Raw genomic sequence first — 288,358 nt, forward strand, 5'->3', positions numbered from 1 at the left:
TAGTTTACCATGCACATAGCTCACTTCAGACCCCTTACATTAAAGTAATCAAGATGGAATAGATGAATTCAGCCTTATAGTTTTAAAACCATTTTTTTTTTAACAAAAATAGTAAATATTTAAACGACTCATGAGGCCAATTGTAAAACTTGGATGGGCCACAACCCATAGGTGGGGGAATAAAGGGTTGCTTTAGTGTCTGATCAGCTGTCTCACTCACCTGCTAATGCGTGCCTCTGTTGAACAAATAAACATACTGTACTACCGTGTCCCAACACTCTCAATCCACTTCCTTTTCTTGACAACTGCTGATATTTCAAAGGAATACATAGCTTTCTGCCATATTGCTTTGAAGTTCTCTACAAATCTGTGGTCAGTCATAACAAAATAAATCAAGGAAAGGAGTTTATATGACTACAGAGACAGAGAACATGACCAAAATTAACTGGGTTTAAAGGGAAGCTAGTAAACTTGAGTTCAGCAGAATAAGGCCATGGGCCTTCACTGGCAAAGAAAGCAGTTTATTCACATTGCACTGAAAATAAAATACGGTGGATTAAATTAGGTTTGTGCCAGGCCAGCTCCAACATTGCAGTGGAACATTAATTAGCATCCCTGGATAGGTGTAAAATGTTAATGGTTTGTCTGGTCACATCTTCACGGAGCACAAGAGGTGAGGCTCGCGATCGGCGGTAGGCTCATTAAACCTGCATGAACCACATGGAAAGCACAAACTCAAAAGCAAGCTGCATGAAGCATATAGGCGAGGTAGATGCTGGCAGTTTCAAACTCGAAAACAAACTGATTATAGCTAGCAACAACCAATCCTTGTATTATCAAATAATCCTATAATACATACAAAATGATAAAATGGCTGAAAATGTATGTAGCTGTCATGTCCTGGCCAGTATAAGGGTTAATTGATATTGTAGTTTGGTCAGGGCGTGGCAGAGGGTATTTGTTTTATGTGGTTAGGGGTGGTGTGTTTGTTGTAGGGCAGTTGATTTAGGTATTCCGGGGTTTTTGGGCACTGTTTGATTTTCATGTATTCTGTTTAGTCTAGTGTGTCTGTTTCTATGTTTGGGTTCATTGGGGTTGGGACTCTCAATTGAAGGCAGGTGTTGTCTATTTGCCTTTGATTGAGAGTCCCATATATGAGGGTGTGTTTGTGTTTGTCTTTTGTGGGAGATTGATTTTGCACTGCGTTTTTGTATAGCCTGCAAAACTGTTACCGTTGTAAGTACTGTTTATTGTTTTTTTGTTCAAGTGGATGCTTTACATGTTTTCTTTAATAAACATGAGTGTCCACAATCCCGCTGCATTTTGGTCTTTTCCTCAACATGACGAAATCTGTGACAGAATCTCCAACCAAACAAAGACCAAGCAGCGGAGAGAAGAGCAGCACGCTCAGGATATGGACTATGGGGAAAGATGGACTTGGGAGGAGATTTTGGATGGGGCTGGACCTTGGCATCAGGCTGGGGAATACCGTCGCCCACGGGAAGAGATCGAGGAGGCGAAGGCTGAGAGGCGGCGGTTTGAAGCCATGGCGAGGAAGCCGGAGAGGCACCCCTAAGATTTTTTTTGGGGGGGGCACACGGGTAGTTTGGCTAGGTCTAGGAGGAACCATAAGCCAGTTACCCGTGAGTACATGGTGGAGCGTAGGAGGTGGAGAGCGCCGTGTTTCGCGGAGGTGCACAATATCTCGCCTATACGCACGCACAGCCCAGTCCGCCCTGCACCAGCACCCCACTCGTGCAGGGCTACTAGTCTCATCCAGCCAGGACGGGCTGTGCAGGCGGTGCGATCACGGCCATCTGCGCGCCTCCATGGCCCAGTCTTCCGGTTCCTGCCTCTCGTGCGGAACCAGAGGTGCGTCAGCCCAGTAACACTCGTCCTGTTCCCGCTCCCCGCACTAGCCTGGAGGTGCGTGTTCTCAGGCTGATAACCCCAGTACCAGCACCACGCACCAGGCTGACAGTGCGTCGGCCCGTCAGTCAACAGTCGCCAGAGCTGCCCGCCAGTCAACAGTCACCAGAGCTGCCCGCCAGTCAACAGTCACCAGAGCTGCCCGCCAGTCAACAGTCACCAGAGCTGCCCGCCAGTCAACAGTCACCAGAGCTGCCCGACTGCCCGGAACTGCCAGAGCTGCCCGACTGCCCGGAACTGCCAGAGCGGCCCGACTGCCCGGAACTGCCAGAGCGGCCCGACTGCCCGGAACTGCCAGAGCGGCCCGACTGCCCGGGTCTGCCAGAGCGGCCCGACTGCCCTCCGGGTCTGCCAGAGCGGCCCGACTGCCCTCCGGGTCTGCCAGAGCGGCCCGACTGCCCTCCGGGTCTGCCAGAGCGGCCCCACTGCCCTCCGGGTCTGCCAGAGCGGCCCGACTGCCCTCCGGGTCTGCCAGAGCGGCCCGACTGCCCTCCGGGTCTGCCAGAGCGGCCCGACTGTCCTCCGGGTCTGCCAGAGCGGCCCGACTGTCCTCCGGGTCTGCCAGAGTGGCCCGACTGCCTGGAACGGCCAGAACCAGAGCCACCTCCAGATATAGGTGGGTTAAGGAGGGGGGGTGTAGCACAGTGCCGTCATTGACGGCAGCCACCCTCCCTTCCCTCCCTTTAGTAGGGGGATTTTTTGTTGTTGTTTGGGGTTGTTTTTCTTAAGGTGCTTCCGGGGTTAGCACCTTTAGGGGGGGTACTGTCACGTCCTGGCCAGTATAAGGGTTAATTGGTATTGTAGTTTGGTCAGGACGTGGCAGAGGGTATTTGTTTTATGTGGTTAGGGGTGGTGTGTTTGTTGTAGGGCAGTTGATTTAGGTATTCCAGGGTTTTTGGGCACTGTTTGATTTTCATGTATTCTGTTTAGTCTAGTGTGTCTGTTTCTATGTTTGGGTTCATTGGGGTTCTCAATTGAAGGCAGGTGTTGTCTATTTGCCTTTGATTGAGAGTCCCATATATGAGGGTGTGTTTGTGTTTGTCTTTTGTGGGAGATTGATTTTGCACTGCGTTTTTGTATAGCCTGCAAAACTGTTACCGTTGTAAGTACTGTTTATTGTTTTTTTGTTCAAGTGGATGCTTTACATGTTTTCTTTAATAAACATGAGTGTCCACAATCCCGCTGCATTTTGGTCTTTTCCTCAACACGACGAAATCTGTGACAGTAGCAATCTTACATCTATAGTTATATTCACAGTGACATGTACAAAAGGTAATATGACAAAATGGGACAGACAAAATTAAATAATAAAATGGCAATCTGTCTCATATGGCACCACAAAGGCATTGGAGAGCAGAAAAACAGCAAGAACCAGACGAATATTGTGAGAGAAAGAAAGAATAGTGTCCTTTGAAACTCATTAAGGGCCCTCAGGTCGCAGAGGCCATCATCAAATACTCCATATTTGATATTTGATTTGGGAAGAAGGGCGAGATCGTGCTATGTTCTCTAATGAGAGTAGAAGGGGCATGGAGCCCCGGAGAGATGGTCCCCGTCTGCCACTTCGTCTTGGTGACATTTTGTACCCGCTCACGGTCAAGCTCCAGAGAAAGGCAGGACAAGGTTAAGGACATGCACTGTGCAGAGAATCTGGCAGGGCTACGGTGTGGACCAGAGTGACTGGACTAATGAGAGAGAATAATTTCATAAAAACCCTAGCTTACAACTCAGGTCAGTGTCATCACTGTGCATGCACTATGGAGGACATTGCAGGGAATATTCTGAATGTTTGAGTGTTTCAGTCTATGGACAGATTATTTGTTTAGTATTACTTAAATTAAATTATTTAAAGTCTCTATCAGCAAGTAATCAGTTACCTATTTTCTAAACGCTCAGGTAAGTGTGCAAGGTAATTCCCTGTCTTGGCAGTAAAGTTATACAAAAATAAAGACTAAATAAAGAACTAGCATTAGGTTTCGTTAATGTGTAGCCTATATATGCCTATAAATGGCTTACATGCTGTAGATTACGACACATTCATTTGCTGGTATTCATGAGCTTGTAATAATAATAAAAAAAGACCATAGAAATAGCTCCAAGCACTCATGGATATTACAATATTTACATTCAATACATTTTTTGCATAAAAAAAGAAAACGGAGATCAGCTTTTTCTCAAGCATGTATCCAATGACCCATCCATCTTATGAGGCATGGCCTTTGTTTGGTGCCATTGCTCTCCTTGCAGACGCCCTTTAGGTCAGGTCCTGTGGTGATTCTCTCCTCTGGATGGTCTCATACAAGTGCAAATGCCCTCTCTCCGAAGAGCTGTGCACGTGTCATCATACTCATCTGGGTCCACATAGATGTGTTCTACGTTTTCATAGTCGGGGAGCTGTCCCTCCTACATCTATATGATCGTCATCATTATTAACAGTTTGGGCTTTAGTTCTAATATTATATCCTCCTTCGGTTCTCCTTTGCAGGGTGCTGTAAAATACCAGAAGAGTTCCAACAGTCCAAAAAAAACACTATGTGTTACGATCGTCAAAAGGAGTAGACCAAGGCGCAGCTTACTTAGAGTTCCACATGTTTAATAAATAAGAAACTCATCAAAAACAATACAGAAGAAAACGAACCGTGACGTTCTGGGCTGAACATCACGGTTCAGACTCGGGGCTGCAGACCGTCGCTGAAGACTCGGGGCTGCAGACCTTCGCTGAAGACTCGGGGCTGCAGACCGTCGCTGAAGACTCCGGGCCATGGATCATCCCTACAGGCTTCTTGCCATGGATTATCCCTACAGGCTCCGGGCCATGGATTATCACTGGCTTCGTGCCATGGATCATCCCTACAGGCTCTGGGCCGTGGAACATCACTGGAGGCTTCGTGCCGTGGATCATCACTGGAGGCTTCGTGCCATGGATCATCACTGGAGGCTTCGTGCCATGGATCATCACTGGAGGCTTCGGACCATAGATCATCACTGGAGGCTTCGGACCATAGATCATCACTGGAGGCTTCCTACTTGGAGCTGGAACCGGTCTCACCGGACTGGGGAGACGCACAGGAGACTGGGTGCGCAGAGCAGGCACAGGGTATACTGGGCAATGGAGGCGCACTGGAGGTCTGGAGCTTAGGGCTGGCACAACCCGTCTTTGCTGGATGCTCAACCCAGCTCGACAACTGCAGGGCGCGGGCACAGATCGCACCGGCCTGTGAGTGAGCACTGGCGACACAGTGCGCATCACTGCATAACACGGTGCTTGCCCAGTCACTCACTCCCCACGGTAAGCACGGGGAGTTGGCTCAGGTCTCCACCCTGACTCTGCCAAACTCCCCGTGTGCCCCCCAAAAATGTTTTTTGGTGGATGACTCCTGTGCTTCCCTTGATGTTGGTTCTCCCCGGTCCAGCTCGTCTTCCCAGCAAGCGCACGCTGCTTGGCTTTCTTGTGGTGGGATCTTCTGTCACGATCACTGTCCTCGAACTCCCTGTCATAAATAAGCCAAGGCGCAGCGTGCCGGTAATTCCACATCCTTTATTTAGAAGTGAAAACCGAACAAAACAATAAACAGGATAAACAGAAAGAAATGTGACGTTCTGGGGCTGCTCAAACGCAGCTGCACAAAAACAAGATCCCACAACTAAAGGTGGAAAAAAGGGCTGCCTAAGTATGATTCCTAATCAGAGACAATGATAGACAGCTGCCTCTGATTAGGATCCATACTCTGCTCAACACAAAGAAATATAAACCATAGAATGCCCACCCCATATTACACCCTGACCTAATTAAACAGAGAAAAATGGCTCTCTCAGGTCAGGGCGTGACACTATGTCACGCCCTGATCTGTTTCACCTGTTCTTGTGATTGTCTCCACCTCCTCCAGGTGTGACTTATTTTCCCCAGTGTATTTATCCATGTGTTTCCTGTCTCTCTGTGCCAGTTTGTCTTGTATGTTTTCAAGTCAACCAGCGTGTTTTCCCATGCTCCTGTTTTCTATTCTCTTTTTCTAGTCTTCCTGGTTTTGTCCCTTGCCTGTTTTTTCTGGACTCTGTACCCGCATGCCTGACCCTTCTGCCTGCCCTGACATCGAGCCTCTGCCACTCTTTACCTCTTGGACTCAGAATCTGTTTTTGACCTTTTGCCTGTCCACGGGGCAGGGGTTTCCAGTACCTGGTTGACTGGGAGGGTTATGGTCCAGAGGAGAGGTGCTGGGTTCCTGCTAAAGACACCTTGGACCTGGCCCTCATCACCGATTTTTACCGCCGACACCCCGGTCAGCCAGGTATGCGCCCCCATAGCTTTGCAGAAGATCGCACTGGATATGGCACCTGATCCACACAAAGCCTCCCTCTTCCACGATACCCAGGATATACATGCAAATGTAGCCCTTTATAGCACAGGAGTAGCTGCCTGCATGCTTACTACTGATTGAGTTGAGGTAAACTCTGCTGGTTTTGGAGCATTTAGTAATTTCACTGTTCTTGTACCAGATGTAGGTGGGGTCATCAGTCAGAGTGCAGGGGGTGCTACAGGTCAGTGTCACCGTCTGTCCCATTTTCACTAAAGCAGGACTCCTATTCATCTGCAGGTTTGTGACAATCAAATTGATTTGACGTGCGCTATTCGTCCATCCATAGGGCTCTGCCTTAAATCTAAAGTGATAGTCACCCCATCACTCTTTCTCAGGTTTCTTATTTCAATAAAAGATCTGTCACCAAACAACCTTCATATTCTGGGTATGTGATATCGTCAGGAAAAGTCTTGTCCCTCGATTTCTACTTCTGGTTCTTTTTAAACCAGTAGTGTGTCCATGTTTGCTATTTGGTGGATACAGCCATCTTACTTTCGCAGTTGCTCCCTGTAATGCACAGATACTCAACTCTGTGCAGGTAACTCAGCTCGCATACCTCCTGTTAGTGTCAATGGGATCTCTGCAGTTATCATTAGTGTAGAGACAATAACATCATATATTTATACACTGAGTGTACAAAACACTAAGGACACCATCCTAATATTGCGTTGCCACAAAGTTGGAAGCACAGAATTGTCTAGAATGTCATTGTACAGTATGCTGTAGCATTAAGATTTCCCTTCACTGGAACTAAGAGGCCTAGCCCGAACCATGAAAAACAGCCCCAGACCATTATTCCTCCTCCTCCAAACTTGTCAGTTGGCACTATGGATTCGGGCAGGTAGTGTTCTCCTGGCATCCGCAAAACCCAGATTTGTCTGTAGGACTGCAAGATGGTGAAGCGTGATTCATTACTCCAGAGAATGTGTTTCCACTGATCCAGTGGTGGTGAGCATTACACCACTCCAGCCGACGCATGCATTGCGTATGGGGACCTTAGGCCAGTTCTTGTGCTGACGTTGCATAAAGAGGCATTTTGGAACTCGGTAGTGAATGTTGCAACCGAGGACAGATGATATTGGGGGCTACGCGCTTCAGCACTCGGCGGTCCCATTCTGTGAGTTTGTATGGACCTGCCACTTCGCGACTGAGCCGTTGTTGCTCCTAAACATTTCCACTTCACAATAACATCACTTACAGTTGACCGCGGTATCTGTAACAGGGCAGAAATTTGATGAACTGACTTGTTGGAAAAGTGGCATCCTATGGCGGTGCCATGTTGAAAGTCACTGAGCTCTTCAGGATGGGCTATTCTACTGCCACTGTTCGTCTATGGAAATTGATTGGCTGTGTGTTCGATTTTATAAACCTGTCAGCAACGGGTATGGCTGAAATAGCAGAATCCACTAATTTGAAGGGGTGTCCACATACAGTACCAGTCAAAAGTTTGAACACACCTACTCATTTAAGGGTTTTTCTAAATGTTTTACTTTTATCTACATTGTAGAACAATAGTGAAGACATCAAAACTATGAAATAACACATATGGAATCATGTAGTAACCCAAAAAAGTGTTAAACAAATCCTCAAAATATATTATATATTTTTGATTCTTCAAAGTAGCCACCCTTTGCCTTAATGACAGCTTTGCACACTCTTGGCATTCTCTCAACCAGCTTCATGAGGTAGTCACCTGGATTGCATTTCAATTAACATGTGTACCTTGTTAAAAGATAATTTGTGGAAATAATTTTCTTTTTAAGTGTTTGGGCCAATCAGTTGTGTTGTGACAAGGTAGGGGTGCTATACAGAAGATAGCCTTATAGTATTTGGTAAAATACAAAGTCCATATTATGGCAAGAACAGCTCAAATAAGGAAAGAGAAATGACAGTCACTCATTCATTTAAGACATGAAGGTCAGTCAATACGGAACATTTCAAGAACTTTGAATGTTTCTTCAAGTGCAGTCGCAAAAACCATCAAGTGCTGTGATGAAACTGGCTCTGAGGACCGCCACTGAAAAGGAAGACCCAGAGTTACCTCTGCTGCAGAGGATCAGTTCATTGGAGTTAACTGCACCTCATATTGCAGCCCAAATAAATGCTTCACAGAGTTCAAGTAACAGACACATCTCAACATCAATTGTTCAGAGGAGACTGCATGAATCAAGCCTTCATGGTTGAATTTCTGCAAAGAAACCACTACTAAAGCCAGTTGAAGGCATTCAGTTGTACAACTGACTAGGTATCCCCCTTTCCCTTAAAGGACACCAATAAGAGACTTGCTTGGGCCAAGAAAAACAAGCAAAGGACATTAGACCGGTGAAAACCTGTCCTTTGGTCGGATGAGTCCAAATTTCAGATTTGTGGTTCCAACCGCCATGTCTTTGTGAGACGCGGAGTAAGTGAACGGATGATCTCCGCATGTGGGGTTCCCAGCGTGAAGCATGGAGGAGGAGGTGTGATGGTGTGGGGGTGCTTTGCTGTTGACACTGTCTGTGATTTCCTTAGAATTCAAGGCACACTTAACCAGCATGCCTACCACAGCATTCTGCAGCAATGCGCCATCCCATCTGGTTTGCGCTTATCATTTGTTTTTCAACAGGACAATGACCCAACACAACTCCAGGCTGTGTAAGAGCTATTTGACCAATAAGGAGAGTGATGGAGTGCGGCATCAGATGACCTGGCCTCCACAATCACCCAACCTCAACCCAATTGAGATGGTTTGGGATGAGTTGGACCGCAGAGCGAAGGAAAAGCAGCCAACAAGTGCCCAGCATATGTGGGAACTCCTTCAAGACTGTTGGAAAAGCATTCCTCGTGAAGCTGGTTGAGAGAATGCCAAGAGTGTGCAAACCTGTTATCAAGGAAAAGGGTGGCTACTTTGAAGAATCTCAAATATAAAATATATTTTGATTTGTTGAACACTTTTTTTGGTTACTACATGATTCCATATGTGTTATTTTGTAGTTTAGATGTCTTAACTATTAATCTACAATCTAGAAAATAGTAGAAATTAAGAAAAACCCTTGAATGAGTAAGTTTGTCCAGACTTTTGACTGGAACTGTGTATATATACACTGAGTATACCAAACACCTTCCTAACATTGAGTTGCACCGGGGCATGGACTCTATAAGGTGTTGAAAGCGTTCCAAAGGGATGCTGGCCAATGTTGACTCCAATGCTTCACACAGTTGTGTCAAGTTGGATGGATGGTCTTTGGGTGGTGGACCATTCTTACACAATGTTAACATTAGATAACGTTACTCAATACACTAGTCAACCTGACTTGCTTAACAATGTAGCTAGCTTACGTGACAACCCTTACATTATGCATTGATTCAGTATGCTCCCTCTGTCAATGCAATTTTATTCTTGTCATTATAATCCAAATGTTCAACGTATTCCCAAACCTGAAGTCTCCATCCAAGTAAAAAGTAGCTAGGGGGATACGGATGCACCCAAGTTAAACAACACCAACATCATTGCTTGCTTGCGTGACCTTTGCGCAGTCAAAAGAGAACGCCATAGTTGCTGTCTTGGTTAGGTATGTGACTGTTTTCAACACATCAACTGTTTTAGACTCTATTTATCTTCCTTGGTTAAAAAAAAAACGTTCAATCAGTACTGAGTAAATGAACAACAAAGGCTTCCTGTCCTCACCAGACTGTCCAATTAAGCAGAGTGTCAAGATAATGCGTTCATGACAGGGTTAGTAGCATAAGCGTTAACGTCACCATGGGATCTGAAGGTTCTGAGGAGACATTTTGACCATTCTCTTCAGTGCATAGTTTTGAAACCCCCCTTCCAGTCCCGAAACGCACACACCGGCCCGCAAACACACGCATGGCGTGTGCTTTTATTCAATTATTAGGTGGCTCTTAAAAGAGTATTGTTGAGTGGTAATGGACAAGGTGTGTGTACTACTGCACGTGTCTTTTTAAACCGGAAGAGGTTTGTGTATCCATGTTTGCTATTTGGTGGATACAGGCATCTTACTTTCGTAGTTGTTCCCTGTAATGCCCAGATAATCAACTCTGTGCAGGTTAAACTCGCCTCGTTCACAGCCAGAAGACCTGGTATGAAGAGGAACAGTCCAGTAAGCATACTTCCTGTCTGTGTCAAGGTCATCTCTGCAGTTACCTGTAGCGGAAAGACAATATCATATATACACACACACAGTTGAAGTCAGAAGTTTACATACACTTAGTCATTAAAACTATTTTTTTCAACCACTCCACAAATGTCTTGTTAACAAACTATAGTTTGGCAAGTCGGTTAGGACATCTACTTTGTGCATGACCAATTGTTTACAGCCAGATTATTTCACTATCACAATTCCAGTGGGTCAGAAGTTGACATACTCTAAGTTGACTGTGCCTTTAAACAGCTTGGAAAATTCCAGAAAATTATGTCATGGTTTTAGAAGCTTCTGATTGACATGTGTCAATTGGAGGTGTACCTGTGGATGTATTTCAAGGCCTACCTTCAAACTCAGCGCCTCTTTGCTTGACATCATGGGAAAATTAAAAGAAATCAACCAAGACCTCAGAAAAAAAATTGTAGACCTCCACAAGTCTGGTTCATCCTTGGTATATATATATATATATATATATATATATATATATATATATATATATATACACACACACACACTGAGTGTACAACATATTAAGGACACCTTCCTAATATTGCCTCATTATTCGTTCAAACCCAAAGTGCTCGATTATGGAGTATTTTCTTCTTCTTGAACTGCGTTGTTGGTTAAGGGCTTGTAAGTAAGCATTTCACTGTAAAGTCTACACTTGTTGTATTCGGCACATGTGGCAAATAAAGATCAATTTGATTAGAGTCCAAAAACAATTTTGACATCCATGTCCAAATACTTTCCCAAAAGTAGTCAACCTGGCTTTTTGACACAATTTACACTATGTACATTGTGTGAGGATACATCTTCATTCTTGTGAAACTTTTGATATTCTGGATTTCCCCTGAATATGTGATTTAAAATGTAGGTCAAAAGAAAAGGGAAATCAAATTATTTGAGTTTTTCAGGTGTTTGAGAAGGTTTGAATCCTAAGCAACCTGCATACACATTGTTTGAAGTAATAGACCAACATACAGTAGCTACTGTAGTAGGTCAAATCTGTGTGCTGGAAAATCTTGGTAGAGCATGGGTGAAGTATGCATTGTGGCGCTCATGTGAATTCCCTTTTTCAACTTCAGAACAATGCTTATTTCACACTTAAACCGTAGTTTATTGTTTTTTATATGAACGGGAACTACATGATGTATTATACATTGATATTCCAAAAATGTCAAGATCATTTGCTAGCCATCTTTTTTAGAACTTGGAGGTCTACACAAAAGACCACTGACAAGGCCAGCATAGCTCCTCTGATGCCTTATGTGGAATATTGCAAGTGCAGTTGTCTTGGGATCACTTTCATGTGATCTTTTCCCAAAGAAAACAGTGAATTTGGAGCATAACAAACTAAATGATATGCCTTGTTATGGTAAGGACCTTTTGGGTAGTAGTAGCTTCAAGCCATTTATTCTCAGTGTTGCAGATGATGAACGGAATGCGATGAATCTTTCTTTGCCCAATCATTCCTAATGTTCACATATGGTTTTGTAGATGGATTATAATAGGTTGTGGGAACAAAATGTGAATCCTTGTGTGCATGACAATAGAGAAATGTGCATGACGCCTTCTTGTAGCTAAATTATACTTCTAAATTGTGTGTGTGATTTGTGAAACAGATGGGACACTTACGCCTTGGAATTAGCATAACTAATTCCCTATCAGAACCTCTGGCACAAACACATGTCAGGAAAGCAGAGTCAAACATGCAGAAGATAAGTCTAGCACACAGAATATGATATAGTAGCTTTCAAGGTTTGTTCGTGACAATATTTCTGTATTTTCATGTACATTGAGTATACAAAACATTAAGAACACCTGCTCTTTCCATGACATAGACTGACCAGGTGAATCCAGGTTAAAGTTATGATCCCTTATTAATGTAACTTGTTAAATCGACTTCAAATTGGTGTAGATGAAAGCGAGGAGACAGGTTAAAGGAGGATATTTAAGCATTGAGACATGGATTGTGTGTGTGTGCCATTCAGAGGGTGATATCATAAGACAAATGTAAGTGCATTTGAATGGGGTATGGTAGTACAGTAGGTGTCAGGTGCATCGGTTTGTGTCAAGAACTGCAACAATGCCGGGTTTTTCACACTCAACATTTTCCCGTGTGTATCAAGTATGGTCCACCACCCAAAGGTCGTTGTAGTGCAAACAATGTATTGTTTACTGTTGTGTTGTGTAGTGGCTTTGCTGGCATTCATCAAAAACAACTTATTTTTTTGCCCTTAGTTTGCCCCACCAAGAATTACATGCTAAAATCGGCACTGTAATACATTAATATAGCCTATGATTAATGTAGCCTATGAGTAATGTAGCCTATTACTCATATGTAAAGCACGGGGTTTCATGGAAAGGTCATTACCAAGGAAGGGGTGTTAGGCGAGGAATGAAACAAGATATGAGCAATATAAATATTGATTTCATACTTTTACATTTATTGGTTCTTTAGTAAGTTTGCCTAAGTTAATTTCTCAAGTTCACCTTCTGGTTTCAAATGGCTTTGACAAAATAATATGTATTAATAGTTGTAATAAGAGTCAAGAGGACACTTCAATAATCAATCTGCTATAAGAGCCATATCATCTGTGGCTCTATCCATAATGACAAAATCAAGCTGAAATGTTCCAGATCCCCCCCCCCCCCCGCTATTTCCCTAGCCATCCTGGACACCAACAGACCTTTTGCCCTGGCAGTGAATCCCTTTGATCTGAATGCCTTCATTTGCCACTTCCCCTCGTTCCACGTGTTGCCAGGTCCAGGTCGTCCAACTTGCCAATATTTTTCTTCTCTCCAGAGCCTTTGTAAACAACACAGAAGTAATGGGAGTACAGTGAGATGTAACTGTGAAGCGAATACAATGCTCTTGTTTAGCCATGACCCCCATTTATTTCATCATTAGCCTTCCTGCTGGTTCCAGCCTCCAGACCCACAAAGGGGTCAATTATCTATTAGGGGCAGACTCCCCTTGGATATGATCTGGTAATTTAGGTGTATTTGTGATCAGGCAGGCTTAAGTGGTAATTACACAGAAAATGTAGCTTCCTCTGTTACTCACCAGTTCCTGTCTTCCAGTCAAGGCTACAGTGCCTTGCAAAAGTATTCATTCCCCTTGGTGTTTTTCTGATTTTGTTGCATTAAAACCTGCAATTTAAATAGATTTGGGGGGGGATTTCATGTAGTGGACATACACAAAATAGTCAAAAAAAGCCCCTAAATAAGATCTGGTGCAACCAATTTCCTTCAGATGTCACATTATTAGTTAGATTGCACACAGGTGGACTTTATTTAAGTGTCACATGATCTGTCACATGATCTCAGTATATATACACCTGTTCTGAAGGGCCCCAGAGTCTGCAACACCACAAAGCAAGGGGCACCACCAAGCAAGCGGCACCATGAAGACCAAGGAGCTCTCCAAACAGGTCAGGGACAAAGTTGTGGAGAAGTACAGATCAGGGTTTGGTTATAAAAAAATATCTGAAACTTTGAACATCCCACAGAGCACCATTAAATCCATTATTAAAACATTTTAAGAAAATGGCACCACAACAAACCTGCCATGAGAGTGCTGCCCACCAAAACTCACGGACCAGGCAAGGAGGGCATTAATCAGCGAGGCAGAGACCACTTTAATCAGAGACCACTTTAAGCCGTAAACTCCACAGAGCTGGGCTTTACAGAAGAGTGGCCAGAAAAAGGGCATTGCTTAAAGTAAAAAATAAGCAAACATGTTTGGTGTTCGCCAAAAGGGATGTGGGACACTCCCCAAACATATGGAAGATGGTACTCTGTTCAGATGAGATTGAAATTGAGCTTTTTGGCCATCAAGGAAAACGCTATGTCTGGCGCAAACCCAACACCTCTCATCACCCCAAGAACCCCTACAGTGAAGCATGGTGGTGGCAGCATCATGCTGTGGGGATATTGTTCGTCGGCAGGGACTGGGAAACTGGTCAGAATTGAAGGAATGATGGATGATGCAAAATACAGGTAAATTCTTGAGGGAAACCTGTTTCAGTCTTCCAGAGATTTGAGACTGGGACGGAGGTTCACCTTCCAGCAGGACAATGACCCTAAGCATACTGCTAAAGCAACACTCGAGTGGTTAAGGGGAAACATTTAAATGTCTTGGAATGGCCTAGTCAAAGCCCAGACCTCAATCCAATTGAGAATCTGTGGTATGACTTAAAGTTTGCTGTATACCAGGGGAACCCATTCAACTTGAAAGAGCTGGAGCAGTTTTGCCTTGAAGAATGGGCAAAAATCCCAGTGGCTAGATGTGCCAAGCTTATAGAGACATACCCCAAGAGACTTGCAGCTGTAATTGCTGCAAAAGGTGGCTCTACAAAGTATTGACTCTGGGGAGGGTGAATAGTTATGCACGCTCAAGTTTTAAATTTTTTGGTCTTATTTCTTATTTGTTTCACAAAAAAAAAATATTTAGCATTTTCAAAGTGGTAGGCATGTTGTGTAAATCAGATACAACCCCCCCCAAAATCCATTTTAATTCCAGTTAGTAAGGCAACAAAATAGGAAAAATTCCAAGGGGGTGAATACTTTCGCAAGCCACTGTATGGTAGATTCACAATAGAAGGTAATTTTGTTACTTAGAACGATAACTGATAGCTCAGTAGGTGAAAACATGCTGCTTGCAACACCAGGTTTGTGGATATATACAGTATACTGAATATGGTAACTGTAAGTTGCGTTGGACAGAATAAATCTTATAAATGGCCATATTATTACAGTATAACCTGCACTAGTTCATGAAATGACTCCATAACATCCCAGATGACACCGTTAAACAATAATCTGATGTGTTTCCTGTGTTAATGCACAACTACTTTTCAGAGTTAATATCAAGAAAAGTGAACCTGAAATTACAGCTTGGCCTCAGAGGCATACAAAATATACTTTACGTACTGTATTTCTGAGCACCTCCAAGATGTATGAAACCTACTAATGGTCTAGTTACATGAGACATGGAACAAAAGTAGAAAGGTTGGTCAGGGAGGATGGGTGGAAGTAATCCACAACAGTCTAGAAAACCAAAGGTTGCATGTTTGAGTCGAGTCGGGGACAATTACTGCTTTTCATCTAACCCTTCACCTAGCCCGTATTCTAAACTTAACCCAATTCACCTAACCTGCTTGGTAAATTATCCTCACCTTTGTCATTTTAGTTCTCTTAACCTTTGTCGTTAGTTACCCTAACCACCAACATAAATTCTCTCCGTATTTCTCATTTGTAACAGGGCAACAAGTAACCTGGTCTCAGGTAAAGACGTGCAACACTATACGTTCCCCAAGATGTATGATAAATTACTTATTCCATTTCGTATGCTATTGTAAGACCGGGTAAGGCGTATGATATATGTCATCTAATTCGTATTATATTATACGACCGTTATTCCATTCATAATGTAACATATCATACTAAATGAAGTGTCACAGATTTACATACAGAATCATACAAATTGCCCTGAGACCACGTTGGAAATTAAACTACATTCTTTCATATTTTCTCTACATTCTCCCGCTCAGAAACGGTGTGGCCAAAAAAGACAGATGTGGCAAAATGTGAAAGGTACAGTATATTAATTTCGCCCATGCATGAAGTCACCTGATGGTAGGTGAAATCAGGGCATTGTTGTGAATGATTTATTATATCGTTCTTCACTATATTATAATTAATATTGTTTCAAGGGAAGAAAATCTATTCTTGTTTTGAGAAATCAATGAAGAGGCGAGGTATCCAAGATCATAGACACTGAAGCTGTGACACTAATAATATAAATGTATTTGTAAAATATATTGTATTGAGTAATTTACTTGATGAAGATTGCATACCCCGTGCAAACTTGTTAAATTAACTAATGCACTGTTTGCTCTTGAGAGGATTGAAACATCAGTGGCTTGGAAAAGCAAAAATGTATATTTCATTTTATCAGAGCAAACTGTTTTCCCTGCTGGCACCAAATGTTGCAATTTACATTCTAATTTGCTCTCTTACTTTAAATGCAATTGTCTTAACTCTTGATGCCAACATGGAATCCATGAAGTGTTTTACAGCTAAACTATTTAATAGTTATTATTATACTGTCGTGTCTTTGGCTATGCCGGATTAAGTGATATGACATGCTAACTTATAAAATGATTTCTCTGTAATTAATATTACCTGATTAAGCTAATCATGGAAATGTAATTAACTAGAAAGTTGGGGCACCACGGAATAACGTTTATAGAGCTGTTATCTTCCGAATAAACTCTTAAAATACTTAGTAATATTTTACATCGATAGCAGTCAATATTAACCCTTAACTTATTTTCAGTCTCATAATGAAAGTTGTAAATTCTTGGTTATCTTCACGAACCCTGGCTAACAAGTTGAATCAGCAATACAAAATTGGGTTTAATTATTTATTTACTAAATACCTAACTAATCACACAGAATTACAAATACACAGAACACCAATGATGTCATACAGAATTCACCCCTGGTGAACGGAACCTGTATGAAAGCTGGTTACACAAAGGAAAGGGGGTTGGGCTTGAATGAAAGAGCGGGAAGATTTAGGAACACAGAAACAGCAGCTATGCTATCGTAAATACATTATCTTATGCATTCTAAATTACCGCCCATTTGGAAAAGGAAAATGCAATAAATATTTACTCTGAGCTGCGCTTCGGTAGATTGGTCGTAGATGCTGGCCGGGTTGGCCAACAGATACGTGGTGGTATCTTCGTCTGGTTGTTAGACTGGATCCGTCGTCCGTCCTTTCCTAGCCCACGTTAGCAGTGGCTAACTCAGCGGCTAGGAAGTATCACTTCTGTAGTGAATAAGCTCAAAGTTCATACCATTCGCCATCAAAGCTCATGCCGAGGTTGGCTTAGTTCTGTCCTTGACATGTGTGTGTCCTTCTAACGTAGAGGCTGCAGACCTCCCGTACTGGAACTGGTGAATGTCTTTTCGTCAAAGGCTTATATAGTGGAGAGGGGGGAAGGAGGTGTTTCATCGTTTATAACCCCTGTCTCTTCACAGGGTTGGACCACTGATCGAGCAGGGCACTTTCCTTATGAAAACCCAATTCTCTCATTTGGAAGCTAAAATTACATTTAATCTCCTAACAAACAATTTCAATATCAAACATTTCAATTGCATAACAATTCCATGTGACTCTCATAACTAGAGGGTGTATACTTTCTCAGGTACAGTTTATGTCGTCCTGTCATCAATCATAATGTCCCAGATAACAACGAACCTGACATACATACTCATTACGTTATCAAGCATATTTCCAACTGGTTTTATTATGTAAATATGGTTCCTTTCCCCATTTGTTTGATGTTCCCAGACTCTCTATATTTAACAGGACAGCAGTCCTTCAGTAGGGTCAGTAAGAGAGGGGAAGGGAGAAAGGTATTTATGGGGGGTCATAAACCTTACCCACAGGCCAACGTCATGACAGTCCCCCCATGTTGGGTTCAATCTTGCGATTAAACTGCATGTTGTAAACCAACATAAAAATGAACGTGGGTTGTCCTGGTTGTGGATCATCGTTGTGGTCCCCATCTGGCGGTCGACCCGGGTAGGGTGTCTGCAAATGAAGAAGTCCGCTCCAAGGCTGGGCAGCAGATGTCCAGTTGGTGGTTGCTATTGCAGTCCCCCCTCTGGTGGTCGACCCGGGTAGGGTCTCTGCAAATGAAGATGTCCGTTCCATGACTCGGCAGCGGATGTCCGGATTGGGATCGCCGTTCCGGACCCGTCGTCTGGTCGTCCAGACTGGGATATCTGGGCAGTAACTTAGGCAGATGTTAACAACGCACACACACTCATGAAATATATCATTACATTTCCTCCCAAATGGCGGCGTTGTGGCACTAACTGATGGTTGTATGGGGGAGTTGTTTATGGCTCTATCACTTTCTATGTGCCAAAGAAAATGAAACAAAATGAATGAAAGCATAAACAAAACAAAATATAGTTATGCCACCTTAATCATCTAATTGGACTGTATTCTATCTACGTCCATGGTCTTGGCAAAATGACCCTATCATGGCATTGTCTAATGGCATATTTAGGCTTTCCTAATTTGCGGGGTGGCGCTTAGGGTACTATCCTAAGTTGACAACTATATGATAAGTCTACAGCTGTAAGGCACTAGCTTTGGGCAGTCTACAGGGGTGACCTATGGACTTCTGGTTAGAAAACTGGTGAGTGCTGTAGAGTCAAAGGCCTAGAAGTAAATGTTCAACTTTACTAAGGCTGGTATTTTGCTTGGACCCTTAAGTGATCCTAGCATAAATCCTAATTGGATGTTCCGTTGTGCATGTGCGTTTATGCTTACACAATCACGCATGTCAAGGGAAGAAAACCAAGTATCCTGGCAGATTACAACTTGTTCAGAATGAGTCTGACGTAGTCAGGTAATTTTCAGGTCAATGCCTGGAGGTCAGTCAGAATTGGTGTCAAGGGAGTCTGTAGTAGTTTTCTACAAGTCACGGTGTCTTCCACTATTGTAGTGGCGGTAGGTATGAAGTCTATTTCATAGCTATGTCATCCACGGAGGAGCTAACCTCACGACGGAAGTACTCTAAGTATTAGACCAGTCGTACGTGGTGTGATCATGGTTCATGACTTCTAATAACTTTTCTCCTGAACGGAGGGTTCTATTTATTAGTGGCATGTGTTAACCATTGGAAGAGTGCACTGGAGATTCCCTTCCCCGTGTTGCACTCTGAGTGACTCCTATGTCGCTATTATCAATAGCAATTTAACTTGTGAGGTTACTAATCCTCTTACTGAGTGTTGCTGGACTGACTGTGGTATTGGCACTGGTATTCAAGGGGTCCAGTTGTCCTACCGATTTATTCTGAAATATTATCTACCGGAACACATGATTGGAACATATTACTAGTTGTATTGTAGTTGAACCTACACATGGCAAGGAATGACTATTGTTGCCATTTGTTTTGGAGGTGGACAAGTCCACTGGACTTCCTTTACGACCAGTGTGGTACACCTCAGAACTATCTTAGATGTGTTCTAAGATAATCCCCGTCTAGGGGCCTGTCTGCTCCTCACTGTTCTCATAGGGGAGTTTACAACTAGATTTGATTTATGCTCTGGCGGCCTCTTACGGTGTTGTCCGTAGTCTCGACCCCCCACCGGCCTCGATGAGGCTCATCATGGGTCTGGGCTACTATTCCCCCCCTTTGTGTCTCGGGACCCCCCCACCAGCGGGTGGTGTTGGTGTCCGAGGCGCAAACGAAGAGGTCGGACCCTATGTACGAGTTGTCAGTGGCCGCGTTATTATGAGAATGGCTGTAACCTTTCAACCAAATCTCCTGGTGTTCGTGCTTCAACACCCTCAGTGGCTGTCGAGGTCTGTCAGTCACCACCGCGTCCGCGTGTGGCAACCTCTTCAGTACCTGCAAACTGAGACGAGGATATCGGTCTGTGATATCGCAAAGTGTTTCACCAGTGGGAGTCATCGGGTCAGTTGCTGGACTGACGCCATTAGTGTCATTGTAAGGGGTGACAGTCCCCAACAAAGCAGAAGGTGTATCATCGGAAGCAGAGTGTACTCTGCGCATCAATGTTTTTCTTGCTGAGACGGCCACAGTGCTTGCGGAAGTGTCCGAAGGGCAAGAGAAGTTCATCTCAACTACCGTATTGCACGACTGCAAGAAGGAGGGAAGTTGCTCATTCACAGAGACAGCTGGCTCGAAATCATGAAAAGAATGGTCAATCAGATTGGCTGATGGAATGTGTCGAGATATCGTAATATCTCCTTGGATCGGATTCTGCACCAAGAGGTTTCTAAACGTCTTTTTCCCAAGGGGTGCTTTTGACAGATACCCCTCGTGAATGACTGCATTGCAGCTAGCGTTAGGGGAAGACAGTGTGGTCAGTGGAGAAGGCACTGTGGCCTGTGACCATACCTGGTTGGTTTTCCAATCCATCAATGGGAGTAACCGATCCATCAAGTCTGCTCCAAGTAGCAGGGTTACAGTTTCGAGGCTGGTAACATACACAGGGTGAACGAGCGATACATCCTGGAAGTGTAGTTTCAGCATGACTCTCAATGTGAGAGGCGAGGTAGTCTGAGTGACCCCTCGAAGTGTAGTGTCGCATCGTTCCACTTTTAACCAACGTTTAGTTGGCTTCAAAGCCCTTTTGAGATCATCAAACAATGTTTGAGAGATGAGTGATATTGTCGCACCCGAATCAATTAGCGCATGACAAGCTAAGCAGTCCTCCAGGACTGTTTCCAGGTATGGCCGTTTAGATTCGTGGTTAGTGGACATATTCCCCACAAAGTGGAGTGGTCGTTCGCCACGACGTGATGTGCCATGTCTGTTCAAGATGGAAGCAGATTGACTTTTCCGATTTTGAGTGGGCTTGGCTTTAACGAAGCGTTTGACCTTTTTCTTCGCAACTTTTGTATCAGAGTCTATAGACAGAGCCCGGGGGCTTGTTTCTTGATCAAGCGGGCCCTGGATAGGGTCTTGAATGAGAGCGGGAGAAATTTGAACTTTAACGTCCTTGCTATGGGTGTTAATTCCTGCGGACCTGGTGTCCGATAATTCCCCGTCTAGTCCTTGTTACTTATCATTTACCCTTTTCTCAAATTGTTCTCGCTTAAGTTCTTCCTGTAGTGGGACTTCTGGAGAACATTGGTCTACGTTTTGATCGTCCTTCAACCCTTTGTTACCCTTGTGTTCTGACACTTTGTGTGGGTTAGGTGCAGGAACGTAGCGAACAGGTCGATTGTAGCGGTAGTCGTTTTGAAGGCGACATACTTTACAGTTATTTCGACCGTGGAGGTTATTGGAACCATGGTTTCGTGGTAGAAACTGTTGTTGTGCGTCATCTCTCGACGCTCCAATACCTGATAATGCACCCTCTAACTGGAGTGAGTGCTCCTGGTCAAACTTCAAAACCGAGTGGTCAGGGCTCTTAGCGTTGCGAGCTTTTGAAGCCTCAAAAGCTGTGCTTGCAAGCTCTCTGAGTTGTAAGATAGGCAAGCCAACGTGGGCGGCAGGGCCCAAGTAAGTAATGAAGGTGGGATACATGTTCGACAGAAACATTTGTTTGAATGGTAACAGCTCTTCCATTCCTGTTTCCGTGAGTAGGCCAAAGTAAGCTGAACGAAGCCTATGATAGAAAGCTTGTGGGTGTTCGTTCCGAGCTTGTTTGACCGTGTTAGCCAGTGAGCTATCGTGTTTGCGAGTCGCAGAACCACTGAATTCTAATTTCAAAGCTGTGGCAAGTTTAGCGTAGTCATTTAGCACGTGTTGCTGTTGTAGGCGAATGAACCTCGTCACGTGTCTATTCGACGTTCGCTTCAACAGGTAAACCCTGTCAGAACCCGTAGCGTTCGGGTAGCCACCCAACGCGCCCTCTATGTCAGCTAGGAACGTCTCAGTATCGTTTGGCTGACCTGGAACGGGGTCAAAGGTGGGGAAATTCTTGACGAGTCTGTCAAGGTATTCCGCGCCAAGCGGGCGGAGAGGATTGGCTTCATCCTGTGGAGAAATTGGGGCCGAAAGGCCAAGAGGAGAAGCCAAGCTTTGGCTTTGTTGGCCAAGAGGCTCCATATTACTCAGTGCCGAATGGCCAAGAGGAGAAGACTGAGGGACACATGATGGAGGCAATGTCTGAAACCTATCGTCTTCACTCCTTTGAGTACCGGACTCCGGTTGCTTGGATGGATAGTCATGCTGTAGAGCGTGACCATTCTGGACTTCCTCCAGATGGTACATAAGGGTGATCTTCTGCTGCATTGCAGAGTCCACTTGAGCGCTTAGAGTACCAATTTTGGACACGTGAGTGTCACACCTGCTCCTTTCGGTCTCAAACTTATCTGTCATGGTTTGCAGATAGAGGTCTCGAGTACAGAGCGAGAGATTCAGTGATGAGATTTCCTCTGCTTGCTTAGAAATCAATATTTCCATCCTCATCACCTGAGTTCTCTCATCATTCATTTGGTCAGCAACTTCAATAAGTTCTGCTGATTTATCATCCAACTTTGTCACTGTGTTCATTAACTGATCGTCTTTGGTCTGCAGCGCTTTGAGGAGTACCGTGTTATTTTGAGTAACATTCAACAAAACAGCATGCATGTTGTCAAGTTGAGCGCTCCTGTTTGTAGATAACTCTTCAGATTTATCTAGTTTGGCGTGGACATCATCGTATTTAGTTTTGGCTAAATCGAGTTGTTCCTGTAGCATATGATTTTGTTCCTGTAGAAGACGATTTTGTTGAAGAGCTTGTGCTCGTTCATCATCATAAGTATTTGCAATTACTTTTAATTGTTCCGATTTCAAACGCAGTTCCTCGACTAGCAGAATGTTTTCATTTCCTGCTTTTGTCAATAGTTGCTCAGTTCTCTCCACCTTTGCCCTCATGTTAGCCATGTCTTGCACGTGCTTCAGCTGTGCACTGTGGTATTGGATCGATGCCAACCTTTGATGGCGATACATAAGTGCTAAAGTGGAGAGAACCGTCACAAAGCCTGTGTTTGATGGTTGATTTTGGAGAGCGTTCGCAATTTCGGCTGATTTTTCACTAATGGCATAATTAGGGTTGGTATCGCTGCTGAGGTCAGAGATCAATCCTTTTATGGGTGGAGGTTCACTAATTAGCGGAGGAGTGGTGACCACCTCCTTTGGTAGCTTGCACATTATTAGAAAAATGTAGAGGAAAAATGTTCCTATTTTTTCAATGTTTGGGTTTGAAATTCATTGGAAGCTGCAAAGACAAGTTTAATCTATTTATAGATGTTGACGAACCATCAGTACTGTACCAGTAATGTGGAAGTTGGATGTGAATGAATTTGCAAAAGCAAATTGAATGAATTAATCAATGCCAATGATTAATCCTACCTGGGTAGGCTATCTGGGTATTAAACTTGAATTAACCTAGAGGTTGCTTCATCCAGGTTAATATGGCAAGTTTAAAAGTGTCTCATTTGATTGGAAGAACATTAAGGTATGTTCAACAATTTAACTTATTAAATTGAATGAGATGATAATCCATACAATCTCCAGTGATTGGATATCATAAGTGTAAACAGTAGATCAAATGTTGGGAACACTCCCCCTATGGTACACTTCTTCCTTGGGCCGAAGCCACATGGGATTCCCGCTGGGGCGGGACTTCTGTCAGTACTGGATTACTGAATGGGTTTTGCAAAAACCAAATTTTACTGATTGATCAATTTTAATGATAAATCAAACCTGTATAGGCTATTTGGGATTTAAACTTTAATTAACCTGAGGTTTATTCATCTAGGTTAATGTGGAAAAAAAAGATTACAATGTCTCATTTAGAAAACTCATCAATTTGGATATTATTTAAACTTGAGAATGTAAATCTGGCCATTTCACTTATTAGTTCAATTGAATAAGACATCGATATCCGTCTGGAAATCACGAGTAACGACTTGAGTGTCACCTGACTAATTCTAATTGAAGGAAAGTACTGGTGACTCTTCAGAGGTGAGTCTGCTGGCACACGTTGAAATCCAACTCAAGTCGGATGAATTACAATGTGGCACAAACAAAATGGCTGTTTTCCCTTTTGTTAGCTTAGCATCTCAAGCAAGCTAATGCTACTTTATGCCTGAAAAATGCTCAACATAGGATTCCCTTGGCAAGGGAAAGGTTTTACTTATAACGTATTATGTTCAAACCCTTTTCGGCGATATTTGACGATGTTTTAACCGGAACTCGCGGTAAACAACAAAATGCACCATGGTCTACTCGCATCGAAACGCGAGAGAGACAGGAGATACTTATAGCTGGTCAAGCTAATCTCTCCTAAATTTCAATCGGCTGGGTCTTTGTCCTCGCTCGAGAAATTAATAATGACCTAGCCAACACGCGTCTGAAATTAATAGGCAGAAATAGCCCTGCGTTTGGCCAAACGCGCTATTTATCAGATAGCTTTATCAGCCCTCATACAGAACTGTATAGGGTATGCTACCCACTGACTACCTCAGAGCACAACACGGAGGCGATTCTCCAGAGCACACACGCACCAATAATTCCGGTCTACAATTCCCATAATGTATATAATCAACTTGGTATATTAAGTAATCTGCTTTTCAATTTTATATAGGCTGAATCAAAATGAAAGCTTCATCCTATTTTAGATTCCTCGCACGGGGGCTCCATATGTCGTGTCTTTGGCTATGCCGGATTAAGTGATATGACATGCTAACTTATAAAATGATTTCTCTGTAATTAATATTACCTGATTAAGCTAATCATGGAAATGTAATTAACTAGAAAGTCGGGGCACCACGGAAGAACGTTTATAGAGCTGTTATCTTCCGAATAAACTCTTAAAATACTTAGTAATATTTTGCATCGATAGCAGTCAATATTAACCCTTAACTTATTTTCAGTCTCATAATGAAAGTTGTAAATACTTGGTTATCTTCACGAACCCTGGCTAACAAGTTGAATCAGCAATACAAAATTGGGTTTAATTATTTATTTACTAAATACCTAACTAATCACACAGAATTACAAATACACAGAACACCAATGATGTCATACAGAATTCACCCCTGGTGAACGGAACCTGTATGAAAGCTGGTTACACAAAGGAAAGGGGGTTGGGCTTGAATGAAAGAGCGGGAAGATTTAGGAACACAGAAACAGCAGCTATGCTATCGTAAATACATTATCTTATGCATTCTAAATTACCGCCCATTTGGAAAAGGAAAATGCAATAAATATTTACTCTGAGCTGCGCTTCGGTAGATTGGTCGTAGATGCTGGCCGGGTTGGCCAACAGATCTTCCTGTTACTCGGAAGAATGTCTCTGGTGGTAAATTGGATACGAGGTGGTATCTTCGTCTGGTTGTTAGACTGGATCCGTCGTCCGTCCTTTCCTAGCCCACGTTAGCAGCGGCTAACTCAGCGGCTAGGAAGTATCACTTCTGTAGTGAATAAGCTCAAAGTTCATACCATTCACCATCAAAACTCACGCCGAGGTTGGCTTAGTTCTGTCCTTGACATGTGTGTGTCCTTCTAACGTAGAGGCTGCAGACCTCCCGTACTGGAACTGGTGAATGTCTTTTCGTCAAAGGCTTATATAGTGGAGAGGGGGAAGGAGGTGTTTCATCGTTTATAACCCCTGTCTCTTCACAGGGTTGGACCACTGATCGAGCAGGGCACTTTCCTTATGAAAACCCAATTCTCTCATTTGGAAGCTAAAATTACATTTAATCTCCTAACAAACAATTTCAATATCAAACATTTCAATTGCATAACAATTCCATGTGACTCTGATAACTAGAGGGTGTATACTTTCTCAGGTACAGTTTATGTCGTCCTGTCATCAATCATAATGTCCCAGATAACAACGAACCTGACATACATACTCATTACGTTATCAAGCATATTTCCAACTGGTTTTATTATGTAAATATGGTTCCTTTCCCCATTTGTTTGATGTTCCCAGACTCTCTATATTTAACAGGACAGCAGTCCTTCAGTAGGGTCAGTAAGAGAGGGGAAGGGAGAAAGGTATTTATGGGGGGGTCATAAACCTTACCCACAGGCCAACGTCATGACAATACATGAATTACATATGTAATGCACTTTTCATGATACAAGATCAAAAAGTGCATAAAATAAAAGTAGAACAAAAATAAATTTGTTGAATATATATATATATATATATATATATATATATATATACAGTTGAAGTCGGAAGTTTACATACACCTTAGCCAAATACATTTAAACTCAGTTTTTCACAATTCCTGAGATTAAAACCTAGTAAAAATTCCCTGTCTTAGGTCAGTTAGGATCACCACTTTATTTTAAGAATGTCAGAATAATAGTAGAGCATGATTTATTAAATATTTTATTTCTTTCATCACATTCCCAGTGGGTCAGAAGTTTACATACACTCAATTAGTATTTGGTAGCATTGCCTTTAAACTGTTTAACTTGGGTCAAACATTTTGGGTAGGCTTCCACCAGCTTCCCACAATAAGTTGGGTGAATTTTGCCCCATTCCTCCTGACAGAGCTAGTGTAACTGAGTCAGGTTTGTAGGCCTCCTTGCTCGCACACACGTTTTCAGTCCTGCCCTCAAATTTCTACAGGATTGAGGTCAGGCCTTTGTGATGGCCACTCCAATACCTTGACTTTGTTGTCCTTAAGCCATTTTGCCACAACTTTGGAAGTATGCTTGGGGTCATTGTCCATTTGGAAGACCCATTTGTGACCAAGCTTTATCTTCCCGACTGATATCTTGAGATGTTGCTTCAATGTATCCACATCATTTTCCTGCCTCATGATGCCATCTATTTTGTAAAGTTCACCAGGCCCTCCTGCAGCAAAGCACCCCCACAACATGATGCTGCCACCCCCATGCTTCACGGTTGGGATGGTGTTCTTTGGCTTGCAAGCCTCCCCCTTTTTCCTCCAAACATAACGATGGTCATTATGCCAAACAGTTCTATTTTTTGTTCCATCAGACCAGAGGACATTTCTCCAAAAAGTACGATCTTTGTCCCCATGTGCAGTTGCAAACTGTAGTCTAGCTTTTTTATGGTGGTTTTGGAGCGGTAGCTTCTTCCTTTGTGAGCGGCCTTTCAGGTTATGTCGATATAGGACTCGTTTTACTGTGGATATAGATTATTTTGTACCTGTTTCTTCCAGCATCTTCACAAGGTCCGTTGCTGTTGTTCTGGGATTGAGTTGCACTTTTTGCACCAAAGTACGTTCATCTCTAGGAAACAGAACGCGTTTATTTACATAAGTGTCACGTCCTGACCAAACTATAAGAACAAATAGCCCCTTTACTGGTCAGGACGTGACACTTATGTAAATAAGGTATTTTTTTTTTTGAAATCTATAAATTATTCAAAAATCCTGTTTTCGCTTTGTCATTATGAGGTATTGTATATAGATTGCTGAGGATTTCTTTTTTTTAAATCCATTTTAGAATAGGGCTGTAATGTAACATTTGGGAAAAGTCAAGTGGTCTGAATATTTCCGAAGGCACTGTATACACATTATATGCTATATGGCTCTGCAACATGTTTTTACACAGGTGGGCAATCCAGTACGTCCCTTGAGCATCCATTAAATCCTACTGCATAGTACCATAACGGTATAAGTGAAAGTGTGCCCTAGGTGCAGATACTGTTTTCTTTCGACCTCCCTCTAGTTGCTGTAAAATATTCTCCTATATCTCTCTTTTACAAGGGTTGAATACTACGCCCAGGGCACTCCCCATGTCCACGGTCCTATCCGAGTTCCCCTGCCCTAGGAGATGCCAATGACTAGAAAGAGGCCACCGCGGGATATTACCGTATTTTGTTTTCACTTTCCCTTCATGCGACACATACCACTTCCCGGGTCTTCTCCCTCACTGTGCCACTCCAGCGCTTCCAAATGGAGGTGTGTTCGGTGGTCATCCGGGCAAGGCTGATTGCTCCTGCTGAGGAATATGAACTCAGAGTTTTAATGGAGTGCCAGGGAGACAGATGTGCCACTCACTTCAAACTGTTGCCTGTATGATTTATTTGGCCATCAGTGTAACTGAACCCATATAAGTAACACTTCCCGGTGCGTGATGTGGTGAGGAAGCCATCATCATAGAAACAGCCTCTGGTGCTGTAGTTCTGGAGGGAAACAAAGGGGGGCGGGGGCATTTCTGGCATGGGCAATGTTGCTTTGTGTGAAATATTAAATTACCATCATATTTGTACTTTTTGTATACATTGGAGTCATTTAGCAGATGCTCTTATAGGGTCGATGGCTTATTGACTGGAACTGTTTAGTCCCAAACTAATGAACCTATACTTCTTCTCTCCAACCTCGTCTCAGGGAATTTCATACAGTGCCTTGTAGAAGTATTCATCCCCCTTGGTGTTTTTCCTATTTTGTTGTATTACAACCTGTAAATTGATTTTGATTTTATGTAATGAACATACACAAAATAGTCCAAATTGGTGAAGTAAAATTGAAAAAAATTACTTGTTAAAAAAAAATCAAAAACAGAAGTGGTGCGTGCGTATGTATTCACCCCCTTATCTATGAAGTCCATAAAAAAGATCTGGTGTAACCAATTCCCATCAGAAGTCACATAATTAGTTAGATTGCACACAGGTGAACTTATTATTTAAGTGTCACATGATCTGTCACATGATCTCTCTATATATATATACACACACACCTGTTCTGAAAGGCCCCAGAGTCTGCAACACCACTAAGCAAGGGGCACCACCAAACAAGCGGCACCATGAAGACCAAGGAGCTCTCCAAACATGTCAGGGACAAAGTTGTGGAGAAGTACAGATCAGGATTGGGTTATAAAAAATTATCAGAAACTTTGAACATCCCACGGCGCACGATTAAATCCATTATTCAATTTTAAAAAGAATATGGCACCACAACAAACCGGCCATAAGAGGGCCGCCCACCAAAACTTATGGACCAGGCAAGGACGGCATTAATCAGAAAGGCAACAAAGAGACCAAAGATGACCCTGAAGGAGCTGCAAAGCTCCACAGCGGAGATTGGATTATCTGTCCATAGAACCACTTTAAGCTGTACACTCCACAGAGCTGGGCTTTACGGAAGAGTGGCCACAAAAAAAGGCATTGCTTAAAGAAAAAAGTAAGCAAACACATTTGGTGTTCTCCAAAAGGCATATGGGAGACTCCCCAAACATACGGAAGAAGCTACTCTGGTCAGATGAGACTAAAATTGAGATTTTTGGCCATCAAGGAAAACGCTATGTCTGGAAAAAACCCAACACCTGTCATAATGTCACGGTTGTCGTAGGATGAAGCGGACCAAAGTGCAACGTGATTATCGTTCCAAGTATTTTATTGAACTGTGAAACTCTGCAATACATACAAAAACAACAAACCGTGACGAAGAGTGAACATGCACGTACTCAAAAACAATCTCCCACAAACCCAGGTGGGAAAAACACCTACTTTAGTATAATCTCCAATTAGAGACAACGATGACCTCTAATTGGAGATAATCCCAAACAAAAACCCAACATAGAAATACAAAACTAGAACATCACAACATAGAAAATCTAAACTAGAAAAAAAAAACTGTCACGCCCTGACCTACTCTACCATAGAAAATAACAGCTTTCTATGGTCAGGACGTGACACATAACCCTGACAACACCATCCACAGTGAAGCATGGAGGTGGCAGCATCATGCTGTGGGGATGTTTTTCATCAGCAGGGACTGGGAAACATGTCAGAATTAAAGGAATGATGGATGATGCTAAATACAGGGAAATTCTTGAGGAAAACCTGTTTCAGTCTTCCAGAGATTTGAGACTGGGACGTAGGTTCATCTTCCAGCAGGACAATGACCCTCAGCATACTGCTAAAGCAACACTTGAGTGGTTCAAAGGGAAACATATAAATGTCTTGGAATCCAATTGAGAATCTGTGGTATGATTTAAAGATTGCTGTACACCAGCGGAACCCATCCAACTTGAAGGAGCTGGAGCAATTTTGCATTGAAGAGTGGCTAGATGTGCCAAGCTTATAGAGACATACCCCAAGAGACTTGCAGCTGATTTTGCTGCAAAAGGTGCCTCTACAAAGTATTGACTCTGGGGGGGTGAATAGTTATGTACGCTTAAGTTTTCTGTTTTTTTGTTTAATTTGTTGTTTGTTTCACAATAAAAAATATTTTGCATCTTCAAAGTGGTAGGCATGTTGTGTAAATTAAATGATACAAACCACCCCAAAATCAATTTTAATTCCAGGTTGTAAGGCAACAAAATAGGAAAAATGCCAAGAAATGCTGTAACGGTCGTCGTGAACACAGGACCAAAACGCAGCGGGAATATGAATATTAATATTAAGAAAAGTGAACACTTACAAAATAAACAAAACAACGACTACACAGTTCCATAAGGTAAAGTAGCTATACAGAAAACATCTACCCACAAAACCCAAAGGAAAAACAGGCAGCCTAAGTATGACTCCCAATCAGCAACAACGATATACAGCTGTTCCTGATTAAGAGTCATACCCAGCCGAAACAAAGAAATCCCAAACATAGAAACACGGACATAGAATGTCCACCCAAATCACACCCTGACCAACCTAAATAGAGACATAAAAAGGCTCTCTCAGGTCAGGGCGTGACAGTACCCACCCCCCCCCCAAAGGTGCGGACTCCGGCCGCAAAACCTGAACCTATAGGGGAGGGTCTGGGTGGGCATTTCTCCGCGGTGGAGGCTCTGGAGCGGGATGCAGACCCCGCTCCACCACTGGCTCACCCCACTTAAATGGCTCCCCTAGAGCGTGATCTCCTGCCGCCAACCACGGACTGGGGACCCTCCAAGCGGACCCCGGACTGGCGGGCGACTCTGGCTGCGCCCGGCATGCGGGCGACTCTGGCTGCGCCCGGCTGGCGGGCGACTCTGGCTGCTCCGGACAGGCGGGCGGCTCCGGACAGACGGGCGGCTCTGGCGGCTCCGGACAGGCGGGCGGCTCTGGCGGCTCCGGACAGGTGGGCGGCTCTGGCGGCTCCGGACAGGCGGGCGGCTCTGGCGGCTCCGGACTGGCGGGCGGCTCTGGCGGCTCCAGACTGGCGGGCGGCTCTGGCGGCTCCGGACTGGCTCTGGGCGCAGGCACAGGATTCACCAGGCTGGGGAGACATGCAGGAAGCCTGGCTCTGGGCGCAGGCAGAGGACTCACCAGGTTGGGGAGACATGCAGGAGGCCTGGTCCTGGGCGCAGGCACAGGATAGACCGGGTCCTGGAGACGCACTGGAGGTGTGGAGCGCACGGCCTGCACAACCCGTCCTGGCTCGATGCCCACTCTCGCCCGGCAGATGTTAGGAGCTGGGATGTAGCGCACCGGGAATTGAATGCATACTGGGGACACCGTGCGCTCTGCCGCATAACACGGTGCCTGACCAGTACCGCACTGCCTCCTGTAAGCACGGGAAGTTGGCTCAGAATTCCTTCCTGACTCAGGCCAACTTCTCGTGTGCCCCCCAATTTTTTTTGGGGGGGCTGCCTCTCATGCCTGCTGCGCTCCCTTGCCTCATACCACCGCCTCTCAGCTTTCGCTGCCTCCAGTTCCTCTTTCGGGTGGCGATATTCCCCAGTTTGTCTCCATGGTCCCTTTCCGTCCAGAATTTCCTCCCAAGTCCACGAATCCTGAACCCTCTGCTCCTTGTTCCCACGCTGCTTGGTCCTCATATGGTGGGTAGATCTGTAACGGTCGTCGTGAACACAGGACCAAAACGCAGCGGGAATATGAATGCTCATCTTTTTAATATTAAGAAAAGTGACCACTTACAAAATAAACAAAACAACGACTACACAGTTCCATAAGGTAAAGTAGCTATACAGAAAACATCTACCCACAAAACCCAAAGGAAAAACAGGCTGCCTAAGTATGACTCCCAATCAGCAACAACGATATACAGCTGTTCCTGATTGAGAGTCATACCCAGCCGAAACAAAGAAATCCCAAACATAAAAACACGGACATAGAATGCCCACCCAAATCACACCCTGACCAACCTAAATAGAGACATAAAAAGGCTCTCTCAGGTCAGGGCGTGACAAATGCCTTGCTTTCGCAAACCACTATAATATATCGAGGCACTCCATTTAGTATGAAATGTTACGCTTCCTATGGTGTGTATTCATTTGTGGATGTCCATCACCCATTTCTTATTTACATTTATTTAACTAGGCAAGTCAGTTAAGAACAAATTCTTATTATGATATGTTACGAATTACAATTAATTTCATAAGTTACGAATTCGCAAAATGTACTATATGTTACGAATTTGCTAAACGAATGACATATTACGAATTCTAGCTTGGTGACTAGGTGGCTAACATTAGCTAGCTGGGGGTTTATGAGTTAGGGTTAAGATTTGGGTTACATTTAAGAGTTAGGGTAAAGGGTTAATGTTAGGGTTAGGGGAAGGGTTAGCTAACATGTTTAGTTGTTGCAAAGTAGCTAAATGTAGTAAGTAGTCAAAGTTGCTAAAATTCTAAAGTTGTCCGCGATAAGATTCCGACTCGCAACCATTGGGTTAAGTTCGGGTTAAGTTTTGTATGGTATGTATTCATTTTTGGATGTCAATCACCCATTTCGTATGATATGTTAAGAATTCCAATTTGTATTATATGTTACGAATTTGCAAAATGCACAGTATGTTGCAAAGTTGCAAAACATGTTATGACATTTTTGCTGCAACCTGGTCTCAGAGCATTTTTTTTTATTCTGTATGTAAATCGGAGACACCCATTTAGTATGAAATGTTATGTTTCGTATTGTATGTATTCATTTGTGGATGCCCATCACCCATTTCATATGATATGTTAATGATTACAATTCATATTATATGTTACTAATTAGCATAACGTACTATATGCCACGAATTTGCAAAACGTGTGTTACGAATTCTAGCTAGATGGCTAGGTGGCTAATGTTAGCTAGCTGGCTAGCGCTAGCTAAGCTAGGGGTTAGGGTAAAGGTTTGGGTTAAGTTTAGGAGTTAGTTTAAAGGGTTACGTTAGGGTTAGTGGAAGGGTTAGCTAAAAGGGTTAGGGTGAGGAGAAGTGTTAGCAAACATGCTAAGTAGCTAAAAAGTAGTAAATACTTAAAGTTGCTAATTAAAATGTTAAAGTTCGAACTCGCAACCTTTGGGTTGCTAGACGTTCACATTATAAGCTGACCCATCCTCCCAACCAACCACCCTAGTTTTGTTTATGCCTTGAAAGGGGAAGTTAAATCAAACACACTACTGGGCCCTTTTATAACACTTGCCCGTCTCTTTGTCAGTACCCCAGACTGTTTTTAGGTCCATTGTTTGAGTATTTACATTTTTGTATTTTTATATCAAAATGCAGAATTTCCAAAATTACGTCAAATTCATTAAATAAGGTGTATTTATTGTTAAATAAACAACAATTGGTGTCGGCATTGAATTGACAAAAACGTGTTGTTAAATCTAAACAGTATAAATAACAAAGACCTACTTCGCGCTAGCACAAAGGTCTCTTCTTCGTGGTTTTAAGATAAATAATTACAGGAAGCGTGACGAATTAGCGTCTTACTATTGGTCTTTTTTTATTACATTTTTTTGTCTTACTATTGGTCTTCAAGAACGGAAATCAGAACATAATGAAGTATACAAAGAGATGGTAGCTAGCTAGGCTAGCAGTTAGTAACGTCAGTTGTCGAGTAGCTGAGTTACGTTGGCCAAAATGAAGTACAATAATGTTCCGGTCAGATACAAATACACTACACATTTCCACTCTTTTCCTGACCGCGATGGAGCTTTGTATCATGCATAGCTGCAGCCATCTCACATCCTGCTTATGGTGTTGATATGACGCCCGAAGTCATACACCAGCTGCGGTTGACTGTGTCAAGTGATCACTTTGTGGCCACTGACTACAATGTCGACCGGTTGAAACCGGGTTCTGTTCCCACAGTCTTTCCACCATGGACGGGAAAGCTCCAACCATTCAAGGTATGTTGCTAGCTAGCTAAGTTGCTAACACCTGTAGTTAGTTACCACAAAGTAATTTAGAATGTTATTTGTTTGACATTCCCTCTACTAGTTCATGGTGTTTTTAGCTTAGCTACTACTGTAACGGTAACGTTATCCTTCTGGCTGTTTTGCTTATTTTGTTTTGTGATGCAATTCCCTTTTTCTGTAGAGCTATTGATTGCATAAAATGACGTGCCCTAGTTAAGGTCAATGAGAAGGACACAGCCCTAGTCAGAGCCATACAGATACAATACATATATGACTCTGGCCCTAGCTGGTGCATGAGTTGTAATGACAACAAACTAGCCCAACCTTTTTATATTATTTAAATTAAAACATTTAGAATTTCAGCTCATGCCCTGAATTGACATGTAATGACTGGCTCTGTTTTATACCAGCCAACACTCTTTCTGTTTCTACCTGCCTAGGAGGGAACGGAAGAAGGAGAGGGGTGGTGGGACAGACATGAGGATAGGACTATGAACTATACTGTCTGTGATTTTCTTTGTTCAATTTCTCACATCTTCTTTGTAACCTTTTCATACCCTTTTCAAAGAGGGAGCCCAATGTTCCTCCGTTCATGCCTCCTCCCAAAGAAATTCAGGAGAATGCAAGGAAAGACTAATTAGGACTTGTTTATATTTTTTGTTATTCTGTTACACATCTTTCAGTAGATCCAGAAGCCATGTATAATATTTCACACAGGCTTCCATTAAATAACACCCTCTGTGTTCTGTTAGACAAGTAACTATTTATCCACAATATAGCAGGGGGTGTAAAGCCATAACGCATACGTTTATCCAGCAACAGACTATGATCGATAATGTCAAAAGCCGCATTGAAGTCTAACAAAACAGCCCCCACATTCACTGTCTGTTGGTTGAGGTAGGCATCTCCATTCTGGTAAGAGCCTGTGTTTCCTCGACATCTGCTCGCTCCTGTCTCTCTCTAGCTCCTTTCTCTCGGTCAGCCTGCAAATGGAACAACTCAGCCTCAGTATACTCCGACACAAACCGATATGGCACAATAGTACCATTCTGAAAATAAGGCAGGTCCCCAATTACCTCTTCGTTCCCGATCTGACATTCTTGACACTAATTACATTTGACGAGGGCAGCAAATAATGTGCGGGAGTGAGAACAGAAAATGATTGTTTCCATCCTTCAACCACGCCCACCTCGGAAGTCCCGGGTCCCAACTCAAGGGCACACATTCATCTACTTCCTGGATTTCAATACGAAAATTACATTTGTATTAATAGAGACAGATACCACCCAGTGTGGTTTGAACTGCATTTAGCACAGAACAACCTCTAGCAATGTGGGGGAGAAACACATTACACCAAACAAAGGGAATACACATGAAAGCTCTCCTCTGCCTCTCCCATTTGTTTAGTTTAAAGCCCTACTATTACTAAAGTTGGCAACATAAGAGGAAACTGTACGAGGCGTCTGCTGTTCCTCCTGTCTCTGCAATGCTTAAAGCCTGTGCTTCCACAAAGTGTGTGCATGTGTGTGTGATCGTCATTATAACACGGACTACAAGCGGAGATAGGGACTTTTAAGATTTATGTGTGGGAGGCTGAAGCTCTCTATGGTGGTTATGTGGCGAGGTGAACAAAGCCGTCATGTTTTCATGTCTCCTGTGTTACTGGTGTGTTGGATCTCAATCTTTTCCAGCTGAAGAAATAGGGCGATTAAAAATTAACTCATAAATACAATTCAGTGAGAATGTTTCACGTTTCTGGGAGTGGTTTTTGGCATGTCTAGGAGATTGAATGTCTGGTTTTTATTTCTCAACAGGAGCAATTTCTAATATGATTTGTTTTGAATAATCTGATCTACAGTATAAAAGACAACAGGGTAAAATAAGATGGTCATCATAGGAAAGGAGCTGCAGTTGCATTTACATGACATAATGCTAAAATACTTGGATTTCACGTCATTCTCCTGTCCATTCTCTATGCCATTTTATTCTGTAGGCTAATATATTTCGTAGCCTTTTCTCAGATGTTATAGGCACTCTGCACTGTTGTGAGCAAACATGTCCAAAATGGCAAACAGCCAAGCTCGTGTTTTGATTTCAACCTGGCATGGGTAATGAAGATACTGTAGCTTTGGGCATTGACAAACATGTAAATGATCCCTCCGATAACATACAGCAGCTGCTCTCTCTCTACGTCAGTGTTAGCCTCGCTCAGATGAACAGTGGCCATCATAACAACTGAATAGTGTTCACTTGCTGTAAAGGGCTGAGCTCAGTTTGGGCTCCAAGCAATTTTTGGGGGGTTAGTTTTTCTCTTGACTTCAAACTAATAAACTTGACATCAGCTACCCCTAGATAGAGATTATCATCATAGAGTTTTGTTTCACCCTTTAATTTTCTAACAGGTCTTACAGCTCTCCTTGTGACTTTTTCTTTCAGGCCTTTATTAAACATTATCAAGCCAAGCGCAGATCTTCATTGATCGCGCCTCCTGATTGCATGTTGTAAAAAAAAAAAAAAAAAGAAGACCTTCGAGCACATTACGACTCACTATTTTGATTTGCTGCGGTAAACGGCACTGGAGCAATTGCACTAGGTCAAGAGGATCTATCAATTGCCTTCTCCTTTTCCAGGGATGGGTATGATTTATAATTGAATTATGTAAAATGCTTGACACTTCTGAGTGGGGGGTAGGTACCATGTGTCAAATGTTAAGCGTTTACCTCTCCAGAGCCACGCCAAACTACTGTGTGTTATTCAAAACCAGAGGCAGATGCAAGTGTGCAATCCATTTAAAAGCAACTGCTTGAGGAGGGTTCACACATCGTAAGAGAAGAGTGATGTTTTGATTAACAGTCTGACTTAATAATAAATGTCACACACCTTCATAATACAACACATTTCATTCATACTCTGCTATAGGCACAACTGTGACATCTTACAGCTTTGTACACTGTATAGTCAGCTGAGAACAAACTATTATGACATTGTTGGCATGGAGCCTAAAACCCTGTCAGATGGCCTCGAGGACAATCGGTTAAGTCCTTCCCGCTTGTACGGATGATTTCCCCGTTTTACAGTCTCTGATAGTCTGACACTATCCAAGTGCGCTATCCAATTAAATAATTGTGATGATGCAGTGTTGTGTTGCCAACAGTCTTGTCGATGGATCAGTGGATTCCAATCCACTCATTCTGACAGGAAGCTAGCAGGATGCATCTGACAAGATGCCAGCAAAAAACCCTGGAAGCTTTGATGGTTTTATTTTATTAGCTCTAAAGGCCAATGACTCACTGTTTTTAGTCCTGTTAAAAGGCTTCTATTATAACCTCATGCCTATGAATCAAATGTTGCGCATATCGCATGTCCACTCACTGTATATTTTTCCAAATGTGTGAAACATAATGGAGGGATATGCCCAGGCAGTGTTGTGGTAAATGCAATATTTCTAATGGCTGCACACACAGCCGCCTGCAATGAGACATCAATTAAATCTGTTTATGCGCATGGATTAGAATTTACCTAACTGTAGGGAAACTGCATCTGGAAGCAGAGTGAAAGTGTGCACACATGATTAGTGGGTCTGTGTTGGGGTTATTCGTTATCAGAGTTGTCACCGAACATGTGTGTGTTGTTTTGGGTGTGAAATGACATCCATTCCAAATCGTTCACATTCATGTTGTACTGTATGTGGCCAGTATAGCAGCTCTTCTTTTAGGAATCTTTTGCAGGAGGGAACACTTGTATTTCCTTTTCTTCAAATCAAGCCTGAAGCAAAAACCTTTTACGATTTAAGCGTCCTTCTGCATGCTTCGTGTCCTTCGAAAGTTACAATGCATCAGTTTAGATTTACCTGAGTGATTCGAGAAGACAACCAGATTTTTTTTTTCTGCCATGAGAACACCTGATAAGACTCTTTCAAAAAAAGTTGCTCCCATATCTGATGTCCAGGACAGTCGAGCCCAGATAAGCATTATAACAAACACCATAGGCCTCATGCAAGTTCTGAATAAATCTGGAATGCTATGCCCTCTCTAGTGCCTTTTCAGCAAGCCTGACTTCCTTTCACCCTCTACATCTCCAAATGCATTTTTACTTTTGTGTGATTGTATTCAGCTTGGTGTAGACTTGTTACACCAGAAATGTGTACAAAATTCACGTTAGAGAAAGACCTATGACAAGGGGCATTGGGCAAAATCCTAAAGGGCTGTGCAATGGCAAACTGCAGTAATCCAAAAACTAATTTTGGAGTTATTGTCATGTCCTGTCAATTTAAAATGCTATTGTTACTTTGGGCATTGCGTTTGTGTGATTAGAAGTAGAAAATATTACCTAAGTTGTCAAAAGGCTCACATCATAAGATGGTTCCAGTATTTTCTTCGGAAACATTCAGAAATGTAATACTGAGGTGCAATAAGAATATATGAAGATCTTCCATTCTGTCTTTTGATCCAGTTCCGCCTGTACATGCTGACTGGAAGCCTACGGTTAGGCCACAGGAGGTGGTCTCCTCTCGCTGCACATGTCACACCCTGATCTGTTTCACCTGTCCTCGTTATTGTCTCCACCCTCTCCAGGTGTCGCTTGTTTTCCCCAGTGTATTTATCCCTGTGTTTCCTGTCTCTCTGTGCCAGTTCGTCTTGTATGTTCCAAGTCAACCAGCAGTTTTCCCGTACTCCTGCCTTTGCTATTCTTTTTTTTTCCCAGTCCTCACGGTTTCGACCCTTGCCTGTTCTGGACTCTGTACCTGCCTGCCTGACCACGAGCCTTTCTGCTACTCTGTACCTTATGAACTCTGATCTGTTTTTGACCTTTTGCCTGTCCACGACTATTCTCTTGACTACTCCTTTTAGATTATTAAACATTGTAAGACTCCAACCATCTGCCTCCTGTGTCTGCATCTGGGTCTCGCCTTGTGTCATGATAGCACAACTCCACAGACATGGCCCTCAACATCACTCCTCTTGAACACTCAAGAAGTTTCAACACTGACAACTGCTTCTCTCTAGCTTGTCCTTGAGTTGGGGAGGTAAAAAGAAGGAAGGGTATGGGCCGAGAGAGGGACGAGGTGATGGCTGGAGCACATTGTTCCTGCTGCCAGCAGCCAGACCCAAAGGACAGGGGCAACAAACAAACCTTGACAGAATGGCAGCCATGCAATTAAGGGGCTCGTTTTGGTGCGATAATCTCTCAGCCTGCTTTAAGGTGTCAGCACTGAAGAAAGCTGTCCCCTGTGTTTGTGATGAGTTGGCTTAATTACAGCTTGGGGAAAGTATGTTTACGAAGGAACAGTTTTAGGAGTTGTATTGGTCGCCCCATTATAACAAAGTAATGTGGCCATTATGTAGTGATTCATCAACAATAGCTGAAGAATATATTGACTTAGAAATCCAAATCCTTCAATACACATAATACATGAAGTATATAACTATTTAGATGCTCCAAACAATTATGCAAATGATAAGTAATATCAAGTTAGCTTGCTTCAAATTTTACTACTCCATCCGTTTTCTTTCTGCTAACTCAAGAAGTTCAAGTGCATACACTGTTTATATGCTGCTCCTCCATTGTGGGTCCTGTGCCAGATCGCTTCTGGGTGTCACTTGGCAGATTCAGCTCAGAGTGGTTTATGTTATGTCTGGAGTGGATGCTGGGCCCCTCAATAATGCAGAGCTTTATCGGAACCAGAACTAAGCTTCTGACAGCTGCATTTGGAGGCTTTTTAATACAGCTCCTCATGAGAGCGAGAGGGAGAAGGAAAGATGTAGACAGCGAGAGGTGGGGGTTCTTGGCTTAATTGCACTGAGTTGGTGGCTCAGAGCTCTCCAAGAAGTGAAAGTAATTTCACAAATTTCTGCCAAAACAAGCAGTGGGGAAATTTTTCAGCATCTTTAACTGTGACAAAATGCTATTCCAAGCGATGTTTTGGGGTCAACTAAATAAACCGATTATTCAAGATAAATTATTCACAGTGTATAGGTTTACAATCCCAGTCAACCAATTATCCACATTTCAGCAGTTCCTCAAATTCACCATAATATACATATCTAAATATTTCAGTCTTCTTTTTTTTTTAAATGCTGATAAACAACTCACTTTCTAAAGCAGGGGTGTCAAACTCTTTTTGCCCCGCGGGCCACATTTGGCCTTCACTGAAGTCCAGAGGTTTATATTTCCTCGCCTTTTAAATTGAGTAAAAACATTTTATCTATCCATCGCTTTAGCATTTTGCTCCCTGACTGGCTTCCTTTCATTTCGATGACAGTTAGCAAGCAGGACAGAGTGAGAAGACTATAGATGTTGGATCATAAAAATGTCTACATTGAAAAAAACTCTAACCAAATTGAAACAATGTCGATGAAGATAAATCCCCCCAAAAACCTCTAACCACCTTAGGGTACGGATTGAATGGGCTGTATGTTTGACACCCTTGTTCCAAAGGATCCACAATCTAATTGAAATAGCCTTAAAGCACACACCTAATTAATTCAATCATTAAAAAGGTCATCTGATGTGAATTAGTGTTGATCATATGCCAGCCTTTAACCATCTCTGCAGGACCCTTGTTGGCAAGAAAAACACCTGTGGTTCCCTGTCAGAAAAGATTGTTTCACACTAATTGGCTCAAGTGATCTGGTATTGTTAGTTGATATTGTTGGATAGGTGCAATGAGCACAACCTATTAGATGGGGTAACACTTAGCGGGTATGATAGAAGACAATGAGCCAATCACATGCATTATATTAGCCTATGATGGGGCATTTAGTAAGATGCCTGTATATAAATAGTAATTTCCAGTCCTTCAAATTTTCTTTCGGATCTGAAGAACAAAATGACTATAATATGAGCAAAATGACACAGAATGTATTACCATTTCATACACCCAAGACACTATCTGCATACATATTCATTAATTATGTACATTTAGGAAGTATATATACATTAATATTTATTAGTATTTTTGGAGGACTTCAAATTAGACACAATTCATGAGAAAATCAATGCGAGTAATAAAGGATGATCCTACAACTGATCTTAAAAATAGATTTTATATGTGAATTCCAAGCACCGTCTTCATGTCCTTTCAAATGTGAGATCCTGCCTACAAGGGAATTTCTTCCCCAGAACATCTCCATCACACTTCACTTTCCTCTATCTCCAAGAGAAAGGGAATATGTTCTTTGTTGAGAAGGATCATTTATTTTCAAGGTCTCCCAGTGCTTTGAAATTCTCCTCAAATGTTGATTTTGAACAAACTGCCTGATTGGAGCCCTCATTTAAGGATAATTAAAGATCAGGATTGGACAATGAATAAGCATCAAATAAACCAGTGGTCACCAACCGGTCGATTGATTAGGCATTCCTAGACGATCTACAAAAATGTCTGTAGAAATCCAACGACAAAGCCTTGCACTCCTATTTATTAGGTGTACTTGATTCAGCTGCCCTGCACGCCAGGTAGCCAATGTGCTCCCATTTTGAACCCTTTGATTTGTCTTAAGGCAGTGGTTTCCTGTTCCTGTCTGAATGACGTGCCCAAAGTAAACTGCCTGTAGCTCAAACCCTGAAGCCAGGATATGCATATAATTGGTGCCATTGGAAAGAAAACACGTTGAATGTTAAAATAATGTAGGAGAATATAACACAATAGAAATGGTAGGAGAAAATCCAAATCCAAAAAACAATTCCTATGGCTTCCACGGGGTGTCAGCAGTCTATGTTTAAGGTTTCAGGCTTGTAACTTCAAAAACGAATAAGAAATATCCGTTTTAGTAGAAGGACACAGTCTTCGTGTTTGCGTGCACCATGAAGACATTACGCACCTGCTAAAATCGGTTTCCTATTGAACATACTTCTTTCCGAAAGAAATATTATTGTTTGATTACATTTAGGGTATCTGAGGAGTAAATAGAAATGTATTTTGACTTGTTGAAACAAAGTTTAAGGGTAGATTTTCGGATTCATTTCTCTGAAAGTTGAACGAGTGGTTTACTCAAATCGATGGTGCCAACTAAACAGACTTTTAGGGATATAAAGAAGGATTTTATCTCACAAAACGACACTAGATGTTATAGCTGGGACCCTTTGGATGACAAATCAGAGGAATATTTTCAAAAAGTAAGTGAATATTTAATCGTTACATGTGAATGTATGAAACCTGTGCCGGTGGAAAAATATTTTGAAGTGGGGCGCCGTCCTCAAACAATCGCATGGCATGTGTTCGCTGTAATAGCTACTGTGCATCAGACAGTGCAGTTAGATTAACAGGAATTTAAGCTTTCAGCCAATATAAGACACTTGTATGTACCTAAATGTTTAAAATCCATAATATTTATGATTATTTATTTGAATTGCGCGCCCTCCAGTTTCACCGGAAGTTGTCCCACTAGCCCTAAGAAGTTTTAAAGTTTTTATTCAGTACTGTCCAGACTGTTTTTATTCAACACTTTTACAAACCCTAAAATGCGCTTCTCTCTACCTCCACTCGCACTACAACCAGCACTACACCTGCCATGAATTCGTAGCCAAGTCTATCGATAGGCTTGCATTGTTGTTATTATTAACGGTTCATTGTGTCTATTTTAAATAGGAACATTTCACTTTCTCTGGTCATAGAAACAACAACATCAATATGTGCATGAGGCAGAAATAATGCAGTGCGACATGTCCCCTCTTTCTGGTCAGTCTCAGCGGAGGAAAAGAGAGAGCAGGGACCGTGAGAGACGGACCCTGTACTGCTCTCCCCATAAGACCATAAGATGCATGCAGTCCAGTAAAATAAAAAAGCTAATTCTTTTTTATTTATGCTCAGCTGTGCCTCAAGTAATACAACTCATCTATTTTGTCATCATAGCTCGAGTTTTGAAATATAATATGGTCTGAGAAGAACAACATTGACAGGCCAAGCATAGCCAATATATGTGATAATGTATTAGGCCTACTGCACAAACCTCATTCCTACAGAATTGTTTTTATTAGATTCATTTTGCAAAGGCATACAGTAAGGGGAAAAAAGTATTTGATCCCCTACTGATTTTGTACGTTTGCCCACTGACAAAGAAATGATCAGTCTATAATTTTAATGGTAGGTTTATTTGAACAGTGAGAGACAGAATAACAAACAAAAAATCCAGAAAAACGCATGTAAAAAATGTTATAAATTGATTTGCATTTTAATGAGGGAAATAAGTATTTGACCCCCTGTCAATCAGAAAGATTTCTGGCTCCCAGGTGTCTTTTATACAGGTAACGAGCTGAGATTAGGAGCACACTCTTAAAGGGAGTGCTCCTAATCTCAGTTTGTTATCTGTATAAAAGACACCTGTCCACAGAAGCAATCAATCAGATTCCAAACTCTCCACCATGGCCAAGACCAAAGAGCTCTCCAAGGATGCCAGGGACAAGATTGTAGACCTACACAAGGCTGGAATGGGCTACAGGACCATCGCCAAGCAGCTTGGTGAGAAGGTGACAACAGTTAGTGCGATTATTCGCAAATGGAAGAAACACAAAAGAACTGACAATATCCCTCGGCCTGGGGCTCCATGCAAGATCTCACCTCGTGGAGTTGCAATGATCATGAGAACGGTGAGGAATCAGTCCAGAACTACACGGGAGGACCTTGTCAATGATCTCAAGGCAGCTGGGACCATAGTCACCAAGAAAACAATTGGTAACACACTACGCCGTGAAGGACTGAAATCCTGCAGCGTCCGCAAGGTCCCCCTGCTCAAGAAAGCACATATACATGCCCGTCTGAAGTTTGCCAATGAACATCTGAATGATTCAGAGGACAACTGGGTGAAAGTGGTGTGGTCAGATGAGACCAAAATGGAGCTCTTTTGCATCAACTCAACTTGCCGTGTTTGGAGGAGGAGGAATGCTGCCTATGACCCCAAGAACACTATCCCCATCGTCAAACATGGAGGTGGAAACTTTATGCTTTCGGGGTGTTTTTCTGCTAAGGGGACAGGACAACTTTACCTCATCAAAGGGATGATGGACGGGGCCATGTACCGTCAAATCTTGGGTGAGAACCTCCTTCCCTAAGCCAGGGCATTGAAAATGGGTCGTGGATGGGTATTCCAGCATGACAATGACCCAGAACACATGGCCAAGGCAACAAAGGAGTGGCTCAAGAAGAAGCACATTAAGGTCCTGGAGTGGCCTAGCCAGTCTCCAGACCTTAATCCCATAGAAAATCTGTGGAGGGAGCTGAAGGTTCGAGTTGCCAAACGTCAGCCTCGAAACCTTAATGACTTGGAGAAGATCTGCAAAGAGGAGCGGGACAAAATCCCTCCTGAGATGTGTGCAAACCTGGTGGCCAACTACAAGAAACATCTGACCTCTGATTGCCAACAAGGGTTTTGCCACCAAGTACTAAGTCATGTTTTGCAGAGGGGTCAAATACTTATTTCCCTCATTAAAATGCAAATCAATTTATAACATTTTTGACATGCGTTTTTCTGGATTATTTTGTTGTTATTCTGTCTCTCACTGTTCAAATAAACCTACCATTAAAATTATTGACTGATCATTTCTTTGTCAGTGGGCAAACGTACACAATCAGCAGGGATCAAATACTTTTTTCCGTCAATGTACATTTTTTAAGTCATCTTAAATAATCTGAGCGGTAGATCTCGACCTTGCATTTTGACTCCGAAACTGCTTTATTCAAAAAAGGTTGGTGACCACTGAACTGTTTGTGTTAAATTGGGTAAAAAGTGCAGTTATTGCAGAGTACTTGAAATAACTTGTAAAAAATGATCATTATATGGCGCCCAATTAACATAGGACTCTCACGTTAACAAGCCAGCTTCTGAAAAATATGACCATCTTCCAGTCACAGAATGCTGGTAGGTTATTTGTAAATTGTTGTAAATTTGATGGGTATCTAGAGCATGACTAGAAATTGCTATCACCAAAGCCATCAAATTATAATAATTTTAACCTTGTTAACATGCTACTAATTCTTGAAGACTTCATGCGGTAGAAGACAATTATTTAGATGGACGCCACAACATAAAAGGTACTACATATAACAATTCAATAACGAACCATCTCTTGTTTTCAAATTGACTGGGGCCATCATAACCCATGTCAAATTTACTGGTCTGTTATTGAATTGACGACAAGTGATTTGCTGGCCCCAGTCAATATGCCAAAGAGATTTGCTGGCCCCAGTCAATTTGCCAAAGAGATTTGCTGGCCCCAGTCAATTTGACAACAAGTGCCGGTCCGTCTTTAGTTGACCAATAAGAAGGCTGCACCATTAGAATGCAATTTTGTGTGGGCCCCAAAAAATGTTGGAAAGAAATAGTGTGAAACACTACCATTCCATTATTACTGTAGATACTGTATAAGGACATTCAGAACTGAAAATGTCAATGCAAACATATAGCTTCTTTAATCTACAATATTGGTGCATGAACAGAATTATAGCTGTGGTGATGTAGATAATACTGTTCCAACCATATTCATTCTGTCATCTTTCTGAGTATCCTTCCTCTTCTTCAGCATATTGCAGAGTACATTTTTACTCAAGAGTAGTGTCTCATCTGGTTGAGTGGGTGTTGCTCCTCTAAGCCCTGCATGTGGTGGCAGGTAGCCTAAAGGTTAAGAGTGTTGGGCCAGTAAATGAAAGGTCACTGGTTTGAATCCACAAGCTGACTATGTGAAAATCTACTGATGTGCCCTTGAGCAAGGCAACTAATCCTAATTTCTCTGGATAAGAGTGTCTGGTAGATGTAAAAATCCACATGGGGGTGTTAGCTGCTGAGGACTCCTGTGGATTTAGAAAGGTCTGTAGCGTCAGGACCCTCACGCATCCCTCAGGCCCCCACTATTGTGATGATAAGAGGAAACCTGCATGTGATACAACATTCTTCAGAAAACAGAAGCTACTGTAAGCACCAAGCAACATAGATTCATAAATAAAACTCTTCATAGACTGACAGTTCATAGATACATAGGGCATTAACCAGTGCTTCATTTGTGCCGAAATAAGCTGGAATGCATTCTGGCACCATTCAATTTGGGACTGCTCGCTGGGACCTATTTGCATGGATCCGGCACCATGATATATTTATTAGAGCCCCCTTTTGAAATAGGTTGTTTTGTTTTGGAAAATACAATAGGTGCCTCCAGTGTCTACATAGAAGATTTAGCTGAAAGTGACACAGGAAAATTGATCCAAAAACCTAAGCTGGGAATGTTTAAATTATGCAAAGATATACAGTTGAAGTCGGAAGTTTACATAGACTTATGTTGGAGTCATTAAAACTCATTTTTCAACCACTCCACAAATTTCTTCTTAACAAACTATAGTTTTGGCAAGTCGGATAGAATATCTACTTTGTGCATGACACAAGTACTTTTTCCAACAATTGTTTACAGACAGATTATTTCACTTATAATTCACTGTATCACAATTCCAGTGGGTTATAAGTTTACATACACTAAGTTGACTGTGCCTTTAAACAGCGTGGAAAATTCCAGAAAATGATGTCATGGCTTTAGAAGCTTCTGATAGGCTTATTGACATCATTTGAGTCAATTGGAGGTGTACCTGTGGATGTATTTCAAGGCCTACCTTCACACTCAGTGCCTCTTTGCTTGACATCATGGGAAAATCTAAAGAAATCAGCCAAGACCTCAGAAATAAAATTGTAGACCTCCACAAGTCTGGTTCATCCTTGGGAGCAATTTCCAAATGCCTGAAGGTACCACGTTCATCTGTACAAACAATAGTACGCAAGTATAAACACCATGTCACCATGCAGCCATCATACCGCTCAGGAAGGAGATGCGTTCTGTCTTCCAGAGATGAACGTACATTGGTGTGAAAAGTGCAAATCAATCCCTGAACAACAGCAAAGGACCTTGTGAAGATGCTGGAGGAAACGGGTACAAAATAATCTATATCCACAGTAAAACTAGTCCAAAATCAACATAACCTGAAAGGCCGCTCAGCAAGGAAGAAGCCACTGCTCCAAAACCACCATAAAAAAGCTAGACTATGGTTTGCAACTGCACATGGGGACAAAGATCGTACTTTTTGGGGAAATGTCCTCTGGTCTGATGGAACAAAAATAGAACTGTTTGGCATAATGACCATCATAATGTTTGGAGGAAAAAGGGGGAGGCTTGCAAGCCAAAGAACACCATCCCAACCGTGAAGCATGGGGGTGGCAGCATCATGTTGTGGGGGTGCTTTGCTGCAGGAGGGCCTGGTGCACTTCACAAAATAGATGGCGTCATGAGGCAGGAAAATGATGTGGATACATTGGAGCAACGTCTCAAGATATCAGTCGGGAAGATAAAGCTTGGTCACAAATTGGTCTTCCAAATGGACAATGACCCCAAGCATACTTCCAAAGTTGTGGCAAAATGGATTAAGGACAACAAAGTCAAGGTATTGGAGTGGCCATCACAAAGCCCTGACCTCATCCCATAGAACATTTGTGGGCAGAACTGAAAACGCTTGTGTGAGCAAGGAGGCCTACAAACCTGACTCAGTTACACCAGCTCTAGCAGGAGGAATGGGGCAAAATTCACCCAACTTATTGTGGGGAGCTGGTGGAAGCCTACCCAAAACGTTTGACCCAAGTTAAATTATTTAAAGGCAATGCTACCAAATACTAATTGAGTGTATGGAAACTTCTGACCCACTGGGAATGTGATGAAAGAAATAAAAGCTGAAAGAAATAATTCTCTCTACTATTATTCTGATATTTCACATTCTTAAAATAAAGTGGTAAAACAGGGAATTTTTACTAGGATTAAATGTCAGGAATTGTGAAAAACTGAGTTTAAATGTATTTGGCTAAGGTGTATGTAAACTTCCGACTTCAACTGTATTTGAGGTAAAGAGTTTGACATCCAAACATGTTAGTACGCTAACATTGATCATGGTATCTTTGAATAGATCAATGAATTCCCTGTGAGAAACAAAATAGAATTTGAGGGTGTTTTCAGTCAACCCTGTAGTTTGATAAGTTGTCAATCAACCATTTATGTAGCATATGTTAATATTTACACAACAGTTAAAATAACAGCTGCCATGAACAGCTGTTATGTATTTAGCTATTTCTGTTGTAAAATACATTACCTTTACTGTTTTGCATACAATCTTGTCTACTGAATGCATCAAAGTTGAACTCTGTGGACACTTCCCACATAATTCAGAATGGTACATGAGCGTGTAGGAAGCACTCATTTTTGGTGTTAAAACATCCCCCCCCTCTTCTCCTCTCCCCGTCCTAAATATTCTTCCTCAGGCTGGATGTCGTCTCATGTTCTGATTTCCATACCCTCTCCTACCATGCTGATGCAAGTCCATATCCCCCTGGGAAGCCAACATCTGTGCACCTGTCTGACTGGAACACCATCACGGACACGCTCTAAAAACCATTGAACGGGTTACTATGAGATTTTATCAGAAACTAATGGTTCTATTGTGAGAAACTAATGGGGGGGGACGCAAAGGCCTAAACTGTAGCTGACACACATTCTCTCCTGACATACAGTTATCCACTCCTTTTAATCCAAAGAGAGAAAAGTTGGCAGGAAGTTGGTTGGGGTTTAACAAGCCACCAAACTTACAACAGGCTTTCATGTCCCATTCATCAACCCCATTTGCTTGTCAACTACTAATGATCCTTTAGTGTGAAACCTCATTCTTGCCCTTTTTTCTTTGGTCATGAGTGAGCGGGTGATATATTACACGTTGGCTTAGAAAGATGGCGTCTATGCAACGCTATTCAACACCCATTTTCCTTTGTCTCAGAACTCACAGCAGACAGGGCTTCTGCAGTGCTATGATTAGATTTCCTCCCTTGCTTGGGCTGCTCTCCAGTGTGTGTGTGTGTGTGTGTGTGTGTGTGTGTGTCGTCAGATCAATGCTCAAGAAGACAGGGGCCCGCTCCCCCTATACTAAAGACTGATGTTGACTGGCTGATTTGCCTTGCATGCTGAGTGAGTGTCTTCCGGTGCTAATCCGCTCGCTGCAGTCCCAACTGAACAGGCAGATATTGACCAGGGAGAATCTCTGTTAAAACTTGGCCATGCCACGCTCTCGCTCTCTCTCTCTCTCGCTCTCTCCATTTTCTCTCTGCTGACAATGTTTCCCCCCCCCCCCATTAAATCAGAGTGTGAGGCTTATCTGAATGTGACTGCACAGCCAGGATTTGTCTGACTCCAACCTTGTTTTAATACATTTTTAAGGACAACATAATACCACACTACAGAGGTGGGACCAAGTCATTGTTTTACAAGTCTTAAGTCATAGCAGTCAAGTCCCAAGTCAAGACAGGCAAGTCCGAGTCAAGTCTCAAGTCAAGACCGTCAAGTCTCAAGTCCGAAACTTTGAGTTTCGAGTCCTAAACATGTCATAATTTGCTCTTCACCAAATAGAATACCATTTCATATTTTTAACAAGAGTAATAGTTAGTATATTACATTTACGCAAATCATGAATGCTTTTAAGAAATATCTATATATTTATTACTTTCCAAATAAAAGTTATATTTCCATGGAAATACATGGGTAGCCATGAGAAAGACCCCCCCCCCCCCCCCAATAGTGATCGAGGATGGCTATGGGACGCAATCGGGCAATGTAGGCTTGTACACAATCGCCCAACCTTAACTCACACACTCTCTCTGTGTGGTTACAGAAGGCTAACGTATGTCAATGGTTTTAGGAACAGCAGTAACATCAGGCAGGGTTTAGGCTACTAACTGCCTAGCCAGTTGTAGCTCAATCTTGGGTGCAATGATCACTTTCCCGCACTGACTGACTGTGTGGAGGCTCATTGATTTAACGTTACGTTAGCCTACATGATACACTAGTAAAGTAATAAAATATATAGCTGTCGGCTATATTAGCCACGACTTACCGTTCTTTGTGCAGCTTCAAATGTCGAACAAAGTTGGAAATTGCAATCCGTGTACAGCAATCCGTGTACAATCCGTTTTTTGTTGATACAGCGTCGTCTTTATATCTGAAAATATGAATTTTGGGTATCATCTTTCCAAGGGCTCCATCTGAATTCACCCGCCGACGTTCCTCTCCACTGCCACACACAACTTTTTCTCACCTTGCACAATTTGATTGGCTGCTGTCCGATTCAAACTGTAATTCGTTAAATGAAGAGTTGATGCGCTGCACGCTTTTTAATAGCATCATTTAAAATATTTGGGCTTGGGGAGGGTATCAAGTCAGGTTGAGTCGTAAGGCTCAAGTCCAAGTCAAGTCACGAGTCATTGGTGTCAAAGTCGAGTTGCAAGTCATCATATTTGTGACTCGAGTCCACACCTCTGCCACACTATTTTCCTTTTTTATGGAAAAGACAAGGTAGTTAATTGAATATTCTTGTGGCGTTAATCATACAGTACATTGTTTATTTGAGCCTGAGGATTTTTTACTTAAAAAGGTGGGATGTTTTTGGAACTGTTTACAGATGCAATTTTCAAGGAATTGCAAGGGGTTTAGGGCTATATAGGAGGTTCATAGTAGTGGAGGACTAGTTGCAGCAGTTCTGAGAGCACTGGTAACATCCATTACAGAAGGGCAATTCCATGGTAACAGCACAGATGCAAAGTTTAGTAACAGAATGATTGTTTGTGCTGTTATTCTGTTACCAAACTTTGCATCTGAACTGTTCTTCAAGTAAATGTTTTGGTAAGATTTTAGTGGACAAAGTCGTCCTTCTGCATAGAGTTGTATGGTTTATTTAACTTTGAAATCACTGGATTTTGTTAAGCATACATTTTAAAGGAAAAAATCGCAGTCTGAGCATCATTCTGTTGGTGGAATTGCCCAGAACTAGGAAAGTTTGTACCCCCTCCCCAATTTGAATTATTAGTTGGGATTAATTCAGTAAACTGAGCCATTGTGTTGGACACAAATCCGTTTGAACTTTGTCTCAACTGTACACGGTGGTATTAAAGAGGTAAGAAGCTGAATGGACAATTGGTCTCTCAAAAGAAAAGACTCCAGTATATAAAAACTGAGCAATTAAGGAACTATTATTCAAAGGATGTATAGGTTTGAAACTGTGCCACTCAGTGCCGACCCTAAATTGGTCATTTCGACAGGACCGTAACAAAAAAAATGGTACATTGATTAGCTTCAGTATTTGTAATATTGAACATGATATGGAAACACTATGGAATGGAATTGTAGGGCTTATGAAAACAGAATATCAAGAGATGGGTGACATTTAGCTGCAGACTTTTGAGTGACTCATTAAATTCAAAGTCTATGATAGTCTGATGGAATGAGATATAAATAATAATAAAAACCAGAAAAATAGAGAATGATGAGAAGGTGAGAATAATGTTGAAAAATACAAAAGGTGAAAATATAAGGCCCTCAACGCGGACCAAGGTGAAAATATACAGCCTGGCAAAGAAGTGAAAGGTAAGGTATTATGTTTTTTATATAGACAGCAGTAAATTATTCAAGCCCTTACTTCAGTGTTGGCATTGCCCATATGGTAGCTGAGACTGACCTGGCCTTGTGAAAGTAGTCACTTTGCCGCCGGCAAATTCAAGCCCTGGTGTGGCCATAATGTCCCCTAAAAAAATCCATGCCTTGCAGCCAAAGTGGCCGTTGTGCCCTTGTGCTGAACATAGACTTTAATTCCTTTCTCCCGGCTGCCAATCGTCGTGCTCCGAAGCACCTCTCACTCACATGGCTCTCTCAATTCTTATTAGCCATCCGTCACGTCATCGGGTCATTTGAGCTGTTGTGACTTCTCAAGGGATATGTTGTGTGTTTTACTGTGATGTTATGCCTTTTATAGACTCCTGGTATGTCTGCATCCTAACACAAGGCCATTGTGTTCTGGAACTGTTGCTTGTATTGAGCGATCTGTTGTGAAACAATATGATTGTATTATAACCTCACACTATATGAGACATATAATCCTTTACTTTTTGAGTTCTTCCCTGTGAAATCAGAGATAGATCTCCCTTGCTGCTGCTTGTATTTGAAAGATTTTTCTGTTATATCATTAAATAGTCTCTACCTTAATCTTTGGCTCAATTTCTTTTTTTTCACAACAGTATTACAACTTGATACATCTGCCGTATTACAAAGACTACACAGACCTATAATTACTAGGTTTCGCAATATTACGAAAATGAAAGCAGATTTCAGTACAAAAAAACTAGAGAAAGTAAATTAGGACATGTGGAACAAAGACGGAGAATTCAGGATCCTTGCAAGGACAATTCAATGACAGACATGGTGTACTAGTCCGTCTCTCTGCTTTGAGGATGCCAGGTTCGATCATTGTCTGGCCCAGGAAATGCGTGGTGCTGCTTGACATGGGGGAATGGGGATGGGATGGGGAGCCTGGGCTGTCGGTGCGGAGTGGATTAGGACTGGCAGAGGGGTTCTATATCCTCCCAGTATCACCAACACGGTGACAGTCTGACAACATGGCTACAGAAACACTACACCTCAATGTCTGATAATGTGCTAACTCTCAACTGTCCAGACAATACAATAAATGGTGCCAAACTATCTCAACGATTTTATTTATATAATATACAGTTACCCAATAATAGTAAAGTAAATTCCTTTAGATACACTTTTTAAATGCTCGCTTGTTCAATAAGCTTTTAAGTTAATATGTGACTGATCATAAATTGAATCTCCATCCAATGGCTCTCTTAACCAAGGAAATCTATGAAGTGCCCTGAAAGCACAGAGGCCCCGAGTACAGAATCTAGATGTCATTTTAGCAGAGCTTGACAGTGGCTTTGCGAAAAGACACAAATCTTCCCACACCTCTCTGGCAGCACAGATACATGTTAGGTAGACAGACGGGTTGCCTCCCACAATGTATCAATGATCCTGCTGACATGTCTGCATGGATACAATGTCAGTTTGGCAAAGACTAGAGGAAAGGACGGAGTGGAGACAACCAGCTTTCTTACATCACTGCCTTGTTGCGTAAACATTCCCCAGACGCAAAAATAGTAGCTAGCAAGATAGGTTAATGAGTGTATTTTGCAAGTGGCTAGTTTGCATCAACTACCTTTACTAAAACCACTGCAAAGTCTTTACCTGCACACTTTGGTTTCGAATTGCAATGTTCTGGCATGTCTGCTTTGTGATTTGTTGGGAGAGTTGTCTGTCTGAAGGACCCGGCCCGTAACAATTGTATCCTTTTTTTTTTTTTTTTTTTCAAAGTTACCAAGACAACCCATCATTATTCCCAGACCTAGTGCTGTCGCTCCTAGGTCTGGGTTTCTGAGACTACATGTTACCGTACTCCGATATTGGACTAAAGCAACTCTAATTTAAAGCAATTCCAGTGACATTCTGATTTCAACTTATGTAGTTCTATTTTTTTTAACTGGAAAAGGCACATCAAAGAGTAGACTTTACTATAGTTGTATTCGTATATAATGATTTCAGCAGACAATTGAATCATGTTCTTTCAGGCTAGTAACAAAATGCTATAAGAAAATACTTTATTTAAATGAAACAAAAAAATTGGAACGAGTTGTATAACAATGTGAATTGAGTTTCTAAAAAGCCTTTTAGAACAGAGTTGTATTGTATGGATAGGACATGTTCTAACAGAGTTCCACATCCATAACCTTGCTACTACAAGATGGCCTTCATGATGACGGTCACATATTCAGCGGAGGTGTCGTAACAGATTCACAACTCGGCACCCATGAACTAGTAGCTCCTGTTGTGAAGGTATTCAAATGATTCTGTGATTAAAAATATAAAAGAGGTCTCTATCTCTTAGGAAGCCACACAACCACAATCCAAAATCAAACATGACTGAATTGCAAGGCGACCATATCTTTTACAGTTTAGAGATGGCATTTACCAGCAAGCATGATCTGCATTACTATTTTGAGAGGAACTTATTTATTTTCAGAATGAACCACCAGAGAGCAGTCATCCATGGAGACTCCTGAGGCCAACCTATGATTACGATATCAACAGATATATTCAACAGCCATTATTTTATTGTCAAACGGTATGAAATTACAGAGGCTAGAAGATGCCGGTGACTTGTTTTCTTCTTGGATGACTATGCCTTGGGGAGATCAGATGGTTGAATGTACATTAAACTACTTTTGACACTAACAAGGCAGACTTGTTTACCTTCTGTGTTCCTGAGCCAACGAAAAGGAGACGGGTCTTTATGCTCAGTCACACACAGTAGCTAAGAGTATTTCAGGGGGTGTGTAATGATGTTGAATAAATCTGCAGTATTAGCTCAAAACATGTTCCATCAAGAGGATCTGGGGACCATATGGCTGGTTCCTCTTTTTGCTGTAGTGTTTTTCACCACAGAACAGGTGCAGCCTACAGTGTTCTTTGGCTGAGCATGAACCTTTCTAAAACTATAATATGAAATAATGTATATTTTAAGACGTATTGGACTGACTAATGTGGCATGACATAGGTCCATCGCAAAATATACTGAGGCCCTCAAACTGATTTGTTATCTGGGTATCATTTTGTTTCATTAACTCCTGAAGACATTGTTTTTAGTGCAAGGCATGTCTTCATTTGTGAGTACCACAAAATTAATAGGTGTCTACTACTAACAGTAATGGGAATAAAGATGGAGTCAAGCATGATTACACTGGTGTCAGAAGTGGGATACCACTGCAGTGCAGGACAAACCCTGACAGTTTAGGCGTGGGCTAATTCTGTCTCCCATTGAGGGGATTGAATGGGATTGTATGCCAACACAGAACGCAATCGTTAATCTGGGAATTCCCCCAAGGCACTCTCTTAGGGATGAAGCAGCTAATTAAACCCATCAAAACACCATATTCATGAGGGTGGCTATTGATTAAAACGGTATGTGTTGCTCTCTCATAGCCTGCAGTCTCAGTGGAGAAAACTCCCAGTTTAGTAAAGCTTTCTTTGTAGCTTCAAGACCGAAAGAAAGACAACAGGAGAGAGATAATCTGAGAAAGATTGGATGGCCTTTAATATCGCAGGGAACATGTCCTGAAATTCCCCCGTGTCACTTTAATTCTGTTTGTCATCTTTCTGCAGCCCTGTGAGATACAGGCTGACTCCTTGAGACAGAGTAGAGAGTTTAATAGTCTATAAAACAAGCGATTGGATAGTGTCTCACCTGACGAGAACTAGAATGGCTGTGAATTTGTGGCTTTATGGCTTTTTTTATTTGTTTTCGTGAAAATCTAAAGGTGGAGTTTTATATCAGAAATCAATGGTCTACGTTCAGACTAGTAGCTGGACTATACACATTACTAAAATATCCATAATGTACGGCTAGACATTCGCCATGTCTTTATAAATCCTTGGAAACACACCCTTAAGAGCCCTCTTTGTGTACTATGTGGAATTAGCTGTTCAGCATAAATGGCTAAACTGCTGTGAGAAAACAGATTGAAGACAGCCTGTTAGCATTGCGGCCACACTGTAAAAGGGCATATGTATGATCTAGGCTGACTCCCAGAATGTTATTATACCTGAATCGACTTCCTGTGTACTGTAGTACGGTCAGAGAGTTGTGGGCCCATAAGAGTCAAATGTCTCCCTAGCAAATGGAAGCATTCCTCCCTTGTCTGTGGCTGTTCATGTATGCAATGTTGGAAGAATGCAGTGAAGCAATGATATTATTATATCGATGGGAAGAGAACATTCTGACAATTAATCTTGACGGTTGTACTGTCGTCTCAAATAAAACTGCGAAGGACCTCGGCGTTACTCTGGACCATGATCTCTCTTTTGACGAACATATCAAGACCGTTTCAAGGAAAGCTTTTTTCCATCTACGTAACATTGCAAAAATCAGAAACTTTCTGTCCAAAAATGTTGCAGAAAAATGAATCCATGCTTTTGTCACTTCTAGGTTAGACTACTGCAACTCTCTAATTTCCGGCTACCCAGATAAAGCACTAAATAAACTTCAGTTAGTGCTAAACACAGCTGCCAAAATCTTGAGTAGAACTGAAAAATTTGATCATATTACTCCAGAGCTAGCCTCTCTACACTGGCTTCCTGCTAAGGCAAGGGCTGATTTCCAAGGGTTTACTGCTAACCTACAAAGCATTACATGGGCTTGCTCCTACCTATCTTTCCGATTTGGTCCTGCTGTACATACCTACACGTATGCCATGGTCACAAGACACAGGCCGTCCCTAGAATTTCTAAGCAAACAGCTGGAGGCAGGGCTTTCTCCTATAGAGCTCCATTTTTATGGAATGGTCTGCCTATCCATGTGAGAGGTTGAGACTCGAGACTCGGTCTCAACCTTTAAGTCTTTATTGAAGACTCATCTCTTCAGTAGGTCCTATGATTGAGTGTAGTCTGGCCCAGGAGTGGGAAGGTGAACGGAAAGGCACTGGAGCAATGAACCGCCCTTGCTGTCTCTTCCTGGCCAGTTGCCCTCTCTCCACTGGGATTCTCTGCCTCAAACCCTATTACAGGGGCTGAGTCACTGGCTTACTGGTGCTCTCCATGCCGTCCCTAGGAGGGATGCGTCACTTGAGTGGGTTGAGTCACTGACGTGATATTCCTGTCCTGTTTGGCGACCCCCCCCCCCCCCCCCCCCCTCCGTCCCGTCCCGTGGGTTTGTGCTGTGGGGGGAGATCTTCGTGGGCTATACTCAGCCTTGTCTCAGGATGGTAAGTTGGTGGTTGAAGATATCGCTCTAGTGGTGTGGGTGCTGTGCTTTGGCAAAGTGGGTGGGGTTATATCCTGCCTGTTTGGCCCTGTCCAGGGGTATCGTCAAACGGGGCCACAGTGTCTCCCGACCTCTCCTGTCTCAGCCGCCCGTATTTATGCTGCAAAAGTTTGTGTCAGGGGGCTAGAGTCAGTCTGTTATATCTGGAGTATTTCTCCTGTCTTATCCAGTGTCCTGTGTGAATTTAAGTATGCTCTCTCTGATTCCCTCTTTCTTTTTCTCTCTTTCTCTTTCTCTTTATCTCCTTTCTTTCTCTCGGAGGACCTAAGCCCTAGGACCATGCCTCAGGACTACCTGGCATGATGACTCCTTGCTGTTCCCAGTCCACCTGGTTGTGCTGCTGCTCCAGTTTCAACTGTTCTGCCTGCGGCTAAGGAACCCTGACCTGTTCACCGGATGTGCTACCTGTCCCATACCTGCTGTTTTCAACTCTCTAGAGACAGCAGGATTGGTAGAGATACTCTGAATGATCGGCTATGAAAAGCCAACTGACATTTAGTTCTGAGGTGCTGACCTGTTGCACCCTCTACAACCATTGTGATTATTATTATTTGACCCTGCTGGTCATCTATGAACATTTGAACATTTTGGTCATATTCTGTTATAATATCCACCCGGCACAGCCAGAAGAGGACTGGCGACCCCTCAGAGCCTGGTTCCTCTCTAGGTTTCTTCCTAGGTTCTGGCCTTTCTAGGGAGTTTTTCCTAGCCACCGTGCTTTTACACCTGCATTGCTTGCTGTTTTGGGGTTTTAGGCTGGGTTTCTGTACAGCACTTTGTGACATCAGCTGATGTAAGAAGGGCTTTATAAATAAATTTGATTGTTTACCAGTTTGTCATGTTGTACTTTATTAATAAAGAAAGTTTGAACACATTGTCAGGGTTCCAAGCACCACACTGTTTCTCTTTGAACATTGCGTCCTGTGCTATTTTCCATGTCAGGTGCAATCTATTCTGAGGAATGGAAATTCACATTTTTGGTGGTGTCAGAAAGGGCACACGGTGGTGTCTGCCCGGGTTTTCAACAGCAGTTTTATAAGCGCAACAACAAATTATGAACACTGTGATTTTCTGAACATACGAATTACAGTATCTCAGGGCTTAGCTCAGTCGATGCTGTAACGTTCGTCGTAAGGAGTAGACCAAGGTGCAGCGTGTTGAGTGCTCATGATAAATATTTATTATACTCAGAACACTAGACTAAACAAAGGAAAAACAAACGTCACGTTCTGTAGGCTTCACTGAGCAATACAAAAACAAGATCCCACAAACCCAGGTGGAAAAAAAACCCTACTTAAGTATGATCTCCAATTAGAGACAATGAGGACCAGCTGCCTCTAATGGGAGATCATCCCAAACAAACCAACATAGAAATACCAAAACTAGAATCTAACAACATAGACATAGAAAACATAGAATAAACCCCCCCTGTCACGCCCTGACCTACTCTACCATAGAAAATAACCGCTTACCATGGTCAGGACGTGACAGGTGCTTAGCACAGTAAGACCAAACTTGGAGCATAAAGTATAAATCACACTTGCCTACTGTGGCTAAAAACACTTAAAACTACCATATGTCAGAGGGAAACAACAGCTACATAAAGATTTTCAGAAAAACATTTCCTACACTATAAGGGCTTCTAAAGCTTTCCATGATACAACTTGAAGGTACTGTGTTATAATGGTAATTTACATAAAATCCAGAGTCATTTTCCCCTGACTATAGGGAGGTATTCTCTACAGCACCCGATGTCACAGGATGGCCAAAAAGATCATCAAGGACAACAACCACCCGAGCCACTGCCTGTTCACCCCGCTATCATCCAGAAGGCGAGGTCAGTAGAGGTGCATCAAAGCTGTGACCAAGAGGAGCTGTTTTTCAGTCCATCATCTCAAGGCCATCAGACTGTTAAATAGCCATCACTAGGCGGCATCCACCGTTACGAAACCCTGTACCTTAGAGGTTGCTGCCCCATATACATAGACTTGAAATCACTGGCCGCTTAATTAATAATGGAACACTAGTCACTTTAATAATGTTTACATATTTTTGCATTACTCATCTCATATGTATATACTGTATTCTATTCTACTGTATTTTAGTTTATCCCACTCTGACATTGCTCATCCTAATATTTATATATTCCTTAATTCCATTCTTTTTACTTTTAGGTTGTGTGTATTGATGTGAATTGTTAGATATTACTGCACTGTTTGAGCTAGAAACACAAGCATTTCGCTACACCCGCAATAACATCTGATAAATGTGTATGTGACAAATAACATTTGATTCGATTCATTTGGTTTTGTCTGAGACTGCGTGAATAGACACATTAGCAGAGTGGACTGTGGAGCTCCATGCTTGTGGAAGTCGATGCCCATGGCTAAACGATGTGTCCCATTGGTTAATGTCAGGTTCCCGCAGGGGGAAGGAAATCATGGTGGCATGCTGGTAGAGTTGTAACAGTGCTGAGCTGTGACCAATTTACCCTTTCTTTTTCTCTCTCCTTCTGTCTCGTCACTACACACACACTCTTTCTCTTCCTAATCCCTCCATTGCATTTAGAATTCTTTCAATCGCTGGTCTGTCCTACCTCTTCTCTCATCTTTCTTTGTAATGCTTGTCACTGCATGGCCAATGGGCAGCTAAATAAACTTCAGTTAGTGCTAAACACGGCTGCCAAAATCTGGACTAGAACCAAAAAAGTGTGATCATATTACTCCTGTGCTAGCCTCTCTACACTGGCTTCCTGTTAAGGCTAGGGCTGATTTCCAAGGTTTTACTGCTAACCTACAAAGCATTACATGGGCTTGCTCCTACCTATCTTTCCGATTTGGTCTTGCCGTACATACCTACACGTACGCTACGGTCACAAGACGCAGGCCTCCTTACTGTCCCTAGAATTTCTAAGCAAACCTACTGGAGGCAGGGCTTTCTCCTATAGAGCTCCATTTTTATGGAATGGTCTGCCTATCCATGTGAGAGACGCAGACTAGGTCTCGACCTTTAAGTCTTTATTGAAGACTCACCTCTTCAGTAAGTGTAGTCTGGCCCAGAAGTGTGAAGGTGAACGGAAAGGCACTGGAGTAAGGAACCGCCCTTACTGTCTCTGCCTGGCCGGTTCCCCTCTCTCCACTGGGATTCTCTGCCTCAAACCCTATTACAGGGGCTGAGTCACTGGCTTACTGGTGCTCTTCCACGCCGTCCATGAGAAGTCAATAAATCACAGGTGATTATATTGAACGCCTCTTGTTCCCCAGGAGTGATCTCTTAATTGTGACTACATGCAAAGTTCAATGAATGTTCTGAAAGCAACCAAGCTGGTTGCAGCTCAGTTACAGGTGTCTTGATGAATGATTATAGTCATTATACACTGACATGCTCCTCCTGGATCATAGCTTAAGACTGGGTTGATGCCAGAAACAACCTTACAATTCCCCCAAACCTCTAGTGGTAAAAAAACAAAAGTGGGTAAACTATAAACTCCAGGGGGGCGATCGAGATGAGACGAGCAACCACCGATATAAACCAAAACATGTTACATTTTTAAAACTGTATTGTTTGAATGCATTTTCATGCAGGTCTATAGGGAAAACCTAATTTTCTGAAGTAAAACATTTACAAAATCCATCCCAACAGTTAATTTGGACTGGACACTAGAACAGTCTAGAAAAGTAGGGTGTTTATATTCAAATGTGTTATCTTTTTAATCATGTTCATAGTATCTCATGTGAGCTGCACTGCAATTCAGTTTTCTGTATTGTAAAGTGCACCAGTGTTAAAGGCCCTTAGTTGACTATAAAAGGTTGTATTCTATACCCATTTGAAGAGAAACAAATTATTAATGTGTTTGATGAGATTAAAGATTCTCTCAAGGGACTCCCTTTAAATTTCAGGGGACCCGACCCCAATTTTGGGAACCACTGTATTACTGTACTACTAACCTCTCCCTCTCCTTTGTCTCCTCACTCCTTTGCCGCCTTTCTCCTTTGCCTCCTGCATTGCAGCCTGCCTCACCACTGTCTGTCTGACTACTCTGTGTAAAGCAAAGTTATTTTGTTATGAGAATTTATAGTACCCTATATTTTGATAAGATATAGCTTAATTTCAGTCAACTGCTCCTGCAAAGGTCAGGCTCAATTTAATGTTAGCTTCTCACTTCATGCTTCTAGGCAGCTAGTTATAGCTTGCTATCTGGCTAACAGTAGCCAAAGCCCTGCCTTGAGCTAGCCAGTTAGCCATCTGACTGAAATATCAGCGACTATTTACCAGTTGTACAGTGTACTCATTCTCCGAGAGTCTAGGTTTTTTGTTTGGGGGATGTCTGTTGACTCGGCAGGAGTCGAGGGACATTTAAAAAATGGACTTATGTCTGGCATCTCACAAGGATACTGATAGAATCTCTCTCCTCTCACCTCACCTCCTTCAAAAATCCCATTAGAGAAGAAAGTCATAGGGGAGGGACCTCTGGCTTTCTAATCCAATGGGTTTTGAGAAGAAGGCAAGGCGAGAGGATGCGAGGAGTATGCAATTGAGATAAGTGGGTAAACAATAATTAACAAACAAAAATGTGAGTAAGCGCTACTTCACAAATAAAAAGGTCTGTAAACTGTGTTTACTTGCGTTTACATCCCTGGTGATGATCAAGAATGCATCACATGCACCGGTGGGGAAGGCTGACGGATGGACACACATTTTCCTCTTCACACTCCAGTCACCACAAGTGTGTCTGTGTGAGCAAGAGGAGCATTCACCCACTGATAGGGTGGAAAAAAACGGGCACTCTAGATGGACATTGGAACGATTGTTCATTCATCTGTTGCAGGGGTTTGCTTACTTCCTGCAAATGAAGACATATGGAAATACTGTAGCACAGCACACAACTCATTCACATAGGAAAGGCGGCCTTCCTTGTAGCTGGAATATGTGCAAATGTAAATCAACAGCTGCCTAGGAAGTGACAAATTTAAGTGGCATCTTTAAAGTCTATATGACTGTTCCAATTTTTGATGGTAGTAATTAGCCTATCACACTTCCTATTTTTGCAAGCTCAGATAGAGAATGACTTCTTCCTCCATTTTGATAATAACTTCATTCTTCTATAATAATATGCTATGCTAATAATAAGTACTTCATCAAGGTAATTGTGGCTATAACTCATGTGGAATCTTGAAATTGAACTTTGATATCCTAGGAACAATGGCCTTCAATTCTCATTACTGGGGTTTTACCTTTTCAAACTCGGTTTTGCTGTACTTTCAATCATTTCCGGCAGCCAGGCCTATTCCCATGGCGACAAACGCTACTCTCATTTTAAAAAGTATTATTATACAGAGGAGCACAATGGGTAGGTGTGAGGCAGTGATATTTTGGTTTGGTCCCCTCTCAGCAGTCTCCCCAGCGAGCGCTGTTGAGCCTGTTCTAATATTTGAAAAGGACCCACACCAGTCCTACCTCTTTAGACCTTACTGCAAGGGTAGTGTGTGTGTGTGTGATGTGGGGCTGAAGCTACTGACCCAGAAGCTTTCACTACTCCCAGGCTTTTTGGAGGGAGGGTGGACAATTAGCCTGTCATAGCTAACCTGCTCTACAGGAACACCATTGAGAGCATACTGTCGGGCTGCCTCACAGCCTGGTACAGCAACTCCACCGCTAAGGAGTATGTATCCTTTTAAGCAGAGGGCAACAGAAGATGGATGTCGTTATTATCTTGACTCTGCATTCCAATGAGTAGACACCGGGAATGTATAACTACTCAGGAAGTGTGAGGCAAATACAAAAATGTATTGTAGAAGTCCGTTAACAATGGAAGAAAGGCTTATATGCAGTACATGTTACTTCCAGCACTCTACCTAGCATTACACAATTTCCTTGTCATTACAGCAATAATTAGGCTACCGCAAATTGTCTTTCTTTGTCTTTTGTTGCCTCATTAAAACTTTCCTGCTGTTTCAGTATGAACCGAGTCTGCGCGTGCAAATGTAAATTGCTTAATCACAGCAATTACTGACTGCACGTTATGTTATGACTCCACTCTGAGCTGTACGGTATGGAGTGTTAGCGTCACTGATGAAAATGAGCAAAGATGGATCAACAATTACAATTAGCCTATCACTTCGCTGCATCTCCATTGGCAGATAGCAAGCTCCTTGTTTACTTACTGTAGCAGGCAAGCTAGCAAGTAGCTAGCAAGTCAACTGTGGTGTAGATAGAATTCTATCAATTCCTATGAATTAGTTTACTGTAACTTATGTTATGACAAGGAGTATGCAACATTTCTGGTGGCTAATTTAGTTCATAGAAATAAGCCACGTGGTAACCTGTGACGCATTCTCCTTCATTCCTTTTTTCAATAACAGAACTCTACTATAAGTTTCAAACCACAGCACAGCCGATACATCCAACCCCCCCCCCCCAAAAAATGATCCCTTTGATCAGCAATTGAACTGACAAGACAGTCATATCCCATAATGCTCATACAGACCTCTTGTGGATTCTCAACAACAGACGCACCAAATAGCGAGGCTTCTTTACAAAAAAGAACAAACATTGTACGTCACATTTACTTAAATCCGGGCAGCGGCCTCAGCCAAGGAGACAGCCCAGCACCTGAAAAGATAGTGATAGCACTATTCAGAACATCCGCTTGTGTCAGCACTTTGCTGGGGGTTTCATGTCAATACAATGTGAAACAGCTTTTCCACTTAAGAGCAGTTGCTCTCTGGTGAGCCTAGACTCCATTTATTGCATTACAGGAAGACGGATTCCCTTCTGTTGTGTATCTCTCCTAGCCAGGCTGTTCAGGGAGCCCCATACATCTGTCCCTGTGTGTGTGCAGACCCATTACCTCACAAGCACAATCCAATTTTTACTGTAAAGCATTTTTATAACCTTGGTGTGCCATCATTCATTGTATTCCAATGCCAGCTGGTTTTGATATGAAAATACCCACTTGAGTGGGGTTTGTTTTCACTGTAAGCCATGTGAATGTTACAGCCTTTTGAATAGGTTAGACCTCTGGTTAAGTATTGTCACTCATTTTCTCCTCTCTCAGCCTGGGAGACTGAAGGATCAATAACGGCTTATCAATGAATCCCCTTTCCCTTCCAATGCGATGTGAAAAGGATGCAAGTGCCAATAGGAGAGCTAGGATCCATGGGAAAAGCTGCCAAGAGGGAAAATCTATCTATGACCCAATCCCACCATCCCCTGCTTCAGACTCGAGAGCAGACTAATGCACACACCAGCCATTAGTGAACAGAGGTGAATAGCTTCTTGGGACAAATTAATGCCCCCTTGTGTATTGTGTATCAGCTGGGTACAGAGCCTATAAGCGGAGTTGAGCGGTTGGAAATCCCGCTCATCGCTCATCGAGCGGTGCTTGCGCATCACTCCAGTGCTCCATGTCCTTTCCTACTGCTCCGCTAAAAGAAACGCTCCACACTCACAGGGAAAAAAAACTGCATCTCCACAAATTTCTCTCCATTACAATTTAACCAACACCCATCTATTTTTTGTGACTACCTGGACCTAACAATTGGTTTTTAAGTATTGAAACCAAACCATGTGGATTTGAATGAAAAGTAGTTGAATAAACATGAAAAGGTGAATGTAAGAAGCAAACATAACTTCAAATAGGCTACATGTCATATTAAACAGCATATACACACTAAATAGGTCAGGAGCCAGACAGGGAGACTAAGAAGAAACGAAAATGAATTAGTTAGGCTACTTTATTTAAGTTGTTTCAAGGCTATAGCATACTAAGAAATACATTGTGAAGCATTTGTGAGTGTAACACAATAGGCTGGTAGGGACATAAAGCACTCAGCATTTAAAACCTGTTGGGGCTAGGGGGCAGTATTGAGAATTTTGAAAAAAATATGTGCCCATTTTTAACTGCCTCCTACACCAACTCAGAAGCTAGGATATGCATATTATTACCAGATTTGGATAGAAAACACTCTGAATTTTCTAAAACTGTTTGAATGGTGTCTGTAAGTATAACAAAACTCATATGGCAGGCAAAAACCTGAGAAAAAAAAGAATTTTGTGGCTGTACTATTTTTTTGAGTCATTGTTAATAGATCACACAGTGAGAAAGGATTCATTTCGCACTTCCTACGGCTTCCACTAGATGTCAACGATCTTTATAAAGTTGTTTGAAGCATCTATGATGAACAGAGACCGGATGACAAGGAAGAGAAGTTGACCTCCCTGGGATGTCGTCACTTCATTATTGCCCGCACCTGCGCATGCATGTGAGTTCATGTCAGGCGAGACATTTTTCAAAAACGTTTTTCAAGACACAGGAGAGGTCGGGTTGAAACATTACTGATGTTTCACGTTAAAAATGGCTCTAAAGATTGATGCTAAACAACGTTTGACATGTTTGAACGAACGTAAATAGATTATTTTTTTTACTTTTCATCGTGACTTCCCCCCCCGCCCTACTTTTTAGTAGCCTACCGAAGCGCTAACAACTTGGAGTTATTTGGACATCAATTATGAACTTTGTCGAAAGAAACCACATTTGTTGAGGACCTGGGATTCCTGGAAGTGCCAATGGATGAAGATAATCAAAGGTAAGGGATTATTGACAATAGTATTATTGATATTACATGGTTACAAGATGGTGCTAACCTGTATATCCTAGCCTATTGTTCTTAGCACAGCACCCCGTTTATTGCAAAGTGTGATTTCCCAGTAAAGTTATTTTGAAATCTGGCAATGCAGTAGCATTTACGAAATGTTAAACTATAATTATTTGAATGAAAATATTATAATTTACCAATGTTTTCGAATAGTAATTTTGTAAATTGTAACGTTGATTGACGGGAAGCATTTGAGGGAAAAAAAATTCTGAATTTCACCGCTACTGTAAAATGCTGTTTTTGGATATAAATATGAACTTGATGGAACAAAAAATGCATGTATTGTATAACATAATGTCCTAGGAGTGTCATCTGAGGAAGATTGTCAAAGGTTAGTGCATAATTTTAGCTGGTTATCTGCTTTTGGTGACGCCTGTCTTTGAATTGACAAAACATTACACACAGCTATTTTCAACGTACTCTCCTAACATAACCTAACTTTAGGCTTTCGCTGTAAAGCCTCTTTGAAATCGGACAATGTGGTTGGATTTAGGAGATGTTTATCTTTCAAATGGTGAAAAATAGTTGATTGTTTGAGAAATTGAAATTATTAGATTCTTGCCGTTTTGAATTTCCCGCCATGGTCTCTTGACAATGAATCCCATTACCGGGCAGGTATCCCCAACAGGTTTTAAACAACATGTTGCTGTATTAAACCACTATAGTCTATAAGTTGCGCATATGGACTGTGACTTAATTAAAATTAAATACAAATCAAATGAAAAATTACTTATTATTGCCTTTGAATTCATTTGTAGAATTCATTTTTGGCCAAAAGATGATAAGATGAACGCATATCTCTCTGTACATTCTTAACTTATTTTGATACTTTTTGAGAGCAACATTTTCTCTTGCTATCAAGCTAATTTTTCTGAACGAATGTTGTTAAAAAAATAGTGTAGCCTACAGTAGGCTTTGTAGACCTGTTTTCCCCACCAATGAACGCACAGAGAAATAGAAAAAGATTATCATTGAATAGAGACATGATGATATTATGAGCGTAATCAGATCGAATTCATTATGTTATTGTCACAGAATGTATTATGTACTAATCAGATGTATTAAAAATGGTGTTCAATTTGTAGTGTAGGTCAACTAACTGTGCTAATATTATATACTAATTATGTTCTGGCCCGCCGACTATTAGCTTAGAAAAAATTTGTTGATGAACCCTGGACTATTGTATAGATAATAGAACGAAAATGAACAAAACGTTTACGAGATCTGATGTTTAGTTAATAAATATTTTGCTACAATGACACACTTAGTTATGTACCCACCTCGTTCATTTCTTTTAGCATATGTGCGTAGTAAGTACACCATCATGCTTTTGGAATAAGTGTCTTTTCAGATTCCACAATGATTATTTAGTTGTGGACACTGCATCACCGCACTCCCTCTCTTGCTCTAGGTCCTCATCTTTGTAAGTCATCTTGATTTAGCACCTGTGTGTTTTATCGGTTTCTTTATGAAAATATTTAGCGAACTCCATGACAATAGCTGAAGCAAGGGGCTATGGTAGCACACAAGTAGACTACAAATGCAGGCTAGGGCTATTATGCCCTGAGCTCGAGAAGTGAGCGCTACTGGAGCGAAATTGGAGCAGGCGAGAAGACGACACTCCAACCTTTGGGAATTTCGCTCCACAGTCCAGTCAAATTGGGCACTCTCTGCTCCTTGCTCCACTCCAGCTCCTCTCTGCTCACATACTCTGGCTGGGAACACACTTGAACAACCTCTCAGATCCATATCAACAAGGTAAAACAGGTGGAATTTTTTTTATGTCATATTTAGGGACTATGAAAAGACCCCTGGTGGCATGTCTGGTGGAGTAAGTGTGTGTGTCAGTGCTGTGTGTAAGTTGACTATGCAAACAATTTGGAATATTCAAATTCTTTTCTTATAAAATCAAGAAGCGATGCAGTCAGTCTCTCCTCTACTTTTAACCAAGAGATACTGGCATGCATAGTATTAATATTAGCCCTCTAATTACATTGAAGAGCAAGATGTGCCGATCTGTTCTGGGTCAGCTGCAGTTTTTCTATGTCCTTATTTGCAGCACCTGACAATATGACTAGACAATAATCAAGATAAAATAAAACTAGAGGCTGCAGGACTTTCTTTGTAGTGTGGTGTCAAAACAGCATAGCATCTCTTTATTACAGACAGAACTCTCCCCATCTTTACTTTCATTGAATCAATGTTTTGACCATGACAGTTTACAATCTAAGGTAACACCAATCAATCAATCAAATGTATTTATAAAGCCCCTTTTACATCAGCCAATGTCACAAAGTGCTATACAGAAACCCAGCCTAAAACACCAAATAGCAAGTAATGCATATGTAGAAGCACGGTGGCTAGGAAAAACTCCCTAGAAAGGAAGAAACCTAGAGAGGAACCAGGCTCTGAGGGGTCGCCAGTCCTCTTCTGGGTGTGCCGGGTGGAGATTATAGCAGTACATGGCCAAGATGTTCAAACGTTCATAGATGACCAGCAGGGTCAAATAATAATAATCACAGTGGTTGTAGAGGGTGCAACAGGTCAGCACCTCAGAAGTAAATGTCAGTTGGCTTTTCTTGCCGATCATACAGTTAGAGACAGTAGGTGCGGTAGAGAGAGAGAGTTGAAAACAACAGGTCCGGGACAAGGTAGCACGTCCAGTGAACAGGTCAGGGTTCCATAGCCGCAGGCAGAACAGTTGGAACTGGAGCAGCAGCACAACCAGGTGGACTGGGGACAGCAAGGAGTCATCAGGCCAGGTAGTCCTGAGGCATGATCCTAGGGCTTAGGTCCTCAGAGAGAAGAGAGGAAAAAGAGAAAAGAGAGAAAGAGAGAGTTAGAGGGAGCACACTCAAATTCACACAGGACACCGGAGAAGACAGGAGAAATACTCCAGATATAACAGACTGATCCTAGCCCCCGACACAAACTATTGCAGCATAAATACTGGAGGCTGAGACAGGAGGGGTCGGGAGACACTGTGGCCCCGTCCGACGATACCCCCGGACAGGGCCAACCAGGCAGGATATACAGTTGAAGTCGGAAGTTTACATACATCTTAGCCAAATATTTAACCTCGGTTTTTCACAATTCCTGACATTTAATCCTAGTAAAAATGTCCTGTCTTAGGTCAGTTAGGATCACCACTTTATTTTAAGAATGTGAAATGTCAGAATAATAGTAGAGAGAATTATTTATTTCAGATTTTATTTCTTTCATCACATTCCCAGTGGGTCAGAAGTTTACATACACTCAATTAGTATTTGGTAGCATTGCCCTTAAATTGTTTAACTTGGGTCAAAGGTTTCGGGTAGCCTTCCACAAGCTTCCACAATAAGTTGGGTAAATTTTGGCCCATTCCTCCTCACAGAGCTGGTGTAACCGAGTCAGGTTTGTAGGCCTCCTTTCTCGCACACACTTTTTCAGTTCTGCCCACAAATGTTCTATAGGATTGAGGTCAGGGCTTTGGGATGGCCACTCAAATACCTTACCTTTGTTGTCCTTAAATCATTCTGCTACAAATTTGGAAGTATGCTTGGGGTCATTGTCCATTTGGAAGACCCATTTGCGACTGAGCTTTAACTTCCTGACTGTCTTGAGATGTTACTTCAATATATCCACATCATTTTCCTGCCTCATGATGTCATCTATTTTGTGAAGTGCACCAGTCCCTCATGCAGCAAAGCACCCCCACAACATGATGCTGCCACCCCCGTGCTTCACGGTTGGGATGGTGTTCTTTGGCTTGCAAGCCTCCCCCTTTTTCCTCCAAACATAATGATGGTCATTATGGCTAAACAGTTCTATTTTTGTTTCATCAGACCAGAGGACATTTCTCCAAAAAGTATGATCTTTGTCCCCATGTGCAGTTGCAAACCATAGTCAAGCATTTTTATGATGGTTTTGGAGCGGTGGCTTCTTCCTTGCTGAGCGGCCTTTCGGGTTATGTCGATATAGGACTCGTTTTACTGTGGATAGATACTTTTGTACCGGTTTCCTCCAGCGTCTTCACAAGGTCCTTTGCTGTTGTTCTGGGATTGATTTGCACTTTTCGCACCAACGTACGTTCATCTCTAGGAGAAAGAACGCGTCTCCTCCCTGAGCGGTACGACAGCGGCATGGTCCCTTGGTGTTTATACTTGCGTACTATTGTTTGTACAGATGAATGTGGTACCTTCAGGTGTTTGGAAATTACTCCCAAGGATGAACCAGACTTGTGAAGGTCTACAATGTTTTTTCTAAGGTCTTGGCTGATTTCATTTGATTTCCCCATGATGTCAAGCAAAGAGGCACTGAGTTTGAAGGTAGGCCTTCAAATACATCCACAGGTACACCTCCAATTGACTCAAATTATGTCAATTATCAGAAGCTTCTAAAGTCATGACATCCTTTTCTGGAATTTTCCAAGTTGTTTAAAGGCACAGTCAACTTAGTGTATGTAAACTTTTGACCCACTGGAATTGTGATACAGTGAATTATAAGTGAAATAATCTGCCTGTAAACAATTGTTGGAAAAATTACTTGTGCAATGCACAAAGTAGATCTCCTAACCGACTTGCAAAAACTATAGTTTGTTAACAAGAAATTTGGGGAGTGGTTGAAAAACGAGTTTTAATGACTCCAACCTAAGTGTATGTAAACTTTTGACTTCAACTGTAACTCCACCCACTTTGCCAAAGGACAGCTCCCACACCACTAGACGGATATCCTCAAACCATCGACTTACTACCCTGAGACAGGTCAGAGTATAGCCCACGAAGATCTCCCAAAGACACGAACCCAAGGGGGGCGCCAACCAGGATAGGAAGATCACGTCAGTGACTCAACCCACTCAAGTGACGCACCCCTCCTAGGGACGGCATGGAAGAGCACCAGCAAGCCAGTCACTCAGCCCCCGTAAAAAGGTTAGAGGCAGAGAGGGGAACCGGCCAGGCAGAGACAGCAAGGGCGGTTCGTCGCTTCAGTGCATTTCCGTTCACCTTCTCACCCCTGTGCCAGACTACACTCAATAATAGGACCTACTGAAGAGATTAATCTTCAATAAAGACAAAGGTCGAGACAGAGTCTGCGTCTCTCACATGGATAGGCAGACCATTCCATAAAAATGGATCTCTATAGGAGAAAGCCCTGCCTCCAGCTGTTTGCTTAGAAATTCTAGGGACAATAAGCAGGCCTGCGTCTTGTGACCGTAACGTATGTGTAGGTATGTACGGCAGGACCAAATCGGAAAGATAGGTAGGAGCAAGCCCATGTAATGCTTTGTAGGTTAGCAGTAAAACCTTGAAATCAGCCCTTGCCTTAACAGGAAGCCAGTGCATTTTTTGGTTATAGTCAAGATTCTAGCAGGCGTGTTTAGCACTAACTGAAGTTTATTTAGTGCTTTTTCCCGGGTAGCCAAAAAGTAGAGCATTGCATTAGTCTAATCTAGAAGTGACAAAAGCATGGATACATTTTTCTGCATCATTTTTGGACAGAAAGTTTCAGATTTTTGCAATGTTGCGTAGATGGAAAAAAGCTGTCCTTGAAACAGTCTTGATATATTCGTCAAGAGAGATCAGGGTCTAGAGTAACGTTGAGGTCCTTCACAGTTTTATTTGAGACAACTGTACAACTATCAACATTAATTGTCAGATCCAACAGAAGATCTCTTTTTTTCTTGGGACCTAGAACTAGCATCTCTGTTTTGTCCGAGTTTAAAAGCAAAAATTTGTCGCCACCCACTTCCTTGTGTCTGAAACACAGGCTTCCAGGGAGGGCAATTTTGGGGCTTCACCATGTTTCATCGAAATGTACAGCTGTGTATCGTCCGCATAGCAGTGAAAGTTAACATTATGTTTCCGAATGGCATCACCAAGAGGTAATATATATAGTGAAAACAATAGTGGTCCCAAAAGGAACCTTGAGGAACACCGAAATGTACAGTTGGACAAACCATCCACAGAGACAAACTGATATCTTTCTGATAGATAAGATCTAAACCAGGCCAGAACTTGTCCATGTAGACCAATTTGGGTTTCCAATCTCTCCAAAAGAATGTGGTGATCGATGGTATCAAAAGCAGCACTAAGGTCTAGGAGCACGATGACAGATGCAGAGCCTTGGTCTGACGCCATTAAAAGGTAATTTACCACCTTCATGAGTGCAGTCTCAGTGCTATGATGAGGTCTAAAACCAGACTGAAGCATTTCAGGTCCTGGCAGTGTTGTGCAGACTCAGGACAACTGAGCTTTGGAGTCCGTAATTTGCTTTATAATGATCATGATCTTTTCGTCAAATAATTTCATGAATTTACTGCTGAAGTGAAAGCCATCCTTGCTTGGGGAATGATGCTTTTTAGTTAGCTTTGCAACAGTATCAAAAATACATTTTATTTTGTTCGTATTCTCCTCAATTAAGTTAGAAAAATAGGATGATCGAGCAGCAGTGAGGGCTCTTCGATACTGCACGGTACTGTCTTTCCAAGCTAATCGGAAGACTTCCAGTTTGGTGTAGCGCCATTTCTTTTCAATTTTTCTGGAAGCTTGCTTCAGGGCTCGGGTATTTTCTGTATACCAGGGAGCTAGACACCAAGTAATTTAGTCTCCCCAACTTGCACAACAGCCACATTATTCATTATCAGATTCAGCTGAGGTCTAGAACTTAGGGAATGATTTCTACCAAATACAATGCTTTTAGTTTTAGAGATGTACAGGATTAGTTTATTAATAGCCACACATTCTAAAATTGATTGCAACTCTTTGTTTAGGGCAGTGATTTCACTAGCAGTGGTTGCTGACGTGTATAATGTTGAATTATCAGCATACATAGATGCATAGGCTTTACTTAAGGCTAGTGGTAGGTCATTAGTAAAAATATAAAACAGTACAGGGCCAAGAGAGCTCCCCTACGGTACACCACACTTCACATGTTTAACATTAAAATGAGCTTCCATTAAAGAAAACCCTCTGTGTTATATTAGGTAGCTCTGAATCCACAATATGGCAGAGGTTGAACACATACGTACGTTTTTTCAATAACAGTATATGGTCAATAATATCAAAGGCTGCACTGAAATCTAACAACACAGCTTCCTCAATCTTCTTGCTATTAATTTCTTTTAACTAATCATCAGTCATTTGTGTCAGTGCAGTACATGTTGAGTGCCCTTCATTATAAGCATGCTGAAAATATGTTAATATGTTAACTTGTTTACAGAGAAATAGCATTGTATCTGGTCAAACACAATTTTTTCCTAAAGTTTGCTAAGAGTCAGCAGCAAGCTGATTGGTCGGCTGTTAGAACCAGTAAAGGGTACTTTACCATTCTTGGGTAGCGGAATGACTTTGGTTTCCCTCCAGGTCTGACAACAAGAAAAATATTCCAGACTCAGATTAAAGATATGACAAATAGGAATGGCAAAATAGTCCGCTACTGTCACGTCCTGACCCTTGTAAGATGTCATTTTCTATAGTAGAGTAGGTCAGGGCGTGACAGGGGGTGTTTTTTGGGTGGTTTTCTATGTTATCTATTTCTATGTGGTTATTCTAGGTTTCTATTTCTATGTTGGGTTTTTGGGATGATCTCCAATTAGAGGCAGCCGGTCCTCGTTGTCTCTAATTGGAGATCATATTTAAGTAGGGTTTTTTTCCACTTGGGTTTGTGGGTTATTATCTTTTGAGTAGTGTTTATTTCTCTCCGCGTCACGGTTTGTTGTTTAAGTTATTCAAGTTATTTGTGTATTGCAACGTTTCACGGATGTGGTGGATGAATCAGAATTAGTTGGGTAACATAGATGATTAAGATATTTTATTAGTATAATATGCTTATGTGAGATACTTGTCATTAGAAAGTGTCCTTTGGACTCTGGTATGTTTCAGTTGCACGTTTCCCTTAGCTGGGGCTCAGTCACTTGGGGCCCAGAGAGGGGAGAGGTCAGACTTGTCTTCATGTGAATGTGTCTTTACCTATTCTTAAACCATGTGAAGGGATGGCGTGATTAATGGGGAACCAATGACTTGTCTCCACAATGTCTGTGAGCAAGTTACTCCCTCCTTTTCTTTATTGTGGGGAGGTTTATGGCAGTGTCTGGGAACATTGTATGTCCTCTCTTAGATCTCGCACTTATCCTGTGATAGTATATGGCATAGAGGTTCACTCCCCCCAGTGAGCCTGTCCAGGAGTGGGGTCAAGAGGGGGTTTGCTTTAGATGGGAGTATCTAGAGTTGACAATTGATATATGCCATTGGATGAAATGGTGTTTTGGTTCTATGAAGTACCAGGGACGAGATTAGAACCTCGTCATTAGGGATCAAACTGAACTATAATTTATAGCGAATGCTATCTGGCTGTAAATACTCCTCTCTAAAGTAAACAGTCTCTCTTTGTGAACCGTTCCTATCTGTGGTTTGTCATGTCAAAAGGGGGTGTATCTTTGCTATAAAATATCTCAGTAGCCATTGTGTTGAAACCTTCCTGGTTCATTCAAGAGTGCATTATTGAAGGTTAAGTGCTTTTGCAAAAGTATCTTAAGTATTAAAGATGTAGTTTAACTGGGACTGGTGTGTTTGTAACTCTCCTCATTTGGTAATGCAGAAATTAGCCACCACACGGAATAAATAAACATGTGGAACTACAACCATACTGCGCTTTGGCCTGATCCTTTAGACAACCGTGAAGGCTACTATCCTCAAGTAGCTTTCCCTCGAAGTTGTCAATACTTGATGGTTTCTCACTATTGATGGACAACAATACATTTTTCCACCTCAGCCACACTAACTTAAGAAAATTCAAAATTACAATGCGTTTCCTTCATTATTAAGTATTTGATGCATGAATATGATGGCTCGCAGTTCATTGTTGGCATGTCATGCCTAAGTTTGCCTACTTTGCCAATTAAAGAAATTGGCAATATCAAAAGGTTTTCTGATAAACTAGACATCTGACTCAATTAAAGATTAGAGTTGAATTAGTCTTTCTGCCCATGATATCATTTAAAGTATTCCAAAGTTTTTTTCCATCATACTTTATATAATTTATCTTGGTTTCATAACACAATTTCTTGTTATTTTTGTTCAGTTTAGTAACAATTTTTCAATTTACAATAAGTTTGCCCAAGGAGGCCTTAACAGTTCTAACAGTCCAGTTCTTAATAGGTGTATGCTTATCAATAACAGGAAGAATTTTTTTAAATAAATGCATCAAGTGCAACATCTGGACGCTCCTCATTACACCAATCAGACCAACAAATACTTTTTTGTATCTTCAACATAGAAATCGGTACAAAGCATGTTGTATAATCGCTTATACACTATTTTAGGCTCAACCTATGGAACTTTGGCTTTTCTAGATATGTCCTCTATAGTATGGTCAGTACATCCAATGGGTATGGATACAGCTTTAGAGCAGAGTTCTGCAGCATTGGTAAAAATGTGATCAATACACGTGGATGATACACACTGAACGAAAATATAAATACAACATTTGAAGTGTTGGGCCCATGTTTCATGAGCAGAAATAAAAGATCCCAGAAATGCTCCATAAGCACAAAAATATTCTATCCCTACAATGTTGTGCACAAATGTGTTTACATCTCTATTAGTGAGCGTAATCCATCCACCTGACAGGTGTAGCATATCAAGAAGCTGACTAAACAGAATGAACATTACACAGGTCGAATCAAATAAGATGTTATTGGTCGCATACACATATTTAGCAGATGTTATTGTGGGTGTAGTGAAAAGCTTGTTAAAAAAAGTACTCAAAGCACTTCATGATGACAGAAGTGAGTGCTAAGGGGCGATATTCATTTAGTTCAGTTACCTTCGCTTTCTTGCGTACAGAAACAATGGTGGACATCTTGAAGCAAGTGGGGTAGCAGACTGGGATAGGGAGAGATTGAATATGTCCGTAAACACTCCAGCCAGCTGGTCTGCGCATACTCTGAGGACGTGAATAGGGATGCCGTCTGGGCCGGCAGCCTTGCGAGGGTTAACACGCTTAAATGCCTTACGTCGGCCACAGAGAACAAGAGCTCACAGTCCTCGGAAGCGGCAGTGGCAAGCGTTGGCGCCACTGTGTTTTTCTCAAAGCAGGTGTTTAACTTGTCCGGTAGAAAGACGTCGGTGTCCACAACGTGGCTGGTTTTCCCTTTATAATCTGTGATTGTCTGGAATCCCTGTCCCATAAGTCTCGTGTCTGAGCCATTGAATTGCGACTCCACTTTATCTCTGTACTGACATTTTGCCTGTTTGATTGCTTACAGAGGGCATAACTGGACTTTTTGTACTCAACCATATTCCCAGTCATCTTGCCGTGGTTAAATGTGGTGGTTCGCACTTTCAGTTTTGCGCGAATGCTGCCATCTATCCACGTTTTTTGTTTGGATAGGTTTTATTCGTCACGGTAGGAACAAATCCCCCTATACACTTCCTGATGAACTCAGTCACCGTGTCAGTGTATACGTTAATGTTATTCCCAAAGGCAACCCAGAACATATACCAGTCCGTGTGATCAAATGAATCTTGAAGCATGGATTCCGATTGGTCAGAACAGTGTTGAACAGATCTTACCATGGGTACTTCCTTTTTGAGTTTCTGCCTATAGGAAGGGAGGAGCAGAATGGAGGCGTGATCTGATTTACCGAAGGGAGGGCATCCCGCAAGGGAGAGTAGCAATGGTCGAGAGTTTTTGATGCGCGAGTAGCGCAGGCGATGTGTTGGTAAAACTTTGGTAGACTTTTCCTCAGATTTGGTTTATTAAAGTCCCCAGCTACAATAAATGCGGCCTCATGATATGCAGTTTCCAAATTGCACAACATCCAGTGTAGTTCCTTGAGAGCCATTGTGGTATCGGCTTGAGGGGGAATATACATGGCTGTGACGAATTCTCTCGGGAGGTAATGAGGTCGGCATTTGATTGTGTGGTATTCTAGATCGGGTGAACAAAAGGACTTGAATTCCTGTCCGTTACCACAATCACACAATGAGTAGTTTATGATGAAACATACACCTCCGCCTTTCTTTTTCCCAGAGAGTTCTTAATTCCTGTCTGCGCAATGTACTGAGAACCAGCTGGCTGTATGGACAAGGACAGTATATCTGGAGAGAGCCTTGATTCCGTGAAACAGAGTACGTTACAGTCTCTGATGTCTCTCTGGAAGGAGATCCTTGCCCTGAGCTTGTCTACTTTATTGTCCAGGGACTGAACATTAGCGAGTAATATACTCGGAAGCGTTGGATGGTTTGCATGCCTCATGAGTTGGACTAAAAGGTCACTCCGAATACTTCTTCTCCACCAACAGTGTCTTGGAGCAGCCTCTTGGATAAGTGGAATTGGCTTGGGGGGTATTTCTGGTCAAAATGCTGCTCTGATATCCAAAAGTTATTTCCAGCTGAATAATACAAAAAAAGTCCTGAGCTAATGATGTGAGAAATAACACAAAAACTAAAAAAATACTGCAAAGTTGCTTAGGAGCCAGGAACCAGGCAACCATGTATATTGGCGCCATCTTGTTAACCTTGTGCTGGTGACAATAAAAGACTACTTCCATCACTAGCCGGCTACCACCCGTCTACTCAACCCTGCTCCTTAGAGGCTGCTGCCCTACATACATAGCCCATGGAATCACTGGCCACTTTAATAATGGAACACTAAATCAAATCAAATGTTATTTGTCACATACATATGATTAGCAGATGTCAATGCGAGTGTAGCGAAATACTTGTGCTTCTAGTTCCGACCATGCAGTAATATCTAACAAGTAATCTAACCTAACAATTTCACAACAACTACCTTATACACACAAGTATAAAGGAATGAATAAGAATATGTATATAAAAATATATGAATGAGCGCTGGCCGAACGGCATTGGCAAGATGCAGTAGATGGTATAGAGTACAGTATATACATATGAGATGAGTAATGTAGGGTATGTAAACATTATATAAAGTGGCATTGTTTAAAGTGGCTAGTGATACATTTATTACATACATTTTTCATTATTAAAGTGGCTAGAGATGAGTCAGTATGTTGGCAGCAGCCACTCAATGTTAGTGATGGCTGTTTAACAGTCTGATGGCCTTGAGATAGAAGTTGTTTTTCAGTCTCTTGGTCCCAGTGATGATGCACCTGTACTGACAAGCACTTCATGATGACGGAAGTGAGTGCTAAGGGGCGATAGTCATTTAGCTCAGTTACCTTCACTTTCTTGGGTACAGGAACAATGGTGGCCCTCTTCAAGCGTGTGGGAACAGCAGACTGGCATAAGGATTGCTTTAATATGTCCGTAAACACACCAGCCAGCTGGTCTGCGCATGCTCTGAGGACGCGGCTGAGGATGCCGTCTGGGCCGGCAGCCTTGCGAGGGTTAACACGTTTAAATGTTTTACTCACGTTGGCTGCAGTGAAGGAGAGCCCGCAGGTTTTGGTAGCGGGCCATGTTAGTGGCACTGTATTGTCCTCAAAGCGAGCAAAGAAATTGTTTAGTTTGTCTGGGAGCAAGACATCGTGGTCTGCGACGGGGCTGGTTTTCCTTTTGTAGTCCGTGATTGACTGTAGACCCTGCCACATACCTCTCGTGTCTGAGCCGTTGAATTGCGACTCTACTTTGTCTCTATATTGATGCTTAGCTTCTTTGATTGCCTTGCGGAGGGAATAGCTACACTGTTTGTATTCGGTCATGTTTCCGGTCACCTTGCCATGATTAAAAGTAGTGGTTCGCGCTTTCAGTTTTGCGCGAATGCTGCCATCAATCCACGGTTTCTGGTTGGGGAATGTTTTAATAGATGCTGTGGGTACAACATCACCGATGCACTTGCTAATAAACTCGCTCACCGAATCAGCGTATTCATCCATGTTATTGTCCGACGCTATGCGGAACATATCCCAGTCCACGTGATCGAAGCAATCTTGAAGCGTGGAATCCGATTGGTCGGACCAGCGTTGAACAGACCTGAGCACTGTTTTAGTTCCTGTTTTAGTTCCTGTCTATAGGCTGGGAGCAACAAAATTGAGTAGGTCAGATTTTCCGAAAGGAGGGTGGGGGAGGGCTTTATATGCGTCGCGTAAGTTAGAATAACAATGATCCAGGGTTTTGCCAGCCTGGGTCACGCATTCGATATGCTGATAAAATGTAGGGAGCCTTGTTTTCAGATTAGCCTTGTTAAAATCCCCAGCTACAATAAATGCAGCCTCAGGACATGTGGTTTCCAGTTTACATAGAGTCAAATGAAGTTCTTTCAGGGCCGTCGATGTGTCTGCTTGGGGGGGATATACACGACTGATTATGATCGAAGATAATTCTCTTGGTAGATAATGCGGTCGGCATGTGATTGTAAGGAATTCTAGGTCAGGTGAACAAAAGGACTTGAGTTCCTGTATGTTGTTATGATCACACCACGTCTCGTTAATCATAAGGCATACACCCCCGCCCTTCTTCTTACCAAAGAGATGTTTGTTTCTGTTGGCGCGATGCGTGAAGAAGCCAGGTGGCTGTACTGACTCTGATAAGGTATCCCGAGTGAGCCATGTTTCCGTGAAACAAAGAACATTACAATCTCTGATGTCTCTCTGGAAGGCAACCCTTGCTCGTGTAACAGTGTAGGTTCCGTCCCTCTCTTTGCCCCAACCCGAACCAGGGACCCTTGCACACATCAACAACTGACACCCACCGAAGCATCGTTACCCATCGCGCCACAAAGGCCGCAGCCCTTGCAACGCAAGGGGAAACCCTACTTCAAGTCTCAGAGCGAGTGATGTCACTGATTGAAATGCTATTAGCGCGCACCACCGCTAACTAACTAGCCATTTCACATCGGTTACACTCGGATTTCATCTACCTTGTTGTCAAGAGACTGGACATTGGCAAGTAGTATGCTCGGGAGCGGTGCACGATGTGTCCGTCTACGGAACCTGACCAGAAGACCGCTCCGTCTGCCCCGTTGTTTTGGGTCGCCGGCTGGGATCCGATCCATTTTCCTGGGTGGTGGACCAAACAGAGGATCCGCTTCGGGAAAGTCGTATTCCTGGTCGTAATGTTGGTGAGTTGACATTGCTCTTATATCCAATAGATCCTCCCGACTGTATGTAATAAAACCTAAGATTTCCTGGGGTAACAATGTAAGAACGCGAAGCGAGGCGGCCATCTCCGTCGGCGCCGGAAGTTTCTAATAATGTTTAAATACTGCTTTACTCATCTCATATCTATATACTGTATTCTATTCTACTGTATTTTAGTCAATGCCACTCTGACATTGCTAGTCCTAATATTTAGATATTTCTTAATTACATTATTTTACTTTTAGATTTGTGTTTTGTTGTGAATTGTTATACTACTTCACTGTTGGAGCTAGGAACACAAGCATTTCGCTACAACTGCAATAACATCTGCTAAATATGTGTATGTGACCAATAAAAATTGATTTAAAATGTGCAGTTTTGTCACACAATGCCACAGATGTCTCAAGCTTGCAATTTGCATGCTGACTGCAGGAATATCCACCAGAATTGTTGTCAGATAATTGCATGTTCATTGTCCACATAGTTTTAGAGAATTTGGCAGTACATCCAACCGGACTCACAACCGCAGACCACATGGAACTACGCCAGCCCAGAACCTCCACATCCGGCTTCTTCACCTGCAGGATCGTCTGAGACCAGCCACCGGACATCTGATGAAACTGTGGGTTTGCACAACAGAAGAATTTCTGCACCAACTGTCAGAAACCATCTCAGGGAAGCTCATCTGCATGCTCGTCATCCTCACCAGGGTCTTGACCTGATTGCAGTTTGGGCGTCTTAACCGACTTCAGTGTGAAAATGCTCACCTTCGATGGCCACTGGCACGCTGGAGAAGTGTGTTTTTCAGGGATGAATCCCGCTTTCAACTGTACCAGGCAGATTGTGTCGTGTGGGCGAGCGGTTTGCTGATGTCAACGTTGTTGTCGTGACTTGACTTCAACATTAAACACATCTATAAACAGTCCACTTATTAATCATAACCTCGTATCATCAGTCTGAACAGTTGTAACCTCCTTGCATCTTCAAAAACCCGAGCCTTACTTGTGATTCAGTACTACAGTACTAGGGGCGGCAGGTAGCCTAGTGGTTAGATACTTGGGCAAGTAAACCAAAAGGTTGCTGGATCAAATCCCCGAGCTGACAAGGTAAAAATATGTTGTTCTGCCCCTGAGCAAGGCAGTTGTTCCCCGGTCGCCTTGGATGTCGATTAAGACAGCCCCCCGCACCTCTGATTCAGAAGGGTTGGTTAAATGTGGAAGACATATTTCAGTTGAAGGCATTCAGTTGTACAGTTGAAGGCATTCAGTTTCCCTACACAAATTGGTTATATTATTTATTTACTGGCTAATTAAATGGGAACACAGGATAAACATATACACTCTGCACCGGTTATTGACTGGAGACATAATACGCTGAAAACAGGTCCCTAGCGGAAAGCCAACAACTTTGAAGCTTGTTAAAGAAGAGATGGAGAGGGACAGAGACACTTACCATTGGCAAATTCAGAAACTACTCTCACCTACATTAACCATATACTTTGCACATGTACCGCCACCCACTTTGAGTAAGAAATCATGAATGTATTTACATGAAATGCCTGAACAGAGCAGCCTTGGTAAGGGGTTTGGGCTTTTTTGCGGCACGCTTGTAAGGCTCTGATTGTCCGAAAGGTTCCAACAAGTCTTTTATTGTTCTTCTTCCATTCTCTTCTATTCTCCATTGTTGTCCGGTATCCGGTGACGTGTCGTGTCGCCCTGAACAGAACTACAGAGTTGATTTTCCTTCCATTCGCTCTTGAAGATGCTTCTTTAAAGATAGGCTAGCCAGCCGTATTGATGGTTCCCCAGTGGGGTGATGAGAGTAGCATAATACAATGGTTTGAGCAGAGTAACAGGATGGTGCTACTTCAGTTCTATTTAGAAGATACTTAACTTAGGACAGCTAATCAGCCGTATCAGTGATTGTCCGGGAGGTGAGTTTATCTTCTCCACCTCGTGTTGAGATTCAAAGTTCAAACCATTTTAAACATGTAGCTGCCGCTTGACGCTTTTCTGGTCTAATGTTTTTTTTTCTTAACCCATCATTTATACCTTTTACGCGAAAGGGGTGGATCTGGCAGGCTGACACACTCTCTGACCTCACTTCGGGGCGGTGACTACTCACTTTGCAAAATTATGTGAAACAATTATCTTTTATAGCTTCTCAAATCACATCCCTCTCTTAACAAAAACACTTCCATAATTTTTCATATTACATGCACAACGCATAGTATGGAAACTTCATACATGTAGTGGGTATACTTTCCAAGTTACAGTATTTCCTTTATGACATGTTTTATGACATAACAAAATGTCCTTCCCCCTCTACGGGTGAGAGGGGGTCTGATTGAAGTTATTCATTGCAAACCTGATCTGACCTATTTGGATTCTCATGGACAGTCATTACATTGTGAACAGAGTGCCCCATGGTTGTGGTGGGGTTATGGTATGGGCAGGCATAAGCTTCCATGGCCCGCATACTGCATACAGAAGATAGCCTTATTTTGTAAAAGACCAAGTTCATATTATGGCAAGAACAGCTCAAATAAGCAAAGAGAAATGACAGTCCATCATTACTTTAAGACGTCACGGCTGTTCGAATGATCGGACCAAAATGCAGCGTCGGTTTCGTTCCACATATTTATTGGACAGTGAAACTTAATGCGATACAAAATAAACTGAAGGAACAAAACAACAAACCGTGACGCAGGAGGAACAAACACATTCACAAAATATAATCACCCACAAAACACAAGTGGGACAAACATCAACTTAAATATGGCCTCCAATTAGAGACAACGACAACCGGCTGTCTCTAATTGGAGGTCATGCCAAACAAAACCCAACCTAGAAATACAAAACTAGAAACTAAACATAGAAATACAAAAACGGACAAACACCCCCGTCACGCCCTGACCTACTCTACCATAGAAAATAACAACTTACTATGGTCAGAAGGTGACAAACGTAAAGGTCAGTCAATCAGGAATATTTCAAGAACTTTTAAAGTTTCTTCAACTGCTGTCGCAAAAACCATCAAGCGCTGTGATGAAACTGGATCTCATGAGGACCGCCACAGGAAAGGAAGCCCCAGAGTTACCTTTGCTGCAAAGGATAAGTTCATTAGAGTTAACTGCATCTTCAGCCTCGCTACTTTTATAGCCTCGCTACTGTACATAGCCTGTCTTTTTACTGTTGTTTTATTTCTTTACCTACCTTTTGTTCACCTAACACCTTTTTTGCACTATTGGTTAGAGCCTGTAAGTATTCGGCGCCTGTTGTATTCGGCGCACGTGACAAATAAACTTTGATTTGATTTGAGATTGCAGCCCAAATAAATGCTTCACAGTGTTCAATTAACAGTCACATCTCAACATCAACTGTTCAGAGGAGACTGTGAATCAGGCATTCGTGGTTGAATTGCTGCAAAGAAACCACTACTAAAGGAAACCAATAAGAATAAGAGACTAGCTTGTTCCAAGAAACACAAGCAATGGACATTAGACCGGTTGGACCGCAGAGTGAAGGAAAAGCAGCCAACAAGTGCTCAGTATATGTGAGAACTCCTTCAAGACTGTTGGAAAAGCATTCCTCATGAAGCTGGTTGAGAGAATGCCAAGAATGTGCAAAGCTGTCATCAAGGCAAAGGGTGGCTACTTTGAAGAATCTCAAATATAAAATATATTTTGATTAGTTTAACCTCTCTAGGGTTGGCGGGACGAAATCGTCCCACCTACGTAACAGCCAGTGGAATCCTGTGGCGCGTTATTCAAATACCTTAGAAATGCTATTACTTCAATTTCTCAAACATATGACTATTTTACACCATTTTAAAGACAAGACTCTCGTTAATCTAACCACACTGTCCGATTTCAAAAAGGCTTTACAACGAAAGCAAAACATTAGATTATGTCAGCAGAGTACCCAGCCAGAAATAATCAGACACCCATTTTTCAAGCTAGCATATAATGTCACAAAAACCCAGAAGACAGCTAAAAGCAGCACTAACCTTTGATGATCTTCATCAGATGACACACCTAGGACATTATGTTATACAATACATGCATGTTTTGTTCAATCAAGTTCATATTTATATCAAAAACCAGCTTTTTACATTAGCATGTGACGTTCAGAACTAGCATACCCCCCACAAACTTCCGGCGAATTTACTAACAATTTACTAAATTACTCACGATAAACGTTCACAAAAAGCATAACAATTATTTTAAGAATTATAGATACAGAACTCCTCTATGTACTCGATATGTCCGATTTTAAAATAGCTTTTCGGTGAAAGCACATCTTGCAATATTCTAAGTAGATAGCCCGGCATCACAGGGCTAGCTATTTAGACACCCAGCAAGTTTAGCCTTCACCAAACTCCGATTTACTATTAGAAAAGTTTGATTACCTTTCCTGTTCTTCGTCAGAATGCACTCCCAGGACTTCTACTTCAATAACAAATGTTGGTTTGGTCCAAAAGACCAAAGACACTATCCGAATGGTAAATAAGGGTCACGCGCACGGCGCATTTCGTGACAAAAGATTTCATTACCGTACTTCGAAGCATGTCAACCGCTGTTTAAAATCAATTTTTATGCCATTTTTCTCGTAAAAAAGCGATAATATTCCGACCGGGAATCTGCAATTAGGTAAACAGACGAAAGAAAATATATCACTGGGTCGACTCGGGCACGCGCCTAAGCCCTTTGTCCTCTGATCGGCCACTTGGCAAAGGCGATAATGTGTTTCAGCCAGAGGCTGCCTCGATATCGTTCAGCTTTTTCCCGGGCTCTGAGAGCCTATGGGAGCCGTAGGAAGTGTCACGTTACAGCTAAGATCCTGACTCTTCAATAAACAGAGATAAGAAGAACGACACCTTGTCAGACAGGCCACTTCCTGCATGAAATCTTCGCAGGTTTTTGCCTGCCATGAGTTCTGTTATACTCACAGACACCATTCAAACAGTTTTAGAAACTTTAGGGTGTTTTCTATCCAAAGCCAATAATTATATGCATATTCTAGTTACTGGGCAGGAGTAGCAACCAGATTAAATCGGGTACGTTTTTTATCCGGCCGTGTAAATACTGCCCCCTAGCCCTAACAGGTTAAACAATACATGCATGTTTTGTTCAATCAAGTTCATATTTATATCAAAAAACAGCTTTTTACATTAGCATGTGACGTTCAGAACTAGCATACCCCCCACAAACTTCCGGTGAATTTACAAAAAATGTACTAAATTACTCACGATAAACGTTCACAAAAAGCATAACAATTATTTTAAGAATTATAGATACAGAACTCCTCTATGCACTCGATATGTCCGATTTTAAAATAGCTTTTCGGTGAAAGCACATTTTGCAATATTCTAAGTAGATAGCCCGGCATGACAGGGCTAGCTATTTAGACACCCAGCAAGTTCAGCACTCACCAAAGTCAGATTTACTATAAGAAAAATGTTATTACCTTTGGTGTTCTTCGTCAGAATGCACTCCCAGGTCTTCTACTTCAATAACAAATGTTGGTTTGGTCCCAAATAATCCATAGTTATACCCAAACAGCGGCGTTTTGTTCATGCATTCAAGACACTATCCGAAAGGGTAAAGACGAGCACGACGCATTTCGTGACAAAAAAAATCGAAATATTCCATTACCGTACTTCGAAGCATGTCAACCGCTGTTTAAAATCAATTTTTATGCCATTTTTCTCGTAAAAAAGCGATAATATTCCGACCGGGAATCTGCGTTTAGGTAAAAAGACGAAAGAAAATAAAGCATGGGGTCGACTCGTGCACGCGCCTAAGCCCATTGTCCTCTGATCGTCCACTTGCCAAAAGCGCAAATGTGTTTCAGCCTGGGGCTGGAATGACATCATTCAGCTTTTTCCCGCCTTCTGAGAGCCTATGGGAGCCGTAGGAAGTGTCACGTTACAGCAAAGATCCTCAGTCTTCAATAAACAGAGGCAAGAAGCTCAAGGAATGGTCAGACAGGCCACTTCCTGTAAGGAATCTTCTCAGGTTTTTGCCTGCCATATGAGTTCTGTTATACTCACAGACACCATTCAAACAGTTTTAGAAACTTTAGGGTGTTTTCTATCCAAAGCCAATAATTATATGCATATTCTAGTTTCTGGGCAGTAGTAATAACCAGATTAAATCGGGTACGTTTTTTATCCGGCCGTGTAAATACTGCCCCCTACCCCCAACAGGTTAATACTTTTTTGGTTACTACATGATTCCATATGTGTTATTTCATAGTTTTGATGTCTTCACTATTATTCTACAATGTAAAAAATAGTAAAAATAAAGAAAAACCCTTGAATGAGTAGGTGTGTCCAATCTTTTGACTGGTACTGTATATTAATAATATAGGCTATATTTAGCCCTTTCTTGGATACCTTATCGGAGATAGACATACTATGAAGGGGGGAAGCATGAAAATAATGTTGTTCGGCTAATATCAGGCACGTGTGATTGTCAGTTGGTGTGTATGTGTGTGATGGGGGGCTGAAGCTACTGACCCAGAAGCTCTCACTACTCCCAGGCTTTTTGGAGGGAGGGTGGAAATTTAGCCTGGCATAGCTAACCTGTAGTACAGGAGCACCATTGAGAGCATACTGTCGGTACGGCAACTCCACCGCCGCAAGGCGCTATAGAGGGTGGTACGCTCAGCCGAACGCACCATGGGTGCACACTGCCTGCACTCCAGGACACCTACACCAGGTATCGCAGGAAGGCCAAGAAGATAATCAGGGACCCCAGTCCCCAGCCACGGCCTGTTCTCCCCACTTCCTTCACTAAGATGTGGGCAGTACAGGAGCATCATTGCAAAAATTGGAAGACTGGCCAAGAGCTTCTACCCCCAGAACATCAGGCTGCTGTATAGCCAAAGTTTGGGGTCACTTAGTAATGTCCTTGTTTTTGAAAGAAAAGCACTTTTTTTTTGTCCATTAAAATAATATCAAATTGATCAGAAATACACTGTAGACATTGTTAATGTTGTAAATGACTATTGTTGCTGGAAACTGCAGATTTTTTATGGAATATATACTTAGGTGTACAGAGGCCCATTATCAGCTGAGCTTCACAGTGCATGTAGAGAACTTGATAAGGAAGCTCAAGCTGAAAATAGGATTTTATTACCGGCATAAGGCTTGTTTTTCTTTTGAGGCCAGGAAGGAGCTGGTACGATGTACATTACTGTTGGTTTTAGATTTTAGTGATGTTATATATATGCAGGCCTCAGCCACTACCCTGAGAGCACTTGATTCAGTGTATCATGCAGCCCTCAGGTTCATTACAAATCAGAAACGTCTAACACATCATTGTGATCTCTACAGCGCTGTTGGCTGGTCGTCATTGACCTTGCATAGGCTTAAAAACTGGTATACACTGATTTATAAGGCCATATTGGGTAAAATGCCATTTTAACTCTGTTCTTTTTTTAGTCAGGTCAGTAAATAAATATAAATTATGGTCCCATTCTGATTTGCTTCTAACAGTACCAAAAATTAGAACAGGTCATGGTAGAAATAATTTTAGTTACTTAGCTCCGTTGTCACGTCCTGACCATAGAGAGCTCTTATTTTCTATGGTAGAGTAGGTCAGGGCGTGACTGGGTCGTTGTTCTAGTTTATATGTTCTAGTTTATATTTTCTATGTGGGTTTCTAGGTTTATTTTCTATGTTGGTGATTTGTATGATTCCCAATTAGAGGCAGCTGGTTATCGTTGTCTCTAATTGGGGATCATACTTAAGTAGCATTTTTTCCACCTGGGGGTTATGGGATATTGTTTATGTTTAGTTGCCTGTTAGCACTGCATTGTCGTCCCGGTTCGTTTATTGTTTTGTATTTTGCTAAGTTTCACTTTCTAATAAAGATGTGGAACGCTGTTTATGCTGCGCCTTGGTCCGTCTATACACACAAACGTGACATCCGTGGTCCTGGAATTCTCTCCTGAACATTTTAAAATCTGATGATCTAGTTTCGTTGGTGGAATTTAAACACTTGATCGATGTATATATCATAGAAGAATGTAATTGTTTTTAGGCCAGCTGTTTTTAGTCAAGACGTTTGTGTTTTTAATGTAAAATGTTTTTGTTGTGCTGTATGTGTATTTAGAGTTTTATTTAATGTTGTGTTAGTGTATGTAAGTTGTTTTGTCTGAAACGTTGTTCCCTCTTGCTGCTATTGGACCAGGTCTCTCTTGGAAAAGAGATGTTATCTCAATGAGAAAAAACCTGTATAAATAAAGGTAAAAAAAAAAAATTGTTTTACAAATATTCAGCAACCATCACTCCTGTGTTCCAATGGCACGTTGTGTTAGCTAATCCAAGTTTATCATTTTAAAAGGCTAAATTATCATTATAAACCCTTTTGCAATTATGTTAGCACAGCTGAAAACTGTTGTTCTGATTAAAGAAGCAATAAGACTGGCCTTATTTAGACTATTTGAGTATCTGGAGCATCAGCATTTGTGGGTTCGATTACAGGCTCAAAATGGCCAGAAACAAAGAACTTTCTTCTGAGACTTTTTCTTTGCAACTCTGCCTAGAAGGTCAGCATCCCGGAGTCGCCTCTTCACTTCACGGTATTCTTCCGATGGTACACGACATCAGTCACTGGCTTTATCAATAAGTGCATCAAGGACGTCATCCCCACAGTGACTGTACGTACCTACCCCAACCAGAAGCCATGGATTACAGGCAACATTCGCACTGAGCTAAAGGGCAGAGCTGCCGCTTTCAAGATGCGGGACTAACCCGGAAGCTTACAAGAAATCCGGCTATGCCCTGCGACGAACTATCAAATAGGCAAAGCGTCAATACAGGGCTAAGATTGAATCATACTACACCGGCTCAGGCGCTCGTCTTATGTGGCAGGGCTTGCAAACTATTACAGACTACAAAGGGAAGCACTGCCGCGAGCTGCCCAGTGACACGATCCTACCAGACGAGCTAAATCACTTCTATGCTCGCTTCGAGGCAAGCAACACTGAGGCATGCATGAGAGCATCAGCTGTTCCGGACGACTGTGTGTTCACGCTCTCTGTAGCCGATATGAGTAAGACCTTTAAACAGGTCAACATACACAAGGTTAGACGGATTACCAGGACGTGTGCTCCGGGCATGTGCTGACCAACTGGCAGGTGTCTTCACTGACATTTTCAACATGTCCCTGATTGAGTCTGTAATACCAACATGTTTCAAGCAGACCACCATAGTCCCTGTGCCCAAGAACACAAAGGCAACCTGCCTAAATGACTACAGACCAGTAGCACTCACCTCCGTAGCCATGAAGTGCTTTGAAAGGCTGGTAATGGCTCACATCAACACCATTATCCCAGAAACCCTAGACCCACTCCAATTTGCATACTGCCCAAATAGATCCACAGATGCAATCTCTATTGCACGCCACACTGCCCTTTCCCACCTGGACAAAAGGAACACTTAAGTGAGAATGCTATTCATTGACTACAGCTCAGTATTCAACACCATAGTACCCTTAAAGCTCATCACTAAGCTAAGGATCCTGGGACTAAACACCTCCCTCTGTAACTGGATCCTGGACTTCCTGACGGGCCGCCCCCAGGTGGTGAGGGTAGGTAGCAACACATCTGCCATGCTGATCCTCAACACTGGAGCCCCCCAGGAGTGCGTGCTCAGTCCCTTCCTGTACTCCCTGTTCACCCATGACTCCATGGCCAGACACGACTTCAACACCATCATTAAGTTTGCAGATGACACAACAGTGGTAGGCCTGATCACTGACAACAACGAGACAGCCTATAGGGAGGAGGTCAGAGACCTGTCCGGGTGGTGTACGCCCCCATTCTCATCGACGGGGCTGTAGTGGAGCAGGTTGAGAGCTTCAAGTTCTTTGGTGTCCACATCACCAACAAACTAGAATGGCCCAAACACACCAAGACAGTCGTGAAGAGGGCACGACAAAGCCTATTCTCCCTCAGGAAACTAAAAAGATTTGGCATGGGTCCTGACATCCTCAAAAGGTTCTACAGCTGTAACATCACTAGCATCCTGACTGGTTGCATCACTGCCTGGTACGGCAATTGCTCGGCCTCCGACCGCAAGGCACTACAGAGGGTAGTGCGTACGGCCCAGTACATCACTGGGGCTAAGCTGCCTGCCATCCAGGACCTCTACACCAGGCGGTGTCAGAGGAAGGCCCTAAAAATTGTCAAAGACCCCAGCCACCCCATTCATAGACTGTTCTCTCTACTACCGCATGGCAATCGGTACCGGAGTGCCAAGTCTAGGACAAAAAGGCTTCTCAACAGTTTTTACCCCCAAGCCATAAGACTCCTGAACAGGTAATCAAATGGCTACCCGGACTATTTGCATTGTGTGCCCCCCCAAACCCTATTTTACACTGCTGCTACTCTCTGTTTATCATATATGCATAGTCACTTTAACTATACATTCATGTACATACTACCTCAATTGGCCCGACCAACCAGTGCTCCCGCACATTGGCTAACTGGGCTATCTGCATTGTGTCCCACCACCCACCACCCGCCAACCCCTCTTTACGCTACTGCTACTCTCTGTTCATCATATATGCATAGTCACTTTAACCATATCGACATGTACATACTACCTCAATCAGCCTGACTAACCGGTGTCTGTATGTAGCCTAGCTCATTTTATAGCCTCGTTACTGTTTTTCACTGTCTTTTTACTGTTGTTTTTATTTCTTTACTTACCTATTATTCACCCAATAGCTTTTTTGCACTATTGGTTAGAGCCTGTAAGTAAGCATTTCATTGTAAGGTCTACACCTGTTGTATTCGGCACACTTGACAAGTAAACTTTGATTGGATTTGACGTTGAGACTGGTGTTTTGCGGGTATTATTGAATAAAGCTGCCAGTTGAGGACTTGGGCGTCTGTTTCTCAAACTAGACACTAATGTACTTGTCCTCTTGCTCAGTTGTCTATATTTTATTTATATTCTTTATTACATGTTTGTTTTTATTTAATTTTGGACCTGCATTGTTGGAGCTCGGAGCTTAAGATTTTCACTGTACCTTGCCAATACACCTGCAACCCTGTACATGTGACTATTAAACTTCTAGTCTAATCTAGCAGATGTAAGCAATGTCCCCGTGCTCTCTGGCAGCTTTCATGGCTGGGATAAGTTCTTTCCGCCTCTAGTGCCCAGCTTCCGAGTAGTCCTCGTTGATGATGTTGGTTCCTCTCAAGTTTTTGGCTCTCTCCAGAACAGCCATCTTGTCCTTATAAGGTAATGTATTAGATGTTATCATGAGAAAGGCCCATCATGCGTGGGCTCAAACAGCTATTAGTGTTATATCATACACAGTGACAATACATTATCATGTGACAATCAACATCCCAAATACTAACATTTTAAGACCAAGACGCATTCAAATGGCGACAGAGGAGGCAATTATTTATGTTCAAATGTCTGCAACATTATTGCATTGCACACAATGCAAACCTATATGTTTTTGTCTGTCAAAGGTCATTTAATAACCAAGCCTGAATTGAAGTCTGACAAATTAATTTGCAATGTGGATGTTGTTCAGAGCAGGATTGTGCCAATCTCCTCACCAACACACGAAATGAATTACAAGCTGGAGTGGTGTAGCACAGCACTGAACATCATAACCTTGAAAGACCTTCACTGGCAGAGAATACTGAGATGACACTGTCCTCTCTGTTAACGTGGACCTATCGCCCCCTGTTGAGCAAATTGGAGAAAGCAGCAAATGACGTCAAAGTGCCATGGGCCATTCAAGGGATGGTGCCAGGGTGGTATTAGCCTAGCCTACATTTACATTTAAGTCATTTAGCAGACGCTCTTATCCAGAGCGACTTACAGATTGGTGCATTCACCTTATGATATCCATCTATTTCTTGAACTGCATTGTTGGTTAAGGGCTTGTAAGTAAGTAAGCATTTCACAGTAAGGTCTGCTGTTGTATTCGGGTGCATGTGACAAATAAAATGTGACCGACCGGCTCGATTCGTAGCAAAATTTGCAATTGTGTTTTTTACATTGGTTAAAAGTAGGGAATCAGAGCTAGAAAATGGTATTTCATACACTACAGTTGAGGAGCAATGGGAAAGTAATTCTGCTTTGAAAGTTTATAAACTTGTAACCTCAGAAAATGGCCTTTGAATGTTTTGGTACCTACTGGAGAGCTCTTCTTTGTCTACACCCACTCAGTATCGTTCACACCCTCTTAAGCTTTAGCCCCACCCATCTCTTTAAGGGTTGATCCGAGTGTTCTGTCCTAACAGCAGTCAAGCACCCAAGCTAACTGGCTAACGTTGGCTAACTAATTCCAGACACAAATGAGAGAACAGCTCACTGACCATTTTACTCTCCCTAGCAGAGCTGGTTAGGCTGTTTTTATGTTATCCAGAGCGTTGGTGACTGCAACTGTGTTGCTGGTAACAATTTACGCTTTTTTGCCAATGTTTACCAGCCATATTCAACGGGTGTTGAGCGTTCGTAAATTTGTAAATTATTCTGCACTCTGGCACACTCAGACGAGAGTGCTCTGAAATCGGAGTAGATAGCCAGTATGAATTTACCAGCTACGTCTATCAACAGTTATCGCAGTGACATTCTATTGACATGGTTACTTGCATAGTGGCTAGCTAAGTATACAATGAACAATAATCCCAACTCATGACGTTATTACCCTGCATGAATCTGCAGGTAGCTAACCAACCATGTTCAATGTTAACTATCTAACATTAGACTATGACTAGGAAAGCAAAAGGCTCTGAGATACGAATAATATTACTACACACATCATACACGTAACGTTAGTTAGCGAGCCAGCCAGCTAACGTTAGCTACCTAGCTAACAGTACACTAACTTGAAATTTAAATGTAGCTAGCTAGACTATCTTACCCCTATACATCATGGATGGACACTTCTCACTGTCACAGATGCCATGGACCATGGTTGCCCTTAGTTTGAAGATGAAATCCGGAGACAGGTGTTTTTTCCATCTCCTTAGCTATCATACTCTAATTCCACTGATTTCAAAACTTGGTCGTCCAGAAAGTGGAGAGCAACACTTATGCAGTTCAACTACTACTGAATATATATATTTTTTAAAAGCCGCGTTAAACAGGATTACCTACAGATACTGGCCAGCTCAAATAGACAGAATTGTGCTACATGGCAGACCAATCCAAACTCATCTCTCGGCATGTCCAGCCCACTCATTATCTCAGCCAATCATGGCTAGCGGGAAGGTTGCTGGCTTTTTCTGTGGCTAAACTAACTAGGCTCGTAATTGAACAATTTTATTCATATTTACAGATGGCATACCAGTTTGTTATTAAGGCACATGAAAGTTCACATGTTCCAGAAGGCATTTCTGCCAAAAAAATTTATTTAGATGTATTTATTTTTTGTTTATGTTGAAATGGCTCTCCTGTGAAGTAGTGACCCGCAACATATGCCTAGTTTCCTGAAACGAGTCACCAATTTGATTTGAAATGCTCTAACAGGATAACTGATACACTACATAAACAAAAGTATGTGGACAACTGCTCGTTCAACATCTCATTCCAAAATCATGGGCATTAATATGGAGTTGGTCCTCCTTTGCTGCTATAACAGCCTCCACTCTTCTGGGAAAGCATTCCAGTAGATATTGGAACATTGATGTGGGGACATGCTTCCATTCAGCCACAAGAGCATTAGTGAGGTTGGGCACTGATGTTGGACGATTAGACCTGGCTCGCAGTCAGCATTCCAATTCATCCCAAAGGTGTTCGATGGGGTTGAGATCAGGGCTCTGTGCAGGCCAGTCAAGTTCTTCCACACTGATCTTAACAAACCATTTCTGTATGGACCTCGCTTTGTGCACGGGTGCATTGTCATGCTGAACCAGAAAAAGGCATTCCCCAAACTGTTGCCAAGAAGTTGGAAGCACAGAATCGTCTAGAATGTCATTGCATGCTGTAGCATTAAGATTTCCCTTCACTTGAATGAAGGGGCTTAGCCCAAACCATGAAAAACAGCCCCAGGCCATTATTCATCATCCACCAAACTTTACAGTTGGCACTATGCATCGGGGCAGGTAACGTTTCCTGGCATCCGCCAAATCCAGATTTGTCCGTCGGACTACCAGATGGTGAAGTGTGATTCATCACTCAGAGAAAGCGTTTCCATTGCTCCAGAGTCCAATGGTGGCGAGCTTTACACCACTTCAGCCGACGCTTAGCATTGCACATGGTGATCTTAGGCTTTTTTGTGGCTGCTCGGGCCATGGAAACCCATTTCATGAAGCTCCCGACTAACAGTTCTTGTGCTGACGTTGCTTCCAGAGGCAGTTTGGAATTTGGTAGTGAGTGTTGCAACTGTGGGCTTTCCCTGTGGCTCAGTTGGTAGAGCATAGTGTTTGCAACGCCAGCATGGTGTGTGCAATGCCAGGGTTGTGGGTTTGATTCCCACGGGGGGCCAGTACAAAAAAAAGGCATGAAATTAAATGTATGCATTCACTACTGTAAGTCGCTCTGGATAAGAGTGTCTGCTAAATGACTAAAATGTAAAATGTATTTTTACGCCCTACGAGCTATAGCACTCAGTGGTCTTGTTCTGTAAGCTTGTGGGGCCTACCACTTTGCGGCTGAGCCGTTGTTGTTGCTCCTAGACTTTCCACTTCACAATAACAGCACTTACAGTTGACCGGGGCAGCTGCAGCAGGGCAGAAATATGACTGTGCCACATTGAAAGTAGCTGAGCTCTTCAGTAAGGCCATTTTACGGTCAATGTTTGTCTATGGAGATTGCATGTTTGTGTGCTCGATTTTATACACCTGTCAGCAACGGGTGTGGCTGAAATAGCCGAATCAACTAACTTGAAGTGGTATCCACATACTTTTGTACAGTATAAATAGTGTATATCCTAACATGATTTGTTGGGTAAAGACTCTGACTCAAAACTCAAAAGGACTGACAGTGACTCCTCTGTTTCACCATGCTCACCACCGGGTCTGCGTTGCAGTAAACGGTGGGCATCACAAACACCAGGAATCTTCAACTTCAATTGCTCCACCTCCACGCAAACCTAGAAATCACTCCTTTCAATGGTGCCATGTTCCTAAGAGCAAAGCAAGAAAGATTACATTTACATTTTAGTCATTTAGCAGATGCTCTTATCCAGAGCGACTTACAGTAGTGAATGCATACATTTCATAAATTTTTTCTTTTCCATACTGGTCTCCCGTGGGACTCGAACCCACAACCCTGGCGTTGCAAACACCATGCTCTACCAACTGACCCAAGTTGTGTGACACGGAGGGCCCGCTCCCTCTGGTTAGAAGAAACACAAACAAATATCACAAGTCCACTACAGGTTACCTTCACTGATTCAACTGCACCCAATTCCTTTCCCACCCACCCTGAAACCACAAATGGATCTGACAAAAGGCAAGGATTCTTCTTTATCATGTCCATTGATAACAGGCTCGGGTTCTAGCTCTTATTCTAAACCACAAGTCATCAGTTTTTTTCTGTCAGCAGTTTACTTCAAAGGAGTTTGCCTTCTTCTTCTTCTTCTTCTTCTTCTTCTTCTCCTTCTCCTTCTCCTTTTCCTTCTTCTATGGTATAATGGCGGTCCGCAAACAAACGTTAGAGGTGCATGCTACCACCTACTGGATGAGGTGAAAACGGAGAAACTTTAACATAGAAATAATAAGGGAAAAGGTGAAAAAACATCATCATAATATCATCATAATATTCCATAAGCAAACAACTACCACAACAAAAATACAAAAAATACATGAAGGACTCCTTCAGTCAGATTCAAATGTCTACTCAGATCCCTACACAGGCTCAGGAGCCAGAGAGGGGAGAACATCTTCATTCAGTATTCCCTGCAACGCTTCGGCCGTGAAGTCCTGGAGATCCAAAAATATGTTCGCCACATTCACCATGGGACCACGCAGCTGTCATACCACTCCGGAAAGAGATGAGTTCTGTCTCCTAGAGATGAATGTACTTTGGTGCAAAAAGTGCAAATCAATCCCAGAACAACAGCAAAGGACATTGTGAAGATGCTGGAGGAAACAGGTACAAAAGTATTTATATCCACAGTAAAACGAGTCCTATAACCTGAAAGGCCGCTCAGCAAGGAAGAAGCCACTGCTCCAAAACCGCCATAAAAAAAGCCAGACTACGGTTTGCAACTGCACATGGGACAACAAAGTCAAGGTATTGAAATGTCCATCACAAAGCCCTGACCTCAATCCTATAGAAAATCTGTGGGCAGAACTGAAAACGTGTGTGTGTGTGTGTGTGTGTGTGAGAGCAAGGAGGCCTACAAACCTGACTCAGGTACACCAGCTCTGTCAGGAGGAATGGGCCAGAATTCACCCAAATTATTGTGGGAAGCTGGTGGAAGGCTACCTGAAACGTTTGACCCAAGTTAAACATTTTTAAGGGCAATGCTACCAAATACTAATTGAGTGTATGTAAACTTCTAACCCACTGGGAATGTGATGAAAGAAATAAAAGTGGAAATAAATAATTCTCTCTACTGTTATTCTGATAATTCACATTCTTAAAATAAATTGGTGATCCTAACTGACCTAAGGCAGGGAACTTTTACTAGGATTAAATGTCAGGAATTGTGAAAAACTGAGTTTAAATGTATTTGGCTAAGGTGTATGTAAACTTCCAACTTCAACTGTATCTCACGTACCTAGGTTTTACATGAGTTGGGAGCAACACTTCATCAAACAACAGTAAAACCGATTGGCTTTCCTCCTTCTTTCCGGCTATCATGTGTTTACCATTCCTGGTATGTTCTCCCTAAACCACAAAGCCCTATGTCCAACAAGACGCCAGAGATGACAAGATTAGTGCCTGACTCAGAAAATCATAGCTTTCCACATCATATGTCGATAGCTTGTAGAGCTTTCTCCTTTTGCTCTTTTGACACACACAAAATCAACATAATTCCACTCCTTGTCACTCTGACCGATTCCGCTTTTCCCAATTCGTCCTTCACAATCTTCGAGACCACAAACGGGTCACCCAAAAAAAACATAACTACAAGAGAATTGCATTCCATCAATAAACTGCTGTACATTTTCAACTTTAACCCTTTAAGGTCCATTCTTCTTTACCGTCACCCACTCATTCTCACCAACTTACTCACGCCAACAGAATCGCACAATACTTCCACTTCCGCCATTACTCGCTCGAGGTCCTCTCCGTTGTCAACCCCCAGACTACCAAAACAGTGTGCCGATGTCTGTTTCACTTTATCAGAAGCATGTCATCAATGGCGTCCGAAGCTTCGTTTGATCACATGCTTTCTCAAACCTTGTGTTGCAAAATGTGAGATCCCACTGATTTTGCCAGGGTTCTGGTGCTATCTTCGATTCCAAGCTGCATCCAAACACCGACCTCTACTGGACAACGTACTTACAAATGCAGTTAGGATTTTTTACATGTAGGCCTGGTTTTATTTGACCGGTAAAGTAGGACACTATGGAACATTCAGCAATGTAAGGGTATCGGGTCGAATCTTGGGACAATTATTTGGAAAAATGTTTTATGTGAAACCACACTTTCTGCACATTGTTGGTCAAATTATTTGTTTATTTTGTATAGTATACGTTTCTGGCTTAAGCATCCTAAATGCCATAGATTCACAGGTTTTTTTAGTTAAATGCAAAAAAGGGGAAGCATGACATAAGATGCAAACCTGGCATTCCAACTGACAGTAGGCTACTAACGCCTCCCCTTACCGCTGCACCACATAGTTTTGATGAAAACAGTAGGAAAAAAACTTCTGACAATCAAAACGATGTGCCGACAGAGGGCTGCCACGCTTCTAGTCCTCTTAAGTGTTATTACATACAGCCAGGAAGCCCTATTGGATATCGAAACTGCGTCAACTTATCAGCACTATGACCAGGAATACGGCTTTCCAAAAGCAGATCCTTTGTCCGCACCACCCAGGGTGAATTTAAACTGATTCCAGAGGCCGATCCAAAACAATGCCGCCGGAGGAGAGGCAGTCGGAGCGGTCTTCTAGTCAGACTTCGGAGGCGCGCACACCACCCACCACCCACAGTATATTACTCGCTAATGTCCAGTCCCTAGATAACAAAGTTGACGAAATCAGGGCAAGGGTTGCTTTCCAGAGAGACATCAGGGATTGTAACATACTATGTTTCATGGAAACATGGCTTTCTCAGGATATGCTGTCTGAGTCGGTACAGTCACCTGGATTCTCAGTGCATTGCGCCGGCAGGAATAAGCATCTCTCCGGGAAGAAGGACAGGGGTGTATGTTTCATGATTAACAACTCATAGTGTAATTGTAACAACAAACAGGAACTCAAGTCCTTTTGTTCACCTGACCTAGAATTCCTCACAATTAAATGCCGACTGTATTGGTTATTGTCACAGCCGTTTATATCCCCCCTCAAGCCGATACCACGACGGCCCTCAAGGAACTTCACTGGACTTTATGCAAACTGGAAACCATATATCCTGAGGCTGCATTTATTGTAGTTGGGGATTTTAACAAAGCAAATTTAAGGAAAAGGCTACCTAAATTATATCAGTATATCGACTGTAGTACTCGTGCTGGGAAAACACTGGACCATTGTTACTCTAACTTCTACGTTGCATACAAGGTCCTCCCCCACCCTCCTTTCGGCAAACCTGACCACAACTCCATTTTGCTCCTCCCTTCCTATAGGGAGAAACTCAAACAGGAAGTACCTGTGCTAAGGACTATTCAACGCTGGTCTGACCAATCAGAATCCACGCTTCAAGATTGTTTTGATCACGCGGACTGGGATATGTTCCGGGTAGCCTCAGAGAATAGTATCGACGTATACGCAAATTCGATGAGTGGGTTTATAAGGAAGTGTTAAGGAGATGTTGTACCCACTGTGACTATTAAAACCAACCATAACCAGAAACCGTGAATAGATGGCAGCATTCACGCAAAACTGAAAGCGCGTACCACCCCATTTAACCATGGCAAGGCGACTGGGAATATGGCAGAATACAAACAGAGTAATCATTCCCTCCGCAAGGCAATCAAACAAGCAACATGTCAGTATAGAGACAAAGTGGAGTCACAATTCAGTGGCTCAGACACGAGATATATGTTGCAGGGTCTACAGACAATCACCTACTACAACAGGAAAACCAGCCACATCGCGAACACCGACGTCTCGCTTCCAGACGTACTAAACACCTTCTTTGCCCGCTTTGAGGATAATACAGTACCACCGACGCGGCCCGCTACCAAGGACTGTGAGCTCTCCTTCTCCGTGGCCGATGTGAGTAAGACATTTAAACGTGTTAACCCTCGCAAGGCTGCTGGCCCAGAAGGCACCCCTAGGCACGCCCTCAGAGCATGCGCAGACCAGCTGACTGGTGTGTTTATGGACATATTCAATCTCTCCCTATCCCAGTCTGCTTTCCCCACATGCTTCAAGATGGCCACCATTGTTCCTGTACCCAAGAATGCAAAGGTACAGGAACTAATTGACTATCGCACCGTAGCACTCACTTCTGTCATCATGAAGTGCTTTGAGAGACTAGTCAAGGATCATATCACCTCCACCTTACCTGTCACCCTAGACCCACTTCAATAGGTCCACAGACGATACAATCGCCATCATACTGCACACTACCCTATCCCATCTGGACAAGAGGAATACCTATGTAAGAATGCTGTTCATTGACTATAGCTCAGAATTCAACACCATAGTACCCTCCAAGCTCATCATTAAGCTTGAGGCCCTGGGTCTCAACCCCGACCTGTATAATTGGGTCCTGGACTTCCTGACGGGCAGGTGATGAAGGTAAGGAAACAACATCTCCACTTCGCTGATCCTTAACACTGGGGCCCCACAAGGGTGCGTGCTCAGCCCCCTCCTGTACTCCCTGTTCACCCATGACTGTGTGGCCATGCATACCTCAAACTCAATCATAAAGTTTGCAGACGACACACAACAGTAATAGGCTTGATTACCAACAACGACAAGACAGCCTACAGGAAGGAGGTGAGGGCTCTCGGAGTGTGGTGTCAGGAAAATAACCTCTCACTCAACGTCAACAAAACAAGGGAGATGATCGTAGACAGGAAACAGCAGAGGGAGCACCCCCCCATTCACATCAACAAGACAGCAGTGGAGAAGGTGGAAAGTTTTAAGTTCCTCGGCATACATATCACTGACAAACCGAAATGGTCCACCCACACAGACAGTATGGTGAAGACGGCGCCACAGCGCCTCTTCATTCTCAGGTGGCTGAAGAAATTTGGCTTGTTACCTAAAACCCTCACAAACTTTTACAGATGCACAATTGATAGCATCCTGTCAGGCTGTATCACCGCCTGGTACGGCAACAGCAGGGCTCTCCAGAGGGTGGTGCGGTCTGCACAACGCATCAGGGCAAAGTACCTGCCCTCCAGGACACCTATGCACCCGATGTCACAGGAAGGCCAAAAAGATCATCAAGGATAACAACCACCCGAGCCACTGCCTGTTCACCCCGCTACCATCCAGAAGGCGAGGTCTGTACAGGTGCATCAAAGCTGGGACCGAGAGACTGAAAAACAACTTCTATCTCAAGGACATCAGACTGTTAAACAGACATCACTACCACAGAGAGGCTGCTGCCTACATACAGACTTGAAATCATTGGCCACTTTAAAACTTCTTTGGGGTAGGGGACAGTATTTTCACGTCCCGATGAAAAGCGTGCCCAGAGTAAACTGCCTGCTACTCAAGCCCATAAGCTAGAATATGCATATAATTAGTAGATTTGGATAGAAAACACTCTGACGTTTCTAAAACTGTTTGAATGATGTCTGTGAGTATAACAGAACTCATATGGCAGGCAAAAACCTGAGAACAATCCAACCAGGAAGTGTGGAAATCTGAGGTTTGTAGTTTTTCAAGGGATTGCCTCTCCAATATACAGTGTCTGTGGGGTCATATTGCACTTCCTAAGGCTTCCACTAGATGTCAATAGTCCTTGGAACATTGTTTCAGGCTTCAACTGTGAATGGGGAGAGAATAAGAGCTCTCGGATTCAGGTGTCCCAAAATAAGGCATGAGCTCAGTCACGCGCGCAGCCGAGAGAGCGAGCTGAGTTCCTTTTCATTTATGAAGAAAATGGAATTGTCCGGTTGGAATATTATTGCAGATTTATGATAAAAACATCCTAAAGATTGTAGAAACATGTCAGATGATGTATAAAATCAAACTGTAATGCAACTTTTTTTACTTTTCGTCTGGACCCAGTGCATGCGCTTACTGCATTTGGAAGAGTGAACTGAACGCGCGAACAAAAAGGAGGTATTTGGACATAAATATGGACTTTATCGAAACAAAACAAACATTTATTGTGGAACTAGGATTCCTGGGAGTGCATTCCGATAAAGATCATCAAAGGTAAGTGAATATTTCTGATGCTATTTCTGATTTTTGTTGACTCCAACATGGCGGGTATCTGTATGGCTTGTTGTTGTTGTCTGAGCGCTGTACTCAGATTATTGCAAAGTGTGCTTTCGCCGTAAAACTTTTTTGAAATCTGACACAGCAGTTGCATTAAGGACAAGTTTATCTTTAATTCTTTAAATGACAGTTGTATATTTTATCAACGTTTATGATGAGTATTTCTGTAAATTGATGTGCTCATTCACCGGCAGTTTTGGAGGCAAAACATTTATGAACATTACACGCCAATGTAAAAATTGGGTTTTTGGATATACATATGAACTTTATCGAGCAAAACATACATGTATTGTGTAACATGAAGTCCTATGAGTGCCATCTGATGAAGATCATGAAAGGTTAATGATTAATTTTAGCTGTATTTCTGGTTTTTGTGACGCCTTTCCTTGCTTGGAAAATGGCTGTGTGGTTTTTCTTGTCTAGGTGCTGTCCTAACATAATCTAATGCTGTGCTTTCGCCGTAAAGCCTTTTTGAAATCGGACACTGTGGTTGGATTAACGAGAAAATTATCTTTAAAATGCTGTATAATACTTGTATGTGTGAGAAATTTGAATTATGAGATTTTTGTTGTTTTGAATTTGGCGCTCTGCTATTTCACTGGCTGTTGGCGAGTGGGACGCTAGCGTCCCACATATCCCAGAGAGGATTTATTAATAAAAGGAACACTAGTCACTTTAATAATGCCACTTTAATAATGTCTACATATCTTGCATTACTCATCTCATATGTATATACTGTATTCTATACTATCTATTGCATCTTAGCCTATGCTCATCCATATATTTATATATTCTTATTCCATTCCTTACTTAGATTTGTGTGTATATGGTATTTGTTGTGGAATTGTTAGATATTACTTGTTAGATATTGCTGCACTGTTGGAACTAGAAGCACACTCATTTCACTACACTCGCAATAACATCTGCTAACCATGTGTATGTGACCAATAAAATTTGATTTCCTATTTATTGCTGACCAACAGATGTCACTAATGTGCATTGTGAACCGATAATGAAGCTCAGAGTAGGCCTAATGAACCGTTTTCCGGCACAATTTGGGGAAAGCTCCGAAGCCTTCAGAAAGCCTTGGTTTCCCATTACTGTCATTCAGTCATTTAACTGCCTGCAGCCAAATTCAGACAAAAAAGTAAAAGCAGCTCTTTTTGAAGGGAACGAACGAATCGGGAACGAAATCACATCAGTCTGTCCTATCTGGTGTAATTCTCCTGTCATATCTCTTTTCTGCGTCTGTATAGCAGCCATTCAATAAAAATATAATATTTCCTTCTATGTCTGTGGTCTTGCCCAGCTGTGCCTTAATGCGCTTCAGGAGGTTGGTCTTCCCTCATACAGGAACATGCATAGATATAGTACAGTATGCCTGTTGCTAGGTGATGAGTAACTTTGTTTGAGATATACAAAAGTCCACAAGGTGATGAGTAACCTTGTTTGAGATATACAAAAGTCAACTATCGCCCCTGGACCAGGAGCTAGCATTTCAGTCGAGTGGTTGGTGTGACTAACAACCAGGGCTCAACACCAGCACTTGGATAGAGAATACATGCATGTACCCGGTGTATAGAGAACCATAACAACTAGTGTCAGGACCCTGAGCATTTAGTGAGCTTCACAGAGTTACTTCTACCTACTGTACTGCATTGTACTAGTAGTGGTGTCATAAAATCAAAGTTTATTTGTCATGTGCTCCAAATACAAATACAACAGGTGTGGCTCAGTTGGTAGAGCGTGGTGTTTGCAACGCCAGGGTTGTGGGTTCGATTCCCACGGGGGACCAGTACGGGGGGAAAAAATTATGAAATGTATGCACTCACTGTAAGTTGCTCTGGATAAGAGCGTCTTCTAAATGACTAAAATGTAAATATCTGGGGTCCTATGTGAACGTAAGTATGTTCCCTCTAATTCTCCTATATCTCTTTCTCCCCTCCTCGGAGACCTGAGCCCTAGGACCATGGCCTGATGACTCCTGGCTGTCCCCGTCTCCAGTCCACCTGGTCGTGCTGCTGATCCAGTTTCTGCTGTTTTGCCTGTGGCTATGGAACCCTGACCTGTTCACTGGATGTGCTACCTTGTCCCAGACCTGCTGTTTTCGACCCTCTCTCTATCTTTCTCTCTCTACTGCACCTGCTGTCTCAACCTCTGAATGCTTGTCTATGAAATGCAACTGAAATTTACTCCTGAGGTGCTGACCTGTTGCAACCTCTACAACCACTGTGATTATTATTTGACCCTGCTGGTCATCCATGAACATTTTGAACATCTTGAAGAACGATCTGACTTTAACGATCTGACTTTAATGTACTCTTATAATCTCCACCCGCCACAGCCAGAAGAGGACTGGCCAGCCCTCAGAGCCAGGTTCCTCTTTAGGTTTCTTCCTATATTCCTGCCTTTCTAAGGAGTTTTTACTAGCCACCATGCATATACATCTGCATGGCTTGCTCTTTGGGGTTTTAGGCTGGGTTTCTGTATAAGCACATCTGCTGATGTAAAAAGGGCTTTATAAATACATTTCACTGACTGAATGATCTGTGAAAGAGCCATTCATTTTGCTTCCTGATTTGCATACTGTTAACTATTGCTTTTTGAGCTCCAGACAACAATTATCTGCAGATAAATTATAAAAAACCTTCTCTGAAGATGGTAAGAAACAATATAGATACAAATTCTGGTCAACCCTCATTTTTCAGTGCATGAATTTTTTCTGTTTTTTTTGCAGGCCATCTAATAATTTGGTCAGGTAAAATTTCAAGTTATGACATAATGGTAGGCAACGTTTTAGGATTTAAATTAGAGATTGAAAACTTTTTCATGATTTTAGGTACTTTTCTAAGTACTGAATGAAGAGCAGTTTGGGAGCCAAATGAATGGCTCTTTTAGGTGAAGGGAGCCAAAGATACCTGGGAAATGCTGATTTTAGACGGGATACTGTGGCATGTATCTTATCCAGTTTACTGTTGTTTTTCACAGTCTGAGCAGACTCAGTTTCGTTTATCATGCGAGTTTGATGTTTTTATCTGATTGTCAAACCAATCACTTAAAAAAAGCAAGCTACCTGTGCAGTTCATCCACTATAATAATTTCCGTAATAATTTATTTTGCTGATACTCAATACTATTAGGTATTTGTTGTGAAATTGTTAGATATTACTTGTTAGATATTGCTGTAATGTCAGAACTGGAAGCACAAGCATTTCGCTACACCCGTGATAACATCTGCTAAACACGTGTACAGTCGTGGCCAAAAGTTTTGAGAATGACACAATATTAATTTTCACAAATAACAATTTTTGTGAAATTGTTAGATATTACTTGTTAGATATTGCTGTAGATATTGCTGCAATTATCACTTAGTTATCACTTTTGCCTTATGGTAAGGTGCTCCATCATGCTGGAAAAGACATTGTTCGTCACCAAACTGTTCCTGGATGGTTGGGAGAAGTTGCTTTCGGAGGATGTGTTGGTACCATTCTTATTCACGGCTGTGTTCTTAGGCAAAATTGTGAGTGAGCCCACTCCCTTGGCTGAGAAGCAACCCCACACATGAATGGTCTCAGGATGCTTTACTGTTGGCATGACACAGGACTGATGGTAGCGCTCACCTTGTCTTCTCCGGACAAGCTTTTTTCCGGATGCCCCAAACAATCGGAAAGGGGATTCATCAGAGAAAATGACTTTTTCCCAGTCCTCAGCATTCCAATCCCTGTACCTTTTGCAGAATATCAGTCTGTCCCTGATGTTTTTCCTAGAGAGAAGTGGCTTCTTTGCTGACCTTCTTGACACCAGCCCATCCTCCAAAAGTCTTCGCCTCACTGTGCGTGCAGATGCACTTACACCTGCCTGCTGCCATTCCTGAGCAAGCTCTGTACTGGTGGTGCCCTGATCCCGCAGCAGAATCAACTTTAGGAGACGGCCCTGGCCCTTGCTGGACTTTCTTGGGTGCCCTGAAGCCTTCTTCACAACAATTGAACCGCTCTCCTTGAAGTTCTTGATGATCGGATAAATGGTTGATTTAGGCGCAACCTTACTGACAGCAATATCCTAGCCTGTGAAGCCCTTTTTGTGCAAAGCAATGATGACGGCACGTGTTTCCTTGCAGGGAACCATTGTTGACAGAGGAAGAACAATGATTCCAAGCACCACCCTCCTTTTGAAGCTTCCAGTCTGTTATTCGAACTCAATCAGCATGACAGAGTGATCTCCAGCCTTGTCCTCGTCAACCATCACACCTGTGTTAACGAGAGAATCACTGACATGATGTCAGCTGGTCATTTTGTGGCAAGGCTGAAATGCAGTGGAAAGGTTTTCGGGGGATTCAGTTCATTTGCATGGCAAAGAGGGACTTTGCAATGAATTGCAATTCATCTGATCACTCTTCAAAACATTCTAAAGTATACGCAAATTGCCATCATACAAACTGAGGCAGCAGACTTTGTGAAAATTAATATTTGTGTCATTATCAACTTTTGACCACGACTGTACGTGACCAATAAATTGTATTTTATTTGATAATTTGACTGCAAGAAATGCATAATCCTGCAGGAGTTCATATCATATTACTCGACATGTGAGAGGTTATAGGCCTACAATCAGTGTCCATATTTCAGTTACTATTCCATTTAACCCATATTAATTTAAATTAGGAAAATTATGTTTATTCATGGTTACAGGGATAGCCTACTCGTGAGCGGATATATCAAAGGCACATGCATGTAAACTGTTTATCCCGAATAAGACCTTGAGCGGGCGTTTAGCTACTATCCGGAATGCTGTGCGCATGTTGCATCTTGTGGACGTTTTTGTATTTTATTAAAACATTAAAACATCTGGTGGAAACTCCGCCCACTTCTACGACTTCGTTCATTGCGTTTGCTCTGTGTTCTCTCCTCACAACTACCTACTTTTTGGTGATTTAATCATGTCTTTGGAGGTGGAATCAGCAGAGTAAGTATTCTAGATATTCATATTTGCACAACTGTAAATGGTTGTTTGATTTGTTTCTTTATTATGGTTCACGTGGCAGGTCTAAACTCAGTTGAGGCCTACCAGTACCACAACCGGCAAGCAGCTTATAGCCGTCTCCAGCTTGCTAAGCTAACATGACTTTGCTAACCAGCCTACTAGATACCTAGCTATGTTTCATTAGCAAGTGTTGTGTTTTTGTAACCACTAGTGGTCTTGTAGTTTATGTTATGATAGTCTTGCAGCCATATAGTGTGTACTCGCTAACTTAGCTGTTATGATAGGCTAGCTAGCTAGCTAGCTAGCTACATCGTTAATCAGCCCAGCTAGCTAACGTTAGCTAGTTTGCAAGCGAACGAGATAGACCGAGCTTGTCTTGCATCAAAACATGACGTACCTTGATGGAGTCTACCTTGATTTTGCAGCGTGATTCGTCTGATAATGCAGTACCTGAAAGAGAACAATCTGCACCGAACATTGACCACCCTTCAGGAAGAGACCACCGTGTCTTTGAACACTGTGGACAGTATCGAGAGTTTCGTGGCAGACATCAACAGTGGCCATTGGGACACTGTGCTGCAAGCTATCCAGTCACTTAAGCTCCCTGACAAGACTTTGATAGACTTGTATGAGCAGGTAAGAAGTTGCCATGAATCTTGTTGGTGTGTTGCATTTAGAATATGTATGTACCAGAACTGTATGTACCATCTAGTAATCTACTGATATGTCAATGTTTTCTGTAAGATGGAGTTAATATATTTGTTTGTTCCCCCCAGGTGGTGTTGGAGCTCATTGAGTTGAGAGAGTTGGGTGCAGCCAGGTCTTTGCTAAGGCAAACAGACCCCATGATCATGCTGAAGCAGACCCAACCAGAGAGGTACATTCACCTGGAGAACCTGCTGGCTCGCTCCTACTTTGACCCCAGAGAGGTGAGTTGACACCTCCCAACATTACACCCTACACAGTGGAGATATAACTCCGTATGCACTGTTTTCCAGGTTCTGTCATGAGTCTGGTTATCTGTGCATCAGTTGCATGCTTGGACAACCTTTTATTGAACTCCAAAAAATCACCTTAACTTCACTTGTGTTCCCCAGAAATAAAGCATAAAGAAATGTCCTATAGAGTTTTGACTTTGCCATTTGTATCTATTTCTTCCATTGTCACTCAGAAATTACCCTGAGCCCGGATTCCTAAAAGCATCTTAAGGCTAAGTTCATTGTTAGAACCGTTGTAGGAGCAGTGGCAATTTTAGCATCTAAATCTTGGTGGGGCAAAAAACAATAAGTGGGATGCATGCCAGCAAAGCCACTACACATAAAAACATAGCTGATATATATTTATTTTTTTAACCTTCACTTAACTAGGCAAGTCAGTTAAGAACAATTCTTATTTTCAATGACTGCCTAGGAACAGTGGGCAGAGTGACAGATTTTTACCTTGTCAGCTCGGGGATTCGATGTTGCAACCTTTCGGTTACTAGTCCAACGCTCTAACCACTAGGCTACCTGCCGCCCCATATGGCAGACTTGCTTAAACAAATGTGGTTTCTACTTACAATTGAGATGTACAAACTATGGCATAAGGAGACGACAAGCGGATAAGAGGCAATCCGTAATTTTGATTAAGACATTAATGAGCAAGCGACAACGTGTGTGTGTGTATATAGTCACTAACTATTTGTTCAGCACTTTTTGAAATGTACAGCAACAGAATTCAGAACATGGGCCGTTCTTACAGTTTACTCCCTGTACACGTCAGAACCGTATGATAAATAAATGGCCATATAAACAGACAGAGAAAGCTCAACCAATATTCAATGATTACATTTCTCTAAAACAGGTTATAGGCTAGATGTGCACCACCAAGTTAGAACAATAGGTGAAATTAAGACCAAATTATCAGGGTGAGGCACATTGAACGCCGTTTGGGTATTTGCGTGTCAAAAAAGATACACTATTTGACACCTTAAATAAGCCTTTAATTTGACACGTCAAATAACACAATTCTATTATAGAATGTTGTGTGTGCTGAATTTGCACGTGCAAGCCAAGCACCACAACTACTATCAGTAGCACTGTCAAAGCTGTACAAAAAAAAGTAGCCAAACAAGCACACACCGGGCCACGAACGATGTCTTTACAATACCGCGTTGGTGTAAATAGACCAGATTATTAGGGTGAGGCACATGGGCTACTAACAGCTTACTACACAACTTTTTATTTTACCTTTATTTAACTAGGCAAGTCAGTTAAGAACAAATTCTTATTTACAATGACGGCCAAACCCGGACGATGCTGGGCCAATTGTGTGCCGCCCTATGGGACTCCCAATCACGTCCGGATGTGATGCAGCCTGGATTCGAACCAGGTACTGCAGTGACGCCTCTTGCACTGAGATGCAGTGTCTTGGATACACTTAGTATTACTTTCTTAGCTACAGTATACATATCTCCCTTGCATATGGCGCAATTTATGCAGCGGCATACAAGACATTTCTGGACTCACCTTGTGAAGGTGGCGCAGCGGTCCTTTGTTGGCAAACTTTGTCATCAAAGTCTGGCATTCTCTGGATTTATGGTGGGAACTTGGGGAAAAAACGCAGCCACTCCATTGAATAGCAGGCTAACATTACTGGTTTCTTTGCAACGCTTGCAGTTAGCCACTGATTACTTCCAAACGACTTATTGTTCAATTTGAGATTTCAAACTTGTTGTGTAATGTTTATGTCCAATGGCCGATGAGCATCGATACGTTTTATCAATAATTTCTCCATTATTTCTCTTCAGACACGGATTATTAAGGATTTGCCAGTAGATTGTCGACTTGATGATGATGACTGCTAGCTAAGACTTTGAAAGTAAGATGTTGAAGTGATCAGTCCAATCAAAGCTACTGTAGATAGAATGACATCAAATCCCGTTATATATGTGACCAATGACCTTGGGCTTTCTTGGATGAACACTTCTAATATAACTCTGGCAGAACCCAAGGGGTTAAAATTTGAGCTCTAACCTTAGAATTGGGGATGACGTACTGTCCCATGAGTGACAGAAAACTGATTCAATCACGACAGAAAACTGAGCCAATCAGGAGCACCGCTCTGTATTTTCTGCTGGCTAGCCCCACCACAGAAAGCACTGGAGCTGCCTTACTCACTTCTACCTAAGTGTGGTGCTCAAAACAGGTGGTGCTCTGCCTCACCTGCCCCGAATGACGGGTCGCTGCTGTGTAGGAGCATCGTTGTGTCCCAAAACCATTGTTACTAAAGTTGCACTTGAAAACGGTTGTTATTTACAGACTGCCTCAGACCACTCGTAGAAGTGCGTTGTTAAATGCTTTTTTGCCTTTCCATGTCACTTTATATACAGAAGATCTCCCCTAAACACACAATCAAGTTGTTTATCTGTCTCTGTGACCGCCGATAACTTCAGAACAAAGTCGACTACAAATAAATAAAAAGTTGTTAATGTTTTTGCAATTGTTACAAACAAGCAATGGATAAAAATATTAATTAAATGAAAACAGATGACTGTATTAAAAGATGAATACAGTTTAGGCTATATAGGCCTATATATTCCAATCATATTGAAATCATTTATGTTCAGTACATTTAGTTATATTTTGCTAATTGCAGACTACAGTCATTTTTGCCCCAATGTATTTAATAATGTAACAACGTGTGCAACAATGTGCCAAATCTTGATTTAATGCATTATTTGCCTATTGGGTAAGCATTAGAATAAGCCGCCTAAAAATTCTGCCATAGGTGATATCTTTCTAGGAGCTGATCCGTCCGCAGTATTGTGGAATAAATATAATACGATTTTGAATGGAGAAAGCTGATCTGAGAACAGCGCTGCCTTTCTTTCAATCCTATCAGTATCGACAGGTGCCTTAGCGAACATTTTCTCTGCGTGCTTTTTTTGGGGGAAACACATGTTACATCTTCGGCCATTTGAAAGAAGGGTGCATCGTTAAAACACTTGTAAGCTTAAGTTCTGTTGCTATCGGGAAACTGGGCCTGGGTCTGTTTTTTATGGTATCTTACGAGTTCCTGCAGTCTTGTTTGTCATTGCTCAGTGTCTGTATGCTCTCCTCCCTCTGTGTCCTCCCAGGCCTACCCAGACGGAAGCAGTAAGGAAAAGAGGCGCGTGGCCATCGCCCAGGCCCTGGCCGGGGAGGTCAGCGTGGTGCCCCCCTCCCGTCTCATGGCCCTGCTGGGACAGGTGGGTGACATGTTCCTATACCTCTGGGCACCCATAGGGTCTTTTCACGTTAGTTCAGCACACACAGTGTGAGCTACGACCAGGCTTATATTCTGTTGCAGCAGCTTGATGTCTAACATTTTGAGACCACCGATTTTAGTATTTTAACCGTCATCTTTTAATCACCATCTCGCTCAGTCCCTAAAATGGCAGCAGCACCAGGGTCTCCTGCCCCCGGGTATGACCATTGACCTGTTCAGGGGCAAGGCAGCCGTGAAGGACGTGGAGGAGGAGCGCTTCCCCACACAGCTCACCAGACACATAAAGGTACTGTATGCCCAGATGTGGTACTGTCAGTGTATTTTATTAGTGAGGATGGTTTTGATGCTGCTTCTTGGCCATGTCTTTCTTACAACAGAGATTCCTGTATCTCAATGGTACTGGTTTGGTTATGCAAAGCATAATTTAATCAAATGATGCATAAAAACACAATGCGTGACAACAAGAACAAGGAGTGCTGGTTGGGTGTTATAATAATGCAGTGTTATTCTTACTAGTTTGGGCAGAAGTCCCACGTGGAGTGTTCCCGCTTCTCTCCTGATGGTCAGTACTTGGTCACGGGATCAGTTGATGGTTTCATCGAGGTCTGGAACTTCACCACGGGCAAAATCAGAAAGGTACGTGTGCGATCCAACACCAAATGATACTCGGATTTGTGGCAATTTGGGAAATCTCACTAGATTTCAATTCATGGAGTTTTGAAAATACCCTTGCTAGCATTTTGTAAAATGACCTCATCAAATGTTTGTGTGATAGGATCTGAAGTACCAGGCACAGGATAACTTCATGATGATGGACGATGCAGTGCTATGTATGTGCTTCAGCAGAGACACAGAGATGCTGGCCACAGGGGCCCAGGACGGCAAAATAAAGGTATGTACTATAGTGCTAAACGATTAACTGAAGTCTTGGTTATTTTTCCGTTTTTAAACATCTAATTGACCCGACGTCAGTTCAATTATTTGAATTCCATTTAGTTCAGGTTTTTTCTGTGAGTTCGATGTGCGGTTTCTGTAGCGCTAAATCGGATCACTCCTGAAGTGTGCAATGTAGTAGGGAGTTGTCGTTTCCAACAGACCAATATTCTACATAGTTTAGCGCTGGAAATGTGGTAATTAACTACAATAACTATAATCGACTACAATAACTATAATCGACTGCGCCCCTACTTAAACTTGTCCGGACTGCGAAGAGCAAACACGGAGACTGAAAATGTATGATCTAAGTGGTTGATGGTTGGTATTCAGCAGTTATAAAAGTATGGCTTATTTACTTAGTAGTGATGCGATATGACATTCCTTGCCAAAATAAAACATACCGATAACCAATATTTAAAATTTTTGCGGCCGTTTTAGTACAGTTAAATAGTTAAAACACAGACCGCTGCGTCCACGTGTGTAAGGCACTGCATCTCAGTGCAAGAGGCGTCACTACAGTCCCTGGTTCGAATCCAGGCTGTATCACATCTGGCCGGAATTGGGAATCCCATAGGGCGGCGCACAATTGGCCCAGTCGTCCGGGCCGTCATTGTAAATAAGAATTTGTTCTTAACTGAATTGTCTAGTTAAATAAAGGTTACACACACACACCACTGACCAAAAGTTATTTTGTTGGCATTTACGTATGTCCCCATTAGCTAGCTAACTATATACCTAGGTGTCATCTGAAATAACCCTAATTTATAAGACGGTTCTTAATTGATTAATTGTAGTCCGACCCATTTTTGTGAAGCTAGCCACAATTGTGGACTTTGCGGTTAGCCTTCAAAATAAAAGTATGGCATAATTCTACTATTTATATTAATTTGCATCAATGTCAATGGCACACTTTTATTTTGAAGGCAAACCGCAAATTCCACATGTGCCTAATCCTTATTGTGGCTAGCTTCACAACCCTGTACGGTGCCTCACTAGCCAGATGAAGCTAGCTGGCTGCTTATAACGTTAGCTTTGGGCTACAGGGTTAAGTAGCTGGCTAGCTATTTATTTTCATGAACTGAAGTACAATTTCAATAGGCGAACAACAAGTGGCAACCTAGCTAATACTTACTCACAAGGATTCCTTAATCATTGTTAAGAATAATGAAAATGATTGCAGTTTATACTGGTCATTGTTTTCAGGCTGGTTTTATTGGTGCTAGCTAGGTACCAAGGTAAAGTTAGCTACCTCAGAAGTTGCGGTTGAACAAATTATGGTTTATTACTAATGCGGTATTGTAAACACATCGTTCGTTGCTGGTGTTTGCTTGTTTGTAGACTTTTTTTGTACAGCTTTGGCAGTGCTACTGTATATTTTTTTGACACGCAAAGACCCAAATGGTGTTCCATAGTATCTATGTCATGAACCTAATAGCAGTGACACTATTACTGTGTAACTCCGGTAGGGCAACATCTGAAAAATAGCTCACTTGGTAGTGTGCACCGGTGCTCGACCAGTCGGCGACAGCCAACATCGCCCACGACAGAGAACGGTTGATTGTCAAGGGCAATGAATTCCATTATCTTGGCTTTAATGGATTTTGCCTTTTGAGTTGTCTCGCTGAAATGTTCTTACCCTTTCAAATGACTGCTCGACTTGTTGATTGCTCGATCCACACAGCAGACATTGTGGGCTAGGTTAGGAATGCTCAGTTGCACGTGTAGCCCAAAATTTTACGTTGCGCGATTACGTCCAGTACCTATGTTTTATAGGTATGCACGGTAGCTTTGACATCGTTTTTTAACATCGGCGTCAAGCTAGACATCGGGCCGATACCGATGTTGTCATTTTTAACTAATATCGTCCGATTCCGATATGTTCTCCGATATATTGTGCATCCCTACCTTGAAGAACTACTAAAATTGTGATTTTGTCAGACAGCATAGGCAGCATCTCTAAAGAGATGAGATGATGATTTGTAATTAAACAATAAAGTAATCAAATGAAACATTTTATTAAAGTAATGTGAATAAATTATGATTAATAAGTTATCAGCAGTAATGGGCAATCCCTACCATCATGGGACTTTCATTTAATATATTTTTTCTGTGTTACAGCATTCAACTAACATAATGCATTGTGCATATATAATGATAGAAATTCGAAAACCGTGTTGATTTTTTAAATAATCGAACTGAAACCGAACTGACCTCAAAAAGCTCTGACCTCAAAAAGCACTAATCGCTCAGTACTAATGTACTGACACTAAAGAGCCTTTCAACTTTCAAAACAATAACACGATCTACACTGGCTGAATAAAACATTAAGAACATCTGCCCTTTCCTTGACATAGACTGACCAGGTGAATCCAGCTATGATCCCTTATTGATGTCACTTGTTAAATCCACTTCAAACAGTGTAGATGAAGGGGAGGAGACAGATTAACCTGTTTGGGGTAGGGGGCAGTATTGAGAATTTTGGAAAAAATATGTTCCCATTTTTAACTGCCTCCTACACCAACTCAGAAGCTAGAATATGCATATTATTGTTCAGGTTTGGATAGAAAACACTCTGAATTTTCTAAAACTGTTTGAATGGTGTCTGTGAGTATAACAGAACTCCTATGGCAGGCAAAAACCTGACAAGGTTTCAAGCAGGAAGTACCCTGTCTGACAAGGAGTCGTGCGTCTTGCATCTTTTTATTGAAAAGTAAGGATCTTAGCTGTAACGTGACAATTCCCAGGGCTCCAATAGGCTCTCAGAGCCCGCGAAATAACTGAAGGTTTACGAGGGAGCCTCAGGTTGAAACAGATTATCGCCTTTTGTAAGTGGATGCTCCGAGGACCTTTGAATGATGCGCGTGCATGAGTCGCTTCTGAGGAGAAATTTTATTCGGCTGTTTAGGCTCAATGCATACTCCCGGTCGGAATATTATCACTAATCTACGAGTTGAATGGCATAAAAATTGGTTTTAAACAGCGGTTGACATGCTTCGAAGTACGGTAATGGAATAGTTAGACATTTTTGACACGCCAATGCGCCATGCGCGGGACCGCGAAGAAGCATTCTAGAACTCACGAACAAAACGTCGCTGTTTGGATATAACGATGGATTATTTGGGACCAAACCAACTTTCTTAATTTTACTATTTTCTACATTGTAATAGGGAAGACATCAAAACTATGAAATAACACATATGAAATCATGTAGTAACCAAAGTGTTAAACAAATCAACATATATTGGAGTGGGAACTCCAAGACTGTCGGAAAAGCATTCCAGGTGAAGCTGGTTGAGAGAGTGCCTAGAGTGTGCAAAGCTGTCATCAAGGCAAAGAGTGGCTACTTTGAAGAATCTCAAATATATTTTATGTTTAACCTCTATGGGACCCCTTCCCGTTCTCATCCCGTTAACGGGATTGAGTTTGACAACAGCCAGTGGAAAATCAAAGCGCCAAATTTAAAACAGCTTAAATCTCATTATTCCATTTTCTCAAACAATAAACTATTTTACACCATTTTAAAGATATACTTCTCGTTAATCTAACCACATTGTCCGATTTCAAAAAGGCTTTACGGCGAAAGCATAAAATTAGATTGTTAGGACATAAACTTCACAAGAAACACCACAGCCATTTTCCAAGCAACTAGATGCATCACAAAAACCCAAAACATAGCTAAATGAAGCACTAACCTTTGACGATCTTCATCAGATGACACTCCTAGGACATTATGTTACACAATACATGTATGTTTTGCTCGATAATGTTCATTTATATCCAAAAACAGCATTTTACATTGGCGCGTAATGTTGACAAATATTTTCCCTCCAAACCTTCCGGTGAATCAGCACAATGAGCACACAGTACGTAAATTCTCATTGTAAACATTGATCAATATAGAAGTTCTTCTCAACTTGCCTACCTGGTTAAATAAAGGTGAAATAAAATAAAATAAATAAATAGTGTTATGCACAGAATTATAGATACACTTCTCCTAAATGTAATCGCTTTGTCCGATTTCAAAAAAGGTTCACGGGGAAAGCACAATTTGCAATAATCTGAGTACAGCCCAGATGACACTAACAACTAGCAAACAGAAACCCGCCATCTTGGAGTCAATAAAACTAAGAAATTACATTATAAATATTCACTTACATTTGATTATCTTCATCAGAAGGCACTCCCAGGATTTCCCAGTTCCACAATAAATGTTCGATAAGGTTCATATTTATTTCCAAATAATCCATTTTGTTCGCGCGTTAGGTTTACTATCCAAATCCACAACGCGCATGCTTACTTAGTCCAGACGAAAAGTCAAAAAAGTTATACTACAGTTTGTAGAAACATGCCAAACGATGTATAGAATCAATCTTTAGGTTGCTTTTATCATATATCTTGAATAAAATTCCAACCGGACCTATCCGTTCTCTTTAGGAGTGAATATGAACTCAGCTCGCTCCAAGTCATTGCGCGTGACTTGAGCCCATGCCTTATAATGGGACACCAGTTTACCACAGCTGGTATTCCCTTCAAATTCACCATAGAATCTTCAAACACCGTTCTAAAGACTGCTAACATCTAGTGGAAGCTTTAGGAAGTGCAAAATGAACCCTAAGTCACTGTATACAGTCAAGGCAATCACTTGAAAGGACTACAAGCACCAGACTTCCCACTTCCTGCTTGGATCTTTCTTAGGTTTTTGCCTGCCATATATGTTCTGTTATACTCAGACACCATTCAAACAGTTTTAGAAACTTCAGAGTGTTTTCTATCCAAATCTACTAATAATATGCATATTCTAGTTTCTGGGACAGAGTAGTAACCTGTTTAAATTGGGTACGTTTTTTTATCCGGCCGTGAAAATGCTGCCCCCTAGCCCTTAACACTTTTTTTTGGTTACATGTTTCCAAATGTGTATTCATAGTTTTGATGTCTTCACTATTATTCTACAATGTAGAAAAAAGTAAAAAATAAAGAAAAACCCTGGAATGAGTAGGTGTGTCAACTATTGATTGGTACTATATGTGTGCCATTGAGGGTGAATGGGCAAGACAAAATATTTGAGTGCCTTTTTAAACGGGGTGTGGAATAGGTTTCCAGGTACACCGGTTTGTCTCAAGAACTGGAATGCTGCTGGGTTTTACATGCTCAACAGTTTCCTGTGTGTCAAGAATGGTCCACGCATTGAAGTCAACTTGGGCCAGCATCCCTGTGGAATGCATTCAACACCTTGTAGAGTCCATTCCCTGACGAATTGAGGTTTTTCTTCGGGCAAAGTTGTGGCGGGGGGGCTCAATATTAGGAAGGTGTTCTTAATGTTTTATACACTCAGTGTATATCCATGCGCAACCAACAGGCACCCCAGTAAACATCCGGTGATGCAGCGCGTCATAAAGGCTAGCTAACTAGTTTGTTGGCTAGCTGGCACAAAAATTACAAGTTTGTATTTCTTGACACACCTACTCATTCCAGGGTTTTTCTTTATTTTTTACTTTTTTCTACATTGTAGAATAATAGTGAAGACATCAAAACTATGAATACACATTTGGAAACATGTAACCAAAAAAAAGTGTTAAGGGCTAGGGGGCAGCATTTTCACGGCCGGATAAAAAACGTACCCAATTTAAACAGGTTACTTGCATAGAGTTGTGTATTCAAATCAAATCAAATCAAATTTATTTATATAGCCCTTCGTACATCAGCTGAAATCTCAAAGTGCTGTACAGAAACCCAGCCTAAAACCCCAAACAGCAAGCAATGCATGTGAAAGAAGCACGGTGGCTGGGAAAAACTCCCTAGGAAAAACTCCTGAGAAAGGCCAAAAACCTAGGAAGAAACCTAGAGAGGAACCAGGCTATGAGGGGTGGCCAGTCCTCTTCTGGCTGTGCCGGGTGGATATTATAACAGAACATGGTCAAGATGTTAAAATGTTCGTAAATGACCAGCATGGTCAAATAATAATAATCATAGTAATTGTCGAGGGTGCAACAAGCACGTCCGATGAACAGGTCAGGGTTCCGTAGCCGCAGGCAGAACAGTTGAAACTGGAGCAGCAGCATGGCCAGGTGGACTGGGGACAGCAAGGAGTCATCATGCCAGGTAGTCCTGAGGCATGGTCCTAGGGCTCAGGTCCTCCGAGAGAAAGAAAGAAAGAGAGAAAGAGGGAATTAGAGAGAGCATATTTACATTCACACAGGACACCGGATAAGACAAGAGAATACTCCGGATGTAACAGACTGACCCTAGCCCCCCGACACATAAACTACTGCAGCATAAATACTGGAGGCTGAGACGGGAGGGATCAGAAGACACTGTGGCCCCATCCGATGATACCCCCGGACAGGGCCAAACAGGCAGGATATAACCCCACCCACTCTGCCAAAGCACAGCCCCCACACCACTAGAGGGATATCTACAACCACCAACTTACCGTCCGAAGACAAGGCCGAGTATAGCCCACAAAGATCTCCGCCACGGCACAACCCAAGGGGGGGGCCCCAACCCAGACAGGAAGACCACGTCAGTGGCTCAACCTACTCAAGTGACGCACCCCTCCCATGGACGGCATGGAAGAACACCAGTAAGTCAGTGACTCAGCCCCTGTAAAAGGGTTAGAGGCAGAGAATCCCAGTGGGAAGAGGGGAACCGACAAGGCAGAGACAGCAAGGGCGGTTCGTTGCTCCAGCCTTTCCGTTCACCTTCACACTCCTGGGCCAGACTATACTTAATCATAGGACCTACTGAAGAGATAAGTCTTCAGTAAAGACTTAAAGGTTGAGACTGAGTCTGCGTCTCTCACATGGGTAGGCAGACCATTCCATAAAAATGGAGCTCTATAGGAGAAAGCCCTACCTCCAGCCGTTTGCTTAGAAATTCTAGGGACAATTAGGAGGCCTGCGTCTTGTGACCGTAGCGTACGTGTAGGTATGTACGGCAGGACCAAATCGGAAAGATAGGTAGGAGCAAGCCCATGTAATGCTTTGTAGGTTAGCAGTAAAACCTTGAAATCAGCCCTTGCCTTAACAGGAAGCCAGTGTAGGGAGGCTAGCACTGGAGTAATATGATCAAATTTTTTGGTTCTAGTCAGGATTCTAGCAGCCGTATTTAGCACTAACTGAAGTTTGTTTAGTGCTTTATCCGGGTAGCCGGAAAGTAGAGCATTGCAGTAGTCGAGCCTAGAAGTAACAAAAGCATGGATTAATTTTTCTGCGTCATTTTTGGACAGAAAGTTTCTGATTTTTGCAATGTTACGTAGATGGAAAAAAGCTGTCCTTGAAGCAGTCTTGATATGTTCTTCAAAAGAGAGATCAGGGTCCAGAGTAACGCCGAGGTCCTTCACAGTTTTATTTGAGACGACTGTACAACCATCCAGATTAATTGTCAGATTCAACAGAAGATCTCTTTGTTTCTTGGGACCTAGGACAAGCATCTCTGTTTTGTCCGAGTTTAAAAGTAGAAAATTTGCAGCCATCCACTTCCTTATGTCTGAAACACAGGCTTCTAGCGAGGGCAATTTTGGGGCTTCACCATGTTTCATTGAAATGTACAGCTGTGTGTCGTCCGCATAGCAGTGAAATTTAACATTATGTTTTCGAATGACATCCCCAAGAGGTAAAATATATAGTGAAAACAATAGTGGTCCTAGAACGGAACCTTGAGGAACACCGAAATTTACAATTGATTTGTCAGAGGACGAACCATTCACAGAGACAAACTGATATCTTTCCGACAGATAAGATCTAAACCAGGCCAGAACTTGTCCATGTAGACCAATTTGGGTTTCCAATCTCTCCAAAAGAATGTGGTGATCGATGGTATCAAAAGCGGCACTAAGATCTAGGAGCATGAGGACAGATGCAGAGCCTCGGTCTGACGTCATTAAAAGGTCATTTACCACCTTCACAAGTGCAGTCTCAGTGCTATGATGGGGTCTAAAACCAGACTGAAGCGTTTCGTATACATTGTTTGTCTTCAGGAAGGCAGTGAGTTGCTGCGCAACAACTTTTTCTAAAATTTTTGAGAGGAATGGAAGATTCGATATAGGCCGATAGTTTTTTATAATTTCTGGGTCAAGATTCGGCTTTTTCAAGAGAGGCTTTATTACTGCCACTTTTAGTGAGCTTGGTACACATCCGGTGGATAGAGAGCCGTTTATTATGTTCAACATAGGAGGGCCAAGCACAGGAAGCAGCTCTTTCAGTAGTTTAGTTGGAATAGGGTCCAGTACGCAGCTTGAGGGTTTGGAGGCCATGATTATTTTCATCATTATGTCAAGAGATATAGTACTAAAACACTTTAGTATCTCCCTTGATCCTAGGTCCTGGCAGAGTTGTGCAGACTCAAAACAATGGAGCCCTGGAGGAATACCCAGATTTAAAGAGGAGTCCGTAATTTGCTTTCTAATGATCATGATCTTTTCCTCAAAGAAGTTCATAAATTTATTACTGCTGAAGTGAAAGCCATCCTCCATTTGCGAATGCTGCTTTTTAGTTAGCTTTGCGACAGTGTCAAAAAGAAATTTCGGATTGTTCTTATTTTCCTCAATTAAGTTGGAAAAATAGGATGATCGTGCAGCAGTGACGGCTCTTCGATACTGCACGGTACTGTCTTTCCAAGCTAGTCGGAAGACTTCCAGTTTAGTGTGGCGCCATTTCCGTTCCAATTTTCTGGAAGCTTGCTTCAGAGCTCGTGTATTTTCTGTATACCAGGGAGCTAGTTTCTTATGACAGATGTTTTTAATTTTTAGGGGTGCAACTGCATCTAGGGTATTGCGCAAGGTTAAATTGAGTTCCTTGGTTAGGTGGTTAACTGATTCTTGTCCTCTGACGTCCTTGGGTAGGCAGAGGGAGTCTGGAAGGGCATCAAGGAATCTTTGGGTTGTCTGAGAATTTATAGCACGACTTTTAATCTTCCGTGGTTGGGGTCTGAGCAGATTATTTGTTGCAATTGTAAACACAATAAAATGGTGGTCCGATAATCCAGGATTATGAGGAAAAACATTAAGATCCACAACATTTATTCCATGGGACAAAACTAGGTCCAGAGTATGACTGTGGCAGTGAGTAGGTCCAGAGACATGTTGGACAAAACCCACTGAGTCGATGATGGCTCCGAAAGCCTTTTGGAGTGGGTCTGTGGACTTTTCCATGTGAATGTTAAAGTCACCAAAAATTAGAATATTATCTGCTATGACTACAAGATCCGATAGGAATTCAGGGAACTCAGTAAGGAACACTGCATATGGCCCAGGAGGCCTGTAAACAGTAGCTATAAAAAGTGATTGAGTAGGCTGCATAGATTTCATGACTAGAAGCTCAAAAGACGAAAACGTCATTGTTTTTTTTTTTGTTAATTGAAATTTGCTATCGTAAATGTTAGCAACACCTCCGCCTTTGCCGGATGCACGGGGGGTATGGTCACTAGTGTAACCAGGGGGTGAGGCCTCATTTAACACAGCAAATTCATCAGGCTTAAGCCATGTTTCAGTCAGGCCAATCACATCAAGATTATGATCAGTGATTAGTTCATTGACTATAACTGCCTTGGAAGTGAGGGATCTAACATTAAGTAACCCAATTTTGAGATGTGAAGTATCACAATCTCTTTCAATAATGGCAGGAATGGAGGAGGTCTTTATACTAGTAAGATTACTGAAGCGAACACCGCCATTTTTAATTTTGCCCAACCTAGATCGAGGCACAGACACGGTCTCAATGGGGAAAGCTGAGCTGACTACGCTAACTGTGCTAGTGGCAGACTCCACTAAGCTGGCAGGCTGGCTAACAGCCTGTTGCCTGGCCTGCACCCTATTTCATTGTGGAGCTAGAGGAGTTAGAGCCCTGTCTATGTTCGTAGATAAGATGAGAGCACCCCTCCAGCTAGGATGGAGTCCGTCACTCCTCAGCAGGCCAGGCTTGGTCCTGTTTGTGGGTGAATCCCAGAAAGAGGGCCAGTTATCTACAAATTCTATCTTTTGGGAGGGGCAGAAAACAGTTTTCATCCAGCGATTGAGTTGTGAGACTGTGCTGTAGAGCTCATCACTCCCCCTAACTGGGAGGGGGCCAGAGACAATTAATCGATGCCGACACATCTTTCTAGCTGATTTACATGCTGAAGCTATGTTGCGCTTGGTGACCTCTGACTGTTTCATCCTAACATCGTTGGTGCCGACGTGGATAACAATATCTCTATACTCTCTACACTCGCCAGTTTTAGCTTTAGCCAGCACCGTCTTTAGATTAGCCTTAACGTCGGTAGCCCTGCCCCCTGGTAAACAGTGTATGATCGCTGGATTATTCGTTTTAAGTCTAATACTGCGGGTAATGGAGTCGCCAATGACTAGGGTTTTCAATTTGTCAGAGCTAATGGTGGGAGCCGTCGGCGTCTCAGACCCCACAACGGGAGGAGCAGAGACCAGAGAAGTCTCGGCCTCCGACTCCGACTCGCTTAACGGGGAGAACCGGTTGAAAGTTTCTGTCGGCTGAATAAGCGACACCGGTTGAGCATTCCTACAGCGTTTCCCTCCAGAAGCCATGAGAAAGATGTCCGGCTGCGGGGACCGTGCGAGGGGGTTTATACTAACGTTACTATCTGTACTTGCTGGTGGCACAGACGCTGTTTCATCCTTTCCTACACTGAAATTACCCTTGCCTAACGATTGCGTCTGAAGCTGGGCTTGCAGCACAGCTATCCTTGCCGTAAGGCGATCGTTCTCCTGTATATTATGAGTACAGCGACTGCAATTAGAAGGCATCATGTTAATGTTACTTAGCTTCGGCTGTTTGAAGTCCTGACGAACCATGTCCAGATAAAACCTCCGGGGTAGGAAAGTTGAATGAAGAAAAAGTTGAGTGAGGGAAAAAGTAAAAATATACGGTAATTAAAAAGTAAAAACCGTCAGGTAGCAAAGTAAAAACGGCAACAAAAACGCACAGCAGCGTAAACAAGTCTGCAAGTTGTGACCGGAAACCCTAGTGTCCCTAGTGTCCTTATATGTCCTTATATGACTGTATTGTGGCCTGTGGAAATGTCCCACTCTTCAATGGCTGTGCAAAGTTGCTGGATATTGGCGAGAACTGGAACACTGTCGTACATGTTGATCCTCCCAAACGTGCTCAATGGGTGATATGTCTAAGTACAATGGGTGATATGTCTGTGAGCCATGGAAGAACTGGGACATTTTCAGCTTCCATAAATTACCGATCCTTGCATTATCATGCTGAAACATGAGGTGATGGCTGCGGATGAATGGCACGACATTGGCCCTCAGGATCTCATCATGGTATCTGTGCATAAAATGCAATTGTGTTCATTGTCTGTAACTTATGCCTGCCCATACCATAACCCAAGGCTTGGCATTCAGTTTTTTAGCCACTTGACCTTCGACAAGTAGGAAAGATTTTTTTTACTTGTCCGAAAGCTCAAGTCATTTATGGTCCGTAACACCATGGACCATAAAGGTGACTGTAAATGGTGTTATGATGCAAGGAACCATTTTCACTAAATAATCTTCATTATTATTGCTGGTATTGACAATGGAAGACTGCTGGTCTCTGATACCATGTATTATATCTCTTGCCGTTGTGGCCTTAAATGTTATTATTACATTGCCAGTGTTGAATTGAGAAGAATCCTTGCCAATTTTGAGTGCTTGAGAGACTGTTTCAGAACCGTGGTATGGAGCATTGGTTTCATCAACTGCACACCAGTATCAACAGCGGGTTGGACATTTGCGGTTATAGCCGACACGAGTGCCGGTGGAAAGTTATTTTAGTACGTCAGACATGACAATGAAATTAATACATGCTAAATAGTTGACTAGCGAGTTAGCCAACTCAATACATATTGTGTAGTTTGGATGGTTATCAAGTTGTAGACTATATCATTATTTTACCTGCTGCGCAATGTGTCTCGCTCTCTCTTCTGGCAACTGCTCACTGGCAAACATGCAGGTGATGCACACACCATGACTTTTCCAGGATTTTCATTGCTCACCAAAAGTGAGCTATAACTGGGAAAACTAATTAACTAGCAATGAATATCAACATTTGTGCACACAGTTAGGCTCACTTAGATTATTTTTTTTTAAAGCGCATCTCTCGACCGTGTGATTATAAAGACAGTTTGCGCCTGTCAATATAGGCCTGCAAAAATTATACTCCAATGCACTCTGCAGAGATTGGGAGGTAAGTGCGTAACACATCACATACGAAGGACACTTTGATACAATTCTGGTTGGAGTAGCCTAATTGTTTGATATTGTGATTTTTGGGGAGATTTTTTGGGGGGGGCAATTTTAATGTATAATCTACTTACCCTGGGTAAGCGGACAAGCTTTAATGTCGAGCCCTGCCATAACCCCACCTCCACCATGGGGCAGTGTTCACAATGTTGACATCAGCAAACCGCTCGCCCACACGATGCTATCTGCCCGGTACAGTTGAACCCGGGATTCATCCTTGAAGTGCACACTTCTCCAGTGGCTATCGGAAGGGGAGCATTTTCCCACTGAAGTCGGGTACGACGCCGATCTGCAGTCAGGTCAAGACCGTGGTGAGGACGTCGAGCACGCAGATGTGCTTCCCTGATTTCTTTGGCTGTGCAAACCTACCGTTTCATCAGCTGTCCGGGTGGCTGGTCAGGCGATCCCGTAGGTGAAGCAGGATGGTCCTGGGCTGGCGTGGTTACACGTGGTCTGCGGTTGAGGCAGGTTAGACGTGCTGCCAAATTCTCTAAAACAATGTTGGAGGCAGCTTATGGTAGAGAAATGAACATTAAATTCTCTGGCAACAGCTCTGGTGGACATTCCTGCGTTCAGCATGCGAATTGCACACTCCCTCAACTTGAGGTATCTATGGCATTGTTTTGTGACAACTGCACATTTTAGTGGCCTTTTATTGTCCCCAGCACAAGGTGTGTAATGATCATGCTGTTTAATCAGCTTCTTGATATGCCACACCTGTCAGGTGGATGGATTATCTTGGCAAAGGAGAAATGCTCACTAACAGGGATATAAACAAATTTGTGCATATGGTACATTTCTAGTGTATTTTATTTTAGCTCATGAAACATGGGACCAACACTTTACATGTTGCGTTTTAGATTTTTGTTCAGTATACAAATGCTAGAGCTGACACCTTGTGGTTATAATGTTGAACTGCATATGATTACACCAGGATCATACATAACATGAAGCAAACAAATATATTTTCTAATTAAGTCAAATGAACCTTTCTCTCCTTTCTGAACACCTTCATGATGGTGATATTTGCTAATATCGTCTCGCTCCTGTGCGTGTCATCCTGAAGGACTACCTTCATTACAAGGGTAGGGTTGGCACTAATCCATTTCATGACGGCATGTACACTAGCTGTAGAAGTCAAATCTGGTGTCCCACGAAGCCAATACTAATCCGATCATATGTCTGCATGAGGCATGCTTTCCAAAAATAATCTCACATTCACTGTAAGCTATGGAACCGAAAGGTTAGAGCACGGATAGTGGAGGCAAGACAAATACCCTGGACCACAGTGAAGAGGGTCACTTTTACATGGGCAGCACAGTATCCATTTAATGTGAGAGTTACATCCCGGGACGCAAACCTTAATCAAATGACACTTGAAGCTAGCATACCAACCACTGGAGGAGAGTGAGTGTAGCAAAATTGCAGGAGGACTGACGGGTGCTTTCTCAATTCATCCTTCCTCGATTCCTCTCATCACTTTCTGAAAGCCCGTTGGAGAAGAAATTCAGAGGGGGAGGGACCTTGTACCTTCTCCAATACAGTTGCAATAGACTGTGAGTAGTCAAGGAAAGACAAATTGAGACAAAGCCCTAGTAGCCATCGTGTGGTGATGTCACCCACCCAGAGACCTGAAGTACTGTTATCCTAGCCCAACCAAGATCATGGTTTTGGTAGGATAACGAACGCTGCTTTGGGTGTATGAAGTGTTGCTGTAGACAGTGGTTGCATCCTAGGTCAGCCATACAGGGATTGTTACACCCACACCAATGATCATGGACATCAGCTGCAAATCTGTGCAATATCATCAGACAAAATTGGAGTGAGTGACAACCAAATAAAACAGGGAATGTTCAATGTCCAAACGATGCACTATGCTTAATTCAAAGAATCAAAACTTGATTTCATATCCTACAAAGAAAGCCTATGTAAATGACTAGTGGGTTTAGACATCCATCTTACTCCAAAACAAGAGATGATTGAATAGTGTCTAGTACAAATAATAAGCAGTACGTCTGGGCTGGGCTGGAACAGAAACCTGCACACCCAGTAGCTAGAGCTCTAGGGGCAAGGTTGGCCATGCATGTTCTAAATCTATGTAATATTTTTTAAAAGTATTTTTGTAGTCCTACAAGAATTAGGACTACAAAAGTAAACCAATATCATATTTAAACCATTGGACATATACCCTTCAGTCTCCAGAACTTCATCTGCAGACTGGGTTAACAGCTTTCACAGGTCTCTGTATCTGAGGTTAGGAAACATCAAAATTAGACTGGGACTTGCTTCAATATTCTCAAGTGATATTACATTTGATATTGTTGCAATTGTGTTTTTGCATCGTCATAGTTCTCTGGAAATCGGTTTATTAGCTAGCTAGGTAGCTAACGTTGTTTTTAGCAGATCAAGCTAACGTTTCATACATTTTTGGGGGGTGGCTGTCTATGCTAATATGTAGCTAACATTAGCTAAAATAGATGCCGTAAACCAATTATCTGTGTGTTACACATCATGCTGGCACCGACACCTGCTGCTAACTTTACTATCCATGCAGGCAACGCAGCGATGCTTCTTTGGGAAATCTTTTAAATTGCAAAATAGATTTGTTCCTGATCGTAAGGACCATCCCACCCTTGAATACTATGGTCGAAATGCTAATTTGACCTTGAGAAAAGAACTAGACTAAGCTGGCTAGCCTAGCTGTTCACAGCTGTGATGGACCGGCTGTTTACAGACGCACTGGAAGTTCTTTGGGGGTTCCAGGGTTCACTTCCACGCCTCCTTAAAAAGGTCTATAGGAGTGTCACTTTTCCATCAACTTTTGATGTTCAAACTCTTGCATTGAGTGTGAGTATCCACTCAACCATCTTCCCTACCTCGTGTCTCTCCTCTGACAGGTATGGAAGATCCAGAGTGGCCAGTGCTTGCGGCGCTTTGAGCGTGCCCACAGTAAAGGTGTCACCTGCCTCAGTTTCTGCAAGGACAGCAGCCAGCTGCTCAGCGCCTCCTTCGACCAGACCATTAGGTAACCTTCCAAAAAGAAACTATTTTTCTCTCATGCTTTCTCTTTTCTAACTTTCTCTTTTTCTCACCAATGAACCATAACTGTTATGTTTCTGCGTTCCACAGGGTTCACGGGCTGAAGTCGGGCAAGTCGCTGAAAGAGTTCCGAGGACACTCTTCGTTTGTTAATGAAGCAACATTCACACCTGACGGACACCATATCATCAGCGCTTCCTCTGACGGCACTGTAAAGGTATGAACCCCAACGCTGCAAAAGGCTGCTAGAAGCCAACAGTTCCATAATGTACAAGTAAAAAAGGTATTTTCATCATATATTTTGACTTGCCTCCACCTACACTACATGCTGGTCGAACATCTCATTCCAAAATCATGGGTATTAATATGGAGTTGGTCCCCCTTTTGCCGCTATAACAGCCTCCACTCTTCTGGGAAAGCTTTCCACTAGATGTTGGAACATTGCTGCGGGGACTTGCTTCCATTCAGCCACGAGCATTAGTGAGGTCGGGCACTGATGTTGGGCGATTCGGCCTGGCTCGCAGTCGACGTTCCAAATCATCCCAAAGGTGTTCGATGGGTTTGAGGTCAGGGCTCTGTGCAGGCCAGTCAAGTTTTTCCACACCGATCTCGACAAACAATTTCTGTATGGACCTCGCTTTGTGCAAGGGGGCATTGACATGCTGAAACAGGAAAAGGCCTTCCCCAAACTGTTGCTACAAAGTAGGAAGCACAAAATCGCCTAGAATATCATTGAAAGCTGTAGCATTAAGATTTCCATTCACTGGAACTAAGGGGCCTAGCCCGACCCCATGAAGAACAGCCCCAGACCATTATTCCTCTTCCACCAAACTTTACAGTTGGCACTATGCTTTCGGGCCGGTAGCGTTCTCCTGGCATCCGCCAAACCCAGATTCGTCCATCGGACTACCAGATGGTGAAGTGTGTTTCATCACTCCAGAGAACGTGTTTCCACTGCTCCAGAGTCCAAAGGCGGCAAGCTTTACACCACTCCAGCCGGCACTTGGCATTGCGCATGGTGATCTTAAGCTTGTGTGCGGCTGCTCGTCCATGGAAACCCATTTCATGAAGCTCCTGACAAAGTTATTGTGCTGACGTTGCTTCGAGAGGCAGTTTGGAACTTAGTAGTGAGTGTTGCAACCGAGTACAGACAATTTTTATGCGCTTCAGCACTCTGCGGTCCCGTTCTGTGAACTTGTGGCCTAACAATTCGCGGCTGAGCCGTTGTTGCTCCTAGACGTTTCCACTTCACAATAACAGCACTTACAGTTGACCGGGGCAGAAATTTGATGAACTGGCTAGTTGGAAAGGTGGCATTCTATGACTGTCATTTTGGCCTTACTGAAGAGCTCAGTGACTTTCAATCTACTGCTAATGTTTGTCTGTGGAGATAGCATGGCTGTGTGCTCGATTTTTATACACCTGTCAGCAACGGGTGTGGCTGAAATGGCGACTGTGTGTGTGTGTGTGCATGCATACATACACACACACACACACACACACACACACACGTGTATATTGACTTGTCTCCACCCTATACCAGATTGTCTAGTTCATAGTATGACCAGTATACCTGCATTTATAGCATAATAAATGTTCTAGGCTTTTGATTGTTAACTTTTGTCTGTGAATCTCTGTCAGGTGTGGAACATGAAAACCACAGAATGCACCAACACCTTCAAGTCCCTTGGCACCTCGGCCGGCACCGACATCACAGTCAACAACGTCATCCTGCTGCCCAAGAACCCAGAGCACTTTGTGGTGTGCAACCGCTCCAACACCGTAGTCATCATGAACATGCAGGGCCAGGTCAGGACTCAACTTGACCCCTTACGGTCGTCATAAACCCACTTATAACTGAATGAGTATGAAGTATTCATTTTGAATATTTGAAAATGATAGACATGACATGTATGACCTTGTTCCCTCTGTCCTCCAGATTGTGAGGAGTTTTAGCTCTGGTAAGAGGGAGGGAGGAGACTTTGTCTGCTGCACGCTGTCTCCCCGTGGCGAGTGGATCTACTGTGTAGGAGAGGACTTTGTGCTCTACTGCTTCAGCACGGTCACTGGCAAGCTGGAGAGAACCCTGACAGTATGTTAATTCCAAATCATCTATATTTTAATACGGTATGCCTTAACTGCGGGAGGATCTCCTCCTACAATATTGCACCGATTTGTCTTCATTTCAGGCTCAGAAGAAGCGGGTAGCTCTCTTACTGGCCACATAATATTCTGCTGTGTTTTGTATTGTTTGCTTATTTACCATGCTCTCACAATGGAAATGATGCAAGCATTTGTAGGCCAATGTATCTGTAGAATGACTACATTGCCTATAATGCTCACTGATGGGTAATTCTAAATTACCATGGCAACTATGCATCACAATAGTTATATTAGGGTGTGTTCATTAATTCAATCTGGAGTGCCAGAGTGCGATCTGGGCGTTTTGTAAATTCAGAGATTTGTCCCATTGTCAGTTTTTTGTAAATTCGGAGCGTTCAGAGCGCACACTGGACGCTCAGGCCGAGGGGTAGGGTTGATCCGAGCGTTCTGACCTCACAACGGCAGTCAAGCACCCAAGCTAACTTGCTAGCTACTTCCAGACACAAATGAGAGAACACCTCACTCTGACCATTTTACTCGCCCTAGCAGAGCTGGGTTGGCTGTTTTCATGTTATCCAGAGCGTTGTTGACTAAATGTACTGCTGGCAATTTAATGACGCTTTTTTTTGCCAACGTTTAGTGACACCGGCCATATTCAACGGGTGTTGAGTGTTCTTAAATTCATAAGTTATTCTACGCTCTGGTACACTCAGAACTAGAGTTATCTGAAATCGGAGTAGATAGCCAGAGTGAATTCACGAACGCACCCTTAATATGCAACAGGCAGCAATCCACGGTATCCATGGTTGGCTACTGTCAACTCAGCTGCTGTGCATATAGCACCCTAAATCCCTGTGTGTAAAACCTTCAGCGGCAGATCCAGGCCCACTGCCCTGTTTTTTTCCCCCAACTCATAAACTAACCCTTTCAAATAAAACAAGGCGCATAATGAGTGAAACGAGCACTAGGCCTCAACATGGGCAACAAACGTGAGCTGGTAGATTAGTCCGCCCACACGGGAGTGGTGGAAATTACATTCCCAGTTTGGATGCACATCGGACATGCAGGACCAGTCCTAACCTACAGGTCTACACTTTTTAATATTATAGATAACATGGCTTCATGGTAGGCCTATCAAAACATTGTTTTTTAAAGAGAGAACAAGCGCCATGATCCCACAGGAAATAGGCCTATGGTAGTTTTTTATGCTCCGGAGAGAATATTACTGCTATATATCCAGACACCCAAAAACTGTACAGATTAACACATTTTGATTTTGCAGGTGGGGGAAATTGCATTGCAATCGTTAACATTTACCTCAAGCCTGGTTAAAACTGTAATTTCCCAAATTATAAAAATAAGAGTTGCCTATTTACTTGAAATAATTTGTGTGTAAATGTAATTTAGTCAGACAGGGTCAGGGACAATGCATGTAATTCAACATTTATTTTGGGAAAAAAATATGCAGTACCTGTCAAAAGTTTGGACACCTACTCATTCCATTGAGAGAATGCAAAGCTGTCAAGACAAAGGGTGGCTACTTTGAAGAATCTCAAATCTAATATATATTTTGATTTGTGTAGCACTTTTGGTTACTACATGATTCCATAGTTTTGAAGTCTTCACTATTATTCTACAATGTAGAAAATAATAAAAATAAAGAAAAACCCTTGACTGGTACTGTCACACCGGATAAGTGGAGTGAAATGTGTTGTTTTTACAGGGTCAACCATAGTAGTATGGTGCCCCTGGGGTTAAGTGCCTTGCTCAAGGGCACAGCAGCAGATTTTTCTCCTTTTCGCTCGGGTATTCGAACCAGCGACCTTTCGGTTACTGGCCCAATGCTTTAACCACTAGGCTACCTGTCGCCCTAGTTAGATTAATGTAAGAGCCAGGATTGACTATAGTCTAAAGGTTGTATTAGAAACTCATCATGATATCTTGTCTCCCCTACCCTAGGTCCATGAGAAGGATGTGATTGGCATCGCCCACCACCCCCACCAGAACCTCATCTCCACGTACAGCGAGGATGGCCTACTCAAGCTCTGGAAACCCTGAGCATAGCCCTGCTTAACTCCACAAGCCCCTCCCATCGGCATGCCAGCTGCTCTGCCCATAGGACTGTGCAGTGTTTTCCCTACCATTGCTTTAGGCGGGCCGGGTAATGTCTCCCATCTAGCTCTGTTGTTCAGGCCAAAATGCTTTGGCCCCAATTGACATCAATTGGCAGTCCGTGTTGCTGTTTCGGGGCTCCTGCGCCACGCCTAAGGCAAGGTCTAGCTAGGGAAAACACTGGGGTATTGGGAGTGCAGGGATGGGTATTAGAAAAACTTTTTTTATATATATTTTAAAAAATGATTAATGTAAATATATTTTTTAATTGCGTTTTTTCCCAAGAATGCCTGGTTCAATATTTTGCCTCGTGTCAGCCATTGCTTTGTTTTACTGCACAGCAAGAAATAAAAAGGGCTGTTATTTGTCTCCTTATTGATTTTTGAATCCCCGAATGCGATGGTATTCCTTTCCATGTGTGTTGACGTGTGTTCAGAAATGTGAAACGCATGGATTGCTGTTATGTATTGATTACGTGTCAGTGGTTGACATGTACCATCTCTTGTCTGGGCCAATAAAAAATATATTTGTCCAGGAAAAAAGTGAAAGTATTTTCTTTGAGTAGCCCTCTTATTGAGCCTTGACAGTCAGATTTACAGTATAAGATGTATGCACTCACTACTGTAAGCCTCTCTGGATAAGAACGTCTGCTAAATGACTGCAGCCTGACGAGCTGGTTTGGCTTGTTGACCAAGAGGAAGGCTGAACAATCTTTATGCAATTTTGTGTTGGCCCCCAGTATTTTATTTATAGAAAGTTTCGCAATGTTTATCATTCCACTTTTACGGCAGATATGTTAATTCAAATGAGTCCCACCGCGACACAGGTGCCATTTGGACTTCTAACCCCTTTTAAACATTCAGTTGGAGCTACAGATTTATGGATTGTACCATTGGATTCGCATTTAATGGTTGAGCTACAAACTATTTAAAAGTAACGTTTTGCTCTGAAGCTCACAAGGTCAGGTGTTCTTCATAGAAGATTATAGGAAATTCCAGGACAGTGTCTATAATAAACTCATATCAAACTCCACACAGTTGTCACTGACTAGTTGGATATTCAATTCACCGTGAGCAAACACTTTCTGCATTCATATAAATTCATTTTTCAGGTTTTTGCTTTGTAAATAAAACTCATGAATGCAACTTCGTCATTGTTTTGTTTTCTCCTTGAAGCTGTGGTTGTCCTAAAAGGGAAATGGTAAATAAGCTAAATATAAGGGCTGGACATGCAGATAAATAAAAAGCCGATTTTTGCTGGGTTCTGGTATTAAGGATGCAGTCTGGAATGACAATGCAGAAATATTACATATAGCTCCTTTAACAAATTGAATAATTGTTACTTTTATGTAGGAGAGAAAGTCTTAGCTGCTTCCCAAATGGTTAGTGCACCTAGTGTGTAGTCATCGATGTCGGGACAAGATACCTGAAAGCCGGGTTCGCTGGGGCAGATGTGCCCTCGTGTGTAATTCCCAGTGTTATGGGTTTGGTGCGCCAATGCTCCTTGGATTACAAACGCGGCTATGTGGGAAGTGAAATCTTAGAAAACCCAAACATATGCACCGGGCTGACGTGGGATAATAGCATAGTAACAGAATGGGATGCCAAAGAGAGACTACGTTCAAAACGCTGTGTATCCCAAGCGAAGAGCACGACGCGCTTTTACGTGACCCGACTAAGTCCGACCACCAGAAAAAAGCTAGCCGAAATCATGTTCGAGAGCTTCGGCACCAGTCGGTTGTATCCACGTATTCCTATGGTAGGACCAGTGGACTGGTTTTGGAGTGAGGGCACGGACGCCCTTACCAGTCCCCGTTGCATGCCAAATTACACGTCGTGCAGGATGAAGCCTTGACCTCTACTTACAGAAGTTACTGCAGGAGTCTGGGAGAAGATTGTGACAAATTAGGCCTAATGGATTTAATCAAGGCAAAATGTTACTGTATGGAGCCTGATATAGACACTGAATTAAAAGAGAAAGTGACAAGGTGCAATACAAGCTTCCAGATGGGGATTCTCTCTCATTGGGTAAGGAGTGTTCTTTGTCCAGAGGTGCTATTCCAGCCAAATATGATTGGATCCCATGATCCAAGACTTCCTATTATGGTCATGAACTGTACCAATAAATATGACAAACTGAAGAGACATACTACAAAAAAATCCTAATATGCAAAGGCACAATGTTCACTGGTCTTCCATGAAATGGCATCATGCAGTGGGCCTACGGTTGTGGCATCCCAGGAGCGTCAAAACACATTGTGGCTTGGAGGTTATAAATTGTACCATTTAACAAGACAGAGCTCTGTTCGTAATACCTTAGTCATACAAGAATGACAAGAGATCCAGTATCCATCTTTATTAATAGGATACATTTATGATAAGATGATCATTGCTTTACAGTTAAAAAAAACCCCAAGAAAACAGCGATGACAAAAAGCTACTTCAGAATACTCAGCTTCCACTTGACACCGTTTCTCATTTTTGGGGGTGGTGGGGTCTCTGAATCTGCGAAGAGGAAGAGCATATTTTATTAATAAAACTAAAAAGGCAATAAGAACATTTTAGCACCTATTATTGCTAAACAAATAAATACTATGTTATCAATAGCAATAAATAGGAATACTACTAAAACGCACCTTGGGTTGCTGAGGGTCTTGGCTGTTGAAATGATGCTGTTGGCTGTGGAGTTAGGACCTGTGACCTGAAGAACAAAATGGAAACCGGTTAAATGAGCTCTAAGAACAAGTCTGTGTGTGTGTGTGTGTGTGTGTGTCTCTCACCGGTGCCTGGGTCTGCTGAAGACCCTCCTGCCACACCTCGGGAAGGGCCACCTCTATCATTTGGAGAGCCTCCCCATAGGCATGTTGCAACCTCCCCGCCTGTCTGTCAAACTGGAACAGCACCAGGGCCTTCAGCAGGCTGTGCATCTCTTCTGCAGGGGTGGAACAAAACAATGTAAATCACACAGGAGCTGCCCACACCCCTCTACCGTTTAAGTAGCACTATAACAAACATGAAATGAGACTTAAAAACTACTTCAACCAGGTAACTGTAATTCCATTGAGGATTTCAGAGAAAATCATTGTGTGCGAGTAGGCCAACGGGATGAAAGAGAGAGAAATAAAGGGGGAAGGGGTAAGGGTGTGCATCTCCCACCTCTCATCTTGTCCACAGAGTGGATGATCTCTGCCAGGGCGTGCAGCAGGGCCACGTCCTCTAGGGGGGTCCCTTCCTTCAGACTCAGCTTCTTGCGCTCGGCCTTCCGGCGGTTCTTAGACGACCTCCTGAGATACAGAGGTCAGTTCCTATCTCATAGTGAGACTGCTGACACCTTACTCCCAAACCCACATCTTGACCCACTAGGTATTTCATGTCATTTATACAGATGTGTAAAGTGCTGACTCACGAGGAGATGCGGGAGTTACTATGCGAGTACTTGGAGCCGGCATGGCTGCCTGTCATCACACTACTGGCCTCTGAGTAGAGCTCTGCCTCCGGACAGTCTGGGACATCCTCATCTAGAAGGAGAGACAGAACAAGAGACAGGGAGAAACAGAGCGAGGGAGGCAGGTCAATGTAACATGGACAAGCCAAATTGTCAGAGTCTTAAAACTACTATAAAACGGTATACTTGCGTAAGTAACGAAACAATTAATGGTTTACCCAGTAACTCCAGCCTGGCTTTTTCCTTAAGCTCCCGTACCACAGACAGACGGGTTTTGTGACGAGTGAACATCGCCTTCTGTGCTTCCAGGTAAGAGGTCTGAGAACTACATGCTAAAGACAGTGTTGATAGAAACAATGCATATACATTTGGTGCCATGAAGATGACCTATATAACAAATATATTGAACATTGAAATCTCATTAGCACTTTGTCATGCAAAATGGGGGTTTTACCTTCCAAGAGAGCTGGTTTGAGGTTCGTTTCAATGATGTCTTGTCTGTTGTACAAATACACCTAGAACAGACAAAAGAGAATGTCATTTTGTCTTGGTTTGGGAAATGTTTGAAGAGTGTGTTGAACGATGGAAGCCATCTTGTTAACTCACCAATCGAAGTGCTTCTTCCCAGACTGCACCTGTGATCAGAGCTGAGATGGCCTCCTCACAGTCCTTGGCATACCACTCCAACAATATGGCCGCCTCCGTATATCTTCTGAGCTCTATCAGTTTCTCTGAAATGATAAGGGGGAAATATGAAACCAAATGAGCAGCACATACTGAATATCACAGCAACTTTAAAGACTTGATGGTGGAGCTGTGAGGCGCGGAGTAGCCACTGTACCTGCCAGGTCCCTGGCCAGCAGTGCCAGCTGGTCAGAAGGCAGGGGGATCTGCTCTGCCACACAGAGGGCGTTTCTCCAGCTGGCACTGCCCACAAAGGCCTGGAGGGCGCGGGTCGCCTCGCCACAGCGCCACAGCAACAACCCTGCCTGCTCCGCCTGCTGCTGCTCCACCAGGTACTCGGCGTAGGCACAGCTCAGCGCCTGGACAGAGGTCAGGGGTTAGAGGTCAGAGACATAACAGTAGCACACAGTGCGGCTACTTATTTATTAAAAATGTGCATTACCTTGTACTGAGGGCTGTCTGTTGGGTAGAGCCCCAGGGCTTCACTATACAGCCTCTGGTCCTTCACCAAATTCAGGGCTTCGGTGAAGTGCTCCTCACCTGGCACAAAACACAACACCCAGTTTAGGTCATTCATTTCAAATGATGAATTGTCCGCTTGATGACATGCTGAGATGACCATGGCAGGACACACTCACCACACTTGCTGAGGTGATGCAAGGCCTTCCTGTATCTCTTGAGGTGTTTGTCGATGGTGTAGCGCTGGTAGTTGGGCTCTAAAGTCTTCAGCATGTTCAGGAAGGGAAGGTACTCTTTGGGGTCCTTGAATGTTTGGGAAGGCAAAGGAGAATCAAATCGCTTTAATACCCATAAAAATGTATGTTTCTCTATTTGCAGTGAACGTCCAGTCGTCCACCAAAGTTTCTGCAGCAATGGCTTCATCACGGTAACTATATTAGGTACTGTTCTGTACAGTGAAGTACAATTCGACTATCACTCACCTTTTGGGACTTCTCGGCCACCATGAGGACCAAGTCAAAGTCGTAGGTGCCCAGAGAGTGTTCATACAGCTCGTTGACATTAACTAAAAACAACAGGTACTTCAGAGCCTCCTCCGCACTCACTGCGTTGGCAGCACTGGGTGGGTTCACTACAAATACACACGTTACATTTCAGATATCTTGATAACAATTCCTTATTCGTCTTGCTGATCTGCTTGTGTCCGTTTTACCTCGAAGCTCGTGGACTTTCTGCAGGGCAACCTCCAGCTCAGGAACAGTCTTCTTCACATGTGACGTCAAAATAGACAGACAGTACCTGAGGATGATAATGACAATATTATTTTCTCTATCAAGAATCTTGTAAAAGAAACATGATTTAAGTGCAATACTAAACTCTGAAAAAAAAAGAAACGTCCTCTCACTGTCAACTGCGTTTATTTTCAGCAAACTTGTGTAAATATTTGTATGAACATAAGATTCAACAACAGACATACACTGAACAAGTTCCACAGACATGTGTCCCTGAACAAAGGGGGGGTCAAAATCAAAAGTAACAGTCAGTATCTAGTGTGGCCACCAGCTGCATTAAGTACTTCAGTGCATCTCCTCCTCATGGACTGCACCAGATTTGCCAATTCTTGCTGTGAGATGTTACCCCACTCTTCCACCAAGGCACCTGCAAGTTCCCGGTCATTTCTGGGGGGGAATGGCCCTAGCCCTCACCCTCCAATCCAACAGGTCTCAGACGTGCTCAATGGGTTTGAGATCCGGGCTCTTCGCTGGCCATGGCAGAACACTGACATTCCTGTCTTGCAGAAAATCACACGCGCAGTATGGCTGGTGGCATTGTCATGCTGGAGGGTCATGTCAGGATGAGCCTGCAGGAAGGGTACCACATGAGAGAGGAGGATGTCTTCCCTGTAATGCACAGCGTTGAGATTGGCTGCAATGACAACAAGCTCAGTCCGATGATGCTGTGACACACCGCCCCAGACCATGACGGACCCTCCACCTCCAAATCGATCCTGCTCCAGTGACTCGTCAGTGAAGAGCACTTTTTGCCAGTCCTGTCTGGTCCAGCGACGGTGGGTTTGTGCCCATAGGCGACATTGTTACCAGTGATGTCTGGTGAGGACCTGCCTTACAACAGATATACAAGCCCTCAGTCCAGTCTCTCTCAGCCTATTGCGGACAGTCTGAGCACTGATGGAGGGATTGTGTGTTCCTGGTGTAACTCGGGTAGTTGTTACTATCCTGTACCTGTCCCGCAGGTGTGATGTTCGGATGTACCGATCCTGTACAGGTGTTCTTACACGTGGTCTAAAACTGTGAGGACGATCAGCTGTCCGTCCTGTCTCCCTGTAGCGCCGTCTCACAGTACGGACATTGCAATTTATTGCCCTGGCTACATCTGCAGTCCTCATGCCTCCTTGCAGCATGCCTAAGGCACATTCATGCAGATGAGCAGGGACCCTGGGCATCTTTCTTTTGGTGTTTTTCCAGAGTCAGTAAAAAGGCCTCTTTAGTTTTCATAACTGTGACCTTAATTGCCTGCCGTCTGTAAGCTGTTAGTGTCTTAACAACCGTTCCACAGGTGCATGTTCATTAATTGTTTATGGCTCATTGAACAAGCATGGGAAACAGTGTTCAAACCCTTTACAATGAAGATCTGTGAAGTTATTTGGATTTTTACGAATTATCTTTGAAAGACAGGGTCCTGAAAAAGGGACGTTACTTTTTTTGCTGAGTTGAGTTCAAATGCTGCGTAAATAGTGCAATACAAAACAAATGTTATTTATTTTCAATGACAAAAAGGATAAGGATAACCCATAAAGAGAACACGCACTTGTGCTGGTCCATAGATTCCATGGTGCAGCGTAACGCATCACACACAATATCCACCTTTTTCCCACAAGCCGCAGGGGCCGACTGTCCTGTAGTGTTCACTGGACAAGGGTACATTGTTGTAGTGGTATCTTCCTCCCTGAAAAAGGACAAAATAAGTACATACTGAAACTAATGACAATTTCCTAAAAATACATTACAAATGGGCATCGTTTGTGATCGTTGTAGGAAAAAAAAATAAAAAAAAAAAAGGCTGAACGTTCTTACTTGAGCTCTGTGAGGAACAGGTTGATGTGATTGATAGAGTCCAGCTGTCTCAGGAAAGTCTCCACGCTCTCTAAAAACACCTGCCCGAAAGCCAACCACAGTCTTGTTGCATGTGCCATTCTACACCAGAAGGTCACAGACAGGCGAGTTGAAAAAGAAGAAGCGACCTGGTTGTGCGTTTACCCACCTTGGGGTTATGGTCGTAGATCAGGTTGAGGTTGATCCGCAGCTTCCTCATGCACTCAAAGGCCTCTCGGAACTTCTGACTGTCCAGCCACTTTCGGAGCTGAGCCAACACCAGTGCTCGATGGCGGATGGTCTCCAGGTTACCGCGAGGCATCTGCAGACACACATCCAACGTGATCAAAAAATCAACACGACCAGAGGCGTAGTGCTAAGCAATATGGGTAATAGCGATGATGTAACCTGTTTTTTTTTTAAATTTGTTTTATGACAGACGGAACAGTTCAGACCTGTAGGATGAGCCTGGTGTCCTGGGGGACCACAGTGACGATTCTGGAGCCCCTCTCTACCCTGCGGAGAGTCTCGTCATTCTGGTCATTCTGATTCTGACCTCAGTCAGCAGCCAAGGCCACCTGCAGCCCTTTGACAGTGAGCGTGGTGAGTCGGAAGCAGCGGCAAGTGTGCGAGTGTGTGGTGAGCAGCAGGAAGTCATCGTAGACCACGAAGGAGGAAACGTTGGAGGCCACCTGTGGATGACGAACAGAGGGAGGCAATGACACAAATCAGGTTGGTGAATAAAGTCAAATGTTTTTAATGAATATGACATGAGTGCCACAGTCACTGCAGCTAATTAATTCAAGTAAGAGGTGTGTTTGCATCAATCACAATGGTAACTCTGCGCTGAATCACCAAGGAAAAACAATAGACATACCTTTGTCTCACCAACAAACAGGTGAGATCGGTCCGTAAGCCCTAACAGATGCTCCTGTTGACAATACCCAAAAAAATTCCCCTTGATTAGAGACCAGGAGGTAGGTACTTTTGGCACAATCAAAATGATCAAATCACCAAGTTATAGTAATATTGCCATTTTCTGTGAAAACAGTATTCAGTTAGATTGTTTCGTTACCTCTTCTATGGTAAAGAGGGCCGTCTGCACACAGGGATCTGGGAAGTTGATTCTGCAGCCTGTTGAGTCCTGCCACTCCACCACACTAGGCATCAGAGAGTCTGGGGACACCATACACAGATCAAATTATAATATTTTTTATCATAATTATTATTTCAATTTTACATACAGGGCTGTTCAAGCTGGAGACAGAAAAGACATCATGATCGAACTCGCAAAGCAAGTCTACAAGCAATATTCTCATAACCCAGGAAGTAGTCGTTACTGACCCCAGAGGAACTTCCTGATCTGGCCGTCCTCCAGCTGCAGCGCCACCGGGCCCGTCTTGGAGCTGTGACACATGCTGATCACGTGACCTTCAACCTCCACATGTGACCTGGGGATATAGAAACAGTTAGGGGGACATTTGACAGCACATATGTTGCATTGTTGTCGTCAACTATAATTCCTCCTTACCTGATCTCCAGGGTTGGCTGGGGGCCCTGGGCCTCTATGGGTCCCAGGATGAGCATCTTGGACTGGGACGGCCCGTCTGTACAGGCCCCCACCCCCAGGAACACATCCTCCCTCAGCCACAGCAGCAGACGCAGAGCCAGGGGCTCCTCCTGATCCACCGCAACCCTGCAACACAGCCACAATGTTAGGGCGCAATACAACGTTAGTGTGAGGGTCATAATAGAAAAAGCTTTGGATGAATGACTGTCCCGATTGTACCTGTAGGTTGCCTTTAGCTTAGGGGCGTGTGTGACAGATCGGAATCCTCCCAATCCGGCTGCAGGCTCACTCAGTTCCTCAGTACCTGAACACATAACCAGACTTTATGTACCCAGTACCCGTCTTAATGAATTAACAGCACAGTATGAGTGGGAAAGGAGATGTAGAGGAAAAAGCGGCCATGGAGATACATGTATCAAGAGATTAGGGGCGAAGAGAGAGAAGAGTAATGGCAGAGAAATAAGAGGAAACTTCAGATGGCCCACCTTGGCCGTAGACAGAGATGTGTCCGTCGGCTGTGAGCGCTGCCAGCTCATTGGTCCTCTGGCGCTGGAAGGTCACCAGGTTGACGGGGGCGGGAAGCTGAAGGTCGTAGGCACACATGGGCGGGGGCACCACACACTGACGAAACGTTGATACGAGGACCTTGTCTACAAAACAGAGGCATTCAGACAAGCTCGATGCGTTTTAGATGCTCCTTATCTCCCCTGCTCTAATTCATTAACCCTTTTTGAATACTTAAAAATGCACATTTCCTTCCTTCCTGTCCTTGAGGAAATCAGCGATCTGACACAGTACGGTTTGTGAAAGCAATGGGGTTGGAAACCACGTCTTCGTCTATCCACTCACGTACGTACGTATGTATATATATATACACACACGTCAAAAGATGATTATAAACAAGTTCCGTGTCTGACTGACTCACCGCCGTCGATCACGGCCACGTTGGCGTCGTCATGCCCGTCCTCCCCATGGCTGCGGTCGGTGCTCCAGCCCCAGTCGTAGTTCAGGCTGACCCAGCCTCGGGTCACCAGGTGCAGCCGCAGGGGCCTCTCAGGATCCCAGCTCACGTAGGCTGGCGCCCTCTGGGGTCGCTGCCGAAGTACAGGTTCTGCTTCAGGTACCAGTGGTAGTTACCTACTGTCCACAGCTGAACTGGAGGAGGGACGGAGAGGGAGTGAGGCAGGGGTAAATAAAACGCTGTGCTGCGGTTGGCTTCATCCTTGATACTACAATGTATGCTGAACGTCCCTCCAGATCAGTTTAACATATTAGAACATCTACTTGGTAAAAAAGGCAACAAATTGACTGAAAGACAATTTGATTAACCAATGTTATAAATGTAAGAAATAATATTGGGAGCAATGGGTAGAGTATCTTACTGTACGTGTTGACTTGACCCCCCTCTCCCGGTGTCATGTCCTCCAGCCACACAGCCAACACAGTCGAGTCACTGTTCCATAGCAGCTCCTTCACCTGCAACAGTCACACAGATCTAGGATCAGTTGCCCTCCCCAAATCCATTAAGGAAAAAATGCTAAACTGATCTTAGATCAGTGTGTATAGTATTTGTGTGACCGTCACCTACCTTGACCTGTTCTTTGCCAAAGGGCAGGGTGAAGTCCCCGTGTAGGAGGCCGTTCTCCATAAACACCACACTGTGCTTGTTAGGATGACGCTGTGTTGCCGCTATCAAACTACCCGGCGGTCTGAAACAAGGCATTGGTGTCAATATAGCTCACACGCAAACCATGTTGTGATACTCGTCGTATTTTAGTTACCTAAACCCTACAATATAATACAACAAGGTGCTCAAAGATGTTGAAGGATTCTCCACAGAAATCTTACTTCCAGCACAGTGACTGCTCCAGACCGTTGACGGTTTCACTTGTCGACTGTAAGACACACTCTCTCTGTTCCACACTCTGACCTTCCTGGCACCTGAAACACCACACACATGCAATGCACGTGACACCAACACAATCTACAGTATTTATCGTTTTACAGTAATTGTTTCACTTCACTCCTCAGAGTTTGTGAAAAACATTGACTCTCACCAGTCAGGGGGCAAACAGCGCTCACAGCGAAGAGCTGCCCGTCTCCTCTCCAAGTCACCCTCGGCCTGCGGTCGTCCCACGACATGGCCGGCTGCACCTCCTGTCACAGAGCGAGAGAGAGAGAGAGGGGAGGGACAGAGACCATCAAATAGTGTTCAACTGCTCTTTTTAGGGCAAAAGGTGAATAATACTCCTTACTATAGTCTTCCTCTGGGCAGTGCGCTTGCCCTCTGAGCCATGGAACTGGGTTTCTTTCTTCCCCCAGCCCACTGTGATAAACTTCCCTAAAAACACAGAAAAAAAGGTGTGTCAGTCAACCATATGCGTAGTGTACATACACAGGGATTTTACATTATGGTCCCATCTTAATGTGATTTGATCACTTACCCTCTCCAAAGTCATCCTGATGGATCCCAAACTCCGTGATGGGTTCAAAGTCTTTGGTCATCATGATAATGGTGTCCTGACCTGGAAGGTATCAAGAAAGCAAGCATTACTTCCGATGGCTCATGATAGACCCCATGAACAATAGACTATTCAATAAATGACCATCATCTAGAGGTGGTTGGTGTACTGACCAGTGGTGAGAGTGACCAGCTCCTGGTCCGGGCTCCAGCTCATGGCTGACAGACCACTGTCCACACTGCCCACACACTCCAGCTGAGATGGACACCCACGTGAAAACAGAGGCAGAACATTTACATTTACGTCATTTAGCAGACGCTCTTATCCAGAGCGACATACAGTAGTGAATGCATACATTTCATAAATGTTTTCTCTGTACTTGTCCCCCGTGGGAATCGAACCCACAACCCTGGTGTTGCAAACACCATGCTCTACCAACTGAGCCACACGGGACAGAGCAATCTTACGTCATTTCTACAAACAGGGTTACTACTTCAAATCTTGATACCTGGTTAGTGTTCAGATTGTAGAGAATGACATCACCAGTGGCTGTAGCCACACACACAGACTCCTGGTCTGGTAAGTCTTGGATACCAACAATTGTCCCACCGCCATCCTCTGGAAGATAGCGCTCCACTGTCAATGACACCTCATTCACCACCTGAACATGATGGGTATAGGAATAGTTGAATACAGTGTGTTAGTGCTGGGCTGGAACAAAAACCTGCACCCTGTGGCTCTCCAGGACTAGGATTGGAGGACACTTCTATGCCGTAAAGTACCTGGCCAGCTCGTGTGTCCAACTCTGTGACGGAGTATTCTGAAGCGATGAGCACGGTGCCTGTGTCCGTCCGAACAGTGAAACATTGCGGCGTGCCCGGGCCTTGCAGCTTCAAGCAACGATGGCTCTTCAGCAACCTCAAGTTGCGCATCACACACAAATCCTATTTACCCACACACAGATTGCGGCAATGAGCGTTGATTAGCATCTGTAGCTAGCAAGCTAGCCAATAGCTAACTAACTAGGTAGCTAACTAACTAGCTGTGCGTGCAGAGACAAGCCATGGCATTCAGTGTTAACGTTAAAATGAATAAGTTACATGACATGACACAAAGCTAAGTAACCTACCTTTGCGTAGCTCTAATAACATTTACAAAAGCTAGCGTTACTGCATCAACAACACAACACACATGCTGCTGCACTGTCAAATGATTCACCCTACAACCCTGAGGGTAAAATGCTGAAATACGTAGAGCCCTATTTCAATGTCTCCCTCTTCCTGTACGGAGGAAAATTGAATGACTTTGACGACTGACTCGGTCCAAGCCAGCTATTCCAGAGGAAGGCGCTTCGAGAGGGATAACTGGGTTCAAAATCTGTTTTTTCGCTCACAAAGCGAGGAGTTTTTGTATGAAGTTCATTGAGAGAGTGTCGAATTTGTTTAACAAAATTGTAATGGCTTAATTTTGTATTTTATTTATTTAACTAGGCAAGTCAGTTAAGAACAAATTCTTATTTATAATGACGGCCAAACCTGGACGACGCAGGGCCAATTGTGCGCCGCTCTATGGGACTCCCAATCACGGCCGGATGTGATGCAGTCTGGATTCGAACCAGGTACTGCAGTGACGCCTCTTGCACTATTTAAGTTCCGTAATGATTAGGTTGTTACAAGTGTATTGATAGAAGTAGGACACGTGACATCCCGGCAACTTTGAGAGAAAAAAACCCCCGCTTATTTCTACAATTTATCTTCTTATTAAAATGAGATTTTAAACCTAATCTTAACTACACTGATAAACGTATAGTGAGTCATAATACCTAGAAAACCTAGCGGTCAAACTGGGAAATTGTTCCAATTGTTTTTACAGCATTCATTTTTCCCATAGGGGATTTTAGAAACACTTAAAATACGGGCTGTGTTTCTTGTAGGCTTGTCCTGGTGTGACGTTTTGATAACCGTGTAAATCTGTCTAGTAACATGTGGCTTTTATCAGTATATTCGCCTGAAAACGATAATTAGCTTCTAATGTGGCTATTCCGTGAACTGTCTTGTGCAAGTTTTAAATGGACACTACCTGCCAGCAAAGGTGTCAGCCAGAGATGATGTGCAGGAGTTTGCAGGGATTTGTAGTTTTGCATGATGTCTATGTTGACGCTGATTGGGATTTTCGAATCTGAGAGCAAATAGTTGATTATATTACTAAAAGTCTCCTTGTTCGAGAAAGATTTACATGGTTATGAAAACATCACGCAGGGTAAGCCTACACGAAACACAGCCATTATTTTAAGTGTTTCTAAAAACAATTTCCCTGTTTGACTGCTAGGTTTTATGGGTATTATGACACCCCCACTGTGGGGCTCTATGGCTAACCTTAAATTAAGACCAAAAAAAAGCCAATTTTTGTTGGCGCTATAATGTTGGTGCTATAGCCAATTTGGACTTGGCTGTTGTAACTAGTTGAAACCATTGTACCTGTTGTTCACACCCGTATCTTCCCTCTCATTGGCTAGATTAGTCCCACCTGATCTTGCCTCCAACTATCTTCCATTTTTTAAGACGTTTACTTTCATTGTTCGTGTGGCCACTAGAGTATCTGGTCAATAGAATGGATAACGCTTCGATCACACCTACGGTCAATCACACCTACAGCGTCATTGCGCTTTGCTACACCTGAAGTACATTCATTCCCATTGCGTTGCAGAGGCAGTTGCAGGGCGTTCTGTGTGGTGCATACGTTCGATTGAGCGTATGCATCGAATTGTATGCTTAGATGGCTTTTACAGAAATGGTAGCAGAAGGCGAATGTTAAACTTTTGTTGCACACATATTCAGATGATGCTGCGTACCATTTTGTGCAATGACGCTGTCAGTGTGATCGAACCGCTAGGCATAATTACAAGTGGAGGGGCATTCGCGTGCATTTTTCCCCGTAGGAAGGTTGTATGCCGCGTTCAAAACAACTGGGAACTCGGAAATCTTTGACTTCCGACATCGGTGCGTTCAAGACAACTTGGAAATCTGAAATAAATTCTGACTGGGAAAAATGTTTTTGAATTGTCATCCAACTCGGAATTCCATGCCAGAAACTCGGGCATCTTTCTAGAGCTCTGACTTAATGACCAGAAGACCACCAAGGTCATGATTTGACCTTGGTTATTTCCAGCAGTTGTCTTGAAAGCACCTGTATTTGCACGTTCCCTATATGACATCAATGGAGTGTAAAATGTGGTCATATCAAGTGTGTGTGAATCTTTTGAAGTGTGTATTAAATCAATTCCCAGTTAAAAGCTTGAAGGTCCAATGTAGCTGTTTTTATCTCAATATCAAATCATTTCTGGGGAACAATTAAGTTCCTTACTGTGATTGTTATAAATTAAAATGGTCAAAAATAAATACGAATAGATTCTTAGCAAAGAGAAATTTCTCAAGCAAGAATTTTGCCAGGACTGCCTGGGAGTGGTCTGAGTGGGCAGGGGAAAACTGAAAACTAACTGTTATTGGCAGAGAGGTTTGGAACTCTTTCTTATTGGTCTATTAAATAATTTAATACACATGAGTGGTTATTGAGATAAAAAACAGTTGCATAGGACCTTTAACATGTGTTCATGCTGATCCCATCGTGAAGCCCTCACTTCCTATGTCAAGTGTCCAATTTGTTAAATATAGCATCCTGACCTCTCTGTAGGCTACCAAGTCATTGTTTGCTTTGTTTTTCTTCTCTTTTTTCTTCTCCTTCTTCTTCTTTCAGCGTGATGGAGGGAGAGGGCCCAGAAGGAAATCCCATCGCTGCCTCGTCTCACTCACTTCCTCTGCAAGCAGAGGCGGTAAGCCCAGCGGATGATGATGATTGTATCTCAACACTGGGGACTGGGAGCACTGAAGAGACCGCTACACACACAAACAGCATGGGCCAGCCGGGTCAAGACCACCAGACTGAAGAGGTCCTGGCTAAGACCGCTACACACACAAACAGCATGGGCCAGCCGGGTCAAGACCACCAGACCGAAGAGGTCCTGGCTAAGACCGCTACCACAGACAACAGCCAGAGCCAAGCATTCCTTACTCAGTCCGCCACCACCACCACGGACGACCAAGCCCAGCAACAACCCACGGAAAGCCTGTCTAACAGTAAACTCTGTGGGTACCTCCTTAAACAAGGAGGTCCCCTGAAGACATGGAAGTCGCGCTGGTTCACGTACGAGGTGAAGAAGAGCCAGTTGTTTTACTACAGGACGGCGCTGGATGTGACCTCTCTGGGGAGGATCCAGCTGTGCAGCGCCACGCTCGGATACCCCCTCCAACGAGAGCAGGGCACCTTTCACATCCAGACCCCCGAACGCACCTTTGTCCTCAAGGTAAGGTTTATCGAGTATTTAAATCTGAACTGTGATGTTGACAGTTCTGCTGGTTTTCTTGAATGAATAGTTAATTCATTAATGAATAATGTCATTGGTTGGCTAGAGAGTCCCTGATTAGAGGGCAATCACATTTGGGACCCTCACATTTTCACTATATCACCAGGGTTTGAAGTGTAGGACGTTGTTCTGAATGTGAATGTCATCAAGATTTCTGAAAGGTCATTGTTTTTGGGGGCGGGATGAGTAAGACCACTAAGAGGATAAAAAAATGAGGCAGCAAAACAGTGGTGCTCTTGTATTTGAATACCTGTCCCATGTTAACCCAGCTATTTGGGTCACACAGCTGTGTAGTGTCAATCTACAGTATTCATCTCAATAAGGAAACAACAGTTCCTTTTTGTCAAAGAGCTGAATCATGAGAGCTGAATGGGAATGCTTACTAATCCAAAATGGAGGCATCTCTTATACTGTTTCTCCTTAAAGTAGAAGACTGTTGTATTATTGTTTATAGTGTCCATGTTTGATATACAGGAAGACAAATACACTCATATTCCCACATTGGCGTTGGAATACTTTATCTTGGTCCACAAAGGAACATTCTGACTTAAAAAGAACTCAAAACATTTCAGAAGTCATGCATTACAGAGATTCTGACTCATGGCACACGCTTGTATGTACAGTAGGCTAACAATATCTCTTCTGTCTGTTTCAGGCAGCTAACCAGGAGGCCATGATGTACTGGCTACAGCAGCTGCAGCTGAAGAGATGGCAGCACCGAGACCAGCTGACAGGAGAATCCACAAGCCACTGCACTGACCACAAGAGACCAGAGGGACAGGGGGAACTACCCACCAACGGCACAGGTACAGTAAGACCGGGAGTAGGATGAAGTGGCCCCAGACACTGATCAAGATTATGTTCGGCCTGACATTGAACGACAGGGAAGGTTGTTCGTGTAGAAACAGATCTGGCAACCAGGCTAAGAATACCAGCTGTTCAAATCAAATGCCATCATATTCCATGCATGGTTAATGATTTAGGGAACCAAAAAAATATGAAAGAGAAATGTAATAATTCAGGCAGGTTTAAGAATGGCACATCATGGCACTGAACGTTAAAAGCCATCAGACACGTAATCAGTGCCACACTTCTAAAATAGGAACAATATACTTTGCATAGTTTCAATATCTGTTCCTCAGTGGGATTTTTTTTTTGAGTTGACGCATTTTATTTGTCACATGCTTCGGAAACAACAGGTATAGACTAACAGTGAAATGCTTACATATGGGTCCTTTTCCAACAATACAGGAGTTAAAGATAATCCAAATAAAAATAAGTTCTGCGTAAAAACACACACAAAATAGCAGAATTGGCCAGGAGTCTGTAAAATGGATGCTATCCACTGCAGTACCATCAACAATGACTGGTTTCATTTATGAAAATGTTGTAACCAGTTTGATGAAGTTCTGCTTTGATAGCTGATAACATTTTCTGTTTGTTGTTGATGTCATACTAAAGTTGGGTCTCCTGAGTGGCGCAGCGGTCTAAAGCACTGTGCTAGTGGCGTCACTACAGACCCCGGTTCGATTCCAGGCTGTATCACAACCGGCCATGATTGGGAGTACCGTAGGGCGGCGCACAATTGGCCCAGCGTCGTTAGAGTTTGGCCGGTGTAGGCCATCATTGTAAATAAGAATTGATTCTTAACTGACTGGCCTAGTTAAATAAATAAATACATCAAATACTTTAATAGGAATACTTTGTCTTGTATCTCAAATGAACTTTTATTCAAGTATTCTGACAAAAACAATTATGTCGCAAGTTATGCCGCTCCCTCTTGATACATGCTATTTTAAATGTGATCTCCATGTAGGCTGCAAGATTCCAAACACTGCTGCAGAAAACACCCTATGACAATGTGTGACTACAATGTCTTACGGCAGGTTGCAGAGGTAGAAAAACCCTCTTCATTGTTAATGAGGGGATAAATACAGTTAGTTGAATTGAACTCAAAATTGCAACCAAGCACCACAATATCAGACATTATAAACTGGGTGGTTCAAGCCCTGAATGCTGATTGGCTGAAAGCCCTGGTATATCAGTCCGTATACCATGGGTATGACAAAACATTTATTTTTACTGCTCTAATTACGTTGGTAACCAGTTTATAATAGCAATAAGGCACCTCGGGGTTTTTGGTATATGGCTGTGTCCAGGCACTCCGCGTTGCGTTGTACATAAGAACAGCCTTTAGCCGTGGTATGTTGGCCATATACTCCCCCGGGCCTTAATGCTTAAATATAAAACAACAAACCTGAGTATACTACAGTCAATAGTTTTACTGTAAATCAATGAGGTGAAAACAGACATAAATAAATTGCAGTGTGGTGTTCATATTTACCACACTCATCCCTTGGCTATGTAGTAACTTCATTAATCGTAATTTCCCTGGTTGGTTAGGCACTAGGGATTTCCCTATTCACTGACCCCTAGCTTTCCCGAAATACCTTTACCCAATTCCTCTCAGTGATTGAGCAAATCCACTGTGCACGTCAAGTGTAGCAAGCCAGTCAGACACATGAACAGAACATTGGGTAACTCATTCATCTTTAACTCTCGAATAGACTTTCATACAAGCATTCTGTCAAAAACCAACTAGTGTACATACAAAATTGAAACTTTAATGTTACATTATTCTTGTTTGCACAATGCAACAAATATTGTTACTCGTCATTGTTATACTCTAAGGTTACTAAGGAAGCAGTGATGTGTATTCAGGTAACTGAAGCACTCCGAACTTTCCAGATAGAAATACTATGAGAAGCGTTGACATGACTCCCTTTTGTTTTTCAATATCAGACCGTCATATCTGTTCTACACAATTCATTTCTATCTGAACATGCTGTAACGTTGCAGCTTTCTGAACAGGCCCTTCCAGTGTTTTAACTTTCTGGAGGATCAACAGACTTGTTCCATGCTCCTCCGACAGTCCAGTCAGCTGATGTCTGGCGCTGGGAAACAACTGGCCTATTTGTCCTTTTTAAAGTCTTTTTGAATAGAGACCTGTTTTTCAAAATAATAAGGAAGCTCTCCTTGCTACTAGTTTCCGTCATGTAAGATACAGTATTTCCACAATAATAACATCAGGCATTTATATATAAATAATATACAGTCACTTCCAAAATGATTGTCACCCTTGATAAAGATAATAGAAAGTCTGTCAGACACGCGATCGTACATAAATGTAAGCAAGGTTTGAAATGGTTACGTTTTAGTTAAATATTATATCGGTTTAGGCTTCATGCAGTCTACAAATTATTTGTAATTATGTTCCGGCCCCACGATCATCTGCTCAAGAAAATATCGTCCCACAGCTGAATCTAGTTGATGATCCCTGCTATATTGTACGCTCAATATACAGTGAGTGTACAAATTATTAGGAACACCTTCCTAATATTGAGTTGCACCCCTTTTGCCCTCAGAACAGCCTCAATTCATTGGGGCATGGACTCTACAAGGTGTTGGAAGCATTCCACAGGAATGCTGGCCCATGTTGGCGCCAATGCTTCCCACAGTTGTGTCAAACTGGCTGGATGTCCTTTGGGTGGTGGACCATTCTTGATATACACGGGAAACTGTAGAGCGTGGAAAAACCCAGCAGCGTTGCAGTTCTTGACACTGGCACCTACTACCATACCCCATTCAAAGGCACTTAAATCTTTTGTCTTTCCCATTCACCCTCTGAATGGCACACACACAATCCATGTCTCAATTGTCACAAGGCTTAAAAACCCTTCTTTAACCTGTCTCCTCCCCTTCATCTACATTGATTTGAAGTGGATTTAACAAGTGACATCAATAAGGGATCATGCTTTCACCTGATCAGTCTATGTCATGGAAATATCTATATACCATTAATACAAAAAATATAAAAGATGAAAGTCAAAATTATTGGCACCCCTAAAGATTCTTATAAATAAAACAAAATGAAACATTTAACATTCTACTTTTTAAAAATTAATCTCAGTTTAAGGAATTGTATTGTGGCCTTCAATGGCTTCCTGTTTCGCTGGGGTATAAAGATGAGGTAACACCCATGTAAAATCCCTTTGTCATCCATCACCATAGGGAAAGGCAAAGAACTCACAAATAAAAACAGACAAATGGTTGTTGATTTTCATAAATCGGGCAATGGGTACAGAAAAACTCATGAAAAAAACAAATACAGTTGAAGTTGGAAGTTTACATACACTTATGTTGGTGTCATTAAAACTAGTTTTTCAACCACTCCACAAATTCCTTGTAAACAAACTATAGTTTTGGCAAGTCGGTTAGGACATCTACTTTGTGCATGACACAAGTAATTTTTCCAACAATTGTTTACAGACAGATTATTTCACTTATAATTCACTGTATCACAATTCCAGTGGGTCAGAAGTTGATATACACTAAGTTGACTGTGCCTTTAAACAGCTTGGAAAATTCCAGAAAATGATGTCATGGCTTTAGAAGCTTCTGATAAATTATGCCAATTAGCCTAAGTCAATTGGAGGTGTACCTGTGGATGTATTTGAAGGCCTACCTTCAAACTCAGTGTCTCTTTGCTTGACATCATAGGAAAATCAAAAGAAATCAGCCAAGACCTCAGAAAATAAATTGTAGTCCTCCACAAGTCTGGTTCATCCTTGGGAGCAATTTCCAAACGCCTGAAGGTACCACGTTCATCTGTACAAACAATAGTACGCAAGTATAAACACCATGGGACCAAGCAGCCGTCATACCGCTCAGGAAGGAGACGCGTTCTGTCTCCTAGAGATTAAAGTACTTTGGTGCGAAAAGTGCAAATCAATCCTAGAACAACAGCAAAGGACCCTGTGAAGATGCTGGAGGAAACAGGTACAAACGTGTCTATATCCACAGTAAAACGAGTCCTATATCGATATAACCTGAAAGGCTGCTCAGCAAGGAAGAGGCCTCTGCTCCAAAACGCCATAAAAAAGCCAGACTACGGTTTGCAACTGCACATAGGGACAAAGATCGTACTTTTTGGAGAAATGTCCTCTGGTCTGATGAAACAAAAATAGAACTGTTTGGCCAAAATGATCATCGTTATGTTTGGAGGAAAAAGGGGGAGGCTTGCAAGCGAAGAACACCATCCCAACCGTGAAGCACGGGGGTGGCAGCATCATGTTGTGGGTGTGCTTTGCTGCAGGAGGGACTGGTGCACTTCACAAAATAGATGGCATCATGAGGAAAGAAAATGATGTGAACATATTGAAGCAACATCTCAAGACATCAGTCAGGAAGTTAAAGCTTGGTCACAAATGGGTCTTCCAAATGAACAATGACCCCAAGCATACTTCCAAAGTTGTGGCAAAATGGCTTAAGGACAACAATGTCAATGTATTGGAATGGCCATCACAAAGCCCTGACCTCAATCCTATAGAACATTGTGGGCAGAACTGAAAAAGCATGTGTGAGCAAGGAGGCCTGCAAACCTGACTCAGTTACACCACCTCTGTGAGGAGGAATGGGCCAAAATTCACCCAACTTATTGTGGGAAGCTTGTGGAAGGCTATCCAAAACATTTGACCCAAGTTAAACAATTTAAAGGCAATGCCACCAAATACTAATTGAGTGTTTTGTAAACTTCTGACCTACTGGGAATGTGATGTAAGAAATAAAAGCTGAAATAAATCATTCTTTCAACTATTATTCTGACATTTCACATTCTTAAAATAAAGTGGTGATCCTAACTGACCTAAGACAGGGAATTTTTACAAGGATTAAATGTCAGGAATTGTGAAACACTTTAGCTAAATACATTTCAACTCAGTTTATGTAAACTTCTGACTTATACCACTTACAGGGCAACAATGAAAAAGTTGAAAACCACCTGAACAGTGGTAAAGTTGCCTGATAGAGGATGCATGTGTATCTTGTCCCTACGCGCAGTGAGGAAGATGGTTCCGGAGTCAAAGAAAAGTCCAACGGCCACATTTGGAGAATTACAGAACTTGAGGTCACCAAGTCTCCAAATCTACAGTTAGATGCCACCTCTATGCAATAGACATATTCAGTCTCTCCCTTGTCCCCACTTGATTCAAGATGTCCACCATTGTTCCTGTACTCAGGAAAGGGAGGTAACTGAACTAAATGACAATTGCCCCGTAGCACTCACCTGCAATTGCCATCACACTGCCTTATCCCATCTGGACAAGAGGAATACCTATGTAAGAACGCTGTTCATCGACTACAGCTCAGCCTTTAACACCATAGTGCCCTCCAAGCTCATCACTAAGCTCAAGGCCCCCAGGTGGGCTGACCCCCAGGTGGTAAAGGTAGGCAACAACACCTCCGCCACACTGATCCTCAACACGGGGGCCCCACAAGGGTGCGTACTCAGCCCCCTCCTGTACTCCCTGTTCATCCATGACTGTGTGGCCACGCAGGTCTCCAACTAAACGACACAACAGTGGTGGGCCTGATTACCAACAACGACGAGACAGCCTACAGGGAGGAGGTGAGGGCCCTGGCGGAGTGGAGCCAGGAAAATAACCTCTCCCTCGAAGTCAACAAAAGGAAAGAGCTGATCGTGGACTTCGGGAGACAGCAGAATGAGCAAGCCCCCATCCACATCAACGGGGTCGCAGTGGAGAGGATGACAAGCTTCAAGTTCCTCGGTGTGCACATCAATGACAACCTGAAATAGTACATTCACACAGACAATATGGTGAGGAAGGCGCAACAGTGCCTCTTCAACCTCAGGAGGCTGAAGAAATTTGATCCCTAAGACCCTCACAAACGTCTGCAGATGTACCATTGAGAGCATCCTGTCGGATTGTATCACCGCCTGGTACGGCAATTTCACCGTCCGCAACCGCAGGGCTCTCCAGAGGGTGGTGCGGTCAACCCAACACCTCACCGAGGGCACACTGCCTGCCCTCCAGAACATCTACAGCACTCGGTGTCACAGGAAGGCCAAGAAGATCATCAAGGACCTCAACCACCTGAGCCACGGCCTGTTCACCCCGCTACCATCCAGCGGTGGGAAATTCCAGTCCTCGAGGGCGTGATTGATGTCAGTTTTGCCCCAGCCCCAGGTAACACACCGGACTCCAACAATCACCTAATCATGATCTTCCGTTTAGAATGCAATTTCATTAATCAGCTGTGTTTTGCTAGGGATGGAGAAAAAATGTGACACCAATCAGGCCTTTGAGGACTGGAGTCCCCCCCCACCCCCCAATATATACGAAGGAACCAGTAGAGGTGCATCAAATCTGGGACTGAGAGACTGAGAAACAGATTCTATCTCCAGGCCATCAGACTGTTAAATAGTCACCACTAGCTGGCCGTCTTCCAGTAACATGCCCCGAACCTTAGTCACCACTGTAGCCGGCTACCACCCGGTACTCTACCCTGCACCTTAGAGACTACTGTACATAGTCATTGAACACTGGTCACTTTAATAATGTTTACATACTATTTTACCCAATTAATATAGTGTATTCTATTCAAGGCTCATGCTATATAACTACTGCTGTACACCTTTTCTATTCATATGCTGTCTATACACACCATTATATACAGTATATATATTCTGACATTGCTCATTCTGATATTTCTTAATTCGATTTGGGTGGGGGGTTGTGTGTATTGTTAAGTATTACAGCACCGTTGGAGCTAGAAAGATAAGCATTTCGCTGCACTTGCGATAACATCCGCAAAATATGAGAAGAAACCAACAAATGTAAACGCCTGCTAAACGGCATTGGAACTTGGATTGAAACCGGGTGCTATGGTCAGATGAGACTAAAATAGAGCTCTTTGGCTACTCACACCAGTGGTGGGTTTGGCCTCAAAAGAAGGATGCATATGTAGAAAATAACCTCATACAGTACCAACTGTAAAATATGGTGGGGGGTTTTCTGTTATGGGGCTGTTTCCACTGTTCCTGGGGCCAATGTTAGGGTCAACGCAGTCATGAACTACCAAGTGCCAGTAAAACCTAGTTTCCCCTGCCAGGAGGCTGAAACTTGGTTGCAAGTGGATCTTCCAGCAAGACAATGACCCCAAACACATCAAAATCCACAAATGAATTGTTAATTGATTGCAAAATCAACATTTTGCAATGCCTATCTCAGTCTCCGGACTCGAACCCCATTAAAAAGCCGTGGTTTGAATTGAAGAGGGCAGTCCATAAACACAGATGAAGGATATCAAGGATCTGGAAGGATTCTGTATGGAGGAATGATCAAAGATCCCTCCCAATGTGTTCTCCAATCTCATAAAACATTATGGAAAAAGGCTAGCTGCCATTTTCCTCGCAAGTGGAAGGTGCACAAAGTAATGAAAACAGGGGTGGCAACAATTTTGACACATCATTTGGAGATTTTTTTTTTGTATTGCTTGTTAAACAATGTTTTTCTCTGAGGAATTGTACTACTATAAACTAAAACCTTTTTATCTTTTTTGCATACCGTATAGCTCAGTATTTGTATTATTTATTTGATCAAGTATATTTTGCTCATCTTTATCCAGGGTGCCAATAATTTTGGAGGTGACTGTACACAATGGCTGGCCCTGGCAGATTGCTTTTATCTGTTGCAATAGTTTTGAGAAGAATGTTCATTCATAGCCAACATTCATGTTTCAACTTCGAAACAGATAATAACTGACACACTGGTATTTGCTGTCTAAACAATAGAATGTCTTAAAAGGTACATGATCAACAAATTAAGGTTCGGCTTCCCTTTTTGGGCCCAAAATGTAGATTTACTATTTAAAGGCCTTTTAGGGTCATGGCATTTTCATAAAAAAGATTGAAGGTTATTTTCACCTACACAGGCTTTCATCATTGAAAAATAAATGATTCAACATTCCGGTGTTGAAGGATAGTTCATGCCCCATGGGTGACCTGGCCAAGGTTGAGATTGCTGGGGTGGGGTTTGGGACAGGAAGCAACGCTGATAAGATGTGCTTCGATTTTTTTCCGTCTGCAAATTGAAGACATTTCCTGGCCGTGCTTGGCTTGACTGGATCGCAAAGCTATAATGCTCACGCTGGATGCTTTTCCGCTTTCATCTCTGGAGACTTGATGCCACTTATCTACCATTAGTGATTTTACAGGAATGGAGAAGTTAATGTACCATCATTCAATCTGAATGTGAAGATAAACTCAGTTGGATTTTATCCACTTGGTATTAGATATGACTTGGTAGCAGTACTGTATTACCCAATGGAATTACTCCGTTGCTACGCCACACTTTCTTAGCTAGTCAATTAAATAAGCACCACCAATTTTACAATAGTATTTCAACTGTAGAATATGAAGTGGTAAACGAAATCTAATCAGGGTAAAAGTTGTAGAATGAAGCAGATAGAAATATGTCTCTCTGAATAAGGAATGTTAGCTCTATTCAAGACATTTCTATCTTATTCAGAGACATATTTCTGAGAGTTTCACGAAGTTTGCCTACTGAACGTGTCCCAGGTGATTCCAGCGTGCCCTGCTCTTTCACCCCTGGGGAGTCTGGGTAATTCATGTTTAGGCTACAGCCCCTCTGACAGCTGCAGGAAGTGGTTCTGCATTTCCCAGAGAGAGAGAGGAAGTGCAAGTCTGTCACCCTGCTGCGCTAGGAGCAGGTGGCTGCAGGGCCCACAGACTAAATATAACCATGGTTACAGCACAGCATAGCTACACTACACACAGGCTATTCTGGTCCAATAAATCAACATACAGTACCAGTCAAAAGTTTGGACACTCCTACTCATTCAAGGGTTTTCCTTTATTTTGACTATTTTCTACATTGTAGAATAATAGTGAAGACATCAAAACTGTGAAATAACACATATGGAATCATGTAGTAACCAAAAAAGTGTTCAACAAATCAAAATATATTTGAGATTCTTCAAAGTAGCCACCCTTTGCCTTGATGACCACTTTGCACACTCTTGGCATTATCTCAACCAGCTTCATGAGGTAGTCATGCATTTCAATTATCAGGTGTGCCTTGTTAAAAGTTCATTTGTGGAATGAATGGGTTTGAGCCAATCAGTTGTGTTGTGACAAGGTATGGGTGGTATACAGAAGATAGCCCTATTTGGTAAAAGACCAAGTCCATATTATGGCAAGAACAGCTCAAATAAGCAAAGAGAAACAACAGTCCATCATTGACTGACCTTCATGTCTTGAAGTAATCGGGAAAATTTCAAGAACTTTTCAAGTTTCTTCAAGTGCTGCCGCAAAAACCAACAAGCGCTGTGATGAAACTGGCTCTCACGAGGACCGCTACAGGAAAGGAAGACCCAGAGTTACCTCTGCTGCAGAGGATAAGTTCATTAGAGTTAACTGCACCTCAGATTGCAGCCCAAATAAATGCTTCACAGAGTTCAAGTAACAGACACATCTCAACATCAACTGTTCAGAGGAGACTGCGTGAATCAGGCCTTCATAGTCGAATTGCTGCAAAGAAACAATGTAGAAAATAGTAAAAATAAAGAAAAACCCTTGAATGAGTAGGTGTGTCCAAACTTTTGACTGGTACTGTATATCCTTGTTATTTTGAAGTGCAAATAGCTTGAATTTAAAAGAGACATAAGATTACCTAAAATAATAAAGTGTTCAAGTCATAGATGTCTGGAATAAGCATGAATGAACAACGTGAAAGTTATGTTATTGTTACTACCCTGTTATGACTATGAACAACATAACTGAGTTTGCTCCTGGTATAGACACAACCTTTCCTACCAACTGGTTTGTGAATTGTGAGGTATTTCATGCTTGTCCTGACAGGCCCAAAATATTTCACAGAGCTTCTGGAGGAACAAAACAGTATATTTTGACTAGTTTCATCCAGAGCGCACAACCTGGCTGCCCAAATGTAGTCCGGAATTTGTTCCGTTCACACAAAAATATATGAATCTCTTGACGTTTCAATGGGTTGGATAATCTATTGATAATCTTCAGTTCATAGCAGTACAGCAAGAGCAAACAACTTCACCTGAAGAACAAGTTAACACAAGTCTGGTGCCCAGTCATAATCTTTATCCTCTGTATTTCAACTCATGATATCACTCTCATTGTCTTTAGCCGGAAGTTTCCTGCTTGTTACATGAGTAGCTGTGTCCTTTGTGTTCCCTGGCTCCAGAGGGCGTGATCCACTGACGTTGTTCTTTGCTGTTACTTCCTGTAATGTAGATTACTTCCTGCCCAAGGTGAAGACCCCGCCAGGCCTCTTAGGTGAGGAGGCCGCCAATCTTCCCGCGCCGCCACAATGGAACCCCCTAAGCAACTTCTCCATCAAGCACCCTCTGATAGAGATTCAGTAAGTGCCTCATCGTTTTAGAAGTCCCCATCTTATCCCATTCATTTGTGATTGAGGCACATGACTGGTTCTGTACAACGTACGGCATGCGACACGTTGAAGTAGTCGACGTTGGACTTGATATTCATCGACTTTGTTGATTGTAGTCATTACAACTGTTTGTGGCTTTGTGACTACAGGTGTTTATTGTCTGCCAATCTGCTAACATGTCAAGATTTACTTAGTCGCGAAAGTGACTTTGAGATGAAAGTAATTTTTTTGCCTGTACCTTAACCGCTAATTGATTGATCATCAAGGGATTGTTCTAGTAGTGGGTTTTCACTTTCAGGGCAGCTGGTATAGTTGTTTTGTTCAAACGTGTGGGCCAGATTGATTGCCTGTTAATGATACTGCTGTGCGTGCGTGCGTGTGTGTTGGTGTGCATGGTTACATTTGTGTGTGTGTGTGTGTGTGTTGCTCCTACAGGAACTCATTGCACAGTCTGTTTTCCAAGCGGTCCCTGGAGCGGAGTCGGAGTGTGTTCCATTTGGAGGTGCCTCCTCCCTGGAACCCACTGAACCCCTCAAAGATCCCCTCCCAGACAGCCCAGAACAGGCTTGGTACGTCTCACACACACCGCAGCTTCTGGAGATGTTCTCCAATACACTGGTGTTTACACTGGTGGCATACTTCTGCCCTCTGTTGGCAGTTGATTGAAATCAGAAGGATCAGATGTTCTCATTGTCTGATAACTATGTACAGTATAATGCTGTCATTTCTCTAGTAACATTGTCATTTTTTCTTGTCTAAACTAAAATACATTTTCCTTGACACATTAGTGATTTGTCACAGTCCATAATAACCACAGAACCATGGCCAACTAACCTCCATGCCCGCTTACACTCAGAAAAAAGGGTTCCAAAAGGGTTTTTCGACTGTCCCCAAAGGAGAACCCTTTTTGGTTCCAGGTAAAACCCTTTTTGGTTCCATGTCGAACTCTATGTGGAAAGGGTTCTACATGGAACCCAAAAGGGTTCTACCTAGAACCAAAAAGGGTTCTTCAAAGGGTCCTCCCATGGGGACCGCCGAAGGACACTTTTAGGTTCAAGATGGCACCTTTTTTCCCAAGAGTGTATAGGCCCTAGGACTCCCGTTGACCCCCTGACCCCTACACCCCTGCTGCTGTTGGTGGACCCCAGGGACCAGCTCTCCCCTGCAGAGGGCAGGTCGTTCCCATTGCCGTCTCCGTCCCCGAGGAGCAGGAAGAAGACGAGGGGAAGCTGTGCCACCATGCCTGCTGTGCTCCGGGAAGCTCCTTCAGAAAGCGCAGACAGGACGACCTGCCTCCAGCACGAGAAGCACATACTGGATGAGGACATCAAGGCCCAGAAGGTTAGAGCTAAGACCAAAGTTCGTCAATCACACTAGTAAGCAGTGTCTCCTGATATCAGTAGCAGCTCCATTAAATTGCATTTGTATTCCCACCCTGCTCCTGCATCCTATCCTCTTATTTCTCCCCTTCCCCCATATAGGAGCTGGTGTGGCTCCTACACAAGGCCCTGGAGGTGGCTCAGCTGGAGAAGCGGACGTGCACAGAGTTCCTGGCAGCTGAGGGCGAGCAGGAGCGCCTGGAGCTGCTGAGGCACTACGAGCGTCACGCCGCTGACCTACGAGGTCGCTTGGAGGAGCTGAAGGCCGAGGCGGAAGACCTGAGAACGAGCCTAGCCCAGAGGGACGCCCACGTGGCCGAGCTGCAGGAGAACGTGACACTGATGAGGAAGAAGAACCACGCAAAACAGGAAGTGAGGCTCAGACAGGAAGGGTCAGCTTGGGAAGGATTAGAATAGGCATGTCATCATCATTATCCTGAAAGGATTGGATAGGTGGTTTTAAGCATTACGGTGACATTCCAAGTAACCAATCAGAAAGCAAAGTAGGGGTAGATCTAGGGGTTGATTTGGGATTCGAGGGTATATTCTATTTTGTTCCCAGTGTAGCTCTATACTTCCTGATCTAATCTAGAGATTTCCGATATCATTGTCTCTTGGTATCATTCCAGGTGATCCTGAAGCTGTTAGAGAAGGTGTCAGCCTGCATGGCCGACCCTACACGCACAGTGTCCACCACCAACGGCCTGGAGGCCCAGACCTTCCGCCAGTTGAATGAGGACACAGAGAACCTCAAGGTTGGTTTGTGGTTTGATCGGTCAACCATCAGAGGGAAGTCCGGCCTCAAGACGCAGACCAGAACCATAGAGTCTTTTGAAGTAGATTATGTTGGTAGTCCAAATCTGAAGCATTTTTCTTTGCTTCTTTAAATACCCCGTACCCTGTCCTTCCTAGCTCTCTATTCATATTTCTCACAGGATGACATTGAGGCCTACAAGATCCAGAACAAGTTCCTGAACTCTGAGATCTACCAGTTGACCAAGCTATGGCGCAACAGTTCCGAGCAGGAGAAAAGCATTATGGTGAAGGTGGGTCTGCCTAGTCACTATGTGGGCTATTCAGTGGCAAATACAGTACCAGTCAAAAGTTTGGACACACCTACTCATTCAAGGGTTTTTCTTTATTTGCACTATTTTCTACATTGTAGAATAATAGTGAAGACATCAAAACTATGAATTAACACAAATGGAATCATGTAGGAACCATATATTTGCCAAGAGTGTGCAAAGCTGTCATCAAGGCAAAGGGTGGCTACTTTGAAGAATCTCAAAAATAAAATATATTTGGATTTGTTTAACACTTTTTGGTTACTGTGTTATTTCACTATTATTCTACAATGTAGAAAATAGTAAAAATAAAGAAAAATGAAAAGAGGAAGAGGGTTAGAGTGGATTGCAGTTAGTGTTAACCACTCTTGGCCCCTACAGTTGATTGAATTGGGACCTTAGTCTTGATTAGGGGGTGCTTATTTTGTGTTGCAGTGTGCATACCTGGAGGCTCGTAACTGTCAGATAGAGAGTCGTTACCTGGGCGTACTGGGGAAGCTGCAGGAGAACAAGGCTCTAGAACCGGGCCAGCGAGAAGCTGTGAGGAAACTACAGGGAGACCTGAACGACGTGCTCAAACTCAACCCTGTCAGGTAACAGGGGCTCAATAGTCTAAAATGGCTTCCTTCTTTGTCTCCTCTGCTTCACTACACTGACAGATGACAGGACTGGATCGTTGTTCACCATGCTGCTTTCAGCTGTCATGTCCTGTGATAATTAACAATGAGACATAAGAGAGGAACATGTTATAAACAATACATTAAATCAACAATACAGTCAGACAATGAGCGAACATTTTTATATCATCAAAACCATTGATCTTTTTCTTTTGGCTGTCCCTCAGGGAGCACGATGAGTACGGCTTCAAGATCATCCCAGACTATGAGGTGGAGGACATAAAACTGCTGGCCAAGATCCAGGCCCTGGAGATCCGCTCCCACAGCCAGCTGAGGCAGGAGCCCGGGGACAGGCTCCTGCTGGGCCGCTGGGCTCAGTACCTGGGGGGCCGCCCGGCCGACAACCTCTGCCCCTCTTCAGAGCTCAAAAGCCTTCTGCGGGGCGGCGTGCCGTGCGAGTACCGCCCGCGGGTGTGGCGCTGGGTGGTGAGGGTGCGCACACGCGCGCTATGGGAGCGCCACCCGGATCGCTACCAGCAGGTGGGTGGTATTGGATTAAGCGAGTTCACTTCCTTACAATGTAGCTCTCAATTTCTCAATCTACTGTACACTACCATTCAACAGTTTGGGGTCACTTAGAAATGTCCTTATTTTTGAAAGAAAAGCACATTTTTTGGCCATTAAAATAACATCAAATTGATCAGAAATACAGTGTAGACATTGTTAATGTTGTAAATGACTATTGTAGCTGGAAACGGCAGATTTTTTTTAATGTAATATCTACATAGGCGTACAGAGGCCCATTATCAGCAACCATCACTCCTGTGTTCCAATGGCACGTTGTGTTAGCTAATCCAAGTTTATAATTTTAAAGGCTAATTGATCATTAGAAAACCCTTTTGCAATTATGTTAGCACAGCTGAAATCTGTTCTGATTAAATAAGCAGTAAAACTGGCCTTCTTTAGACTAGTTGAGTATCTGGAGCATCAGTATTTGTGGGTTTGATTACAGGCTCAAAATGGCCAGAAACAAAGAACTTTCTTCTGAAACTCATCAGTCTATTCTTGTTCTGAGAAATGAAGGCTATTCCATGCGAGAAATTGCCAAGAAACTGAAGATCTCGAAAAACGCTGTGTACTACTCCCTTCACAGAACAGCGCAAACGGGCTCTAACCAGAATAGAATGAGGAGTGGGAGGCCCCGGTGCACAACTGAGCAAGAGGACAAGCACATCAATTGCAAAGGGGTTTTCTAATGATCAATTAGCCTTTTAAAATGCTAAACTTGGATTAGCTAACGCAACGTGCCATTGGAACACAGGAGCGATGGTTGCTGATAATGGGCCTCTGTACACCTATGTAGATATTCCATAAAAAATCAGCCGTTTCCAACTACAATAGTCATTTACAACACTAACAATGTCTATCTACACTGTATTTCTGATCAATTTGATGTTCTTTTAATGGACACATTTTTTTTACTTAAAAAAATAATTACATTTCTAAATGACCCTAAACCTTTGAACAGTAGTGTATGTCTTAATATACAGTATCTACAGTGCATTCGGAAAGTATTTCAGACCCCTTCCCTTTTTCCACATTTCGTTACATTACAGACTTATTCTAAAATTGAATAAATAAAAAGTCCTCATCAATCTCAACACAATACTGCATAATGAAAAGCGAAAACAGGTTTTTAGACATTTTTACAAATAAAAAAACTAATATCTTACACAAGTATTCAGACCCTTTGCTATGAGACTCGAAATTGAGCTTAGGTCCTGCATCCTGTTTCCATTAATCATCCTTGAGATGTTTCTACAACTTGATTGGTGTCCACCTGTGGTAAATTCTATTGATTGGACATGATTTGGAAAGGCACACACCTGTCTATATAAGGTAACACACAACAAAAACCAAGCCATGAGGTCGAAGGAATTGTCCATAGAGCTCCGAGACAGGATTGTGTTGAGACACAGATCTGGGGAAGGGTACCAAAACATTTCTGCAGCATTGAAGGTCCCCAAGAGCCTCCATCATTCTTAAATGGAAGAAGTTTGGAACCAACAAGACTCTTCCTAGAGCTGGCCGCCCGGCCAAACTGAGCAAACCCGGGGGAAAGGGCCATGGTCAGGGGGGTGACAAAGAACTCGATGGTCACTCTGACAGAGCTCCAGAGTTCCTCTGTGGAGATGGGAGAACCTTCCAGAAGGACACCTATCTCTGCAGCACTCCACCAATCAGGCCTTTATGGTAGAGTGGCCAGATGGAAGTCACTCCTCAGTAAAAGGCACATGACAGCCCACTTAGAATTTGCCAAAATGAAATGAAAACCTGCTCCAAAGCACTCAGGACCTCAGACTGGGGTGAAGGTTCACCTTCCAACATGACAACGACTCTAAGCACACAGCCAGGACAACGCAGGAGTGGCTTCGTGACAAGTCTCTGAATGCCCTTGAGTGGCCCAGCCAGAGTCCAGACTTGAACCCGATGGAACATCTCTGGAGAGACCTGAAAATAGCTGTGCAGCGATGCTCCCCATCCAACCTGACAGAGCTTGAGAGGATCTGCAGAGAAGAATGTGAGAAACTCCCCAAATACAGGTGTGCCAAGCTTGTATCGTGATACCCAAGAAGACTCTATACTCTGTAATCGCTTCCAAAGGTGCTTCAACAAATTACTGAGTAAAGGGTCTGAATACTTTATGTAAATGTTATAAAAACAATTATACATTTGCAAACATTCTAAAAACCTGTTTTTGCTTTGTTATTATGGGGTATTGTGTGTAGATTGAGGATTTAAAAAAAAAATCCTTTTAGAATAAGGCTGTAACGTAACAAAATGTGAAAAAAGTTGACGGGTCTGAATACTTTTAGAATGCACTGTATATCTGTCTGTCGATCTTTCTATCCACCTACATGAAATCCGTCCGTTATTGTTGTTTGTAGCTGTGCCAGAAGAGCCTTACATCGCCCCACCAGGCCTCCAGACAGATCCAGTTGGACCTGTACCGCACTCTCACCACCAATCAGCACTTCTCCTCACCCTCCAGCCCCGCCCTGCAGCAGCTCCAACGAATCCTGCTGGCCTTCTCCTGGCAAAACCCCACCATCGGCTACTGCCAGGGCCTCAACAGGTGCACAAGACTACCTATATTAGTCAGCAGTGTGCTGAATGAAATATAAAAAAAGAAATACTGCCACCTAATGGACAAAGTTGTAAACTGATACATTGTGCCGACTCCAAAACTGCCTGATGAAGACAATTATATTTTTATGAAAATATATTGTCTTGTCTAAAACATGCATTTTCTTCTATCTGGCTACTCAGAGCAAGCTATAGATACAGTGAGGGGAAAAAAGTATTTGATCCCCTGCTGATTTTGTACGTTTGCCCACTGACAAAGAAATGATCAGTCTATAATTTTAATGGTAGGTTTATTTGAACAGTGAGAGACAGAATAACAAACAAAAAATCCTGAAAAACGCATGTCAAAAATGTTATAAATTGATTTGCATTTTAATGAGGGAAATAAGTATTTGACCCCCTCTCAATCAGAAAGATTTCTGGCTCCCAGGTGTCTTTTATGCAGGTAACGAGCTGAGATTAGGAGCACACGCAAAGGGAGTGCTCCTAATCTCAGCTTGTTACCTGTACAAAAGACACCTGTCCACAGAAGCAATCAATCAATCAGATTCCAAACTCTCCACCATGGCCAAGACCAAAGAGCTCTCCAAGGATGTCAGGGACAAGATTGTAGACCTACACAAGGCTGGAATGGGCTACAAGACCATCGCCAAGCAGCTTGGTGAGAAGGTGACAACAGTTGGTGCGATTATTCGCAAATGGAAGAAACACAAAAGAACTGTCAATCTCCCTCGGCCTGGGGCTCCATGCAAGATCTCACCTCGTGGAGTGGCAATGATCATGAGAACGGTAAGGAATCAGCCCAGAACTACACGGGAGGATCTTGTCAATGATCAAGGCAGCTGGGACCATAGTCACCAAGAAAACAATTGGTAACACACTACGCCGTGAAGGACTGAAATCCTGCAGCGCCCGCAAGGTCCCCCTGCTCAAGAAAGCACATATACATGCCGGTCTGAAGTTTGCCAATGAACATCTGAATGATTCAGAGGACAACTGGTGAGTGTTGTGGTCAGATAAGACCAAAATGGAGCTCTTTGGCATCAACTCAACTCGCCATGTTTGGAGGAGGAGGAATGCTGCCTATGACCCCAAGAATACCATCCCCACCGTCAAACATGGAGGTGGAAACTTTATGCTTTGGGGGTGTTTTTCTGCTAAGGGGACAGGACAACTTCACCGCATCAAAGGGACGATGGACGGGGCCATGTACCGTCAAATCCTGGGTGAGAACCTCCTTTCCTCAGCCAGGGCATTGAAAATGGGTCGTGGATGGGTATTCCAGCATGACAATGACCCAAAACACATGGCCAAGTCAACAAAGGAGTGGCTCAAGAAGAAGCACATTAAGGTCCTGGAGTGGCCTAGCCAGTCTCCAGATCTTAATCCCATAGAAAATCTGTGGAGGGAGCTGAAGGTTCGAGTTGCCAAACGTCAGCCTCGAAACCTTAATGACTTGGAGAAGATCTGCAAAGAGGAGTGGGACAAAATCACTCCTGAGATGTGTGCAAACCTGGTGGCCAACTACAAGAAACATCTGACCTCTGTGATTGCCAACAAGGGTTTTGCCACCAAGTACTAAGTCATGTTTTACAGAGCGGTCAAATACTTTTTTCCCTCATTAAAATGCAAATCAATTTATAACATTTTTGACATGTGTTTTTCTGGATTTTTTTGTTCTGTCTCTCACTGTTCAAATAAACCTACCATTAAAATTATAGGCCCATCATTTCTTTGTAAGTGGGCAAACGTACAAAATCAGCAGGGGATCAAATACTTTTTTCCCTCACTGTAAAAGGAACCATACAAGCTTTCAGACTTCAAAACAATCTCTACAGAATATGGGGTGCTGTGTGGCTCAGTTGGTTGAGCATGGTGCTTGGTTCTGAGTTCGATTCCCACGGAGAACCAGTAAGGGAAAAAAAGTATGAAAATGTGTGCTCTGGAAAAGAGCCTCTGCTAAATGACTAAAATGTCAAATGAATGACAAAGGACAACTGTGACGTTGGCCACTCCTTCTCCCTTCAGGCTGGCAGCCATAGCTCTCCTGGTGCTGGAGAGTGAGGAGGATGCCTTCTGGTGTCTAGTAGCTGTGGTGGAGGCCATCATGCCCCAGGACTACTACACCAAAACGCTCATATCCTCGCAGGTAATGATTCGGCTCGAAGGATATATATGTTTTCAAACAACGGCATAGATGCGTAACATAAATGGTATCGAGATCTACAGTTCTGTAAGTTCTCCACTGTAGTAAAGATTGTGCAACATTATGGGAAGTTAATGATTTAGTTCATTTTAGTTCTGCACCTGTTCCAAAACATGGAACTGAAACTGAAAGAGTGCATACAGTTTAATGAACGACGTAATGAATTCAAGATTTGTCACATCATGTCAATATCGGTTAACGCCATCTGCTGATGTGACCCAGTGGGACATGGTGTGTGTGTGTTGCAGGCAGACCAGTGTGTGCTAAAGGACTTCATGGCTGAGAAGATACCCCGGCTGGCGGCTCACTTTGAGGAGCATAGCGTGGACGTGTCCCTCATCACTTTCAACTGGTTCCTCGTGGTGTTCGTAGAGAGCCTGCCCAGCGATATCCTCCTGCGAGTGTGGGACGCCTTCCTCTATGAGGGTACCAAGGTACCCCACCTCAGAGAGACTCGAGCCTGGGCTGGAAACATATACAGCCCCTAGCCCAGGGGCATTCAAATTTGGGCCTCGATGACTGACCTGGTATAAAATTATTAGTAGTAGTAAATAAGCCACTTCTAATGTAAACGTGTGCATGTTTTTTGTGCAGGTGATATTTCGGTATGCCCTGGCTCTGTTCAAGTACAAAGAGGAGGACATCTTGAAGATCCATGACAGCGTGGAGATCTACCAATACCTGCGCTTCTTCGCCAAGACCATCTCTGACGGCAGGTGAGGGGCCACAAAAATCATCTAAGGTCAAAATATGGAGGCCGTGTTATGAAAATATAGCACTATTAGGTCAGTCTTTCTCTAGTGGGACAGGAACCACTATAGCAGAGGTCTTAAACTCCTGGAGGACTGGTGAGCATTTTTTAGTTACAGCCCAGCACTAACACACCTGATACACCCCTACGTGGATTTTGAACCATTCCACCAAATCATATTTAGCTTGTCATTTGTTACCCGTTCAGTTGTATTATCTATATTGTTTGTCCTTCCTAGACCATTCTTTTTCTGGTGCCCTATTTAGTTGGTATGTTAATGGCAGAGCAGATGGAGGAGCTATTTTTGCCGTAGGCCAAGACAGACATCACCATATATAATTCAGATAGCAGCAGTGACGGCAGAGCTATGGGCTCAACACTTGGGAGATAACAAGAGGCTATACAGCCAGGAGTGCATCGAGGGCAGTATTCACCATAGTCTCTCTTATCTCCAAACAAAGAGCAGATGAGATAGCAGGGCTGTGTTTACAAAGCCAGCCCAATTGATTCATTTTTCATTAATTGGTCTTTTGATGTGAAAAGATCAGATGTGATTAGTGGATAAAATATCAGAATTGGGCTGCCTGTGTAGACATAGCCAGGATGACTTACTCGGCATCACTATCAGAAACTCCTGTCCGACCAATGCATGCATGTACAACCACACACAGAGATGGCGCTATTGCTCCTGTAAGTGACTCTGTTAAATGACAAAAATGTTAATGAGAGATCTAGGGTTAGCTCAATACAGCTTAATATTTTTTATTTAGCCATGCAGCATATAGACTTCAATTCTACTGTATGGAAATAAGCAGGTTGAGTAATATTGGGCTCGTCGTACCCTGCTCCCTCCAATAGGAAGCTGACCAACATTGCCTTCAGTGACATGAACCCTTTCCCCATGAAGCTGTTGAGGAACCGGCGTGCGCTGCATCTGGAGCGCCTGCAGGGGGAGCTCAGAGAGCTGGAGGCCCAGCAGAGGGAGTTTGTCACAGAGAGCGCACAGCGCAAGGACTTGGACACTATACTGGTCAGCGAGGACGATGAGGAGCTGTAGTGACCATTAGGCACACTGGACAGAGAGGGATGGCGATGAATCCTGTGGATTTACTAGGCAACGAGTTTGAAATGCCATCTTGTAGAACAGCGTTTCTCAAACTCAGTCCTGGGGCCCCGTTTTGCACTAGCACTACACAGCTGATTCAAATAATCCAAGCTTGATGACGAGTTGGTTATTTGAAATCAGCTGTGCAGTGCTCAGGCAAAAACCAAAACGTGCATCCTTTGGGGCCCCCAGGACCGACTTTGGGAAATGCTGTTGTAGACTACGGGAGGGCCATCTTGTTAGTGGCCCAGCTGGTACAGATTTGACCCAGGATACATTTGTTTTGTGCCTTTAAGGTAAATAATGTCAGTTATGGTCAAGAACGCTAAACCTGACCAACCATATTCTCACTGAATCATTGAATTAGTATTATTTACTGTATATGCACTGCCAAAAGGAATTAATGCCAAAGACAATTTACACATTTACTACAGTAGGTATTTCAAACTATGGTCATGTAGAGTTTTATACATTTCAATTGCATATTTTGTCATGAGTTACTCTTTTAAATATGCCATGTGAACTTTGTAGCTACACAAGTGTTATGAAATGTAATATTTTCAATTGTATGTAACTGCCCTACGTGCCCAAAAGTATGTGGATCCAACTATTTCAGCCACACCTGTATAAAATCAAAACACACCGCCATGCAACCTCCATAGACAAACATTGGCAGTAGAATGGCCTTACTGAAGAGCTCAGTGATGTTCCACATGGCACCGTCATAGGATGCCACCTTTCCAACAAGTCAGTTCGTCAAATTTCTGCCTCGTGTCATCCGTAAGTGCTGTTATTGTTAAGTGGAACACTCACTACCGGAGTTCCAAACCTCTGGAAGCAACATCCGCACAAGAACTGTTCGTCGGGAACTTCATGAAATGACTTTCCATGGCCGAGCAGCCGCACACAAGCCTAAGATCACCATGCGCAATGCCAAGCATCAGCTGGAGTGATGTAAGGCCCACCACCAGAAAACACATTCTCTGGAGTGATAAATCACGCTTCCCCATCTGGCAAGCCGATGGATGAATCTGGGTTTGGCCGATGCCAGGAGAACCTGCCCAAATACATAGTGTCAACTGTAAATTTTGGTGGAGGAGGAATAATGGTCTTGGGCTCTTTTTCAAGATTTGGGCTAGGCCCCTTAGTTCCAGTGAAGGAAAATCTTAACTCTACAGCACTAACACTGACATTCTAGATGATTCTGTGCTTCCAACTTTGTGGCAACAGTTTGGGGAAGGCCTTTTTCTGTTTCAGCATGTCAATGCCCCCATGCAAAACGTGTCAAGATTGGTGTGGAAGAACTTGACTGGCCTGCACAGAGCCCAGACCTCAACCCCATCGAACACCTTTGGGATAAATTGGAATACCGCCCAACATCAGCGCCGACCTCACAAATGCTCGTGGCTGAATGGAAGCAAGTCTCCGCAATGTTTCAACATTTAGTGGAAAGCTTTCCTAGAAGAGTAGAGGCTGTTATAGCAGCATATTAATTAATGCCCATGATTTTGGAATGAGATGTTCAACGAGGATGTCCACATACGACATGGCCAAAAGTATATATAAATGTACAGTACAATTAAGACAGTCAACGACAAGTGTACATTTTCCAATTTATTACCTTTATCTTTAACAAATATACATAAATAATAAATATAAAAATCAAACATTGTCCAATGTTAAACAACCTTACCGCAGAGAAATAGCTAAAAGCTAGTGTTACCAGACAATTAAACTGATGTGTTGCCTATTCATAACAGTATCTTTTTCTAGGAATTGTCCATTCCTGTGTGACAAGAATAGACGCGCAGTTTGTTTCCAAGAACGAAGAAGAGGTTGACTCATCTCGAAAAACAGTGGCTTTGTTGCTGAGTAAAGCTATTGTTCTATCAGTAAAGTCAGTGTTAAGTCACGTGGATCTAATGCCGTAATATTCACACCCTACATAGATGGCTCGCTCTAAAAAAGGGAGCGAGAATAAAACCGGGACGGAAAACATGCAGGTTGTTTAATGGTCCATCGTTTAGAGTAGCTACTGGCTTTAACAATACTGCCTCTTCCAAGTGGTAGGGCTTTCTGCGCCAATAGAAGCTCTGACAAATCAAGCCTCGCGTCTCCGCTGTTGGCAGAGCAGCTTGCTTTACAGGCGAATAAAATGTTTGAAAGAAAAATAAACCAGAACTGAAAAATGAACACACCGTCAGTGTTCCCCCCATTTAGCACAACAACGTCTCTGTCCAAGTTGTCAGTGTTTGAGTTTCCTATTGTGTGCATCGACTGGTACAGTTTGGCAAACAGAACGGCATGGGTTATGACTGGTAGTGCCCGATGGTCATAATCTTGGTCTTCTATAATACACACACCCAGATAATTGCAGAGTTATTAGTAGTGTGCACTGTGTCATAAGTGGATTCCTTGATTGCACTAGGCGTCTTTTAGGGCAAGTTTGCTCACTTGGGAAAGTTCTGTCCTCTGAAAAATCTCTAATTGTACTGACTGACCAAGCTAGACATTTAACTATTTTACAGATATCTGAAATTGATCTGTGTTGAAATGAATACCACCTTAGTGCAATTCTTAACATGCCTTGCGCATTAGATTTCTGTGGCAACAATTCGGGTTGACCTTCACATGCATGCTCTTAATATTTCCTGGGTAAATCCTAGTGTACGGTCTAGAAAAGCGCACCAAAATCCTTTAGTTTTCCCATCTCGAAACGTTGTTTTTGTGAAGGACGGCTGGCGCTTGTTCTCTCACACGAGAGCCTGAAAATGAAAAGTTATCATGTGAACAGTCACAGCCACCTCTCCTTTCAAGAACAATAAATATCCACCGGGATCACTTAAGTTTCAGAATACTATTCAGTCTTGTCAACACATTATTAAACTCCCATTAGAAAATAACTGCATACATCATAATGTGCAATTCATACCATTCTGAACCCCTTCACATAAACAAAAAGGTAGCATTTTCTGACTTAGAAGATCAATAAAATAAGAAAAGGGGGGACAGTTCTTCAGTCGCGTCGATGGATTCAGTGCTCTGGATATCAAATACACAAATCTACTGCAAAAAGAAGAGGGGACTTTAAGGCTTACAGCACTTCTACCTCCCCATTATACACTTATGGGAGTCACATCACTAACCAATAACATAGTGGGCGCAGCCTATGGAACCGGTTAAGGCAAAGTGCGAGTTTGTGTCCCCCTCACCTAACATCACAGAGATGCTATCGCTATGCCAGGACCGTTTGTCTTGAAAAACTGTAGTGCAAGTAGGAAGACATTTTTGTAGTGGTAAATACTGACGGTGTTGCGTTATTGCTTGAGGGCTACAAAGTCTGAGTTTGCTTTCTACTGAGACTTCCCACAACAGTGGAAGAGGACTCCAATTAGGTCAAATGTCCATCGATCCACATAAAGACTGACTGGTTTGATGAATAAACCAAGTGAATCAATAAACTAGGGCACAATTGGTTGAGTTCTAAGAAAAGCAACAGACTTTGCAGCCTTCTGGATAGTTCTCTCTGTTAATGTCATGTCCAATTCAAAATTAACTCTTAGTACTTAGTAGGTACACTAGTGAAGTGTAGCATAGTCAAATCAGGGTCAAACATAAAGACAACTCAGAGTATGCTATTCTGTTCTTCTGAAATAGACTACATTTTCTTTGTATCATGTTTATTTAGATCTGTAGGCTATATTAAATAGATTTAGACTTTTTTAAATGTTGTAGATGTTCCAAAGGTCTGCATCAGTGGCTTGTAGGCTGTGTGTGAAAGCCAGATGTTGTTAAACATGTTCATGTTAATTAACGGTCAATTACCACGAGACCAGCTGACAAAATTTCATGACCGCCACAGCCCTAGTCCCTACACCTAGAAACTTCTCATGGTCCCTTGTATAGCTAATAAGTAGTGTCTAGGTGTAAGGGGATAAACTTCCAATCGGCAGTAACTTTGTCTCTGCGTCCCTCCAAACCATGGGAACTAGAAGTGGCCTTCCCCCTGCTGTTACACACAGTTGTATGATCGCATCCTCGGTTTCTGTACATCCCAAAAATGTAAGAAAAATAAATAATCACAGCCAGCCTTGGGGAAGCAATTTTAAAAAAAATAATAAATAAATGTTTAGAAGTTCGCTGTAATCTGGTAAAAAATACACCTACTTTCAAAACAAAAACTCTTACATTGCGCACAATTCAAATGCAAACGTGAGTCTAACGTACTTAAGTTTCAGTGGTTGATTAAAAACACATCTAAGTGCTATATCATTGCATGACAAATGTCCAACCCAAAGTGTTTCAATACATTTTAGTACTGTGTTCGACTAGATGGCAATTATTTTTTTAGTCTTATAAAAAAGGACATCACTACGAAAAATGCATCAGCCTTTTAAAATATGCAGGGCTTCAATATAAAGTGCTTCATTACATCGTGTTTTTTTTTTTTTTTTTTTTTTTACAGTTTCTTATTAAAATATTGTATTCCCTGGAGTGAAACCATAGTAAACATGTTACACATTGGTAAAAATAAACATTTTGGAATGTCTTTAAAAAGTCCCATTAGGTGATTTTGGTCAAGCTGAACTTGTTCCTGGAGCCTGTAAAGCAAAGTTATTCAAGTGTTATTACTCCATTCACAGTATCGCATGCAGTCTTTAACAAAATGATGGAATGGGTGAAAAAAAGGGTGAGATCCATTTCCAAGCTGTTATGAAAATAAAATAAAAAATGGACACCATGCAGTGGAATGGTGAGGAGGTTAGGGGGTCCATCTTGTGCCCTGAAGGCTGGACATTCAGAGGAGGGCTGAGGGATACACCTGTGTAAAAGCTGAATTGCTGCCGTTATCAACACCGATTGTGCATTGACAAATACACATAGCTTATTACTTTAAACTGTTAGGGGAGATACTACCTCTATAATTACCAAATTACAAGAATAATTTTACCCATAATGCTATCTGAGTGTATCTAGGAGATAAGAAAAGGCCAAATCTACAAGTAAAACAGAGTTGGCAACTTCAGTAGCTCCTAACAGCTGTCTAAATAATTCCGTCAGGAAATCCAGTAGCACGGTACATTAGACGGGAAATATGAGTCATACATCCATCTCCCCATCGGTCCCTGGTAGAAAGAAAAAAAAAAAACTGGCATTGTTGTTGCTCACTGCTGTTTACTTTTTTTTGGGGGGGGGCGGACTGTTCATTTCGTATGCTTCCTTTGTGTTCATTTGCGCCCCCATCTTTCTAAGCTGACAGCTGATTATCTGCACTACCAGACATGTCCTTCTCTACCAAAAAGCACCATGGTGATGAAAAGGCAAAAAAAAAGCTAACAAAAATGTACACTTCAGGTTCAAGATAGCCAGGAGATGACAGGCGATGAAAAAAAACTTAAAGGGATTGAAAAGTTAGGTGAGAAAATAGTTAGTAGAGATGAGGGTGATGTCGTGGTTGTGCATTAGATAGCATGCGTTAGCTAGCATGCGAAGCAGACTGTTTAGGTGGCTTCGGTTGTGGCTGAGGTGCGACAGCGGGGGAGGGTTTCTGGAGCAGCGTGGCAAAGAGGAAGAGTGTGGAGGTGGGCAGGTAGACGAAGAAGAAGAGGACCATGTCCTCAGTCAGGCACAGGATCAAGGGGACCACGGTACTTTGCTCCCCCAGGGCCCAGTCCACCAGCACCCCTGCCAGGAGGTAATACACATGGAACTCCTGCAGCTCCTCCCACTCTCCCCCGCCTCCATCCAAGCCCCAGCCCACCGCCTCAGTTTCTCCGCCCACGTCGCCGCCCCCTCCGCTGTCACTCACCATGGGCTTCATCTCCGCCCCCTCCACCGACACCACCTCAGTGGGCCGGCTCCGCCCTCGCTCCGCCACCCTCTCCAGCTTCCTGCTGTTTTCCACAAACTCCTGCAGGGGGGAATGGAAAGCAATGTCACATACCATGTGCTGAAACGCACCCGTGTCGGTTAATATACGCTTAATTTACCATATGAATGCATTTCCTTCATCATTAAACCACAGAATCCTTGGTACTTAAGTTTCAAAGCAAAAACCTATATTCCTAATTACCGTATTACTTATGAGTGCCACATAAGTTGCGTATTGCAGCTTATATCATCCTAAACCTAACATTTCTAACTGGGCTATTCTGGCCTATTTATATAAAAAAATATATATTATGGAGCTACTGCTGAGTCCCAAACAAAGAATATTTTCAATTTCCTTTCAGCTTCTACATTTTTAAACATCCATCCAGAGAACTCCAGTCAAGAAGGCTCCCTTCTGATTTCTCCCACTACCTCTCATTAAATGTTCAAGGTTGTGTGCTACATGAAACAAGCCACTTTGCATATTTTGTGAGTTTTTTTCCCCCCTGATATGCCTGACAAGTGTGCTGACAGCTCTCCCAAAAGAAGAGCATAAGGTTACGGAAGAAAATAATTTCAATGCCACATTTTGAATACATGTTCATCCATGGATGACTTTGAGTTGTAGGATAAATGGAGCATCCAAAGATGCATGTAGTGAGGGGGAAGATACAAAGATAAAGAAACTGTGTTCAACAACTTAAATGAACAGTACGACCTCTAAAACACTCAGATTTTTTTTTGCATAGATCAACCATTTTTGGTCCATGTCAGGTTTAATACCGTTCTACTGTCATGAGAATTGCTCATAGCCAACCCAATAAACAAACCACACTCCTACATACATGCGGAAATAGATTAAAAAAAATGTTTTATCCCACCAGTACACCATATCTTCGCATAGCTTACCATCAGGGCTTTGTCCATGTAGAACTCTCTGCCCGGTGTGCCGTCGTTGTATTTGGTGTCGATGGCGAAGCAGAGGAAGAGCACGTCCACTACGATCTCGAACATGGACAGGAAGCAGTGGGCCACCAGGAAGGCAAAGAGGCAGACGATGATGAGGGGGAGGACCCACTCTGCGTAGTCCCGCTGGTAGTTAAGCAGCAGTACGCCGGCGAACGCTGTGGACGTCACGATCAGGATCTGACCGAACACGCATACAAGCACAGAAGATATGCATCAGTGACATGATGACGACGACTGACTGCATTGGTTACATCCTGCATTAATACAGTGCCATCCTCTTACAAAAGTCAACCCCATTTTAATTCTTGAAACAGCTTCATTCTTAAAAAGTCCATTGTAAAGGGGGGGCTCCCGAGTGGCGCAGCGGTCTAAGGCACTGCATCGCAGTGCTAGAGGCGTCACTACAGACCCGGGTTCATTCCCAGGCTGTGTCACAACCGGCCACAATCGGGAGTCCCATAGAGCGGCGCACAATTGGCCCAGCGTCGTCCGGGCGCTCTAGCAGGCTGACCTCGGTCGTCAGTTGAACGCGTTTCCTCCGACACATTGGTGCGGCTGGCTTCCGGGTTAAGTGGGCGGGTGTTAAGCACGATTTGGCGGGTCATGTTTCAGGGGACGCATGACTCGACCTTTCCTCTCCAAACCCGTTGGGGAGTTGCAGCGATGAGACAAGATCGAAAAGGGGGGTAAAATACAAAAATCCGTTGTAAGTATAGGGATGAATGTCCACTACTCTGAAGCCCTCCATTATCCCAGCAGCCCCCTCACCTTGCCAAGGAAAAGGACAAAGTCTCCAACAGCGTTGATGGCCGCAACCCTCAGAGCGTTCTCCACCAGGATCACAAAGGCGTCGCGCGCCGACGTACAGAAACTGGTACTGTTGATGGCTGTCGCCGCGTACGCATTCTACACACACACACACAGCGAGAGAGACTACAGTCACTACAGCGAACAAGCTGGATACAAAACATCTCTTCATCCATCCTTAACAATGGGCCAATTAGGGGGAAAGAAAGAGCTCCTACCTGATTCAAATAGTTGAGGCACTTCTCCAGACACCACAGGCAGCAGATACAGGTCTTCAACATGCAGCGAGCACATGCATTTTCCTGTGTGAGAGAGAGGAATCTGAAGTGCACTACTTTAAAAAAATAAATAAATAGATAAATCGATTTGAAAAAAGTTCCCCGCAGAGCTCCTGAACTTGGTTGTCTTACATCTCAACGCTAAACCAAAAGAGAAGCAGGCGTAGACCCAAAGTCAGATTGCTGTGCCGAACTTTAAAGCTCTCTTTCGGAGCATCACTCATGTAAAGTTACCTCCCCTTTCAGAGCTCTAATGTTAATTTATCCCTTCAATTCAGTGTACTGCAGGGTGTCTCTCCATTGATCAAGTCAACAACACTTGGGGCATGACAACAAACAGCAGGCTAAGGACAAGACACTAGCTTACATCACCCACCAAGGAGAATAAAGCAGAATACCTATAAGAAATAGCATGATAATAATATCGTAATGTGGTTATCTAATGTGTTTATCCTAAATGAGTAACAGTTCAAATCTCGTCATTATGTCTAATTTATTATCCAAACCAACAACCCTAAAAAAATAATAAAAAAAGATTTTAAAAAAATATATAAAATAAAAATAAACAAAATTAAATAACAAAAAAATTAAAAAAATTAAATAAAAAATGAAAAAAATTAAATATTACAAATTTTAAAAAAATAAAATAAAATCGGCAGCACCGTACCAAACCCAAACAGCTCTCTGAACCTAAAATACATTGTAACTCTGCATAGGACTTTACAATAAACATTTTCCCTCCATTTTCTTCTGTAAACTGCCCAAAACGGATCAACCAAAGATAGGCGGCATAAGTCATTATAGCCTATGCCATGTCACAACTGATTTGACACCACGAACATGTTGGCATTGACTGCAATTTCAATCTACTGTTGACAAGCCAAAAAGCTAGCCTTGATTAGCTTGCACATCACTCAGGACAGCATTTTATTATTCTCCATACAATAAAATGAGCCAGACAGAAAGATGGAGAGGGAGATGGAAGAGAGAGAAGAGCGTAAACGGTGTGCGTTACCTTGCCCTTGAGCTGGTTGTGGACGTACATGAGGAAGAGGCGTGGGATCTTGACCAGGGTGATAATGAAGGAGCCCTTGGCCACGGTGCCCAGGTGGTACCTCATCAGCCTCAACACTGACGACAGGATGGGCGTCACCGGAAGCTTGTTCTTGTCCCTGAAATGGGGGGGGGGGGGGGAGAGACGACGAAGGGTAGCGGGAGAGAGAACACCATAAACCACCCTCGTCACCACTGACTTCTCCGAGGCCTTTGACAAAAAGCCACCAACCCGTGGCCATTGGACTGGGTGTCAGACCTGCCCCCTCACTGCGTGGCTCTGCAGTTTTGTGACCGGACGCAAACAGGTACACTACCGAGACAGCCTGTCAGACTGGCAGGAGCTGATGGAAGGCGTGCCTCCAGGAAGTCTTCCTTGCTGTCATTGACAGTGCGTCCCTAGGCAATCGACAGTAGGTGGAAATATGTTGGCGATGTAAAATCTGGTCCACACGTGCACAACAGGTTACGTCAGCACACCACAGCAGGCCCCAAACAAATTTGACACGTGGGCTCATTCAAGCAGAATGTCACTGAACCCTGCCAAGTGCAAGGTCCTATCAGTGTCCTTCACAAGAAATCCACCTGTCCCATGCCCTCTCCAGATCGAGGGCCAGAAGCCCAGTGTGTAATAGCGTTTTGATTATTAGGATCTCATTACAATTACATTTTAGTCATTTAGCAGACGCTCTTATCCAGAGAGACTTACATTTAGCTACTGCACATGCAGCAGCTACTCTTCCTGGGGTGTACATAAAACGTACAAATACACGACAAGTACAGAACAGTTATAGACAAGAACAAAATATATTGCATTCAATTCAAAATAAAATAGGAGCTATACACACACACACACACAACATTAAGACCACCTGCTCATTCCATGACAGATCCCTTATTGATGACACTTGTTAAATCCACTTCAAAACAGTGTAGATGAAGGGGAGGAGACCAGTTCAATAATGATTTTTAAGCCTTGAGACAACTGAGACATGGACTGTGTATGTGTGCCATTCATAGGGTGAATGGGCAAGACAAAAAATCTAAGTGCCTTTGAACGGGGTTGGGTAGGTGCCGAGCGCAATGGTTTGTGTCAAGAACTGCAACGGTGCTGGGCTTTTCATGCTCAACAGTGTCCCCCGTGTGTTTCAAGAATAGTCCACCACCCAAAGAACATCCATCGAACTTGACAACTGAGGGAAGCATTGGAGTCAACATGAGCCAGCATCCCTGTTGAACGCTTTCGACACCTTGTGGAGTCCATGCCCCGACAAATTGAGGCTGTTCTGAGGGCAAAAGGGAAAGGCACTACTGTATTATGTAATTATTTACAAAACAATAGAAATACAATTGAGTATTGCTGCTGTTTGTCTGACATCTAACAGTCCATGATCAGCTCTGTTGACCATGACAGCATTTTGCAGAGAAATGGGTTGAGGTGCAATATACCATTTAAGCTCTGAATGACGTGGCCCATTGTTTACCTGGCAACGACCACAAGAGCGTTTCAAAGAGTGGTCAGTCAAAGTGAGCTCATATGAATATAATCTCCCTGCCCACTCAGCCTGTTATACCCAGAGAAAGGGTATAATATCTTCAATTCTGAGCATTTTAATAGTGTTAAAATATGTTTTGGTCATTCTATTTTTACTTGGGAAATAGGATGACTGTGCAGGACCTTTAAGAATGCAGGACATTGACTTTTTTTTACGCTTATTTTTTTAATTTTGTTGCCTTTATCCATTAATATTTTGTATGCTCATGGATTTCAGTTTGTTATTCTTACACTCATATAGTAGTTAATACAATCTTCAAAAAATATGAGTAAATTAAATGAAGCGACAGTGAAGGGAGGGGGCAGAGAGAAGTTTAAATTGACATTCCTGTTATTCTCTGTAATTTCTATATCTCTGTGATAAAAAAAAATCTAGGTATTTATGGGTTAAGCTAATTTGTGACAGACAATAAAATCAAATATTGTTACTAAGCATGATTATAGCCAATATCCTATCAAATAAATACATTTGTACATAAATCATGAAAACATTTCTGAACCAGACCTTGTGAAGTAGTACGTGACCACAGCCCCAGCTACAGTCATCTGCTGGCAGGCCAGGATGAACTCACTGATCCAGATGAGGCCCACAGCGTGGTACCACGTCATGTACTGCAGAGGCCCAGTCAGCTGGAACTCTGTCAGACCCGTCTCCTCGTTCTGGACCGGGTTCCCTGAGGGGGACATGTCAGACTCAGTCTAGTGGTCGGGACTAGTTTGGAAAAGTTCTTGAATAAGGCCAACCCAGTGAACTGAACCATACTAGTGCAGTGTCCTGTTGTGTTGGAATGAATCACTTACCTATGTAAAGAGGTTTTCCCTCTCTCCTGTTTTCATTCCCCTTCCCATTTATACCTCCCTTTTTCCTCTCTCCTTTTTCGCTTCAAGCACATTCAAAAGAGGACCACTGCCTGCCTGCCCGCCCCCCCCGGGACACCCTTCCTCCCTCACCGGTGGTCCCGAGGAAGAGCAGCACCAGGCTCCAGTAGAGCCAGAAGAGGAGCAGGGCCAGGAAGGTGCAGAAGGGCTGCAGGGTGAGCAGCGGCAGGTGGATGAACACCTTGCCGGCCACGTGGAACAGGGCGATGGTCAGCGCCACGCGCTTCCTCATGAAAAGCATCAGCAGGAGAAGGATCACCTGAAGAGAGTGAATCAGAGGATGAGACAAGAGAGAGAGGAAGGGGATAATCAAGCAGACTTTGAGGTAGAAAGAGAGGGAGAGAGATAAGGTGGGAAAAGGATGCAAGTGAGTGAAGAGAAAAGAGCAAGGTGGGACATGGGAAGACAAGAGACCGGAAGACAAAGGGTGAGAGAGAGAAAACAAATGGAAGATGGCCAAGAGGAGAGAGAGTGAAAGGAAGGTGAGAGTCAACAGAGGAGGGTGTAAGAAGAAAAAATAAATAAAAATACATGTAAAAAAAAAGAATGGGTAGTGCCAGGAGTTTGAGATTTCAAAGCAGCACTAGGCTTGGTTGCCCCCAGTCTCCCTTTCAACACAAACACTAACTGTACTCACTGTGAATACAGTGGCAGCGATGGCGTACACCAGCAGCGTCTGGGCATAGTCCCTGGACATCTCGGCTTCCTTCTTAACATCTTTAGTCTCTGTGGTCTCTTTAGATAGGGTCTCGTTGACATTTAACCGGTGGTTTATGTACAGCCACCACAGAATGCTTGTGCCCGCTACAGAAAAACAGGCTGCTTTTAAGGTGCTGCATCATTGACAGATTGAACAGCTGCACACTGCTAAATGCAAAGAGGAACAGCCAAGAATTATCATAGTTTTGCACTTAACATTCATTCTATGTCATTGTTTTCAGTTATCCTTGATTGATCAAAACCCTGGCCAGGAAGTAAGGCCAGGAGAGACAGGAAGTGAGCTCACCCAGAGAGCCCAGGACCACCGTGGCAGTGAGGATCCAGACCAGCACAGCAGAGATGTAGCGGATGATCACCATCAGGATCATGGAGAGCACTGCAGCACAACACAGGCACAACGGCACTTAAACTAACCTTTAAAAAGACAAATCTAGTATCAGCTAACCCTGCCCTCAGCCTCAACCCTACCCTACCCCCCCACAAAAAACATCAAAACTGATCATGAATAAGCATTCAGGAGTTCCCCAAGTAAGGATCAGTTCACAATATTCAAATCCTTTTCCTTCCAACATTAAAAGCATACAAAAAAAACACACAAAAAAAAACCTGTCCTTGAATTGACACATAGGAGAACTTTGTCCAACCCTAACACACATGTACTCTGAAGGTGTCAGCTTTAACTCACAAATGGACAAGTTCATGGCTCCCATGGCATGCCCTTTACCTTCAAGCCTTCTTCCTCTCATTCCAAAGAGGGCCTACAGTCTCAAGGGAGACTCAAAGATGTGATGACATTGCTGTATTTTCCACCCAGCGCTGCATTTCTCCACCGTCCATGTCTGACCTACAGTAACTGCCTGTGTACTGACACATCATACCGATATGGAGAAATCAGCAGAACGCACTAGAGCAGGACAGATGTTTCCTATGCAGGCCTATTCTTTACTGGCTCACATTAGGGAAGGCTCAGAGACTAGTGGGCCCCAGAAATACAATGAAGAGTCAGGTTATTCACTCCCACTGGGTTCAGAGGCTGAGGCCCTGTCCAGCAACAGCCCGTATCCCCTTGCCCTGGCTCTCCATCTGAAATAATTGGATAGTAATGGCAGTAGTTCAACCTTAACCCCGATTGGTGGAGATGTCACCATATTGCTTATACCTATCCAGCCTCCCCCTGAGATACTGCTGACAACAAACGCCTGCAGATGAGGTCATCACCTAGTGCCAGCAGGCAGAGGCCCACGATGATCTCCTTGCTGGCCATCACACCAGCGATCAGCCTGTGCAGCACGCTGTTGTCGCTCACAAATGTCACCACAGCCTCGGCAAACTTGGCATAGCAGGAGATGTCCACCGGCGTGCAGCGGTTGAACACCGGGAGAGATTTGCTGTGGGATGGAGCGAAGTAGAGGTCAAATGTCACATGACCTGGGAGGTTCTCTAAAACAATCTCTGATTTACACAACTGGTTAAAGTGAAAGTCCTTTAATGGGTCTGAATGAGAAGAGGAAAGGAAGCAGTCTAAGACTATTGAAATAAGTGATGGGGGAAAATAACCAATTAGTTAAATAAAATATATTGATACTTTGAATCCAAGTACTGATTTGTAGTTTTTTGTTTCGCTAGGTAGCGTTAGCTAGCGCTAGTGATCTGTACCTGCGTCAAAACTCAGGTATTTTTCATCCTATTGCTTGTTCTCCACCTTTTTAAAATAGTGAGCACCTATTTCCATGACTGATCAAAACTAATTTTCTCATGCCCTCTCTCATCTCTCTGTAGTAGACATATAGTGTTTGGAACATTAAATCGCAGTACTTAAAATTGTGAAATATCACATTACACATTGAAATGCAGCCCTAATGTTAAGGCTTCCTACCTTGGTGGAACTGGAAGTTTGGGACATTTGTCAAACCTCTCTGGAAGGCTGGGATATTTGTGGCCGGCTAGCTCGTAGGAGCACAGCTCCGACCCTGAGTGAAAGAGAGACAAATATTTTTTAAAGTGCAGCCATAAAAACACGCCAAGCAACACAAGGATCATTAAATGAAATTCAGTCTCCCCAAAAGTGATCAAAGTTATTGCACAATATCGTGTCTAGACCAAAATATCCTGATCCAGATTCCATCATTTCCCCTTTATGCAACTGAGCAGGTTATGCATAATGATGGATGAAATCGCATTTCCTCAAAATCTCATTAACGGTGTTATGCTCACCGCCCCGGGAATTCAGAATCAGCCAGTCGAATCAGAACACAAGACCCCTTGAGACAGCAAAGTTACATAAACCCAGTCCGGTCTATCATGGGGGCATACATGGTGTGTGTGTGTCACGATAAATATATACAGTACTGACAGTAGACACACGAGCCTAGCTGAAGGACGGACTAGGGTGGCACAAACAATAGAACCCATACAGCAACGGGTGAAATTGTCCTTAATGGTGCCTTTGTTAATCTAGTTCGCTCTCCACATGTGCCAAGGTGCCCCCACTGTGCCAGACCGTGTGTGTGTGTGTGTGTGTGTGTGCTGAATGAAAAGACAGTATTAAGGGGTCGATGGCACACAGGGTCACGGGCATGTCACCGTTTGTGGAAAGTGTTTGTCGTTCCATAGGATGGCAGTGAGTCACTGTCAATGACGTGATGGATGGCTGCTGTAATGAGGACCTAGTAGCCTTCTGTTGATGGGGGAAGAGAAGCACCTGCTCCTCATACCACGCTTTCCTAACGGGACAGTCTTGAGTTGATTTTATGCCTCCTCATCTAAAGATTTGTGGTGCTAAAAAAAAAAAAAAAAATACATACGGATGTGTGATATTGTGACGACTAAAATTCAAGAGCTTCCATCCGTAACAAATCATGACATGCCCGCTATCGACAAGCAGATTTTCAAAATCAATACCTTGCATGTGTCGGGGTCCACAGCATGACCAATAGAGTTACTGAGAGGAAGAGAGACTCAGCGAATGGTTCAATACGCTGTCAGTCTTATGTTTTTGTGTGGTTTGACGGCAGAAAAGTGTAACGCTGACAGTGTTCACTCCGTTTGACTCGGGGCCCCCCACTTTACTCACCGTTGTGCATGGCAAACCGCTTGAGGTCCTGGTATGTCGTCAGCTCTTCATCAGGACACACGGACACACACAGGGCCATGGACTTGATCTTCCTCTGCACTATGTCAATGTTACACGGGTCCAGGAAGAACACATATCTACAGACAAAAACAAACAAACAAAAAAAGACTAAGATGTTCTTTATCAACACCTACATAAGGAATGAGTAACAAGGGATGTGAGAATTTCAGCAATTTGTTTCTGATCTTTGTCAATAAAATCCATTTCCCTCATCACCGATATGAGGAATGAGTCACGAGAAAGAAGGGAATGTGAAAATGTGGGCGTGGGAATGTGATATTGAGAGAGGAAAACAAAAGCCACAAAATGACCTGAAAGTCCTGAAGCCTACACCTCCCCTCAATGTCCTGTTCGTTTTGGGGACAAAGCAAAGCACAATGCCTCCACAATACCTTATTCACTGAGATATGATCAAACAAATGGCACGAGACAAGAGAGCCTTTGGCTGCTGATGCTGTTGGAACTGGTCCATGGGACTTGGCAAGTGGAACGGAGAGAGAACGGAACAAGGACATTTTTATAAGAGAATCCTTCACTGTTGTCCATCTGTCTGGTGATTTTATACACTACGGGGTGGGCACCTCGCCTGCCCACACACACTTGCAGGAGCAATTGTCCTGGGTGTTGCACACAAAAGCTGAACATGAACAAAAATATACATAGACAAACATAACAATGCTGGGAGAATGAAGTCAGTAGTGTCTACATTGGTGAAGCCCAGTCTATGTCTAGGCCAGTGTAGTTACACTGGTCCAGACAAACGTCTCGGTCAGGTTAAAGTGAACGTAGTCCAAATGAACTGTTCTGGTGATTCATAAGCAGGCTCAGTGGTTTGCACTGCACACATGCTGGTTGAAAGGAAGACCGATATGAAAATCAAGTCACTCTGGATTGATCAGAATAGTCGAGGGCAGTTCTTCCTAACAGCTAAGGTTAGGATCGGGCTTGGATAAACTGATCCTGGATCATCAACCAGCAGCCATGGCCAGAAGAATAGGCCTACAGCATTTTACTGTTTACGTTTGGCCCCTGCCTTGTGAGCGAGGAGCTGCTTAATAGTATTAGCCAAATAAACCCTGACCAGTTATCCCTTAAGCTCTGACTTTGTTGTCACTAATGATCGCATTATGTGACACTAGCCTATACCTCGCACAGGTAGGTCACGTAAAAGGTTGCTGAGGGCAGGACTGAATACAGCACCGAACACAACCTCAACTGAGCCTAGATTTAACCACACCAGCAATGATGCTAGACTTTTTTCACCAACGAAATGGCAAAAACTTGAGGACAAACCATGTCTGACTACCACCAAGAAAGCAATACTTTATAGACCACTGCTGTGTTATTCTGTCTAATGACACGAAGAGAAGATCTACCAAGAAAGATTATGAAGTGAGGAGGGGAAGCACAGAGCGCGACAGAGAGAAACAGGATTGACAGCTGTGTAGTCCTTAATTGAATCCCATGACAGCTGCATTCTCAACGGAGTTCAGCATTAGGTGGTTGCGCTTGAGGCGAGTGCCGTCAGTCAAAACTCACACCCTCTGCGGCCGATAGGGCAAGTGTGTATGTATGTATGAGTTCTCTCCTTGTTATCAACCTTATCAAACACCAAACTGACAAAACAGCCTTCTAATGAAACTATCTTCCACACACACACACGCTGGGGGCCAGCATTAAATCCAGTGATCTCAGTCTACAGCGCCTGTCCATGTGTATGCACCCATCCTGGTATTCCTGTTCGAACCAGAAATGCTATTTAAACGCATGTAATAGCAACAAAATAAATCTGACATGAAAAAAAAATGGACTGGAATCTAAGTTTGTTGTATTAGTCACAATTTAATCAACTGAAAGTTCTGTCAAAGTCATCACACTATTTCGTTGATGTAGCGCCGTGATAACCCGGTTACTGTGGCGACGAACAGGGAACAGATTCAAAGCTAAACAAACAGAGAAACAAATAGGCCCAGTAGCAGAGATTCAGTCCCAAATCCCTGCGAATCTGACTAGGTAATCCCATGCACTCGCTTTTGTTACTGTAACATGATGGAACAATATTGAAAATGTATATTTCTTAGAACGTGTTTGTAGGCACAACGCACAGTGAGATGTTTATATGCCTCTACCAGCGCCACAAAGCTGCAGTACCTTCAGAAAGTATTCACACCCCAGGACTTTAGCCACATTTTGTGGGATTCAAATGGATTTGTCATTTTTTTTTGTCAACAATCAAGACAAAAATACTCTGTCAAAGTGGAAGAAACAATTTTTCTACAAATGTTAGAATTTATAATACATCTTGATTAGATAAGCCCCTGAGTCAATACATGTTAGAATCAACTTTGGCAGCGATTACAGCTGTAAGTCTTTCTGGGTAAGTATCGAAGAGCTTTCTACACCTGAATTGTACATTTGCCCATTATGGTTTTTCAAAATTCTTCAAGCTCTGTTAAATTGATTGTTGATCATTGCTAGGCAACCATTTTCATGTCTTGCCATAGATTTCTTTTGTAAATTTAAGACAAAACTAACTCTGCCACTAAGGAACATTCACTGTCTTGTTGGTAAACAACTCCAATGTAGATTTGGCCTTGTGTTTTAGGTTATTGTCCTGCTGAAAGGTGAATTCATCTCCCGGTGTCTGGTGGAAAGCAGACTGAAACAGGTTTTACTCTAGGATTTTGCCTGTGCTTGGCTCCATTCTGTTCATTTATTATTTTTTTCCATTGAAAAACTCCCCAGTCCTTAACAACAAGCATACCCATAGCATGATGCAGCCACCACTATACTTGAAAATATGGAGAGTTGTACTCAGTAATGTGTTGTGTTTTCCCCAAACATAACACTGTGTATCTTAATTGCTTTGCCACATTTTTTGCAGCAGTACCTTGTTACAAACAGGATGCATGTTTTGGAATATTTTTATTCTGTATAGTCTTTCCACTGTCAATTAGGTTAGTATTGTGGAGTAACTACAATGTTGTTGATCCATTCTCAGTTCTCCTATCACTAAATTAAACTAACCATTTGCCTCATGATGAAATCTTTGACCGTTTCCTTTCTCTCCGGTAACTGGAATACCTGTATCTTTGTAGTGACTGGGTGTATTGATACACCATCCAAAGTGTAATTAATAACTTCACCATGCTCATAGGGTCGGCAGGTAGCTTAGTGGTTAGAGCGTTGGACTAGTAACCGAAAGGTTACAAGGTAAAAATCTGTCATTCTGTCCCCGAACAAGGCAGTTGACCCACTGTTCCTAGGCCGTCATTGAAAATAAGAACTTGTTCTTAACTGACTTGCCTAGTTAAATTAAAATTATATCTTTTTTTAAATATTCAATGTCTGATTTTTTACCCATCTACCAATAGGTGCCCTTCTTTAAGAGGCATTGGAAAACCTCCCTGGTCTTTGTGGTTGAATCTGTTTGAAATTCATTGCTCGACTGAGGGACCTTACAGATAATTGTATGTGGGGTTCAGAGATGAAGTAGTTATTCAAAAATCATGTTAAACACTATTGCACACAGTGAGTCCATTAAAACTTATGTGACTTGTTAAACACATTTTTACTCCTGAACTTTAGGCTTACCATAACAAAAGGGATCGAATACTTAGACTCAAGACATTTCAGCTCTTCATTTTTTATTCATTTGTAAAAAAAAATAAAAAATATAAACTGAATTCCACTTTGACATTATGGGGTATTGTGTGTAGGCCAGTGACCAACAAAATCTACACCTAGTCAATTAAAAAAAAAAAAATCAGGCTGTAACAATAAAATGTGGAAAGTCAATGGGTGTGAATACTTTCTGAAGGCACTGTAGTTTGGAGATTTGTGAATGTGAAATGGACCTTTTCTTCAGTAACTGCGTTGAGAAGTCGCTTGTAGCCTACACATGATAGTCAGCAATCCAATTTATAGAAGTTACACAACTAAGTGATGTTTTCTAATGGAGACTTTACATTAAGTAGGCTAAATATGGTAGGCTGCTTGCATTGTGAAGACTGGTCTAATATATGAATGATGCCAGAGAGTTGATACGTCCAATTCATGCAGCTTGTCACACCTGCATATCTTGTATTTTTGCATAAGTGCGGCATACATTTTTATGTTACTGGTTCACGAGTCCCGTCATTATTTTTCCTCGTGAAACGGGAAGGAGCTTGGACGGGATGTCCCTGGATACCGGTCACCTGTATTCAACCCTAGTGTGCGTGTCAGTCATATCAATAGACCAACCCTGTCAAGGTGCTTTGATGAAGCACATCATTGTTGGCTTCTGTGGTGATAATGGACGGGGGGGGGGGGGCTAACCAGTGAGCCTGAAAAAGGTCAAGGGCAAAAGGATGTTGAATTTCTAAATGTTAATAAAGCCGCTATACATTTTTGAGGGCCTGTCTACACACACACACACACACACACACACACACACACACACACACACACACACACACACACACACACACACACACACACACACACACACACACACACACACACACACACACACACACACACACACACACACACACACACAATTACCCAGGACTAGAGGTTTGAGGATGATTTCAAACTGGGCAAATGAGTGACTATCAAACTGGCATGCTAGTCACGGGGGTATCAAGCAACAGAATAACCATGTACAACAAAGCGTCCAATATCCCTATAGTTATTCATTTCAAAATGGCCTTGCCCACAGGCATGTTTTTACACAACCCTACCACAAGGATCAAGAGCACACTACAAGTGAAATCAGCTTACTCATTGTTGATACAACTCTCCACTCTAAAATGGAACTGTAGACAGTTCAGCACAAATTAACTGTGTGGGTGTTATGCTCAAGTCAGCCAGTTTGTGGTTGTTCCAAAGGAAGAGCGAGCAGTGTCGTCATCGCCCCCCCACCCTGCAAACTGCTACTGCTGCTGAAAAAAAAAAATCATTGGGGAGACACTGGTGAGACCGAGCCAAGTGTTGCGGAGACAAGGCGGTGTTGGCACCACCCGACAGCAGAAACAGAGCCGTAAACAACGATGTATGGAAAGAAAGCGAAGAGAGAGAGAGATACAGATAAACAGAGAAATTGAGCAAAGGAGAGCGAGAAAGAAAAACAGATAGAGAGACCGAAAAATAGAGAGCGAGAGAGAAATACAAAATAGAGACCGAGACTCCCAGCCAATGACAGAGTGTTGGGTGACAGGTTCCTTCCTTGTGTCAGCCAGAACCCACTCCTGAAACGTCTTCCTCCGCACACTTACTAACTGTCACAAACTGATACCAAGCCACTTTCGTTCTCCACACCCTATGATTACCTATAACTTACGTCTGTAAACATTGGCAGCGCCGCATCTGCATTTAGAATCTTTTAAGAACCTTAAACGCATAACATCCAGACACATTAACATGATGGGTGTTCATTAGGAACTAGCATCATGCTTTCAAATGATAAACAATTCCATCTTCTATCAGTCTATCCAAACGTTAAAGGGAAAAACATCAAGCCAAGAGATTTCAAAACCATTAATATCTCTTCAGCGGCACAACCAAAATAAATAAATGCCCCTCTGCTGATGACTCACAGGTCTGTACCACTAGCCAAGCACTAAGCACACAGTCAATCCAAAGGGGGGATGTAAATCAGCCTGCCATGCAGATGAAGTGGGCTGAAATACCTGTGTTCCGAGGGCGTGTGCATTAAGTACATGCAGTTCAGCGTGACAGAACGTCCTTATGCCTCTGCATATTTACTCAAGGTTTTATTTATGCTAGATTCCCGTAGGCCATGGGAAAAATTATTTAAATTTGACATTTCTATTGAACCAATGAGCAACGGGGCAAAGCTACTTCTTAACATTTCTCAATAATGGCCTAATTCACCCTAACATTTGTATTTGTAAACAGAGTGGTGGGTTTTGGCAAAATGGCACAGCCGCTGAGCTAAAAGAGTGAAAGTTGGGTGAGAAAAAGATAGGAGAGAGAGAGAGGAGTATGATTGAAAGATGGGTGAGAAAGTAAGACTCACTTTTTGTCCGTCTGATCCAGTCCACTCAGCCTGACCCCTTCAATCTGCTCATTGCGCTGGCCGCAGGTGTTCCCGTAGCTGTCATATCCGAAGACCAGGCGGGCTGCGCCCCCCGTGGCAATGGTGAACCCAAAGATACTCCCCTGAAAGAAGCATTAGCATTCAATGCTGCAAATTCAATACACTGTGTGTGTGTGTGTGTGTGTGTGTGTGTGTGTGTGTGTGTGTGTGTGTGTGAGAGAGATAGTGGGGTATGATTGTGTATAAATGCATTGTTGACAGCTATTAAATGTAATGTACCATACTGACTAACTGCGAAGCTTACGGATAGTTTAATGAAAAGCACCACTAAAACACCAACAGCCAAATCCTGCTGACTGAGCAGCTTGAAGTGACCTGTGTTTTTTAAAGTACACAGATTAAAATCACAGAAATTGAATTCTAATTAATTTGTCCATCTGTTACAACAGCTATTCTTATTCTACTCTCCAAACAACACACCAGACATTTTGGGAGAGGCACAGGGTCATCTGCCGTGCAGTGCCAGTGTCCCTGGAACTATTTAGGGTGTATTAAGTGTCTTGCTTGAAAGGCAAAACAGTAGGCAATGGAAACCATCTGAAATAAATTCATATTTTTCCTCCTTCGCCAGGACCGGGATTTGAAACAGCCAATTTCCAGCTAACTGGCTACTGGCATCTAAAGCTACTCAAATGCAAAAAGCTTGAGTGCAAACATGGGCCAAAACCTATTTTGTGTGTGTGTGTGTGTGTGTGTGTGTTACAACATCATTCTTCAAGTCACTCTTTACTCAGTTGTAGATTCAAAGAAAAAAATATATTCACTCGAAGTATAGGCTAGTAGGCCTATGCTGTAGCAAATATAAAATATACTGATATTCCTAAATAATAGGCTTACGTCAATGAAAACCCCTACTGTATGTAACAAGAAACACATCATTCCATGTCTGTAATAGATAGTGCTGCATGATGTTAAAGTGTGTTCACAACATAACAGCAGTGAAAATGACTGGTAAATTGACCTCTTCAGATGGGTTTTGTTTGTTTCATAAATTTTAGCCATATGTTAACCATTCTCAAAAGTCAAAGTACTCTTCAATTTTACACTTCAGCAGGTGTTAAATGTCTGCATGCTTGTAGCTAACTGGCTGAACTGAGGCGGTGTTGCAACCTGACTCAGGTGACACTTGTCAGGCAAACAATCAGCTGGACATTTAAAAAAAAAGAGTGTCATGACAAGTTAAACGTCTTTCGTTGATGTGAGCCTTGTCTTTATTGTGTTTTAACCTATACATTTCTGGTTTTAACATTGCTCTTTGTTTGCAACCGTCAAATGAATCGGCATACTGGCTACTTACCATTCCGACGCAGAAAACAGTAAATAAAAGGAACCACGGCAAATCCGTGCAACTTCGATCCTCCAAGGGTTTCCATTCTCTCTTTGTCCTCTGGAAAACAAAATACCAACACATCGGCAGTGCCACATTAGCAAATAGTCTATAGGTGTCTTCGTCAATTCAAATCGTGACAATGTAGGCTACACAAATATTATTTCACATATGCCACAAAAAATGTCCCTCAATGGAACGCGCCCCGTCTGGCAGTCACCGTGAATGTCATTAGGCCAAGTTCTGACTTCCTTTGTCCCCCGCAATTTCACTTTGACATCTAATTTTCGTAGATAAAGGCTATTTGTGGCCGACAGTAAAGAAACGTCGTTACACTTCGCGTTGAAAACAAGTCACACTTAACCATACTCTCTGCTTCATTGTCAAGGCGCCGTTCAATAGCGTCAAATCTCGCACATTGCGAGAGGTGAGGTTTGTTTACAAGGCTAACGGTGCTCACGAGCTATTTATGGTATGCAAAACTGCTTTCAAGCGGTAGCCCGTACGAAACGTCGGCGGTAAATGCACTAGAAAACCAGAAGACAAATTATTGTCCCATTGTAATGAAGCTACAGCCTAATATTTCATTGTCGGTTTCGATAATAATAGGATTACACTAGCCTTCCCCGATGAACATAGCCTAGGCTTCTTATCTAATCTGACTGGGGTGGTGAGAATAGTCATTGGATGACAGCGGTCGCAACAATGTAGCAGCGTAGCCTAACCTCCGTTCCATTATGTTCCATTTGCGACATTAAAACAATGAATGCAACATAGGGGTGGGGGGAAATCGGTATCTTACCTCTGTGCTACCGCAGCATCCCATTGCAGGACAGGGTTAGATTTTCGAATAGCTCAACGCTACAGCGCAAGAAAAACAATAACCCAAACTTGCAGGGAGTTAACGGTATTATGTTTACCCCGCATTAATTGCGTCGCGCCGATTTAAACGATCTGTAGATTAGAAAGGCGACACAAATGGTATATTCCATCCAAAATGCATACTAATATCGGTCTCCTTCCTCCAGGTATAAGGGATTAATACTTTAGGATTTATCGCACCACACTTCCTGGGGGGATTGTGCAGGTGCAGCCGGAAAAGGAAGGTAGCGTCCATTCATCTCATTGAGCCTGCGCATTTGGCACGCGACTAGATAACAGGAGGATGGCGGGACGTTGGGCGGAGCGCGCGATTTTCCAAACGCGCCGCCTTTTTGTCGTTGTATTACCCGCCTTCTGTCCATCCACTGTGACCACACATGATGACGCACTGGTACATAACAGGCTATAAGAAATGCTGTAAACCAGAGATGTTGTGGGCCTAAAAAGACATGATGCACATATTACAATTGTAAATGGCTGTAGAATAGCTAAGTGGGCATGTTCCAATAAAAAAATGTTGTGTCACGATTATCAAATTAAAATGAACACAATGGAAATGACAATTGCTGTTCATCTAATTCCAAATTGGCTACAGTGAACAGTAGCCTAATAAACCCATAGCATACACATGAGTCTAATACATTTATGCATTTTTATCAGCCAAGAGATGATGCTCCAGCCTAAACTACTTGATCAATATTCTATCAACTGCCTATTTCGTTTTTGAAAGATTAATTTGTTGACAAACTCATATAATCAGAATTAAATGAATACAGTAGACATACCTATCTAATGTCTTTCCATCTGAAAAAATAACCACAAATCACTTTTCCCAAAACTTTTCCTCAAAAGTTCCCCACAAAGATATATTAACGCCTTCCTCACTCTCATACGGTATCCAGGACTTATCTGCATGCTGTAGTCTGTCCCCAAATATGGATTGTCCACCTTTTTCCTGGGCCTCCCTTGCTGAGACCCGCTTGTTGGTCTTCTCTGTTCCATCTTCTAGGCTGTGTACAGCAATAGCAGGGAGATGGCAGTCTGAGGGCAAAAAAAAGGGGCCTTTGTTCCATTGTTTTCTGTTGTACCAGGGAGAGAGTGAGTAGTGTGTGTGTGTGTGTGTGTGTGTGTGTGTGTGTGCGCGCGCGCACATGCACGTGGTGTTTTTATTTGTAAGGCTGTAATGAGTGAGTGTGCATTATCAGCCTGTTCACCCCTTTCTCAAATGTAGGGAGTGTAGAGGTGTGTGTCCTCATAACAAGTGAGTGCTTTGTTTTCCTTGTCCTTTTTGATTACCCTTCCATGTTTTAATCATCCACTATATGGCTACAATGTAGACAAAACATTTCTTAACAGATGAAGTGTTCTCTGCGTTTGTTTTAATGAAATTTACATCATTTAAATCGATTAATGAGCAACATTTGATGAGTTATCATTTTGTAGATGATTTCTCTGTGTACAGTACAGAGTGATGAAGTGGTGTAATTTCTTTCCATTTTGGTTTCCACCACTAGAGAGCAGTCACACTTTGTGAAAAACATTGAAAGTTGGAGGAGTCAGCAAAGCAGTAGGGTTACCCAATCCCAGCAACAAAATGTAAAATGGATGGACTGGTCAAAGATTCAGTGGTGAAATTTCAGCCTGTTTTGGTGGGATGGAGTTTTGTCCTGCCTGCGGTAAAATAGTTTAATGACCAATAAGAAAGAGAGTTCCAAACCTCTCAGCCAATAACAGCTAGTTTTCCGTTTTCCCCTCCCCACTCAGACCACTCCCAGACAATTGCTCTTTGCTAAGAAGCTACTTTTGTTTCTTTTAGACCATTTACAATTAAAACAATCACAGTAAGGTACTTAATTGTTACCCAGAAATTATTTGATATTGAGATAAAAAAGGCTGCATTGGACCTTTAATTTACTGCAATGTAAGTTGGAAAGAATTGAGTCACCAGTCACAGATCAGTGTACTCCAAATGTTGGTGCTTAATAACATTACATTTTCTGTACTGTTATTTGTTTCACAGTACTAGGCTTCTGCAAATATTACTAATACATTCTTCCCATCTTTCACATTAATTAAGGGAGTGAGGCATGCGCTGCAGATTTCTCCTGATGCCTATAATGGGATGACATCAACTTGGCTTTAGCCCACTTTTGAGGTATGTAAATGGCTGGCAAACTTTGAACTGTCCCTTTTCTGATTAGAGTGTTGGAGGTGGTCTGCTGAGAATATGCTCTATCTGATCAGAAGCCTGGCTAATGTGTTGATAAGTTATTGAGCTTTGAGTAGGCCTAGTTGACCTCTGAACCAGCTGAGTTTCCCATTCAGATTGGCAGAGTGGAAAGGTCATAATCCAATTCTGTTTCCTCTTTTATGCATGGTATTTGTATTTGTATTTATTAGGGATCCCCATTAGCTGCTGACTCTTCCTGGGGCCCAAACACACCAAAGCACCCACATTACATATAAAACAACAGATAAAACAGTGAACTATGTTTGTACTGAATGAGCTGAAGATAAAACAGTACATCATATAACATCCCTACACCACCACATGTCCACAACACAAAATGTTCAATAACACCATACAACAATATCAAAATGTGTGCGTATTCATGTGTCTATACATTTGTGTGTGTCTCTTCACAGTCCCCGTTGTTCCTCAAGGTGTATTTTTACCTGCTTTTTTAAATCTGATTCTACTGCTTACATCAGTTACCTGATATGGAATAGAGTTCCATGTAGTCATGGCTCTATGTAGTACTGTGTGCCTCCCATAGTCTGTTCTGGACTTGGGGACTGTGAAGGGACCTCTGGTGGCATGTCTTGTGGGGTACGCATGGGTGTCTGAGCTGTGTGCTAGAATTTTAAGCAGACAGCTCGGTATATTCAACTTGTCAACACCTCTTACAAAAACAAGTAATGATGAAGTCAATCTCTCTTCCACTTTGAGCCATGAGAAATTGACATGCATGTCATAATGTTAGCTCTCTGTGTACTTTTAAGGGCCAGCCGTGCTGCCCTGTTCTGAGCCAACTGCAATTTTCCCAAGTCCCTCTTCGTGCCACCTGACCACCCTGCTGAACAGTAGTCAAGGTGTGACAAAACCAGGGCCTGTAGGACCTGCCTTGTTGATAGTGCTGTTAATAAGGTAGAGTAGCACTTTATTATGGATAGACTTCTCCCCATCTTAGCTACTTTTGTATCAATATGTTTTGACCATGACAGTTTACAATCCAGGGTTACTCCAAGCAGTTTAGTCACCTCAACTTGCTCAATTTCCACATTATTCATTACGAGACGTAGTTGAGGTTTAGGGTTTAGTGAACGATTTGTCTCAAATACAATGCTTTTAGTTTTGGAAATATTTAGGACTAACTTATTCCTTGCTATCCATTCCGAAACTAACTGCAGCTCTTTGTTGAGTGTTGCAGTCATTTCAGTCGCTGTAGTAGCTGACGTGTATAGTGTTGAGTCATCCGCATACATAGACACACTGGCCTTACTCAAAGCCAGTGGCATGTCGTTAGTAAAGATTGAAAAAAGCAAGGGGCCCAAACAGCTGACCTGGGGAATTCCTGATTCTACCTGGATTATGTTTGAGAGGCTTCCATTAAAGAACACCCTCTGTGTTCTGTTAGACAAGTAACTATTTATCCACATTATAGCAGGGGGTGTAAAGCCATAAAACATACGTTTTTACAGTAACAGACTATGATCGATAATGTCAAAAGCTGCACTGAAGTCAAACAAGACAGCCCCCACAATCATTTTATCATCAATGTTTCTCAGTCAATCATTAGTCATTTGTATAAGTGCTGTGCTTGTTGAGTGTCCTTCCCTATAAGCGTGCTGAAAGTCTGTTGTCAATTTGTTTACTGTAAAATAGCATTGTATCTGGTCAAACACAATCTTTTCCAGAAGTTTACTAAGGGTTGGTAACAGGCTAATTGGTCAGCTATTTGAGCCAGTAAAGTTGCCTTTACTATTCTCAGGTAGCGGAATGACTTTTGCTTCTCTCCAGGCCTGAGGGCACTCACTTTCTAGTAGGCTTAAATTGAACATGTGGCAAATAGGTGTGGCAATATGGTCCACTATTATCCTCAGTAATTTTCCATCCAGATTGTCAGACCCCGGTGGCTTGTCATTGTTGATAGACAACAATCATTTGTTTACCTCTTCCACGCTGACTTTACAGAATTCAAAAGTATACTTCTTTTCTTTCATAATTTGGTCAGATTTACTTGGATGTGTAGTGTCAGCATTTGTTTCTGGCATAGCATCCCTAAGTTTTCTTATCTTGCCAATGAAAAAGTCATTAAAGTAGTTGGCAATATCAGTGGGTTTTGTGATGAATGAGCCGAGTTGGCTTTTTCCCCCAAAATGTTATTAGTCACATGATTTCTTAATTGGCAGTAGTTTGCCAATCAGTTGTGCTGCCAGACTTATTTGCCATACCTTTTGTCTCATTCCTCTCAACCATACAATTTTTCACCCAAGGGGATTTAACAATCAATCAATCAAATCAATCAAATGTATATATAAAGCCCTAAAGCACATTTCTGCAGCATTAGTAAAGATGTGATCAATACATGTTGATGATTTCATTCCTGTGCTGTTTGTAAATACCCTGGAAGGTTGACTGACAAGCGGAACCAGGTTGCAGGCACTGGTTACAGTTTGACGTTGTTTTCTAGAGTGGGCAGCTTGATGAGAGCCAGTCAATATTTAAATCACACAGAAAATATACTTCTCTGTTGATATGACATACATTATCAAGCATTTCACACATATTGAGTGATCAATATTGTTAAGTTAAATCATGACTCTCTGCATTACCTATAATGCAATTATTTTACTATTTCATGGGCCTAATGATTTCCATCTATTAAAATATTTATTTTAACTAATCCAATTTAGAGGTGAGAGGTTATGCCATTTTTGGAGAGCAAATGACTGTTTTCACCAGACCTGGGTTTCAAATACTATTTCAGGAATTTCAACTACTTTTCAATACATTTAAAATCAAGCATTCAGATAATCTTTATTTGAAAATGTAGAAAATACTAAAATATTTTAACCCATGTATTGCCATGCTTTCAAATACAATTTGGTCTGCTTTTTTTGCAAATAACTATTCAAATACTTAAATAAAAGTATTTGTTTTCGGCTGTGTATTTGAAAATACTCAAATACACAGAAAATAAAGTATTTCAATAACAAATACTCAAATACACATGTATTTGAACCCAGGTCTGGTTGTCTCTTCTAATCTGTCCTTTCAATGACACTGTACTGGGTGTTTTCGCCTTTGGGAATCTGTTTTCAGTCTTTTACAAAGAACACACCCCCTCAGCTGAACTGATTGTTGTTTCTGAAGTGATCGATATGATTAATCATTGGCCTATTGCTACAAGTACATGCAACCTGGAAATGATTGGAAGAAATCAGGAGAAATATTTAATTAATAGTTTGATCTCATGAAAGTCAAACACAACCATATTATGTGTTGACTCTAATGTTTGAGGTTTAATGTAAACATGGATTCAAAGTTGTGATTGTTCATTTTACATTCTGTGTGGATTTTTTTAATTTTTTACTATGGAGCCTACTACGTTCAATACATGTACAGCCTATGTTATTTATGGCCTATGGTATTTATTTTGATTATCCTAATTGTGATCATCAGTTCCAGATGTTTTAGGAGGTCGGGGAGTGCGAGTAGGCACTTCAAGAGCTGTTTTGAGTCTACACGTGTTCCACTAGAGGGGGGTTTAATCACAGAACATATCCATGACCGAGGGTATAACATCAGCTCTACAAGCGGATGTAGCGAAGGTTCTCTCCATATAAAAGCTGGTCTAGATTCAAACGCTTCTCCTCCTCTGTGTACAGATCATAAATCCCTGGATAACAAGCCGAGACAGAAACATCAAAAAAGTAGAGAAGGACTGTTATTTAGCTTGGGAGGAACCACAATTAATTCCTGAAAGGGGTCTGATTTCGTGCCTTTGGAAAAAGGTAGGCTATTTCCATTTTCCACTCATTCATTGTCTCTAATTTGTTTTTTTCTCTTATTTCAATGGTAGAACAATCTACTAAAGAAAAATATGAAACTTCTGATATTTTTATTGTCAGCATCAATTATAGACTTTGTTTTATAGCAAAAAGGTGTTTGTCGTAGCTTTTTATTGTAGGCTACTTCATTAGAAAACATGAACAAGGCTACTGTATCCTAGTCCTCGGGCACATTTGCAACCACGTTTTTTATTGTCATGTAAAATTGATTTACTCATTATGTGAAAAATACCTGATGATAGGCTACATTGAATCTTATGCGGGTTTATTTTAGTTATAAAAAAATATTACATTTTTCTCTGAAAGGAAACCTGAGAACACCGCAAGTCACGAATATTCTCAGTAACCCCATACATAGTGTTAGACAAAAGTAGGCCTATTAAACACTATCCCATATTTTATGACATTCTTTGTTGAGTTATCTCTGCGCCCGTTACGAAGCAACATATCGCCACCAAACACGGTAATAATCAAGTTAGAAACAAGTTTTAGTTACTTTGTTTCAATGTACATTATGGGCTGCTGTAGGCTACACATCATGCGAAGCCCGGCAAAATAACATGGTATTTAATAAGTCCGTTCATCATTTGTGAGAATTTATTTTGTTGTCATTTATATTGTCATATTACCTGCGCAGTCCACCTGGCTATTGTGTGAGGACAAAATACAGGGAGATAATTAAACTACACCGACTGTTCGTTGAAAGACTGCTAGAGGCGGTGATTGTAAGCTACTCATCCACTTATACCCATTTCCCATTTATTGTGTTCATGAAATGATTACGCTAACGTTACCTAGATAAAAATAATAATAACTGTTTTCGGTCATTTTTTTAATGAGACAATGAAGGGACTTTACGCTAGGACACACTAATGCAAAGAGGAGGGTTGTTTTGATATATATTTTGTTAACGGTATCTCATGCAAGTACCACCATTAAAGTTTGAACTTGTCAGATTTTTGCATGTGCCCGGTACATGATAACATACAGTTATTATGATACATTAAGAGATAAGTCGTAGGCCTAACAAGAATAACTTCATCAAGTCTTCATAAAGCCTTCATAAGCACCACATAAATGAGTCACAAATGATCTATACCCGTATGTCATGCTCTATAAAGGGTTCATAACTGTGTGACATAACCACCAATGTCAAATGTGACATAACCCACTATGTAAAATATGACATAAACCTGTGCTTTATAATAAGCACCGCTTAATAAAGGCTTTAGAAATCATATTAAATTGAGGCTTCACAAAGCATCTATAACCTTGTCATGCATGTTGGTAGAGCATTCGAACCCAGGATAGTGATAGCCCCAAAACTTTTGTGATTTTTTATCAAAGACATCACATAATTAAATCTGTTGGTGAAATGCTGATTAAATCATGGACTTAAAATTTAAAAAAATGGGTATCTCGTTTAAAAACTTCAAATGTAGTGCCCCAAGTGCATATGCTAAATGACTATTTAAATCACATTCAAAAAACAATCCTGTGCTTTTTAGGGACCATCAGTGATCAAAGAACCACACAGTGGACTTGGTGCACTGACGGAAGCACTAAAAGCTTGTAAATATCTGCATGTATGAACGTCCCCGCCACCCCTCCTCAGTCTCAGTCTGCCTGGGAACACGTTGTAGAAGAAGTTCCCATATGAGGAGGACATATTGGAGAGATGTGATCTAGTAAGCTCCAGATAGATAAGTGACCCTTGACCTTGTACCTTTGAGCTGTGTGCTGGCTGGCTGGACTTGCTGGTGTCTTTTTACCCCACGTCACCACTGCCTGTGTGTCATTTCAGTTGAGAGAGCTAGAGCCAAGGGAAGCTTGCACGTAAGAGGTCCAGAGTAGAGATGTCCATCTCAACTCAGCTGGGCTTGCTGTTGTGGAAGAACTTTACCTACAGAAGAAGGCAAACGGTAAGCAGTCCATCTTTATATCAGATTGTGTGAAGTGTAGAAGTCCTTGGTAAGGAATTGGGACTTTTTTCCCGTGGCTTTGTTTGATTGGAAACTTAAATGAATAAGTTAGTGAAATAGAATGTATAATTATGTTCTTCTTGTTATAATGTTTACAGTATATTCAAAACATGTTGGAATGACTGTATTATTACTGTATTATTGTCATACATTAAGAAGAATATACCGGGTCTACAGTTCCGAACTGTTTTGGATGGGAAGCGTGCGTTTGTCTTAAGGCTGGTCTGATGCCGAATAAGAAAGGAAATGATTGCTTACTTCACACATTTTACTGCAAAATTAAGTTAAATGACCAGTTACGTTGCATGTGTGTTTCTTTACGTAATATGTGATGGTTGTACTGTATGTGTGTCTATAGTTTTGTTCATGTTGTGTTAGTGTATAGAAGTTGTTTTGTCTGAAACTTTGTTCCCCCTGCTGCTGTCGGACCAGGTCTCTCTCGAAAAAGTGATTTTATCTCAGTGAGAAAAACCTGTATAGATAAAGGTTAAAAAAATATATGCAATTCACAACTCCTCAACCCTGCCACAGGGACAGCGCTTTAACTTAGCAGCGTTAGCTTTAATTGCTACTACAGCTTGTCTGTACTAGTCTTCCCACATGTCTTAGAATCCTGCCTCTAGATGGCTTTACATGTGCTGGAGTAGCATCTCTCTCTGTCTCCTAATTCAATCAGCATACACCTGATAACCCTTAAACCGAGTTGACTTCACTGTTGCTGGATGTGGATGTGTAGCATTGGCTATTTTGAAGTCAGGGTCGGTTGCATTGATAGCTTTGCATCTATTATGAATGAGTTACAAATAAAAGCCATCTTAAGAGAGCTACATCCTGCCTGCGTATGGCGTTGATGCAGACATATTATATGTTGTAGTGAGGGAGCCAATTTGAATGCCAGCTTTTAAGAGCTCCAGACTATTAGCAGACAAGCTAGGCCTACGTTAATAAAGAGGGGAGGAGGGGGAGGAGTAATGGTTTCCATAGGCCATGCTCCTTAATGAAAATGCTGACTGTCTTTCTTCTCTTGTTTGTGTTTTCTCTCTAGCTCCAACTGCTGATTGAGATAGTATGGCCCCTGTTGATCTTCTTCATTTTGATATCAGTGAGACTGAACTACCCTCCGTACGAACAACATGAGTGTAAGTATGATTCACCTCCCTGTCCGTTTCATTGTTTAAGCACACACTTATTCACAAGACACTCAACTGGTTGGTTAACGCCTCCTGCTGTTTTGGCCACAGAGACATTTGGATTTGAAATCTGGGGATGAACTCTGTTGCCTTTTAATAATTGTACACTGTACACTGTACAGGCCAAAGATGCTACAGTATACAAGCTAGCAATATCATGCACTGACATTCCACAATGCCATGTGTAGGCATTTATGCTGGCCACTCGAGTAAACACACTCAGGCGAAAAAAGGAAATACATAATTTTTCACATACCAACAGCAACCTAACCGTGTTGATTTTTATGGTGGGGCCTTTATCTGGTGTGGATATTTTAGGACTGGGTTTTTATCTAAAGCCTTATATGATTTCTGCCTACTGGGCATACAACCAGGGGCGGAATGGCCTCTTAGAAAATGCCAGATGGGTTGAACAATTTTTTTGTTACAAACACAAAAATAGAAGGTGACGCCAGCCTGTGAAAAATTATGTGGGCCTGCTAAGATTGTTTTTAAAGATTTTTGCGCAATTTCTCTTTTATATTTATCTATAATGAGCTTTTGGCTGATCAGTGGGCAACGGCCGGCCCCTCTACCAAGATGGACCGGCCCGACTTTCTGAGCTGAGGTCACGCAAACTTACATTCAAAGTCAAACGCGGCATCAGCAAAGAGACCTGCTCCGACTCCGTCATCAGCCAAGATCAATGATCGTAAAAAACGGAAAGTGTGCCTATAGATATAGAAGAAAAAAATCTCACTCAAAACGTTCCTATTTTTTGTGTGGCTCAAACCATAATTAGGTCAAACAGTAAAGTGCATTATCCTCATGGTTCCTGTAATGAAAGTGTCTACCCTGCCCTTGTGCCTGTTTCGCTAGGGTATGCTGCTGTGATAAGCAAACCACTCTCCTCTCCCCCTGTGCTCTTGAAAGAAAAAATGTGTTCTGATTGTATAATGTTTAAAAATGCAATTGCGGGGAATTCACACCTTTAAAGCTTCATCCCTTCATCCCTGTCAAAGAGAGGAGGGTCTCAGCTTTCTGAAGGTACACTAATTATTTCTCAACTTTCAATATTCCGCTTAATAGCGATTATTTTACAACCAAGATATTTGATATGGCTTTGAGATATCGAGCGGCATGTGCTCTAAATGCTCCCCGGACATTGCGAGGTCATAGGCCTATAGGTCTCATGGGTTGTAGCCTAAAGCTGCAAAGTTTGTTTTAGGATATTACATCTAATTGTCAACCCAAAATTCATGTCAATCACTGGATTAGGTTGCACATCCAAAATATCTTGAGTCATGCCTTCCTGCTTGGACTTGTTGGATGAAACAACTTATCTCTTGAATACCTCAGTAGTCTACTTCTTAATAAAGCACAACGAAGGACTTAATAACATGATTACTCGTGATTTGGGTCCGACCAAATCATCAAAAACAATTTATTGTTGTAGCGTCATCATGAATATTCTACTGTCGTCCGACATCAAACTTGTAGTTGTCGTTATGAAAAAGTACACAAAACGACAGCCTCTGCAGTAGCCCGGTGTATATATATTTAAACACACTGTGAGTACAAAACATTATGAACATCTGCTCTTTCCATGACATAGACTGACCAGGTGAAAGCTATGATCCCTTATTGATGTTACTTGTTAAATCCACTTCAATCAATGTAGATGAAGGGGAGGGCAAGACAAAAGATTTAAGTGCCTTTGAATGGGGTAAAGTAGTAGGTGCCAAGCGCTGTGTTTTTCATGCTCAACGGTTTCCTGTGTGTATCAACAATGGTCCACCACCCAAAGGACATCCAGCCAACTTGACACAACTGTGGGAAGCATTGGAGTCAACATGGGCCAGCATCCGACACCTTGTAGAGTCCATGCCCCGATGAATTGAGGCTGTTCTGAATGCAAAAGAGTGGTGGAGGGCTATTTGATCATTTGTTTAAGACAAATGGGCCTATTTGATCAGTCAAAACGGTACAGATATGTTTAACATTTTCTATTTTATTTGACAGTTTATTCATGAGGTGGCTCATGATGGCGGTGGACATATTTGTGGTTTTAGGGGGGGTTCAGAGTTTGACACCTTTATTGCCGCTCTATTCTCATTATCAGCTTTCTATATGTGAAAGCTGATGAAGGTCGCAAGGCCTAGGTAGACTATTTGGCACGGGTATGGGGAAAATGTACATAATGGACATGCACTGGCTGAACCAAGCATCTTTTCACCAGAATGAGATAACCAGTAGATGTTCTGATATGCTAGAGAAACCTTGGGTTATCGTTAATTATATCTCTGGGGGGGGACTTCACAGAACAGGATCAATAAATTGGCCAGCTACCTCCCCTATGCTAAAGAAGCTTATTTTTATTAGTATGGGACTCGATACTCTGCATTCATTATGAGACACAAAATAAAGTGTTACAGCTATGTGTTTAGCAAAGTCAAACTGGTGGACATATTGATCCTACTTTGTGTAGAGTCTACAAACGTGCTTTAGGATATAGTTGTGGAGGACAAAGCATTTATACAGCCACTAATAACTATTATCAACGGGATGAACACATCTCCTGAGAAATCTTTGTCTACAACAGAATATCCAATTTCTTTCATTCCCGGAAGCCTGTGCTTTTTCCATCTGCCAGAAAACAGAAGCATTAGCTGATAAATTGCTTTCAATTCCACCTAAAGTCTTGGTTCGGCACTAGGCAGAGTCATACTTTCTTTGAATCATACATCACGTGGGTCTGTGTATGTTCTAACTGCTCAAACACCAGATAGGAAAGACATGTTCTTCCTTGCACAGGGCCTGGCTAACCTATTGCTTTTGAGTTTGGATGTAAACCACAAAAAAATAAAAGGATTTTAAAAAAACAAACATGACAGAGCGATAAGTCACCAAATACGCAATGCTCTTTTTGAATATTTAAAATCGTTTATGTTGAATGTGGTGATAGTTTGAAAACTGCCCAGCTAAATGCCATTTAGGATTCAGATTGATCACCCACTAGTTAAATAAGTCATAAAACTGTAGGCTGTTGACGATCACTCTGAAAAGCAAGATGGCCACCCTGAATCTGCTAAGCACCTGGCAACTTGGGGTTATCTCTTATCTCTGCTTTCCTTTGCAGTGGGACAGTTGGCAGTCTTAAGGTTTACTGATAACACACGTAGCTTTTTTGACCCATCACACAAATAACTGCTTGCCTCTCGGGGAGGGAGAGACGGCACCTTGGGGGGCAAAGGTCGTACATTTTACTTAGGCAATCACTCCCTCACGTCAATAAGGTCTGTAGCTGCTGAGTGAAACACTTAGGATGGGACAAGACGTGGTTAGCTGATGCTAGCTCATCCGCTGCTGGCCCAATAAGGCAATCTGAGAACACACATCAACTATCTGTGCTCATCTAGGTGTACCTGCATTTTGCCTAGACAAAAATAGCATTTTGGAGCTCTGTACGTGATGTTCAAAGACCACTCTAAGTAGATCCAGCAGGTTGATGTAGAAGCCTTTTAAGTGTCTCAGTATCAGTTCAAACGTGGCTGGATTACCCTGTGTTCTCTCCTGTCCACTCTCTGTTGATAGTGGGTGAATAGACTGAATATAAACCTGGAATTGAATACTTTGAAAGTCTTATTTTACATTCATAGATGTAGTTGAATGTAGTGTAAACAATATTACATTTCAACATATACCAAGTTGACTCTTTCTTCCTGGATCTCTTCCTCTGCTGCGTCCTCTCTCTGTGTGTCTTATGAATATACTGTACATTGACCAGTGGTGTAGTAGAGTAAAATGTTTTGCCCAACAGTTTACCCACCTTTTGCATTGAAAAAAATAGGAAGCATTACTTTTTTCACCACTACATAACTGACAGTGACGTTACTGATAGTATCCCTACCTGTGTCTCCGTCAGGTCATTTCCCCAACAAGGCCATGCCCTCGGCAGGCACCCTGCCGTGGATCCAAGGCATCATCTGCAACGCCAACAACCCCTGCTTCCGCAACCCCACTCCTGGAGAGTCCCCTGGGGTTGTGGGCAACTTCAATGAGTCCATGTGAGTCCCACCCCAAGCTGCAGCTCTAAATCGGATGGTTTCCCTTTAATAAGATATGAAAATATGAATACAGTTTATTTTGTACTTGGCTCGTTTCATTAGATTAATAACATCCAAATAAAGAAAATGGTCTCTTAAATGTTTCTTGAAAATATCGTATTTATAACTTGATTTGAACCAATTCAATTGTATTCTCTGTTAATCTGTTTCACTGTGGATGTCTGTAGAATCTCTCGTTTGTTCTCGGATGCCAAGAAAATCCTGCTGTACAGTCAGAATGACCGGAATCTGGACGGCTTTAAAGACCTTATCCAGGCCCTGAAGACCCTACAGGCCAAAACCGAAGGTAAGAGGCACCACCATAGAGTGCCACAGTATGAGTTAATACCCATAAAACAGGGAAATGGTTCCAAACGTTTCTCCACCATTAATTTTCTAATGTTAGCTAAACATATACTGAACAAAAATATAAATGCAACAATTTCAAAGATTTTACAGAGTTACAGTTCATAGAAGGAAATCAGTCAGTTGAAATAGATGTATTAGGCCCTAATCTATGGATTTCACATGACTGGGTAGGCCAACCCACTTGGGAGCCAGGTCCACCCACTGGGAAGCCAGGCCCAGCCAATCAGCATGAGTTTTTCCCCAGAAAGGGCTTTATTACGGACAAAAATACTCCTGAGGATCCCCCTCCTAAGACGATCCCAAGGGTGAAGAAACCAGATGTGTAGGTCCTGGACTGGCGTGGCTACACGTGGTCTGCGGTTGTGAGGCCGGTTGGATATACTGCCAAATTCTCTAAAACGACTTTGGAGGCAGCTTATGGTAGAGAAATTAACATTCAATTCTCTGGCAACAGCTCTGTTGGACATTCCTGCAGTCAGCACGCCAATTGCACACTCCCTCAAAACATCTGTGGCATTGTGTTGTGTGCCAAAACGGCACATTTTAGAGTGGGCTTTTATTGTCCCGAGCACAAGGTGCACCTGTGTAATGATCATGCTGTTTAATCAGCTTCTTGATATGCCACACCTGTCAGGTGGATGGATTATTTTAGCAAAGGAGAAATGCTCACTAATAGGGATGTAGACAAATTTGTGCACAAAATCTGCGAGAAATAAGCTTATTGTGTGTATGGAAAATTGTAGGGATTTTTTATTTCAGCTCAAGAAAAATGGGACCAACACTTTACATGTTGCGTTTATATTTTTGTTCAATTAGGTAATTCATAAATTGGCTACAATTCTTAAAATGGAAAATTCTGTGAACACAGAATTGACACAATGCTTGTTAGCAAAGAAGATGACAAGCAGGAGCTTGCAGGGATTTGTAGTTTTGGATGATGTCTACTTTGATGCTAATTAGCATTTTCAAATCGGAGAGTAAATACAGCCTAATATATTGATTAAAGTCACCATGTCTGAGTGAGATTTACATGGTTATCAAAACGTCACGCCAGGATAAGGCGACAAGAAACATAGCCCTTATTTTAAGTGTTTCTAAAATCCCCTATGGGAAAAATGAATGGTGGAAAATGATTGTAACCATTTCCCTGTTTGACCGCTAGGTTTAATGGGTATTATGACACCTCCACTGTAAGACTCTATATAAGCCATGTGTCAATGCAATAGTTCAGAGGTCAATGAAACCAACTTATTAGAGACTACACACACTACTACATTCACAAGAAACACCGGGGGCCAATTCATTTGAGGGGAACGTTCATAAACTCACTGCTTAGAATAGACAGTAGTTTCGCTGAAGCTGAATCAAGAGTCATTCCAGGTCTATGTAGTGCATTTCTGTTTGCCGTGCCCTGAACATTCCGCCCCATTGATCTGGCCCCCGAGAGTTATGCCCACTTCTGGGCAGAAAAAATAGGGTTAACACTAATTACCTTACACTGTGCTGACTCACAGCGGGACTCCCATCCCCTTTTGTCCTGCTCCAACCTGTCTTCTGGGTGATCCTCCTGTGCCTGTGAATAACTGTGGATGGATAGATTATGCCACTTCAATTTCACACTCAGATTTCTTCTATAATTACATTCCGTTATGAGCGTTTAGATGAGTTTGTGTTTAGAGTGGCAGTGGTGGCGTGATATGAGAGGCCGTGGGTGGATGAAAGCCGGCAGAGCCTCTCCCCACTGGCAGGTTGTGGCAGGCCATGGGGTGGGCTGATCTTTGGGCACATGGCTTGAAGGTATTCTCATATGTCATTCATGATAGGACAGATTTTTCCCTACTCCCTTACTTGCTGTATGCGGGGTAAGTAGTGTGAGATTCCTGTAAAGACTGTGAGATACTCAATAGGACTGTGCCTTCTTAGCCATGTGACCTTATATTACATTAGCTTGGGTAATGGACTTTATAAAAGGATAAGCCTTTCACGGGAGTAGTATAACAACATACAGACGAGACTTCAATCTCAAGGCAAATACAGTACTACTGTAATGCATGATGTATTTGCTGTGTCTGTGGTATATGAAATATTCACTTTGGCTGATGGTAGAAAAATCTCTGCTGAGGTGTAATTAGGCCTTTGTGTAGGTGCCTCAAACAGCTAAAACATTAAAATGAGCCAAACAGATGTGAAATCTGATTTGAGCCTTTGCTCATGGCAATAGAGGTGAAAGATGTGCAAGGTCTCTCTCTAATGACTAGTGGCCAACTGTTTTAACATACTTCCATTCATTTATTAGATATTGCTAATCAATTCCTGGTTCAGTCTCCGACCTATTTACTAGTCTAAGCATGATATTGATAAACCTGTCTTGTAGGTGAAGCAAATAGAGTTTGATAGGACCGTGGGAGGTATTTTAATCACGACTCATCCCAATAGCGGCTCGGTTTATTACTCCTCCATATATAAGTATGAACAGGGATGACGTAATATCTCTTCACCAGTGGTGGTTGATTACGTTCATTCTGGCTCCTGAGTTCACAGTGCATTCGAAAAGTATTCAGACCCCTTCACTTTTTCCACAGTTTGTTACGTTCCAGCCTTGTTCTAAAATAATACCCCGTAATGACAAAACAAAAACAGGTTTTTAGAAATGTTATCAAAATAAATCAAAAACACCAGTGGTGGTTAATTTCGGTCATTCTGGCTCCTGAGGTCACAGTGCACTGACGATATGCCCTTTAGTACAGTCACAGGTGTAAAGCATCTGTGTGTAGCTGGTGAGATGAGTCAGGCACAGGACAGCAGATATGAGTAATGAAAGCAATTTTACTCAATAATATCACAATGCACGTTGTATAAATACAAGGCCACAAATACGAACTGCAATACAATAAACAATTACTCACAAACAAACATGGAGGAACAGAGGGTTAAATAATGAACAAGTAATTGGGGAATTGAAACTAGGTGTGTAAGACAAAGACAAAACAAACGGAAAATGAAAAGTGGATTGGCGATGGCTAGAAGGCCGGTGACGTCGACCGCCGAACGAACAAGGAGAGGGACCGACTTCGGCGGAAGTCGTGACAGTACCCCCCCCCCCTTGACGCCGACACCGACCTCGGGGACGACCCGGAGGACGAGGCGCAGGACGATCCGAATGGAGACGGTGGAACTCCCGCAGCAACGAAGGGTCCAAGACGTCCTCCACCGGTTCCCAGCATCTCTCCTCCGGACTGTACCCCTCCCACTCCACGAGGTACTGAAGGCCCCTCGCCCGACGCCTCAAGTCCAGGATGGCTCGATCAGCATACACCGGGGCCCCTTCGATGTCCAGAGGGGGAGGAGGAACCTCCCGCACCTCAGACTCCTGGAGTGGACCAGCCACCACCGGCCTGAGGAGAGACACATGGAACGAGGGATTAATACGGTAATCTGGGGGAAGCTGTAACCTGTAGCATACCTCGTTCAGTCTCCTCAGGACTTTGAATGGCCCCACAAACCGCGGACCCAGCTTCCGGCAGGGCAGGCGGAGGGGCAGGTTTTGGGTCGAGAGCCAGACCTGGCCTCACTGCGGTGGCGGTCGGCGCTCGCCTTCTGCCGCCTCACGGCCCGTTGCAGGTGCACATGGGCGGCGTCCCAGGTCTCTTCCGAGTGCTTAAACCATTCGTCCACCGCAGGAGCTTTGATCTGGCTCTGATGCCAAGGTGCCAGAACCAGCTGATACCCCAGTACGCACTGGAAGGGAGAAAGGTTAGTGGAGGATTGGCAGAGTGAGTTTTGGGCCATCTCTGCCCAGGGGATGAACGCTGCCCACTCCCCCGGCCGGCACTGGCAATATGACAGCAGAAACCTACCCACATCCTGGTTTACTCTCTCCCCCTACCGTTACTCTCGGGGTGAAAACATGAGGTGAGGCTGACCGAGACCCCCAGACATTCCATGAACGCTCTCCAGACCCTGGACGTGAACTGGGGACCCCAATCAGAAACTATGTCCTCAGGCACCCTGTAGTGCCGGAAGACGTGAGTGAACAGGGCCTCCGCAGTCTGTAGGGCCGTATGGAGACCGGGCAAAGGGAGGAGACAGTAGGACTGAGAAAACCGATCCACAACGACCAGGATCGTGGTGTTGCCCTGTGTCGGAGGAAGATCCGTCAGGAAGTCCACCGACAGGTGCGACCACGGCCGTTGTGGAACGGGTAGGGGTTGTAACTTCCCTCTGGGCAAGTGCCTGGGAGCCTTGCACTGGGCGCACACCGAGCAGGAGGAAACATAAACCCTCACGTCCTTGGCCAAGGTGGACCACCAGTACTTCCCACTAAGGCAACGCACCGTCCGACCGATGACAGGGTGACCAGAGGAAGGTGACGTGTGGGCCCAATAGATCTAACGGTCGAGGACAGCAAACGGAACGTACAGGCGCCCAGCTGGACACTGGGGGGGGAGTGGGCTCTGTGCGTAACGCCCGCTCGATGTCCGCGTCCAGCTCCCACACCACCGGTGCCACCAGGCAAGAGGCCGGAAGTATGAGAGTGTGATCCATGCCCAAGCGCTGAGAGAGCATAGCTCCTTTCCCAGCCTCGGATGCATCCACCTCCACTATGAATGCCAAAGAGGGATCCGGATGAGCCAGCACGGGAGCCGAGGTCAACAGAGCCTTCAGGTGACCAAAAGCCCTGTCCGCCTCAGCCGACCACTGCAGCCGCACCGATCCCCCTTCAGCAGTGAGGTAATGGGAGCCGCTACCTGACCAAAACCCAGGATAAACCTCCGGTAGTAGTTGTCAAACCCTGCATTGACTCGATCGCACTGGCGATGAGTGGCAGCGGGTAACTGTACCTCACAGTGATCTGATTGATACCTCGATAGTCAATACACGGGCGCAGACCCCCATCCTTCTTCTTCACAAAAAAGAAACTCAAGGAGGCAGGTGAAGTGGAGGGCCGAATGTATCCCTGCCCCAGGGATTTGGAGACATATGTTTCCATAGCCGCCGTCTCCTCCTGTGACAGAGGATACACGTGACTCCTGGGAAGTGCTGCTTCTACCAGGAGATTTATCGCACAATCCCCCCGTCGATGGGGTGGTAATTTAGTGCCCTCTTCTTACAGAAGGCGAGAGCCAAATTGGCATATTCTGAGGGGATGCGCACGGTGGAGACCTGGTCTGGACTTTCCACCGTAGTCGCACCAATGGAAACTCCTACACACCTCCCTGAGCACTTTCGTGACCACCCCTTGAGAGCCCTCTGTTGCCACGAAATAGTGGGGTCATGACAGGCCAACCAGGGTAGGCCCAGCACCACGGGAAACGCAGGAGAATCAATAAGGAAGAGACTGATTCTCTCCTTGTGACCCTCCTGCGTAACCATGTCTAGTGGAGCGGTGGCCTTCCTAATCAGCCCTGACCCTAATGGTTGACTATCTAGGGCATGCACAGGGAAGGGCATATCCACAGGAACAAGGGGGATCCCTAAACTATGGGCAAATGAACGGTCAATAAAATTCCCAGCTGCGCCTGAATCTACGAGCGCCTTATGCTGGGAATGAGGGGAAAACTCAGGAAATTTAATAAACACATACATGTGAGCAACAGGGGGCTCTGGGTGAGCCTCGTGCCGACTCACCTGGGGTGACATGATAGTGCCCTGCCTGCTGCCTCGACTCCCTGAGGAACCCCCCCAGCACCGGATGGACAGGTCCACCAGCTGGTCCAACGTGAGGGTGGTGTCTCGGCAGGCCAACTCCCGACGGACGTCCTCGCGCAGACTGCACCGGTAGTGATCGATCAGGGCCCTGTTGTTCCTTCCCGCGCTTGCGGCCAGGGTCCGGAAGTCCAAAGCGAAATCTTGCGTGCTCCTCGTCCGACGGAAGTCGTGACAACAGGTCTGATCAAGATACTCGGATGATATCCGTTAATCAATCCTTTCTGAAAATATAATCAAAGAATGGGTAAGCATGGGTAACATTATTAGAATCTATTTAGTATTTTTTACAGTAAACATTTATTTTCCATCTGGGATAAAGATGTTAGAACGGAGGATAGTTGAATAGGTTATCAGAGATCTGAAGGACCACAATAATAGCAAATTCCACAATAACTTTAATGTCAGCAAGTCTTCTGCTTGACCATAATGAACTCTTTGAAAGGTTCTGCCAGGTATTGTGTGCTTCCCTCATGCTGAGTTCAAGCTCTTTTGATTATACTGGGAGTCATTGAGTTTGTGAACAGAGCTTTGACTGCACAGTGCTCTTCCCTTAAAAGCCCTCGAAGCTTTCACATGGACCGAAAGAATCTGATATTCTTCCTTGTCATGTTTGTTTCTTTTATCTGAATATCTTTGGTTTTTGGCAGAGACGTATTACTTTTTGGACCCATTGTGGACCCACGTCTTAGTAGATACAACTTGGCACTGTAAAATGTATTTATAGTGGAGCCATCTATCTAAAATAGTAGATAAGATTGTCTCAAACTAGGGTTCAAAAAGTCCGGGAACGTTCAATAAATTCCCCGGTTTTCCAGAAATCCTGGATGGAGGATTCCAGATTTCCATCTTATTATCTCCTGATTCTAGGAATCTTCCAACCGGGATTTCGGGAAACCAGGGAATTTATTGAAAGTTCCCAGAATTTTTTTAGCTCCAACTCAATTACTCAAATCAATGTTTTTGTGGGTTTGCATAATCTTACACTGACTTTTGCAATTGTGTTACGAGAATGGCGCTAGAATTTATAGGGGCCGTTTTACGGGCTATTTTGTGTGTTTCTTTGCGCTGATCTTAACTTTTCTTGTACAAAAATGTTTCTGCCATAATTTCCTATGACTGAAAAGAGCTTCTGGACATCAGAACAGCGACCACTAACCCCAATTTGGATGAAGATTTCTTCTTGAATGAGTCAGCGGCACAGGACGTACTGCACACCGCGGATCAGGCCCTGATCCCCAATACTCGGAAGAGAAAGTGGTACAGTGGCCGACGTGCGGGAACCCAGATGAAACTACGGCAGCGAGTAAATAAACCGCCTCTACTTTAAATTCTATTGGCAAATGTACAATCACTGGAGAACAAACTCCGTTCTAGACTATCCTATCAACGGGACCTGAAGAACTTTAATATCCTATCTTTCTCAGAAACATGGATAATATTTTAGCTGTGTTTTCTATGCATCGGCAGCGTTGGATAAGCTCAAGGGTGGTGATATGTCTCTTTGTTAATAACAGCTGGTGCGCAATCTTTAGTATTAAGGAAGTCTCGAGGTTCTGCTCACCTGACTTAGAATACCTCATGATAAGCTGTAAACCATACAATTGTCATCAATATTTTTCGTAGCTGTCTATTTAACAGCACAAACTGATGCTGGCATTAAGACTGCACTCAACGAGCTGTAAGTCCAGGATCTGCAACTGGATCCTGGACTTCCTAACCAGGTGGTGAGGGTAGGTAACAACACATCCGCCATGCTGACCCTCAATACGGGAGCATGCTTAGTCCCCCCCTGTACTCCCTGTTCACCCATGACTGCATGACCACACACGACTCCAACACCATCATTATCTTTGCCAATAACACGGCAGTGGTAGACCTGATCACTGACGATGACGAGGCAGCCTATAGGGAGGTCAGAGACCTGGCAGTGTGGTGCCAGGACAACAACCTCTCCCTCAACGTCAGGAAGATGTGGACTATAGGAACAGGAGGGCCGAGAATGCCCCCATTCACATCGACAGGGCTGGAGTGGAGCGGGTCGAGAGCTTCAAGTTCTTCTGTGTCCACATCACTAAGGATTTATCATGGTCCAAACACACCAACACAGTCGTAAAGAGGGCACAACAACGCCTCTTCCCCCTCCGGAGGCTGAAAAGATTTGGCATGGGCCCTCAGATCCTCAAAAAGTTCTACAGCTGCACCATTGAGAGGATCTTGACAGGCTGCATCATCGCTTGGTATAGCAACTGCTTGGCATCCGACCGCTACAGAGGGTAGTACTTACGGCCCAGTACATCACTGGGGCCAAGCTCCGTGCCATCCAGGACCTCTATACCAGTCGTTGTCAGAGGAAGGCCATAAAAAAAGACTCCAGGTACCCAAGTCATAGACTGTTCTCTCTGCTGTCGCAACAGCAAGTGGTACCGATGCACCAAGTCTGGAATCAACAGGACCCTGAACAGCTTCTACCCCCAAGCAATAAGACTGCTAAATAGTTAGTTAAATAATTAACCAAATAACTACCCAGACTATTTGCATTGACCCTTTTTGCACTAACTTTTTTGACTCATCACGTGCGCTGCTGCTACTGTTTACCATCTGTCACTTCATTTCTATTTATATGTACATATCTATCTCAATTACCTCTTACCCCTGCACATCGACTCGGTACTGATACCCCTTGTATATAGCCAAGTTATTGTTACTCATTATGTATCTTTTATTACTTTTGTTATTAGGTGTTTTACTTTTCAATTATTTCTCTATTTTCTTTCTCTCTGCATTGTTGGGAAGGGCCCGTAAGTAAGCATTTCACTGTTGGTCCACACTTGTTGTTTACGAAGCATGTGACAAATACAATTTGATTTGATTTTCTAGTTTTGGATCCAATATATTTCAGGAAGGGTAATCTTTTTGGTGTTCGGCAGGGCACACATTTTAGAGATGGATTTTAACATGATATGTTGTAATATCTAGATTGATTGATCTCACATTTAACAATAAAGGTGTCAGCATGCTTCAGTTTGGCTGGCGCCTCACTCGGCTAGGCGAACTGAACAAGTGTGCTCTCATACTCCTTTAAAGGACCTTCGCTTGAAAAACAAGAAAAAAGTGGCAATAGTACTGTTTGTCCATTTTGTAACCAATTCTCAAAATTGTCAGAATTCATCTAAAATAATTAAAGAAATCGGTCATTAATTTTGACATTTTTGCAGAGGAGATCTTAGTCACGCAATTTTACATCTAACTAAGATGTTTGGTGCAGTATTTCTCAATGAAAACATTTGCATGAAAACGAGTCATCTCTCGTTGAATGACAACAAAGACATTATTTAAGAATCCCTACTGTTGAGCAATCACAGACGAAGGGGTGTAGACTTTGGCTCCGAACACTGGCTTGCCTCTAGAAAAGTGTCATGTGCCCGAGCAGCTGAAAAAATCCTCACCGAAGTCCAAAAACGAACGAAAACATCGCAAAATGTCATCATAATATATGCATGTACTCTTCTGAACTGTTTCGGCTTGGAAGCATGCGGACGCCGTAAGGATCATGAACTAGACCTAGGGCCACCAATGTTTTGTTAGACAGTCCTGTAAAAACCAAGCCCTTGGCTACAATGGCTTACCTCCAGAGAGGCTTTTCACAGGCATTCAACAGGAATTCACTAAAGCCTGTGAATGTCCCAATACAATAGACTGAAGGATTTGTCAGAGTAGATTAACTGAAAGGTGTCATGGAGGGATGGGGGTGGACTGTGACCAGTGGAGGAACATTGATTCAATTGACCTATCGCAAAATTCTAAAGCATGTTCATGGTTTGTTGCATATTGTTTTTGCTAATTTGTAACTCCTTTTGACATTTGTTTCTACTGATTTACAGGGGTGCATGTTTTAGACAGTTAAACAAGTCTGTCAGCTTTTGAAAAGGCCCCAGATTTTCAGAGCCCTTATTTGACCCCCACCCCCTCACCTCGTCTGTCTTCAAACGTCCATCCAGCCAGGGAGGGGGGTTAATGTTTCAGGAATCTGCCACCTCCTGGCCTTTTGTTCCCCCGACCCCCCACTGCCATCAGAACCCACTTCCAGCGTTTGTTCTTTGAAAGGGCCCAGGAGTTGAGGGAAGGAGCCAAGAGGGGGGGGGGGGGCAGTATCGCTACACATTGATATGGTACTGACCCTGTGAGCACAGACGTTGAAAAGATGTTGGCATTTGGTTCGTCCGCCCTGGCCTTGATTTCAATGTTCGTCCAGACCAAATCTGAACCCATCATGGACGTCTATATTTGGTTCAGTTTTGGTCTGGTTCGCACCGGACTTGATTTGGCCCAAAAAAAGGCGTCTATGATTGGTTCAGATTTGGTCCGGACCGGCCTTGATGTGGCCCAAACATAGACATCTATGATTGGTTCAGATCCAATTTTGGACAGCATAGAACAGTTAAGTATAGTAAAGAAAATGTGAGTATAGTACACTAGATTACAGTATAGTGGAGCACAGCATAATGTTCTATATTGTACTTTACCCTACAGTACAGCATAGCACTCTATGTACTGTGAAACGGCTAGTTAGTTAGTGGTGGTGCGCGCTAATAGTGTTTCAATCAGGTGACGTCACTCGCTCTGAGACCTGAAGTAGTTGTTCCCCTTGCTCTGCAAGTGCCGTGGCTTTTGTGGCGCGATGGGTAACGATGCTTCGTGGGTGTCAGTTGTTGATGCGTGCAGGACGGAAGCTATACTGTTACACATAGACATTTACATTATATTTTAGTCATTTAGCAGACACTCTTATCCAGAGTGACTTTTATTTATTTTTATTTTTTTCCCCGTACTGGTCCCCCGTGGGAATTGAACCCACAACCCTGGCGTTGCAAACACCATGCTCTACCAACTGAGCGCTACACGGGACCTAGACGTCTATGATTGGTTCAGATTTAGTCCAGTCCGACCAAATTTGGTCTTGTTTGGGGTGGAGCTGATTAGAATAATACCCAGCATGCTTTGCAAGTGTTCATTTTAACATTTACATTTGGTAATTTAGCAGACACTCTTATCCAGAGCTACTTACAGTCAGTGCATTCAGCTAAGGTAGATAACAACCACATATCACAGTCAAAGCAAGAAAAACTTTGTGTTAAGAGTTCTGTTGGTTGTAACTTTAAACATAATCAATGCAAGTTTTAAGCTTTTGAAAAGGCTAACGTGTGATGGCAAAAATAAGTGTTCCACTCTGTAATATTGAATTGGCTCCATTTTCTTTTAATTGGAATAAAAATGTTTGAATGTGATATAATTCTTTCTTAATTGACATGTAGATACAAGTGAATTGAATATCTTGGCCATGTTCTGGCCATGTTTTGTTATAATCTCCACCCGGCACAGCCAGAAGAGGACTGGCCACCCCTCATAGCCTGGTTCCTCTAGGTTTCTTCCTAGGTTTTGGCCTTTCTAGAGAGTTATTCCTAGCCACTGTGCTTCTACACCTGCATTGCTTGATGTTTAGGGTTTTAGGCTGGGTTTCTGTACAGCACTTTGAGATATCAGCTGACGTAAGAAGGGCTTTATAAATACATTTGATTTGATTTGAATTGATGTACAGACGTAGAAAGTTAGATTTTTTTATTTATTTCAACGTCTGGAAAATACATATTTTCTACTTTTATTCAGAACCGTCTTTTAGATGTAATTTTGCTCGTAAACACCAGGTGTTCTCGTGTGTTTTTATTTTATCTGACCTAATATTGAATCTGTGCTCTTTTTAAGATTATATTCTGGATTTTCTGTTTTTCTTACCTTTAATATTGAATACTGCATTTAAATGCTAGTAAAATTTAGTGCATGCTCTTCAACCGATTGCTGCCCGCACCCGCCCGACTAGCATCACTACTCTAGACGGTTCTGACTTAGAATATACGGACAACTACAAATACCTAGGTGTCTGGTTAGACTGTAAACTCTCCTTCCAGACTCACATTAAGCATCTCCAATCCAAAATTAAATCTAGAATTGGCTTCTTATTTCGCAACAAAGCCTCCTTCACTCATGCTGCCAAACATACCCTCGTAAAACTGACTATCCTACCGATCCTTGACTTCAGAGATGTCATTTAGAAAATAGCCTTCAACACTCTACTCAGCAAACTGAATGTAGTCTATCACTGTGCCATCCGTTTTGTCACCAAAGCCCCATATACTACCCACCACTGCGACCTGTATGCTCTCGTTGGCTGGCCCTCACTACATATTCGTCGCCACAACCACTGGCTCCAGGTCATCTATAAGTCTTTGCTAGGTAAAGCCCCGTCTTATCTCAGCTCACTGGTCACCGTAGCAACACCCGTAGCATGCGCTCCAGCAGGTATATTTCACTGGTCATCCCCAAAGCCAACACTTCCTTTGGCCGCCTTTCCTTCCAGTTCTCTGCTGCCAATAACTGGAACGAATTGCAAAAATCACTGAAGCTGGAGTCTTATATCTCCCTCTCTAACTTTAAGCATCAGCTGTCAGAGCAGCTTACCGATCACTGTACCTTTACACAGCCAATCTGTAAATGGGCACACCCAACTACCTCATCCCCATATTGTTATTTATCCTCTTGGTCTTTTGCACCCCAGTATCTCTACTTGCACATCATCATCTGCACGTCTATCACTCCAGTGTTAATGCTAAATTGTAATTATTTTGCCTCTATGGCCTATTTATTGCCTTACCTCCCTACTCTTCTACATTTGCACACACTGTACATAGATTTTTCTATTGTGTTTTTAACTGTATGTCTGTTTATGTGTAACTCTGTGTTGTTGTTTTTGTCGCACTGCTTTGCTTTATCTTGGCCAGGTCGCAGTTGTAAATGAGAACTTTTTCTCAACTGGCCTACCTGGTTAAATAAAGGTTAAATAAAAAAAATATTAAAAAGTTAAGGACGAGCTTGCAAATAAGCATTTCACTGTACTGTTTACACCTGTTGTATCCTGTCCACATGACAAATTAACTTTGATTTGAGTTAGCAGACAATTTGCAGACGTTTTTTTTTGTGTGAATGTCGTCACTGTGGTTGAAAGTGTGATGTGTGCACAGGAGGTTGGTGGCACCTTAACTGGGGAGGATGGGCTCGTGGTAATGGCTGGAGCAGAATAAGTGGAATGGTATCAAATACATCAAACACAAGGTTTCCCGGTGTTTGACGCCATTCGCTCCGTTTCAGACATTATTATGAGCCGTCCTCCTCTCGGCAGCCTTCTGTGGATGTCACCTCATTCTCCACAGGTCTTTGTCAACGGTTGATTATTTCAGTTCACACACAATGAATTATGGAAATGGTTGTAATCTGGCAATGGGCTACAGTCTGCAAGGTGTTTGGTGTTGATGTTGTTGAGGGATGTCATTGTTGAGGGAAAATGTACTTGATACGATTCTGATGTGTTGTTGTCTCACCTAGCTGAATGCACTAATTTTAAGTAGTTCTGGATAAGAGCGTCTGCTAAATGAATTAAAAGTTAAAGGCACCTCATTGAAATGATCAACAGCAATCAGATGTTACCAGGCAGCAAATGTGTGTATTGCTATTCTACTTCAGGGTTTGCCGTTTTGCCTTGGACATGTACAGAATTGTCCTAGCCTATGTTGTTGTCAGTATTTGCATAGAGAAACTCCTCTCCAGCCTCTGAAAAGCGATTCATGAAGCTACCTTTATGGGGAAGGGGGAAAGTATTCACCTGCTTTTGTTTGTGCCGCTGGAGCCACAGCGTAGTTGTTTGTTTAGGTGTGTGTGTGTGTGTGTGGTCTGAGGAGGTATAACTTACTGTTCGGTAATTTGAACTTTAAAATACAAAAAGAAAGCTTATCCAAATAATCCGGCAATCGTTTTGTAGGGTTGGTCACCTGAGTAACTAGCAACCAATCACATGCAGCTCCATGACAATTGGGCAAAACAAAAGTTTGAATGAGGTTGAAAGCTAATACAGTACCCACAACTAAGGAAAATAGCATGATTTGGCAGAAGGAAAATCCCAAACTTGCTAAATAAGCCTACTACAATAGATCATTCCATCCATCCAAGCACACACACACACACACACACACACACACACACACACACACACACACACACACACACACACACACACACACACACACACACACACACACACACACACACACACACACACACACACACACACATACCTAGTAATGTCAGGGCATAGGAGAGAGCTAGTTTGAACACGTTGTTGCGTTTATTTCCCACAGGATTCAAGCTGAAGGATTTCCTCCACGACAATGAGACCCTGTCCACTTTCCTTCTGCGAAACGCCTCCTTCTCGGAACACGCCGTGCACCAGATCATTGAGGCCGACGTGAACTTGGAAAAGGTAAGAGGGGAAAAAACACCCCCCTCCCAAAGTTCTATGAGGCATAGGCCTATCACTATGGTCAGTTCAGTCGATCATGGACACTATTAGAAGCAGTGTAGTAGTTGCTGAACATTCCCATTCCCAGTAGCAGATATAGAACAGGTCAGTAGTGTTTCTGGGTTAGATTTGATGGAGCACATGTGAGTTAATTAAGTCTGTGGCCCTTTATTTCAGGGACATAACCCTTTAGAGAGAGGGCAGAGAGAGGGTAGAGATGTCTAAATGTCTACTGCTGTGTTTGAATGTGATGAAGCAGGGAATACACCAAAGGGCTACTGTAACCTTCACCACTGGAGAGTTTTTACTACAAGACATCCTCTTCCACTGTCTTTGTTCTCTCCTCAAAAACATGAACATATATATATATATATATTTATATATATATATTTGTTTTCTTTCACAGTTTTAGAAACTGCCATCTGGTTTTTCCTATTCTCTTTTTTCAACCCATTAAAGATATTTTAAAGGTTCAAGGTCTCCTGTTATGATTTCCCGCTGTAGGCCTATGTGGAAATAATCTCAACAAGGCCTTATTCATCAGCTAAATGGATTACAACAATTTGATAGTGACAATGCCCTCACATTACACACACAATCCAGCAGCAACATGAAGCAATGGGAATCTAGATACAGTATGTAAACAATTCAGGTCCTAATATTGCTCCGTGGTATCCAACCCCGAGATAACAACATGTGTACAACTCCAAAGTCACACGGCCTTATCCCATGTGTGTTTCTCAATTCTGTTCTTTCAGTACCCCCAAGATTACGTGTTTCAAATTTTTGTTCGAACCCTGCACGAGCACATCTGCTTAGATGAATGAAAAATGTGCAACTTTGGAGGGTTGAGAAATACTGTTCTCTGCTTGTCTTTAGAGTCATTGCTACATTACCCATCGACCCTTCTCTCCTTCCCTCTCCAGGTGCTGATCAAAGGCTTCGGTGTCCACCTGAGGGACATGTGCAAAAGCAACGGCACCAGTGTGGAGGACTTTGTGACCATCACAGACAGCGAGGTGTCCAGTCTGGTCCAGGAGATCCTCTGCCGGTCCCCAGGCTCCTGGCTCAACCAAGCAGAAAGCCACTTCCTCAACAACCTGGACTTCCTCAAACCAATACGGGTAAGCACAAATGGGCTCTAGGCCTATTTCTTAATTCCATTCTTTTACTTTTGCACCCGCAATAACATCTGCTAAATATGTGTATGCGACCAATACAATTTGATTTGATTTGAGGTAGAAGTTAGCCACGAGACACTGATCTACAGTCAGATGGTCAGTTGTAGCATAGAAATGTCAGAAGATCCCATTACGAACTTTACACACCACATAAGAGATGTTCCTACCATCAGAGGTTTTCCACATATTTTCTAGGTTATTGCCACCCAGGGCTCAAAGACCTTTCTGTACCGCTGCCTCCGAGTCGAGTGCCGTACTCCACGGACACGTAGAGCAAATCAAGTGCACCTATAGGCCTGCGGCTGGCCAATCGAGCGCACAGCAAAGTTAATACTGTGATATTTCAAAACTTTAAAACCATGACGAGAGAGACCGTTAACAAATACAACAAAGCTGTTTACATTTTTATGTGGAATAGACACCGGCTGGGATGCGGTTTTAACAAATCAGCATTCAGGATTAGAATGCTGATTTGTTGTATAATTGTTGTATAATTACACGAAGAAGCCATAAAATGTGCTTCAGCCAACACTGTAGCTGCAATGAATATCAAAGTGTTTCCAAAGGCCTATATTATTAGTATTAGCGGCTTGTATCTATTTGAATATCAAGGAGTATTTCACTTTCTCTGGTCATAAGATTAACAACATGAATTTGTGGATGAGGCATAAACAATGTGGTGAGAATCGAGTTTCGCCATCAGCTGGAAGACCGTGTCCCCTTTGCGGTCACGGTCAGAAACTGAAACTGACCATTAGATGCAGGCCCCATTAGTCCAATAAAATAAAAATCATTATTTCAATGTTTGATCACTCAGCTGTGCCTCAGTCACAAGTAATACAACAACTGATCTATTACCGGTGTGATCATACCTTCATTTTTAAATGGTCTGAGAACAATAACATTGGCAGGGCAATTCAAGCATAGCCAATATGCGATGATAATGTATTGGGCCTATAGTCTACTATAGCCTACTATAGCCTATAGCCTACTGCAGAAACCTGTTTTTAATAGGTTAATGTTGCATAGGATTATGTTTTCTAAGTCATGTTAAAAACAAATCTGAGCAGTAGATCTCGACTTGCATTTTGACCCAGAAAAAGTTTGTGACCACTGCAATAAAGGAATGAATGACTGATCTTTTGATGTTCTTGAAGAGACAACGCTACAGTTTTTCAACGTAGTGCTTCTCAATAGGAAAACAGTGCTTTTACAAAAGGTAGAAATATAATATTCCACAAATTACTTTGTCATTTCAGTGACAGGTATTTGTTTCAAAATGTTTGCCTTTTCAACAACGTATTTCCAGAGTTAATAGTTTCAAGTGCTCAGCATGTGCTTAAAAAGTAGCTAGAATTCATATGGGCCCAATATAGACTTGATCTCAATCAATGGAAAAAAAAAATAATAATTCTGATGCTCCTAAATTTTATGTTGCGCTCCAGTGCTACCAATAAACATTTTTTTAATTTAGAGCTCTGTTGTCACCTGGCCACAGGGTGGTATAGCCATGGGTTACGTTGACATTTGTCTGGGGTTATTTAACGTGGCTTTGGGCAGACCCTATTGATCAGAACTCTAGTTGTTTTATGGCCCCTTCTAAAAATCTGCTGCTTCTAGAGGTGCTGTGAAACCAACGGAGGCCACCCAGCAAGGTGGGGACGGCCCAAATGAGTTGAACTGTTTTTATCAGCAAATCAGAAACGTTCTCTGAGAGGGAGGGGATTGCAAAAAAAAAAAAAATGCATGAAATATATTTTAAGGGCGCCAGCCAAACTGAAGCATGCTGACACCTTTAGGGACTTTGGAAAGGGGAACTTACCCCTCCCTCGTAGCTAGTTGATATAGTGGCGAGGATCAATTCTCATCACAACAGAGACCCAAAATGCAGTCCCACCACAAAGCCCCCGGTCCCATGGTTGTTTTTCTCCACTGAAGACCAGAGCCAGGTGACCTAATTCACTGACGTGCACAGTGCCGAGAACCAAACAAAGCGTAGGGGCCCGGGGAAAAGCAGAGGCTCAGAAAGAAGGGGGTAAGCGTAGGCGGAGGCATGTTGTTGCTTGTCCCTTGTCGACCCAACTCTGGAGATACGTTTGAAAAACGAACTGCCGTCAAATAGAGGATTTGGCCACAATCTTTAAACGTTAGTCATTCATGAGTATCGCTTCTCTCTGAGTCATAGTTTACAAAGGTACATTTTAATTCGACACCTTAGCACCAGTGCAAGGGAAACATATCATTAACCTCCTTGCAACATGGTAATTTTGCCCAGAGAGTAGACCGTTAATTGAATTCCAACGGTCAGAAATGGCATGATCAAGGGTATCTTGCGTAACGCTGACAGCTTGTGAACAAGGTTCCAGGAAATCAGTCAGAGAAGTGTGCTTTGTTATATATAAAAGTGTTTAGGCTTGTATCGCCTTGTCATTCAGATACAGTATGACTGCCCACAATGATAAACATGGAAGAGTCTCGGGCAACGTGTTATTATGTAATCCCTGTCCCCATTTTGACATGCCACAGCGGTCAGTTTCCCTATTCATATGATAACAAACAGTGCGCTTGTGTCCTTCTTATGGTTACTGTTTTTGTAGCCTTTAGGGAACAAGACGTGGTAAACAAGGCGACAAGACATGCAGGGTGCTATTAAATCAAAAACGGTTCACAGGGTTTCCAAGAGCAGTTCAAAACATTGCTGTGAAGTTTCTTTTTCCGATGTCCATTCAGTGTTGCGGGGAGATTCAATAGCACACAACGCAAGCTAATAGTTTGTATGGGAAAATTACTGCATACTGTATAACCCTTATTGAAAGGGTCTTCCTGTGAAAATATGTGTTAGGAAGCTGTGGTGTGGGGGTGTTTTGTAACCGACAGACTGTCGCTGTTCGTCTTTTCGACTGTATGTGTGTGTGAATTGACACTTCTTCGCTCCTTCCCCCCTACAGAAAGATGTGAGGGCTGACCCTGAAGCTGTCCAGCAAGTGGCTGAGGCTACAGACAACCTTCTGGAGAGCCTGGGGTCCCTGGCCATTGAGGTGGGCATCACTCTCATCATTACACTAAACACATTTCTGACAGCTAGAAAGGTTTCTGCTACTGCTGCCTCATTTCCTAGCAGGCTCTCTCATGCATTGAAAATGGTTATGGTCTTACATTTGGTCATTACGGTTATTGAGGTTAACCTCGTCATTTAGAAGCATTATCAGTTGTTCGATGTGTCACCAGACGGAGACCCACAGAATAAGCCCCCTCGTAGCCAAGTGCATTTCCTGGTATTTTGTCCATTTTTCTGTTTTATGTCAACCATAATGAGCTCCCCTACCTTGCATCAGCAGTGAAGCAGGTTACTCTTGGCAGAGCCACAGACAGAACCTTAGATGTATAGGATGAAAACATCAATGGAGTTTCTTTATCCCATCATTACAAGATGGCCGCCAAGAGCCCCCCTCCCCAACCTCATTTCCCCTGACTGTACTTCTTGCATCTGGTCTTCTTTGAAGTCCCACAGCATAAGGAAGTAGAGGCTGGACTAAAACTTTATGTAGTGTTTTTCTGCCCCCTTCAACTCCCTCCTGTTTGTTGCCTGATAACCTTCTGACCCAATTTGTTTGGAATTGTCCCCTAGACGTTTGAGCCACAGCTAAATGTCGAGGACAACTGTTTACCAATGTTCTAATGTGATGATAGTCACAGTTTTCTCATGTGAAAAGATAAACAGAATGGGATGGAGGGCACTACACCTATTTCTATGAAGTCAAGTACTTGTAGGTCAGACACATTTATATGTTTCAGTTTGAACAGGAGAATTTCTCTATTCTTGCTATTTTCTTGCTTTGTCAGTTCTACTCTCCTCCACAGCGGTAGAAAAAGGCCCTTGTAAGAGACTTGGCAGTAACTGCATAGGTATCCAGTGTCTCTGAGTCCAGATAGAAAAGCTCCTTTTTTCCTTGGGAGATAGATGACTGGGAACAGCTGAACAAAGAGGAAAGGCTTTCTAAACAAGTTAGCGGGCTGGTCAGCATTTGCCCAAAGGAAAATGTACTCAAGTTGACTGATTTACACTACGAGGTGAATGCATGCCCCTATGACAACCACCAGGAGGTTTTAAGACTCGCTCGACCTTACCCAAGTATGTTGGCTGTGTTTTCTCAACCAATCAGTGCTCTGTTGAATACTTTGGGGCAATTCCACAATAACAGAGTGATGCTAAGACTCAGATTTGTGTCGCTTTAAAATGTACGCCAAACAAAAGCAATGATTGCATAGTTAAACGAACCATACAATTCTATGCACAATGACGATTTTTAATCATTTCCACCGAAAATTTCACAAAAACACATTTGCTTGAAGAACAGTGCAGATGCAAAGTTTGGTAAGAGAATGACGGCACAAACAGCACAAACCGCCATTCTGTTACCAAACTTAGCACCTGCGCTGTTCTTCAAGTATATAGTTTTTGGTGAAATGTTCAGTCGCAGCATCATTCTGTTATCGTGGAATTACCCTTTACTTACAATAATAACATTTAATTAAATCAATCAATCAAATCAATAAGAACAACCCCTATAAGTATACCTTGATTCTTATGTTTGCAAACTAATACAGATGGGATCTTATTCTGAGCCAGTTTGCTACAGCAGGAACATAATCCTGCAGCTACAGGAAATGTGAATTATTAGGTGGATTATAATGAATGGACATTTTAGTAGGGGCTGTGATACATTTTTCGTGAGGGCAAATCAAGTCAGACATTTCTAAGTGAAAATTACAAACTATATATGCCTTTTTAAAACTCAAATACAGTACAAGTTAGCATTTCCTGCTGTGCATGAAAATTCTCAGCAACAAAAGAGTGATCAAATTAAGACCGTACGTATGTTGCAGCTGCATACCCATGTCATAAGCTATGTATGAATGTTTATGTAGTGTTTATGAAGGCTCTTAACTAAACTAAAGTATGGTTTATAGTCTTTAGGGCAATTACACTTAAGAGTTTCTAAACAACCCCAGCACTCTGTAGACACAAACGTTGTTGTGCTTTGTTCCCTGCTAAGCCCAACAATGTATCTGAAGATGTCAAGAAACGCTGAGCCACTAAATATGACTTGTCCTGGTTTGGTGCATTACCCTGGGGTTATGTTGGGGTATGGCCCCTCCTACCTTAACCAACCCCCCGCAGACACCTCTAGAGGGGTCCAGAGCTGCTGTCATATGGTTATGACTGTTTGTGTGAGAGTTCAGTGTGTACAGCTGTTTCCCCCGCATCTCTCATGTACACACACACACACACACACACACACACACACTCCATTCCCGGTGCGTTGCCGGGGCTAAATTGGAAGCATGTGACTGCCTTCTTGCTGATGTGGCCGGGCTGAGTCAGGTCCATCTGTACAGAGAGGAGGGAAGGGGAAGAGACAGAAGGGCCTGACTGGCATGTATGTAACCATATTGTCAACTAGACTCTGGGAGAGTCGCCAGTCGGTAACACCTCTCTCCTCCTCTGCCTCAGTGATGAATGACCGAGAGTCATCTTTTCCCCTCAAGCACTTATCTGGTTCTCTTAATCCTGACTTTCCTTGTTTCCTAATGCTGGGTGAGGATACAAGCGTTAGAGAGAGAGCAAAATAAGGATAGAAAGAGAGTGAGAGAGAAGAGGGCAAACGTAGAATGGCAAATCTGCCACAAAAAATTAGAAAGTTTCTGTGCAGACATAAGAGTGTACATTTGTTAGTACTGTATTGTGTTAATGTTGTTACAAGGTGTTGAGCATTATGGGGAATTAGGACAGTTAGCACACAAGCTTTTCAGGCTTCTTGTGAGATCTGTTGTTGTGTTTTCAATGCTCCTAGTCTGCTCAGAGTCTCTCCCTTTTTATAATCCGGGTATCAAAATCAAATTGTGACCAGAAATGCAAGGCAGCAAAATCAAGTTGTTGTAAAATGCTCTGGTAAGCCGAACTAAGAACCAAGGTAGCCAATAGCATAATAGATCAATAACGCATTAATAGACAAGGGGGTGTGATTTATGATGGTTTTTGCACGGCTGTATTGAGGTCATAGGTAGAAGGCGAAGCCTAAAGTATCCATCTGTTCACATACAGGAAGTAATTCCATCACATTGACAAGTTGCCTCATAACAATATGTATCCATGTCAACAAGCTGGTCTCGAATCACAATGAACTGCTCCAAGTCCAGGTCACAGTCCCACCTGCATCCTACAAGATGACCCCTGAACCCATTTGCTAACATCACAACCCCTTGTGTCCAAATTAGCTGGCCAGCATGAAGAGTTGGAGCGACCTGCGTAACGAGATCATCTTCCTCACTGAGAACGCCACGTCCTCCCCCAGCCACATGTACCAGGCCGTGTCACGCATCGTCTGCGGCCACCCCGAGGGCGGCGGACTAAAGATCAAGTCCCTCAACTGGTACGAGGACAGCAACTACAAGGCCCTGTTCGGCAACCACAACACAACCGACGGGGAGGAACCTATCTCTGCCTACGACAACGCATCCAGTAAGCAACTTCTTCTTCGTGGTTATCTATTCCCTAATTGCCAAAACTGTTTCGAGGATTGTTGTGACATCCTGGTCTAGACTGGACGTCATTGTTCCTTCTGTGACCCCTGCAGCTCCATACTGCAATGCAATGATGAGGAACATGGAGTCCAGCCCCGTATCCAGGATGATCTGGCAGGCCCTGAAGCCTCTGCTCATGGGGAAGATCCTATATACCCCTGTCACTCCCGCCACACAGAAGATCATCCACGAGGTGGGTATCAGTAATATTATACAGCTTAGTTACAGCATATTGTTGCACTTCATCCAGAGTTCATTTCGGCGTTAAGTAGTAGTTTTACTTTAGCTTGTCTTAAGCAGAACACTAACTATCCCACTCTCACCCTCTTCCGCAGGTGAACAGAACGTTCCAGGAGCTGGGGGTCCTCAGAGAGCTGGGGGGCATGTGGGAGGAGGTGAGGCCCAAGGTCTGGACCTTCATGGAGAGTAGCGAACAGATGGACCTAGTAAGGGTATGTCTGACTTATCTGTTGTCTCTACTACAGCCAACATCACACTTACACTTAGTGTACAAAACATTAGGAACACCTGCTCTTTCCATGACACAGACTGACCAGGTGAATCCAGGTGGAAGCTATGATCCCTTACTGATGTCACTTGTTAAATCCACATCAATCAGTGTAGATGAAGGGGAGGAGACGGGTTAAAGAAGGATTTTTAAGCCTTGAGACAATTGAAACATGGATTGCGTGTGTGTGCCATTCTGAGGGTGAATGGGCAAGACCAGGGGTGTCAAACTCATTCCATGGAGGGCCTAGTGTTAAGACCCAGACAACCAGGTGAGGGGAGGTTTTTACTAAATAATGACCTTAATTCATCAATCAAGTACAAAGGAGGAGCGAAAACCCCCAGACAAATTGAGGCTGTTCTGAGGGCAAAAAGAGGGGGGGTGTTCCTAATATTTGGTATACTCAAGGACCGAGCACGCCCCCATTCTCATCGACGGGGCTGTAGTGGAGCAGGTTGAGAGCTTCAAGTTCCTTGGCGTCCACATCACCAACAAACTAACATGGTCCAAGCACAACAAGACAGTTGTCAAGAGGGCACGACAAAACCTATTCCCCCTCAGGAGACTGAAAAGATTTGGCATGGGGCCAAGCTTCCTGCCATCCAGGACCTCTATACCAGGCTGTGTCTGAGGAAGGTCCTAAAAATTGTCAAAGACTCCAGCCACCCTAGTCATAGACTGTTCTCTCTGCTACCGCACAGCAAGCAGTACCGGAGCGCCAAGTCTAGGTCCAAAAGGCTTCTAAACAGCTTCTACCCTCAAGCCACAAGCCATAAGACTCCTGGCTACCCAGACTAATTGCATTGCCCCCCCCCCCTTTTACGCTGCTGCTACTCTCTGTTATTATCTATCCGTAGTCACTTTAATAACTCTACCTACATGTACATATTACCTCAATTACCTCGACTAACCGGTGGCCCCACACATTGACTCTGTACTGGTTTACCATGCCCAAAGGGATATTCAATGTCTGCTTTTTCATTTTTTTTACCCAGTTCCTGCCCTTTGCGAGGCATTGATAAACCTCCCTGGTCTTTGTGGTTGAATCTGTGTTTGAAATTCACTGCTCGACTGAGGAGCCTTACAGATAATTGTATGTGTTGGGTACAGAGATGAGGCAGCCATTTAAAAATCATGTTAAAACACAATAATTGGACACAAAGTGAGTCCGTGCAACTTATTATGTGATTTGTTTGGTACATTTTTACTCCTGAACGTATTTAGGCTTGCCATAACAATGGGGTTGAATACTTATTGACTCAAGACATTTCAGCTTTTCACATTTCCACTTTGACATTATGGGGTATTGTGTGTAAGCCAGTGACACAAAATCTCTATGTAATATATTTTAAATTCAGGCTGTAACACAACAAAATGTGGAAAAAGTCAAGGGGTGTGAATACTTTCTGAAGGCACTCTATGTTACCCTTGTAGGGCACCTTTGAAATTATTTTGGAATGGCATCAGTACATAGTAACTCAGAGACACACCCAGGATATGACACAGTAACATAGCAAAACAAGAAAATACATGATTATAAAGTAACGTGGTGGTAAGCAGCCCTTTCAGATGGTCAACACTGGCATCTTGTGGAGGGATGCGGGACATTTACATTTACGTCATTTAGCGGACGCTCTTATCCAGAGCGACTTACAGTAGTGAATGCATACATTTCATACAATTTCATACATTTTTTTTTTTTTTTCTGTGCTGGCCCCCCGTGGGAATCGAACCCACAACCCTGGTGTTGCAAACACCATGCTCTACCAACTGAGCTACAGGGAAGGCCTACAAAGTCCTCAGCTACTCACAGCTACTTTCCTGCTCTTCCTCCCTCTCTCCCAGACCCTACTGAAGAACAATGGTACCGCCAGGTTCTTCACCTCCCAACTGGCGGGCACAGAGTGGACCGTGGAGGATGTCTCCAACTTCCTGACCAAACATTCAGAGGACACACGTCCCCACGGCACCGCCTTCACCTGGAGGGAAGTCTTCAACGAGACGGACCAGGCCATCATGAGCATATCCCGCTTCATGGAGGTCAATGTCTCTCTTTCTTCGCCTGTATGTCTGTCCGTTTGTCTCCGTCTTTGTCTGTATCTTCTTTGTCTGTCTGTATCTCTTAGTCACTTTCTCAGTCCCAGAAAAAAAATCCCTTTCTGGTGAAATGGCGGGCCAGGACTACTGGCGGGCCAGCACCTTCTGCAATACATACTAATTGCATCAAGTGAAACTGGACCAGAGCTTTGGTTCTGAAGGTTTTCATTCCAGTCATAGCCCTCTCTGAGGAAACAGTAGTCAGTGGCAGCCATTTTACTTTGTCCCAAACTCTTCCTCTGTATAAAGGGAAATTACAGATAAAAACACAGTTGGACCAGTTAGCTCTGAACTTGACGAACTCTCCATTTAAAGCCTCCCCATCCCACCTTTCAGCATGTGAATGGATCTGCTTCAATGGAAAACATCACACTCAGTAGTCTTGGACCAGATGAGGATAGGCCTTTAACGGATGTGTTTGTTTACAGTGTGTAAACCTGGATAAGATGGAGCCCGTGGCCAATGAGGAAAGGATGGTCAACAAATCCATGGCACTCCTGGACGACAGGAAGTTCTGGGCGGGGATCGTGTTTCCCGACATTGAGGCCAACAGCTCTGAACTGCCGGCCATTGTCAACTACAAGATCCGCATGGACATTGATAATGTGGAGCGCACCAACAAGATCAAAGACGGGTAATGTTGATTCAAAGCTTCCCAATCTACCTACTAGATGTATTGGACAGTGTTTTATGTCTGTGCCATTGGGTCCATTTTGAACGTTCACTTTGTTTGTTGTGGAGAGGGGTCACTTTCAACTTTTTTGTTGTTGTTGTTGGTAAAATAATAATTTGATGTGAACATTGCTTTTGCTCTCTCCTTACAGATATTGGGACCCCGGTCCTCGTGCCGACCCCTTTGAGGACCTGCGCTACATCTGGGGCGGCTTCTCTTACCTCCAGGACATCATCGAACACAGCATCATCACGGTAGTGACTGGCGCCAAGGAGAAGACGGGAGTCTACATCCAACAGATGCCCTACCCCTGCTACGTGGACGACATGTGAGTCACACCGAGCAGGATTTGACCTTATTCACCGCCTTTAGACCTGGAATCTGTCTTGAACGGCAGCATACCACAAGCTTAACTGCAAGGCTTCAAAATGGCTTCCATTTCCTCCTTTGACCAGCTTCCTGCGGGTGATGAGTCGCTCCATGCCCCTCTTCATGACCCTGGCCTGGATGTACTCTGTGGCCATCATCATCAAGAGCGTGGTTTACGAGAAGGAGGCGAGGCTCAAGGAGACCATGAGGATCATGGGATTGGACAACGGCATCCTGTGGTTCAGCTGGTTCATCAGCAGCCTCATCCCCCTGCTCATCTCCGCCAGTCTGCTCGTGGTGCTGCTCAAGGTGCTGCGTACCAGGATTTAGCATGAAGACGATGTTTTGTATTGCGCTATTTCACTGATATCAGTATTGCAATGTTTCAGTGATAATAGCTTTTAATCGATATTTCATGTTGACGTGAGCCTTGACTCGATCTGATCATTGTATCACGCTCATCCCAACTATGAACTAACCATTGAGCATCCTCTTCTCACTCTCCTACTATCAGATGGGGAACCTGCTGCCCTACAGTGACCCCGGTGTCATCTTCCTGTTCCTGGGTTCCTTCGCCGTGGTAACCATCATGCAGTGCTTCCTCATCAGCACCATGTTTGACCGTGCCAACCTGGCGGCAGCCTGTGGGGGTATCATCTATTTCACCCTCTACCTGCCCTACGTCCTCTGTGTGGCCTGGCAGGACTACGTGGGCTTTGGGGCAAAATTAGTCGCTGTGAGTCATGCTTTTATAGCTAGTCGGATTTTTGAGTTAGTGGTCGTTCCACGTGACATTTTATGAGAGGAGCCGCTGTCATTAAGAAGTACAGTGTCACTACAAATGGGGAAGCTTTTTTCTTCTTTTGGTACATTACTGACTTTTTGGGCTTCAGGCTCAGCATCTTATTGGCATTGGTGTTGCATGTGATCTTAAACCCCTCTCTCTCTCTCTCTCTACAGAGCCTGCTGTCCCCGGTGGCCTTTGGCTTTGGCTGTGAGTACTTTGCCCTGTTCGAAGAGCAGGGCATCGGCATCCAATGGAACAACCTGTTCAACAGCCCCATGGAGGAGGACGACTTCAGCCTGACCACCGCCATCATCATGATGTACTTTGACTCCTTCCTCTACATGGTGATGACCTGGTACATCGAGTCCGTCTTCCCCGGTAGGTGTCCGTGAACTGAACGGTTCCACTATAACGGATCCGTTTGGGTCCCATTTTGATGGGCTTATGTTGAGGTCATTTCCATTGTATTGTTTTGTTTTGTGTTGCATTGTTTTGTTGTCAGCGTTGTCTAAATGTATGTGTTTATTGTGGTCTCCTTCAGGTCAATATGGTATTCCCAGGCCCTGGTACTTCCTCTTCACCAAGTCCTACTGGTTTGGAGAAGGAGACAACAGGAAGACTGACTTCAGTCAGAACAAGAGAAGAAACTGTGAAGGTAAAACCCAGATTTAACGCTGATGCAGAGCAACTGAGTATCCACAAGGTGGCGATATAGATCCGGCACAAAATGTGGTGCGGTTGTGAGAGCGAATTCATTTGAGTAGTTGTGTGTGTTTTCAAGGAAATGAAAACGGGATGGTCATTGTACCCCATTCGATGGACATTGTGTTGTGTCTTCAGCTGTCTGTATAGAGGAAGAGCCAGCCCACCTGAAACCTGGCGTCTTCATAGAGAACCTAGTCAAGGTGTACCCGCACGGGAAGAAGCTGGCTGTGGACGGGCTGACTCTGGGCTTCTACGAGGGACAGATCACCTCTTTCTTGGGCCACAACGGAGCAGGGAAAACCACCACCATGTAAATGCAATAACGCAACAAGTAGTTCCATCTGTGAACAAAAGCCCACACACGTATAACTGAGTTGAATGTTAAGTTGATACAATTTTAATGGAGTAATCTAATATTTGCTCCTTTGTCTGATTCAGGTCGATTCTAACGGGACTGTTTCCCCCTACCTCTGGAACTGCTTACATCATGGGGAAAGACATCCGATCGGAGCTGAGCGCTATTCGACAGAGTCTGGGCGTTTGTCCACAGCACAACGTTCTCTTCAGCATGTAAGTGTTCCATATCCATCATATGAACCACCAGTTGTTACAGAAAGTTAATTCTAAATGACCAAAAGCATTTAAGTAAATAGTTACATTGTTTTCTTATGAGTAGTTATTGTGTGGTTGTTTTGGGCTTTGACCAGGCTGACCGTCGAGGAGCACATCTGGTTTTACGCTCGTCTGAAGGGTCTATCTGAGGAACAGGTGAAGTCTGAGATCGAACAGATCTTGATAGACACTGGCCTGCTGCACAAACGCACTTCCAAGACCAGCACACTGTCCGGAGGGATGCAGAGGAAGCTCTCTGTGGCTCTGGCCTTTGTCGGGGGGTCAAAGGTTGTGATTCTGGACGAGCCCACCGCTGGGGTCGACCCCTACGCCCGCCGGGGCATCTGGGACCTCCTGCTCCATTATCGTCAAGGTAACCACTAAATCCTTACCTATTTTTAGCATCTATGCTTAAGAAATGTCTGAAGAAATGAAACCATTTAGCTGTTAGGGGAGTTCTGTGTGGTAACTGACTGTTTCCCTCCTCCTCTCTAGGTCGTACCATCATCCTCTCCACCCACCACATGGATGAAGCGGACATATTGGGCGACCGCATCGCCATAATCTCCCATGGCAAGCTTTGCTGCGTGGGCTCCTCCCTCTTCCTGAAGAATCAGCTGGGTACAGGCTACTATCTGACCCTAGTCAAGAAGGGCCCAGAACCTTCCCTTAGCTCCTTCCACAACTCCTCCAGCACCGTCTCCTTCACTAAGAAGGAGGAGGACTGTCCCTCCGAGAGCAGCTCTGACGCAGGCCTTGGCAGCGAACACGAGAGCGAAGCGGCCACCATCGGTAAGCATTTGACACATCATCATCATAATCCTATGGCAAAGAAAATAGGCCATTGCAATACAGCATGGCATGTTGTCAAATGAATAACCTTTTGTTTATGACACTCAACCTTTGTGCAACCCATAGAAACTGCCCAGGCTGCATCCATCTGTGAAAGTGCCTTCGTGGCCCCCGACGTCTCCATGATCTCCAGCCTGATCTTCAAGCATGTCCCAGCCGCCCGCATGGTGGAAGACCTGGGCCACGAGCTCACTTACATACTGCCCTATGGCGCAGCCAAGGACGGAGCCTTCGTGGAGCTCTTCAAGGACATGGACGACCGTCTCCCCGACCTAGGCATCTCCAGCTACGGCGTCTCCGACACCACCCTGGAAGAGGTACTGGAATTGATTGTTGAATAGATCGTGTGTTGGATTTACATAGTGTGCTTTTCCTGAAAGGGCTTAACATTTTAGAAGTAGCCCAAAAACCCGCCACCCACAACCAATACATCTTTTACCCACAACATAGTTTTCAAAGTTGCCCAATATGTCAGGAAAATCGAGAACATGGCAACCCTGGCTGTGAGCCTATGGGGTATAGTGTGTTTGATTCCTTTTTTTTATGTCTCGTCCTTGTAGATTTTCCTGAAAGTGGCAGAGGACAATGGAGTTGACACTGAACTCCCCTCTGACGGTACCCTCCCCATGCCCAGACGTCGCATACATCATGCTTTTGGTGGAGGAAATGCCTTTGGTGGAGACCACCAGAGCTGCCTTAGACCGCAGATAGACGATGACAACAATGAACATAACGACTCGGACGCGTACCCAGAATCCAGAGAGACAGACTTCCTGAACGGCTCAGACGGTAAAGGCTCCTACCAGGTGAAAGGCTGGAGTCTGACGAGGCAGCAGTTTGTCGCCTTGATATGGAAGAGGTTCCTGTATGCTCAACGCTCCAGAAAAGGTTTCTTTGCTCAGATTGTGCTCCCTGCGGTGTTCGTTTGCATCGCCCTGGTCTTCAGTCTAATCGTCCCGCCCTTTGGAAAATACCCCAGTCTGGAGCTGCAGCCGTGGATGTACGAAGAACAGTCCCTCTTCATCAGTGATGACGCCCCTGAAGATGCCAACACACAACGGTTATTAAGTGCCCTCACCGAAGGCCCTGGGTTTGGAACGCGTTGCATGGAAGGGCAGCCAATAACGTGAGTCTCAATATGTCAGGGTTTCATAAAATAGCTATTTGTTAGTTTCCATTCATACCATTTCTCCTGTCTTTAAGGAAATACATATGACGGATAGGGACATATTTCCAATGTTCTTTTGGAGATAAGGACTCTCAATCTCTCTCTCCCTCCCCCCTCTCTCTCAGTGACACTCACTGTACGATGGGTGACGAGGACTGGACCATACCGGAGGTTCCGGAGAGCCTTCTGGAACTGTTCCGCACGGGAAACTGGACCATGGAGGAGCCGTCCCCCACATGCGCCTGCAGCTGTGACGGCCGCAAAAAAATGCTCCCTGAGTGTCCTACTGGAGCCGGAGGACTGCCACCACCCCAGATGAAGATCAGCGAGACAGACACCCTGCAAAACCTGACTGGCAGAAACATCTCTGACTACCTAGTGAAGACCTATGCAGAGATCATTGGGAAAAGGTATAACTTTCCTACATTTCATGTCTTTTATCGCTCTTATAACAGTGTTATGACATAGCATGCACAATAACTGAGTTGTACAAGTCTTTTTGTATACCTGTCCAGCCTAAATTGACATTCACTAATAATGCTTCATTTGATCTTTTCACAGTTTGAACAACAAGATCTTTGTGAATGAATTTAGGTACGGTGGCTTCTCATTGGGCGCCAGGAGCACTCAGGTCCTCCCCCCAGCTGGCGAGGTTGATGACGCTATCGCTCGAGTGAGGAAGATTTTCGAATTGGAGAAGGTTAGACTTCCATTCATTCATTCATTCCCACATTCACAGAACCTCGGTTTCTGCCACTGAACACAACATCACTGCCACCAATCTAAACCATTCTTTATCTTCAGGGTGCTGCCGCAGACCGATTCCTGGAGAGCTTGTCTAGCTTCATCAATGGTCTGGACACCAAGAACAATGTCAAGATTTGGTTCAACAACAAGGGGTGGCACAGCATGGGAGCCTTCCTCAACGTGATGAACAACGGCATCCTGCGCGCCAACCTGCCCCCTGGCAAGGACCCCAGCAAGTTTGGCATCCGCACCTTCAACCACCCTCTCAACCTCACCAAGGAGCAGCTGTCCCAGGTGGCACTGTAAGTACCCACGCCATGGGCATCTTGGAACAATGACATCACTGAAGTCATTTACCTAGTTCATGTAAATGACCTAGTAGAATGTGGAGTTTGAAAAAGTGTGCCTAATACAATATGCTCACCTTTCTGTGTCCACGGACCACCTAACCCCCCCCCTCTGTAGGATGACCACCTCAGTGGACGTGCTGGTGTCCATCTGCGTGATCTTCGCCATGTCCTTCGTCCCAGCCAGCTTCGTAGTCTTCCTCATCCAGGAGAGAGTGAGCAAGGCCAAGCACATGCAGTTCATCAGCGGCGTGCAGCCCCTGCTCTACTGGACGGCCAACTTCATCTGGGATATGGTGAGAACGCATAGTGTTAGCCTTTCTATGAGCTTACAATATAAACGCCAACACGAAAGGTACTGTTTACTTGAATTTTAGTCATGTCAGCACGATGTAATAGCAGTTTAAATACTTTGTGTTTTTCTTCCTCTCCCTCAGTCCACTCAAACGTTTCTTCTTTATTTGGGGCGGCAGGTAGCCTAGTGGTTAGAGCGTTGGGCCAGTAACCTAAAAGTTGCTAGATCGAATCCCCGAGCTGACAAGGTAAAAATCTGTCGTTCTGCCACTGAACAAGGCAGTTAACCCACTGTTCCTAGGCCGTCATTGTAAATAAGAATTTGTTCTTTACTGACTTGCCTAGTTAAATAAAAGGTTAAATCATTTTTTTAATTTGTATATATTTCCCATGGACTTCTCCCGAGTGCCTGGAATACAACTACATTAAGCCCCTTTCAATAGCGGCCATTTTGAGTGTTTCTTTTGAGCATTTAGCAGCTGTATTCTACTATTGTTAAAGCACTGCATCATTAGTTTTATTGATTGACCGCTAACCTTGTCATCTCGTTTGTGTTGCAGTGTAACTACATCGTCCCGGCGACGCTCGTCATCATCATCTTCGTGTGCTTCCAACAAAAGGCCTACGTGTCGTCAACCAACCTGCCAGTGCTGGCCCTGCTGCTGCTCCTCTACGGCTGGTCTATCACTCCTCTGATGTACCCGGCGTCCTTCTTCTTTAAGATCCCCAGCACGGCCTACGTGGTGCTCACCTCCGTCAACATCCTCATCGGCATCAACGGCAGCATCTCCACCTTTGTCATGGAGCTCTTTGGAAACAACGTAAGTGACACCACACATTTGCTGCATAACGTGGTATGCTCATCCTAACCATATTGTAAAAAATATATATATCATTTGTTAATAATCCATTTACCTGGTGACATAAAGGGTTAAATATTCCTCCTCTTCCCTCTTCAGGAGATTGGAGGTATCAATGACATCCTGAAGAACGTTTTGTTGATATTTCCTCACTTCTGTTTGGGTCGAGGCCTCATCGACATGGTGAAGAACCAGGCCATGGCCGACGCTCTGGAAAGATTCGGTAAGAACTGCATTTCCCATGACCCATTTCTCTATCCAATTCAACGTAGAGGTGTCTTTTGAACATTTCTCTAAACACACTCCTCCTGTACAAAGGTGAGAACCGCTTCCGATCCCCTCTGGAATGGGACATGGTGGGCAAGAACCTGTTTGCCATGGCCGTGGAAGGAGTGGTCTTCTTCATCATCACCGTCCTCATCCAGTACCGCTTCTGCATCAAGCCCATTAACCTGCACACCAAGCTCCCTCCGGTAGGCGAGGAGGACGAGGATGTGGCCAGAGAGAGGCAGAGGATCGTCAACGGACTGGGACACGGAGACATCCTGGAGCTCCGACAGCTCACCAAGGTCTACAAGAGGAAGCAGAAGCCGGCGGTGGACCGCCTGTGTGTGGGCATCCCTCCTGGAGAGGTAAGATTACATAATTTCATCTAGTAAATACACAATGTAATGACATGCCATCTCTTTTAATCTCATTTTGTATATTTGAACACTGATATTAACTCTCTTCTCGCTCAGTGCTTTGGCCTCTTGGGTGTGAACGGAGCTGGAAAGACCACCACCTTCAAAATGCTGACAGGAGACTCCATAGTCACCAGTGGAGAGGCTTTCCTGGCCGGAAAAAGGTGAAGCAGCCATTTTGTGCCAGAGAGCTCACCCTAGGTATTACAGTAGAGAGGTTCAGGAGTGAGTCTAAACGTGAGACTAACTGACTTATTTTTGCTTTGGCAGTATACTGCGGGAGATAGACGAGGTGCACCAGAACATGGGCTACTGCCCTCAGTTTGACGCCATCAACGACCTGCTGACGGGAAGAGAGCACTTGGAGTTCTACGCCGTCCTGCGCGGCGTGCCCGAGAAGGAAGTGTGCGAAGTTGCCGAATGGGGCATCCGTAAGCTGGGCCTAGTAAAGTATGTGGACAAGGCAGCAGGAAGCTACAGCGGAGGAAACATGAGGAAACTCTCCACCGCCATGGCCCTGATAGGAGGACCACCCGTCGTGTTCCTGGTATGTACTATGTCCCGGCACACACACACACACACACACGCACACACACACACACGGTGTTACTAACACAAGGTGATCAGACCCGTTGCATCAGCTCAGCAGTGACCTCAATGTGAAATATCAAGGGGCCTCTTAATCAGATGACTGGTGTTTAATTTAATTGTTCTCCCGGTGGGGATTGCAGCTGCAAGGGTTGTGTAACGAGGGTTAGATTACAATTCTCCCGCCTGCACGCCACAGTCCTCTCAAAGGGTTCCTGGAAAATTGCATGTTTTTGTTTTGCTCCTATTGGGCTGCAGAGAGATCAGCTGTTGATGTTGGGGCAGAGGGGCAGAGACAGAACCAGAGCGATAGACATAGAGAGAAAAGAAAGGGAGACAGAAACAAACCAAGAGAGAAAGCAAGTGCTTAGCATTTCTCATCGCATAATTCAGCACTAGCAGGGCCATGATGCCTTGCTTCCCCCTGCTGCTGGTCTTCTCTGTGTGTTTCCTGCTCAACCTGTGGGCCAACCTCAACCTGGCTGTGCTCTTTGTGACAGGACGAGCCCACCACTGGGATGGACCCCAAAGCACGCAGGGCCTTATGGAACTGCATCCACAGCGTCATCAAGGAGGGACGCTCCGTGGTGCTCACCTCGCACAGGTAACCAGAAACACCTTAACACCTCAGCCATGCTAGGCTGAAAGCTAGCTGCTATACTTTGAAATGCATGGTTGTTGTTGCTGTTGATTGGTTGGCAACATAGTTTATGTATGAGTATAGGTTGCGGTTAGTCAAACCTCATTTAGCACCATGTAGCCCAGGGATTGGCAACTTTGATGGGGTGGGGGCCACAGCAATATCTGAACTCATGAGGAGGGGCCGTTGTTGCTTGCGTGTCTGCATACCCACACACCCCTCCCCCCTGCGAGCAAAACATTTTAGTGGTCCCCTCTCTTGACAGCAGAGAGAAATGTAAGTTTTTATTTCATTTCATGCAATTCTACACATTTTGCCATGGTGTGTAGAGAAAATGCTGCAGTTTTAAAGCTAATTTCCTGCAATTCTACACATTTTGCCATAGGGTGGAGAGAAATGTTTTCAGTTTTTAATATGATATCAGAGTGAGACTGACTAACAAAATTAACGGGGGCCCCCCGGCCCGGTAATTCAAGTTTAGTTAGCTGGCAGTTAAATTAATTTAGCAATCTAAAAAATGTAAGCTGACGAGGGCTCAGTGACTATCAGTAACTGACATAACAAGAGAAAAACACATTTCTAAAGTGCACCTTGTGTATCCTACTATTCTAACTCTCAACAGTAAGTTGAGACCCCGACTGAGTTGCAAAATTGATCCGAAGGCCATGCAGGCCCCCAGTTGCCAATCCCTGATGTAGCCTATTGGCTTGTACTATGTAGCTTACATGGTTTAAAGTATTGCTTATCCATTTACTGTGCATGCTTTTGACATGAATAGCTTTCTGATTGTTCTGCTACTGACATAGTTCAACCTTTGCAGGGATGTGGTTCATAGTTCAGCAGTTCCTTTACACTGCATCTAATGTCTGTGTCTGCCATTTTGTGTCTTCAGTATGGAGGAATGTGAGGCCCTGTGCACCAGAATGGCCATTATGGTCAATGGCAGGTTCCGCTGCTTGGGGAGTGTTCAGCACCTAAAGAACAGGTAAGATGACAAATCCTTTCACTGGTACATATAAAGCAAGTCAATACCTACAAAGTTGTGGCTTTCAATAAATTGGCACAAATTATCCATTGATTATACAACGGGTGGGTCTAATCCTGAATGCTGATTGGTTAAAACCGCATTCCAGCTGGTGTCTATTCCACAATTTACCACCAGCTAACTCTATGACGTTATGTAGTCTCTCTTGTCGTGATGTGTATTTCGTCCTATATTTATTTATATATATTTTTTTATCCCAGCCCCCGTTCCCGCAGGAGGCCTTTTGCCTTTTGGTAGGCCGTCATCGTAAATAAGAATTTATTCTTAACTGACTTGCCAAGTGAAATAAAGGTTATATAAAATGTAAATAAATGCCTATTTACTCTGTTCCATCTGACTGCGCATTCTACTGTCTTATCAGCCTAGCAATTTATAAACTTTATCTCCACTATAAAAAGCATCTAGACATTATCGACTTTGTCTCTGGCCTAACACCACCCGTGCCAATATATCCTCCAAACACAGACTTCTCAGGCATTATCACTTAATTATCTTGTTTTGTTTTTATCTCTCTCTCCAGGTTCGGAGACGGCTACACCATCATTCTGCGTGTGGCTGGGCCGGACCCTGACCTGCCGCCGGTGATGAAGTTCATTGAGAGTAAGCTGCCTGGCAGCACCCTGAAGGAGAAGCACAGGAACATGCTGCAGTACCAGCTGTCCTCCTCACTCACCTCCCTGGCACACATCTTCAGCATCCTGGCAAAGAACAAGGACCTTCTTCGGATAGAGGACTACTCCGTGTCGCAGACCACACTGGACCAGGTAAGACGCCATCCATCACTGACTAAAGGCTTTGTGGTCAAAACTTATTTGATTACTTGTGGATTACAGCACCATGCATTTGCATCTTTCTGTATGTTCTTCGATTAGTAGACCGGATTGGAATGTACAGTGATGACAGCTGACACTCTTGTCTCTTCTCTACCAGGTTTTTGTGAACTTTGCCAAGGACCAGAGTGACGATTACCACTCAAAAGACAATTCAGTAAAGCGCAAAGAGGCGGTGGTGGACATTACCCCGCTCAGCTCACGGCAGGCTGAAGAGAAGCTAGCCGAGGAGAGGCTAAAGGAGAGCTTGGTGTGAGAGGACGGACACCATCTTCCACCTAAAACTGGAACTTAAACCCGCAAACAGTGTTGGACTGAATTTGCTTCTCTGTATTATTACAGTCGTGTTTTAATACTTGTTTTAATTCTTCAGCCAGAGGTGTTGCTCTCGTAACGGCCTGGCTGGAAAGCTCAATGCAAGTCAATGCAAAGTTTCTCACTCGCGCTGAAGCAATTTGGGGCCCAAGAGGGCCCCTCACGATAGTCATTAAGGAGAAAGAAAGAGTATTAAACTTGAATAACTGCCATAATTTTATCATGTGCTTCAGCAGATGTTAGGCTGTGGCGGTGTATATTTTTGTGGAAACTGAGATATTTTTTAATTTGTGTAATTCCAACTGGTTTCTTCCAATGAAAATTCAGGGTCTGTTTATTTCTGTTTTGTGCTCCAAGACCAGAATTACATGATGAAGAAACCCAACCATTCCCATGGCCAATCTGAATTCCTTATGTTTGATTTGTTTTTAAAGATGTACCTTTTTATTTATATATGTAAATTGATCATGAATATATAAACTATATATATATTTTTTTTAATTAGGTTTGGCTGAGTCCATTGTGGCATTACTGTAATCATGAATGTTCTTCCTTCTAGTTCAGTAGTTTACTATGTAGTGGACTCAGCCATTTTGAAACACACCAATCAGAGACTATGTACACTTTCCAATGTATACTATGCAAAGTACTGTACCAGTTTAAAAAAAGGAAACAATAGATTTTATAGCTTTTTTTAAGAAAATGAAAAGATTTGTTTTGGTGTTGACTATCAGTTTGCAATGAATACCTCAACATTCATACCACAGTGCCCTGACAGACAAATCAACTGTTTGAAGGACTATATTTTCACCGCCTAACCACTAGCAAAGAACAGAAACATCCCCTCAATGGGTTGACAATAGTAAATTAAATAACATGATAATGTAAGGTGGCAGGTAGCCTATTGGTTAAGAGCATAGGGCCAGTAACCGAAAGGTTGCTGGTTTGAATCCCAGAGCCAACTAGGTGAAAAATCTGTCTGTGCCCTTAAGGAAGGCACTTACCTTAAACGCTCCAGTAAGTCGCTCTGGACAAGAGCGTCTACAAAATGTAAATTGATTTTTCAAAGCTGACCGTGCCGAGTCAGTTTTAAATTTCTGTCATAAAGTGTAACCTGTGGGCTTGTTCTGTGTCTGCAAAGACTGCTGCAGTCAAGTGCCATTTATTGTGAAATTAAAAAGTGGTTCTTCGGGTAAAAAGTCTCAGTATTTCGAAACACAAAGCTTGCCTGAAATGAGGCCAGTTCGACATTCCAAGCACTTTATTTGTGGTGTTAATTGGATAATTGTTTTGCACTGGAATTTCCACAGACTATGTATACAATCGTTTATTGTTCTACCAAGAAAATTGTCTTTATTTAATAGCCGTTTACGTTTTTAATGTATTGAGAAAAGGCTGTGGGAATATCTGTTACTCGCTCTGTACAATACTTATTTACACAATAAAACTGAACAAATCTTAATCTTGTGTCAACATGGCTATAGTAATCCTAAGGTTAGCAATGCTAAAAGGTAAATGTAAAATCCCATAGAGAATGATAACTAAATGCTAACAAGCGCATTGCAAATTTTTTTTAGTCTCTGACCTAAAGTATTTGCAGGACAGACATCCCAGCTCATAAAGTTATACAACTAACTCAATAATGTTACTCACAGTTTGCTGCACGCACAAACATTTTTTTGAGAGCAAGGATTTGATCCAGGAAGGGTCCTAGACAGGTGGATAAAATCACCTTTACTCCACACACAGAGACGCATACAAAGCTATCCATCAACCTCTATTTGGCAAATCTGGCCATAACTCTATCCTCCTGATTCCTGATTACAAACAAAAACTCAAACAGGAAATACCAGTGACTCGGTCAATACGGAAGTGGTTTGATGAAGTGGATGCTAAGCTACAGGTCTGTTTCACTAGCACAGACTGGAATATATGTTCCAGGATTCATCCGATGGCATTGAGGAGTAAACTACCTCAGTCACCTGCTGCATCAATAAGTGCATCGACGACATTGTCCCCACGGTGACCATACGTACATATCCCAACCAGAAGCCATGGATTACAGGCAACATCCTGACTGAACTAAACAATTTTTAAAAATGTGTTTTATTTTATTTAACTAGGCAAGTCAGTTAAGAACAAATTCTCATTTACAATGACGGCCTACTCCAGCCAAACCCTAACCCGGACAATGCTGGACCAATTGTGCGCCGCCCTATGGGACTTCCAATCACAGCCGGTTATGATACAGCCTGGAATTGAACCAGGATCTCTGGTGATGCCTCTAGCACTGAGATGCAGTGCCTTAGACCTCTGCGCCACTCGGGAGCCCTAAAGGCTAGAGCTGCCGCTTTCAGGGAGCGGAACACTAATCCGGACACTTATAAGAAATCCCGCTTCGCCCTCCAACAAACCATCAAACAGGCAAGATCAAATCTTACTACACCGACTCTGATACTCATCAGATGTGGCAGGGCTTGCAAACTATCATGGATTCCAAATGTAAACCCAGCCGTGAGCTGTCCAGTGACGCGAGCCTACCAGACGAGCTAAATCCCTTCTATGTTCGCTTTGAGGCTAGCAACACTGAACCATGCATGAACGCACCAGCTGTTCTGGATGATTGTGTGATCATGCTCTCCGTAGCCGATGTGAGTAAGACCTTTAAACAGGTTAACATTCACAAGGCCGCAGGGCCAGATGTATTACCGGGATGCGTACTCAGAGCATGCGCTGACGAGCAGGCAATTGTCTTCACTGACATTTTCAACCTCTCCCTGACCCAGTCTGTAATACCCACATGTTTCAAGCAGACCACCATAGTCCCTGTGCTCAAGAAAGCCATGGTAACCATGACTACCGCCCAGTAGTGACCCCCCCACCCCCCCGCATTAAGATCCCTGTTGCCTAAATTGTAAATAGCACCCCTTGTGTGCACATTCGGTATTACCGTATACCCCGGTATGGTACAGAAACAGTATGAAAACCTGGATACCGCCCAACCCTAAGAAGAATAAACATTGTTATAACCGTGATCCTAAACTTGGTCCAGAGTGTCCATCATATAATCTTCAATCTATAATGCATAATTACAAGTAATAAATTATTTGAGTCCCAATGTCTATCACATTTAGATGATTGGATCACCACTTGGTCCACTGATTTAATAAGAAATCTCAGTAGTGTTTTATTACCTCTACTTAGGTCTATAAACAGTGTAAGGCACGTATTAGATTGACAGCATATCAGACCCAGTTGAGGGTTATTCTCTTCAATCCCGGGTTTCAGTGTGAGATCACTTGAGGAGAGAGTAGGAGCAGGGGAACATGAGTTTGTTTGTCTGCGACTCCAGGTAGGTCACACTCTCCCTCACTGTGGGGGGGTGGGGGATACATTTAGAAGAGTGCGGATAGAAACTAAAAAGTGAATAGAGCCGTCAAACTTCCATTTTCTACTTGTATTAAAAGGGGAATAAATTGAAGGGTTTACCGGCTGCCACTACCCTGGCATCCCCATGGGCTTTGTGGCATACCGCTGCCCGCTGGTCCGGACTCTCATACCACCACAGGGCATTGACTGGCACACATAAGGAGAAATCCCATTTGACCTCACACTACTGCATTGATATTATAATCTCATAGTGTTACCCATGTAGTATTATATAGTTTCATCCTGATCACCATTGACCTAGTCCCTGTCCTCACTGTACCTTTGTTGAGCCATTCAAACTCGCTGTGAAAGACCCCCACCAGGTGGGCGTGCCCCCTGGCAGCGTGGGCACTGACTGCAGCCTGGAAGGCCTCCCCCCACACCACTGGACCCCCCGGATGCATCTGGAAGGACCGCAACTCATACACTCCTGAAACACAAAAATTCAAAACTGACCCCCAACTCACATTTTTAAAAAACCCACGTTTTTATATTTAGCTATTTTACAGACACTTTTATTCCTGAGCAGTTTACCGACTGCATTCAACTATGTAAGGTGACACAACACATAGCACACACATAAACTCCTTCCAGGGAAATGTAGTATTGACAGGGTCTTTAACCTACTTGGAACACAGTGATTTTGTTTACCATTTGTGTATGAATGTAATGTGCAAAGACTACTTGGCTAAAGTGTATCTGTTTGAAAGAGAGTTAGGGACAACCTGTGGTGAAATCACTAATGCAGACTCAGCACATCTTTGGGAAAACAGTGCTGATTTCATTTCCTGTAAAAAAAACACTGTCCAGTACTTACGAGGAATGTGTACAGACGTAACTGCCCAACAAAAACAGCCCTGTTGTTTACAAGATTAGTGGTCCATGGAAATGAACACAGGAGGTCAATACACAATGCTGTCTCTCTTATTTCTCCCACACACACACACACACACACACACACACACACACACACACACACACACACACACACACACACACACACACATAGAAGATGGGAGAAGTTCTGTTGATTTCCACCTTGGGACTACTAAACCATCACTGTCAGATGTGAGGATAATTATTTCACTCAGCTACTCACCACCATCCTTGGGAAGGCTTTCCACATTGCTCCAGGGCACCAGATAGGTGACCTCGTTGTCCTGAGACGTCAATATGGGCATGGCCTTGGAGATGTACTCCTCAATCCAGTTGGGGTCCTGAGCCAAGGATGCTCGCACACCCACCCGCTGGGCATAGCTGTCTAGAATAGTAACACAACAATAGGAGATAGTGAGATATACAGTGCTTCTGGAAAGTATTCAGACCCCTTGATTCTTTAGGCATTTTTTCACTTTACAGCTTTATTCTAAAATGGATTAAATAAATAAAAAATCCTCAATCTATACACAATACGCCATAATGACAAAGCGGAAACAGGGTTTCAGAAATTCTTCCAAATGTATAAAAAATGTAATAAAAAATACCTTATCTACATAAGTATTCAGACACTTTGCTATGAGACTCTAAATTGAGCTCAGGTGCATCCTGTTTCTATTGATCATCCTTGAGATGTTTCTACAACTGCGGTAAATTCAATTAATTGGACATGATTTGGAAAGGCACACACCTGTCTATAAAAGGTCCCACAGTTGACAATGCATGTCAGAGCAAAAACCAAGTCATGAGGTCGAAGGAATTGTCCAAAGAGCTCCGAGACAGGATTATGTTGAGGCACAGATCTGGGGAAGGGTACAAAAAACATTTCTGCAGCATTGAAGGTCCCCAAGAACACAGTGGCCTCCATTATTCTTAAATGGAAGAAATTTGGAATCACCAAGACTCTTCCTAGAGCTGGCCGCCTTGCCAAACTGAGCAATCTGGGGAGAAGGGCCTTCGTCAGGGAGGTGACCAAGAACCCGATGGTCACTCTGAATGAGCTCCAGAGTTCCTCTATGGAGATGGGAGAATCTTCCAGAAGGGCAACCATCTCTGCAGCACTCCACCAATCAGGTCTTTATGGTAGAGTGGTCAGACGGAAGCCACTCCTCAGTAAAAGGCAAATGACAGCCCGCTTGGAGTTTGCCAAAAGACACCTAAAGGACTTAGACCATGAGAAACAGAATCTCTGGTCTGATGAAACCAAGATGGAACTCTTTGGCCAAGCTTCACGTCTGGAGGAAACCTGGCGGGGATGTTTTTTGGCGGCAGGGACTGGGAGACTAGTCAGGATCGAGAGAAAGATGAAGGGAGCAAATTACACAGAGATCCTTGATGAAAACCTGCTCCAGAGCGCTCAGGACCTTAGACTGGGGGCGAAGGTTCACCTTCCAACAGGACAAAGACCCTAAGCACACAGCCAAGCCAACGCAGAAGTGGCTTCGGGACATGTCTTTGATGTCCATGAGTGGCACAGCCAGAACCTGGACCGATTGAACATCTCTGGAGAGACCTGAAAATACAGTTGAAATCAGAAGTTTACATACACCTTAGCCAAATACATTTAAACTCCGTTTTTCACAATTCCTGACATTAAATCCTAGTAAAAAATTCCCTGTCTTAGGTCAGTTAGGATCACCACTTTATTTTAAGAATGTGAAATGTCAGAATAATAGTAGAGAGAATTATTTATTTCAGCTTTTATGTCTTTCATCACATTCCCAGTGGGTCAGAAGTTTACATACACTCAATTAGTATTTGGTAGCATTGCCTTTAAATTGTTTAACTTGGGTCAAGCGTTTCAGGTAGCCTTCCACAACCTTCCCACAATAAGTTGGGTGACTTTTGGCCCATTCCTCCTCACAGAGCTGGTGTAACTGAGTCAGGTTAGTAGGCCTCCTTGCTCGCACACGCTTTTTCAGTTCTGCCCACAAATGTTCTATAGGATTGAGGTCAGGGTTTTGTGATGGCCACTCCAAAACCTTGACTTTGTTCTCCTTAAGCCATTTTCCACAACTTTTGAAGTATACTTAGGGTCATTGTCCATTTGGAAGACCCATTTGCGACCAAGCTTTAACTTCCTGACCGATGTCTTGAGATATTGCTTCAATATATCCACATAATTTTATATCCTCATGATGCCATCTATTTTGTGAAGTGCACCAGGCCCTCCTGCTGCAAAGCACCCCTACAACATGATGCGGCCACCCCCGTGCTTCACGGTTGGGATGGTGTTCTTCGCTTGCAAGCCTCCCCCTTTTTCCTCCAAACATAACGATGGTCATTATGGCCAAGCAATTCTATTTTTGTTTCATCAGACCAGAGGATATTTCTCCAAAAAGTACGATCTTTGTCCCTATGTGCAGTTGCAAACCGTAGTCTGGCTTTTTTTTATGGTGGTTTGAGAGCAGTGGCTTCTTCCTTGCTGAGCGGCCTTTCAGGTTATGTCGATATAGGACTCATTTTACTGTGGATATAGATACTTTTGTACCTGTTTCCTCCAGCATCTTCACAAGGTCCTTTGCTGTTGTTCTGGGATTGATTTGTACTTTTCGCACCAAAGTACGTTCATCTCTAGGAGACAGAACGCGTCTCCTTCCTGAGCGGTATGACGGCTGCGTGGTCCCATGGTGTTTATACTTGCGTACTATTGTTTGTACAGATGAATGTGGAACTTCAGGCGTTTGGAAATTGCTTCCAAAGATGAACCAGACTTGTGGTACAATTTATTTTCTGAGGTCTTGGCTGATTTCTTTTGATTTTCCCATGATGTCAAGCAAGAGACACTGAGTTTGAAGGTAGGCCTTGAAATACATCCACAGGTACACCTCCAATTGACTCAAATGATGTCAAATAGCCTGTCAGAAGCTTCTAAAGTCATGACATAATTTTCTGGAGTTTTCCAAGCTGTTTGAAGGCACAGTCAACTTAGTGTATGTAAACTTCTGACCCACTGGAATTGTGATACAGTGAATTATAAGTGAAATAATCTTTCTGTAAACAATTGTTGGAAAAATGACTTGTCATTCACAATGTAGATGTCCTAACCGACTTGCCAAAACTATAGTTTGTTAACAAGACATTTGTGGAGTGGTTGAAAATGAGTTTTAATGACTCCAACCTAAGTGTACGTAAACTTCCGACTTCAACTGTAGCTGTGCAGCGACGCTCCCCATCCAACCTGACAGAGGTTGAGAGGATCTGCAGAGAAGAACAGAAGAAACTCCCCAAATACAGGTGTCAGTCTTGTAGTGTCATACCCAAGAAGACTCAAGGCTATAATCGCTGCCAAAGGTGCTTCAACAAAGTACTGAGTAAAGGGTCTGAAAACTTATGTAAATATGATATTTAAGTTTTTTACTTTTAATAAATGTGCATACATTTCTTAAACTGTTTATGGTTTGTAATTATGGGTTATTGTGTATAGATTGATGACAAAAACCAACAATTTAATCAATTTTTGAATAAGGCTGTAAGGTAACAAAATGTGGAAAAAGTCAAGGGGTCTGAATACTTTCCAAATGCACTGTATACAGAAGATACAATGGCTTTTTTTACATTGGAGTTCTCTGGGCTTGAGTTGGGGTAGGTTCCATTACAGTGAATTTAGGATATGGAAATTCAAACTTGAGTGATTGCTTATTGAAGTTGAATTTACATTCCTTTATAGAATTTCAATGCATTTCCTGAGTTGACTGAATTCCACAGGGAATAGGCCTACCATTCCATGCTCTCTGCCTAGCTTGCTCTTTGCCTCCTCACCATACTTCCAGATGTGGAAAAACCTGGTTTCAAGCCGCCGTACTCCACGCTCCAGTAGCTCTGAGGGAACAGTACGCAGGTGGATCTTCTCATTGGTCAGCCTGAGGAAGGCAACGTTCTTCTCTGGCTGGATACTGTAGGTACGGAACTCATAGAAGGTCCCATGTTGCTGCTGGGGCCCAGTGGACATACAGGCTCGAGGCTGACAGTACAGAAATACAGTCACTGCTGACACCCTGCAGCCAATGTGGGTTTTAATGCACTGTATATTACTGACATGAAATTCTAATACCATATTATATGTACTTTAACTTCTCTTCCTTCCATGTTTTTTTTGTTGCTCGAGGGACCCTGGATACTTCATTCAGCTCACTAGAAAGCGACATGGTTTCAACAATGTGGTTTTAGTCCAACGTGCTGTGTTATCTTCCACATATTTATTTGATAAGTGTTCACACATGTTAAGTTAATCTGTTACTAATGGCCTACTCCTACGAGCAAAAAACTGTTCTTGCCTTTTGGAATCAGTTTGCCATCTAACCTTTAATTCAGTTTGGACCAAAGGCTATTATTGTACGGTGGAGTTTAACTTCACCCTTGCAAGCCAGTTTAAAATGTCTGCCGTGTCCATAAACTATATTGCATACCCGTAGCCTACTCTGTTGCTTAAAAAATCTAAGACAATATTAACTTATTATGCAAAGTTAGACATATAAAAATGAATACACAGTAGGCCTATGCTATAGATCCATAGTAAATAAACATTGCTTGAGATTTTCCCATGGAATGAATTCATGAAGTTTAATAGGCCATTCACGTTTACCATACACCTATGAATTCTAAACGGAGCTCTGATATTGGAAAGAGAAACAGAAATAAATGCACACATTATCATATGCCATTATAGAGGCCATATACCCAGCTAACAACTCTAGAGAGAGAACGTTTTTGTAATGTTACCCATAATGTTCCCATGATGTTTGAGTGTCGAGTTTTCCATTAGTTATGGAAACATTATATGTATGTTAGCAAAAACCTCCTGAGAACCTATTTAGCATGTTTTGGCGTTCCCTTAATGTAAAACAGAACTTACCCAGAACGTGGTTAACATGTTCTCAGAATATCAATATTAATGTTCTAGACACATTTCATGGGACGTTGCAAGAACATTCGTGTCCAGTTTTCTGAGGGTTGTATGTGTTTGTCATTCAGTTTTAAATTAAAATAGAATGTTTTATTGTGTGATGGTAATGACCTCTGCAAAGGTATTTTGGGAAAACGGATTCAAATCCATGCATTATCGAATAAAATGGTCACAGCCAATACCAGTTTATGGTTCCTGACAAAATGAGAAAAGTATTTCTGTCGATGAACTAGACAGTGGAATATTCTTGCAACGTTCCAATGAAATGTTTCTCGAACATTATTATTGAATTTTCTGAGAACATGATAACCACATTCTGGGTAAATTCTGTTTGACATTAAGTTAGTGGTCTGGAAATAGTCCTTGCACATTACTGGAACATTCCTATGAAAACGTTCGTTAATGACCTAATGAGACACCTAAGGGAACGTTCTCTAAAGTTGTGGGTATGTTTGTTTTTAGCTGGGTAGCTCTTGCTTCTCTCTCTTGACTATCACATTTTATTAGTCACTTGCGTCGAATACAGCAGGTGTAGACCTTACAGTGAAATGCTTACTTACGAGCCCCAAACCAACAAGGCAGTACAAATAAGAATAAGAAATAAAAGTAACAAGTAATTGAAGAGCAGCAGTAAAATAATAACGACACTATATACAGGGGGGTACCGGTAAAGAGTCAATGTGCGGGGGCACCGGTTAGTCGAGGTAATTGAGTACAAACTGGAACTCACATTGACTTTTGTCAAACATGATGATTGTTATCAAGTTACAAAAGCGAACTTCTACAATATATTGATGCGAACAAACAATACATCAATTTGCCCTCATAATCGTAGACCAAATCAATAGTCCAAATTTACCATGTCACCATTTTTCAGACAAATATTTTCTATTAGACTTGACGATCTGCGAAATGCATTTCTTACTGTAAACATCTCGTTTGAACGGCTTTGCAATAACACTAGTGTTAGTTACAATGTATCCAAAAGCACCACGATGATTTCAGTAAACTTTTTTTTTTTCGTTCTGCAGTTGTAGACTACGGAAGACGAGAGGAGTTAAAAGTTTAGTGATCCATGAAAAAACCCGAAGCCTTTGATCTGAATTTCATGATTTTTCATGACATGACATTTATATCCACACTTTGGTGAGTTCAAGTATTATGAGTAATAATAAATAAAGTAATATAATTTCTACTCTAAATTAAACCAATCCAGATGAAGATGCCCCCTCCACTAGAGTATAGTAAATTCCTCAAGCTTTCTTCCTCTCTGTCATTAATATCAGGATTTGCTCCATATTTTATTAAGCCTTCTGTGACAAAAGCACAATACAAATAATATTTGATTGATTACGCATAGAAGTTATGTGTTCATTCAAAATAAAAAAAATACAAATGAGCCCTGAATTATCATCTTGTTTACTCTAGTTCAAAGAATTCTGGGAATGAGGGCCTCATATATACATTAGCACACAGACAATATACACTGAGTGTACAAAACATTAAGAACACCTTCCTAATAGAGAGTTTCAGCCCCCCCCTTTTGCCCTCAGAACAGCCTCAATTTGTCTGGGCATAGACTCTACCAGGTGTCAAAAGCGTTCCACAGGGATGCTGGCCCATGTTGACTCCAATGCTTCCCACAGTTGGTTCAAGTTGGCTGGATGTCCATTCTTGATACACATGGGAATCTGTTGAATGTGAAAACCCCAGCAGCATGGCAGTTCTTGACACAAACCGGTGCACCTGGCACGTACCACCATACCCTGTTCAAAGGCACTTAAATCTTTTCTCTTGCTCAATTGTCTCGAGGCTTATAACTCCTTGTTTAACCTGTCTCCTCCCATTCATCTACACTGATTGAAGTGGATTTAACAAGTGACCTCAATAAGGGATCATAGCTTTCACCTGGATTTACCTGGCCAGTCTATGTCATGGAAAGAGCAGGTGTTCTTTATGTTTTGTACACCCAGTGTAAGTCGGCCAAATCTGGGCCTAGTGAAACTAAACTAGCCTACCATACAGGTGAAAACAAGACCAGACCGTATTGTTGTGTGGCCCAAAATATTACAAATTCAGTGAACATAATGTGCAGTCTTTAATTCAGAGCTTAAAAACATGTACCATAGTCACCGCTTGGTCAATATGTATGCATTTCATCAATCAACAACACCAGTGTCCCGCACACCTGCCACCCTCCCTGTTTTTATAGTGCGCTCAGCAATATTTAGGCAGTAGGAATGTTCATCCCTTAATAAAGACCTGGACAATAGGGTGGCTCTGTTGTAACTGTTGCCGGCGGGCTGGTCAGGTGCAGGGGCGTCAAAACATCAGCTTTACACAACACAGGGTCACATTATTTCACAGACAAACAGACGCGCCTCCACTATATGACAACGCAACAGCATCCCCCAGGTTCCAAACCAACAGCGGACCTTGAGCAAGGCACATCGCAGATAATACAGAAGCAAAGGAGATATAATAGAGATTATATTGTACTTTTGGAGCTGCATTCGGTAATTGGACCTACACCAACTGTTTTATCAGTTGAATTTGATCTCTTTTGGCCAGACCACAACATGGTTGGGAAAACAATTTTGCTAGTCTGTCTGGCTGTCTTCTTTTCTGCAGGTAAGTACATGAATAACTTCGGACTATTTTGTACATATTTCGCAATTCCTTTCAATATAGGAACTGTAGTTCGTCCAAAAATGACAAAGGTCATACTGTCTATTGTACTGTTCATTAGTAGTTAAGCCCTATATGAGAATATTAAGTGATTAAGATAAGGAATAAAGAATAATATGCTAAATTCTACTTGTGTGTCACCATTAGTAGACGCAGAGGACCGATCAAGACTCTACAGGAGGGTGAGAGGCTGCCATTCAAATATCATTACAGTTCCCTATACTAATTTGGCAACTACAAATTAATTCATGTGAATTTGAACGTGTGAATATAAAACACCAACCAGGGTTGGAGTCAAAAGATATCTTGAAATGTTATTTCATTATTTTACCAGCCTTCCTGTGGGGATATGAGCCTAACCCAGGCGTGCCCGCTCAACTACTCCCCAGTGTGTGGCAATGATGGAAACACTTACCCCAATGAGTGCTCTCTGTGTGTTCACCGGATGTGAGTCTACCACATATCAGTTTAATTGAAGCAGCAGCTACAGGACAAGTAACAACCCACTGATACACTGATAGACAAGGACAGTCATACAGATGTAAAATACAACGATATACAAATAGTACAACAAAAATGATATAGTAGTACAAACAACTGAAAAAAAGTATGTGTGGGTTAGTGTGTGTCTGTGTGTGTTTGTGTCCTCACAGTCCCCTGCCATTCCATGAAATGTTGTTTGATCTTTTTTTAAAGGTCATTTTTGCTGTTTGCTTATTAAGTAATAGGAGATGGAAAGGAGGTCTATGTAATCATGGCCCTGTAAAATACTGTGCGTTGCCATGAATTCATTTTGAAACTGGGGACTGTGAAGAGACCTCTGGTGGCATGTCTGTACAAAGAGATCTGGCAACGAGGCTTTTGCCTATGACAAAAAGTATATGTAAAACACAGACTTAGCTCAGAATTAGTCCACTGGAGTAGATCAAAAGTCTGAAAATACTCAGCAAAGTATGCTTTCTTAAATCATTCTGACCGTCTCTCTCCCTCCAGGGAAACCAATGCAGACATCTTGATAGTGAAAGATGGAAGTTGCTGAAGAGAAGGCCTACTGATGATTCCGCCGAGGAAGTGATAATACTATCACGTGTATCTTTAACAATCCCAGAAAGAATCAGAATTGGTTGTAGTTGTTTTTTTACGGAACACCCACACTCACTCACTCATCACTTACGCACACACACTTTATATAATCATATTGATTTGTATTACATCGTAACACTATCTTTGTAAAGAATAAATCGATTTCAGTCCCAGCTCCTGTAGAATCCTTTATCATTAAATGTACAGATGCTCCTTACTGGTTTGTAAATGTTTTGTTGTATTTCAATCAACATACCACATGAATAATGACAGAAGTTACACTTCCACTACAGTAAAAAAATAATTTCAGTCAAATTATTGGTAGTAGTAACTTGAAAAAGCCACATAGGGGCACTACAACAAATATACTTCAATTTTTGCTGTATATTCCTGTTTCACATTTTATTGTTACATCTGGTTGGCAGCATGTGAATGGTTTGTATCTGGAGTGTATGGTTGATGAAATGGTGGAGCGTGTTGTTATTGTAAGTTGAAGAGAGGGAAAGATTGAAGTGTAGGGTTTGGAAGGGATTTGGGGGGGGTGGTCTTTTAGAAGTTAGTAGGGCTCTTTTTTTATTTGCTCAGAGGTACTGAGGTAGGTAGGAGGGTTTAGAAATGTGGAGCTAATGTTGTAAACCATGATTGACCACACACTCCAGCACAGTAGGTGCGGCGTGCACCTTACACGTTTATTTGCAGACCATTTCATCATTGAAGACATTTTTATTGTCCCCCCCCCTCAGAAGTGCACATTTAGGGGTTTGAAGTGGACAGTGATACTCCTCAGGGAAGTGTGGTTAGTCCGGTGTTGTTCACCAGTCTAGTTTTGATTTACATTTGGTTGAGTTGTCAAATAACGTAAATTCAACAAAACAATCAGCATGTGATTGGATTTCGGTTAAAAGTTGGGTGAAAAAAAAGAAATGCCCTTACATTGATTACTTTTTGCAAATTTGATTAGTTTTCCACATTGATTCAATGTCATCACAGATTTTGGGGGGGTTTAAATCACGTAGAAACAACATTGATTCAACCAGTTTTTGCCCAGTGGGCCTGTCCCTAGCTTAGGATAACCCTAACATCCTCTCCATGACTCACCTGTACTGTATGCCAAGTCACAGTAACCCTGCCCATGCTCTCCAAGTTAGATTAATGCATACTAGCAGTGGGTATTATATACTGAACAAAAATAAACACAATATATAACAAAAAGATTTTACTGAGTTACAGTTCATATAAGGAAATCAGTCAAGTGAAATTAATTAGGCCCTAAAGAGCTTTATTACAGACAGAAATACTCCTCAGTTTCATCAGCTGTTCAAGTGGCTGGTCTCAGACGATCCTGCAGGGGAAGAAGCCGGATGTGGAGGGCCTGGCTGGTGTGGTTATACGTGGTCTGGGGTTGTGACGTACTGACCAAATTCCCTAAAACAACGTTGGTGGAGGATTATGGTAGAGCAATTAACATTAAATTACCTGGCAACAGCTCTGGTGCACATTCCTGCAGTATGCCAATTGTACACGCCTTCAAAACTTGAGACATCTGTGGCATTGTGTTGTGACAAAACTGCTCATTCTAGTGGCCTTTTGTCACCAGCACAAGGTACACCTGTGTAATGATCATGCTGTTTAATCAGCTTCTTGATATGCCACACCTGTCAGGTGGATGGATTATCTTGGCAAGGGATAAATGCTCATTAACAGGGACGTAAACAAATTTATGCCCAAAATTTGAGAGAAATAAGCTTTTTGTGCAAATGGAACATTTTTGGGATCTTTTATTTCAGCTCATGAAACATGGGACCAACACTTTACATGTTGCGTTTTATATTTTTGTTCATTATATTTAGTGTTAACTCAAAACGCATTAGCTAGAGTGCTTTCACTTCCTCATGTGGTGATTTAGACCCAAGATAAATTTGCCTATGATAAAAATGTAGGCAAATTCATCTGTATTGAGCAACAAAATTCAGAAAATCCTGGAGCCCTATTTTAATCGTAAAATATACAATAGCCTGATTGTCAACCCAAAATTCATGACAATCACTATATTAGGTTGCACATCAAAATATCTTGAATCATGCATTCATGCTTGGACACGTTAGATGAAACCACTTATTTATTGAATAGCCTACCATGTCCGTAGTCCATTACACAGTCTAAAGCACTGTGTATTACTTTCTAAGGTGCTAAAAAAAAAACCTTACATGACATCGCAGGAAAATAATTGCTGCAACCAAATCATGGGCTGATGTCATCAACTGATAACGTTAGCGGTACCATTGCCACCAGGGGACATGTTAGTTTGCAGCCCTGTCAAGGGGTGATTTTTGTTTTAATCTTAAATTTGGTTGTTGGGAAGAGAATCATGTGACAGGACATTATGCAGAAAAATGTTGATAGGACAAGGCTATGTATGTTTGTGCACATGTTTACTGTAGGTTAGTGAGGCAAAACAAATGTGATCTGACTAAAATTAAAGGGCATTTATTTGACTAAAATGGCAGACTGTTTTTGTCATTTTGACAATAGACTAAATCATTATTCATGACAAAAATGTGACAGACTTAATATTTTAGTCAAAACGACTAAGACTAGTCCATTTTTTACATTTATTTTTAATGACCAGAATGAACCGTTTATGCCTGCTCCATTATGTACTAATCTATGTTACACGGTTCTACTCAAGTGTGGATTCACTGCTTATTTTCTCTCCCAGTATGTTCCAGCGAAGGGGGAAAGAGTGTGTTTGGCATCGTAACTGCCAAGTCAGGTGACATCGTCAAGGTGAATTTAGGGGGGAGGGGAGTGAGCAAGCGTCACTCTCCTACCTGGCCTACGAGGGACCTACCAAGAGGAATAGACCAAATGTGCAGGTCAGTATTGTCACAAACGCCTCTTTATACCTCCAGGTGGCATGACCTTTTAACTTGAACAACAGGTCATTCAATTTAAAAGTTTGATGTCACTAGTCTTCCTCCATTTTGTAAAGTTGCGCCGCTCAACACGACCCCTGGTTCTAAATATTAATGGTCCTCTTTCCATTCAGGCTGCTGGCACCCCAGATTGAGATACCCAAGGACCTGGGGGGAAAAAATGTCCCCTTTGAGATGGTGGTGGGGATGAACTGACGCGTGTGGGTCAAGTCCTTTGATCTTAGCAGTTGAAGGGGATTTTGACCCCAGTGTGAACAATCACAGCAGTCAACACCTACGCTGATCATTTCTTTTACATATTTTGTACCCATGAGCAAGGACAACGTCCTTGGTTGATAATATCTACTCTATTCTTATTTTATGTGAAATAAATAAGTAATTTAACTGTATTGATTAAGTCGCATTGATGAATAAAAAAATGAATAACTTGTCCACAAAAGGGCACACCACCATCATTTACATTTGCTAGCTGTCATGTACTGGCAAGTCAGACTCGGATGATGAAAGTATGCAGGAAATCACCTCCTGTACTGTGAGGGAGGGGTATCAAACCAATCACAAGAGCAAACCACACATTATGCAATGACCATTAGGTCTCACATTGAGCAAGACCCATTCAAGGAAGTGACTAATTCCTCCACACACCCAGCCACAGTAAATATTTGTTCACTGTTTAGACAAAATGTGCATGCAGGCCAACTGTAAATTGTCTAATCTTTGGAATATGTTTTGACAGGTTAGCCTATAAAATGGAGCCTGAAAAAATACCTGCCTTTTTCTGACTAAGCTTATGTACATGCATAACACAAGTAAAGGATATGAGGGGTGAGATCCTTGAGGGGTATTTGTCTGTCCAACTGGTATACCCATAAAGGCCTAGGGATAGTGGAGTTGTATTTGAGTCAGTCCAATATTTATTTTAAAACTGACAAACCAAATGTTGTACACAGTTCACAATGCGGGTGATGTCAGGTAAACATGAAAGGAGTTCTTGAGGACGTACTTGAGATCACAATTTAATACGCAGGGCCTCAGCGGATCGCTTCCTGCCGTCTTGATTCAGACAGAATTTATTGCATACGCAAACAGACGTGTTTTTGTAAAAGAAAGCGTCGATGATTGTGGAGAATATGGAAAAGTGGGCCTACATAGTCAAGGATCAGTGTGAATGTGGTGGGTTACTTCTTGCCAATGATCCTGGAGGTACCACCCGAAGAACTCTACAGTCTCTCTCCAGGAAAGCCAGCCCCTCCCAATCCATCTCCCCCACACAGTCCTATACAGAGAAAAAAAATAAGACTTTCAAACAAAAATAATGGGTCTTGTCAATATAACTGGAACCACTGGTATAGTAGCATATTGGCCATGCCAACTATAGAAGCATAAACAATGGTATTACCACACAGAAATCTGTCCATTCTTTTAATTCATTCAATACATAATTGATTCAATTGAGTTATTAGAAAAACAGCTTAACCGCTTGTTGAGAGAATACACCTCTTGGAGACTGAGCCAAACCAGGAGTGTTGGGTTGGGCAGTCCTACCTCGAGCAGAGCAGCTCTTTCACATCCACTCTCTGGCCCTCTGGTCCTTGGGGGAGACCGGTAGTGTTGATGATGTCTCTTCACAGGCCGTTCTCAGCTGCTGCAGCTCTTTGACCAGCGCCGTCATCTGCAGAAAGGAACAAGTTAATCTACTCCTAACCCCTCGTTCAGCTGTTACACAATGAAAATAGGGTCTCACTACATCAAAGTGCACAGTTACCAGTAATAACATGCAATTGTATTCACTGATGGAATTAAGTCAGTTTTGTGTCAATACCTTTCCAAGTAACTACATGATATAAGGGCAACTTGGTGCGAGGTGATGCCAAGAATTTGATTATGACGATGCCATGAACTCACTTGATTGGCTTCTACTGGCTCGTGCTGCCATGGATTCCAGCGATCGACCAATCCCAGCCCCTTCTCTCCGTCCTGTGATGACCAGTGGACACATTGACAGCAGAAGAATAAGACTCGCAGACGAGTAAGGGAAGGTAATAAAGTAAAGCTTCACGACAAACACTGGTCCTAAGGCCACCAAGTATGACATCTGTGGTTCCCTCACTGCCAGGATGTTCTCTGCCAGCGAAACTGGAGGAAGTACATTATTATTCAGTAGCAGATAGAATGGAATGCAGAGAGGACATTTCATGTGGAACAGAAAGGTCTCTCATCAATCGCCATGCGTAAACTTTTGTTATGTGCTTCAGTGCCCACTAACTACTTCTTTAGCACTACTCATTGCTGCAGAATGGGTTTGACTTATCAATCTCACCTGCTGGTGTAACTCTTGGGTTAACAAAATGAGGATTGGTACTAGGGCTCCTGCAGGTTCTGTACGTGGAATGGTTGAGTTGCATTAACATGGTATAGTATGAACTGTAGTTATTTTGGATTACAGTCAACTCCCAATGAACGCAACTTTAACGCACTAAAACGGAGTTTGCACTTATCTGAAGTGTACTAATCGGAAGTCGATTGTGGGCCAATGTTAACATGAGACATAGCCAGTTTGACTATGTGAGGACTTGCTAAAGTCTGCAGTTTGTATCTTCGTTGAATTCAGCAGACACGGGGCCTGTAAAACGCAACAAGAACAAGCAGACAGAACACAGGGAAATCTGGGACTCTGATGACGGCAACGGAAAACCTCATGACAGGGTCATTATCCCATTTCCTCATAATTTGAGTGAGAGTGTAACAGGGAGGGAGAGAAAGAGAGAGAGAGGGAGTGAGAGTCTAAGTGAGCAGGAAGTTTCCAGCTCCCCTCAATCAAGAAGGATTGTCTGTGGGGTCTGTGCCAGTGTGGAGTCACGCAAGGTGGCATCAGCCAGACTCGGGCAGAAGTACATGGTTTTGGGAACATACCGCTCAGTTGCAACCAATAAAATGAGGGCACGCACAGCCAAACTGGAGGGGGAAATGAGTCCAGTACGCTCCAAGAATAAGCATTTGAAGTGCTGGTATTGCTCAGTATCAATGTAATAACATTATGTAACACCTATTCCTGAGTAAGCATCGTGTACTTGGAAGTGAAAAGAACAAAGGAAAAATAACTTTCATTACCTCTTTGTCTAAACTTAGTTTGCTATTGTAATCCTTCTCTCCAACTGGTCCTTTATAATGACATTGTCAAAACCATGCTCTCTGATTGGTCCCTTCATAATGACATCATTATAACCCTGCTGTCTATTGCCCCCTTCATAAGGACATTATCCTGCTTCATAAAGAGATTGTCATCATCCTGTTCTCTTGATTGGTCCTTTCACAATGACATTTTCTCTCACCGATATGACAGTGTCTAGACCTGCAGTATTCCAACAATGTCTTCCCAGTCTGCATATCCCATGAAACCATGTTTATGCGTCCGCAGGGACCTGGGCAGTAAAAGTGGGCCACAAGCTCAGGGTCAGAGAAAATAGTCTGGGATAGGGATTAGTGTAAGCCAGAAGTCAAAACGCCTCACCAGCTTCAACAATAAAACAAGAACATGTCAGAGTCCTCAGACGACAACAATGAGTGTTACATGAACAAATGGAAGTTGTTCATGGACTTTGTGGCTGTAACAAGTTTGCTGTTGCGTAAGGTTGTTACAGCGTATACATTGTCAGATTTGAGCACAGCTGCTAGAGAGGAGGCTCTCCAGACTCCCCTGTCTCCCCTCACAGACCAGAAGCAGAGACTGTCCAGCATTATCTTTTATCTGTAGTATTCTAAGACAGTGCCTCCTCAGGAATCCACGGTCTATATAAAACTCATAGGTATGTCTATAGCTTGTCTATACAGCATGTGTTAGCGTGATACTGGATAGGGACACATGTAGCACAGTAAACTGTAAAAAATGATTAGCATCCTAGCTTAAAAAAGGTTCTCGGATTGCATGAAGGGGAAATGTGTACTTTTTCAACTTCAATAAAGTGATATTTTAACATAAAGTACTTTAATAAGCCAATGTGCTGGGAGTGTAATAAAAGCCATTGCTTAATTTCCAAGGTAAAAAAAAAAAACAACGCTAGTTCAATTATATAGCATTTCTATGTTCTAATGAATTCAACGGAGTATGTTGGGAAAAAGAAAAGTTTGGGAACTGTTGAAGTGGGATTTGGAAGAGAGCTATGTTTGAAAGAACATCACTACCATATGTTAGGTTTTCTCCATGTGATATGGTTCTGTAGGAAAGGGCTCAAATAGGCAGTTACCTGGTTCTCTTCCTTTATCTGTAGGCCAGGTTTAGAGAGCGGCACCTCATGGATCTTAAGTCTTAAGTCCACAGACACATCCTTTCCTTGTACCCTCTCCTCCTCATCCTCCTCCTCCACTTCCCCCATCTCATATGCGGCACTCTCCTCCCTCAACCCCTCCGACTTTTCGGAATCTTCCACATCCGTTTCCCAAGCGCTCCTAAAACACAAACAGATGTGTTTAGCAAAAATTGGACGGACAAACCCCTGCTTCTTGTTAGTCTGTTATAAGGCTGACTGTTTCTCTGTTCTGGAGCTCTCAGCACTCTGACGTTGCCAAGAGTGAAAACGCTGAGACGGGAAACTTACCCTTGAGCTCAAGATAAAAGTCGAGATACTAATTCAATCCCAAATCCACCCCTACCCCTTTTACCCGTATGAAGACCATAAGGGTTGCATAAGCGCAAGGCAGCAGTATGGAGAAAATTCCACCTAGGCTATCACAGAGCAAAGTGGAACCATATCTTTTATATCCATCTGATCCTTTCAGAGCTACAAGTGAGGCTGGGGGGTTCCTTACCCAAAGGCTGAGGAGCGCCGTCTCCCTGTGGCGAGGTCTCCCTGTTGAAGCAGCTCCTCCCGCTCAGTCTCCAGTGCTGCTATGCGAGCCCTGAGCAGGCGTCCGTCACTCTCCATCAGGGAGGCCCGCTCCTCCGCAGCCCCGGGCCTCCGTCTGAGAGACGCCACCTCCTGTAGCAGGGACTCATTTATCTGCAGAGCATCAGCCAACCGAGTGGTGTTATGGAAAATATTGAATAGCCTTATTGTGGCATTCTTATGATAGAGGAAACTGTTACTATATGATTGGTAAAACAGGGACTATTATCTACTGGTTCACAAAACCCTTCAGTTTTCAATTAGCCATGTGTTATCAGATAATGCCTGGGTTAAATACTACTGAGATACATGTACGAAGGAACAGCCTGCATCCATTTTGGGTCTAAATCCCTGTACCAGTTTAGTTGGTCTGGTCTTCCATGACTACCTGCTTCCTGCCATGTAGCTCTGCCTGTGTGGCCAGTGTCTCTCTGTGGGTCTCCTGGAGGCTGGAGCGTGCCTGGTACAGCTGGGAGTGAAGGGCTGCCATCTGGGCCTCCCTCTTCTGCTCCATCAGCTGCTGCTGGGCCCTGGATTCCTCCAGCAGACGCTCAAGGTTGTCTCGCTCCTGAAAACACCAATTTCTTGGGTGATGGCCAAGCACAGCCGAGTCAGCCTTACAGAACTTTTTTTCTCAAGTCAAGGCGTTTACAATGCGTGTCAGTTTTGTCATGCTATTAGTTAAAAGGATTAAATACGGAGTGCTTTACTTTCAGAAGTTGTCCTTTGTCCACTGCTTGAGCAATAAGCTGAGAGGTCATACTATGGTCCTCCCTCTGACACTGTGGGTGAACGGTACAGAATCATTTCTCCTGATTATCAGTTTGACCTCTGTCTGTCAGATTGAAAAACAACTCATTTCAGTGGACATATGTCTTTCATACTGGGCAACTTTCATTTTGCCACTGGGGGACTAGTTTCCTATGATTATCAAGGGCTTACAGGAGTCAAGCTGTCCTGTTGGGGTGAGGGTCCATTCCTGTAGAGACACTTTCCCCTAGAACAGAGAACCTGGTCCAGTTGGGCGCTAATGATCTCTGAGTCAATCTCTAGCCTGCCCACTCTGAGGACATGAGACAGAAAAGTCTTGAGCAAAACACAAAAAAGAGAAAACCAAAACATTATCCACTGCATTGACCAACAAGCACCATAGTTGTTAATTACCTTGTGTAAAGGTCACCATATGGTGGGATGTAGATGTTCTCTGATAACAGACTGGGATGGAGGTTTACTGGTCGATTGATCTGCCCAAGATTCAAAACAAGCATCTGTGGGGGAGGCAATTAACAAATATGGGTCAAACCATGGCACAGGCTAGCACAGTGACCTTGTGAGAAAGGAAAGCCACTCAGCTAGGTCTTTACTCAGATGTCAGCCTAAATTCCCTTCCTTTAGAATCCCTTTGGAGAAAAAAAAAACGATGGAAAAGTGGCATCAGTCATCTTGAGGGACAGAGGCTACATTAACTACAGCACAGGTGGCAGTAGCAGCTGTCTATAACCTGGGGTAGTTTATGTCGGCTCCCTGGGCCCATTCTCTGGAGCATTCTGACCCTCTGTTCCTGCAGGGCATTTTGGACCCGAGCCAGACTGACATCCAGATCTCTCCTCCGCTGCTCAGAGTCCAGGAAGGCCCGAAGGTCAACCGTCCCAGGTTGGGGGAGTCGATGCCAGCCAGGTATCATATCGTCCACGGGGTACGTTAGTGGAAAAGACATCTGCCACTGTTGCCAACCTGTGTCAAAACCGCCATAATACTGCCAGTGACTCAATTATACAAATACATTGTAAAACAGGGCTTTCATTCACACTCATACCTACCCACAAACCATTAGCTCACAATGGAGCACCGAAAGTGCCAACAAGAATTATTAGCACAGTAACGGATAGTATTTGTACATGGTCTCATTGTTTGAACAGTAACAGGAACAATGTTTACAAGCCACATGAAAAATGGCTGACATGTTCGCGACAACATACAGGTAATAGCTTCAAGCTGGTTGTCACAACTCATAACGGCACGAGTGAAACTATTGCAAAGATGAAGTAGTAACCTCTCACCTGGACAGAGGTGTATTTTTTCTTCATTAAGTAAATGTAGACCAGCAGTTGGCTTGTCTTTCCTTTAAAAAAAGGTTTAGAGGGTTACTCTGCTTGCTCCTGCACCCTTGTCCCGTCCGGTAACCCATGGATACGCTCCACCCACTGCACTGTGCAGATGAGACTACTGGCCAGTGGCCACACTGAACATTAACCGAGAGGACACTTAAGAGTTTAGCTGGCTGACCTAATGCTTGTACAAAAAGAATACTCCAGGAATATCCAGGAATAGGATTCATCTGTGTCTGGGAAACCACTGCTTAGTGTTCTGACCCAAGTTAATGAATGAGAAGACATTTACTTAAATCACAGATTTTAATTACCTAAACATGAGTCGTTTCATCTTCGCCAACATTCCCACAAACCAGGAAATGTAGTTTTGAATGAAATTGTTAAACCAGCAAAAGACATACAGACATATGCATTTGTAGAAATCACAAGCATACATGCACACATTGAATCATAATGGAAAACATGAAAAGTAAAAAGACAGTTAGCTGACTAATCTGTAAGGCTTCTATTGTAACACAAACTGAATTCACACTTGGCATACATATTGCTGGCTTTCTCAACAAAGGCCATTGTCTTTGGGAGAAACAAACCTGGCTTCAGCCAACGTATAAAAAGACACTGGTTTTCAACCTTGAAAATTAATCTTTAGGTGGATTGAGAGAAGTATATAATGCTATGCATTGCACATAATGCAGCCCTGCATGCCAGGCTTAAAGAGCAAGACAGCACATCATGGGACTACTCCCATGTCTTCAAGTGTCTGTACGTAGCTACCAGACAGAGTGAGGAGGTATGTGGTGACTAGGCCTTTCCTTAGGCTTATTCAATGTGGCAAACGCTCCCCATTTTGAGTATAGAAATGTGTTGCATAGAGCTGACACAAACCTCTATTTGCTATGTACATTGTGCTCATTCTATATGAAGGATTTCTTTTTGCAACGTTTCACCATAGTTGAAACGGCCTGTGATGTGGCTTTCTTGACCGAGCCCAAAGACCCTATAGTTCAGCCTCTTGGGAAACGGCTAACTATAGTTCAGCCTCTTGGGAAACGGCTAACTATAGTTCAGCCTCTTGGGAAACGGCTAACTATAGTTCAGCCTCTTGGGAAACGGCTAACTATAGTTCAGCCTCTTGGGAAACGGCTAACTATAGTTCAGCCTCTTGGGAAACGGCTAACTATAGTTCAGCCTCTTGGGAAACGGCTAACTATAGTTCAGCCTCTTGGGAAACGGCTAACTATAGTTCAGCCTCTTGGGAAACGGCTAACTATAGTTCAGCCTCTTGGGAAACACTTTTGGGGAACAGCTAGGGAATTACTGACTTAGCTTTAGCGGTTAATGTACACCCATATCTCCTACTAATGTTTCAAAGTTGACCAATAAATTGATATTTTCAAGTTTATTTGGGTAAGGCAAAAATGGCTGTCATTTTACAGATTCTTCAAGGGCTGATTGCTTCTTAATTCTGTCAGAAGAGGAATGGCATACATGGAAGCCTAAGTATAGACAGACAATAACTCTTATGTCTAGTGTCCAGTCAGAAATCGCAATGGCTTTTTTCCTCAATAAGATTGAGTTACTAACTGTACATGTGCAACGCCATGCCTCATAGCGCACAATCTTGTGTAGTTTTCAATGTATATGAGGAATGATAAGGACCCGTGGTGGCATGAGGCTGCGGAGGGGAGTACGGCTCATGATAACCATAACGGAGCAAATGAAATGGCATCAAACACATGGAAATCAAGTGTTTGATACCATTCCCTCCATTGCGCTCCAGCAATTACAACGAGCCTGTCCTCCCTCATTAAGGTGCCACCAACCTCCTGTGGTTTGGTTACTACATCGAAGCCAAAAAAAAAAAAATAATGTTTTCTAACCCTCTGACATACAATGAATACAAGATGATTATTTTTAGCATAGAACCCCCCCCCCCCCAGACAAAAAAAAATAAAATCACTAAACCAGACAATCGTGATAGACAACAGCGCAGTATCATTTTACCTCAGGGCACACAATCACAACACCACCAGGAAATACATTCAGGTACCTCTTTTTCCAACTAGGGAGAGGCCTCCTTACAGGCTACCTTGAATGGTGGTCTTCACAGGGAAAGGAGCATCAGCAGAGACACTTTCAAGAGAGCTTTTCACATAGTTCAAAATACTCAACAAAAACACACCTAAAAACTATATGATGCAAAATGCATCACACTGGCTGTATTTCAAAAGTTATACATCTTGAAAACTTGATTGCTGACATGCAAAACATTTTAGGACTATATCAACAACAGACTAACTAAGGACCCTTAGCAGTGAGAATTAGAATGCCTAATGTAAATATCATGGGATTTGGCCTTTTCAACTATTTTGGGGGGGAATTCTAGGCCCTTTGGGCTAAGTTCAAAATCTTGATGGAACATCAAAGTACAAAAATCCTTTAAGATTGGTTGTCTTAACAAAACCTAAGTGATTTCGTTTTTAATGACCTCTGAATTGCAGAGTTCCATCTTTGGCCTGACCTCTTGGCATTGGATTGGTTGAAACCCTGCTCAGCAGAGGTATTAAAAAGGATTAGCAAGAAATTCCCCAGAAGTGACAGAAAACTAAAAATGACCCCAACATGAACCCAAACGACAACATCCACAGTATTGCAAAGAAATGCATATGACAAAACGCATTATTTGAGAGTTCCCGATGCATAGGACAATCAATTAGACATTTCACAACCTCCCCCTCAAGACAAAATGGCTCACAAAGGACTTGGTCTCAGCAGCCGTCTCCAGACAGAGAGAGCGGGGGCCATATCAGCCTGATAGGACCCCGACAGTGTGTCAATGTACGGAATGTCAACTCTCATTTCTGGTGTCAACGATTTAAGGATCCTATGATGGAAACGCTGGAATCCCAGTTCAATTCACCATCGGATGTGCAAAGGCCGAAAATAAAGGGAATATTGGGGAACATGTTCGTTTGCTGATTAGATCAGTCATTCTCTATGGTCCAAAAAGTCCAGGGCATAAGATTATTTATAGTGTCAAGGCACATTTGGTTACAGCATCCACCACAGTGGCAAATTGGTTGTCAAGGCTGTTCAGGTTTTAATTGGTTTGCCGAGTCATTTTTTTCCCCACGTCCACAGTGATTTTGGTGTATAATTGATCCTTCTCCACTTTGACCACTTTGTACGACAGGGTTTTTATGCCATCTTTGTTCATGGTCTCCTTGGTGTGGGCGATGCGGTCAAACCTGTAAAGAAAAAACACAGCTCAACCACAATTCAATGACATGGTTTAAGAACCATGTCTTTTTTTATTTGGTTAAGGTGTAGCCTATGGCAAACATCTCCTCTGGATTTCACAAAAATCATTGCTTGTTATACACTACCTGATTAACACTGCAATAAAAACCTCGGAAGGCATTGAGGTGCAATAGAAGCCTGGGCAAACATTGACGTGCAGTAGAAGCCTCAACATCCATGACAATAAATGTGGTCATTATCACACTAGGCTATTGATTATCAGGGCTATTGATTATCTATTGATCAGCGGCGGCAGTTAGCTAGACTGTATTGCGGATTACTTTTCAGTAGCATTTTGATTTGTTTGATTGTCGTGGTTAGATTTCTTGAGTAGCGTTAACACTGTTTAACACTGTTTATTGCAGTGTTAAGTACTCAAGAAATCTAACCACGACAATCAAACAAATCAAAATGCTACTGAAAAGTAATCCGCAATACAGTCTAGCTAACTGCCGCCGCTGATCAATAGATAATCAATAGCCCTGATAATCAATAGCCTAGTGTGATAATGACCACATTTATTGTCATGGATGTTGAGGCTTCTACTGCACGTCAATGTTTGCCCAGGCTTCTATTGCACCTCAATGCCTTCCGAGGTTTTTATTGCAGTGTTAAGTTTGCCTCTGTGCAGAGAAGAATGGCCGAGCTAACCAAGTCATCCAGTGTTTGTGAGAAATGACGTCAAGGGAAAGAGTAGTGAGTGACTGGATCCTTGTGTGACGAGGGCAAGGAGAGCCTGGGGAGTGTTCAACTGTGCACACCTTTTGTTCCCGCTCTTCTGCTCTCCTTCACAGATCTGAGAGCTGGATAAGTGAAACCAATATAGCTGAAACTAGGTGGACTTAGAGATGTGCAACTTTCTCTTTCAAGGCGATTTGATGTGATACAGGAACGATATGTTTTAGTTTGAAACGATTCGGTTTGATTAGAGAATTATTCGATGCACTATCATTTGTTGCATAAACACATTCCTTTTCCATTCTAAATTAAAAATCTGTTGCTGATGGAGCTCATGAGCTGGGCCTCTCTGAGCGGACTTCTGTGTGTGTGTGTGTGTGTGTGTGTGTGTGTGTGTGTAAATTAAATATGTCTATGGTGTACGTACTATGTAGGCACCTGAGCTGAGCCATGAGGGAGACTAGTAGGGATTAAAAAGTTTAATATACAAGTGAACCCCAACCCAATTGTAGGCTACTGATATTGCCTGGGGTTGTCCGGCATGCAAAATGACTTGTCGACCTCTAGTTGACAGTCATCGATCTACTGATTAAAACGGCATGGCCGATTAATTAGGGCCGATTTCAAATTTTCATAACAATCGGTAATCTGCATTTTTGGATGCCGATTAGATTGCATTGCTCGAGGAAACAGCGTGGCAGGCTGACCACCTGTTACGCGAGTGCAGCAAGGAGCCAAGGTAAGTTGCTAGCTAGCATTAAACGTATCTTATAAAAAAACAAAATCTTCACATAATCACTAGTTAACTACATATGGTTGATGATATTACTAGGTTAACTAGCTTGTCCTGCGTTGCATATAATCAATGTGGTGCCTGTTAATTTATCATCGAATCACAGCCTACTTCGCCAAACGGGTGATGATTTAACAAAAGCTCATTCGTTGCACGAATGTACCCAACCATAAACATCAATGCCTTTCTTAAAATCAATACACAGAAGTATATTTTTTTAAACCTGCATATTTAGTTAAGAAATTCATGTTAGCAGGGAATATTAACTAGAGAAATTATGTCACTTCTCTTGCGTTCATTGCACGCAGAGTCAGGGTATACGCAACAGTTTGGGCCACCTGGCTCGTTGCGAACTAATTTGCCAGAATTTTACATAATTATGACATAACATTGAAGGTTGTGCAATGTAGCAGCAATATTTAGACTTAGGGTTGCCACCCGTTCGATAAAATACGGAACGGTTCCGTATTTCACTGAAAGAATAAACATTTTGTTTTCGAAATGATAGTTTCCGGATTTTACCATATTAATGACCTAAGGCTCGTATTTCTGTGTTTATTATATTAAGTCTATGATTTGATAGAGCAGTCTGACTGAGCGGTGGTAGGCAGCAGCAGGCTCATAAGCATTCATTCAAACTTTACTGCGTTTGCCAGCAGCTCTTAGCAATGGTTGATTCACAGCACTGTTTATGACTTCAAGCCTATAAACTCCTGAGATTAGGCTGGCAATACTAAAATGCCTATTAGAACATCCAATAGTCAAAGGTATATGAAATACAAATAGTATAAAGAGAAATAGTCGACGCGTCATAATTCCTATAATAACTACAACCTAAAACTTAACTGTAAACAGTGACGAACTGGGAATATTGAACCACCAGCTTTCATATGGTCTGAGCAAGGAACTTAAACGTTAGCTTTTTTACATGGCACATACTGCATTATTACTTTCTTCTCCAACACTGTGTTTTTGCATTATTTAAACCAAATTGAGCATGTTTCATTATTTATTTGAGACTAAATAGATTTTATGTACTATATTAAGTTAAAAAATGAATAAAAATAAGTGTTCATTGTTCATTCAGTATTGTTGTAATTCACATTATTATATATATATATATATATATATATATATATTTTTTTTTTTTTGATTAAACAAAATTATATTTTTTTAAATAAATAAATAAATATATATATATACACACATATATATACATATATATACATACACATACATACATATACACACACACATATATATAAATAAATAAAATGTAAAAAAAAAAAATAACATTTTTTTGGTACTCCAATAAACCGGTATCGGTGTTGAAAAATCATAGTTGGTCGACCTCTACTGTCAACACAGTAACATGCAGTTCGACACTGAAGGAGAGGACATATCGGTTGTCCCTAAAGAAGGTGATTTTGGAAGAGAGAGAATGTAGGCCTAACATGAACTAAACATTTTACTGACCCGTAAACGTTTGAATACATTTTTTGGACCGATGCATGCTACATTTGGATCGGTTTGGAGTCCACGGACCGATGCACTTGCATCTTAAACGTTTGAAAAATCGGGGACCGGTGCGTATCGTTGAATCAGTACATCCCTTGGTGGACCTATTGCTTACTCCTATTAAATCCAATTTGGCTAGATTCATGCGAAAGGGAGTGAACAAACCCAGAGAGGGTACCATTATACATGGAAATACAGCCCCTGAGAACAGGAGTCGGAACCTCACCTCTGTGGGTTGTCTTCGTTCCCACCGTCCCGGTTGTGGCGGATCATCCTGCATTTCCCCACGGCTCCACTGGGCCGTGAGATGGTCATCCCCTTGGAGTTCAGCCTGTTAAAAACACAGCAGCAGCATGAGTCAGACCATCAGTCTAACTAAAACACTGTGGGATGCAGTTACAACAGCTTTTACACCTGGGAGAAAACCTGCACGTTTTTCTTGCAATAGTGAAATAAACCTAAAAAAAGGTCAAAGAAAAAGTAGGATAGATGTGAAAGGGAGTAAAACAGGTTATTTGGTTTTCATTCAGTTGCCTCCGTGCAAGAGATGCAAATAGTGCACTATTGCCTAACTCAATAGGTGTAACCAGAGAGGAAGAGGCAAAGCGAGAGGGTTTACTCTGCACAAAATCTGTCCACGTTAAGCAGATCATTCATTATTAAGAAAGTGAGGCGTTTTTGTATTGGGGGGCTATGAGTGTCAAATTATATTAAAAAGATAAAACTGAATTGCTATTTTAATACATAAGGCTTATTTCATCTAATAGAAGTTTTGTAATGCTTAGGTTGATATGAGTGCACTGATATACGTGTGATGCAATCGACATCCCGGTAACTTTGAGGAAAAAAAAAACATAGGCTTCTCATCATTATATCCAGACTCTCTGGTGTAACTAGACTGGAAATTGCTTGTTTGTGTAGCATGGTTCAGGGTCACAGCTGATAAAAGCTTCCAGACCACAGTGAATAACTGAGTATGTCTGGAAACATCCTGTCTGCCATTGTTTACAGTATCCCTATCAAAATGGATACGGTGACTTATCAAGCAAACACTCCAAAGAGCTGAAAAAGCAGCAGAGACAAAAAAAACAACAACATGTTAACACCTTGTGCTGTTGGGCATTCATCAGTATGTGTGGAGTTCATCTATAATTCAGTTCTGGAGACAGTGTTCAGTTTGTCTGGTCTATAGTGAAGCTATTGGGTTACGCAAGTCTCAAATGCAGAAGTTAACGAGGCACAGTATAAGTTATGCAAGGAATTTAATCCCAAAACCGTCCCTTTGATATTTTAAATAAACATACATATATTTAAGTAAATAAAAACATGCTTAAGTGCCAAAATTCAGCATCCTTTGACATGTCCCTCGTTTTCACCATCACTGTAAGGCCCTAGTCAGTGTTGCTTTGACATTATTTTAAGGCCTGTTATAAACTGAACTCATTTTAATATTGTGAAACAATTTTAAAAAAATACATTTTATTCTAAAGAAACATTGAATATCAAATAGTCAAATTATAGTATGAAAAGAAAAAAAGTTTGCTCTACTGGTTACTGGACCCCACTTCTTCCTCCATAGTCAGAAAACAGAGCAGCAAATAGTCCAACGCTCACAGCATTGCTACCTAAGGCTAAACTGAATAGCATTTAAGCCATTCTGACAGCCGACCTTTGAAGCCAGTGCTGCTCCTGTCAGCACGTTGATAGTCTAGAGGCAGGCTATTCGAAACACATGACTCAAGACAAATAAGGTATACAAGTTACATTCAAATGACATGCCAAACTCCTTCCAATCTTTACAACACTGCTTTCTGCATTAGTGATTTAAAATGCTTGTTTGTCTAACTGATAGAGGTAAGGAGAAACAAGCCTTTGTGCATTTAATAAGAAGAAACTAAATAACACAAGATTAATTTGGCAAGTGACACTTTATATATGTAGCCTCCTCTTTTTTGCCTGATTCTTGACTAATCCTTTATAGAGCCTGGTTTTGATCAGTCACGGGAAAAACAAGAAAAAAGCCTTAGTAACAAGTGTGTGCTGTTGGCATCGTTCAGAAACTGGAGAAACAGAGATAGCTGGAGGGGGGTGTGTTACGGGAGTGTCTCAGAGACAAGACAAATACTCCTCCTCACAAATGACAAGTTTGTTTGGGTGTCCCATCTGCTTGTGAAAGCGCCTCAGCTGAAATGGATGCTAACAGGATACTCACTGATACATCATTTCCTTCAAGAGCAAATGGTGGTAGTGGCATACAAGGGCACCCTTGGGGGCAAGTTGGAACAATGGAAAAAGTAGGGCTAAAAACACAACAACGCACACTGACGAATGACAAGAACTAGGCCCATGTAACAGGGTTTCAACATTGCTCACTCAAGAAAATATTTTCATGTGAAACCTTGGCTATCACTTTACCCAATAAATATGAATTATCTGCTTTTTACATTGAGTCCTCCTATGAGCCACAGACATCTGTCTGAGAGTGGCTCTGCGGACTCTGACCTGTTGAAAATGTCGTCGTCCTCCCCTCCCCAGCCCCAGTAGTTGTTGGGGAAGCCGTTGATCTTGAGGAATTGCTCCTTGCTCATTGACGACACGCCTCCAAAGTACTGGTTGTACGGCAATCTGAGAGCAAGAGAGAGAGACACACAGAGAGAGAGAGAGAGAGAGAGAGAGAGAGAGAGAGAGACAGAGAAAAATAAATATAGAACGTTGAATTTGTTTAGAGTTTAAACTAGGCTTGGCAGTATACCGTATACTGGGATATTTGGAAATAGCCACACGATGGTTTTTCAGTGAAAGTCATTGTTTTTTTATTCAATAGAGTGATCAGGGATGTACAACTATAGTTTTTCCATTCACAGAAAAATACATTAGAGCAACACATTCGGCAGATATTGGCTACATTTTTATCAGATGACAACAGAAGTGCAACGGTATTTGGTTGGCAGCCACACAAGTAAATTAGCTTTTAAATGAAAAGGCAAGGTCTTTTTTGTTGTTGTTGATGCACGGCCATCATATTTCTAATGTTTAGGCCCATCATAAAAAGAATGCAGCCAGCTACATTTCCTAATGTTTTGCTTAAAGCTTGCATTTTAACAGAGGAAAAAAAGGCTGGCTACACCGAGAAAAGTACAGGAGAAAAGAATCGCTGTCTGCTGATAGAATGCCCTTTGTGAATTCTCATTCGAGTTTAGAAGTGCAACTGAAGCACAAAATGTGTCTGATGGGGAGCAGAAATTTTACAATAAGAAGTATTTTAGATCTGCGTTTATAAAACGCAGCAAGAAATGATTTTATGCGTTTCATCTTTTTTTTCCTGCATGCAAAAAAAAAAAAAAAGAGGGGTTAGTGATCTGGCTCTAACAGAAACCGCAGTCAGTGGCTTACGTTCTAGGATAGAGGAAGTATCTGCCTAGCAGATGAGGTGCTGCAGAAAAACCCTCTTCCTCGGTTTGTATCACTGCCTTCTGCAAGTTACATGCTGGCTCTCTGTACAGTGTACTGTAGGGAAACATGGAGCCAAGAGACTGAAGCACCCTGGTTTAGCCTTGCCTCACTTTCCTGTTTATTTTGGACACCGAATTAGCCTTGGCTATAACGACATTCTTTAAATCCTATCGCTAACATTGGAAAGGTCAGCACAATTAAGAAAATCAACAAAAATTAAATAAAATGCATGAATCCATTGTGGGACTTAGTCATCGAACAAATTACCCAACAAGGGGAGCTTGGCGTCTTTCCTGGAGCCGGATTTCCCTGCCAAAATCCTGTTGGATATTGAATCCAGATGCTTGGTGAGCTGCATGCCCTTCAAGGAACATGACACACAGTATACAAGCTGTTGTGTGTGCAACAAAGGGAAAGGTTTGGTGAGAGGATGCCCATAAAAGCCCAGTTACAAGCTGAGAGACCTGTACTATGACCAGTACACAGGTGGAACTCATGACTATGACGTTACATCTGGGGTCAGCTTACCTTACCAATTTAAATCTTACATCAGAACAGAGCCAAACTGACTGTAGATCAGCGCCTAGCCAAGCATAAGGTCTACAGCTGTGTCGGACCAGAGCTGTGTATCACAACAGAGGAGAAGCTCCCAAATCCTTTTATCAAACACACAGACAAAGTTACAGTCTCTAGCATCAGAGCTCCTCCCTGTCTGACATGTAATGGTGTTACACATGTAGAGCAACAGTTAAACCAACTGGAGTTTGCTCTACTGGTCACTGGACCCCACTTCCTCCTCCACAGTCAGAAAACAGAGCAGCAAACAGAACACTATGTGACACTAGGCTAAACTGATTAGTATTTAAGCCATTCTGACAGCAGCCCTCTGAAGCCAGTGAGCACATTGTAAGTGATGAAGCAGGCTATTCAAAACACATGACTCAAGGCAAATAAGGTCCCAATGAGGGACAGTTTACTACTAAATAAAATGATATGCTAAGCGCTTTCCAATCTTTCCAACACCGCCTTCTGCATTAGCAATAAAAATGCTTGCTTGTCTTACTGTCAAGAGGTATGGAGAAACAAGCCTTTGTTCATTTAATAAGAATACATTAAATAAAAACAGCATTCCTTTGGCAAGTGACACTTTATATGTGGCCTGCTGTTTTACAGAACCTGGTTTTGATCAGTCACATGAACAATAAGGAAGAAGGAAATCCTTAGTAACAACTGTCACCTGTGCTGCTGGCATCATCCCCCCCCCCCCCCCAACGGGAACGTGGCAGTACTGACTCCATCACTAAAGCCCAGTGAATGGCTTGGTTTGCACTGCAAAAGTCTCTACACAGCTACAGAGGTAAAGACAGCCAGAACCAGAAACTCAACAACAAAAGATGACAAAGTCCATTTTCAATAAGCAGCATCAAGCAAAGTCAACTGTTAGCTCTGTCAGCGCAGTGGTCATTCAGCAGTTAATGGGTTCAAGTGAGTGACACGAACAGAACGTCTTAGAACCCACAGGTGCTCGTTAAGCTTTTATGTGGACACTCCCGTGTGTGTGTGTGTGTGAACGCTCATTCGTGTCGGTACTATGTCTGGGCAGTGAACTGGAGGGAGACAGACAGACAATTCCAGGGCTATCCATGGGAGCGTTGGCTTACCTGAAGCCAAACTTGTCCATGGAAACAGACAGGTGCCTGGGCTGGCTGAAGCACCTGTAGGTGTTGCGGTCATCCATGGGGATGAGGTCCACGTCACTGAACACAAAGCAGCCGTAGTCGTACTCCTTCAGGGCCTCCGAGTAGCCAACGTTGAGGAGCTTGGCGCGGTTAAAGACCTCATCACCGTCCTAGAGTGTGTGAATGGAGGGAATATGGGGTTAGAATTGGAAGGTGAATCATGTAGAAAGAAAATACTTATTTTTGAGTGTCTAGACAAAGGTAGGAAACTCTGGTCCTCATTGGTTGGTTGGCCACCCATGTCTCACGCACACCAGAACTAAAGGCTAAACTGAAGCATCCAGGCGGCTATCTATTATAATGCGATTGACAATGCAAACGTGTCAGAAACAGTACCAGACTTGTTTAAAATGGAAGGTTTGGACAACTGGAAAACATTGGCAATTTCAATACAGGACTTAAGAGTCGTTTGTCTTTGACGTTGTGTAGGCATCTTGTTGTTTGCTGGAAAACGTGTTTACCTTGAAATCAGCAGTGTGTGTGCTTACAAACTTTCATTGAAATTCATGTTCTGTGTTGCTGATGCAGTGTCATCAAAGCTTTGCACGCCCAGCTATTTAATGTGACTCGATGTAGCTGTAAGAGGATTGCTCAAGAACATGGATAGGTTGCCCACATGAACAAAGACTAAAGTACACTATGGTATAAATACTACCGTATTCACTGTAGTGTTTTTGCAGACTATTGTCTGTAAAAACACTACAGTGAATACGGTAGTATTTACAGTTAGCTACTGTATAAATATTGTAGTACATTTTTTTGTATACACACACACACACACACACACACACACACACACACACACACACACCTCAATAAATAATGTAGTATTTACTGTAGTGTTTTTGCAGACATTACTGTAATATTTAGTGTTTTGGTTTTAGTATCTTTGACATTGAAGTGGATGCTTTCTCCTTAAGGAAAGAGCTTCTGCTCTTTTCTATAACCGACTGGGAACACAATAAATGGTCTATACTTGGCATGTATGTTTCTCACTTATGGGTGGCACAAATTGCAATAAGGAGCATGCAATAAGCAGGGTATATGCAAATTAAAAACTGTAGTATTAGTATAGTTTAAAAAGTATGTTTTTTTGCGGACTGTGGTGTTTTTGCATTACTGAAGTATTTACTACAGTACTTATCTGTAGTATTTAATATTGTATTCTACAACATTCTATAGTAAGTATTACACATGATCGAGGGATACTACAGTGTATAGTATACTAGAGTTTACTATATAATTCAATAGTAAGTACCGTAGTATTTGTTCATGTGGGTGGGATTGTCTTTTTTTCTGTTTTTGTCTTCTCAGGCTGAAAAAAAGGCAGGGTTACCAGGGCTGATGTAGTTCTACTGGGATGACTCTCTGTGCTGTGTCCTTTGGCAAAAGAACGGGAGCATCGTGTTCTGTGTCAGTGTGCCTTCAATGTGGGCGAAGTGCCTCTCAATGGACACGTCTCATATGTCAATGGCTTGATCTGATGGTCCTCCAGAAAAGGTCTGCCTGAATACCCATAGAACCAAAACTGGCTAAAATATTCAAAAAAATGGGGCAGATGAAACCTCCTAATAACATGACCTCAGTCCTTGTTTCGATTGCATCAAATAAAAGCGTGGCTAGTGTTCTTCAAAAGACAATTCACTTAAACAGAGCAAGAAAACCAGAACGAGGGTGTGTGATGCCAAGAAGCAGCACAGTTAATGTAATCTGGACAGGAGTCCCGACAATTGAATGAATGAATGAATGAATGTTCAGTAAGTAGTGTTCTCCGCTGAAGCACTTTGTTGTCAGTCACATGTCATGTTACACATTGTGGCGATAAGAAAGACCGTTATATGATGCCTGATTAAAATAAACTTTGAGACATCTGCTACGGTCTGAAATAAACATCCGCTAAAGAGGTCTATGACTGTGTTTGTTCTTGAGAGTGTTGTTTCCCCTCCACCAAGTGATGCATCCCGCTCTCCTACAGTGCATGACAGCCTCATTTGAATACAGGGTGTGGATCATTTGCAAAGACAGAAAGAATCAAGTGTAGAAGATTTCAGAAGTGCATGTGACCAAAATAGATTTCTCTCAGTCAATAATAAGAAAGAGACAGAAAGATACAGAAAAGAAGCACACATTACCAGTAGAACCCCTCAGCCCATGGAGTCACGCAATTGGCCAGAGCAAGCAGGGGACAATTTTCTCCTCTTCCAGCGACCACAGCCATTGGCCAGACACGCCTGACATGCAAAAGGGGAGGCGTTTTGAGCAAGGGGGCAGGGAAACGAGGAAGAAATTTTTAAAAAGAGAGGAAAGGACAAGAAAGGAGAAACAGAAGAAAGAAGCAGAAAGATTGAGTAGAACTCCAACAAAGACCCAATAATTGTGTTTAACAGCATTGAAGGGCCCTTTAGCAATAGCTAGGTGACTCGACTACAGAAAGTCAGATTGACTCATTAGTATAATAGCAGGCATTAAAGCTACTTTTCTTTGCAGTGGACACCACCATGTCAAGCCTGACATCTTGAACCAATTTGCTACTTGTGTTGGAGACCAGAGTAGAGTATACTCTAAAAAAATATATATAAGTATTATATATTCAAATAGAACCATGTATTTGCTGCGTATGACGTTCTAGGTGGGGCGTTCAGTCTACACTACAACATGTTGGTTGAGCCACACTTTACCTGTTGGTGGGTGGGAGGCAACAAGTCCTGGCATGAGAACAAAGAGTCAATTAGGCCTTCAAGCTGAAAAACAGTACTGGCCTCCCAAGAGTCAATAATACCTACATCTGCAAAGAATCATGTCATTAAACTACACATAACTGATACAGATTTAATCTACAATATGGTCCTGTATGACCGTATTAACTTTGGCTTGTCAATAAATGATCAAAAGTGACTTTGGTTTATCCCAGACAGTGTTAATGACTTGAAGGATATTGAGAAGGATAGATATCGTTATCCTACGTTCAGGTCAGCCTTTGTGTGAAATGGGATTAGATGACCCAATAACTAATACATTTTTACATTGTCAACTCTGGGCTGTGCAATGGTATTCATATTCCAGTTTGTCCTTTTGCCAGATTGATTTCCAAATACCCTTGAGGTCAACTCCAGTATTCACATAGTAAATCCCCATACCTGTGAGAACATAGTCTAACACTTTCAATGAGAACACACACTCCCACACTGAAATCGTGAAAAAACATGTTTCTGCCCATCTGTGGCCTCATGTTTCTACTGAGGCATAGCCGTCAGAAGTAGGGATGCACCCCCTGATAAATCTCAACAACCAAAATAGTACTCCTGTATGAGCGGAGAAAAATACTGATGTGGGGGTGCTGCATGCAATTTAGTTGTTTTTCTATAAAACATTGTATTTTTTATTTTTATTTTACAAAGTCTAAATACATTTTACCAGGAAAATCGAAAAACTGAGAAAACGAAAAATAAAAAACAAAATGAATCACGCAAAAAAAAGTAATTGATTTTAGTGGGCCCTATAGTGGCACCACTCAGGCTAATGATTGCCACTGACCAAACCAGGCCAGTTTGTAGCTATTATAGTAGTCAAAACTGAGGAGCCAACTTGTGGCACTAAGTGCTTATCATGATCACTACTCTATGGTCAACTTGTCAGTCATTGATCAAAAGTGTTGGCTAGTAGCCATCTAGATACTTCTCTGTGGAGACAAACTGATTAGAGGCAATATGATATTCACCATGTTGCACCAAGAGCATGTCAAACTAGTGTAGAACTGTGCTTTGTTGATGAATTTTTTTTATTAAAAAACAGACTTGATATCACCTGAGCAGGTAACTACATACGCTAAACAATAATGCTAAAAGTAAAACATTAAAATCGATAGTTGCATATCAGAATATTATTTTTGCGCTAGTTGGCTGTACCTGGACCAAAACCACACTTATCCCCTAATAGCTTGTTCTCAAATAAGGATCCAATTTGTTTTCAGCGTTTCATTACCATGATTGAGCAAAACTCGTTTTTCTCGTGGCTCTCTCGTCTCTCTGCAGCAGACAGCATCGAATCGCAATAGAAATCACAGTATCAAATCGCGATACGTACAGAATCACAATACATATCGTATCAACGCCTAAGTCTCATGATATCGTATCATGAGGTCCCTGGCAATTCCCAGCCCTACTAAACTAGGCCTATATGATCACACTAAAACGGCCCAAATTAGGCCTACTGACTGTTTTTCGATCTAGAAAAGACAGGAAGTGTGTCTAGGCCAGGTTCCCCAAATGTTTTGCATGAAAGTTGAAGTACAACCCTTGTTGAATTCTTCCTTTAGTTATCTGTAACCAACTCTATACCTTGTTGTACATCAAAGAAAGAGTGTTCCATTATTCCAATAAAGGATCTTGATGAAAAGAAACAGGAATGTGAAAGGATAAAAAGAGCCTTCCAGGCAGGGCTATTCTCGCAGGTCTTTCAAGTGTCAGAGATAGACAGTGTGGCTTTCAGCGTTTTCTGCGTCACGTCCATTTGTGTTCGGTGATAGCCTCTTGGTTGTGCAAACACCATGAATAAATAAAAGGAAATTGCTCATGGACAAAGAACAGATGCAGAGACAAATGCTGGCACTACGTTTTAAGATCTGATTTCTTCCCATATATATACGTGAACACAAAGGACTACTGCAAATTGTATTTCTTAAAAAGAAGGGAGACATCAGTTACTTGGATGCTAGCCTACTCTTTATCTTGACTGGAAAGCAAGAAATTCCTTTATTGAAAACGAGAGACACGTCAAACCTTTGACAGACTTGGAGAGAAAAAAAATAAATAGAAAAAAAGGGCCTAAAAAGCTTCTCTGACAAGCAACACAAGGTTGAATCTGACTGAAGTTCGCTGTCCCAGAAGAGTTAGGCTACTCAATAAGCATACAAATCTACCAGCATGTCTCAACGAGCCAAGTCACTTGGCAGCTGCCATTACAGCCTGTAATTTGGGGGCTTGATGCCCTTTTGTTTTTACACAGCCTAACCCACTCTGCTTAAAAGCGTAAAACCCAAATAAAATATGGTGAAAGTACTTGTACTTGTGATTTACGGTACCAGTAAACTCCAGCTAACCTATATTTCAAATATACAGACCACCTTTGTTTATTTCTTGCATTAAGATGGTTAAAACCTTTTAACCTGCGTTTCCCACTACTCCATCCTGCTGTATGCAGACAGAGAGCAGACGGGGGCCGGCTGGGAGGGACCCACCTGGTTGATGACATAGACGCCATAGTCCAACTGCTGGCGCTGAAGGATGGGGTGGAGGTAGTAGAGCCAGAACTTGAGGTGCTCGTCGCGGTTGCGGAAAGGGATGATGATGGCCACCTTCTGGAGGGCCATGCAGTCTTTGGGCTTGAAGCGCCCCCCATTCTTAAGATTGGGGTTTTCCTTCCTTACCACGTCCAGGCTGACTGGGTTGGAGAACTCAATTCGCAGTGGGCCAACTGGACGAGAACGAGAGAGGAAAGGTCATACATTTTTGTCAGGGCTCCATATCTACAACAGCCCTGATAATTGATGATTCGGTAGAGCCAATGGAAATAGCAAGTCAAATCTAAAAGTCCATTGGTCCCAGGCCTCCCACAGTGAACTTCACTACTTTCATTAAATCTGCTTTCTCTGCCCTCAAATTTAGCCTCACATTGAAGTGTTTCACCATTTTCTTTTCAGGACAACCATGGCTACAGGTAGAACAAAGTAATTTGATAAACAGTTGCATGAGTTTTATTGACAAATGTCAAAAGACAAATAAGGTCCACCAAACAAACCCTGATATAAAAAAAAATAAAAATATGAATTTAAGTACAGAAATTGTTGGTGGGAAATGCATATCCACCTAGTCAGTGACAACTGAGTGGAGGTTGGAGTTTGTGACAGCAACTAAGTAATTTTGTTATAGTATTATATACACTATGTCCTGGGATTCCTATGATCTTCCATGTAAGAGAACTGCTTACCTTCTAACGACTCGTGTGGTTTGTGAATGCCACACAGCAAAACAGGTTACATGTGCTAGTTCGTGAGAGTTTCAGCTTTTCATAGATGGGTCCAAATAGATTGGATTTGTCTATCTCTTCTGCATCCGCTGATACCAACCATACATCTGTATGATTCACGGGGGCTGAGCTAGAGAGGTGTTTGTGAAACCAGGGTGTTTTTGGGAGCCGCCCGTGTCTCAAAGTCCACTCTAGCTCAGCCACCGTTAAGCAGTCTGTAGCTCAAACAAACAATGTTTAAAATCGTATCGTAGGACTAATATAGGCTGGGCAGGTTTATACTATAGGAAGGAAATTTAGCCTAGTTATCCAATCTCCTGTTTTCAGCAATTGATTTTTCTCCTGACAATGTCTTCTGAAAGGTTTTATTATTAAAAGCTGCAATATGTATCTGTTTGGGCGACCTGACCAAATTCACATGGAAAAGGGTGTTATAGATCTGTCACTCATTGAAAGCAAGTCTAAGAAGCTGTATATCTGTTCTATGTGCATCATTTCTATGCAACACGTTCTTAAGTTTTGTTTTTGGGGCTTTTACTTCCCGTTTTATGCCCCAGCTTCACACAGCTGAAAATACAATATCTTTGGTAATGCAAAATATATTTCACAGCAGTTTAGATGGTACAATGATTCTCTACACTAGTGGTTCCCAAACTTTGTATAGTCCCGTACCTCTTCAAACATTCAACCTCCAGCCGCATAGCCCCTCTAGCACCAGGATGAGCACACTATCAAATGTTTTTTGCCATCATTGTAAGCCTGCCTCACACACACCATATGATACATTTATTAAACATAAGAGTGAGTGTGAGTTGTTGTCACAACCCAGCTCGTGGGAATTGACAAAGAGCTCTTATAGGACCAGGGAACAAATAATAATATAATAATGATGCTCTTTATTTAGCCATATAAAACATTTGTTCATCGAAGATTGTGAATAACTCACCACAGGTTAATGAGAAGGGTGCGCTTGAAATGCACATAACTCTGCAATGTTGGGTTGTATTGGAGAGAGTCTCAGTCTTAAATCATTTCCCACATAGTGTGTAGTTAGTTTTCATGCTAGTCAGGGCCCAGAAACCACTCTCACTTAGGTACGTGGTTGCAAGGGGCATCAGTGTCTTAACAGCGCGATTTGCCAAGGCAAGAAACTGAGTGTAGCCCTATACGGAAATCTGGCAGTGGCTTCTAATTAAATTACATTTTCACAGAACCAGTTGTTGCAATTTTGATGAGGCTCTCTTGTTCAGATATCCGTAAGTGGACTGGAGGCAGGGCATGAAAGGGACAATGAATCCAGTTGTTTGTGTCGTCCGTTTTGGGATAGTACCTGCGTAATTGCGCACCCAGCTCACTCAGGTGCTTCGCTATATCACATTTGACATTGTCCGTATGCTTGAGATCATTTGAACACAAAAAAAATCATACAATAATGGAAAGACCTGTGTGTTGTCCTTGTTAATGCAGACATAAAAGAGCTCCAACTTCTTAAATCATAGCCACAATTTTGTCCCGCACATTGAATATAGTTGCGGAGAGTCCCTGTAATCCTTGATACAGATCATTCAGGCAAGAAAAAACGTCCCCCAGATAGCCCAGTCATCATGCAAGCAGTCAGACATGTGGAAATGGTCAGTAAAGAACTTTAAGCTCGTCTCTCAAAACATGTCAACACTTTGCCCGTTGATAACCAGTTGTAAAATCGTTACATGGTCGCTGGCCATATCATTGCATAATGCAGAAAATACACAAGAGTTCAGGGGCCTTGCTTTAACAAAGTTAACCATTTTCACTGTAGTGTCCAAAACGTCTTTCAAGCTGTCAGGCATTCCCTTGGCAGCAAGAGCCTCTCGGTGGATGCTGCAGTGTACCCAAGCGGTGTCGGGAGCAACTGCTTGCACGTGCGTTACCACTCCACTATGTCTCCCTGTCATGGCTTTTGCGCTATCAGTACAGATACCAACACATCTTGACCACCAAAGTACATGTCACAAAGCTGTCCGTTACTTTAAAAATATCCTCTCCTGTTGTCCTAGTTTCCAGAAGAGGATGTCTTCCGTAATTTACCCCTCATAAAAGGTAACGGACATATACCAGGAACTGTGCCAGGCCCGCCACGTCTGTTGACTCATCCAGCTTTAACGCTTGTATGCAAAGCAGCAATTGTTTAAAAACATCTCCTGCCATGTCACTGATGTATTGTGAAACAGTGTTGTTTGACAATGGAATTGTCTGTATATCGTTTTTTGGGGAATTTCCCCCCAGCATTGTTCCAGCCATATCCACGGCAGCAGGAAGAATTAAGTCCTCCACAACAGTATGTGGCTTGCCTGTCCCAGCCACTCGGTAGCTCACCATATAAGACGCTTCTAGCCCCTTCATATTAATGGCATCTGTTGCTTTTATACATGTCTTACTACTCGAAAGTTGTCTTTATTCTCACTCAAAAAACTCCTGTGGCATATTTTTCAAATTGTCATGTTTCGTTTCTAAATGTCTGCGTAAGAGTGAAGGTTTCCCGTGAGAGAGTAACGGTTAATGTGATTTGGTGTTAATTATTTGACTAGGCTACCTGTATTTGACATTGTGTTGATATTTCGCTCTACACTAGATGGTTTAATGTATTTTTTTTCGGCAGTGAAACGAAGCTACTCGGGCAAGAAAAAAAACCTCAACCAAATGTTTGGCCCAGATAGAAAATATAAAATGTACTGTTTGAAAATGTGAAGAATTAAAAATGTTGTCATTATTATTTGGCGTAGCCTCGATGGCATTGCATACCCCAGTTTGGGAATACCTGCTTGTTTGTCACATAAACTGAAAATAAGTGAACTATTAGAACGTTAGCAACCAGGAAATGGCAGAGTGATTGATTTCTGCACTTTAAAGACACAATAGTATGACTCCTACAAGCCAGTGACTTACACAAGTAGCAACAGTAGGTCAAATTACAAAAGCCCTACAAAAAAAGGTCATACTACATATATGACATAGTTTACATATTGTATTGTTTTCTGTAATGTGACCTTGACGTTCCTAAACCCCAAGACCGCATTGCTTTTCAATTCAATCGCCAAGACTGCTGAGGGCAGAACGAGTACACCACTGTTATCCACTGCCTCCCACCTCTGGAGCAGTCAGGGTTTTGTGGCAGAAGGATAGATCAGCTAGGGCCACAGCTGCATAAACATCTCTTTTTTGAAATCTGAGCTAAAGGAGAAGGCCACTGAACAACAACAACAAACCTGTGTGGAAATAAGCTAACGCAAACAATGAATTCAAGAGCACTAGCAGTAGACCTATGCTAAGCATTAATAATGCATGAGTGGGGCTATAGATAGATAGGCCTATTGTATAAATAAGTGAAATACCAAACCCTACAGGGTAAGCGGTCATAAAATAACTGGTGGCTATGCACTCATCTATACTTTGAACTTGTAGTTTACGTTAGGTTAGAGAATTAAGGGACATGTAATCCAAGCTCTTTATTCATTCCTTATCAGAGCATATGAATGATTATGCCTGACAGACATGGGTAACAACTTTTATAATTGTTTGTTGATAAGAGACTTTGGCAAGACTACCAACCAATCATCATACAATGCACCAGTGAGTCTACAGTTCACGCCATACACATTGATTAAGCTATGTTGATTAAATATGTATGTTGTTCGTTTTGGAAACATATCAGCTAACGTTACTTACCAAGCAGTGGCGATGTGTCAGGACATTTTCCAAGTTCTTTGGTGATTGTAGTCACGTTGTCTACAGAAAAGTGTTTCGTTTCAAACGCGTCAGTCACGGTGTCCTTTGATGCAGTTTGGTCGTGCTTCGCAAATGCAAAACGAAAATCTAACGACCTCACGTAAAAAATGAAAGTGACTGAAATATGGAAAAAACATAGAAGGACGACCAACTTGCATGTTCTATGGAGAACACTGAAATTCACTGTTGAATCCCGCATCGTTAACTTGGTATGTTAAATGATATGGCTAAACAAATCTAAAGTAGGTAACGTTAGCAAGTTATTTCACACCATACCCAATTTTCACGGATATCCCTGTCAACTAGCTAGCTAATTTACTAGATGCTAGCTGATGGTAAAAAAAAATCATTTTCGCTCGAAACAACTTCAACTTAACGGTAGTTGTATCCTTGTACTTTCGTCGTATTCCGTCCAGTAAAGAAGTTATCTTGTTGTAAAAGCCTCCCTCAAGTTACTATCACAACGGTCCCAAATTTCTTCAACGATTTAGCTAACTGACTATCAGGCGTTATCACTAGCTAGTAGCTAACAGTACAGCAGCGAATAATTACAGAGCCGCAAGTCCGCTAGAAAGCAAGATTCTCTGAATAACCCGTTTCCCATTGGCCAAATTGACTTCTACTAAACTCAATTACACACATATATCCGATGGTATTAAAGCTAGTGTATTTAAAATATGACCTTCCAGGATTAACGAAGTAACTTCAGAGTTGTACAATTTCGAAAAAACAAAGTAATCCCCCTGACAGACATTTCCTTGTGGATACCTAACAAAAATTGTCGTGTAGTTCAAGTGGCATCTTCTTCATCTTCTTTAAAGTTTTATGGCAGACTACACCTATTGGTGTATTGCCGCCACCTACTGTACCGGGTGTAACAAAATAAATCCATTGCGAGAAGGATGGGGACCCAGGATAATACTAAATAAATCAAACAACCATCCCACTCCTTCGGTCACATTCAAATCACATCCCTACACAGGCTCTAGTGCCTGTGAGAATTGAGCATTAATCGACTGAATTCCTTGTATGCCTCTGCAAAATAACTCCCAAAAAAACGTTCAGCCACACGCACAATACCTATTTTCTTAGATTTCCTCTCCATTTGCGCTGTAAAGTTAATATCCAAAGTAATAAACTCTACAAAGTCCGCCTTGTTAACGTGCAACATGTCAGGATCCCTCTGTTGACAAGGAATATCATCTTTTGTCTCTAGTCCTATTACCATTACTTCTTCAACTTCACTCCTTTCTTCCGCTGTTCTCAACGCCTCCGGATAGGAGACATTCTGGACAGCCCTTATTCTTGCCACCTCCGTCTCCTTCACCCTAACTTCAGAAATTCGGGTGCATGTTCACCACCACAATTGCAGCATTTAGGCTCAGCTGGCATATAATATCTCTCCCGTCTACATACACTTGACACATGACCAAATAATTTACATTTATCAAACCGCATGGCTTTCGGCATGAAGGCTCTCACAGGGAATCTCATATACAACCCAAATACATGTAAGACGGGAGACACTCCATCTACCATGCGGCTCTGTCGTGCACCAACCACTTGATCCAATTCTTCACGTACAGTGAGGGAAAAAAGTATTTGATCCCCTGCTGATTTTGTACGTTTGCCCACTGATAAAGAAATGATCAGTCTATCATTTTAATGTTAGGTTTATTTGAACAGTGAGAGACAGAATAACATTAAAAAAAAACAGAAAAACGCTTGTCAAAAATGTTAGAAATTGATTTGCATTTTAATGAAGGAAATAAGTATTTGACCCCCTCTCAATCAGAAAGATTTCTGGCTCCAAGGTGTCTTTTATACAGGTAACGAGCTGAGATTAGGAGCACACTCTTAAAGGGAGTGCTCCTAATCTCAGTTTGTTACCTGTATAAAAGACACCTGTCCACAGAAGCAATCAATCAGTGTAACGCCCTGGCCATAGAGAGGGGTTTTTTGTTCTTTATTTTGGTTAGGCCAGGGTGTTACATTGGATGGGCGTTCTATGTTCGTTTTCTAGGTTTTTTGTATTTCTTTGTTTTGGGACGTGTGTGGCTCCCAATCAGGCACAGCTGAAGTTCGTTGTTGCTGATTGGGAGTCACACATAAGGAGCATGTTTTTCCTTTGGGTTTTGTGGGGGATTGTTTTCTGTGGTGTTCATTTTGGGACCAGACAGGACTGTTTGCTGTTGTTTCATTTCGTGTTTTGTATAGAGTGTTTATGTTCATTAAAATCTTTAATAATGAATACAAATCCTCCGCTGCACCTTGGTCTAATTCTAACGACAGGCGTTACAGAATCCCCCATCAAAAAACGGACCAAGCAGCGGAGGAAGGAGAAGAACCAGGAGAAGAGCTATCGGGACTCATGGACTTTGGAAAAAATGGAGAGGAATGTTCAGGATTCCTGGAGATGGGAGGAATTACTGGATGAAGGTGGACCATGGGCTCAAGCTGGGGAGTATCGCCGCCCGCAGTGGGAGATCGAGGCGGCGATAGCTGAGAGGCGCTGGTATGAGGCAAGGGAGCGTGACGGACACGAGAGGCAGCCCCAAAAAATGTTTTGGGGGGGGCACACGGGGAGGATTTAATTCTGGGCCAACTCCCCGTGCTTACAGGAGGCAGCGCAGTACTGGTCAGGCACCGTGTTATACGGTAAAGCGCACGGTGTCACCAGTACGCGTTGATAGCCCGGAGCGCTACATGCCAGCCCCCCGCAAGTGCCATGCGAGAGCAGGCATCGAGCCAGGACGGGTTGTGCCAGCTCAGCGCGTCTGGTCTCCAGTGCGCCTTTTCGGGCCAGGGTATCCTGCACCGGCTCTGCGCACTGTGTCTCCAGGGCGCTGGGATGGTCCAGTTCGCCCAATGCCTGCTCTCCGCCCGTGCCGGGCCAAAGTGGGCATTCAGCCTGGAGTATGGGGAAAGAGCGTCCATACTAGAACTCCAGTGCTCCCCCACAGCCCGGTTTATCCTGTGCCTCCTCCTCGGACCAGGCCTCCAGTGGGTCTCCCCATCCTGGTCTCTCCTGTGCCTCCTCCTCGGACCAGGCCTCCAGTGGATCTCTCCAG

The 288,358-nt window shown here is 42.8% G+C and overlaps 7 protein-coding genes, 1 long non-coding RNA gene and 1 pseudogene across 12 annotated transcripts; 4 read left to right on the forward strand and 5 right to left on the reverse strand.

The window, feature by feature from the left end:
- The first annotated feature begins 105,712 nt into the window (after positions 1 to 105,712).
- On the forward strand, positions 105,713 to 131,084 carry LOC115205166 (WD40 repeat-containing protein SMU1). Its single transcript, XM_029770869.1, has 12 exons — positions 105,713 to 105,845; positions 106,289 to 106,499; positions 106,640 to 106,792; positions 109,981 to 110,091; positions 110,269 to 110,397; positions 110,628 to 110,747; positions 110,887 to 111,003; positions 126,186 to 126,313; positions 126,418 to 126,544; positions 127,969 to 128,136; positions 128,267 to 128,419; positions 130,390 to 131,084. Exons 1-12 carry the CDS (start codon positions 105,820 to 105,822, stop codon positions 130,486 to 130,488), a joined length of 1,542 nt encoding a protein of 513 aa, XP_029626729.1. The 5' UTR covers positions 105,713 to 105,819; the 3' UTR covers positions 130,489 to 131,084.
- Positions 131,085 to 132,882: 1,798 nt separating this feature from the next.
- On the reverse strand, positions 132,883 to 143,313 carry LOC115205168 (elongator complex protein 1-like). Its single transcript, XM_029770870.1, is given in 36 exon segments — positions 132,883 to 133,046; positions 133,178 to 133,242; positions 133,322 to 133,473; positions 133,698 to 133,825; positions 133,948 to 134,059; positions 134,205 to 134,318; positions 134,441 to 134,501; positions 134,593 to 134,717; positions 134,828 to 135,029; positions 135,113 to 135,210; positions 135,309 to 135,432; positions 135,612 to 135,760; positions 135,842 to 135,927; positions 137,458 to 137,595; positions 137,724 to 137,803; positions 137,911 to 138,063; positions 138,197 to 138,433; positions 138,619 to 138,672; positions 138,817 to 138,917; positions 139,086 to 139,192; positions 139,273 to 139,437; positions 139,531 to 139,615; positions 139,797 to 139,961; positions 140,237 to 140,389; positions 140,392 to 140,466; positions 140,694 to 140,787; positions 140,900 to 141,020; positions 141,160 to 141,224; positions 141,227 to 141,252; positions 141,369 to 141,468; positions 141,567 to 141,652; positions 141,756 to 141,836; positions 141,947 to 142,028; positions 142,282 to 142,434; positions 142,556 to 142,717; positions 142,903 to 143,313. Coding segments are annotated over 35 exon segments (4,020 nt in total). The 5' UTR covers positions 142,706 to 142,717; positions 142,903 to 143,313; the 3' UTR covers positions 132,883 to 132,913.
- A 41-nt stretch (positions 143,314 to 143,354) lies between these two features.
- Positions 143,355 to 168,358, forward strand: LOC115205169 (TBC1 domain family member 2A). Of its 3 annotated transcripts, none has more exons than XM_029770874.1 (16): positions 143,355 to 143,391; positions 145,527 to 146,133; positions 146,849 to 146,999; positions 157,340 to 157,466; positions 157,932 to 158,065; positions 158,575 to 158,837; positions 158,978 to 159,247; positions 159,505 to 159,630; positions 159,811 to 159,921; positions 160,375 to 160,532; positions 160,784 to 161,096; positions 163,505 to 163,692; positions 165,732 to 165,852; positions 166,158 to 166,343; positions 166,504 to 166,625; positions 167,519 to 168,358. In XM_029770874.1, the coding sequence occupies exons 2-16, from the start codon at positions 145,531 to 145,533 to the stop codon at positions 167,715 to 167,717; spliced, it is 3,072 nt and encodes a 1,023-aa protein (XP_029626734.1). In that variant the 5' UTR covers positions 143,355 to 143,391; positions 145,527 to 145,530; the 3' UTR covers positions 167,718 to 168,358. The 3 variants fall into 3 exon arrangements, with proteins under 3 accessions (XP_029626734.1, XP_029626732.1, XP_029626731.1); XM_029770872.1 differs by lacking the exon at positions 143,355 to 143,391 and adding an exon at positions 143,736 to 144,032; XM_029770871.1 differs by lacking the exon at positions 143,355 to 143,391 and adding an exon at positions 144,327 to 144,715.
- A 1,008-nt stretch (positions 168,359 to 169,366) lies between these two features.
- Positions 169,367 to 199,208, reverse strand: LOC115205171 (choline transporter-like protein 1). 3 transcript variants are annotated; one of them, XM_029770876.1, is made up of 17 exons: positions 199,147 to 199,208; positions 192,231 to 192,386; positions 190,434 to 190,523; positions 189,056 to 189,198; positions 182,971 to 183,107; positions 181,774 to 181,867; positions 181,116 to 181,285; positions 180,184 to 180,273; positions 179,815 to 179,981; positions 179,250 to 179,436; positions 178,804 to 178,972; positions 176,706 to 176,862; positions 175,631 to 175,714; positions 175,374 to 175,511; positions 174,546 to 174,782; positions 173,575 to 173,676; positions 169,367 to 172,366 (listed from the first exon to the last, which is right to left on the reverse strand). In XM_029770876.1, the coding sequence occupies exons 2-17, from the start codon at positions 192,345 to 192,347 to the stop codon at positions 172,343 to 172,345; spliced, it is 2,106 nt and encodes a 701-aa protein (XP_029626736.1). In that variant the 5' UTR covers positions 192,348 to 192,386; positions 199,147 to 199,208; the 3' UTR covers positions 169,367 to 172,342. The 3 variants fall into 3 exon arrangements, with proteins under 3 accessions (XP_029626736.1, XP_029626737.1, XP_029626738.1); XM_029770877.1 differs by lacking the exons at positions 192,231 to 192,386; positions 199,147 to 199,208 and adding an exon at positions 191,266 to 191,809; XM_029770878.1 differs by lacking the exons at positions 192,231 to 192,386; positions 199,147 to 199,208 and adding an exon at positions 190,684 to 191,240.
- A 53-nt stretch (positions 199,209 to 199,261) lies between these two features.
- LOC115205170 (ATP-binding cassette sub-family A member 1-like) lies at positions 199,262 to 242,507 on the forward strand. The gene is made up of 36 exons (XM_029770875.1): positions 199,262 to 199,342; positions 200,448 to 200,541; positions 204,497 to 204,638; positions 204,866 to 204,984; positions 218,999 to 219,120; positions 220,086 to 220,283; positions 223,289 to 223,378; positions 226,620 to 226,863; positions 226,979 to 227,118; positions 227,261 to 227,377; positions 229,279 to 229,473; positions 229,959 to 230,164; positions 230,355 to 230,531; positions 230,659 to 230,881; positions 231,087 to 231,308; positions 231,533 to 231,737; positions 231,901 to 232,014; positions 232,200 to 232,374; positions 232,503 to 232,634; positions 232,772 to 233,049; positions 233,172 to 233,468; positions 233,595 to 233,845; positions 234,089 to 234,654; positions 234,822 to 235,106; positions 235,258 to 235,396; positions 235,501 to 235,745; positions 235,909 to 236,086; positions 236,645 to 236,905; positions 237,044 to 237,167; positions 237,263 to 237,576; positions 237,685 to 237,791; positions 237,898 to 238,174; positions 238,716 to 238,819; positions 239,748 to 239,840; positions 240,421 to 240,664; positions 240,831 to 242,507. The coding sequence occupies exons 1-36, from the start codon at positions 199,277 to 199,279 to the stop codon at positions 240,984 to 240,986; spliced, it is 6,900 nt and encodes a 2,299-aa protein (XP_029626735.1). The 5' UTR covers positions 199,262 to 199,276; the 3' UTR covers positions 240,987 to 242,507.
- Positions 242,508 to 244,340: 1,833 nt separating this feature from the next.
- Positions 244,341 to 251,280, reverse strand: LOC115204881 (protein NipSnap homolog 3B-like; annotated as a pseudogene).
- Positions 251,281 to 252,677: 1,397 nt separating this feature from the next.
- LOC115205172 (uncharacterized) lies at positions 252,678 to 253,443 on the forward strand. Its single transcript, XR_003880556.1, has 3 exons — positions 252,678 to 252,947; positions 253,152 to 253,186; positions 253,339 to 253,443. It is a non-coding gene; the product is annotated as an uncharacterized LOC115205172 (long non-coding RNA).
- Positions 253,444 to 257,069: 3,626 nt separating this feature from the next.
- LOC115205173 (uncharacterized) lies at positions 257,070 to 264,240 on the reverse strand. The gene is made up of 11 exons (XM_029770879.1): positions 263,967 to 264,240; positions 263,408 to 263,662; positions 263,071 to 263,174; positions 262,849 to 262,969; positions 262,617 to 262,688; positions 262,295 to 262,474; positions 261,830 to 262,020; positions 261,268 to 261,469; positions 258,929 to 259,000; positions 258,569 to 258,695; positions 257,070 to 258,299 (listed from the first exon to the last, which is right to left on the reverse strand). The coding sequence occupies exons 1-10, from the start codon at positions 263,991 to 263,993 to the stop codon at positions 258,588 to 258,590; spliced, it is 1,332 nt and encodes a 443-aa protein (XP_029626739.1). The 5' UTR covers positions 263,994 to 264,240; the 3' UTR covers positions 257,070 to 258,299; positions 258,569 to 258,587.
- Positions 264,241 to 264,306: 66 nt separating this feature from the next.
- LOC115205174 (beta-1,4-galactosyltransferase 1-like) lies at positions 264,307 to 286,098 on the reverse strand. The gene is made up of 6 exons (XM_029770880.1): positions 285,228 to 286,098; positions 280,735 to 280,970; positions 275,421 to 275,608; positions 272,809 to 272,931; positions 270,533 to 270,637; positions 264,307 to 267,265 (listed from the first exon to the last, which is right to left on the reverse strand). Exons 1-6 carry the CDS (start codon positions 285,484 to 285,486, stop codon positions 267,118 to 267,120), a joined length of 1,059 nt encoding a protein of 352 aa, XP_029626740.1. The 5' UTR covers positions 285,487 to 286,098; the 3' UTR covers positions 264,307 to 267,117.
- Positions 286,099 to 288,358: the final 2,260 nt, after the last annotated feature.

Source organism: Salmo trutta, chromosome 13, assembly GCF_901001165.1.
Source record: "Salmo trutta chromosome 13, fSalTru1.1, whole genome shotgun sequence".
Classification (NCBI taxonomy): domain Eukaryota; kingdom Metazoa; phylum Chordata; class Actinopteri; order Salmoniformes; family Salmonidae; genus Salmo; species Salmo trutta.

Coding starts and splice junctions, on each gene's coding strand:
- LOC115205174 (XM_029770880.1), bottom strand. CDS start 285,486: ATGCGGGATTCAACAGTGAATTTCAGTGTTCTCCATAGAACATGCAAG. Junction 280,971..285,227: donor TGACACATCGCCACTGCTTG/GTAAGTAACGTT, acceptor GTTCTCGTCCAG/TTGGCCCACTGCGAATTGAG. Junction 267,266..270,532: donor AACGAAGACAACCCACAGAG/GTGAGGTTCCGA, acceptor TTTTCTTTACAG/GTTTGACCGCATCGCCCACA.
- LOC115205170 (XM_029770875.1), top strand. CDS start 199,277: ATGTCCATCTCAACTCAGCTGGGCTTGCTGTTGTGGAAGAACTTTACC. Junction 233,469..233,594: donor GAGCGAAGCGGCCACCATCG/GTAAGCATTTGA, acceptor TGCAACCCATAG/AAACTGCCCAGGCTGCATCC. Junction 233,846..234,088: donor CCGACACCACCCTGGAAGAG/GTACTGGAATTG, acceptor TCGTCCTTGTAG/ATTTTCCTGAAAGTGGCAGA.
- LOC115205169 (XM_029770874.1), top strand. CDS start 145,531: ATGGAGGGAGAGGGCCCAGAAGGAAATCCCATCGCTGCCTCGTCTCAC. Junction 163,693..165,731: donor TACTGCCAGGGCCTCAACAG/GTGCACAAGACT, acceptor TTCTCCCTTCAG/GCTGGCAGCCATAGCTCTCC. Junction 166,626..167,518: donor AAGACCATCTCTGACGGCAG/GTGAGGGGCCAC, acceptor TCCCTCCAATAG/GAAGCTGACCAACATTGCCT.
- LOC115205173 (XM_029770879.1), bottom strand. CDS start 263,993: ATGAAGAAAAAATACACCTCTGTCCAG. Junction 262,021..262,294: donor AGCTACATGGCAGGAAGCAG/GTAGTCATGGAA, acceptor GATGCTCTGCAG/ATAAATGAGTCCCTGCTACA. Junction 258,696..258,928: donor AGCCAGTAGAAGCCAATCAA/GTGAGTTCATGG, acceptor TCCTTTCTGCAG/ATGACGGCGCTGGTCAAAGA.
- LOC115205166 (XM_029770869.1), top strand. CDS start 105,820: ATGTCTTTGGAGGTGGAATCAGCAGA. Junction 110,748..110,886: donor CCACGGGCAAAATCAGAAAG/GTACGTGTGCGA, acceptor TTTGTGTGATAG/GATCTGAAGTACCAGGCACA. Junction 128,420..130,389: donor AGCTGGAGAGAACCCTGACA/GTATGTTAATTC, acceptor CCCCTACCCTAG/GTCCATGAGAAGGATGTGAT.
- LOC115205171 (XM_029770876.1), bottom strand. CDS start 192,347: ATGGAACAGAGAAGACCAACAAGCGGGTCTCAGCAAGGGAGGCCCAGG. Junction 183,108..189,055: donor CTGGATCAGACGGACAAAAA/GTGAGTCTTACT, acceptor TTTTGTCTGTAG/ATATGTGTTCTTCCTGGACC. Junction 176,863..178,803: donor GTCACGTACTACTTCACAAG/GTCTGGTTCAGA, acceptor CCCCCATTTCAG/GGACAAGAACAAGCTTCCGG.